At 39.2% G+C, this 288358-nt stretch overlaps 1 protein-coding gene across 1 annotated transcript; it reads left to right on the forward strand.

Moving 5' to 3' along the window:
- Window positions 1-31740: 31740 nt before the first annotated feature.
- On the forward strand, window positions 31741-216204 carry CHSY3 (chondroitin sulfate synthase 3). Its single transcript, XM_050913346.1, has 3 exons — window positions 31741-32455; window positions 34319-34602; window positions 214639-216204. The coding sequence occupies exons 1-3, from the start codon at window positions 31741-31743 to the stop codon at window positions 216202-216204; spliced, it is 2565 nt and encodes an 854-aa protein (XP_050769303.1).
- The last annotated feature ends 72154 nt before the right edge of the window (window positions 216205-288358 follow it).

Here is a 288358-nt window from a genome sequence, read left to right on the forward strand (position 1 = left end):
AGACCTGAGACAGGGTTTCTTCATCCCTGTGTCATGTTCTTTGAACATGTAGCATCTCTGTCACCCCAAAAGATGGAGTGCCAATATTTTTTTTAATCTGACATGTCAAAAATTGGAGCAAAATTGGTGGAGTACTAGCGTATAAACTGGAATTAGAATACACCTTAAAAAGATTAAATTTATATAGCCATGCTGTGAAAAAGGGTCTTTGTAAATGAAAGCGCCAAAATTGAATGTTAAGAGCACTCAGAAAATTAAGTTCATACACCTCAGAATAATTCAGGAGAATGAAAACATGAGATAAAATGACAAAATAAAAAGTGAATGAACAGAGAGAGAAGAACTTAAATTACTTCCTTCCTTTCTGAAAAATACTCTGAGTGCCGCAAACCCTTTATACCTCTATATTAGGGTAAAGGACTATGAATACTATTGAGACGGGGATCTCCCTCCCTCACACAAGAGAATCGCACAGATGCACGGAAGCTGGAAAGTTGGGGTTATACCAGATCTACCTCTCTTCACACAAAAAAATGCTTTGGAGTAGGTCAGGAATAGGACGAAGGTAGAGGGTGTGTATTGCCTCCTCTGAATTCTAGCATGTGCCTTACAGCAGCTTTGCAGTGCTTTAACTCAGGTCAAGACGGATTCATCTTCAGGTACAGTGTGACAGTAAGATGAGTGCATTTAGTTCCTTCCTTCCTCACCTGGTTCATGTTTGAACCTCGTATGTGCCATAACTACTTGGACCTTAGTCTAGCTTGTACCATATCTGATTTGAAGACCCAAGCTAAAAGAGCTTACTGCTTTAATCTGGTGGGCAGCCAACAGCAAAAGTGTAGCAGCATTTTAATGCATTGGCATAAAATTAGTATTCCTATTACAAAATTGAACATTGCTGCAAATATACAGGGGAACTCTGTCTCCTGGCTTGCTACAGTTTTGGTGCAGACAGGTGTTGTCTGAAAGATCAGGCCCATTCAGCTTATGAAAGTAAGAACCTGGGAGCATTTTACAAGACTAATAGCTGACATTGTGAAGAAATTATTCGCATTAAAGCAACAATACTTAACTGTTTTTTCCAGCCCAAGCACATTTGCTTTAAATGCATTGCATACAATGCAGAGACGTATTTTTGTAAATTATTGAGGCCTGTAGGCGGGAAGCCTAAAAGCAAAGGGCTCTGTAATTTCCAGGAAAACAGCCAATAATGCGAGTTTCTTAACTGCATTGCTCTCTGAGGGTTTAGCAGTAGGGATAAAATCGTTTTCTCCACAAGCCCATTAACGGCTGTTTCAGTCTGGTGTCGCTGCTGTCATCTAGCGGAGAGTCAGAACCGAGGGAAGAAGTTGCAGGCACGGAGGTGCCGGGTTGGAGTCATTTGCTCCCCCCCCCCCTTTTTTTTTCCTTTTTTTTTGCCGGGGGGGGGGTGGAGTGGGGTGGGGTGTGTGTTAATTTTTTATTTTCCGCTCGCGCCGTTGCGATGCGGGTTCCTCTGCTGACACCTCGTGGCAGCGCGCGGCGGGCGGCCGCCCCGCGCGCCCCGGCGGGCCGAGGCCGTGCTCTGCTCTCACACGTGTTTTCGGTTACGGGTGGTGTAGCGCTGCTAAAAACTGGGAGGAAAAAGGGAGGAAAAAAGCCCGTTCGTGGCCTGCGGGAGCGTCTGCCTGGCCTTTAAGGGAGGGGCCTGCTGCTGTTGCTGCTGCGCACTTGAGAGAGCGCTCACAGGGGGATACCCATTGTCTGCCTAAATGTGAGCTGTGTTCTAGGGTCTGAGAAAATAAACAACAATTGAATCCTTTGAGGAGAGGGGAAAAAAAAAAAACACAACAGACTGGGAGACAAAGACCTCTCTTCAAGGGGGAGTGGTGGAGCCTCGGGATCCTTTGTACGATGTGCTTAGTCTAAAGACAATTAAGGAGACACCCCTTCTTTAACCACTCGATGCAGTGTTAGGTTACGTGTGTTGCCCAAGAACAATTTTAATTTTGGGTTGGTAAGATTGCTTTGTGTTGCCTCTTCTACCATGTAATAATTTTTTTTTTCTTTTGGTGATTCATTAGTGACAGGGACTGAAGAAGAAAAGTCATCACGTAACGTTTATAAACCAGGATCAGTGTTGCAGTTTGGAGAACAGAATGTTTAGTGTATTCCAAAAGTGCTTTTAAAACTGGATGAATAAAACAACTCTACTAGGTAATGACATTAAAATGGGACATACAGCATTTTTTCCGTGGTAAGTAATCTCTGAGATCTACATTCATTGGTCTTTTCCTGGCCTGAGAGAATGCTTATGCACTTTGTTTGACTTCAATAGGATTTAAGCAGGTGCTTAAAGATAAGAAAGTAGTCAAATTTGGATCAGAACAGAAACAAATCTTGGCATGGGTTCAAATTTTTTTATTCCAATGGTAATCAGCTCAAATGGCAGCAAAGTCTCCTACTTAATAGTCAGTAAAAACTCTTAACATACAACACCAGGTTGATACATCAATATCTTACCAGCACCTACTCATAAGATGTAGAACAAGGATATAACTGTGGTAGAATACTGCCTTTGACTAGGAAAACAGGCATTTGCAATGAGATGTAGCAGGAATTAGCTCTTATAAACTGTACAGCTGCAACCTAGAAGCAAGTAAGAGCACTCGTTCACGCAGATTCTGCCTATTTATAATTGCACTGGCAGTTACTGTATTTCACAAGTGATTTTAGAAAAATTAACTTCCTTCTCTCCAGCAAATAAGGATTAGCTTTCAAAACTACCTAAGTGATTGAACTTTATTTTTTATTGGCTTTTAGTACAACTGCTTTCCCAAATCACTAGAGCATCTTGGAAAATTCTGATGAGGAAATTCCCAACCTTCCTCTTCCTCTTCCTTTGCTACATTCTTCCCTTCCCAAAAGTGTCCGTAAATACGCAACTGACTTCTCATGTTATTTGCTTTTAGCCTGTGAAGTTGCTGAACACAGCCTCCTGCTTGGCTCTGGTGCTCCAACAGGCACTATTTGGGGAAATAACAGCTACCGTTCTACTTCAGTAAAGGACAGAGCTGGCCCATGGAAAGGATCTTGCATGGCTTGTTGCTTTAGCAGGGTACATGTTCACAGTTTCCAGCTTCATTTTTTTTCCTTCTACCAATGCACTCATTAAACAAGACAGGGTTTAAAAAGAGGAAAAGGAGACAGAAAGAGACATTTTTGAGTTTGCCATGGGTAAAATTACCTTGGTCACATCTGGATTTGAAAAAGGAAGATGCAATGTGAGTTGTGAGATGTCATATATTATAAATTTCTCTGGGCAGGGCAGAAGTTACTCCTTCAGTTATGATGTTCTGGTGTGTGAGTGCTGAATTACTCTTTATTTGAACAATAAAGAACCATAACAGCAGAACCTGTGTGGATGCTAAACATCCCTGCTATCTACCACTGAAAGATCAGAAAGGTCCCCACAAATTCCCCTACTCAAGGGGAGTGTCCCACTGGTTAGTTCAGAGACGTTTTGAAACATCAGACTACAGAATCCGCTCTAAGGACCTAGCTCTGAGTGGTTACACTCTTGTAAAGGGAGTAATTCCCTGAAATACAAATTTACAGGGATACCAGTGAGACGAACTAAGCATCAGCCAGCCTTCCAGCATAACAACTGTGATGTTCCTGTCAACTATTTTCTCATGTGATTTTACTGGTTAGAAGATGCTTCTAGACTTAAAAAGCTAGAGCAGCAGTTACCTGCTGTAACAAACGACAGGTGTAATTTAAGGTGTACCATCTCTTTTTGTTGCACAAGATAGATTTTAAAGTTTTTAGCGCCCAGTATTTTAGGTGGATTACACTTTTTGGTTTAACAACAGCACTTTCCTCCTATATAGTTTCCTTTATAAAAAGTGCTTTTTGCACTACTTTTTTTTTTTTTTTTTTTAGGATTTCCTAGAAAGCTTTACCTCATGGACAAAGGATACAAATCCAGAGCGCTTCTATGGATTCACAGTTCTGCTGTGACCTTACCTGTACAGCTGTAACCTGATTATTTGCATTGCGTAGGAATGCATTAAAAAATACAGGAGAGACCCTTGTGTCTGTGAGCTCCTGTTTATATTGAAAGGCTTTCTCAATTCCAACTCTACGTCCCATGACATCAGTTCAGACTGAAGCCACTGCGACACGCAGACTCAGAGTACCTGGATTCCTGGGTAAGGACACGACATGTGCCATGGTTCAGCTGATTTCTCAGCAGCCTGGCGGCACTGCAAACCCAGAATTGTAAGTCAGGTTTGACAGACCTGTGCCTATTTCCAGTCTGTTGGCTGGAAGGAGAACCACAGAACAATGGCTTAGAGAAAAGTAAATCTCTTTATGAAATACTTGTGTGTAAATCCATGAATCTAAATATGCAAAAGATTTCACTTGCAAGATTCAGAGTTTGGGGGGGCTTTTCCTTTTCTCCCCCCTCCCTTCCCCTCCCCTCCCTCCTCTGACAGAGGGACTTGTCAGGATTTTCTAGTCGTGGAGGCTGACTTTGTGAATCTCTGCAGCTGGACGTGCTTTGCAATGATCCTGATACTGCTCTACTGCTGACCATGACACACTGAATCCAAGAGTCAGAATATTCAGTTATGAATTACATATTGTTAAGGGTTTTTTTCCCTCACCAGACCTAATATAAGTCATCTGGTTGTGGAAAATAAATGCTGGACACTCTCCTCTGATATATTACATTCTATTAAGGCAACCCAGCAACAAAATTCCTGTACGCTGTTATATTTTCAATTCATTACTGAAACAAGCTGGCAGACAGTTTTTGTGTTACGTTGAGAGAGGGGAATAGTTAATTCATAGCAGCATAACATGCTCTATTTTCACATGCAAATCCTGAGTTGATGTGCATTATTTTTTCCACCCACGTATTTAGCTTCACAGACAACCCAGCATATGAACCAGCCTTCCCAAAGAGGGCTTGTTTCCCTCTGGGGTTTCCTCTGTGCCGATTGTGCTCTTCCTGGAAATTCTCCAAAAGGCCACTTTAAGCTCAGAAATCAATTTGCTGCAGCTGCTGCAGTAAATTGAAACTCTTGTAGCTGTAAGTGGGTTCATCTGTGGGAATTCTCATTGTGTGTGGTAAGGTTAGTCTTGTTGGAGGAAGCAGTGTGGAGGTAAGGTGGAAGGCAGAGAGTTTTATGACAGCACACAGTTGTTCTACCACAAACAGCACAAACCTACTGGGTGTCAGGCTTATGTGCTTCAAATTTGGTGGACTTCTCTTTTTTTAATACCTGTGGGTGTGTGGTATATGAAGTAAATGTTCAGCCTTTAAAGCTTCTCTCTAGGCACAACTGAATACTGAAAACACACATATAAATGTGCATGCTGAAGCACTATTTTGTGTTCAGCTGTTTGGGTGTCTCTCTTCTAAACAACTTAGTGCTTCCTTAGAAAGAGAAGGGAAGAAGATGATACATAGTGAAGATGACAAAGGATGGTTTTGTTGTGGAAGATGCTTGCTTTTGTTCCAAGTCTGATTTCTCTTTTTCATACCCTCACCTGCTTTTTTGTGTTCTGAACTGCAAGCACGGTAACCTTTTGAAAGTGCTTGGGATATAAGACACTCTGGAGTTACAGATATAGAAGTTGTAAGTGAATAATGTTCTGGGTGTGGCTAGCACTGTTAGTGGTAAATTGCTAAGAGAAAGACTGTGTGCCTTATAAAAGTAGCTGTTAGGGTAAAATAAGCACAGGGCCTTCAATCTTTGAATTTGCATTAGTTCTCTTTCTTTTTAATGAGTAATGTCATAAATGCTGCCTCAGCTCAATGAGAAGTGAGCTGAACCAAGTGTTAGTGAATTGGCATGTGGGTAATCTACATAGTCAGGAGCCAAAAGTGCTGTTTCTTTACTTTTTTTTTTTAAGGCTGTTTCTTAAGATTAACTGCACTGAATTTCAGAGCCATTTGTGGGGAAAAATTCAAATCAGGAATCGGAAAGCTCTGTTTTGCTCTGAAATGGTCTGTATTGCTCTAAAGGTCTGACAAGTTAATGTATCTTCATTGCACCCCATAAAAACTTCTGAGATGTTTGCATCACTAAGTTACCATATAGCACGATTTTCAGTACAATATAATGTGAGAGAGCTTTTTAATCAGACCATTTAAAAATAAAATAATGAGAAAGGAAAGGGGAAGCCTCCTAATTTGTTAAGATTAAGCTAAGGATACAGAGACAGCCATGACATCAAATCAGGCTTTGTCCCAGGTTGAAATGTGACACAGAAAGTGATCTATACTTAGAACAAGAATAAATCCTGAACAAGGCATTTAGAATTGAATGAGCTGATACAACAGCAGCTCTAGCTTTGTGCATATGGGTAAAAATGTAAAACATTAGCAGTAATTAGGTCTGAAGTATGAGATTATGCAAAGCCTAAAGCCAGAGAAGAATGGGCTTTCCTAGCAATTGAAGTAAAGATACTGTTTGCAGCCTGGATGCCAGTGCATTAAATTGGCAAGTAGATCACAAATGAGTAAAACCTAGGGTTTATAGCAGTAATGTTGTGTGGAAATGAATGTTGCAATACACAACAAACTGCCGAGGGAGAGAATTCGCTAAGCAGCTAAATGCTTGCCTGACCTTGAAGTGAGAAATCAGCTTCCTCGGGGTTTTCTTGACAAAGAAAAATAAAGGTATGTGATGGTAGGATCTATACGGTGACACCCATTAAATTTTACCTTACTGACTAGGTTTAACTGTATGTGCCTTGGTCAGATACTTTCCCCAGTGCTGTGTCCATACCTCTATCACAAGTGAGGAGTCAGTGACTGTGTTTTCACAAGGCAACTACCACCAAAAAACCTGCTTCCGTTCTGAGTGAGATCTCCTTCCATCAGGGCAAGTTATTCCCTGCCCCCCTCAGTTTAGATATAACGATTGTGATGATGGGCCAGTTAGAACCTGCAAATGTGCCTGGCCTTCCTTGCTCTGCATCCTGGTAGCAGGGAGCTACCAGAGACCTTCCCATTTGTTTGACGCCTGTAACGTTTCTCAGACACTCAGTCATGTATATCTCTGGCTCAAGGCGTGCTGTCCAGTGCATTCGCAGCTTCTTTTTTGTTGGGTTTTCCTTTTAGGAGTGACCCCATGGCATGTTTTGCCACATAACTGGTTTGCCCAGTCGTGGATTTGGGGGCAAGCTTTGCCTTCACTGCTACCCAGAACAAGTGTCTGGGCTTCCGAGGTTACAGTGCATTTTCCAATGAAGTTTGGTGATACATGCACATGTATATATATGTACCTGTAGGCTTGTGTATATATACTTATGTATGTATGCATGATAGATACTTATGTGTGTGTGTATACACACCTGAAAAAACAATTGGCCCTGTGAAGCTGTTACCTCCTAAAAGGAACAGGTGATGTGTTTTTTCCAGCATCCAAAGCAGAAAATCTCTGGTGTCAAGAAGAAATTTGCTTAAGATGTTCTTAAGCAATAATTAGGGTATACTAAGACAGACAAGATGCAGAGCATAGTACTTGTGAAACAGATGGCGTTAGTCCCTTGTTATGCATTGCTAACAACTGCTACTGCTCCTTCTTTGAGGAAGGTTGGCGATCAAGCAGCAAGGGGAAGCAACTAGGGTGCCAGCTGGAGACAATCGCATGACTTCAGTTTGCTTGTTACGGGTCTGTGCTGAACCTCGCTTTCCACTGGTAAGCCCACTTGGGAAAGAAGATGTGAGGAAGTGGCCTTTTGAGATGTTGTGCTGTGTAACTCATTGGCAGCTGGAAACGAATCCGTGAATTATGCAGAGATCTGTGAAGCTGCATTTCCCACGCAGCTGTGAATCGGGGCTGCCCAGGGCACATGGGGGTGCAGGCACCCTGCCTGTTGGACAGGCAGCTCAGACAAGGAGCTGGGCGGCTGGATGCTGCAGCAGCTTGGCAGGCCGTAGCGGCTGCCTGGGGAGTGGGGCAGCCCTGCAGCTGGCAGCCAGGGGCTGCTGCACCTGGGGAAACCAGGCAGGCAGCGTTGGCCATCTCTGCCTGCTTCTGCTGAAACTTCTAGTGGGATCAGCTCACTCCAGAGAGATGGCATCCTGTCTCTTAAACAACTAAAAAACCCCCTCACTTTCTCACCTGCAAATGTTTTTACATGTTATGACTGGAAGCTGAATGCTTGCTGAAAATAAAACTTCTTTTTGTTTTCTTAATCCATTTTGCCTTCATTATTCAGCCCAGTGATGTGGACCCTAAGGGTGAGAAACAGTGTAAGCTCACCAAAATGGTATGTGTTTCTGTGAATTATCAGGAGTTATTTAATGTTCAAAATCAGTTTCATATCTAGTAATTAAGTAAACTGCTGATGCATGCTTATGAAGTATTGAAGAATAAGCTGTTACCGATCGTAGCAGCAAAATCCATTTGAGGAAGCTGTTGATCAATGAGATGATGAGGAAGGCATCCGTTATAAAGTTATACAAACTAAAAAGAGCTAAATTCTGTCCTTAATAGCACAGTGGTATACTAAACTTGATTGACAAATACTAAAGTCCAGGAGGCTTTCCCTGCCTGCTCTCTGTTTTTCCTCTCTATTAGGAGTCAAGTTTCTAGCTATGCCTTTAAAACTTGATAACAACTTGGCGCATGTGTTGAGGATTCCTCCTAATGAATCAGAATAATGTCCTTCTCATAAAAATGTTCAATGGTTTAGGAGTTTGTTTATTTTTCCTTTCATGCATGACGTTCAGAGAGGATGTCAGGATGCCCAGGACGTTGTTCTGGCAGAGCTGTTATTAGATACATCATCCTTTTACAGTATAGTTACAGGATTCTTCTCAAGCTTCTTTTCTGACACAAAGTTAGCTTCACCCTTACTGATCCATCCTGGTTATATCTGAATATGCCAACAGTGTATTTGGTTACCTGCCAAAGTTCAAGTTTACAGAGCCAGCTACATCCACAGCTTGCTTCTAGTGCAAGCCAGTTTGCGTTCATGCTGCACATTGGCAGTATGCAAGTTTGGCAAGCACACTTAAGCTTCAAAATCAGTCAGTATATTTTTGTGGCTCCCTCTGACATGTCTTTTCACTGCACCGTATTCACACCACAGGCAACTCAATGTGCTGTAGAGACTGGCTTGCTACATTGAACTGCCTCAGCCGGTGTCTTGCCAGCTGCAGGCAAGATGCATGAGCAGCTACAACAAAGAGGCAGCTGAAAGTTATCTACAGCTTTGTGTTAGGGCCAGAGACCTCAAAAAGTGGCCATTATGCCTTTAAATAAACAGACTCCAAAATAACTGAGTTAAGACTGACAAAAATAGATAGATTCAGAAACGTGATGCTCTCAGAGGCAGGATGCAGGTGACCAGGTGCTGTTAAGCAAGGGTCCAGGGCTGCTTTCAGAAGCGAGGAGTTGGGACTCCTTGGGAGTCGGCAGCTCTGGCTGTCGCTAAATCCTCACCCAGCTCCTGGGTGAGCGGATCCTGCTCCCAAGCAATTGTAGGAATGCGGCAGGAGTTGAGAGCTGCCTGGACAGAGACACTGCCTTAATTATCACTGTGCTGCTTCTGACAAGAAAGCAGTAGGTGTTTGTGTATTTTTTTCTTTTTTTTCCCTTAAACTCTGTAAAGAGGTGAATAATTTTGACTGGTCTTGCACGTGTCGCTTCATGCATGTGGTAATGCTAAAACACAAAATGACTTGCTATCCATTCCAGAAAAAGAAAATGAAGGAGTTCTGAGTAATCCAACACGATGCTCATAAATAAGGATTTTGTTCTGCTTTAATTATGCTGGTAAAATATGCCAAAACCCTAGATACTCCCATTTTTTTTCAGCAAGTAGCAGCAGACTGTTCTGAGTTACAGCCTGGTTCTGCTGTCTAAGGCATCCAGCTTTGGAGTTCCAAAAGAAAAGAAAAAAAAATCTGAAGAATATACAAGTTGTTTTTATAAAGTAATTGACTGTAACTGCTGTGCATTATAATTGCAGGGTTGGGTTCTGGTTTACATCCACCTTTTTATTCCAGAAGAATATTAACACATCAAACAAGGCAATAAGCTCTACTACATTAGAAAAGGACTTTTTTGATGATGTTAACATAAATTTGCTTTCCACTTAGTATAACCTCTCCATCTACAGCTAGAATTCTCAGATGATAATTTACGTTAAAATAAAAGTGAAGTCTTAAGCAAACTGCTATTCCCTTGATAAAAATACTGGCAGCAAACCAGGGAACATATGTGTGATTACTGTTGTATTGTATGGTTTCTTAAAGCTTCTTAAATCCTTAAGCTTTCCTTCAAAGCTTAATTTGATACTTTTTTTGGAGGTATAAATAACAGAAGAACCAGGAAGAAGAATGCTAATCTCTAATTTTAGAGGGCTGATCTTTGATTTTATCTCTCCATTCTTTATATTAAAAAAAAACCCCAACCCTCGACAAAATAATTTAACTTTGTTATTGTAAATTAAACTTTTTTTGGTATGACATGCACCCTGACAAAACTCACTGCTAACAAAACCTGCAAAGATAAACCCAATCCTTTTCTCCTAAGACATCATGACATTGCACACCTCAAATAAAAATTTCAAAAACCCCAAACTTATTAGTGGCTTTCCTTTTGGAGACTGCTGTTAAAATATATTATTGCAGCACTGTGCTCGTGACCTAGATAGAGAAACGGCAGGCAAGGAAGATAGCTTTTTGGAAAGAATTTGTTGCTGTCCATCAAATGCTTGCCAGAAATGAGCATGAGCATCTTTTATTGCACAGGCTCAGAGGGTGGTGTGTACAGCATTGACATGGCAGAAAATCACTTGCTCTGGCAGGGCATTAGGGCGTCCATACAGAAACCTCAACAGAAATCTTTGGAAAAATTCATCCAAGTTCAGGAGAGTGTAGAAGTACTACAGAAGTGCCTAGTGGAACTAGAAGGAGAAACTGAGGTCCCTTGATCTTAGACAGAGAGCAGATGGGAGCTCCTGAGCAGAACTAAAGTGGAGGGCTTTTAAAGTAAAAACATCAGTGCAGACTCTTGGTTTTCAATGTCAGTCTCAGTAGAGGACCTGCAAAACCTGAATGGAGTGAAAGAATTGGTACTAAGAATAATATCTTGAATTCTCCCTGCTCTAATAGGATTTCTGAGTGACTGAACCTGAGTCATCTTTGAGAAATGCTAATTTGATTATATGAAGCACCTTAATGTTTCAGGACATGTTTTTGTTGTTGTCAAGAACAAACAGAGATGGGCCAAGCACAGCCTCCTGTGCTCAGGAGAGCCCCCTGCTCAGGAGAGCTTTCCACTCTCAGCTCTTGTTATGTTTTTACATAATAAGAAATTGGTGGTTTTGCTTCAGGTTATTCTCTCTAGAAGCTGTAGTTAGGCAAATTAATCAATTTTTAAACACCGGAGTTTAAAGTTTAACGGTCCTGTTTAAAGGACCGTTAAAGTTTAACGGACCATTAAAGTTTAATGGTCCTGTTCCTTCTCTTAGCATCTCACCAAACTTGCTATTCTGAGATAACTTCTGGTTTTACACCTGCTTCCTAGTTCTCCAAGCATCCTAAGATGAAGCTTTGCAGTTTCAGCCGACCTTAGCAACAGCTAACTTCTGTAAGGGCTCTCTCTGGTTTCTTCCTTCCCTATTCTAAACTGAATTCTTATGTCTTTGGTGCTGATAAATTCTGTGTTATCAACCAGTTCACAAATAGCCTCTCCAGTGAAAATTAATGAAAAATATGAATATGATGGCATTTTAAAGGAAAGAAAGATATAATGAGTGCTCACATGCATACCCTCTGGCCTGCTCAGCATCATTACTTTCCTGACACACACTTTCTGTGTGCCTACAGGATAAGTTCTTGTTACCTCTGATACCTGTTGTTATCTTGCATCCTTTTGGTCCCTGGATGCTTGATGATATTTTCATCCTTGTCCTCAGTAATTTGGCTTATTTTTCACTTTCTGTGTGCTTCCTTCTTTTATTTAAGGCAATAAAGAATGTACAGTTAAGTCAGGTTGGTCTGTTATTGCACATAACAGTGGGTGCACTGGAAGTGCACATAACAGCAATTTCTTTCTCTTAGCCCTGGCATTGTTTCTTCCAGGAACCGGTTCTTCACTTCCTTTACCTCGCAAGGGATTTTTACCTGGCAGTGCTCTGAGCTTATTCAAGCCTGCCAATTCTGTAACGTATCACTCTGCTGAAAACAGGTGTCAGTGGTGGGCTCTCTTCTAATGCAAAAAAAAAAAAAGCAGAACATCCCCATGCTAGTGTCAGCTTCATTGAAAAGGAAGCTCTTTTCCCTTATGTTGGATCTGTCAGCTACTGTTTAAGCTTAAGCATATAGCAGCACGCTGAGCACCCTTCAGTGTGAAGAGGCTTTCAAATGTAACTCTGAAAACAGAAGAGATGAATCACTGAGTGTGTTGAAGGTGATGATATGACTTCCCCCTGTCCCAGGATTAAAAGAGTGAAGCTAAATAAATGAAAGAGAATGGCAAATCTTAAATTTTCAATAGAATCTATAATTTCCTGTCTGACATTGTAAGAGACAGATAAGGAATCCTCTGCCTCCCTTCTGCTCAGGAAATCACACTTTGGGAAAAAACAGAGTATGAGAAGAGTTGAGGTCAGTACCTTTACATCAGAATAGGGAGGTCGACCTCCAGAAAATGCTCTTCAGCAAATAAACTGTGCAGCCTTATGTTGTTTGGGGAATGCTATTCTCAAGGTAGTAGCAGGGATCTTGATGTATGCTCGATTGGTCTAAGAAAAAATACTTATGAGCTGTACTTACTGATTTAAGTATCAATTATTTTAGCATGTTAATCACCTTTCTTACTGTGGCAGCAGCTAAAGGCTGCAGATGCCAGGGCATGGTTTATTGGATGCGGTCTTAGATTGCACTAGCTGCTGAATAGCTGAAATCTGTTTAAAATATTGTTAAGAGAAAAAAGTTGTTAGCTGACAACTATAAGCTCTAGCCTTGAAATTCCTAGTAGTGATTACTTGAATGAAAGAAGCCAGAAATAAGGATTAGTGATATACACACAGCAAGGGCAAAGGAATCCTGATTCCTTGCTTTCTTATTTACTAGTACTGGTGAAATAAAGACAAATATAGCTAACAATAGATTTGAACCACTAACTTTCATATAAAAATATCTTTAGGTGATGATATCGAGTGTTGTTTACTGTCCTTGTCCCAGGAATAGGGAGGAAAGGGTTGTCTCCCCTCCTTGAATATTTTCCCATTGTACTGCACAGCTATGCCTTCGCATGTATCTCCAGCCTTACAAAGTTTGGTTTGGTTGGTTGTTGGCTTTTTTTTTCCCCCCTCTTGCTTTTTAAAAGATTTGACTGAGGAAAATGACAGAGGGTAAGCTTTGACAGCCATCGTAGTCAGTCTTATCAGCCCAGGAAAAACGAGCATTACATTCCCTCCCGCAGGACTCTGCGTGGCTGTTTCCTTTGGGTGGCCAGATGGTACCCCTCCGTATCACTCCTGAAGTGCCCTGGTCCCAGCCATCTGGAAAGAACTCTACATAATGGAAGTGATGGAATAGATTATTTGAGGAATGATTTCTAGGTCACTGGTGTGTTAATCAAGGGGAATCAGCAATTTATCCGTCTTGCCCCAGAGGAACTTTCCTGCCTTTGTCCACAGAGCACTCGGCAGATCTTTGCAGCCCCCTTCTGCTATGGCTGCCACATACGCCGTAGCAGCTTGGAGGTACAAGATACCACATGGCATATAAAGTTGTTTGAGTTTCTTTGTTTTTTAATGATGGTACAGTGTGGTAATTAATGCATCACCTCAGCCAAAGGCTACGGTTTTGCTTAGGACCAAACAGAAAGATTAGGAGCCATTTGAATTTTCTAGCCTACATGAAAAGTCAAAATGCTCACAGGAAAACACTAAAAATTATGCTCGCTGCCTTCTTTGTGGACCCTGAACGCTGTCTGTTTCGCCTAAAATAACACCCCGACATTCTGCCTTGAAGCAGAGCAGTTCAAACAGACTGGTTTACTCTGAGCCAAGTTAGTGTCCCAGTCAGAACTGCACAAAGAGTGATTTAAGTGCTATTTAATGCTATTTAGCTGGAGCTCTGAAGGATCTGTCACCAAGCAGGGCAGAGCAAAGCCAAATGCTCTAATGGGGCGTGATACCCTGGAGAACAATGGACTTCCTTAGTAGAAATGAAATGAAGATTCATCAGGATCGGCCTACTATCATCACCCTTGCATCTTCCAGCCTGGAAGGAGGAGTTCCCATGCAGGACAGGAGCCTGACTTTGAAATCCAAAGCCTTTTTGCTTTAACCCAGGTTTTGCATAGCCACAGTTCTTGGAGACAGCCATAATATAATCCAAAAGAAGAGAAGACACATAGACTTATTTTATCATCAGAGGAATTTATTCATATTTGTCTTATGATCACCTGAAATTCTAAAAGCTTGCCCATGTGGTGATACCTCTTTGAAACTTGTGGCATGAGACTCTAAATCTGTACATTTTCTGTACTCTCACCCCAAGGCCACAAGCTAAATGGACGAACTATTCTGAGTCCTGCATAATTCTCTGCAGTTTGTTACATGATGATGTTTAACAGTGGTGTAAAAGGCAGTTTCCCAATAAGCAAACCTTTTCCTCACAAATTTTGCATAAAATACAAGTAGCTATGTAAGCAGTGGGATTTTGCAAAGCAAATTTGCCAGACCTCACACTTGAGGCCATTGCTCTGACAATGTTAGTTGCTAAATGCATATGTCACAAACTGTGAATTTCATAATTTCTCTCTTCACTATAGCCACTTCCTCTTCAGTGTAAAGATTCATTCAACTGGTAAACTATATTTTGAGCTATGTTTAAATGTGTTTAGGCTTAAGAAAATTATGAACTTTCTTATTAAAAAAAAAGGTTAAAATGGACATAATTTCAAACACATCCTTTCCATAATCATGACAAGCTTAATACCCATATTAGTGATTTGAAACCAGTGCTTCTAAATGTAAACCAGTACTTTTATTTAGTAGCACCTCTGACATTTTCAAACGATATAGCCATTATGAAGCAAAATTTTGTGGCATCTTCTTAATTTTATGCACAAAATGAACCTTCTACACTTTTGAGGTCTCTAGAATCTAATGCCCTAGTTCCATTAGGATTGCTTCTATGCTAAAAAGAATATATTCTGCTGAATTTGGGCCACCGTGCACTGGGTAACTGAATAGCCAAAATATGCCACAAATTACTCATTAATCAAATTAAAGGGTGGAAAGGAAATATGGGATGATTCTTTGTTTAACTGTTGGGTTCTCTTCAGCCAAATGCAGGTTTCAAATGTCACTAATCCAATCTCCTATTCCTATTATAGGTAAACAATGATGGTAAAAATCATGATGTATTCATTTTATATGATGTATTTTTAAAATAGAGCAACTGTTTCCTTGTAGAAGTTTGCTGAACTAATTTCAGGATTGATATATCATGCACATACTTTTAGTCACACAAACATCATACCTTTTAAATCAAAGAAGTTTTTTTCAAATTGCTTTGAAATCTTTTTTTCTTCTTGAATGCAATTATAAAATGATAAAACACACAATTTAACTTTTCCCTTAGAAAATTCCCTATGCCTCTAGAATATTTGGTTGGTTGGTTGGTTGGTTCGTTGGTTTTTCCCCTCAAAATTCTAGATTCTCTGGACAAGACATTTATATAAATTGGTTGATATTTTTGCCAAAGATACAATTATTTTGGAAAAACTTCTGCTATCAAGAGCTATCTACTCTTTGCACAACTTATTCTAGCTACATATGGCAGGAAACCAGCAGGTAAAAAATAATGTTTTCAAAACTGTAATAGAATTTTCAGCAAATAATTCAGAAAGCAAGTAGAGAAGCAGCTTCTTCTAAAGTCTTTTGTAATAAAAGGTATAAAATAAAATGGTGTAATAACTTGGTCCTGAAGATATTGCGTGATGTTTTGAATTATAATGAAATGCTGCCAGAAACCATCAGACTGCAACCACAGTATTGTTTCACAAGGTGGCACAATTACTCTTCATATCGTGCATGTATATTTTTCCTCAACAACCAATGAAGTGGCTAACATCTAATCCGCCTCCCAGTGTAGCTGTAAAAGAGCCTACCTGTATTCAAATGCAGAAAGCATAAGCAAGGTCTTAAGCATAAGCAAGTCTTCAGGCCCAATCCAAGGCTTGTTGAAATCAATAAGCAGCTTTCCAGTGTCTTCGATGGGAATTTAATAGTTTTTCCACAGCGTGTTTAAACTCTCCTGCCAGGCTTTCTAATCCTGTGCGTGATTAGCTACAGCAGACAACATATTAAACTTCTCAGGAAAAATAAGCTCATAATGCTTAACTCTCATCTGGCTTTTTAGAAATCTTAGTATGATTACTAATAAACTCAGCTGGTAATAAGAACTAGAAGCCGAACTGACACATCCATAATCCTACCAAATTCAATGAGACTGCTTCTAAGTAAATTCAAAACACTTACATACTGCAGAAGTGAGTTCTAATTCGAATTCTTGATATTTTGCTCTCTTAATGTTTCAGTACAATTCTTTATATTCTTAATTCAAACTTTGGAAATTCATCTCTAGGATCAGGAGGGAAAAGTGGCATAATATACAAATTAAATCTATTTTTTTCTAGATTCATATAACAATTGTGAAACAATGTTATTGCAATATTTAATGCAAAGAGTGAGTCTTTTAAGTATCATTATTTGTCCTTCATCTAGACATTTCAAGTTGCAGACTAGAAGGACATTCCATTAGATGACTTTGATGCCAAGTCTGAGGAAAAGTGATATTTGAGTAAAATTCCTAACAAATTTGGAAAAAAAGTTCTGTTTGTTTTCAACTTGTTAATATCCTCTTCAACAATTCTTAACAAAGGACTGCATAAAAGAAAACACTGTAGGAAACTCACCAAACCAACATGCCTAGGATCAGAAGAAAGTGTGTTTAAAAGACTTCTGGGCTCACAGTTCTCTCCTTTTAATTTTTCCTTTTAAGATGTCACATGGTTCGGTGACACTAAGTGTTGGAGGAGGGTGTGAGTATGTGTTTATTGTCACTTTTGTTTTGGCTGATTTATAGTGGAAGATGACTATTCAGTTCTTCCTCTGGGAGCAATAGCCGCTCACCTCTGTAGGCATCCTGCTGTTTCCTTTCTAGAGTTTTCTTTGAAGTCTTGTCGTTTTTTTTTTTTTCTAATTTTAAATTTAAGTTTAAATTTTTATTTCCTCTGCCAGATTTTTCTTTTCAAATGACTTGAACAACCTTGTCGTGGTTTAACCCCAGCTAGCAATTAAGCACCACACAGCTGCTCACTCACTCCTCCCCCCCCCCCCCCCCCCCCCCCCCCCCCCCCCCCCCGGTGGGATGGGGAGGAGAATTGACAACAAGTAAAAGTCGTGGGTTGAGATAAGAACAGTTTAATAATTGATATAAAAAATTACAATAATAATAATGAAAAGGAAGATAAAAAGAAAGTGAAATATAACCCAAGAAAGACAAGTTATGCACAATGCAATTGCTCACCACCCGCTGACCAATGCTCAGCCAGTCCCCAAGCAGCAATCTGCCCCTCCTGGCCAACTCCCCCCAGTTTATATACTGGACATGACATCATATGGTATGGAATATGCCTTTGGCCAGTTTGGGTCAGCCGTTCTGGCTGTGTTCCCTCCCATCTTCTTGTGCCCCTCCAGCCTTCTTGCTGGCTGGGCATGAGAAGCTGAAAAATCCTTGACTTAGTATAAACACTCCTTAGCAACAACTAAAGACATCAGTGTGTTATCAGCATTATTCTCATACTAAATTCAAAACATAACACTATACCAGCTACTAGGAAGAAAATTAACTCTATCCCAGCTGAAACCAGGACAGTATCCACCCGTTATTCTATACCATTTATGTCATGCCCAGGTCCCACACTTTCCAATACATCCCAGTTAATCGCCATCACCTTTCCTGTCTTTTGAGATATATATATATCTCTACACACAGATATTGTTCCCTTAGTCTGTGGGCCATGCCTATAAAATGTCTGTTGAGTTCATTCAGTCCATGACTTTGGGCTCCATCTGTCATAAGAGCCTGTCTCGGCCGGAGGGATGGTGCAAAGTTGCTCAGTCGGCAGAGCAGGATCGGGTTTTGGTGCAGTGCGGCGGGTGGGTGACATTCGGCGCAGCAGGAGGATGGTGTGTAGTGTTAGATTGTTGCATGCTGAAGTCAGTCCTGGTTCCATCACTACTTTTTTTTGCTCGGTTCTATCAAAGTTCATTCTTCATTAATCTGAGTGATTCTTACTATAATACCATTGATATAGCATATAACAATTATAGTAGTGGTGACATACAGTGTCAGGGTTATATAGCAATTAACATAATACAAATTAATTCATTGGCTATTCTCACCTAAAATCAAACCCCCTTGAGGCACACATCGGACTTCTGCATCACCCACCAAATGCACCCAGGTCCTTGAGAAAAAGCAATCCCATGAATGGGTTTGCCTTGGCCTGAGGCAGGAGTAACCCAAACTGTTTTCCCCACTGTATTTTTTATGTGCACTACAGGGACTTTATCCCCTTCTACAGTACATAAAAGTTCTGATTGGGCAGGGCCAGCCCGATTGGCAGATCCTCTAGCTTTGACTAACCAGGTGGCCTTTGTTAAAATGTGTATCCCAATGTTTGAAGGTCCCACCACCCATTGCTCTCAGTGTAGTCTTTAACGATCCATTGTATTGCTTGATTTTCCCGGAGGCTGGTGCATGATAGGAGATGTGATATAACCGCTCAATGCGTGCTCTTTGGCTGAGGTGTCAATGAGGTTGTTTTGGAAATGAGTCCTATTGTCTGACTCAGTTCTTTCTGGGGTGCCATGTCGCCATAAGACTTGTTTTTCAAGGCCCAGGATAGTGTTCTGGGCAGTGGCATGGGGCACAGGTTATGTTTCCATCCATCCGGTGGTTGCTTCCACCATTTTAGGCACATGGTGCTTCCCTTGGCGGGTTTGTGGGAGTGTGATATAGTCAATCTGCCAGGCCTCCCCGTACTTATATTTCAGCCATCGTCCTCCATAGCAAAGAGGCTTTAACCGCTTGGCTTGCTTAATTGCAGTGCATGTTTCACATTCATGGATAACCTGTGCGATTGTGTCCATGGCTAGGTCCACCCCTCATTCACGAGCCCATCTCTATGCTGCATCTCTTCCCTGATGGCCTGAGGTGTCATTGGCCCACCGAGCCATATATAATTCACCCTTATGTTGCCAATCGAGATCTACCTGAGACACTTCAATCTTAGCAGCCTGATCCACCTGCTGGTTGTTTTGATGTTCTTCAGTGGCCCAACTCTTGGGTATATGAGCATCTACATGACGTACGTTCACAACCAGGTTCTCTAGCCAGGCAGCAATATCTTGCCACAATGCAGCAGCCCAGATGGGTTTACCTCTGTGCTGCCGGTTGCTCTGCTTCCATTGCTGCAACAATCCCCACAGAGTATTTGCCACCATCCATGAGTCAGTATAAAGTATTGGCCATTTTTCTCATTCAGCAATGTCTAAAGCCAGCTGGATGGCTTTCACCTCTGCAAACTGACTCGATTCACCTTCTCCTTCTGCAGTTTCTGCAACTTGACGTAGGGGACTCCATACAGCTGCCTTCCACCTCCAATGTTTTCCTACAATGTGACAGGACCTACAATGTTTACCCATCAGTAAACAGGGCATATTGCCTCTCATTTTCTGGCAGTTTATTATACAGTGGGGCCTCTTCAGCATGTGTCACCCCCTCCTCTAGTGATATTCCAAAATCTTTGCCTTCTGACCAGGCCATGATCGCTTCTAAAATTCCTGGGCGACTGAGGTTTCCTATTCGAGTTCCTTGTGTGATCAGTGCAACCCACTTACTCCATGTAGCATCAGTTGCATGATGTGTAGAGGGGACCTTCCCTTTAAACATCCAGCCCAGCACCAGGAGTCGGGGTGCTAATAGGAGCGGTGCTTCAGTACCAGCCACTTCCAAGGCAGCTCAAACTCCTTCATACGCTGCCAGCATGTCTTTTTCAGTGGGAGTATAGCAGGCCTCGGATCCTCAATAACCCCGACTCCAAAACCCTAGAGGCTGACCTCGGGTCTTCCCAGGTGCTTTCTGCCAGAGACTCCGCGGAGGGCCATTCTCCCCGGCTGTGGTATAGAGCACGTTTTTAACATCTGGTCCTGCCCGGACTGGCCCAAGGGCTACTGCATGAACAATGTCCTGTTTAATTTGTTCAAAGGCTTGTTGTTGCTCAGGGCCCATTTAAAATCATTCTTCTTCCGGGTCACTTGATAGAGAGGGCTTACAATCAGACTGTAATTTGGAATATGCATTCTCCCAAAACCCACAACGCCTAAGAAAGCTTGCGTTTTCTTTTTACTAGTTGGTGGAGACATAGCTGCTATTTTGTTGATCACATCCATTGGGATGTGACGGCATCCATCTTGCCAATTTATTCCTAAAAACTGGATCTCCTGTGCAGGTCCCTTCACCTTACTCTGTTTTATGGCAAAACCGGCTTTCAGAAGGATTTGGATTATTGTCCTGGTTTCAGCCAGGATAGAGTTAATTTTCTTCTTAGTAGCTGGTACAGTGTGTTTTGGATTTAGTGTGAGAATAATGTTGATAACACTCTGATGTTTTAGTTGTTGCTGAGTAGCGCTTATCCTAAGTTAAGGACTTTCCAGTTTCCCATGCTCTGCCAGCAAGCAGGTGAGCAAGAAGCTGGGAGGGAGCACAGGCAGGACAGCTGACCCGAACTAGCCAGAAGGATATTCCATACCATGGAATGTCATGCTCAGTATGTAAACAGGAGGGAGTTGGCTGGGAGGGGGGAATCATTGCTCAGTCAGCGGGTGATGAGCAATTGCATTGTGCATCACTGGTTTTTTGGTTTGTTTTTTTTTTTCCCTTCTTTTTTTGTTATATTCCTTTTCATTACAATTATTATTATTATATTGCATAATTATTATTGTTAGTATTATATTTTACTTTCATTGTTAAACTGTTCTTGTCTCAACCCACGAGTTTTACCTTTTTTTCCCAATTCTCCTCCCCATCCCACTGGGAGTCAGGGGAGAGTGAGTGAGTGGCTGCATGGTGCTTAGCTGCTGGCTGGGGTTAAACCACGACAGTTATTTTTCTCCCCTTTCTCAAAAAATTTTTCTGCTGTGTTGCCCCATAAGATGATGTCATCAATGTATTGCAGGTGTTCTGGAGCTTCACCCTTTTCCAGTGCAGTCTGGATCAGTCCATGGCAAATGGTGGGGCTGTGTTTCCACCCCTGGGGCAGTCGATTCCAGGTGTACTGGACACCCCTCCAAGTGAAAGCAAACTGCGGCCGGCAGTCTGCTGCCAAAGTGATTGAGAAAAATCCATTAACGATATCAATTGTGGCGTACCACTTGGCTGCCCTTGACTCCAGTTCATATTGAAGTTCTAGCATGTCTGGCACAGCAGCACTCAGTGGCAGAGTGACTTCATTCAGGCCACGATAGTCTACTGTTAGTCTCCGCTCTCCATTAGACTTTCGCACTGGCCACATGGGGCTGTTAAAGGGTGAGCGAGTCCTGCTGATCATTCCTTGGCTCTCCAGTCGATGAATCAGTGTATGGATGGGAATCGGGGAATCTCGGTTGGTGCAATATTGCTGCCTGTGCACTGTTGTGGTAGCGATGGGCACCTGTTGTTCTTCAACCCTCAGCAACCCCACAACCAAAGGGTCCTCCGAGAGACTGGACAAGGTGGACAGCTGTTCAGTTTCCTCCATCTCCAAGGCAGCTATACCAAAGGCCCACTGGTACCCTTTTGAGTCCTTGAAATACCCTCTCCTGAGATAATCTATGCCAAGGATGCATGGGGCCTCTGGGCCAGTCACAATGGGGTGTTTTTGCCACTCATTCCCAGTTAGGCTTATTTCAGCCTCCAAAACAGTTAGCTGTTGGGATCCCCTTGTCACACCAGAAATACAAATGGGTTCTGGGCCTTTCTAGCTTGATGGCATTAGGGTACATTGTGCACCAGTGTCCACTAGAGCCTTATACTCCTGTGGGTTTGATGTGCCAGGCCATCGGATCCACACAGTCCAGTAAACCCGGTTGTCCATCTCCTCCACCGGGCTGGAGGCAGGGCCCCTCTAGTCCTGGTCATAGGATTCTCCACTCACTTTTTGTAAAAACAGATTAGAATTCCTTTCCATAGGATCAGAAGTAAAATCAGCCCTTCTGCTCTGTCTGGGAAACTGCCCACTGGAGACTGGAGCAGCATTTTTCCTGGAAGAACCCTCATGTGTGATTGTTTTTCCCTTCAATTCACGCACCCGTACCTCTACGGTCGAGGTAGGTTTTCCATCCCACTTTCTCATGTCCTCTCCATGGTCCCGCAAGTAAAACCACAGGGTACCCCATGGTGTGTACTTTCTATATTCTCTCTCTTGAGCAGGGGAACACTTACTCCTAATAGCTGAGATATTGGTCTGTACAGGTGAGGAGTCGGACATATCCTCTTTGAATTGCTGGAACTCTCGAGACAATTTCTTGGCTAGTATGTCTGGCAATTTCTCCACAGCCGCAACAAGGAGGAAGAGAGATTTTCTTCATATTGCTGGAGTTGGCGAGCCAATTCATCCACCGTTGGTCCCTCTTCGTCTTTCCAGGTCAGTACTGCCAATGGGTTGGCATAGGACAAAGGTGCGCTTCGTACAAACTTCTGCCACGTGGGTTGTGTGCAGTGGACTTCATCTGGATCTGTGGGTAACTGTGCATTGTCTGGGTCATAATAAACCATCTCCCACACAGCTAATTCCCTCAAGTACTGGATACCTTTCTCCATGGTGGCCCACTTGCCTGGATGACATACAACATCTTTCTTGAAGGGATACCTTTCCCTCACACCTGAGAGAAGTTGCCTCCAGAGGCTGAGAGCTTGTGTCTTTTGTCCAATCGCTTTGTCAATGCCCTCCTCCCTAGAAAGGGATCCCAGCTGCTTGGATTCCCTACTCCCTTAATTCCAAGCTACTGGCTCCGTTATCCCAGCATCGGAGCAGCCAGGTGATAATGTGCTCACCTGGATGACGGCTGAAGTCTTTTCATATATCTCGCAGCTCACTCAGGGATAGGGATCGGGTGATTATCTCTGGTTCTGCCTCTTCCTTCTGTTCTCGTGATGACCCTGGTTCATCTTCATCTCTTACTAAGTGAACTGATTTTTTAGTGTATTTCTTCTTCTGTATGGGGGTGACTGATACTGGCACTGGTTGACTCTCTGGTTCAGCTGCAGTGCTTGTCGCGGGGGGCTGAGTAGCTGCAGTCCTTGTTGCCGGGGTTTGAGTAGCCACAGTCACAGGGGTTGGAGTAGGTACAGTGCCTGTCACCAGGGTCTGAGTAGCCGCAGTGCCTGTCATCAGGGTTAGAGTAGCCACAGTGCCTGTTGCCAAGGTTTGAGTAGCCGCAATGCTTATTGCCGCGGTTTGAGTAGCGGCAGTACCTGTCACAGGGGTTGATCTTTGGGTGGTATTCTTAGTTTAACCCTAAACAAGACCTGAACCACAGTCAAGATTCCTAGCAGTTTTGTTCTACTTGGTTTGTTTTGTTTTTTTTTTAATTCAGTTTAAATTTTTATTTCCTCTGCCAGATTTTTCTTTTCAAATGGCTTTAACAACCTTCAGAGTTTTTGGCATCCACTTCTCAAGCAGTGCCCTCTGCCTTCACAAAACAACACAAGAAAGTATATGCCACATAGCTTCACACATTACAACAATTAGTAAAAGCTATTACAACAAGAACTTTTTCTGCCTTATGAACATATTTTAAAATTTTGGAAGAAAGTGCTACACAGCTTCTTTTCCTACTGTAGATATTGTAGGGAAGTTATGTTAAGCAAGAAAGGCTTTTACTTTCAATCTTAATCTTTCTCCATACAGTCAGTTCTCAGAGTACATTGAGAACCAAATGTTTCTGCTGAGGTCTTTAAAAGAGAGACTTTCCGTTGTGCTCCTTACAATTGTAGCTACCTCTTTACTAGGATTGATGTACATGGCTTTCTGTCTATCCTAAGTGCATATGGAGATGCAGCACATTGCTGACTTTCTTTCAAAGGGCAGAAATTACTCCGCTTAATCCTTATATCTGCCACTAGAATAGTAGGCAATAATGTGTGACACAAGTGTTAATACAGGAAACAACACTGCATTCTCTAGTTATCAGAAATGTGCAGGATCCTACGGGAAACAGACTCCTTCTGCCAACAATTCCCCTGGGATGAACAGGTCCTCAATTCCCCTGAAACGTTCTCTGGATTCCCCTGCTTGGGATTCTTTCAGGAACTTTACCCCAAGCCACCCAGGTAAGGCCAAAGCACACTTCTTGGGACGACAGTTGCAGAACATGCTCCAAACTTGGAAACTTCCAGGTTTTGCAGGATTTTGGAAGAGTCTTTCTGCCTACAGCCTCTACCAGTGCATGCATACTGTGGCTCCAGAGAGTGCTTCCCTGCTTCCAGGTGAGAGCGTCTCTGTTGGCACAAGAGTTGGCTGTGCACCGTACCATCTCATCCTGTGGCTTCAAAGGAGAAGATGCTGTGCCTGTGGACTGGTAGGATGCCACAGTGTCCTGCAGCCATGTGCCTGATATGGTGTCAGGATCAAAACCTGTGTGGTGTGTTACAAAACATACCTGCATTACAGGTTAGATGGCATGAGAGTGCAACGGACCTGTGATGCTGGGAAAGGTGCACCTTTCCTAACTTAGATCTGAGTATTTCCTATGGAGGTCAGGCCCTGTGCGGAGAAATTATATACAATCTCCCAAACCCATTAAAACCACTTGAGACTGTGCCTTCCATACAAGTCCACAGCTATTGCGGCACCTGAGGAGGAAGAGAGTAAATACTGCTATCCACCACATACATAGGACCGTTTAATGTATCCCACATAGAGGTGGGAGCTGTGTATGGATGTCTGCTATTTATAAGAGAGAGTGATTTAGTCTCATTTACTTGTATTCTAAGATGAGAGGGAAAACTACTACAAAATACAGAAAAAATAAACAGTTTGAAAGAGGAGCAAAATAAAACAGGTTAAATAAAATTTACATATAAATTGCCAATGTAAACTTAAGTGTCATAATAATTCTTCATAAATATATGTCGCAAATGTTAACTCTGAAAGGATTTTCATAAGTATGGATTTCATAGCCTAGCCCATCACGCATATTATTTCAATTGGGCTTTAATAAAAAAATAAGTTACAGGAGTATGGAGTTCCACATTTATCTTTCATTAAATTGCAGATCAAGTACGTTCGTTTCACAAGTAAAAGATGGGTTTGGTAATAGCTGATGTTGCAAACTCATCTTGAACCTAAAATTCAAGTTACTGCTGGATTTTCAGAATTGCATATAATTCTGGAAGATATAAAGGTTTTGCTTTCAGTAATGCCCATTGCACTTCACTGATCTCAGTCTGGAGCAGGACTGAGTACATGGAGCTTCAGAAATGGCTCTGTGGACACTAGTGAAGGAGCAAGATACTGCAGTTGAATTTCTGCTCCAGTAGCTGTCATTGCTCTGCAAGGAAATGGTGGTTAAGACCGTAAGTGTGTGGATGTGACTGAATATACACAAGGAGCTGATCTCTCTTGAAAGAAAGGGCTATATTTATCCAAGATCTAGCTGGGTCCAGTGCCCAGTAAAATCAACAGAAAAGATTTTAATCACATTCAGTCGGATGGCTGTGAGGGTTAATAGATTGGACCTATAATTACTTTCCAGAATCAAACTATATGTAGAAATGCAAATGGCTATAGAGTCAGATGTTGCAATAACGCAGGCACCACGTAACAATACCCAGTTCAGCATAAACACCCTGGAGTTTCAGAACGTAAGAATAAAAATAAAGACAATAAAAGTATTTATTAGTTAATATACCATTAATGCAGATGATTACCCAGATGTATCAATAAATAAATATATGCTTATAAAAATGTTAAAGCATAGTTGGCAGTTACAACTACTGCTCTGTAAGTGATGTATATATGCCTCCACAATAATACTGAAAGCCCAAGGGGAATTTCAAGCTTAATGTTTTCAAAAGTTTGCTCTACAAGACAATTGAAATGTCTTTGTCTTTTGCAGATGGCCGTGCTAGCTCTGAGGTAAGCCATTTTTGTGGGGTGGGCACATCATTACAGTCTACCACTTAAAGCCAAATGCTATAAATTTCCTGTAACCTCACACACCTAAAAGGGAGCTATTCACTGCTTCCTGGTGATATTTTAAAGAACAAAAGTGAAAAAGCAGTGAAAAAAGTTTTGTTTTGGTTTCAAAGACTGAGACCCTACTGCAAAATTTTCAGACCTGTCTGATTAGTGATACTAATAGCTCCGGCCCTTCAATAATGAATATTTCAGTCTTGAGTTTCTCCTTTCTTGCATCAAGCAGATCCATTTCTCACCATTTTTTTAGGCTGTTTTGTTTTGTTTTGAAAATGGCATTCATCGCCATTATTGTTTCTTAACTTTCTAACAGAGCTTGAGTTGATTGTAGTGGCTGCTACAACATAAATTGAAGCCATCCCTAGGCTGCTTTTTGAATTCACACAATATGTTACCAAGATCCTCTTAAAAAGAACACAAAATAGAAATCTGAAATTGTTTTCCATCTCTGAAATTCTATAAACCTGTCCTTAATACCTCAAAATCTATACAAAAAACCTAATTATACGTTAAAGTTGATTTTGGTCTGCCTTGCGGGAACCATACATCATATGACTTCCATACCAACACACATACAAACAAAACTCTTATTTCCATAAGAGCTGTGACACACATCATACTGAGAGTCCCAAGTAAATAGTCTCTTAGGTGGAATGGCACTAAGCTGCTTTATCAACAAATGCCGTAACAGCTACTTGATCTTTGATATGTGTGCCTATATTTATGTATATATTTAATCTTAATACTCCATAAAGCTCTCTTTAGAGCAAAACTTAGCACAGTTAAGGGTCAGGAGTTCCATCCGAAGTAACAGCTGTAATACAACTGGAGCAATTAATTTCTCCTCACAATCGTGCTTCAGTTTTCTTTTACAGCTGACATATTGCATATTTTAGCAACTGGTTACTAATGCAGAAAAGATATCCTGCTGTTCTAACAGACCTATTTGTTTATGAGGATATCTGGGGTTGAGTGAAATAAAGCTGGAATAAAGAATTCAGTTCAGTGAGCTCCTTTCTGACAGTGGAATTAAATTGGATGCTTTCTCTTCCCTGTTCAGTTCTAATCTGCTCCTGGGCTATGTCTGTTTCAGCTAATCAACCTACACTGTTAAAGCATCGTTTCTTGAGATGACTGACACAGGACAGGGGACCAGCAGGATAAAAGACGGTGCCCAAAGATAGTTTCACAACTTACCCTCAGCCTCACTTACAGTGCAGCTAGCTTTAGTCAGTGCTTTTCACCTACGAAGAGATTGTGAATGGTGTTAGGGCTATCTTGTTTTAGACGCCCTTTACATGATAGGTACATTCTGTAAACTGCAGCTCAAGTGTCAGCATCATATTCAGACATCTCAGCAACCTAGTTGAGTGAAAACATCCAAGAATGCACTCAAGATTTATCTTCCTTTATTTTCTGTCCAGTGTTGGATTTGAAGCCTACTAGTAATTCCTAGCAATCTATCATTGGTGGCTTTGGACTTGCACCTGAGAAGAAAAAGTAGTAAGACTACTACTAAGGCTGAGGAGAAAAAGTTTGGGAAAAAACAGCTCTGTTCCTCTCTGACACTGCAGATGTGTCAACCACCCCTTTAGTCTGGGGCTCTGTGCCTGTTGAAGACAAAATGACTGGGTTCTGTGTGGCCAGAATGACTTTCAAAAAAGTAAAGTGAGAGTGAGAAGTTGATACCCACCCATTTGAACTCTGGCTTCTGCTGGTATCATTGTGTAAGAAAGATTGGTCACTTCTTCTAGAGCTAAAAAAATACTATTTTAGTTTAAAAGTATTACTAAGGACAAGGATACCTGTCCTGGTTTTGGCTGGGACAGAGTTAACTTTCTTTTTTAGTAGCTGGTACAGTGCTGTGTTTTGGATTTAGTGTGAGAATGATGTTGATAACACACTGATGTTCTAGTTGTTGCTAAGTAAGTAGCACTTATCTTAAGCCAAGGATTTTTCAGTTTCTCATGCTCTGCCAGCAAGCAGGTGTACAAGAAGCTGGGAGGGAGCATAGCCGGGGCAGCTGACCTAAACTAGCCAAAGGGGTATTCCGTACCATGGAATGTCATGCCCAGTATATAAACAGGGGGGAGTTGGCCGGGAGGCGTGGATGGCGGCTCGGGAACTAACTCAGCATCGGTCAGCGGGTGGTGAGCAGTTGCATTGTGCATCACTGTTTCCCCCCCCCCCTCTTTTTTTGTTGTATTCCTTTTCATTACTATTATTATTATATTTCATTATTACTATTGTTAGTATTATATTTTACTTTAGGTATTAAACTGTTCTTATCTCAACCCACGAGTTTTACTTTTTTTTTCTTTCCTTTCCTCCTCCTCCTCACCCCACTGGGAGGGGGAGGGGGAAACGGCTGCGTGGTGCTTAGTTGCTGGCTGGGGTTAAACCACGACAATACCTCTATGTTTCTGCCATTCTTTCATCAAAGGACATGTGTGTAAAATTCGATTAGAGGCTGTAAAACTATGGGGATGAAATGAGAGATTGCATTTTCCACCTTTTTTACAAGAGAAAAAACAAAAATGTTAAGAGAATCCCCCGAGATTATAATTAGAAACACATGGTACAGTGGACAGAAGGCAGATTTTCTAATTTCCAATCGAATTTTTGTTACATAATTATCTTTCACGTTTTTGAAGCTATTGCCTGGCCCTGGCCTCTCTCTTTCCCTCCAAACACATTCAGTGTGACATTGGTGTAATGTTCTTATCAAATGCGTTATAACATGTAACAAGCCACGTAGACATGAACTCACGATACGCAGCTTAACAAATTACTATATCAAGTATTTATTTTAATTGGAAAGGCATTCTGGGTTTCACTCCTTTACTGAACACGGCTACAGGACTATTGTTACTAACCACTAGATGCCACCGTTGCTCCTATAAAAGCAGCCCAGTCTGCGTCTTGGTCTGTCCATAAAAAACAAACCTTCAACAGATTTCCCTACAGTGTATTGAAATACTGGTATAGCATTGAGCTAAAAATATAAATGCAGGTACACACTTGTAATATTTCTGCTCCAAATATCCTTATACTCAATTCCTTTATAAACTATCTTGATAATACACAACACCTTAAGGTCCATTTTCATCTTGGAAGTGTGTAAAAGGCTTTGTGGTCACCTCTCACAGGTCCACCTGCTCTTTTTGTGACAAAAATAAGCGCTGTCAGACCTGAGGCATCTGCACAGCTGACACTGTCTGGAGTCATTTCAGCGTATGCATAAGCAATGGAAGTACCTTTGTGTCGTACATTGTACCTCTGCAGCCCCATAGCAGTAAGTTGTCTGAAAATTTAGGATGCCGTCATGATGGGGTTGTGTAGGTGTAAAGGAGCCTTACTACTGGAGGTCGTACTGCGTGTGACTCGCTGGGACCCAGCAACTCCCAACTGTTTGCACGGAGCCGGCGGGGGGAAGGAGTGGGAGATAGTATTTTTAAGTGGCAGACTCATGTGGAAAGCTGAGACACTCATAATGCTGATAATTCCTAATGCCGTGGTAAAAGCTTTCTGAAGAACAGCCTTCCTGCTTAGCTTCTTACCTGTTAGTAGCGTGGTGAAGGCAGACCCAGGATCTGCCACCTTGTTGCTCATAGATCTTGGGTGCTATTTATGTGCCCCGACACATTGCTTGGGCTGTTTTTAGTGGTGACAGCTGGAGTGAATACGTATGTGTGCCTGCTACCTAGTGCCTTGCTGCTTGGCATTATAAATGCTCCAGCCTGTGTGCACGTAGAGAGGAAATTAATGATGGGCTGCTTTGGAAAGGATGCTCAGCCCTGGGGAAGCTAGAGGGTATGTTTCCTGAGCCTGATGCTTGCACATCTCAAAACCACAAAGAGCACACAGCCTGCTCACTGCATGTGGCAGAGGCACAAGGAAAAACTGAAAATGACTTCAGTAAGCGACCTCTTCGTAGCTAAAGACTATGCAGAGTAGGCTTTTTTTCTTTGTTAGGTGGGTGAAGTAATTTCTGTCTTTTTGGAAAAAGGCTTGAAATTTTTCTCTCACCATTCCCTTACTTTTGATAGCATCACACAATACTAGCTCCGATACTCCTCCTCTTGCCTTGACATATGTGTCTGACAATTGATAAAGTCACATGAAGTGATAGACAATCCCATAGACTTAGCTACAAAAATGGGTGGTTTTGTTGACAAACGTTTAAACATATGCTACTGGATCTTCAGTAACTTGGATGTATTTCAGTGAAATGAAAAATGGATGTGAGGAACAATTTAGGGCTTTTGCTGGAGATGAGCATCTTGCACAATTAAATTAGGGATGCATATAAATATGGAGGATATGAGGGAGATCTTAAACTTCAGAATTAAAGCTGTCCCTATAGGCACAGTGGCCTGTACGTTTAATTCCTGTTGTCAGTCAACTTGGGCTGCAAACAGTGCAGTCATCCTGAGGTCGGGAGGATGGGGAGGCAATGCCCCAGCATCTTGGAGCTCCTGATAACAGTAATGTACTCAAGCTGTGGGAATTCGTGCCACAGGAAAAGACATGGTCAGGAAGGGCCACAGTTCTTGGCTGGAATGTTGTTAACTGTTCGGGGCCAGGGAGCAGAGGGCAGAGCAGAGGCAGGGGAGACGGCTTCCCTCCTCCTGAAACTACACCCGTGACCTGCCTTTCCATGACCATCCTTTGGATGAGAAACCAGGGCAGGACGGTCCTACCCGGCGTCCCGTGGCCGCCCACGGTCGATGTGAAGTCTGCGGCCGCAGATGAGCCCCCGGCCTCTCCCGACGCGGCGGCGCGAGCAGGGCGCACCGGTGCGCGGCCGGGGACAAGCGGCGCGGCCGGGGCACCCCTCCCCACCGCCCGGCGGGCGGGCGGCCGGCCCCGGCCCCGGCCCCGGCCCCGGCCCCGGCCGCGGCGGGGGGCGCGGGGCGCCGGAGGGCGGCGGGGCCGGGCCGGGTGGCGGGGCCGCGGCGCTGGGGATCCGCGAGCGGCACCTAAAAAAATCGTTTCCTTCCGGAGCGGCGGCGGCGGCCGCCACTTCCCCGGCGCGGCTCGGGCGCCGGCGGCGGCGCCCTCCGGGGTGAGGCGCTCGGAAGCTGCGGAGGAAGCCGGCTGAGCGGCGAGCGCGGAGCGGGGGCCGCCGCCGCCACCGCCGCCGCCGCCGCCGCGTGGAGGAGGCTGAGCGGTGGGAGGGGCGGGGAGGGACCAGCCGCCGCGGTGACAAGGTGCCAGCGGAGCGGAGGGGCCGCCGCTAGTGCTCCGCCGTCCTCGCCGCCGCCCTCCCGCCCGGAGAAGTTTGACTCGGGAGCAGCGCAGCCGCCCGGGCCGCCGCGGCGGGGCAGGGGAGCCGCGCCGGGAGTCGCCGCGCCCGGGGCCGCCGCGGGACGGGGGTCGCCTCCAGCGGGAGGCGGCGGGGGGACGCCGGCGGCGGCGGCAGCGGCGCTACGGGAGCCGCCCCGCCCGCGCCATGGCAGCGCGGTCCCGGAGACCCTGGCTGAGCGTGGTGCTGGGGCTGGTGCTGGGCTTCACCGCCGCCTCCTGGCTCATCGCCCCCAAAGTGGCCGAGCTGAGCGAGAAGAAGAGGCGCGGCGCCAGCCTCTGCTCCTACTACGGCCGCTCGGCGGGGCCGGGGGCGGCCGGGGGCGCGGCGGCGCCGGGCGGGAAGCAGGCGCCGCCGGAGGCAGCGGCGGTGCTGGGCGGCACGAGTTTCAGGAGCAGCCCCTGGGAACTGCCGCCGGCGGCGGAGGAGGGCACGGTCTCCAGCCCCGCCGCCGGCGGAGAAGGGGAGCCGGAGGAGGAGGAGGAAGGCGGCGAGAAGCGGAGCGGCCGGCCCGGCGGCAGCCACAACGGGAGCGGGGACTGGGGGGGCGCCCCGGGCTGCGCCAAGCCCCGCAACTTCCTCTACGTGGGGGTGATGACGGCCCAGAAGTACCTGGGCAGCCGGGCGGTGGCGGCGCAGCGGACGTGGGCGCCCTCGGTGCCGGGCCGCGTGGAGTTCTTCTCCAGCCAGGGCTCCGCCGCGCCCCCCGGGCTGCCCCTGCTGCCCGTCGTCGCCCTGCCCGGCGTGGACGACTCCTACCCGCCGCAGAAGAAGTCCTTCATGATGATCAAGTACATGCACGACCACTACCTGGACAAGTACGAGTGGTTCATGCGGGCGGACGACGACGTCTACATTAAAGGTGACCGGCGCCCCGCGCCCCGCCGGCGGGAGGGAGGGCGGGCAGCGGTGGCCTGGGGGCCCGGCGGGGTCCCACGAGGGGTGGGGAGAGTCGGTTCCCGCCCGGAGGGGGAGCGCAAGGGGTACCTCGACCCACCTCCCGCCCCGGCGGCGTTTGCTTCCAGCCCCTGTGTGCGGGGCGTGGGGTGCCGTCCCGGCGCTGAGGTCCCGGTGGGAACCCCGAGGTGCCCCCGTGGGGCCGGGCTGGGCCGGGCCGGGCTGGGCCGCCCCTGGGGAGGCCGCGGCGCCGGGGCGCGTTGGAGGGCTGAGCCGGCGGGTTGGACCGCGGCGGGCACCGTGAGCGGTCCCTGCGTGGGCGTGGGATCCCGGTGCTGCGCGCCCCGCGCTTGCTGCCGGCGCGGCCCTCCGGGCGAGGGTCTGCCGTGGGCCGGCGGAGAGGGTCCGGTCCGGCGCGGCCCGGCGGGCGGCGGGGCTGGGCGCGGGCAGGGGGGCGGCGGGGTGGTGGCGGCCCCGTGTCCCGCCGCGCTCGGCTGCGCAGCCTAAGGGTGGCAGTCCCGCCTCGTCCCGCCGCCCGTAGGCAGGCGGCGGGCGGGAGCGGCGGGGAGCGCTGCCGGCTGCGTCCTGCTCCGGCCGGGCAGCCCCCGCCGCGGCTGCGGCTCAGCCCCAAGGCTTCGATTCGGTGCTCCTCGGAAATGATGTTTTCAGCGCTGGTGAAAGTTCTCTGCCGGCTGACGGACACTTCGGCTGAGCAAACGCCGCCTCTGAAGGCTACTTGTAAAGCTGCTGTTCTCCTTTGCAGCGTGTGTCTCTGGAAAGTACAAGCCCTATTTCCGTGCAAGTTTTATAGCACCATTAGAAAATGATGTTCTGCAACCCGCTTCGTTTTGGTCTACGCTTGTTGCTGCTGTTACTTGTGCAGTGTCCTGCTTTTAGGAAAGAAAGAGAGGCTGAAATTGGAAGCGTAAGCCTAGGTTGTGAGTGTGGTTGCTTACACTGTTGAAAGCACTGTTGAAAGTTAGCTGGAGGTAACTATATACCTCCCTGTTTGTCACTTGATTTTGTTTGAGTCGTTTAATGGGCTGCTTGTCAGCTGTCATTCATCTGTGAAATACTCGCACATGTACACATGTGTATATGTATATATATTCAGTTGCAGACGTAAAAGTCACTGTTTTCTTTGGGCTCATTTCGGAGTTGTAATGAACCTGTCTTTAATTGGTTCCAAGGTTCCAAGTTAAACTTACGCAGAAACTTTTAATGTCAAATAAATATGAAATCACAATTTCTTAAAAGAAATAGGTAAGAGGTTTGAAGGAAAAGTGTGTAGACATTGTAGCACTGGACATACTTTGGAAGGAGCCCGAGTGTTACCTTGTTCTGACAATTACTCTATAATCAAACATATTTATCTTGGTTAATTTAGATTTGCTCTGGTCTTTTCAAAAATTAATCCCATTAAAATAATACCTGGCATTTCCCCTCCCCTCCCCTTCCTTCCCAGCCTGGAACTATATTGGCAAATTGTCCTACTTTAGAGAGAGTTTTAAACTAGCAAGGGAGTACTTTCCATCAGTATTGGTTGAACAGAACAAGGTTTACTGGTAAAATTAAGTTTTGATCATATTCTGGCTTTTGGCTGAATGAAATTGTCATTGTAATGTTAATTAATTTAAAAAAAAAAAAAGTCTGTGAAAGGTAAACTTGTCCAAGGATATTTTCAATTAGGTATAAGATACTGCTTTGGAAGTGATTTCCTGTGACACTCTCAAGTGCCTGTTACATGTTTAAAAAAGCTTGAGGTACACGAAAAGAGATGGCTGGCAGACTAGGCAGAGAAATAACAGTAATCTTTTTTCTTTTTCAGGTGAAAAATTGGAGGAGTTTCTTCGCTCACTGAACAGCAGTAAACCTCTGTATTTGGGACAGACTGGTCTGGGTAATATTGAAGAACTCGGAAAACTCGGGCTGGAGCCTGGAGAGAATTTCTGCATGGGCGGGCCGGGAATGATCTTCAGCCGGGAGGTTCTCAGGAGGATGGTGCCACACATAGGCGAATGCCTTCGAGAAATGTACACCACTCATGAGGATGTGGAGGTGGGCAGGTGTGTCCGAAGGTTCGGAGGAACTCAATGTGTTTGGTCATATGAGGTAAGTGACAGTGTAAATTGCAATGTTCTGTTTGTTTACAGAGTTTTACGTCTTGCAACGTAAGTAGCTGTATCTGCAATCTCTTTCCACCATAATTATGTTTTAATGCATACATCAGAATGTAAACTGCAGACTGTAAGGAAAAAAGAGAGTAAAACGTTCATGGTACGTTGCTGCAAGCATATTTATTTCTACTTGTGTCTTTTAATTTTCATCGGTGACAATTACTGCAGCCGTGTTGTAAGTATTGCTGTGCTGTAAGTTGCTAAAGCGTTACCTTGAGGGTTTCTACATATAGTCCTTGGCAGGATGCTGCTGTATTTGACGTATGCTGTTCAGGTTGGATCTTTTTAATAACTTGTTTTTGGATAAGCACGTAGCATATCTGTTTGTTGTGCATCGCAGGTTCTTAAAATATGTTGTGGTATCTGAAGAAGAATTGCCTCTATTTTCTTAATTACTCAGATGTATTTTAATGGAGTTCATTATTGGCAAAAGCAGAAATAGGAGTGTTTGTTTTTTTCTTGTACAGAAATGAAATGTGTTACACCGCTTGTGTCTATGAAACGCTTTTAACAGTGTTTTTCTTAGTGTAAAACAGTGTTAAAATGTACATGCAGTATAACAAATCTTCTTATGCTGAAGTCATTTTAGGAGCAAATGACTTCATTCAGTAGTGGCATTTTCTAAAGTGATAAAGATGTGTTGCAATACCCAAAAAGCTTGTTTGCAATGCCATAACTAAAATTCAGCCCTGTTTCTCTGGAAATGTTGTGGTTAGTGGCAAGACTGTCTTTGTAGATAAAAATAGACTAAGCATGCAACTGCCAGAAAGGGTAAAGGGTGATAGCTAATATGATGGATATGATTTTAGTTATTTTGACCAATTCTTTTATATTAATATATGCTTGCCCTTGTGGCACTCCCTGATTAAGCAGGAAAAATCATTTAAATGGGCCACTGAAAGAGGTTATGTGCTATTGATGACAAAAAGACAGGAAAAATAATTAATTTTGTGGATTAGTGTTTTCCTGAATGGCCTGGGGGAAGGTTGCCATTTTAAAAATGGGTTTGGTAGGCTACAGCGCATGTAAACAGGTGAACAAAAGTAAATATTGAATAGTTGATACTAACTAGGTGGAAATCTTAGAGGTGGAAATCTTATCTTTTACTTCACAATAGGTGCTTTTAGAGACTATTTCAATAAATGTTGTAAATGCCGATGTGAAATAATACACCCGTTGCAGTGATAGAACAGGGAAGGCATTTATCGTGCAGATGGGTATTGATGTAGGACTAGTGGTTCTTAATCAGACTTCCAAACTGCACGCTACGTTGGCAGCTTAATCTTATACTCTGATGTGTTTGGGCTGTGTCTGTACAAGGTTGTTTTCAAATCCTTACAGGCATGTGATGCCTGCTGATCTGTATCAGATAGCAGAATTATGATTCTGTCTTGACAGTTGTATCTTGGAAGGGGTTTTGGTTTTGTTTTTCCGGTTTCTCTTCTTGGGAAGAAATCTTGGGAAGGGAAGAAAACTGATAATAGATAACATTATCACTATGGTTATAATTTATTGTGATGTTGAATGTCAGGAAATTTTGGCTCCAGGCCAAACTGAGCGTAAGTGGGATAGAGTGAAAAAATACGTTTACTTTCTTCAGGTTTGGAGACTGAGTTATATGACTGCCCAGAAGCTCAGCTTTTCGTGGTAGGACTGGTGCCTGAAAACATAAGCTTTTTGGAAAAAACGTGTGCTTTTGTGGGATCTGGAATAGAGTGACACCAGTCTTGACTATCAGTTGCTCTTGAAGGTCCTAGGTCTATATAATAAAGAATAGAAAAAGAAAAAAATGTGTTAGGCATTGCAATAGCAGCTGCTCATTTCTGACCAGTATTTCCGTCTGTTAGAAGAATCTTTGACTCTGTTGATGGTACAGAAGATGCTGTAGAAGATGCAGGTGATTAAGACAAAGCTCCTTAGGAATGCTATCCCAGCATTAAATCTGTGTGGAACAGAAGGAGAGAAATAGGGGGTCCGGAGAGAGAGAAGTTGCATTCGTGCTTTGGCATAGTTTATGTTGTGTAGCTGGTTGTTTCAAGCAGTCTGATACTGCACCTGAACAGATTGGCATGTTGCGGGTTGGTAAATTAGTCAGTGACAAGGTGACTTTTTTTCTAGGGCACTGAAACTTTTGCTGTGTGCTCTTTCATTCCTGCCTGAGATCAGCAACACTCTTTGTGTGCTAGAAGGGGAATTATTCCCTGTGATGCACATGTGCAAAACCTAAGATTGGGGCCAGGACTTTCTGCATAGCCAGTTGCACTTTTGTCCTGAAGTGCTCTTATTGTATGTAAGTATTAAACCGAGTCTTGTTGAGCTGCAAGATTTTTATTAACTTCGTTGCTTTTGGGAAGATGCATAATTTGTATTTAGTATCTGTTGCTGAAGACTAATATAAACTGGAAACAATTCCATTAAAATTCATAGAAGCAGAAAAGCTCTAGACGAGTTGAATCAGAGTTGCATCATTTTTTACTAGGTTTCTAAGAACTGGATCGGAAAGTCTCTTTTTGGTGAAGACGAAAGAAATCAAAGAGTTCAAGAGAAAAACTGAAATGCTTGATCTTTGCTGGGTGGCTCAACTGGTGTGTAGGTAAGACTGGCTGCCTGTCAGGGTTTATTCTGGTGCCGACTAGAGTTAGCTAGTAAGCTGTGCTAGCTTATATGTGTAACGTGTTTGCTGGCAAGGAGAGGGTTACAACTTTGACTTTTTTGGGGGGCAATATTTTTTTTTCCGTCAGAATGAATAAGAAGAGAAGAGGTGTACAAGCCTGCAATGAGCCACTCTTATTGTTGGGGCTTTCTAGAGTTTAATTCTTGTTCTGCCGGATTTGAAGCCAGGGCTAAAGGCTGGGTCTCCCACATACCAAATCACTTACGGCTGAGGTGATGAGTCCCTCTCTGTCGCTGCTGATGGAGCTCCTCCACTTTAAAAAAAGAATTAGTCATTGGATTGCTGAGAGACTGAATCTAATAACAGGGTTTTTAGGGCACTTGTGCGGAATGGAGGAGACAAAAACCTGCCCTCAGGCTGCAATCTGACAGTTGCTCTAAGCTGACTTAAATATGGGCTTTCACTGAAGGACGGCTGCTCCTTTTTTGGTTGCTGTCCTGTTCTGCAGGACTTGTGCAGCCATGTGGTGACCTGGAGCAGGGGCAGGATCCTCTTGAAACCTGAACCTGACCAAAATTCAGCTGAATCAGTACTCACTGCAAAGCTTTGCTGAGCACAAGCATCAGAAGAAAGAAGAGGTGGTCATGTTCAGCCAGGAATGAAGGGGCAGGAAAGTGTCAAACTGCCCTTCTTGGCAGCAACTTACATTCAGATTGGCTGGAAGCAACAGTTGAAGTGTAGCCTAAATCTAGTACATTTCCTTGCTACATGGGGAACTATCTGCTAGAATCGTTGTGTTTTGGATGGATCATTTTCTTTCTACAGAAGATCCATCCTTGTTCTGATGTATTTTTCAAGTATATCTTAATTTGTCCTCCAGTTTTGATGCTGCTGCAATGATTAAGGTGTAATAAACCTGACAAATTTGTCTAAAATATCTTTGTAAAAAGCCTGTTTTTGTTAGGTGTTAGCAACTTCTGCATCCCCAAATCGATAACAGTAGAGATTAAAAAGAGGCTTTTGCTTTTGTGCTTTCAGAATCCATATTTCAAGCTAGCACTCTCTCTTCCACTAATTTTGAAGCCTTGAAATGTTTTTCTTTAAATGAATGAAGAGATTAGCTTGATTTTAGTGACTCATACTTGTTTTATTCTTTGGAAACAAAAATATAGTTAAAAAACTGAGATGCTGTGTTGTTCCTCACTTTGCTGTTTAGGAGGGACTTGACTATAGAGGACCATTTGGAAAAAAAGGCTGATTGCTTTATTCCTCCCCCCTTTTTAAAAAAAAATGATGTTTCTGGTTTCAGAAGACCATTTTGTAATCTGTAACCTAAGTTTATAACAGATCAAATAGTGTAGTTCCACAAAAGGACAAAATAAAATGCAATGCATGAATTAAGTGGCTATAATAATTCAAGCAGAAATCAAACATTGTCAGGGTATAAATACTATCAGAGAAGGTTTTTCTTCAGAAAATGAAAAATGAAAAATGCAGCATAAAAAGATTTAAAGACTATTTGTCAGTGTATTTGGGACATTTATTCTAATGTTTAGTTTGCAAAGCTTTTCTTTTTGTAGCCTTTTTTCCCCTTTCTGTGGGAGAAAATATCATAGAATCATAGAATATCTCAAGTTAGAAGGGACTCTAAAGATCAAGTCCAACGCCTGCTATGTTAATTTTAAACTTAAAAACTACATTCATACAAAACACGCCATATACTTTTGATCTTTTGTTAATGCATACATTGATATTGAAAGAAAATATTGTAGTTTGTAAATATAAGCAGTCCACATTAATGATTATATCTGTTTTTCCATTTTTTTTTCCTTTTACGAAGTTCTATGACAACCATAGAATACAGTCTTATTACTATAACATTTTTTTAATAATACAGCTCTCTAATATCCTATTTGTTGTTGACTCCCAGTAGTTACAGTAAATATTACAGTAAATATCCTGGGAAAATGCCTGTTTGGCTCAAACTGCATGCTCAGAAAGGTTCCCTTTGCAGTGCACTGGTATTGTGACTGTCTCTGGAGGTGCTGGAACCTTTGTAAGCCATCTTCTGGCTTCCTCTAAAAAGACTTTATCTTTTCCTTTTTAATGTCAGTTTTCCTTCCTGATGTATTTTAGTTTTTCATTCAAGGCTTTGTCTGTCTCTTTGGTGAAGATGTTGGTGGATCACAACTCAGCTTTGGGTTGAACCCTACACCAAACAGAAGCATTAGAGGTAAATTTGCCTTTGATGATGATAAGATGGTATTTTGCTCATTTGGGTACTGGAATCATCAGTCTTGAAGCAGTGGTACCCACCCCCTCTTAAGCTGTTGGGTTTTGGCAGCTTCATTAGGTAGTTACATAAATGCAGCCATCATTTTAAAAAAGCATAGAGCAAGCGATCAGTGACCCTAGAATAGAAATGCATGGAAGAGTGGATAATTAAGACGGTAGCAGGGGTCTCTGAGGGTATATGGAGAGGAATGGGATCATCAAAGAGGCCTCAGAACTATTTGCATAAATGCCCAATTACTGATACAGAATTGTGTATGTGCTCTCTTAACTATTTGTTATTAATAGGTATCTGATTACAGCAATGTTAAAGGTAGTTATCAAACTTTTTTACTTTAACGTGATTCTCACCTGGTTAGAAAAGTGAGTTTTATTTCCATACCATTGTAGTATAGTGTTTGTGTGTGTACACGATACCGAATAAAATGCAAATCATTAAATGCATATCCTATTGCAGTAACTGTGGTGCTAAAATTGGTTCATTCCTCTTGCCCTATGTGGCTCTGTCTGGTCCTCATCTGAGCTGCCTGCCGCTGTTGTGGTGTGCAGACTCCCTGCTCTTTCTCTGGCTTTGTAAGTAACCTCCTGTCATTCATTTGCTCTTTTACCTGGGGAATTTGGGGAGACTGCCTGGGGATGCTGCCTCCCTTGGGTTCACATACCCTGGGGACTCCCTGTCTTCTTGCCCCTTCTTGATCCTGCAAGATCAGCTTGGCTGGGAGTTGAGGAAGTTGATGGTGAGAAAACCGAGTCGTCCCTGGGACTTGCATGTTATTGATGGTCTTAAGCATTTCCCCATGTGTCTCAGCAGGACTGCAAGAGTTGGAGGTAGCGTTTTGGGGGGGTCTGTATTGTGAAGGATTCAGATGGTATTCCCACAGCTACCACGGAGGTGTGAGCCAGTACACACAAGCCCACGGCTGTGGTCCACTGTATGATGGCATCTTAGCTGTGGAGCCAAGAGCTAAGGGGGCTGTTTCTCAGCCTGACTGAGAGTTAGCTTCTCTTAGGTTTCTGGCTTGTTTGCAGATTGGGTGTCCTGTCTTTCCTGCTGTGCCCCAAGAAGAAATACTGCTCGTGCCTTTTTGGAGTTTGACAGCTGTGTAATTCTGATGCCTGGTGCTGAGTTACAAAGGTGCCGGAGGACTCTGGGGTTGTGTTTTCATGTCCGTGATGTGAAGAAAGCGTGGATACACCTTCCTCTTAATGTGTCTTCTTCCAAGATGCCAGCAGCTATTTATGTGCAGGACTATGTGGGCTAGCTAACAGCTTTCTAGCCTGTTTTGAATGTTTTTAACGTTCTTAAAGCAAATATTTCAAAGGTTTTCCTCTTTAAGAATAAGCTTTTGTTTGAATTACCAAAGCATCCCACGGACAAGCAGAAGAAAAACATTAGGAAAAGTTCTTAAATGACTAAAAATGTGTCTTTAGTTCTGCATATGGGTATCCTGAACAATCTCTCAACCTATATATAAATTTAAACCTAAACATGTTCAACTTTTCTCTCATGTTTGCTCTCATTTCATTGGAAATGTTTTCTCAAGACTTTTGTGCAAGTGGTATATTGGAGGTGGTATTTCCATAGAAGTCTAGTGCAGAAGGCTAGCTGTTCAAGTGTGTTTAAAAGTAGTGTTCAACACAAGACAATGCAATTGTGGCACAACTATTGTAAGAGTTATCTCATTTAAACCCATCACATCATCAGTCCTGACAGTGCCTGTCACATTATACAAGGAATAAGCTTGATTTTAAAAGAGACGCTTACAGATGAAGAACTTGTCTGCTTTAGGGTCAACAGTAGATTCAGTGCTTTAAGTGAATCTGTGAAATGAAGCATAATGAAACCCGAATGTTTTTACTTTTTACCCTGAAATAGTTTTCTGTACTTTACCTTAAAATCAAGTAAACTGAACCACATGGGAAGCATTAGTTTCTATAGATATTACCAGAATTATCTTTATTTTCAAAATTTTGTCTTTCCTAGGTGTTCTGAAATAAACTTCCCTTTCACGCGTACAAATTTGATTGTGGTTATTGGTCATACTTTGACAGAGAGTTTTGTTAAACTGTCCTGCTTGAGCCTTTTTGAAGATGAAGTGTTTGTTGCAGATTACCAGGTAAATCAAATAGTACAGAGTTGCTCAAACTGTATATAGTGTTCTCAGAGACACTGATAGTCCACAGGTTGTTTCCTCCTGCTCCCTCCCAACCCCTCCAGTTGATGGGTTTTGTTACTTTTTCTGGACTGTTCTTTGTATCTCCTCTTGTCCTGACTTAGAAAATCTGCCAGAGATAACTTTTTCCTGACTTTCACTTTCCAACTTCACGTTTTTTGATGAGATCAAAAGATGTGCTTCTACTGAAATAGAAAATGCTCTTAAAGAGAGAAGCTGGAAGTTGTAAACAAGGAGAGTTACAGAAATTATTTGAAATAAGTGCTAATTAAAAGTATTTATATTTACCATGGTATTTCATTAGGTATCAAAAATAGGATATGTCTCTTTTTTTTAGAAGAATAAGCTTTCAAGCTACTCTTCCAGTTCTGTATGTTTCTTGGGAGTTTTCTGCAAGTAGAGAAATAGGTATAAAGTGTAGCTGGATCATTTTAGGTCTTCAGACTTTATTTATTCCGTGGTTCTCATTACCAAACTGGTTTCCACCTATTTTTAGTTCTTATGTGAGGAGGTGTGTATTAAGTCATGTCAGTATATGCTGCTGTAACATATTCTCTGAAGTATGCTTTTATTTAGTTATTTGATTTCAATATATAACATGAAATATTCAAAGAATACATATATTATTTAAAGTGTAGCAAGAACTGCTACGCTTTGAGGAGTTTATTCCACCTGACCAGTACTGGCTAATGATTTAAGCTCAAGAGGAGTGCACAGGTTGGTTACTCTTTAGTACATATTTGGAACTGGGCAGCAAGTAAATGTGTAGTTCCACCCCAGCTGCAATATTTTTGGCTTTCTGGGTATTACACTAAGAAAAGTTTTTTGGCCTGCTTTTAAGAATTCTTTTAAAGCATGCATATACTTTAGGAAACAAAGAACATCTTAAACTAGAGGTGTAATTTTAGGAAATTCTGGAGGAGTTTGATACAGGCTTCTTGAATGCTGTTGTATGTATGATTTAGTCTTGAAGCAAACCTAGGAAAGGGAAGGTTACCTTTTCATTTATTTTTTATTTAGTGCTTTCCAGATATATTTTCCACAGTCATTTTCCACATTGGTTGAAGTTTTACCTTTAGTAAACTGACCTTTGTGAACATTTAAAAGTGAAAAAAAGGCGTAAAATAAATCTCTTCTGGAATGTGCTGGTTTAACCAGGCAGTTAGAATACTGAAGATTAAAACCTGAGGTACTGACTGGACAGATTGTTTGTTTGTTTTTGTTTTTTTAATTTTTAGTTTGTGATAAAATATTTGATTTATAAACTTGGAGGTATTCCTTTTAATAATTTTCCAATAGGATTGTCATTTTGTGCCTTGTTTTTTTGTGCACTTGATACTTTGAAGGATTTTGTATTTTCAAGATTGCTTTAAAGTGCATTTGAGTCCCTAAAGTTTTTTGCTCTTTGTTTCTTATTATTTTTTTTTACAACTATTCAAGGGCAAATTAACATCTGAAGGATGATAATTTGATCACCAGGGACGATGCTCCTTTTGACTCTGCATTTGCTGGTATCAGGGAGGTGTTTGTTCACAGGGCCCTTTCTGAGTGCAGCATGTGTGGACGAGCTCCTCATGGCATGGAAGCAGATGCACTAAAGAAATGCAGCATTTCTTTAGTTGTATACATGGCTGCAATGCAGGGGAAGTATATGTGGCCTTAACTACTACATGAGGCATACACTGTAAATCTGTGTGCACGGAAATGTGCATTTGTACGTACATATGCATGTATTTAAAGCTTGTGCCTAGTTGATAACCAAGCTCCCAGGGGCATAAGTGAAGGTCCTTTGGAGCTTTTAAGCTGTGCTTCTGGGTATTTATTGCAGTCTCCCTACTGTAAAGCTTAAGAATTTAGCTTTCAGCTTGTTTTTCATTTCTCTTCATAGTTGTATCTGTGTCCTTCTGTTCTGTATATATGTGTATTTTGGCTTCCAGCTTCAATTTAACAGAGCTTTTCAGCTTTGTATTTTCCTTGAAAGCTTTTTCTTTCCAGCTACAGATTGTAGCACACCTATTGTCATAATAACTTTTCATCGCCAAAGGGGACTGTCTTATGGACCAGCTCCTGTCCTGCCAGAATTCCACAGCTTCCTATTGTTGATCATGATAAAACATAGTGACTTTTTCTGTCACTTTTTATCAATTTTGGGCAAAATTTTCTGAAGTGCATGAGTCACAGTTCCAGAAGTCAGGGAATTTAACTAGAACAGATGTGGCTGATGACAAAGCTTTTAAGAGAGTGCTTAACTCAGGAAATGAAACAGTTTTGTTATGTGCTATTGATACTTTTAATTGTTGTTTTGAAATAATTTGTTAGGCATAACAAATCGTCCTGCTAGAACGAACGAAAGCAGGTGCTAGTATTTTGGATTCTTCTTTTCTTCTACTCTAAATTTTTGTGATTGAAGATATTTTTCTTCATGTGGTGGGGGGAAATAATTGCGCCTAACTGAGGGTAGTTGACTGTAATAGAAAATATTGTCAAACAGTAAAAAGTATTTTTTCGTAATATTTGGCTGTAGTAATTTTAGGAAATCTATTAGTGTATCTAAGAGGGTCACATAAGTGTATATATATTTCTTTTGTGGCATTTGATGCTTGAGGTTTGCTTAGAGTTGTAGAGTGTGTCTGTTACATCTTTGCAAAAATTGATTATTGTTTGTAACTTCAACAAATAATTCTGTACTGAAACTATGCATTGGGCATTCCTCCATCCTGGCCATGGTAAGTTGGTGCTCACTTCCCTCTTCCAAATCTGTTAGCCTTAGTTTTTACTGTACTAAATCCAAGAATAAACCTACCTTCAGACTCTGTTCTTAAATTCCTATCCACGCTGTGCTGTTGGGATGTATGCTTGAAGGTGATAACTGTGTCATGGGAGAGAGATGTAAGAGACGTATGGTCTTTATGGGGCAGAGAGCCTTGATTAAGGGCTGGTCTTCTTTCTTCAGTATGTTTATCAACTATCCCAGCCCAGCCTGAGCTTCCTAACTCATCACTGGAAAAATGTTTTGAACTGCAGTGGCTTTATTATTTTAATTGCACATAATGCTAGCAACAGGAGAGGGAAATGCTGGAAGAAGGTAGGTTGGAATAACAGACTGACATGCCTTCGTTGAGTTTGGCATGTTAGAAGACAGCTACTGTGAATCAGCTGCTCATGACCAGGAGTTGCATCCTCACAAGTAAGACCTCTTTCATGAGTTTTTGCCTTAAAATAGGATGTGGTGCTGATCTTCTCTGTGTGTATGTGTGTGTAGGTGTGTATATATGTGTGTGTGTGTGGGTGTATGTATATTTTTAAGAATAATGCAGTGTATTGCCATTTGCCTTTTTGCTCCACTTTGAGCACTGGATAATCATAAAGACCATTAAATTTATGTCAGTTAGCTTGTTACCAGCTGTTTCTGGAGACTGATGATTATTATAACAATTGTTGTGCCTAGACCTATCTGGGATTGTAGGAACCTCACCCTTATGTGAGAATCCAGTGTTATAACGTTGTTTTGTTTCTATTAAACATCCCAGTTATCTTCTATAGTATTCACCTACTGACTGTGTTTTGCTAGTGCATTGAGGGATGTGAAAGCACTTACGCTCCCACATTGATCTGAATAGGATTTCCATTAGCTCTGTATGCTGCTGATAAAACGCTGATAAAAGTTCATTAGTTCAGAAGGGGAAAAATCTAACTAAGGCCCTAGGAACAACCATGTTAAAATATGTTCCTGAGTGTAGGTTAGTTATTGACTTGATTAAATAGGAGCTCTCAAATTTTTCATATTTCTGAACACTAGTAATACCTACCTTGGTATCTGAAAATACACTTCAGTAGTAGCATTCCTGGAGGTAAGTCTGGAACTGCAGGAGCTTCCCGCTCATCTCAGCTTAAAAGAACTTTGCTGTTGCTAACTGGAATGTTTAGTTTAGTACTAAACTCATAATTTCAGTAAATAACTTCATTGTTAATTTTCCATTGCAAAACGTCATTTGGAGACCTACTGTTTTCGTTGGAAATGGCCTTCGAAAAGATTTATTTGGAGGTTCTGCCATAAATCTGTGGAGCGGCCAACAAAAACAAACCAGCTGATGGTTTTACTAGTTTTAATATCCATGTTACCTTGAATGTAGGTACACTTTGTGTTCTTCCAAACTTGAAAGAAAATAAAATGCGATGCCCTGGGTTGGGGGAGGAAGGGATTTGTGCTTTTCTTGTTGATTTTTATTTAGTTGTTTCTGTTTAGCCATAATTATATTAATCATCTTGGTCAAAATAAGTCTTTCTCTGCAGACTAGATACTACCTTGTACAAATGAAGTAACTTTTCATCCTTATCACATCCACTATGATCATGTAGGTAGGTAACAAAAATAGTTGCTGGATTAAATATTTCAGTTATATGGGAAGAGAAGCTTTAATGAGTAGTACAAGGATGGAATCATACAGCGTTGCTCTGTTATTTTTTAAACAGTTTCAAGAAAATTTTAGTGTGTTTTATAGTATAATTATTATTCTTTTTTCACTGGGTATAAATACATAGTAAGGAGAGATGTCCAGTAGAGTTTTTGGCATGTGTTCATCAGTACAGATAATAAACCAGCAACACTATTGTATTTAACAGGTTGATACTTCCATTCATTCACACACTCTAAGGAGGTATTTAAGATACCTTCCACATTTTCCATCATTCCTTTTTATAAATGTATTGAACTCCATCTAAAATAATGGGGTTTCCCTTTTACCTGTGCTGTGCCACTGGAATGCTGTTATAAAAATGCAATTGCTGTAATAAGTAGCTTCTTGACTTAAGCTTTTAACTTGCTCGAGGCAAATATGCAGCCATTTGTTCTTCTATGAGTTGTTATTATTTACTTTAGAAAGCTCCTGTTTCGTCCCTGGTACTTACCCATCCATATTGATAAATGCTACAGAGCTTTTATTTGGCGAGGTAAAAGAATCCATGCTTTCTGTTCCTCTTGTTCTCTTAATCACCCTTCCTTTCATTTGCCTCATTTTTTTTTTTTTTTTAAATGTGTGATCAGGATTAGGTATGGTACTATGTATGGGAACTCATCTGTAACTTCTACAGCAGTGCTCAATGTTCAGCTTCACTACTGCAGCTCAGGATTACATTTACCATTTTTAAGGCTTCCTCACACTGTGAATTCATCACCATTTTGCAACTGATTAGTACTATTAGGTCAGTGTCATCTTCGGCCATTTTCACCTATTGAGCTTCTGACTGGCAGAATATTTCACTTGTGTTAAAATTTACTAGTATAGTAGTCGCATGTTTAATCCTGTTGCTATTGGAAAACTGTGCTGTCCTAAACATGATGTTGCAGTATCAGGTAAAAATTGCCTTTTCCTGTGTAAAGGGAACGTTCCTGGTTAGCACAGTGACCTCCACAGCAAGGGCAGATGCTGTGATAGTAGGAGAGGGGTGTGCTGTATTGCATGATCACATCCCATGTGGAAAATGCTAGGTGTTGTTCCAAGCCTACTTGTACCTCCTAGCAGGCAAATGATTAGTGAATAAGAAGGATTTCATCTTGCAAAGAGCTTAATCACACATGATGTTAATTGTTGAGGGCTTTTATTCCAACTAAAGGAAGCAATTCAGTGCATCTTAGAGGAAAGTTGCCTTTTGGTCTTTCAACTTTATACTCTGATTTGCCATTTTCTTTTTTGATGTTGTTCATTGTGAAATTACTGCAAATAAACATGTAAATTATCAGAAACCCCCAGAGGCTCTCAAAGGACTATCTTTGAACACTGGACGTTCTTTTTTAAGTCAGTTGAATCCAAAGCTGAACATTTGGGGAAGACAAACATGCAGTAGTTTCCAGTTTTGCTCTACAGCCATTGTAGCCAGGACAAATACTGAATGAATACCGGAGTCTGCTGGTAGAGTTGATGTTTCTGGTTGAAGTATGTTGACTGTGTAGTGCAGATCTTTTCATGCTATGACTTCATACCTAATTTGGAAAAAATAAAAATCCTGTGTGTACTGTTTATGAATGCTTTAATTCCTGAAGAATTGAAGTGGAAGACTCCAGTTAATTATTTAAGGAACTAAAGCTTGAAGTGTGTATGTAGATGTGTACACACACACACACACACACATGTACGCGCGTGTGTGTGTGTGTGTGTGTGTGTGTGTGTGTGTATGTATAAAAAAGTGCTAGGAGAGCATGCCAGTATTTTTTAATGTGACAGCTTGAGGCAATTTCCTTGAAATATCTACAATAAAATACAAACTTTTAAAAGAGGTTTTTGGATAGATTGGAAAATATGTTCCCATGAAAACAAGGCTTGCATAAATGCAAGGATTATTTCCAGCGTTCATGCTTCTTCAGAGCTTTTCAACTTCAGTAATAAGTAGTAAATATATGTGTGTTAATCTCATGTGTCCCTATATTCCTTAGGCAGTTTAGATCATGCCTGTGTCTTGAGGTTAGCACCAGTCCTGCAAATAATATGAAACAAACACCTCAGTCTTTACAGCATACAAGCAGTCTGCTCCTGCCAGCTATGGAAGCTTTCTTGGAAGAGAGATGTCAACTTTTGCAGAACTCAACTTCTCCTAAGTAAATAAATTAATGCAAGTTGTAGACCTAAAACTGCCTCTGGAGTCTCCTTGCAGTGACCTGTGTTACAGGCTGCTACATCCTTAGGTGTGGAAAAATCTGGTTTTGGTGCCCTTTTGGCATTCGAATGATGAGAAAAGCCGTAAAACTCTTGAGGAGGCTGTGGGGGGCCATAGCACGTGCAGGCGTTAAAACTGCTGCCCATGATAGGTGGTGTGAACTGAGGTGGAATCAGTCCACCTTCTCTCATTGCTCTGATCAAAATCCCTCTTTTTATATCCTTTTCTTACAGCTGTAATGGGAAACCTGTGGCTTGTAGGAGGGATGCAGCCCTTCAGTTTGGCATAGGCTGTAGCAGCTTTTTTGCGTTTTGCTTTTGGCTAACACAAAACCATGTGGTAGCAGGAAACTTCACCGAAGTGTTTGGTTAAGTGGAGTCTGTCCTCACCCAGGGAAAAGTTGTCTCCTCTCCTATCTTACTCCACTTGCTGTCTGTAGACAGGGAGAGAACAGTACTCATTCCTGCATCTGATCTCTTTAGCCTACTTTGTGGGAAGTCTCTTGAATTTAAAGTTCAATTAAATGTATGTCATATACTGAATATAGTGACTTATTTTCTGCCATGAAATTGCCTCCTTGCTCAGGGCTCACACTCCCTCCATCCTCTGTCTCTTTCTGTGACTTCGCCCTTCATGTTCTCTTGCCACCTTGTCTTGTTTGCAGTAAAATTTTCGCTCTGGCTCTTGTCTCTGCTTTTGAAGTGACATGAAAGCCTATAGAACCATAAAGAATTGCTCCATGTTAGTGTGGGAATGAAACTGTTTTGATAAAAGCTACAATCTGTCTATAAAAAGAAAAAAAATTTGTTAATGAAATAGATGTGCAAGGCAAACATATTAAAGGAATGATGTGGGCTGTGAAAGTTTCATTCAGTGGTTTGAACATATCTAGAAAGGTGCATGAAACATTAATAACTTTTGGAGGTTATTGAGGAGGAAGTACATTTTTTCTAGTCATTTTTGAACTTTTTTTTCCTGAAGTCACAAAAAAGTAGCTCTACTTTTCTCTGCTTGCTTAAATCAAGAAATATGTGCATAGACACTTCTCAGCTACATTCGCTTCATCAAATAGTCAGTTGAAAAAGCTTTTTTTTTTTATTAATATGCACATTTTCCTAAGAATACAGCTTTGATAGTCTTATGTTTCTGGAGAAAGTCTTATAATTTTTTTAAAGGGTTCTTAGTTTTGCTGTTGTAGGAAGGTGACAATTAGGATGTAATTCTCTGAGGTTTGGTGGGGAACAGGTTACTGCTGTGTTGATCTGCGGTGCAGTCCATCCTGGAATGGAAGAGTGTGAGTCGCCAGATTTGTGTTTCTCACACAGTGATGAAGGCATTGAAGATAGCGCTCTTCCTTCTTCCTTCTGTGTTACCCTGTAGTGTTGAGCAGTTGACTGCTGTTGCCTGAAGTGTTGCTTTGGCACCACACATTTTAAGATAAACTTAGTTTTCTTGGGGCTTCCTGTACACCTGTATGTCTTGAGTATTTTTTTATTATTAGTTTATCTTCCGTACAATTGTTCTCTTGCACAAAGTCATACAAACTGCTCTTGAACTCATGAGGCCATATTGTTTATACACACCCTTTCTATTCACTCATTATAAAAAGTTCTTCAGCTATTAAATATTCATGATACATAGCATTCTTCGTCACAGATTTTCAAAAAACTGAAGAATGTGATCATCATGGGGCACAGGTCTTCAAGGTTTTGCCTAAACTGAGGGAAGGAATAGCTTTTAGAAAGCATTTTTAATGTTTAATAATTTCATACACATTAATTACTGTAATGTTCTCTAGATGATGAAATCGCCCAGCAATAAACATGCTTTCAACATGGTAATGTGTGTTTTCTTAGAGTTTCTCCTTGAATGCCTGCAGCCATGTTCTGTATTCTAAATCTTTCAGATTTAATCAGTTAAATGTGGTTAGTTCCCAACATTATTTGGATGGGAGACTTATGGAAGATCTTAGGTGTCTGAAAGAAATTATCATGGCAATACCTAGTGCAGTTCTCACTTTCCTGAATCCACACTTAGTGAATCCCCCAGACTGTAGTGAAGAGTGGAGCTCTTGGGGTAGTGCTTGTTGAGATGCTTTCTCTATAAAGATACCAAGTTGTGGTCCTGGCAACTAATGACCCAGAGAGATTCCATGTTAATCTACTCAACAGCCTTTGTCTAACTTCTGTTGTTTTATGGTCAGTCTACATAAATCTCTTTGCAAAATGTTACAGTATTGCCACGTGTTATTAGCTCATTAATGTTCATTTTATAGCTAGATGAATTCTTGCCCTGTAGAAGAGCTGAACTGCTTGGACTTCTATCCAATACAAGTAATTATAAAATCTTCAGTGTTCAAACGGTTTACGACCTTCATGCAGGTGACTTTTCTTTCGCTACATGTGTGCTCAGTGAGCAGTGTAAGTAATCGATGGTACGCAAAGCTGAACAGGTTGGTTGGACTGTGAACTGCTAGTGCATGCCATTGGGTTGGCTGCAGAGTTTCTGTAACAGTATTGTAAAGTGTTCCTGAAATGTAGTTACAGAAAAAAATACATTAAAACCTTTATTTTAAAGAGGATACACACTCTCAAGGGATGAACAAACCCAATTAATTGCCTTTGAATAAAGATCATTTAAGTTAATATATGTGTACGCATATTTCTATACATACACAAATGTATGTATACATACATAAATAAACTCTTCTTGAGAAAAAGAATATTTAAAGTAAACTTTTCTGCTAAAACCTATGCAATACGTAATTAAATAATAACCTATTTTACCAAACTGATAGGATTAGAAATAGTCATTAAACTGGCAGGCACTGTCATTTGGATGATTTAGAAGCTTGTACAGGAATTATAGTCTTCAGACCAAAAACTGTCTTTGCATGTGTATTTACTGCTAGTAGAGGTTATTCTCTGTGCTGCTGAAAAGTTGCATTGTAGCTAAGACGCAAGGAATGCTGTTGTTTCCAAAGAGTTCACGAGACAAGGCCCTGACCCAGCGGGTGACTCGGTGCTAGCAAAGCCCTGCAGCTGTGAAGAGCTGGGAGGGGTGGGAGCATCACACGCGCAGCTTGTACATCTGCATGATCAGCGCTGAAGACAGAAGGTGAGAAGATGGAAGGCGAGACTGTGAGATGTTGTTAGTAGGCAGAATGAGGATACCTGAGCAGATGCTCACTTGAAAAGTTTTCTACAAGCTCTTGAGAGACAAAAAGGAGAACTCCATGCAACAGTCTCACCATCTTCTCCCATGTAGGTGGAGAAGGATGTGACAAAGTGAGAGCTTGAAAGAGGAAAGCAGAGAGCAAGAAAAAAAGTGGTCATCTAGGAAGGGATAAAAACAAGTATGTCTCGTCTAGGGTGACATGTATAGCTTTGGGGCAGGGCCTTGAAGTTGAGGACTTTTAACCAAATGCTGTTAGAGCTGGAAACAGAAGGAGGCTTTCGGTGACTGTGATTAAGTTGTTTCCAGCAAAGGAGATCCATTTCGGGCTCTTGTAAGTAGATGAAGAAAGGATAAACTGGAAGAACTACTAAATGCTAATAATGTCAAAAAGCAGTCAGTTTAAAACGTAATGGTAATGGTGATGGGATGTTCTGAGCGAAATTAAAGTTTCACTAGTTAAGACATGATACATGTTTGGCAGAAGCAGCTAATGTGCTGTCTCTTATTCTTTGAAAGAGCCAGTTTATTAAGGGTTTATACCTAATATAAATGAAACTTGCATGAAGGGTTTAGTCAATTGTAGTTTTAATAACAAAAAATCCTCTCCCTGAGTAGCTTTAACAAATTGGAAATTTCTTTACAGCTCTCCAGGTTAGTTTAGTTTCTTTTTTTAAAATTTTTTTTATTTTTACAGCAGAGGTGGTAGGCACCCAAATCAACACCAAATGAATAAAGCTGTACAAAAAAGCAATGATCCATGAATGAAAGTAAAGTGTGGGAGTAAGTTTAAATGTATGAAGGTATGTTTTATAGTGGTTTGCCACTATGGCTGTTTTCTTTTTTGTTGTTCTTTTTCTTTTTTTCCAGTTTAATGGATTAGTGTTGTCACTTAGGCATTCTTGGTCTGTAATTTCTTGGGACTATAAATCCCCAGCCTTTCACTATTAACAACAACAACAAGCAAAAGAAGTCACATCAGAGTCTGTGCAGTAGGCTGATGATGTTGTTCATCTTCTTCACTTTCCGAATGCACACGTGTATCTTGTTTACTTGTCAAGTGCTGGATTGAAACACCCAGTTGTAGCACCTGGTTGCTTCACCAGTTAGGTCAGACAGGACTGACGCTGTCCATCGTACTAGGTCTGCCTCTGGTTAGGAACTGAATTTTTTCTTCTGCAAAAATTTGTGGTGTGAGTCCAGTCTAAATGGGTAGCAGGGGAAAAACAAGTATAAAATTGCAGCTTTAGTGGCTCCTAATCAACTTAGGGCAACCATTTCCAGGCAGAAGTTCTACTGTGTGGTCGTCATGTAATACCTGGTAGGCTCATGTTTTTCTTCAGTTGGTACTTTTCAGGCATTGGATAAAAGTGAACTTCTTTTTCCATAGTCCATGTGGACAGTCCAAGTCAAGAGGATCTCTCTGTCCAGAGGCTCTGGTTCCTGCCATTTCAAACAGGCTTCCCAGGCTATGTGGAGCAATATGGGGTTTGAACCCAGAATTTTCAAATTCACAGGGTTTTTTTGCTCTCTACTCATTGGATGCTTCCCATCTTGCATGAAATAATTTTTTGTTTTCAGCTGATTTATTCTCTTCCTGTGGAAAATTCCGATAGAAAAAATAAAAGGACTGGAAAATGTGTTCCTGTTTATTCTGTCAATTTTACTGTTTTGCCTCATTGTCAGTCTCATTATTAACCTTCAGTCAATTTTTGATTCTACTTGGTGATTTTTTGGGACACGGTGTCTTATTTTTAACCCAGTATATATCTTCTGGTGCGTAACGTCCTTTTATACAGATTTTCAGTTGAAAATGTATACTTTTACTTCACTTCTATCAACAGTTATCTTCAGTAAGCTTACTGAAAAGCAGCTCAGATTTTAATATGCTGCAGTGCAGAGCAACTTCAGCAAGTGCGAGCTAAAGGTAAAATTCTGTTGTCTTGGCAAGTTGTCGGTTTTTGCAGATTGCGTCCTGTGCGGTACAGAAGTAGAAAAGCAAACTAACTTCAGCACAGCTATTGTGTAGAAATAGATTAATAACAACATAGTTGATCCCTGTCCCAGCACAGTTTACGGACTTGCAGGGTTTTTAGTAGCTTGTCTAAAGATAATAGGTTTAAATAGTGTGTAAATTGTGTAGTGATTTATCTTAATCAATTTTAGCAATTCTTTGCTTACAGGTAACCAAATGTGGTTTCTTTCAAATGTTTGCTGGCTAGATGGTGTTAATTTTTCTGTTTTCCCTCCCAGCACATTTCAAGAGAGTTATACTGAAGCAATCCAACATGAAAGCAAATGACCATCTCATAAAATAAAGCCTATAAGCCAAGGGGACGCGAATGAATTCTGAATGTTCTGATTTTTCTCTTTTGCCATAGTGCACAACACTTCCATTACCACTGTCATCTGTCAAAAAAAGCTCTTTGTGAGGAAGCGCTGTGAGAAAATTCTCCAACAGTGCATTTGTTAGTGTGAGGAAGTGGTAGGAGACACAGAGAGGGGATGGTGAAATACTGCCATCATCAGCTGCTGAGGAATGCAAAAGAAAAAGCATGAGCCTTCCTTTTGGCAGCCAGAGAAGGGCAGGAACATGTTTTGCGTTTCTGGGTGCAACCAGCCAGGAACTGGTATATGGGAGGTACAGTTCAGGTAGTCTTTCTTCCCTTCAGCCTGCTTCACAGCATTCTCCGAGACCCTCCATATGCATGGGAGGGTCCTCACATTCCTTCACTTGTCATAACATAGGAGGAAAATAATGAGTCCCTGTGTGAAGGGAGTGGGGAGGATCGTAAAATAGGGGCTTTTCTGAAAGCGTTTTTCTTTTTTCTCTGACATTTGCCACTCCCAAGATTTGTCCCATAAAGAAAAGGCAGGTTTGAGATGGCGTGATTTGCCATGTGAATTGCCAGCTCAGTAAGAATTAGGATTTTTTTTTTAATTCTAAATTTTAATCTCTGAATATTTTAAAGTATCTAGGATGTATATGACACAACATGGCCTTGCTGTCCCTGACTGACTTTCAAACAAATATTTTTACAGACATTCATTGCGCGTTTTTGTCCCACAGAGTTTCAAAGAATGAGGCTTTTCTTTTCTTTAATTGCAGAACATGCATGTTTCCCTTTCCTGGACTTTTTTTGTGTGAATCTGTCTGAGAAGCACAGAAAGAAAAAAATGCAATTATTTGGTCAATTGTAAATTGTGATTGCATGTTTAATACTCTGAGCACTTCATTATCAAGACTGTTTCATTCGAGGTTTTATTCGCACCTTTTATTTAAAGTCCATACTAATTGTAACCATGTCAGCATCATGAGTTCCTCTGACAAGTAAGCCAAGGTCATTTACAAGATGCAGGATTTCTATACCGAGGAGTGGCAGCTATTTTATTTTGTGCAGGTGCAGGAGGAATATATATATCTATATGTATTTACTATTTATGGAAAAGTACTTCTGTGACTGCATGTGTGAATACCTATTCTGTCATTTCTTCATCCAACCTTTTGTTCCAAAATTCCTTTCCACAGATTGTGTCTTGAACAAGTAAGTCTCATGAGATTTCAGATTGTTCCTCATGAAAAATTGTAGTCCAACACTTTGCCCCTTAGCTAGTGAGATACATTAAAAAAATAATCTGTATGGATGACAGACTATATTGAAGAATTTGTTAACAGTGTGAGTAGTGTCTTGATTTCAGCAGCTTTGCTGATAGACTAAGCTTTACTATGTGGTTATCTGCTACTTTTAGAAAGAAGAATTGTTAAAACTTTTATTAAAAACTAAACCAATATACTTTGTTCAAAGACAAGCAGTGTGTGTTAACTGCTCTAGCTCATAGCCATAGCGTTCATGAGTTGTACTACAGTGGAATGACAACATTGCTCCTGCTTCATACATTTTTTAATTACTTCTACTGATCCTTGGGATAAAGTGTTGCAACTTTTCCCCTCTGCTGGTGTAAGTGTTCCTTTTGGTTCTTAAATTCTAAATGTTCTCCCACTATGCTTAATGGTTTTGATAGTTATCCAACAGCTTCCCAAGATTTTTAAATGTTTGACTTAGAATCTATTATTATAACAGTTTAAGCAAGAATGAATACCACGTAAGATTTCTCAGGTTTCCCTTTTCACTAAGTATTCTGAGGATTTATCAAGATTTTATTTTGCCAGATGTTGATTTTTTTAACTTGGTCAAAAATGAGGGATAAAATTTATGATTAAAATAAAAACAGATGTTGCTTTAAAAGCAATATTTAGCTAATACAGTAATTGAAGGATGCATTGATTCACTTTTTTAGCTGTGCTGGGGAGAGAACACGTAGTCTTAAGTATTCATCTTGTCGGTTAATAAACGTAGTCTTTTGGCTAGTATGTAGTGGATGAACTGGTAGTAAACCCTGTTGAACACTTGGATAGACTTTTCCTGTGATGATACATCTTCAGTGATGGTATGTCCTGGTTTCTAACAGACTTCCATAAATGATCAGATTAATTCACTGGCAGTGGTTTAGCTACTGTAATTGGATTAGTTTGTTTCTGGTGCACTCAGTTCATGATCAGTAAGTACCATGTGCCTTTTTTCCTCTGCCTTCTCTGCAAGAGCTGACATTATGATGGTGTTCTCTAAAAAGGCTGGTAAACAAAACTATTTTCTTACTATTTTGACTTACACAATCAAATACAGATGAATAAAAAAGACTGATTAACAGTAAAAACCTACTTTAAGACACTTGTATATCATTCTGTCTGCTCTCAGCTTCTCACCTTCTTGATACCTCATTATACTCATGTGTTTCGAAACATGCTCTGTGTAGATGCTTACGTTGTTCTTCTGTTTGCAAGCCCTTACGCTGTATGAGCTCTGCTTCCTCTTATTAGTTATGTTACAGCTGTGCAAAGAAACCTGCTTTTTAATGAGTATTTTTTAAGTAAAGGAATACTTAAATACATGCACTTTTGATATATTTTTAGTTTGTTTACATTATTACTGGAGAAGATGGAAATACTATATGACAATTTCAAAAGTGTTAAAAAAAAAAATCGGGGAGATCTCCAATACAGACTGAAAGTGTCCTTTATGTCAATATTCTCTGTGTTCAGAAAGTAATTACAAGTGCAAATAATGCGCTTTCTCTACATCAGGGGAAAAAAAAAAGATCAAAGTTGGGGAGAAGCTCTCTTTCTTCCCAAAAGGCAGTTAATGTTTATATTGGTTTCAAAGCATGTTATTTATAATGTCTTCTAAGCTCTCGGATACAAACATTATGTCTTTGTTGCATTCATTTGTGTATACAAAGTGAGTTTTATTTCAGTCCATTAGTATGGCACAAGAGCAGGATATATCAGAAAAAAACACTTTAAATATTTGGTTTCAAGTGAGACAATTCTTATTGCAGGAAATACGGTAAAACCACATGACAAAAACAATAGCAAGGACAATATATTGTATGTTTTCTCGCAGTGGTGAAACAGTTTCAGGCAATCCTAATACAGACTGCAAAAACTGCTTTTGCATTTTGAGTTCTGAAAAAAAGGCATTTTTAACAAAAAATGTTTCCATAATTCTATTTTTGCAAATTGAGTTTTGTCGATATTTTGGGTTTATTTATTTTTTAATTGCTCATGCCTCATCAGTAGCTCAAGTATTTGCTAATGAAAATGCCATTGTAATGAGCACACACTCAGAAAGATGTCACCACCCTTCTAGTAATAATCTTTACTTTTTATACTCTGTATCTTATGTGCAAATCATTACCTTTTTTGAAAGTGACCCTGAAATGTTTTCCCTGGAGGAGGTTTTTTTCCTTTCCTTTAGTTGTAAGTAGTTTTTTGAGTTGTCTCTTTACTTATGTACTAGGTTTAGATGTGCTAAATAGAAAAGGTAGGAGATGACTGAATTTACCAAAGTGTGCACAGCAGGAAGGAGTTCTCCACTTGTGTTGGGATGAGCAGATGTTGCATGCTACTCAGACAGCTCAAATCCTCAGGGGCAACTGCAGTACTTTCCCTGCAACAGGCAAATAGCAAGGAAAACACGCGGAGGGAAAGAAGGTAATCAAGAAGAGTTAATGTTATTAAGGCAAGCAATGCTTGACCAGCCTTATTGCCTCTATGATGCAATCACGGGCTTTGCGGATGAGGGCAGAGTGGTGGACTGAGTATACTTTCACTTCAGAAGACTGATGCTCCCACGTTATTCTCATTTGTAAGCTGAAGAAGTATAAGCTGGATGAAGAGAGGCTGAAAAATGCCTGGACTGCTGGACCTAATAGGTATAAGTGATGGTTCAATGTCCAGTTAGTGTCTGGTGAAAAGTGGTGTACCCTCAGGGTCGAGTCCTGGGTGAAATATTGTTCAGTATCTCTATCAAGAGCCCGGTCACTGAGATGGAAAGGAAGACTATACCCTCAGCAAGTCTGCAGAAAACATTAAACTGGGGGAGTGACACAGACTGAAGAGGTGAGGTGCAGTACGGAGGGACCTGAAGACACCTGAGGAGTGAGTGGGCCTTCAGAACCTTGTGAGTTAAACAAGAAATACTGCAAAGTTCTGCAGATGGGGTGAAATAGCCCCACGCTCTATACAGTCTGGCAGGGGACTGGCTGAGGAGCAGATGTGCTGAAAACGACTTGGGGTTTCCAGTGGACGGCAAGTTGAGCCAAAAGTATGCTTACATTGCAAATAAAGCAAGCCACATGTTGGTCTGCATTATGAAGAGCATGGTCAGTAGACTGAGGGAAGATCTGTTACACTTTATTCCCTGCTGGAAGCATTATGCTCAATTCCAAGGGAAATGTCATAGTGGCCTTTTAAAAATACTAGGACAGTTACAAAGATGATAGAGCTGAGCTCTTCTCAATAGATCTAAACAGTATAAGAAGGGGACAGTTGTCACAGGTTGTGGCTTGGGAGGTTCATGTTGCACATTAGGAACTTTTCCATGAGGAGGGCAGGGCAGTAGTGGGACAGGTTACCCAGGGCGTTGTGCAGTCTCCATGGAGGAAGGTTTGGAAGCTGCACTTCAAGCCAGAGGCTGGACTGGCTAGACCCCTGCAAATCAATGTGTCTGTGAAGAGAGGATGCTCTGAAGAATGGGGAAGAAACAGGGCATGTTGGATAATGGTGAGATCTCAGCAAAGCTCACTTGGGGTCCACACAGCACACTCTTAAGGTAGCTCTGAAGCGGAACATAGTGGTCTTTGAGCCAGTTCTGCTTGTGTAGTATCTAAAGTAGTCAGCCTCTAAAGAAAAGAGTGACTATGAGGTGCATTGAAAATTGCAGGCTTGTTTTTGTATTTGCTGCTTCTAACATAAAAGAGTAAGAACTCCATTATACCTATACAAAATTGGAGCAGAAGCTAATCCAAACACCTAATAGAGTCTCAGTGCATCAGTACAGTGAGATGATTTCTTTTTCTGTGGAACTGTGTGTGTTAGGAAAATGGTAGCCTAATTTTTAAATAAAACCCTATCTTAATACTGCATTTCTCACAGTATTAGAATACTGTTTGTTAATATCAGTTTGAAATTAAACTTCAGGCTAGAAACAGGTGTGAAAATACAACAACAGAATGGAAACAGGTCATGATAACTTAACTCTTAGTTTCTAAGAATTTTTTTCTTTTATTTTTTTCTTTTATTTTTCAAGCCTGTATCAAAGGTGACTTTTTTGTCAGTGCTTGACATGCTTGAAATTTTGAACTGCCTAATTAATTGCATGTATTTTTAGAATATGTTTTTGTGATATTAATATGCTGGGCTTGTGCTTCATGAGCTCTCAAGCTACAGCAGATTATATAGTTCTCATGGAAGCACGATGGTAATTTATAGTTTACATTCTTTGAATAAGAATTGTAATGTTTGTATTTGATAAGGATAATGTAATGCAGTTTCTCTGCATTTCCAGGAAGCAAATTTCTTCTGAAATCTCTGCTAAAAATGGGTTTGATATTGTAATGACAATTTCCCGTCTCTGACAAATATCTAAAGGAATATGGATTTATTTAGCCAGTGGATTTCAACATGGTAATTTAGGTCTGTATGCAGAAGGCAACTAATCCAATGCACTGTCCGTTAGTTTTCTTGACCACAAAATCACACTAAAATACTGCTCTGGTTAGTCACGGGATCGAGGCTTGGTGAAGGCTCTGTAGGTCTGGTTGGTCTACAGAAGCAAAATGTTGAAAATTGAGAAAAGTGTGTTATGGTTATCAGCTTGTGTCCTGAGTAATGATATGGCTGAAGGGAGCGAGTTAATCTGGTAAAAAGTGGTTTTGGCTGTATGTGAAAGTAGGCTTGCCTCATGTGCCTGAGGTAGATGAATGGGGAAAACAACAAAATAGTAAGAAAAAACTGGAGGAGGCTTGGATTGTAATCCTGTTTGAATGGAAATACTCTGGGTTAAGCAATACGCAGAAAAAGTGGGAAAAAATATGTACTTATTTTTTCTTAATAGAAAATACTAAGTAGATAGAAAAGGTATATTCTATGGGTTGCAAATGCATGCTTGGTATTTCCTATTTAATCAGTAAAAAGTAGGAACTGAGTATTGTAGGTCACTGATGTTTGATTCTACAGTCTCTGGATACCAGCTCTTTTTATTCCTTGACAAAGGAAAGACGTGTGCTCTGCTTGATTACTTACTGGCCTAATAATGTGTATTTCTCCATTTTATTTACTGTGACCAGACCTTTAGGCAAGGCAAATTAAATATTTTATGTTTGTAATTTGAACAATTTGATACTAATCCTATTTAGTAATTTTAATTCTTTAATAAGAAAAATAACACCTTTTTTTCCTATTCTTTTAAATATTACTGGCAGTAGTAGTGTTAAGTCTGTACATCTCAGCAGAACATTGTGACCTCTACTATGTGTTCATTTCTTCCCCATTAAATGCTCAAGAATACTGTTTTTTAATTTGATGTCGTGTCAATCTCCAGTTTTAGAATTTGTGGACAACAAATTGTGTGTAGGAGCTAATTTGATTTGTACCAAAAGGACACTAAGATGCTGACCCTGGCCAGTAATTAATCTACAATGCTGTCTGGTGCTACGTAGATCTGTCCAAGTTATGAATTGTTTGAGTGAAGCGTCATCACACCAATTTTATCTTTTGCAAGTTTGGATGACTCTGCTGTACAAATACAGCATGCTATACAAATATCTGTGCAGTAGTAGGCATGTTTCCTGAAGTACATTTACCCTTACAAAAAATAACTATGGATCAAGACAGGAATTTACTTGAAGATAAAATAGTGGGAATAAATGGGCTGTTTTCATAATTTCTAGCACTTTATAACAATAAAGTTATGGCACTAGAATTTCCCAAGGCATTTAGAAAAATTGAGGTTTTGGCATTCATGTGCCAAAAGTAGAGAGAAAAAAAAAATGTGACTCAAGTTTGAGAAAGGCAGAGTGATATAAGTCAGTAGCTTAAATACTGTTTTTAATCAGAGTGGAGCCTTGTCAAAAACACATTAAAATGTCTAACTTTCCATTACAGTTTTAAATGGCATACGTTGTTTGGTTGTATGGATTGGTATTTCATTTTAATTTTCATAAACTTGGTTCAGGCATAAAGCAAGACTACAGTACCTTTCCAATACTCATACACCCCACCGAGACTCCTTGTTTCGTACCTGTATCTCAGATTTTGCTAATTTTTGTTAAGGAAATAGTGTTAGTTGTATGAACTCTTTGACTTGCACGTTTTGATGATACCAATCTGCAGCAATATTCTGTCTTTAAGAAGCTGCACATGGACTTTTCTTTGTCAGATTGGCCTTAAGTCATAGAGACTTGGGGTCACTTTTCTGCCCCCTTTTTAGCTTTTTTTTCCTGATAGTGTAGAGAAAAGGCTTATTTAATTTATGAGATCATTAGGACGGAACCTGTTGTAAAATAATGTACAATTAGCAAAAACAATTGTCAATATATGCAGCAAATAAAAATGTATTAAAATATATGAAAATGCACAGTTGTCATCAGAATGAAATTCCTTCTCTAATGACAGTTGGTGGCAACATGTATTGACAGTTGAAGTTTGTGGTCTTGTAGTATTGATGATCACAAATTAGACTAACAGCTATTGTCTCTTTTTTAAAGACATGCGAGTTTTTCTTTCCTGCTGATTGCACCAGAGTTGAGGTTAGTCGAAGAAAGTGGGCCAGAAGACTCAGCTGCATTTAAAACAAGGAAAAAACCAAACTCACAATTTTATAATAGAAGTAGTTATCCTTCCTTTCTTTCTTTTCTTTCCTTTTATAGGAAGGATAACTCTTAACAGTTTTATTAAGTATAAAAAAACCATGGCAAATGTTACATTAGCTTCTGAGAGAATTATAATCCACTTTTAAAGCTGATCTCATCAGGTTTTTGGGTGGTGTCTGTGTCCGTGTCCCGTCCCCCATCCTTGTCTCCCCGCCCCAGCTTACATTCTTAAATCCTGTTGACATGATCCCAAGTGCATGATTTCTGTATGAGTATTTCCTTGGCTCCTGTCACAAGGCAAGTGTGTATACCACGTACCTTTATTAAAGCTTTGCACCTTACTACTCAGAGAGAAATAATAATATTGCTTATATAAATGAAAGATTCAAGAAAGATGCCTGCATATTTATAGTAGTATGTAGTGCATAATATGAACAAACAAAAATGTGTGGACTGGACAGTTCAATACAAAAATATTTTTCTTGTTACAGGAGTGACATCTCCAAACATTAAATAACGTGCATACTTTCTTTTATGATATATGCAGAAAAACCTCACTTGCCTATTCTGGTTCTCCAAAGGTAGTTGTTTCTCCTCTCTGAAGGAGAGGGGGGAAAAAACCCCTAAAGAACCAGGAAACCAATTTTCAGACATAATTTATAGCAATAATGTATTGTATAAGCTGAAATCTGTTGCAGCTTGATTTCAGACACTTACAAGCCTTGTGAGGGGCGAGTGAGCAAGAAAGCTGACTCTAGATGAGTCAGATTGCCTCTTTATGGAAATTTCTGTGTTACTTAAATTTATTTATGCGTTTTAGAAATTAGTCTGAGGAATCAAAGACTAAGAAGGGCTTGAAATACAGAAAACAGCAATTTTGCTGAAAATATGAGTTGTGTGTATTTAGTATGTTGCTAGAAAATATTAATTAGTTGGAATCAGATTACTGCAAAAGCTTATGCTTGAAGCTCTTTCAAGAAGCACATAAATCAGGTTTCTTTCTCTCAGAGCTGAACCCCTGTTAAATTATTTGAGGCGGCTTATCTGTTACAGACATCAATGTATGTCCCAGGTGGATACTGTAAATTCCAGCTGTTGCTTTTTTAAGTATAGATGGGTGATCAACTTCTTCACCATAGGAAATTTTTCAAAGTTACTGAATGCTTTGAGTAATACATTCTCTTTTGCAAATTCTCTAGTTTTTTATAAACCTTCACATCATCCTCTGTTCTCCTTTGGTGACTGGTTAGCTATCTGGGACTTGTATGAACAAAGATGCTGACCTGTTAGGCCACTGTGCAGTGTGATGGTGGCCATCATCACCTGGTGCCGAAGTCCTGAAGCTCCCTGGGATGGTCCTGATTCAGGGGTCTGGCCAGGTTCTCCGCAGCATGAGCACACCATCTTTGTCTTACGCCTTTGTAGAAATTTCGGTCTGGCACAGGTAGAACAGAACTGAATGCCCTCAGAACAAAAAAGAGTGGCAATACTGGACTGTATTTTTTAAATTAAATAAATGTATGTATATGTATTATTGATTATAAAGTACTGTCTGTGTGAAACTTACAATAAGTAATCTTGCCTAAGCGTAAACACACAGAGAAGCAGAGATGTGATTCTTGTACTTAGTGCTAGTATATATTTCAAACTTACAAAAGTTTTAACACTCAAATGTTTTAAGAGCTGACTCTACTGAAGGAACTTACTTAATATGTTTTCTTAAGCTTCCTGCAAATTGGAAGTTATCTGGAAGTTATTGAGAGTTGTTCTATCCATTCTGATCACTTTCTGATCAGAAATGCAAAAATATATTCAAATAAAATAGTATTTTAAATTGTTTCAAAAGGATGTAGTAGTCTGTTACAAACCCCCTGTTGACTAAACATAGTCTAGTTACTGAGGATTACTCTGGTTAATTCAATTTTTGTTAGATCTCCTATACAACAGGGATATATGTAATCTCTTGAAATAAAGCAGACAGTACAATAGCTGTACAAACTACTGTAACTGTAGTAGTAACCTCTCTGTAGAGTGTGGTGAGACAGAAGAATGAAATGGAGACACTGCTGTGAAACAATACACTTCTAAAGACAGTAAAAAAATTAAGAGATTTCTTTTCCTTATTGTGGATTGCCTCTCCTTGTATATAGATCAATTAAAATAATTCTTCAGCATAAACTGCATTTTAAAAAAAAACATTTAGTGAAATGTGGTCAAGTAAGATGACTTACAATAGAAGTTGTCTGATGTGAAAACATAAAAGGAATGTAAAAACATTTCAGAACTAGATGTAGCTTATTTTTGCATTTGTATATTATATAATGAAATCTGGAACCTTTTTAGGAGAGATACATTTTCAAGTATCCTGGTCAAAAAACTGCCATTTGCCATTAAGCAAGCCGATTATATGTCACTTTATGGGTCTAGAACAGTAATAGGGTGATGTGACTTGAAGAGTCATGAAGAGACTGCATAGTATATTATAACAGGAATTCATAATTAAATCTGTGATAAATCTTACCACCACGATCCTGCTCAGGGCTAGACAGTTCTGTCACCTACTGATAAAATCTAGAGATAACTTCCACAATGGTGTTTTGCTCCCTGGTTGCAATGTTAGGTGTCTACCAACTCTTGGGACAAACCCATGTGACAAGGCTTGTGTTGTGTTGTGTTTTGATTTGTTTTGTTTTGTGGTGGGTTTTTTTAAGCTCTGCACTAGATTGAGTTATCATGGTACATTTTTAAATTACTGTCAGTACAATGAAAGGAAACAACTGAGTGTACTTAATTAGACATCCTTCTGAAATTGTTCTGTGAAACTTGATTCTGGAAGCTGCTGAATTAGTTTTCTTTCTAAAATTATTTTCCATTTGGCAGTGAATTAAAAGCATATATACAAAGCAAACAAAACCCATCTATTTAAAAGCATTAAGGTTGCTTTGTCACGCACTTAAAACTTGAAGCGCCAGGATGCAATTTAAATGCATCTTGCTTGTGTTAAAATAGAATTTCTAATTATAGACTTGCATGTAGGTGTTCTTTCAGTGGATAAATGTAAAATTTTGCTTTAAAGGATTTTCCCAAAATCATAAACAGCTGGAGCATTTATTGCTGTACAGTAGCATGTAGTGAGCTTGATAAGGTGGCAGATCATGATTTCTCTTGTCTCTAATACACATCGCATCACAAATGATGACAATCCTATAAATGGGGTAGTATGATGAATAATGAATTCTTCTTTCTAATGCATATTCCTCATCCTTATGAACGTTTTGTAGCCTGTAAGAACAGGCTTTAATAACACAACTACATACAGTGGTTTACATTTTATACACAAGAGAGCAAATAATGGGTAAGGTAGCCTTGTACTCTGTTTCAGCATGTGTGTGAATCAGAGGTCCGTCCTGATCTGACAGCACACTTGACAATTTCATAGTTTTTTAGTTAAATGATTGGGTGCATTTCTTCCTGCTCCCCTGCCACGTTGTGACATAAACTTTCTCATAAGATTTATTTTGGAAGTCCTTAAATTATTTTTACTGAAACTTTAATAAAAGGAATAAAGGAATAGAAGGAGAGGCAAAATGTGGCATGGGGCATTTTAGTGAGACTCTTTGCCATAATGAAGTTTGATACTGCACTGCTTTAAAACTTGCTGTTGATGCAGTACTATATACTAATATTGTGGCCCAAAGGGATATTATTGTAGAAAACGGTAGAGCACTGGAAGAAGACTTTATAATGAGAAAACAAAATACTCTAAATGTAATTTTTACAGCAGTAATACATCTTAACTGGACAGAACTATGTTACAATGAATAGTGAATTCCAGAGTAGAAGATAGTACACAGGATAAGAAACCTTTAAAAAAAAGTTATGAGTGCAGCATGTGGAGGTGTGTCTGTGTTGGTGTCACCTAGTTCCTTGTGTAGCTAGTGCAGTTGGGAAGTGGCATATGGCCTCATGCTTTCTGTGTGATCTGTTAGATGGCCGTGCATGATCTTGTACAAAATAGACCTTGCTCTGATTGACACTAGCTAGCCAGCTTAACAAAGCACACTAATGAATATGTGGTGAGTTCCTGGGGTGGGTTCGAGCAGCTCAGGTTGCCTCTGACTTGATTATCCCGAGGAGAACGTTGAGGTAGGTAGAGAAAGGCCATCTGAGGAGTGTTTGTTCAGATCTAGTGTGAACATAGCCAAAATTTTGCATGAGTATTAGTAGGTAGTAGCTGACGATGCTTGTGCTTGATGCCTTCTGAATAGGTTTGAGTAACTTAAGAGTCCATTTGTGTAGGGAAGTGTTCCTACTTCCCATCTATTTACTATATCTAGCCTTTAATGATATTTGAAATGGGAGAAATTTAGACCTATGAGCCCTGTTTTGTGGACCATTGGTTATTTTGTGCATCTTTGAATAAAATAGAGAATTTATGTAGTATTATCTAAATACATCCTGTTAATTGCCTGTTCATTTCATTTGTTGTGTGATGAATCGACACATTATATATTTCTTGGCTTTGAACTTTCAAAAACATTATAGGTTTGACAGGTTGATAAAACTTAAAACTACTTCTACAGAAGCGTAACAGGCAATCCTTGCTGGCAGTGTAAAATGAAATGCTGCAGGTCTCTACATCTCAAAGATATCTGACTACAATCTGCTTTGTCATTTCTGTTTGCATTCAGTTCTACTGGGTTGCACTTCAGATAATGCTTTAAAAGTTAGAGGAAAATAATTATTGGTTATGACAGTAGAGTATTCTCAAATGGCTGGAACCACCCCTTCAAAAACCAGTATCTTCAGACATGTACAAATTTATTTTATTTCATTTCATTTCAGAGTTCTGTCTGTGTCCAACCCGGAACTATAAAATGATAAACTTTTTGAGTGAGGTTGTAAGAGAAGCATTATTCAGAAGAGTTCAGCAAGATGAAAATACATTCTCCTGTTTCCTTGCACGTGAGGTAAATTTAAAGATAGTTGGCAAGGTTAGAGTTTTATTTTCATCCTGCTTTTAAGAGATACTCTCAGCAACCTTTAAAAACACTCAATGCTATAGGAGAAAATTGTTGTTATTAACACTCTTCCGTGGAGGACTGTACAATGACACTTCCACCTGGCTGACGTGACACGCGCTGCAGTGTTACAACAAGTCAGAACATATAGCCAGTCATAAGGTATTTTTGAGGAGTTAACAATTTCTGTGTTGCTGGATGGTAGTTTAAGTATGGATCTTTCATTTAAGTAGGTGTCGTCTTCAGTACAGCTGAATTACTTGTTTTGGTTGTCTTTGGACTGCATTAGTAAAACGCTTGAGTTGACTTTGGACTGCATTAGTAAAATGAGTTAAGAAAGTGTTACATGCTAACACTACTGCCTAACAGTGAAAAGGCTTGTGTATCTTTTCAGCTGTGGTTTTATTATTTTGAATAGTCTTGAATATGTAATTTATACTTTTTTAAAAAATCCTTATGCTGAACTGTAATCAATACATTTTAAAGCTGTGCGTTTTAGTAGTCCAATATTTAAGACATTCATCTCTGTGTCTAAGCATGCATGTTTTAAGGATCAGAGTCCCCTTATTTTTTGTTTACTAAACCAGTAAGCAGTAATCATCCTGGGAATACTTTCATATTCTGGTGAGAAGGTAGTACGTCTGTTTTATTACCTTACATATGCTTTTTCCTTCATGCTCTCACAGCAATGCAGCTTTTTACAGGATTGCTTTGGCTACAGTTAAGAATTTAAATTTTTTTATGCTGCTTGCACAAAAGCAAACTACTTTATCATAGAATCATAGAATAGTTTGGGTTGGAAGGGAGCTTTAAAGGTCATCTAGTCCAGCCCCCCTAGAATGAGCAGGGACATCTTCAACTAGACCAGGTTGCTCAGAGCCCCATCCAACCTCAGTTTGAATGTTTCGAGGGATGGGGCATCTACCACCTCTCTAGGCAACCTGTTCCAGTGTTTCACCACCCTCATTGTAAAAAGTTTCTTCCTTATCTCTAGTCTAAATCTACCTTCTTTTAGTTTAAAACCATTACCCCTTGTCTTATCACAACAGGCCCTGCTAAAAAGTCTGTCCCCATCTTTCTTATAAGCCCCCTTTAAGTATTGAAACGCCACAGCAAGGTGTCCCCAGAGCCTTCTCTTCTCCAGGCTGAACAACCCCAACTCTGTTAGTCTTTCTTCATAGGAGAGGTGTTCCATCGCCCTGATCATTTTTGTGGCCCTCCTCTGCACCCGCTCCAACAGGTCCATGTCTGTCCTGTGCTGAGGATTCCAGAGCTGGATGCAGTACTCCAGGTGGGGTCTCACCAGAGCAGAACACAGGGGCAGAATCGCCTCCCTTGACCTGCTGGCCATGCTTTTTTTGATGCAGCCCAGGATATGGTTGGCTTTCTGGACTGTGAGCGCACATTACTGGCCCATGTCCAGCTTTTCATCCACCAGTACCCCCAAGTCCTTCTCTGCAGGGCTGCTCTCAATCCCTTCATCCCCCAGCCTGTATTGATACCAGGAGTTGCCCCGACCCAGGTGCAGGACCTTGCACTTGGCCTTGTTGAACCTCAAGAGGTTCACACAGACCCACTTCTCAACCTTGTCCAGGTCCCTCTGGATGGCATCCCATCCCTCAGGCATGTCAACCGCACCACTCAGCTTGGTGTCATCCACAAACTTGTTGAGGGTGCACTTGATCGCGCTCTGTTATTGATGAAGATATTGAAGAGTACTGGTCCCAATAGGGACCCCTGAGGGACACCACTTGTCACCCATCTCCATCTGGACATTGAGCTGTTGACCACTACCCTCTAGATGCGACCGTCCAACCAATGTGTCATCCACCGAACAGTCCACCCATCAAATCCATCTCTCTCCAATTCAGAAAGAAGGATGTTGTGGGGGACAGTGTCAAAGGCTTTACAGAAGTCCAGACAGATGACATCAGTAGCTCTTCCCTTGTCCACTGATGTAGTCACTCCATCGTAGAAGGCCACTAGGTTGGTCAGGCTCAGGCAGGACTTGCCCTTGGTGAAGCCATGTTGGCTGTCTCGAATCACCTCCCTGTCCTCCATGTGCCTTAGTGTAGCTTCTAGGAGGATGTGTTCTATGGTCTTCCCAGGCGCAGAGGTGAGGCTGACAGGTCAGTAGTTTCCAGGGTCTTCCTCTCTACCCTTTTTAAAAATGGGTGCAATGTTTCCCTTTTTCCAGTCACCAGGGACTTCACCTGACTGCCATGACTTTTCAAATATCATGGAGAGTGGCTTGGCAACTACAGCAGCCAATCCCTTCAGGACTCTGGGATGCATCTTGTCAGGTCCCGTAGACTTATGTACATTCAGGTTCCTCAGGTGGTCATGAACCTGATCTCTTACAGTGGGAGGGACTTTGCTCCCCCAGTCCCTGCCTTGAGGTCCATCCACTCAAGAGGTGTGGGAAGAGAGGTTACCAGTGGAAGACTGAGGCAAAAAAGTTGAGTACCTCAGCCTTCTCCTCATCCGTTGTTACCAGTTTGCCAGTCGTCTTCATTGGGGGGGTACACTTTCTTTGACCTTCCTTTTCTGGCTAACATGCCTGTAGAAGCCCTTCTTATTATTCTTTGCATCCCTTGCCACGTTCAGCTCCAGCTGTGCCTTGGCCTTCCTGACCCCATCCCTACAGAACCGGGCAGTGTCCTTACACTCTTCCCAGGATACTCGTCCCTGCTTCCACCGCCTGCGCACTTCCTTCTTGCCCTTTAGTTTGACCAGCAGGTCTCCACTCATCCATACTGGTCTCTTGCCTTCCTTTCCTGATTTCTTACACCTGGGGATCGAGAGCTCTTGCGCTCTGTAGAAAGTGTCCTTAAAGATCTGCCAGCTCTGTTCTGCTCCCTTGTTCCTGAGGGCAGTTTCCTAGGAGGTCTTACTGACTAACTCCTTGAACAGCTGGAAGTTTGCTTTCCTAAAATTCAGAGTCCTGACTTTACTCTTCACCTGACTCATAGCCCTCAGGACCGCTAGGTCCACCAGTGCTTGACCACTGCAGCCCAGGCTGCCTCCAATCTTGGCATCACCGATGTGCTCACTTGCATTGCATGACCAACAGGTCCAGTATCGCATCCCCTCTGGTAGGGCTGTCTATTACCTGGCTTAAGAAGTTATCCTCAATGCATTCCAGGAGTCTCCTGGATTGCCTACAGCTCACCATGCTACTTTTCCAGCAGATGTCGGGGTGGTTGAAGTCCCCCAGCAGGACGAGAGTGTGCGAGCCTTTGATTTTGAGGTGTTTATTTCCACATTGATTATTGAATGTTTTTTTTAATTAGATCAAAATCTGGAAGTAATGTGTTGACTTATTACTAACATAACGTTACTAATCAAGACAACAGAAGGCTAGATTCTTTGACGTTTGAAGTAACTGATGATGGCTTATGCTCAGCTCTACCTTTTGATTGTTCTCTATTGTCTGATGTCTGTTCTGGGTGTTCAAATCAAACAGTTGTTTAATTAAAAAAAAAAAGATGGGGAACTTGCAAAGTTCAGTGTCCGTTATCTCCTGATGCAAGCATGATTAAAGCAGGCTTGTGCAGTCTTGAGAAAACAATCCAAATATTTTTGTTTAACATTATGTGTGGTCTGTTTGGGAATCTGAATGTCCAAAACCTGAGGCAACCGTTTAGTGATTAGTCAGCGCACTCTTCCCATCATTTTGAAATGAAGGAATCACGAAAAGACTGTGAAATCTGAAGGATAAAATAACCTTAAACCAAGTAGGTTTAGCAGGAAAATTAAATAAACTAAATACCTGCTTCTTATGACCAGGTATTTAGCCATCTTTTTATTTTTCTTTTTCATATATGTGGTGGCTCTTACCACAAATAAATGATCTTGCATTAGGGTTCCCAAGCGCTTCTACTGTAAAGTAAACAAAATACTTTTTAATATATCTCCAGATCTTAAAGCAGATACTATAATACTGGATTTAATTTTGGTTTTTAGACTTTGTGGACAAGAATACATTCAAACTTTAATTGTGTTGATTTATAAAAGTATTTTGGTATCTAAAGGTATGCCCAATGTTATCTACATGTCTCTATCTGTTGATGCCTAAACACTAGTATAAATCTTGTCCTAGGTCTGTATCTCTTAGCTGCACTGAAGCGAAGACACTCATACTGTTTGCCTGACTTTCCTTAAGGAATTTCTTTCAAGTAAGTTGCCAAAAAAATACAAAGACAATCCCAGCTTCTTTGCTGTAGAGGAGTTGGTTTTTTTCTACGGCGTCTCCTCTAACTTCCCGTTGTGTCACCTTGTTATTTCAGAAAGTTAAGATGACAACAATGCATTACACTGATTAGGTTCTTCTGCTAGCACAGTCTGCCTCACTTATATTTTTGGCAAGACAAATACTATTATATTAAATTGGAAGGATGTTATCTGATGTCACATTTCTAGAACCCCTTGCGTATCTATACTGTTCGAATATGTTATTTCTTGGGATGAGCACTGCAGAATTCTTTCCATTCTTCTCACATTCAAATCTTCTGGGCGTCTAATAAACAATATTTTTAGCAGTATTATGGAAGATGAATATTCATGTCAAATGCTGTGCCAAGTCAGTAACATGCTGGCATTTTTTGTCATCTGTGGAAAAGTGTGTTCAGATACACTTTTTTTTAACGGAGGGCAAAAATCCTGACAAATCTGGATATTCCTTGAGTTAAAATTGCCCTGAAAAGTGTGTCTCAACTAGTTTATTTTTGAGGACTGTGGCTGAACTATTGAGCTGAAGTTGGCAATTACTGGACGGACTATGGAAAGCAGCAAAGCTGTCTGTAGTGTCTAATTTATACAATCTCGGCATAGTTCTAGTACTTTTATGGTACGCAAATCCTTCTCGGTAGGTGCATCACTAACTGTTTAATCTGAGTATTGATTTGCCTAATTGCCATCACTGTTTTTAATAATTATGTGGAAACAGTGCCACAATATTTCAGCTCTCTATTCTAAGAACTATAGTTAATTTTTTTCTGGTTCTCACGTTGGGAATTTTGAAGATGGTCACCAGCAGCAAAGATTATGCTTCAGCTTTCTTTTGTAGTCATATGAGGCACAAGCGGTGACAGTTCTTGTGAGGAATTTCCTTTGAGAAGTAGGCTTCCTCAGGAAGTCAAACAATTTTCCAAATGGTGAAAATTGTTATTTATAACAGTGTTTTCACTTTCCTCCTTCTTAATACCATCAAGTCCTCTGTTTGCGTTGTAGGAAGTATAAAAAACACATGGGTATTTCAGCTGATCCAAGCAGCTAATCCCCTTCACTGCATTTGGAGACAGGTGTGACAGACACAGAGAGAAAAACTGGGGACATGAATACCAAAATACATGTATGTAGATACATGGCTATCATTGTCCTCTTTCTCCTCGTCTTTTAAGGATTTATTTGTTGATTTCTATGGCAAGTTCAAACTAATCCCAGTTAATGTACGTAATTAATTAAGGATATGCTTGCCCACGCGATCGGCTCCAGCGCCGGCTCGGTCCGCCGCGGACCGGCTAATGGCGGCGGGCAGGGGGCTTTCCTCAGCCAGGGAAATGCCCGGCGGGCGGAGCCAAGACCCGCCAGCTCTCGCGAGCGCGGCAGAGGAGACCTGGGCGGGACCGGGCAACCGCGGCCACGCCCCCTACAGTATAAAAGGCAGCGCTAGTGCGCACGGGCAAACAGGGGTTGGTGCGGCGGTTGGGTCGGTTTCAGTTCGTGGTGTTGGTCAGCTCTGTCTGCCCCTCTCAGTAGAATAGTGGGTGCTTATGTCAGAGCAAAAGCTGAGGTTTCTACAGCGAGAACCCCCGAGATGTCTGATGCTTCCACCCAGACAGAAATGCTAGGGAAGGAGTTTGTGGTGCAGCCCTCAAGTTGTGAGGAGTGTCCAGGCCTTCCTCCTGAGGCACAAGCAAGTACCTGTGAAAGATACAAGCAGATCGAGGGTCTGTCACAGCAGGTGCCTGAGTTGTAGGAGACAGGGAGAAGGCTGTGTGGTATTAGAGGGGCTGAAAAAGAAGAGATAGATGAGAGGTTTCACAACTAGTCTCTTATGGTCAACACTACTTAGAGCAAGGCACCGTGGACCCTGGTGACCCACAAGAGCAGGACTCTGCTTCACTCTACACACTCCTGCATAACAACCAGGAACAGATATGATGTCTTAAGTGAAAACACCTGTCAGCAAGCTCTGCAGGGAGAAGCCGTACCTGCAGCACACGTTAGAAACCACAAAAAGAAATGAGTGCTCATAGCGGATGTCTCTCTGCTAAGGGGCACTGAGGCACCCATTTGTTGGTCTGACAGGGAACAATGTGAAGCTTGCTGCCTTCCAGGTGCTAAGGCCTCGGATGTCACTGAGAGGATGCCACAACTTAGAAGCAGGGACTGTTACGCCCTGTTATTCTTTCATGTGGGCATGAATGACATGGCCAGGCAGAACTTGGGCAGAATTAAACGAGTACAAAGTTTTGGGGGTATGAATAAAAGGAATTGATGATCAAGTTATCTTTTTCTCTCTTTTACCAGTTAGAGGAAAGGGCGCAGGCAAGAAAAGAGGCCTCATGCAAATCAACACTTGGCTATGTGGCTGGTGCTACGGCCAGGGTTTTGGCTTTCATGATCATGGGACGCTCTTTGACTATAACCTGCTAGGGAGAGATGGGATCCACCTGACTAGAAAAGGCAAAGGAATCTTTGCCAACAGGCTAGCAAATCTGGTGAAGTGAGCTTTAAACTGACAAGCCTGGGGGATGGGGTCCATAGTGGTGACACCTGTGAAGTTGAAAGCGACAAGGTAAAAAGCTAAGCCAACCAGACCAGCAATGAATGCTCCTTAGCCATTTCAGGACAAGTCGGGGGATGGAGATCCACGCGGCAGCAAATGTGCAAGGGTTTTTGATGCGTTAGAAACCACGGAAGCACCTGAGAACAGTCACATAGGGCTTAGGGCTTCTCCCCTAAAAAAGGTGGCAGGATCAATAGTGCAACTGAAGTGCATCACACAGCTTGGGCAGCAAACAGGAGAAGTTGGAAGCCATTGTGCAGCAGGAAAACTATGACAGAACTGCAATCACAGAAACATGGTGGGATGACTCACACAACTGGCTATAAAATCTTCAGAAGGGATGGGCAAGGAAGGAGAGGTGGTCGGGTAGCCCTGTGTGTTATGGAGAGCTTGACGATGGTGATGAAAGGCTTGAGTGGGATTTCTCACAGCTGCTCTTGCTCATAACGACTGAGACAAGGCATTCAGTACCTCAGCCTTTTCCATGTGCTGCGTCACCAGGTCTCCTGCCTCATTCAGCAATGGGCCCACATTTTCTCTAGTCTTTTCTTTGCCACTTAGGGATTTAAGGAAGCCCTTCTTGTTGCCTTTGGCATCCCTCACCTGATTCAGTTCCAGGTGGGCTTGCAAGGTGGTCTGACAAGACTCCTCCTCATGCAGCCCAGCACACCACTGGCCACCTTTGCCAGAAGGGCACAGTGCTGACTGGTCCACCAGGCCCCCTATGTCCTTTTCTGCAGAGCAGAGATGGGTTACCCCCAGAAACACTGTGCGGGGGCCTTGCAGGCTGAAGGGGGTCACTGCCTCCAGTGCTGGAGGAGTCCTTGCAGGATGCAGGGCAGAAACACTTAACTGTGCCCTAACTTTCCAGGGTGATGTTGTTCAGGGGCTTGTGGAAACGTGTGACGTTCATCACAGGATGTCTCTGGGAAGGTCCAAAGCGGGGCAAGGGGATGGGTCCAGCTGGATGGGGGAGGAAGAGGCATGGAACGAGGGATGGAAAATGATGGGCTCCTAGGAAACCAGGTTGGAAAGGACGCCATTGCCTGTCAGTGCTATAAAAAGAGGCATTTGGACAATGCCCTTCATAATAGGCTTTAACTTTCAGTCAGCCCTGAAGTAGTCAGGCAGTTGGACTAGCTGATCATTGTAAGTCCCTTTCAAATGAACTACTTTTCTATTCTTATTTCTATTCTATTTCCTCATGCCCTTCTTGTAAATTAGAATGATGTTGGCCAGCTTCCAGTCAGTGGGGACCTCCCCAGACTCCCAAGACCTTTGGTAGATGATTGAGAGGGGTCCTGCCATAACATCCACTAGCTCGTTCAGTACTCTGGGATGAATCCCACCAGGTCCCATGGACTTAGGAACATTCAGCTGATATGGCTGGCCCCTTATGATTTCCGTGTCCACAATGGAAAGTCACTGTTCCTGCAGTCATGGTCCTCCCACTTAGAGCATTGGGCAGCCCAAGGGCTATCATTAGTATTGAAGACTGAGGCAAAAAGAGCCTTGAATGCCTCCACTTTTGCTGCATCCCTATTTGCCTTGGGACCATCTTCATCAAGTATGAGTCTGTGGTGGGTTGACCCTGGCTGGATGCCAGGTGCCCAGCAAAACGGCTCTATCACTCCCCTCCTCAGCTGCACAGAGACTAGAAAATACAACAAAAGGCTTATGGATCAGGATAAGGACAAGGAGGGATCGCTTGCCAATTACCATCGTGGGCAAAACAGACTCAACTTGGGAAAAAAAATTTATTTATTACCAATCAAATCAGTAGGATAATGAGAAATAAAAACTAAATCTTAAAACCAGCTTCCCCCTACCTCTTCCATTTTCCTGGGCTTAACTTTACTCCCGAATTCTCTACCTCCTCCCCCCGCACCCCTCCGTGGCGCAGGGAGATGTGTTCCTTGGACCTTCTCTTGCTATTAATATTCTTAAAAAATACTTTCATGTTGTCTGGCACAGCAATAGCCAGTTTCAGCACTAGTTGAGCTTTGGCCTTTTGTGTCTTCTTCCTGCATATGCAAACCACAGCTCTGCAGTCTTCCTGCGAAGCCTGACCTTGCTTCTCAAGATCATCCCATCTCTTTTTGCTGCTGAATTCCACGAGGAGTTCCCTGCTGAGCCAAGCTGGTGGTCTGCCCTGCTTGCTTGACTGGCGACACAAGGGGATGGCGTGCTCCTGTGCTTTTAAGCGGCGGTTCTTCAAGACTGAGCAGCACTCATGGACCCCTAAGCCCTCAAAAGCAGATTGCCAGGGGACCCCGCTAAAGATTCTGCCCTGGTGCTCGGGAGTGGGAGGCTGGGAGAGCAGGAGGGACGCGTCGCCTGCTGCAGCGCTTAGGGGAAATGAAATCACGGGGCGCTCGGAGAACTCCTCCCCTTTGGCTTTCCCGCACTGGCGAGACAGTGTTGGAAAGCATGCCGTGCTGTGGGTTGCACTTTGGTCATGAAACACACACGCCCTGGGAAGCGTCAAGGTGTTTATTGGAGGCGACAGAGGCGGATGCTGAGGGGCTGCAGCTACACCGTACTGTTGCTTGGGTGCGGAGGAGCAGCAGGGCCAGCCGGGCGCTCGCCTCCACTTGTCGGGGTTGGCTCCCAAGAAGCGCTGGGTGCGGGAGCCTGGTGGGAGGTGGCGTTGGAGGGCCCTGGAGCTGCGCCCTGCCTCTGCGTGCTGTCAGGCCCCACAGGCCCGCTTCTGCCATCCGCGGGGCGGTTGTTGGTGGGCCGCCTGCGCAGGTTGTAGCGCTGCTGCGGGGACCGGCTGCGGGCCCTCTCCATGGCCATCCTCCTGCGCAGGCGGGGGGGCAAGCCGAGCACGTACTCCTCGTAGTCGTCGTCCCCTCGCACGGAGTGCAGCAGCTGCTCGAAAGGCTGCCTGCAGACTGGGCAGGCAGCTGTCCTCCTGGCCCACTGCCGGATGCAGGCAAAGCAGAAGCAGTGGAGGCAGAAGGCCACGTAGGCTGCCTTTCTGATGTGTCCCAGGCAGATGGGGCACTGGGAGTCTGCTGCTGCCTCCGCCGGCCCTGCCTGGGGCAGCTGGCTCACGCCACCGTCCCTTGCAGCAGAGCCGCTTTCCCCCATGGCTTCCTCGGCGCGCGATGCTATGTCCTGCCAAGGGAGACACGCAAAGTGCTGGAAGTTGTCTGGTGCTGGGAGCGGAAAAGCCAAGGAAGCCTCAGAAGGCTGTGGGAGAGAGGAGGCAAGGGCCTTCCAAAGGCCCTCCTTGCCGGCTGGAAAGCAGCAGCTGCTGCAGCCCTGGGGCAGGGCGGGGCAGAGAGATGTGGGGCCAGGCTGGGCCGTGCCTCTCTCTCTGCGCCCTCTTGGAGGTGGGCCGCAGGGAGTAAGGGAGAGAGGGATGGAGAGCAGGAGGAGAAGCCCCGATCTCCTCCACACCTCCCCAGTGCTCAAGCCAGGATGGGCAAGACGCCGGGGGTGGACTCTGGCGAGCTGTCAGGAGGCCCTGGGGGAAAAGCCCCCACGCTCTCCGCCAGACCCCACCAGGTTAGCACAAGGTACCTGCAGTAGGTGGTCAGGGAAGGTGGAGGAACTTGTCAGGAGTCTTCACCACTGCTGATGTCACTGGTACCCTCCTCGTGCCCACAGCCCTGGGACAGGCGCCAATGGGACCTGTGTTCACAGGCAGGCAGAGGGGAGAGGAGCGCTGTAAGGGCTGCCTTTGCACAGCGTCCAGACCTGCTTTTCTCCCCCCCCCCCACCAAAGCTGGCAGAGCAAGCCGAAGGTCCTGATGGAGCCTGCACACCTTGTGTGTGCACCCGCAGTATCCCTGGGCAAAATGTGCAGGGTCAGAGGCTGTGGCTGCTGAAAAGCAGCGAGGTCAGGGGCTGTCACAGCCGTCCTGTGGTGACATTACAGGGGTGTCAGGGGCTGCCCCAACAGCCGCCCAGCTAGGAAGGCAGACGCCCCAAAGGAAGAAGGCCTGCTCCACCGGATGCTTGCCACGTTCTCGTGGCCTGGTGGGCGGGTCTTAAGCTCAGGCCTGTTGGGTCCTGTGACAAGAGGCTGGTGCCTTGAGCACAGAGGCCTGGCAATGGGCAGCCCCGCAGTGCAGGGGAGGAGCCCTGGTGAGCTCCTCGGTGCCAATGGAGCGGCCCGAGTCGGCTCCTGCGAGGGCCATCAGGGGAGAAGGACGCACCCCTTGTTGCCAGAGGGAAAGCCCCCGAGATGATGGAGTGGTTGAGGTTGGAAGGGATGTATGGAGGTCATCTGGTCCAACGTGGCTGCTCAGGCAGGCTCACGTAGAGCACGTCGCCCAGAACCACGTCCAGACGGCTTTGAAGATTTCCTAGAATGGAGACTCCACCAGCTCTCTGGGCAGCCTGTGCCAGTGCTTGGTCACCCTCACAGTAAACAAGTCTTCCCTGATGCTGAGGAGGAACCTCCCTCCCGTGTTCCAGTTTGTGCACACTGGTCCTGTCCCTGGGCACCACTGGAAATAGCCCATCTCCATCATCTTCACAGCCTCCCTTCAGATATCTTTGCAGCTTGATGAGATCTGCCCTGAGCCTTCTCTTCTCTGGGCTAAACAGCGTGAGCTCTCTCCACCTTTCCTCCTATGGGAGATGCTGCAGTCCCGTCATCATCAACAAATATATTGGACAGTAATTGTCCCAATATAGACCCCTGAGGGACACCAATTGTTACACCACCTCTATTTGGATATTGAGCCATTGATTGCAACTCTTTGGATGCCACCGTCCAGCCAATTCCTTATCCATGGAATAGTCCATCCGTCAAATCCATATCTCTTCAGTTTATCGGCAAGGATGTTGTGTGGGACTGTATCAAAGGCCTTACAGAAGTCCAGTTAGATGACATCACTTGCTCTTGCGTTACCCACCAACGCAGTCACTTCATTGTAGAAGGCCAGCAGATCAGTTGGGCATGATTTCCCATTGGTGAAGCCAAGCTGGCTGTCTCTACCTCCCTGTCTTCCATATGCCTTGACATAGCTTCCAGGATGATCTGTTCCACGTTCTTGCTGGGCATGTTAAGTTCCCAGGGTCTTCCTTTTTACCCTTTTTAAAAATGGATTCAATGTTTCCCTTTTTCCAGTCACAGAGGACTTCATTTGACTGCCAAGACTTTTCAGATATTGCAGAGAGTGTCTTGGCAAGTACATCAGCCATTTCTCTCAAGACCCTGGGATGCATCCTATCTGGTCCCATGGACTTGTGTACGTTCAGGTTCCTCAGATGGTCTCAAACCTGATCTTATACAATGGGAGGGAGTTCATTCCCCCAGTCCCTGCCTTAAGATTCAGGGTGTCAAGAACGTGGAAAGAGCACTTGCCAGTGAAAACTGAGGTTCTTGCTCTGTGTTTGTGCGATCCTGCTTTCTCTTTCCTCTTCTTGCTCGTCCCTACCCTCCCTAGCTAGCGTCTGGTGATCTGAATTGATTCAAGATGCAAATCCTTTTCATACTTTGTGTTTCTCTATACCACTCCCTCCCTGCCCCCTATTAAATTTCATGAGCTAGCCTTATCCTGTAACTTCTTGCAGATCTGCTTGAATACAAACTCCTTTTGTTCCTCTATTTGGGATGAGTAAAACTTGGATCTAACTAGTAGGACTGCACGCTGCTGAGCACTTCACTGATACACAGTGTTGTCTGCAGCTGTGGTACTAGCTTCTATTATGAAACCTGGTTTTGTGGTATGTTGCAGAAAGGTTACAAATATATTAATCTTAACACACTTTTTGTTGTGATATCTAGTAACAGATTGGAGCTAGAAGTTCTTAATGAATTAGAATTTTAAAAATAGATTGACACACTCCGTCCCTCCAGTGAACAATGTTAAACTGTTGGTCATTTTTGTGATCACAGTGGAGTACTTTCTGCAGTATATCAGTGGTGTTGACATTAGTACAATACTGTGTATCTTCAAAGCGAGTCTTCATAGTATAAAAGTAGCCATCATTACTTGAATGCTGCTGATAATAAATAACTGAATTAAATGTAAACTCACTCTTAAAAGATTTCTTCTTGAATTTATTAACTAATGCCATTTTATGATGCTTACTTTTTGCCACCCATTACTAGCCTTCAGTTGACGTAAAATCCTTCTGTTTATTAGGACAAGCCAAATGTATTTGGAGTTCCTTAGCAAAAGGGTATTGATTGTCATTAAGACAGAATTATGGCAGAGACCTTTAAGCCTTTATCTGCATCTCGTTAACTGGCTTATGATTTTCTAGAGTAGCTGTTAATTATACACAAGACACTGGGTGAATATAAAGAATGACTGAAAGACAAGCTGTCTTGACAGCTGGTTTTGTCCTTAGGCATTGCACCTTTTCGCTGACAGGTCTTAATTAAAGTGAACGTTTAGATTTTGCTATGATAAAGGCCTAAAGGGTCACACCCAAAATTGTCATTTGTATTTGGAATCCTTTTAATTTAGGCTGTTGTCAAGTCATTTATCCTAAAATCTTTGTTGGAGGCTTCTGATAGCTGGAAAGCAGAAAATAGAGTTCAGGATTAATAAATCTGACAAAAAGAGAGATCCCCCTTTATGTGAAATCCTACCCGAGCTGTAAATGATGCTGAAGTTAAAAAGTTAAGGCTGTTAAAAGAGTGCCACTGTGAGTTATACTGTAATGTGTTACTGTGTTGTAAAGGCATGCAGTTCAGGATATAATTACACTTTTTATGAAGATGTGTCAATGAGTATGCTGTGCCTTGTTAACCACATCATTTATGAGATTTTCTATTTTGTACTTGCCGTGGTTGCATGGTTAAACTTGGTTATGATTGCATGCTTTAAAAAGCAAACAAGGTGTATTTTCAATAACCTAATAATAAAATCAGTGAAAAATTAAATTAAATGGTATTCAACTGAAATTTAGAGGAACTATGTGTTAAAGGCAGTTTTTTCTTTGTGTGGGGAAGTACTGACATGGGATCACCACACTACAAATCTCTTGGAAGGCTTAAAACTTCAGGTGGTACGGCATAAGGAGAGACAGGTGAAAGATTTAAAGGAGGGGCAAAGGTAGCTTGTTACTGATTGGAAGCACTAACAAAAAATATGCTTACTTAAGGCCTTGATGTGCTAATGCTGTCCCACTCGATGTGTTTGAGGAGAGATTGGAGGGGATGTGGTATAAAGTAGGCTCAATACTAAAGAGAGAATGAATTAGTTTAAATTGTAGGCAAACTAGGTCTGTTGAGAAGACACATGAGACAGCAGTGTCGTCTACTAAAAAGCAGTAAAATCCTAATTATTAGTTATGTCCCGACGAAAAAAGTTAGGGAACTTAACTAAATAGTGGATGATATGCTACCTCTGAGCTTGAAAGAACATTTGCTAATGTTTTTGTTAAAGTTGCTATTGTACTAGGGAGAAAAATGGAAAAAGTAAAAGAACAAAAAAAGTAGTAGTAGACGATGGGACACTCCTCCCTCTCCCTCCCATCTTTTATTTTTTAAAATGAAATGAAGGGTAGATGGAGGAACTCTTGTTCCTTCTTCATTTCCGTATCATAAATCACTAGTAATAATGTAATCGTTTATATTGCATTAAAAAAAGAGGAATTAATGCTTTGGAAGAAAAGTAATAATGAGAATACCCTTAAGTTCTCTTAAAAAAAACCATTTTGTACTTTAATCTGTGCAGCGTCCTGGCTCTTTGTGTGTGATCAGACATGTTACTTTCATTTGGTAGTGATCCTAAAGTTGGGCAGGGCAAATGTCAGTCAAAACTCGGAGTTGCACCCAGTCTCTCGGTTATTTCTGATGAATACTGTTGTGACCGGGTGTTATTTTTGGGTTGCACATGCCCCTGCTAGGATCGCTATTTTTCTGCTTTGAATCAGGACAGAAGCTCAAAGGTGGTGGTGTAGGGGTTGGGAATTGGATCCCCTAACACCAGCACTCTCTGTAGTACAGAAGCTGTGTCTGCCTGAAAGAATGAAGAATACCACGTGGCTTGAAAACTTAGCGGAGAACTCTGGAAGCAATGTCAGGATGGAGAAATGGGACACTGATTTTACGTCTTTGCTGGGAGAAGTAAATTTTTGACCGAGCAGATTTGAGTGGATTTCATAAATGTTGCTGAGTGGGTAACAGATTTGACTATTTATAGTAATTCCTGAGACGGAAAGTGTCTATCTGGGCTCTGAGCCTCGTCTAAATTTGCAGTACTTCCAGTTAGGAAAGCTTTTTGTCTACCACCTGAGCAAATTTTACATGGAATCTGTGAGACAAGATAAATAGTGAACACCCAAATGCTTTTTCTAGAGTCTTCTTTTGGAACTGAGTCACACTTAAAGGTCATTTCTTTCCGAGGCATGTGTCTTTTAGAGGATTGCGAGCCAATTCTGGGTTTAGAAATTACTTCTGGAATAAGGCTGATTTTGCTTTTGATATTGCAAAAATTGTTTCAGTGGGCAGAATGATGTAATTTGTGTAATTTCAGTTCATGTGTATGAGATCATTCATATCCATGAATAGAAAGGAAAAAAGAAAAAATCAAGTGATCTCTTTACAACTGATGAATACCTACATGGGAAGTATAACTGATGAAAACTTAATGAAACACATCATTGAATCACAATCACAATCTGTAAACAACAGCTGTATGAACTCAGATTCAAAATAAGATCTAAAGTCATGCCCAGGAAGAGGAAAACCAAAGCAATTTAACCACTTGCCTAGGCAGCCAATGTATTTTTTTAATGAAAACTAGATCTCCTTCTATTAGGTAATACCTATATATATATCTATATATATATCTATATATGACCATATACAGCAACGGAAATCAAGATTCCAATAAAGTTTTCTTATCTGATATTGTACAAAAGATCAGGTTACTATAATACTTTTTCTGATGCTCTTACAGTTGTGATAGTGTCAGTCTTAATACTGCATTAGGGAGTTCAAATATAGTGAACTACATTTGTAGTGTTAATTTGTTTCTGTGAAGATTAAATGTATTCTCCTTCACTGAAGCTGTGTCTTTCCAAAGCACAGCCATTTTATAATTCCTGCTACTGCCAGGGTGTTTGGGCTCTCGCTTTGGAGCTTGTGTGGTTTGTAGGGTGCATTATTGCAAATTTAGAGACAGCATAGGGAGTAATAATATAATGCATGACAGAGAAGTGAATCTCTTTAATTGTTGATTTCCCCCTGACACACACACACTCTGCAGCAGAAGAGTAGTCAGTCCTGCCATTCACTGGTGGCTCGTGGTTTGTTTGGACTTTTTAATGAGGTACTTGAGGGAGGGCCGTTGTCCTTGCTTGCTTGCAGGATGCTTGGTCTTGTGGCCAAAAGGCATCATTCCTGCTGCTTTCTGTCACATGAGGGAAATCCCAGTGCAATCTGGATGTCATGACCTGCAGTTGCTAGGGTGCTTCTGTGTCAGATGATTCATGGGCATAGCATGAATATTTGAACTGATCTTAAAACGAAGAATTTCTCAGGCCCTGTTTTATGGGCAGCTCTGAGCAATGAAACTGCCATTTTTGTCCGGGTTTCAAGTCCCAGTTTGATAGTGGGAAGTCTATGTAAGTACTGCAAATGGAAGAATAGCAAAGGGTAGGATCTTTAGTCTGGGGAAAAAAGCTGTTGCGTTTTTTTGTTTTGCTTTTTTAAATTATTTCAGGTAATGTTGTGTGAGTGTTCATTGGCTTTTGAGCTGTGTCTTGTGGTTGCTCAGTGGATTCTGCTGCATGAGAGGTGAGGGGATGGTCTCCCTGGGGGAGCCCCTGCATGGTCCTCCGTATTAGCTTTAGTATGAGGTGAGCCAGCAGTGGCTAGTGCCTTCCTCAGTGAGCCACGGAGAGGTTAAGCCTCAGGGAGACGTAGCCATTTTCCAACCTTGGACTACTCCTGGAGTTTTCCCTCCACTTCAGTTTTGGAAGTTGTGACTCTTGAATGTATGAAGTTTTTTAACATGGTCAGAAGGATTCACCTACTTGTCAAGTGGCATATAAATGGTGTTGGGAGAGCTTTTTTTCAACAAATGCAATTCAGTAGTTGGAACGAAAAATGTTTTGATCCAATATGTGTCTTATTTTAAGCAAGTCTCAATTTGGTCAATTGGAAGCACGTGTGGGAAAATGGGAGTAGCATACTTGGTCTGCCTGCAGTTGGAGTCACGGTGATTGTTGGCTGACTAGACTGTGCTTTTTCCAGCAACATGGATCAACTTGTATTTCATTAGCACGTAGTGGGGGATGTTTTCCTATTCTATATTAGATCATAGTGATGTGACTTAAAGCAAAGCGTCTAATGCACAGGTCATGTTTTCAATACAGCAGTGGGTCTTTGGGAGACTTATATTTTGGGCACATGAAGAAAAATCAAATTGCAGGAACTGATTGACTTGGATCATTATGATACAGAAACTTCAGCAGATCTTTCCTGCCATATTAATTCAAAAGCAGAGCACAGCATGCTCTGAAGAACTGAAAAGTGTTTAAGTATCTACAGCGGGTCAGAACTGGGCATGTGTTTTTTTCTTTTTTCAGTCAAGTAGGTTAGCCACAGGTATACAGCCTCTGGAGCATCAAAAAGTGTGTGGTTTTCTTTTTTGGGTGAGTTCACATCAGTTTCACTAAGTTAATTGAGCTACTGGGAGAGACACCTTCTGCTCCAAAATCAGTTGTGATGTTTTTGTTTCTTGAGTTCCCAAATGACTTTGCATTTGGAAACTAATTTCAGCTTTATGTAAAAATACGTAGCGTGCCAAAATAAAACTTTCAATCAAACAAGTTATGTCGTTCAATCTGAAACTTACTTCCCTTGATTTGTCATTTGTAGAACAACCCAGAGCTTCCATTGATCCCAACATCATTTGACAGGCACAGCTCTTACGCAAAATGTTACGGTAATTTTTACTGGAACGCACAAGTTACGTTTTTGTGTTTTAGATGTGCTTCAGCCACTGGATGGGCCAAGGTTGGGAAGCTTCTTACCTGCCTTATTGTTGTGAACAGGTAGCACCAGTTTTAGGACTGCGGTAGGAAAAAACATTACTGTTGCTAAGAAATGGGATGGAAAATCTAAAAATAGAGTATTATATCAGTAGGTACCTGCACCCCTTGAAAGGCTCGGTGAAACTGCTTGTGGGCTATAACTTGCAAAAGAAATGGTAGCTGAAAGTCAAGAAAGACTTAAAAAAAGTTTATATAGTAAAAAATTCTTATTGAGACCTTTTTCTTACTAAGACTTGGGGAAAAAAGATTACCACTGACCACTGAGCAGTCAGTACTACTCAATTTGGAGGTAAGTATATAGATAAAATAATAAGGCATGAATGGAATGTCAATTATTATTTTAACGTCTTTCATGTTTTCAGATAGAGGCCACAGTGAAATTGAGAAGTATCAAAAATAATAAGAGGATTTCTCAGTGCAGTGTGTGTGTAAGCTCAGAAACACAAGCCTGTGAGAGACTATGGTCAAGAACTTACGAAAAAAAGATAAGTTTTATGGATGAATAACATCTGCAGTTACATTACAGATAATTAAAAAAAAATTAAACCCTTATCATGTATAGCATAAATTGGCTTTGATTGCCTAGGCAATGAAGATACTTGGTCTGCATGTGTTTCATGTATGTTTCAGGACTTCTGGACCTCCTTCTGAACTGTCTGATATGTCTAACACGTCTAACTGAAAGACAGGATACTGAATTACATGAATCTTGGGTCTGTTGATGACAGTTTTTATGATCCCGAGATCCTAATTCTCATTTGGAGAAAACATGACATAATAGTTGGACGATTTGAAGAATTATCTGCTGTCACAGTCACATGGCTGGGACAGTTTGAAATAGAAGTGACAAAAGAAACTGCAAGCTCTGTGTATTTTTTTTCTTGTTTTGAAAATGAAGCTAGCGTTAGATGAAAATTATAACTGACCTTTAAAAGTATATTGCTTTTGTGATTCTTTTAACTTTGAAAATTTGATATAGCTAAGTATAAGTAGATTCAGATTTATTTGTGTGAGAGAGTCTGAAATTATTACTTTCATGCTAGAGGTCTCCTATGTTGCCATTTCTATACAAAACAGACAGAACAATTCAGCCCAAGCGTATGCAATGTAAGCATATGTACACACAGACACACATATATTTGTTTTCCAAATTGTGTATATGTGTCCATGTATTTTCATGCTTCGTCTGCATTATCCCATATGTTCCACTGAGAAGTACGTAATGTCTTCAAGATGTGCTTTCCAAAAATTTTAACTGCAGTAACAGAGCAAATGTTCTTCTCTAAGTAAGTAGGAGACATGTTGATTTTCTGTATCAACAATCTTGTATTTTTTCACTGCATATATGTGGATGAGTACTCAAACCATGGCTGTTGTTAAATAAACCCATATCCTTTGTAGTGTTTATGTTGTAATTGACCAGAGAATTGTAATTTTGTAATTGACCGAAGCAGTTAGTTATCATTCTCAGAAGGACAGTTATAGAGAATGATTTTTTTGGAGATCTGTTCAAGACTAACAGAATCCGTTAGCGTAAAAACCTGAATGGTATTGTTATGCTCCAGTGCTCTAATCCAGCTCTCACTTGACAGTGAACTTAAATATGCTGACAAAGTTTTAAAAGATAGCCTGTACAGGCTTCAACAGAAGCAACTGAAGATTTTGTTTGACTTTTCAGTTATAAAATTAGCATTGGAACAAAACAAACTTGCTAGGAAAAGCCTAGGCAACAGAAAGAGACAGTGATTTATAATATAGTTGCATGTAAAATAGCTGTCTCTCAACATAAATGATTGCACTGCTTACCATCACTTGCATATGATGTTTGCATGGCCTGGAGCAGCCATAAATGGGGAGATGTGTTGTCCCCCTTGTTGCTGCTTGTGCTGAGCTTGCCTACTGAGTTGCTTGGAGTGCTTGGGCTTTCCAGACCTGAACAAATACCAAACCTAAAGCCCTGTTTTTTTGCAGGGTACATACTGACACAGAGCTGGCTTCTGATTATCTGCTTCAGTGAGGATGTCCGAAACTGTGTTAGAACTGTAAATGCACATTCTGGATTTTGTTCCTTTCTTGCATTTTACAATTTAGGTGTACAAAAAGAAGTTTTAATGAAAGTATTTCAGAAAGGAGAAGTGCAAATATCCTTTGAAGCCCCGAAAAGCTGCTTGCTCAAGTGAGAACACATGCCTGTTTTCCTTTCATTTTTTTCTTAACATTCCTGTGTGAATGCTTAATGCTTTGCTTAGGTGCTAATAAACGGGTGGAGGCTTTTAATCTGCTATGTGATACTAATGTTAACTTGCTGGTGTTTGTAGCATATGAAAGTGTGCCCCTGTCAAACCTTCTATAAACTGACAAAAAGCTTTGTAGAGCTGTGTTCTATAAAGTAAGTTAATTTAAAGCAGTGAAGGATGAAAAATGAAAACATAACCCAAAAACCCCCAAAGCCAACCACAATGAAATATGTGGTTGCTATCCCAAATAAGTACATGAAGTGAATAGTGAGTGTACACACAGTCAAGTCCTAGAGAAAAACACTGAAGTGCTGATATCCATACAGTCTGTGTTTCACAGGCTTCAGCTGTATACGAAGTCTCATGTTGCACTGACATATAAAACTCCCTATCTACAATAATGGTCATATTCCCTCTTCTTCGTTACCCTTGGGGAAAACCACTGCTAGCCTGTGATCCGACTGTATTAATGTAAGTAGCCTACAGAAGTACAGGGCGAATGGTGGTACATCTTCCATGGCATGTGCGTAACATGTTTACTCTAACTTGTGGCAGCCTGCACAGTTCACAGAAGGTTTGCAGCGTTGAGTTTGTTGACTGAGAGAGGCAGATTAATGTTACAGGCTTCTGAAATAAATCCAGACATTCCCATGGCGAAAAGCAGAGTACATTTTATCCTTGATATGATTTGGAGAATCTAGTGTTTTCTTTCAGCAATATCAGAGCGAAAAACAGAGGTAAGATGTTCGAAATGCATACAAAATATGAGACAGTCTATTGGTGTTGTGTTTGTCACAATGAAACAAAGAAATATTTTTAAAGCTTTTCTGATACTGATTTGGACAGTTAAAGTATATCCTAAATCAGACTGTTAATTTTTTTTTTTTTTTTTAATTTTTGCAAGAACATAGAGGACTTCCTCAAAGTTGTTTTTAACTCTCCAGTCCTATTTTACTACTGTAACTGGGAGACTGGGGTAGTTCAGGGAATATAAGAATGTATCCTTGTTAAGATGGAAGTACCTTTCCCTAGCTCAACTATTCTCATTCCTGATAGCTAGACTAGTCCACCGACTCCTCAGATCTTACAGTTTATTTGAATTTCCCATAGCTTTTAAAGGCTTTTGCTCCAGCTTTGCCTTGCTGTGAAGTAACACAGTGTTAACACTTGCTAACAGTGAAGTAAGTGTTGTGTTTTTAGAATACCGTGTGTTTGACCCTGTGGAAATAATTGTTTCCTATCCAAAAACTGACAAAGTGGTAGATGCTGCCTTTCTATCAGTGCCAACATCATCAAGCTGAGAAGAACATGACATTTTACACTGGGAAAAGCAGATGTAACTGTGACGAGTATCCAGTGGTCATAGAACGCAAGTATATAGGATCTGAGATTTTGTTGAACTGTACGTCTATAGGAGAAGGTGAGGTTTGGCTCTTCATGGGATTAAACTTTCCTTTAGAAACTGCTGCAAAAAAACCCGCAGTTAGCAAGCTCATTCCTGGAACAGCTTGCAGAGAATTTATTTGACAGTATTGGTGTTTTGATCAGAGGCCTGGTAAGTCCACACTCAGAGCAGTTAAATGCTTGTTATATTAGACTACAAGATGAAACTAAGATAGGCGTTTCATTTGCAAGCAATGGCTTTAGGCAGAAAGGTTATCCTATATAGCTGAAAAGAGATGCCTGCTCTGCATTATCCTTGATGGGAACTTTACCTTTTGCTACTGACTGTAGAAGAAAGTAAGTTAATCCCTGTAACTATCTATAAGTTTGTGCTCATTCTGAGGAGAGCAGCTTGCCACTTCAATTGAACTAACGTGTCTCAACAAATCTATCTTTTGAGTAACTGTGGTGGTTGTCCGGTGTTCGGTGCTAGATTGCTTTTAGCAAGAAGATCAAGATAAGACTAAAATCTCTAAAGAAAATCAAAGGAAAACGAATGGGTACACACTTACTGTTTTATTGCTGAGTTGTAATGCATAGTCACTGCCTTGTCACCTGCAGAAAAATTAAAGTAAACTGGTAACAACTAGCAGACTTTCAGAGCTGATTACAAGAGAAAGTTTCCTGGAGAGGAGGGGAATGAGCATATTAATGTATAGTGATCTTGACTAACAGGGATTTATTCCAAAATACTAGAGAGTGCTCTGCTTTAAAAGGTAAAAAGTACAACAGTAAGTTACGGTTTACTAACCATAACTAATGTCTGACTATAGAGGAAGTAACAGTGACATCTTTCAAGAAGGTGTAGCAGTGTGGGGTGCCAAAGGATCTGGGTACTCTAATTGAGATGGCAGGAAAAGATTCCATTTTCGTGCATGAAAGTAAGCTGGTCAGATTAAAACAATTACACTTGTAAGATTCTGAAGAGCTATTATAAAGATCATTTTACGTAGTCATTTATATCTAAAATTTTGTAAGTTGTCTTTAATCTCTAGTCTACTTACTTTAATGAGTAGACGTACAATATGGAAGTAATAATACTTGGGTACTAAAAAAATGGCTAGTGTAACATACTTTAAAAATACTGCAAGTGTTTGTGACACTAGAGTTCTGTTCTGACAACCTTGAAGTGATAGTTAAACCTCCGAATAATTATTGGAAGACTGAGCAACTGCCTGTTCTTTCAAGTAGCACCTAACTTTACCGCAACTGATTGTTAGTGTTTTGCTTTTGTGCTTTTAGAAAAGCACTTCTGAACTTAGTTTTACTATTACTTCTATGAAGCAACTCCAGTTTCTGGTGAGTGACTCTTTGATTTGACAGGAAGAGAAAGAGCACTTGCCACAGATAGGATTTTGTAAAACCTCAGGGTTGTACAGAGAGAGATGGAAGCAGGTACATTGTTGAAATTTTAGATTGATTCTAGTACGATTAGGTTTCAAGCTTATGTTCTGCTCTTAAAAGCTTGGGGGCTTTTCTCCACAAATGCCAATCAACCACAACCTCTCTTACTCTTAGCTGGAATGATCTGTGCTCACTAGTCTGTAAATCAATTGTTAATCTGTTGTAATCTGGGAAGTAGAATTATCTAATCCCTTACATAATTTGGGTATATTCAGGAAAGGCATCAATGAAAGATCTTTAAACCTTCATGAAGCACTGAGCAGAGCACAGTATTAATTGCATGAATCATCCATATGGTACCTGTTATCTTTTAAGTCCAGATGTACTGTGACAATTGGCCACTTATGCTATCAAAGACAGCTTTATAAGTTACTGCTTCACCATCAGTCTTTTGGGAACCATGTTATATATTGGTTTTCTGCGGGCTTTTCTGAAGTTACGCAGTAGCTTCCAGACAGTATGAACCTTAAAACACAGGATTAGTCAAGTTACATGAAAATTTGGAAGTCACCGTACCTTAATGTGAAAGTTTCTGTTAGCACGTGCTGTTCCCTCCTATTCAAGCTGTGTTACAGGTGAGTTCACTGAATGAAGTACATGGGGTGTTGTAATCAGAACCCAGCTTGAATTTTTTAACTGCAATATTTAGCTTTGATATCATGATGTGGAATAAGAAGAACTCAATATTTTGAAACATTTAGTCCTGAGTTAAGCAAATGTATGAACTGAAGTAGGGAGAAAATATGTGGTCAACTAGTTGTATGATTCTTGGTATCTTGTCAAACCACAATTCCTCCTCAAGTGTTAATTCCAAAATGTTCATATTTGTTTATTTATTAGTTGTGAATTTTATGCTTCTCTTGCATATATGCAGTATAAAACTGTGGTATATTCTTCTTTGTTACAACACAGCTTTTTATAGAAACAAACAGAATCTCTACACATGTTGTAGAGATTTGGTTCTCATGATCTCTGACCAGGACAAACAAAACAGTGTTTTTATTTTGAAATCCTTGGCCTTCTATGGTTATTCAAGGCTTGTCTGACAACAGATATTTCACAGCTGTTGGTTTCTTTGTCAGAGACCTCAACACTAAACGTTGACTCTCTGACTTCCAGCAAATAAAACTAAGGTCCAAATTCTATGTGGGATGAACTTAGATGCTGAAGACTGAGATCTGCATTGTCACCTGTCCTCCTAGGTCAGCAGAACATCATAAGCACCTGGTGTCCAGGGTTTTATTGTTATTTATGTCCAGAAGCATTTATTTTGGCAGACCTTAGCAGATGTCGTTCATATCCGAGGCTCTTTGAATTTAATGGTGTGTTTTAACGCTGCAAATTTTACATTAGTTTTAATGCCAGACCTGTCACAGAAGCACAGTTAGAGCTAAATCTCTATCTACTTAAGTAGGTATCTCCATCACAGCCATGGAGCTGTGATGTCTTTCTGTTCTCATCAGTTTTCTATTTGTTTTTTTACAATGACATGGAGCTGTGATGTCTTTCTGTTCTCATCAGTTTTCTATTTGTTTTTTTACAATGACACCTCACTTGCAGCCCAAAGTCCTGGGAAACAGTAAGATTTCAGGCATATCCCTCTCTTAGGTGTTTCATTTAGCTGACATAATCAGCATACTGAGGCAGGGAGAGGGCAGGGATGTTTTAGATGTTGCAGTTTTTAATTTTTTTTTCTTAAGCTCTATGCCCTTTTGATGAATTGTGCAAGGAACTTAACAAGGTAGTTTGGGAAAACTTGTACTTTACGATTGCAGAAGCCCAAGAGTTAGGCACTTCTATGCTCAATATCATCGTGTGTTAATATTCTTTTTTGTATCTGATTCTGAAAGTGTATTTCTGGAAACCTGGTGACTAAAGCCTGATGTGAAAACAATTCCCCCAAGTACGTCCCTTGTCCTTCTTGTGTACGTTACTAGTTGGCACAGACTTCTGTACAGCTATGTTGTCCGAGGGTAATGATCACTGAGATCGAAGGTGACAGCTTCTGACATTGGAATGCCAGTCCTCAAGCCCAGAAAAGAGGCGGGGAAAAAAGGTGGGAAACAGTGTAACAGCCTTCTGCAAGGTATGAGGCAGAAGACTCTTGGGTAGTTTTTTCAATAGGGTAAGATACGGAAGGAGCTATTCGAAACGACAAGGTGACTCTGCAAGTTCAGCATGACGTGAGCTTTTAAATCTGGGCCCTGATGCTGCTCATCAAGTCTTGCAGAAGTCACATTTGTTTGTAACATACTTGTTTTTCCTCCAAAACTTTATTTTGTCGCTATTCTGGCAGTGTGTTATAGTCTGTTGTCTGCTATCTAGATTGTAGTTAATATTATTTTAAGCACTTTTTAAATCTGAAACTTTCCTGAAGATTATGAAACATACACTTTTGGTTTACACTTTTTGTGTAAACTTCGTTTGTGCATAACTACTACTATTCCATTTAATTAGATTTTTTTTTTTTTAATTTCATCATGGAAGGGGATTTAGAAATGTGGATTTTTCTATCACGTTTGATTTTAGACCATGCTAGAGAGTGGCGTATTAGAGAACACAAATTTTAAGTCCAGCTGAAGGCTTTGGCAAATTAGATTTTTATACAGTAACAGCAGATGAAAAATGAATTTTTCATTCAGCTCAAGAAAATAAAAATTCAAACCTTAAATTGTGCTCTGGGTGTATTAGCTTAGTATTAATTTTTTAAATAAGACTTACTAAATTAACTTCAGTTCTAATTAAAGATAAATATATTGAATGGAGATTGAAGATCTCTCTGAGTTTTTGTGTAGGGATAGGGTTTTTTGTTTTAACAGGAGTAACAGATCACTCTTCTGCTTGGATTATGGTAAAGCATAGCTCTTGACATAAAGGGACCACAAGTGTGATCCTCCTATATCCTTTTTCACAGTATATGATGTCATTTTAATTCAACATGTTGTTCCATCTTGTGATACAATGACAAATCAGCAATAATTGTCATTTTTTCAGAGAACTGCTTGATTTTTTACATCAAAATTTAATTTCTGGAATACAGAAATTTTTCAAGGCTTGGCACTTCAGGTATGAGTAGTAGAACTTACTGAGGTCAGTTTTGTAGTTGGGGTGAAGGCATAGCTCAATGGTAGCTTCTGCATCCTTTATTTAATGCTTTTATCCACGTAAGAGTCACTGCAGTGTGGCTATGGGGAATATTAGAAAAAAGTAAAATGGTTGTTTTTTTGTCTTCCAGTTCAAGTATTAAGGCAGATATTTATATGATGCTATATTAGAAATACAGTTTATAGAATTAGAATATAGATGTGAATTGATTTGCAAAATAGGTTTTCTTATTTTAGCTTTCATGCTGGCTTGCAGCGTTTGTAGAAGTATAAGTTGACTGTCCCAGATGAAAGAACAGAAACATAAACAGAAGACCTCTGAATATTTGTCTGACAGCAAACCCCCACAGAAAAGACAGGTACTAAGTCTGTCTAGCTTTCCTCAGAATTTGTCAAGCTGTTTCCCTTGTCTGTTCCTGAAGTAAGTATGGGTTTTCTAATTCCCACTTTGGTAAATAGAAAGTTTTGTTTAGGTATTAAGGTATCTATTGATGCTTTCCCTTGAACTTTATTTTGCAATTATAATCTTGCCTGATGCTGTTGTTGTATAAACAATTATGCTACAGCTATGCCTATAGCATTTCTCTGAGCGGTGTGTCAGTGTCATCTACCCTAAGACAAATTGTCCTTGCTTTACTCTTACAAATACTTATACAGAAATAAAGAGGTTAATTGTTATTAAGCATTTCCTTGCTTGAAATAATTTCCCTTTTATTGTAATTAGTCATTACATTCATTGAGGAGTTGCTTTGAATTTTAACAAGCATTAGTAGCGTTTGTAGCAAATTTTATTACTAGAAGTTGTGTGAATGACTGCAGCATTTATTATAAATGTGAAAAATAGCATCATTTTTCAAAAGCATAAACCATGTTAGTAATAGGTTCCATTATTTGACATAATTGATTTATATGAATAATATCCTTGCAGTGCTGATTTCGTTTCTTTTTTATTACTAGATATAAGCCAGTTTAGCATTTCTGCATTTGCAGAGGAAAAATGGAAATTGATAAGAGTGAAGACTAACCAGGATTAATTCTATTATATTCTCTTTTGTATCGAAGTGTAGTATGTAAAGGCTGGTGACGTGTCAGTTTTCTTTACTATTTATTTATTTATTTCCCTTTTCAACGTGCCATGCTAAAGAATGGTTGGGGGTTTTTTCCTGTGATGTTTTATCTTTTGGGATGGGGTTGGATTGGATTATGGGGAAGTATTTTTCCTTTCTTATGCACTATTGTCTGTTATTTGGAAGAGAATTTTGAGTGACTGCAATGACTTTGCTGCAAAGGATCCCCCACAGTGACAGCTCACTATACATCAGTAGTCTGTGTGTTTGGAAGGTGATGAGAAGGTTAGTGTTTTGCAAGGTCCCTAGGCAGTGCTTGAAATCAGGTACTTAAGAGGTGAATTCCTGTTTTACTCTTGGCTTTGCTGTCTGAAGGGCAACCTGAGCAAAGAGGTTGTTGTCTACACCTCCTAGACTTAACTCTCTGATCTTGTGCTCCCCTTTTTTTCAGCCTGCTGACTCTGCATACCTTTCTCTCTTGCATTTTCTTTCTTGAGGGAATCAAGTTAAAAAGAGGGCCATTGCTTTCTCCAGCCTGCTGTGTCTTAGTCATAGATACAGGACTCTAAACAGGGAACTTGAGCTCTCTACTGGCCTGTGTATAGCTATGGTGGGTAGCTTATGGTGTAACACTGGTCACCTGTGCTCAAGAGAATGCAATATATCTTTCAGTCAGTATGCTAATTTAATCTTAATTCCTTCTGTTCTCTTCCCATGTGTAGAAATAAATCAGTTGCTTTTATCCTTATGAGCCTTTAAATTTTAACTGTGTGTTGTACTTAGAGTGGAGAACAAGTGAATATTCCCTGGGTATTTATGTATTTATTTTTATTAAGTAGCTACTGCAGGTTCTTGAAAGGAACTAGACCTTTCCAGCATCTTAATGTTACCGGTTGGTCACTGGGTTTCCATTTTCAGTTGTCTCGTGGATTAAATGATTCTGTAGCTGAGTAGTCTTTTCTTAAAGAGCAACAAGAGATATTTAAAGAGCAACAAGAGATTCCCCCCCCCCCCCCCCCCCTTCATTCCTTTTTAAGTTTCTCTCTTTGGCTGCCTTTCCCTCCTCTTTTGTCCCAGTGATCAGCCCAGCACCTGGAGTGCCTGACTTGGCTCTCTAAAATTTGGTCAGATGTCTTTTGGGACTGGGAGTGTGGGAGGATGTTATCTGAATAGTCTTCACACTTATTCCATTAGATGCATACATAAAGTTTCTTTTGTGATGCCATTGTGTGTATTTGGTACAGACACTTGGATTTTGCAAACTCTATCAGGTTTAATTTTCAGGAATCTTAAACGCATCTGAGCTGCTTTCATTCATCTGGGATGTGAGCATCTTTTTCTGCTGCAAGAATGGTATTCTCCTTTCCCTTTAAAGGTCTTTTACAGATTCCCCTGTGATTGTTATGTGCAGTCCTTGTATGTTCAGAGTGATCATGCTTTAACTTATATCAAGGGAACCTGGTGTCTGTATTGATTTTCCAAATTAATAAGGATATAGGTGTTGCACATTTTGATTGGTAGTGGTATAGTAACTATTACATGTTATTTCTCTGTTGGTTTTTTTTTTTTTTTCCTTTTTTATTTCCTTTGAATGCTCCCTAGTTGGGTTAAAGAATCTGGTTATTTTAGCCAATCAGAAAATAATTTAATTTTAATGATGTTTCATAATTTTGAAATATTGTTTCTTGAATATTAGTGGCTTAATTCCTATTTGGGTAACTCATCAGTAAGGACAAGATTTAACAGTTAAATATAACTAAGTAATCCTCTTATTTAATCTTACTGCAGGTTAAATATGAGGTAGAGTTCCCTTCTGACACAGTTGTACAATTGCTATTTTTTTTGAGCATCTGAGGATTTAGATCAGTGCAAAACTATATTTCTTGCAAAGCAATCTGATATATATTGCAAAATTATGGTAATGACATTCCTATTCCATTCAAATACATTGGTATATGGGTTTTTCTGTACTGCAGACTTCAGGATAATAAAGAGCTACATGAAGTAGCTTAGATAACAGAAGTGCAGAAGGCATGGTGGCATGGAGTTTGTGTGCACTAATGTAGCCTGCATCACCTGAGTTTCAGTAAATTATTGGAGGGTAGCATACAGTGTACTGTTAACTGTGGAGCTCTAAGCCACAGAAAGCCTGTTACGTTTGGGGGTGGCGCGATATAAAAGTAGATTTATAGTAAAGTAGGGTCAGAACCTGAGCCCTTGAGAAAAAATAGGATAACTATTTTTTATTGTTTGTTTCCATGACAGTTAGTATTTAACTCCTATCATCTTCTTTCACAGCCAGTTTCAGGACAGGGAGGAGAAGGAATTGAGATTCCTTCTTTCCCCTTTGTTGCCAGCAGTAGTGAAAGGTGTAGTAAACTACAATTTACAAGCAGTTATGGCTATAATGATACTGGTCCGTCTGTAAAGAAGGCATGAAACTCATTGTGTTCACATCTGATTTAAAAAACAGTCCTGGTAATTCTTATGGACGAGTCGCTGACAAGAGATCCCCTCAAATCTTTGTTTTGCTGCAGGCCATGCGGTTGCAGTTGCACAGAAATGTGTAATGATGATTTGTCTCCAAAAATATGTTAGATTCAGGGCAAGATTAGACTTTATTAACTTACTACAAGTAGCGAGAAGTTTTAATCTTGGTAACAAGTTCTTGAGATGTAATTTTATTGTTCGGAATACAAGCATAATGTTTGGACAGGTTTTTTAAGTTCAGCTTTAAGAATGGAAGTCATCATCACTCAAGTCCTTTTGTCTTCAAGAAGCTGCTGATTCTGGTAGCCTCTAAACATTGCTAAGTTTGTTCTCAGTAGGATCATGTTGGAAAGGGGGTATCACATCTTGCAAGCATTTCCTGTTCCATGAAGACTGGCGAAAGTGAGGCATGTCTTAGTAGCACTTTGTACATTTCTTCTTCCTTGAGCAAGTTTTAAAGTTTTTTTCCTCGGTGAACTCATCTGTCACTTTCTAAAGCTGCAGTTCAATGCTATGTTTTTGGGAAGTGAAGACTTCAGAGAAGCCTTAGTGTTAAGAACTGACTGATCTATTTCTGCTTCCTCTAAAAAATGCGTATCATGGATTGGAGCTTCTGCATCTGAAACTGATGCTCTAATCCGTCAGTTCTGTAATTGCTTCCAGAGGGTGAAGTTTAAAACTGCAGGCTATCAGTGTCTTCTTCAGTGCCTTTTCACTGGCTGCCTGGAATTTAATCCTTTTAAATATGTACCGTCAGCATGCCCAACAGTATTTTCTGCTTAGACTCTGTAACAATTACCTGTTGGAGCCTTATTTGTTATTGTATAAACAATATACCATTAAACATGACTAACTAGAAGTTTCAGTCTCTCCTTTATGTTCTTCACTGAACATAAAATGAATTTTTGTGTAGTATATTTCTCTGCTGATCATCTAAGTTGCCTATATTTATTCCAAATGTGTTGCACTCAGAAGGGAAAAACATTTGGTAACATTACTGTCTTTTGAGTCAAAATCCTAAAACATGGGAAATAAGGTATGTCTTTTTCAGGATAAACTTAAACTTTCTGAAAACATGCTAACTTTTTTATTGCTGTTACCTTAATTATTATTTTATGGTACTCAGTCTCTTTTTCCATCCAAGCACCCATATTGTTATCTGTTTCCCATGATACCACTCAATCTGTTCACATACATATTTAGAACAGGAATAATGTGCATTTTCATGTAGTGGTGGTGTTGGGCTCTGTTCTCTCACACCTCACCACAAATGTGTCACTGTCAGCAATAGCAGGTCTGTGGGACTGGAAGGAGATCTACTGCTACAGGCACCCATCTACCTTAATTACCACACAATGGCACATACTCTACTTCTGCAAGAAGTTATCCTATGCTGTCAAGAGTCAATTATCAGCCCTGTGAATAATGAGAAGTACAAAGCCAGGCTCCTGAAATGAGTTGAGCTCTAGATGTGGAGAGGAAGAAAAAAAGATTTGCAGCTTTGAAGGTGTGTTTAAGGAGAGAGCAGTTGATGGGAAAAGAGGTGGCAGCTAGGTAACATGTAATATGAACGATAAGACCAGAAAAGGTTTTTAGTGAAGCATAAAATTGTGAACAATGTTGTTTAACCTTTTCAACCAAATTCATTAATATATTTCTTCTTGTTCATATAAGCTCATATGGACTTTGGAGGTTGAATATACTTCAGATGGACTTTGGAGGTTTAATATACTTCAAAATAAAATAGGTAGTTTCTTGTAGTTCTGCCTTTTTCTAATTCACGGTGTGAAAAACTACATATGTGTATACTTTTGTATAATAGGGAAAGTGTGAAGTATATGATGGTGCTTCTTAAGGGTAAGTATTATTTACAGAATTAGATCTGATACCTTTTGTATCCTTCAGGAGATGTAATTCAGTCTGTAACACATTGATTTACTATTTGAGAGCAGAGGTAGTGAGGGCCATGCTTTCTCCCCTTGAGCCTGAATTATTCTTTCTGTCTTTTCTAATATAACAAATCTAGGGAATTTTGTTCTCTTCAGTGTATTAGTTTCATGCAAATATTTTTGTTCAAATTACTTTTAAATCGTTTGGATGTTTAAGTGCTTTTTTTATTGAATAGCTTTTGGAGCCAGTAAGATGATCTTGTATCTGCAGAATTGACATGAAAAGTAGTTCATAAAAGCTATGTAAGGATGCCCTTTTTAGCGACCTTCCACAGACTCTTCGGTGGTCAGTGTCATCTCCAGGGAGAGGAAAAACAGTTTTTCCATGGACGTACTGCAGAAGTATTTGAAGGGGACCATGTCACTGTTACAGACACGCAGCACTTCAGAGTGTTCTCAAATTGAGCAGGGATGTTTGGCACTTGAGACCTTGTTCTTTTTTTGTAGTATACCTCTTTGTGGCACAAGCTTTGTTCTGTGGAAAAATAATGGAAGGTAAATGTATTTTTACAGCTGCTCTTCTTCACTGAAAATGCTAAAACCCCATTAATTTTATTCTTATTTCTTTAGTAATGTGTGTTACTAAAAAGAATCAAGAATTCACTCAACAGAAATTGTTGGTAAAGTTAAGGAAAAAATATATGTGGGTACCTATGGTATGATGTAAAATCTTCGTAGGACTATTGCCATGGCACCTACTCATCCAATATACATAGATGTCTAAATCATTGACCAGGCTGCAGGTATCAGAGATAGGATTATATGACCCTGTGATGTAAACCAGAAAAGCTCCTGCAAGGAGTAAATCAAATGCTGCACTGTACTGCCATAAAAGTAAGTTCCTCTGAAGACAGGTAGGCAGATAAAGGCCTCGTCTGCTAAGGTCTGGGACAGTAGTCGGATATCCTGAACAGAACAGAAGCTGAATGTTCTGTGAAGCTGTGGCGGGTTGACGCTGGCTAGATGCCAGGTGCCCACCAAAGCCGCTCTATCACTCCCCCTCCTCAACTGGACAGGGGAGAAAAAAATAAAACGAAAGGCTCGTGGGTCGAGATAAGGACCGGGAGATCACTCACTAATTACCGTCACGGACAAAACAGACTCGACTTGGGGAAAAACTAGTTTAATTTATTACTAGTCAAATTAGAGCAGGATAATGAGAAATAAAACCAAAGCTTAAAACACCTTCCCCCCACCCCTCCCTTCTTCCCAGGCTTAACTTTACTCCTTATTTTCTCTACCTCCTCCCCCCCGAGCGGCGCAGGGGGACGGGGAATGGGGGTTTGGGTCAGTTCATCACACGTTGTTTCTGCCGCTCCTTCCTCCTCAGGGGGAGGACTCCTCACACTCTTCCCCTGCTCCAGCGTGGGGTCCCTCTCACGGGAGACAGTCCTTCACGAACTTCTCCAATGTGAGTCCTTCCCACGGGCTACAGTTCTTCATGAACGGCTCCAGCATGGGTCCCATCCACAGGGTGCAGCCCTTCAGGAACAGACTGCTCCAGCGTGGGTCCCCCGCGGGGTCACAAGTCCTGCCAGCAGAGCTGCTTCAGCGTGGGCTCCTCTCTCCATGGGGCCACAGGTCCTGCCAGGAGCCTGCTCCAGCGCGGGCTTCCCACGGGGTCACAGCGTCCTTTGGGCATCCGCCTGCTCCGGTGTGAGGTCCTCCATGGGCTGCAGGTGGATAGCTGCTCCACCGTGGAGCTCCATGGGCTGCAGGGGGACAGCCTGCCTCACCATGGTCTTCACCACGGGCTGCAGGGGAATCTCTCTCTCTGCTCCGGCGCCTGGAGCACCTCCTCCCCCTCCTTCTTCACTGACCTTGGTGTCTGCGGAGTTGTTTGTCTCACATCTTCTCACTCCGCTCTCTCTGGCTGCAACTGCAACTCCCCTGTAACTTCTTTTCCCTTTCTTAAATATGTTATCACAGAGGCGCTACCACTGTTACCGATTGGCTCGGCCTTGGCCAGCGGCGGGTCTGTCCTGGACCTGCTGGCATTAACTTTATCGGACATAGGGGAAGCTTCTAGCAGCTTCTTACAGAAGCCACCCCTGTAGCCCCCGTGCTACCAAAACCTTGCCACGCAAACCCAATACAGAAGCTTAGCCCTTTTTCATTGAAAAACTACTTACAAGAATGGCTAAATTTGTTGCTATTGAGGTGATAAGACAGAAAGCTGTACAAGATTTCCAACAAGCAGGTAACTAGTCCTCTGCTCAGATTCCTTATTTGCAGCCAAAACAAGATGAGCTAGAGATTTGCTTGAGGTACTAAAGAAAATTACCTATTTTTGTGAAAATACTGAATTCTGAAGGAGGTGTAGGTTGAGCAGGAGAGCTTATTCTTAGTTGTTGTGAATTTGGCTTTTCCCCCAACCTGCCAGTTCTTCTGTTTTCTGTTTTATCAGTGTCACTGAAGTGTACAGTTGAGAGTGTTGTCAGCGTCTACTTCGGCATTTGGTTGTACTGTGATAGGGTGTACCATACATACTAGCTTGAGCAACAGTATGAGGATTGTAATCATTATCAACCCAACTTTAATTAAGAGTAACCTTTGTTAGATTGGGTGCCTTAAAACTTAGATCATTTTACCTTACTTTATTTTTGCGTAAGGAAAGTGTGTATGTAGAGAATATATATATTGTACAATATTTTGTATTTTTCATATCTTATGTATTGTATCATACGATACAATCCTATGTCATGCACTATAGAATATAATGTTACCTATGTTATAGTTTACTGATACTAGTATGAGTATATAAATGTACACACATGTAATGTAAAGTGTGGCGTATAACAACATTGACCTTAAATTATTTGAAGCCTGCAGGGCTGAACTCCTACCTTGGAGCTGCTCTAAAACTAACAGGACCAAATCTGTGTGCCAATGGCAAGAAGCAAGTGATTGCTCCGTCACTGGACAGAGAGATGTCATGTTTCACCTCCCTTGGGAAAGTAGAGGAGAGAAGCAGCAAAGTGGGGTACATCCCTTGGATAGGTTAATAGGTGCTATATATTCTGTGGAAGAGTGTGTGGCTGTAGGTTTTGGGCTGAACTTTCTACGGTAGCTGAGCAATACAAAAATTCTGGACAGAAGTTTGATTTCAATTCTGTCGTGGATTAACCCCAGCCAGCAACTAAGCACCACGCAGCCGCTTCCCCCTCCCCCATCCCAGTGGGGTGGGGAGGAGGAAAGGGAAAAAAAGTAAAACTCGTTGGTTGAGATAAGAACAGTTTAATAACTAAAGTAAAAATAAAATACACTACTAAGTAAGAATAATAATAATTGTAATGATAAAGAATACAACAACAAAAAAAAATAGTAACACCCAAGAAAAGACAAGTGATGCACAATGCAGTTGCTCACCACCCGCTGACCAATGCCAGAGCCACGATCCGCCCCTCCCAGCCAGCTCCCCCCAGTTTATATACTGGGCATGATGTTCCATGGTATGGAACATCCCTTTGGCTAGTTCGGGTCAACTGCCCCGGCTCTGCTCCCTCCCAGCTTCTTGCTCACCTGCTTGCTGGCAGAGCATGGGAAACTGAAAAGTCCTTGGCTTAAGATAAGCGCTACTTAGCAACAACTAAAACATCAGAGTGTTATCAACATCATTCTCAGACTAAATCCAAAACCCAGCACTGTACCAGCTACTAAGAAGAGAGTTAACTCTGTCCCAGCCAAAACCAGGACAATTTCTTATGAATTTAGACTATTTCAGGTTTTTTATTATTTGAATCAAATATAGGTGCTGTGTTATATTTGAAGAAGTGAAGAAAACTAAAAATTAAAAGCCAATTTTTCTCTGAGGCCTTCAGGTTCCAGGATATTTGGTACACTTGTGAAATCATAATTTTCTAATAGTTTCTAAATTTAATGTTTAGGTCTTCCTAAAACCTTGAAAAAAATTGCTCCCTGACTGAGAAAAAGGACAAAATCTTAACTAGAAATTCAGTAAAATTAATTTCTTTGCAATGACATAGTTGTCTTTCACTGTATATTTTTTTTTATGTTAGTTATGCATAAATTTAGTTTGTAGAGAAAAAATGGAGTAGTTTTGGTGCCTTAGCATTGTCTAAACCCAGCATCTTGATGTAATTGGTTGCTGTAAGAATTAGTGCTCTGATATAGATGTATTTTACTGCTAATGTAATTCCTAGCAAATTGTATGCCTGTACTACAAGGGTATATTTTCTTCTCTGTGGGCTTGTAATTGATTTGAAATATTTATCTGTGTACATCTTGTAAGTTTTTCACCTTATTTTCCTAAAAGCACTACTATCTTTGTATTGTATGTATTGAAGTCTGGGAATAGCTTGTAATTATCTGACCTTTTGGAAGTAGATGAATATTGAAGAATGTGACACGAGGAAATACAGATATTTCTGAGTGGAAAAGCCTATGGTCTTAAGCTTTCAAAGCTCTTCATATCTTTGAGGAATCTCACCTATGTCAACTAAGGCCAAAGACTTCAGCATTCTGCCATTACAGGTTCTGCCGTTACAGATATCCAGACATTTGTTTGTTTTGTTAGGCAAAAATCGGCTTTTCTTTATGTGAAAAGGCCAGTCTCTCCTTTAACATTACATGTAGTTGATACGCATTTTATTTATCAAAACCTAAAATAACTGAAATGCAAAATCACCCAAACTCTAGTACGTTAGTTGCAGTTGCTGAATTTAACAGTGCTTTAGCACTGGCACAGTGATTTATGTATTTAATCACTCGTAAATTAAGTCTACATCTCTCAAACTAGAAATGCAGATCTAGTGCATACTTAGGATCTTAATCTATTTCTATTCCTTCATTTGTTAAAGTGGAAAAAACTTACAGATCTGTTGTGAGAGGGAGAAGGGTATTAATGTTTGTGAGACATGGTCACTATTACCTATGATCACTGCAGAAAAGCATCCAAAAAAACTATTATTACTTCACAGCATAATTTAAGTGATACACAATAAAATCCATGGAGAAAAAAGGGGTAGTGAATAGTTTTTCATTAACAACTGCAGTACATTTTGTGCCTTCATGGAAGTGTCAGCCCTTTTGGAGAGGTGTATACTCAAGATTGTATTCTACAAATACATGTGATCCAAACTAAGGCTGCATTAGGAACCTACATACTGGTATTTCTGGTATTTCAACATTTGGAATGCTGGACTTTGCAACTGCAGTCCTTTAATAGTTACATAAAATGTTTTGTCTTTTAAGTGAACTGTTTTGCACAACAGTTTTTCCAAAAGGATAGCAGAAAGGAACATCCCTTTCACTCAGTTTCTGCAAGATTTCAAGTATTTGCTTTCTGCTTGCAACTTGGCCAGAACAGTTCTCAAGAATTTTGATATTATCAGTGTTTTGTTTAGTTGGCATGACCTTTCCCTTGTCTGGCCTCCCTCCTTTCTTCCCCAGAAAACAACATTTATCCTGAGGTAGACATTGACAATTTCCATGCTGAAACTTGGTGGCGAAGAGTTAAAGTTATATTCCAAGGGAGGAAGGAGTGGGCAAAAATCCTAATTGTTTATTAGTATTTTCTGGTAATATATGCCGCTGGGCAAGTGGCGTGACAGCAGCCAGGTGGCTGTATTGGCCTTTTATCCACAGCAAAACAGCATGAATCCCTATATGCAATTCACAAATGGATTTCTAAAGTATTGTGTAACCTTAGCATCCAGACAACATGCACAATATGTATCTTTGTACACTCTTCTTTCCAGCTTTTTCTTTCCAGTGAATAGGGTGTTGGAAACAAAAGTGTTCAGTATACTGAATGAAATCAAGTTGATTTGTGTAATTTTTTAATCAAGATTACTTAGTCTTTTAATAACTAAAGTGCAAAGGAAGAAGGTATATCAGCATATAATATTAAAGCTGGTAAGAACTAGTTGTGGATGGTTTATATTTGCTTCTATTCGGTAGAGGTAAGTGATATATTTAGTAGTCACTAAACTGAAATATTCTGCTTCTCACTTGACTTTGGTTTCCTGCACATTGCTATTAATGTGACATTTCTTTACATTTTGGAGAAAGTTTATGTTGAAGAAATTACAGTAAGAATCTAGCATTTTTAATAGACAGTTTTACAGTCAAAAATACTGTGAGTATTTAAATGAGTATGCTTCCTGAAAATCCTTTAAAAAAAATTGTATAATTACCAATCTGGGATTTGAGTGTGTTTGAGCTGCTTCTTTTACCTCAGTTCTTAGTTGGATTGCCTAAATGTGTAGGACCAAAACAACCACCATATTGATGGCAAACAATGTAAAGGCATTGAAAATATGTAACAAAGCCTGTTTTAAGAGGCCTGGCCTGTTCTCAGTCCACCTCACTGTCTGCTTATGCAGCCCATACTTCATCAGCTTTTCTCTGAGGATCTTATATGAGACAGTGTCGAAAGCCTTACTGATATCAAGGTAGACAATATCCACTGCTCTTCCATTGTCTGCCAATATAAATGGTATCTGCTTCCTAGCTGAAGATGAAGCTAATTTTCTGTTACGTATGAAGGAAACACTATCATAACAGACTTTGAAAACCTTTTTGCCTGCAGTTGTTTTGAAATTTCGTATGCTAAAGCTTGTAACAGAAGAACTTCTTTCAGTATGTTTGGAAAATAATCCAAAGTGCAAAATGATAGAGCATGACAGTCACTGTCATGGTGGGCTATTGAGAGGACTGGTGTGGATCCGGAGGAGTAGCAGGGCCAGCCAGGCACTCGCCTCCACTCATCGGGGTTGGCTCCCGAGAAGCGCTGGGTGCGGGAGCCTGGTGGGAGGTGGCGTTGGAGGGCCCTGGAGCTGCGCCCTGCCTCTGCGTGCTGTCAGGCCCCACAGGCCCGCTTCTGCCATCCGCGGGGCGGTTGTTGGTGGGCCGCCTGTGCAGGTTGTAGCGCTGCTGCGGGGACCGGCTGCGGGCCCTCTCCATGGCCATCCTCCTGCGCAGGCGGGGGGGCAAGCCGAGCACGTACTCCTCGTAGTCGTCGTCCCCTCGCACGGAGTGCAGCAGCTGCTCGAAAGGCTGCCTGCAGACTGGGCAGGCAGCTGTCCTCCTGGCCCACTGCCGGATGCAGGCAAAGCAGAAGCAGTGGAGGCAGAAGGCCACGTAGGCTGCCTTTCTGATGTGTCCCAGGCAGATGGGGCACTGGGAGTCTGCTGCTGCCTCCGCCGGCCCTGCCTGGGGCAGCTGGCTCACGCCACCGTCCCTTGCAGCAGAGCCGCTTTCCCCCATGGCTTCCTCGGCGTGCGATGCTATGTCCTGCCAAGGGAGACACGCAAAGTGCTGGAAGTTGTCTGGTGCTGGGAGCGGAAAAGCCAAGGAAGCCTCAGAAGGCTGTGGGAGAGAGGAGGCAAGGGCCTTCCAAAGGCCCTCCTTGCCGGCTGGAAAGCAGCAGCTGCTGCAGCCCTGGGGCAGGGCGGGGCAGAGAGATGTGGGGCCAGGCTGGGCCGTGCCTCTCTCTCTGCGCCCTCTTGGAGGTGGGCCGCAGGGAGTAAGGGAGAGAGGGATGGAGAGCAGGAGGAGAAGCCCCGATCTCCTCCACACCTCCCCAGTGCTCAAGCCAGGATGGGCAAGACGCCGGGGGTGGACTCTGGCGAGCTGTCAGGAGGCCCTGGGGGAAAAGCCCCCACGCTCTCCGCCAGACCCCACCAGGTTAGCACAAGGTACCTGCAGTAGGTGGTCAGGGAAGGTGGAGGAACTTGTCAGGAGTCTTCACCACTGCTGATGTCACTGGTACCCTCCTCGTGCCCACAGCCCTGGGACAGGCGCCAATGGGACCTGTGTTCACAGGCAGGCAGAGGGGAGAGGAGCGCTGTAAGGGCTGCCTTTGCACAGCGTCCAGACCTGCTTTTCTCCCCCCCCCCCACCAAAGCTGGCAGAGCAAGCCGAAGGTCCTGATGGAGCCTGCACACCTTGTGTGTGCACCCGCAGTATCCGTGGGCAAAATGTGCAGGGTCAGAGGCTGTGGCTGCTGAAAAGCAGCGAGGTCAGGGGCTGTCACAGCCGTCCTGTGGTGACATTACAGGGGTGTCAGGGGCTGCCCCAACAGCCGCCCAGCTAGGAAGGCAGACGCCCCAAAGGAAGAAGGCCTGCTCCACCGGATGCTTGCCACGTTCTCGTGGCCTGGTGGGCGGGTCTTAAGCTCAGGCCTGTTGGGTCCTGTGACAAGAGGCTGGTGCCTTGAGCACAGAGGCCTGGCAATGGGCAGCCCCGCAGTGCAGGGGAGGAGCCCTGGTGAGCTCCTCGGTGCCAATGGAGCGGCCCGAGTCGGCTCCTGCGAGGGCCATCAGGGGAGAAGGACGCACCCCTTGTTGCCAGAGGGAAAGCCCCCGAGATGATGGAGTGGTTGAGGTTGGAAGGGATGTATGGAGGTCATCTGGTCCAACGTGGCTGCTCAGGCAGGCTCATGTAGAGCACGTCGCCCAGAACCACGTCCAGATGGCTTTGAAGATTTCCTAGAATGGAGACTCCACCAGCTCTCTGGGCAGCCTGTGCCAGTGCTTGGTCACCCTCACAGTAAACAAGTCTTTCCTGATGCTGAGGAGGAACCTCCCTCCCGTGTTCCAGTTTGTGCACACTGGTCCTGTCCCTGGGCACCACTGGAAATAGCCCATCTCCATCATCTTCACAGCCTCCCTTCAGATATCTTTGCAGCTTGATGAGATCTGCCCTGAGCCTTCTCTTCTCTGGGCTAAACAGCGTGAGCTCTCTCCACCTTTCCTCCTATGGGAGATGCTCCGGTCCCTTCATCATCTTAGTCCAGCCCTTGGCTTGACCCTCTCCAGTACCGCCATCTCTGTCTTGTGCTGGACAGTCCAAAACTGGACAAAGTACTCCAGGTGTGGCCTCAGCAGTAGTACTGAGTAGAAGGGAAGGGTCACCTCCCTCAACCTGCTGGCAACACTTTTCTAATGCAATCCAGGATACCAGTAGCCTTCTTTGCTACGAGTTCTGGCTCATGTTCAACTTGGTGTCCACCAGGACCCCCATGTCCTTTTCTACAGAGCTGCTTTCCAGCCTGTCGGCCCCCAGCATGTATTGGTGCACGGGGTTGTTCCTGCTCAGGGGGAGGACTTTGCACTTTTCCTTATTGAAACTTCGTGAGGTTCCCACCAGCCCATTTTTCCAGCCTGTAGAGGTCCCTCTGGATGGCACAACACCGCTCCGTTGTATTAGCCTCTCCTCTCAATATTGTATCTTTGGCAGACTTGCTGTGGGTGCACTCTGCCCTACCGTCAAGGTCATTAATGAAGATGTTGAGCAGGACTGGACCCAGTAGCGATCCCTGGGGGATGCTGCTAGTTACTGGCCTCCAACTAGGCTTTGCGTCACTAGTCACCACACTCTGAGCCCAGACATTCAGCCAGTTTTCAGTCTCCCTGACTGTCTGCTCATCTAGCCCATACTTCATCAGCTTCTCCATGGGGATGTAGTCTCACTGTGGGGAGACAGTTTCAACAACCTTAGTGAAGTCAGGGGAGACAACATCCACTGCTCCGGCCTCCTCTACCAAGCCAGTCATTTCATTGTAGAAGGGTATCAGGTTGGTCAAGGAAGACTTCCCCTTGGTGTATCCATGCTGACTACTCCTGATCACCTTCTTGTCCGTCATGTGCCTGGAAATCGTTCCCAGGATTAGCTGCTCCATCACATTCTCAAGAATCAAGGTGAGGCTGACTGGTCTGTAGTTCCCTTGGTCCTCCTTCTTGCCCTTCTTGAAGATAGGAGTAACATTCGCTTTCTTTGAGTTCTCAAGCACCTCTTCCAATTACCATGATCATTCAAAGATTATCAAGAGTGGCCTCACAATGACATCAGGAACTCCTGAGTTGTTTTAGGGTCATCCTTAAGGGTATGATAAAGTTACTTCTTTAAGTTAAAGAGATTAAGTTTATTTTTCCTTAGAAAATGCAGGAAAACTGTATTCCTTTCTATTTTCAACTAGAATTAGGTTGAAGCCATTAAAAACGGTCTTGTGCTTTATACCGTTGCAGACTAAGTGTGTGGTTGCATATTTGCACAGCTTGAGTTGAACGGTCAACTGTCTGTCACCGTAACAGGACAGCAGTCCCATCCCCTCCCTCCTGGTCCAGCTCATGTTCTTCTGAGTCAGAAGCTGCATCTGCTCAACTGAAGCAGCGAAGTAATGACCCCAGAAACATTAATAGTTTGAAATGGCTTAGGGGAGTTCAGTTGACATACCTTCTGCTTGGAATGGCGTCAGAATTAGGCCGAGGTAAGCAGTGGGTACACACAGTCAAGAGGTGAGAGTGAGTTGTGGAGGGGAAAGGAGAGAAAGAGCCCTTATGTTTGATGGCTGTTAATCCAGTTCAGTAGTAGGGAGAAACTGTTCTCTGATGAATGAGACTGAACAGTGATGGGATCAAAGCAGTTAAATTTAAGAAGGAAGAAGAATATATAATGATTTAGAGAAGAAACACAAGTTTTAAAATCAGTAAGTTAATTACAGTGACAGTTCATTGAATATCTTTTAAGTGATTTGTGTCTTAATAAAGTATAAGCCAAGTATGTGAATATTTGAGCATAGTAATAGTAATAGTTTCAGGTACATTTCAGTTAGTTTTGCTGGTAAGTCTATATTTAATTTTATTTTGACCATGTTTAAATATTTCTGAGATACGTTAAAAAGGTATAATTTACTATTTAATGAAGATTAAATAACTAAGATTTTTTGTTTAATATTAAGCCAGTTTTCAAGATTACTGCTTTAAAAGCAGCTTGTTGTTCACCATATACACAGTGCAACATAAATTATTGACACATTCTGGATATGCAAATCTTCATGGCTGTGCTTGGATTTGCATCAGAATTTGAAGTAGCAACTCTCTTGCAAGTATTCTGGTTTTGTAATGAGGTATTGGTTCACTTTGTTGTAGTTCAGTTTTACAGAGCATTGCTTTGTTCATTCAGCAGTTTAGTCTCTTGCCTGCCAAGAAGATCCTGATGAGTTCCAGTTTTCCTTTTGAAGAACAGAAGCACTTGAACACTGCAAAACAAACATGCTTTCAAAATGATTACCACTAACTGCTGGCAGGGTGTCTGTCTTCCTTTGTCCGTTTCACTGCAAAATAGAGTGTGTTTATACAGAAGGCTTTCTGTGGTAACTTTATTAATACCAAAGATGCAGGTAATGTTTAATAAATGACTTCTCCATTTCACCACACCCATGAACCTCTGTTTTGAAGAGAGGAGTGGTTATTTCTATCAGAGCACTGTCGCCTCAGACAGTATTTCAGGCAAATTCTGCGGCTCACAGCACATATATAGTACTGAAGATTCTCAGTTCTAACAATCCAAAACCATTGTATTGGTTGGTAGTCAGGAAGATTTTGTACTTTTTATGTTGTAGTGTTGCTGGAGAGACTTTGTAAAATATGAGATTGCGTAACAAGATAAATCTGCTGTGAAACTTGAGACTTTGGCAATTGTAAGACAATGTAGCATTTGTATTATTGCTTTATCATATAGTGAGATTTTATGTAAATGAGCAGTAAACACAGAACTTGGTGTTATTAAAGGTGACTGAGTCAGTGCAAGCATTGGGCAAATATATGTAAATGTTGGTGTAACATTAGTTTAAATGAACGTTATTTTCCAGTCCTTTAGGCTATTTGAGCAAGCACACTTACCTCCATAGTTGTGTGTTGTGCAATAGCATTTGATTTATGAAGGATTTGAATGTTTTTATTATATTAGGCACACTGGGATTCTTTTGTGTGTCTACTGTCAAAAGGAGCTGGCACTAGATAAGAAAATAGAGAGACAGAACAAACTAAAATTGTAAAAACAGTGGTGTGTTTTTGTTTTTTTTTTTTTTCTATTTCTCCGGCTGAAACGATAGGGAGTTTTTAACATCAGGTTATGGTGGCTTTCTTGACCAGTGCTTCCAACTGTTGCTTTAGAAAGGAGTGCGTGAACCACTTTAGTCTCACAGTACATTAATCACTAACACAGGGAGTTCGTTCTCCATGATATCACAAACAGAAATATGGCTCTATTCCCGGAGGCAACACTGTATTTTGAAAGCAACAAGATATTTGTGCATTCCCTTGGGGGAAAACGCAGTTGTGTATGAAAAAATTATGGCAATTATATTGCAGTTTGTTTTCAGCGTTGAGTTTCTTGGTAATGCTGTTTCCCACATCATCTGTAGAAGTATATCCTATGCCTTTAATTTCATCACCGTGGGATGTCACGTGCCACAAGGAAAAAAAAAAAGGAAACTTTTTAGTTTATCTAAGTAATTTCTATTGTGTTTTGTTCTTACAAATGGTATTTAAAAATAGCCATATGCTTAGACACAAAATTGTGTTGGTTTTGCAGTTTCATAATTCTGAGATTATAGGTGCCTGCTATTTATTTGAAATGGTAGGTGATCTGGTTAAATTGATAATGCTTTCTCTTTTGAAGCTATGCTTATATTCTTTTTTGTGTGTTATGTTTATTTCAGTCTGCTCATTTATTAACATTTCTGCCCAAGAGAGAGGCCATCACTTTTGTTTCTATAGCATATGTGCTCTCTTCATCCATTCTGTCATATAAGCTAAGTATGTTTCTCTTACCTAATAACATTTTCTAACCCTTTCCTTTTTTGTCTGTGTTCAGCTGCAGTATAACAACTATGTCCATGCTGACTTCTAATACAATTCTTCTCTGTTTTAACATATTTGGAGGTCTCTTTAGGTCCTCCATATATCCTCATTTACATTCTAGTTCTGTGGATTGCTTTGGGACTTTATACCCCTCCCCGTTTTCACTCTCAGTGTTGTTCATCAAGTCATACTTCCTATCCATCTCTAAATTATCCTTATTGTTTAAATCATTGTTTTACAATGATGGATTGTTTTTATCCATCATTGCTTTCTGCTGTGTAAAAACATAACCTTTTTTTTTTCATTTTGAGAAAAGAATCCTTTTCCTGGACCTTTTTTTTTTGAAGGTGATTCTTTACTGCAATCTCAAGTGCATTTGGTATTGCATTTGTCAAGCTATATTGTTTTTATCAGAGATTGATGTCTGGGAAGAGCTGTTCAAAGTCATTTTTCAGGTATCCTTTCTCCAGTCACTTTCATATTTATATTAGGCATTACTCTCCCTATTATTCTGTGTTTATTCTTATCTTTCACTATTATTTTTTCTGTAATTTTGTTTCTCTTATTCTTTCATATTTCTGTCAGTCTTCGTTAAAACCTTGTCAGTATTCAATGTCTTCTGTTTTCTCCTCTCATCTTTATTTATCTTGTGTTTTGGTACATTTTCTTTCTTTTGAGTTAAAAAATTGCCATTTTATATTATGGTACTGTTTCTGGTGGTCTGCATCAGCATACATTCTGTTCAGTTCACATTCTAGAAGGTGTCAGTCTTCTCTGATGGTATCTGTATATACACCTCCAATTCTGAGCTGAGGAGCAAAAATAAAAGAAAGATCTGTTCCATCTATGATTTTTTTCCTTTCTTTTTTTCCTGTTTCATAAAAGGGGAAGAAGATTTTCTATAACTATTTAACACATTTCTCATTCTGTATACTGACTGAGACTACCTATATTCTTAGGCTATTTTTTCTTCCATGTTTTCCTAAATCCTGTGTACTCTCAACAGTCTTCTTTCAGTTCATTTCATATTATTTGTTAAGATCTATTCTAATTGTGATTTTTTTATCCTTCTATCAAGGTCCTTATTTCTACCTATGATTCCTCTCATTGATGAAGTCATCAAAGTCCCTTCTAGAATCAGGGGCTATTTTGTCTTTCATCTGTTATGTCCTGTAAAGTGTGTGTTCCTTTTTGACAACTGTCTTTTAATATGTGCATTTAAGTGGTTTTTTGAGTTAGTATCTCTAGGAAGACATTTTTCTTTTCCTTTTTTTTTTCCCTCTGGGAGAATAACCTTTCAACTAAGTCTACTTTTGTGTTTTGTCCACTCTACTAATAGTCCTAACATAAAATTAATGGGATAAGGAAGTGAGTGTAGATTTTTCACATCTCTCTTGTGAATCTCTAATACTTAGTGTAATACTGACTGAGATTTGTAACATGTTTAAACCTAAATTCTAATCACTCGTCGTTTATTCATGTGCTTGTTCCAACAGGAACTGAAATTTCAGTTAAGGCTCTGTAGTAGGTTGTTGCAGAGCTGCTTCTTTTGGGGTTTTGGTTTTGTTTTGTTTTGTTTTGTTTTTTAAGCTGTGCTTCATACATAATAATAATTCCAAGTGTTGAATGTTTTTATTTTTGCTGCCTCCCTTGTGGTGATCATCACTGTTGGTCACAAACACTGTCTTACCATCTGTAAAATGTTTGTTTGTGCAAAAGTGTAAATTACAATGAAATGGTATTTTTACTCCAAATATATTTTGATTTAAAAAAAAAAAATCCCCACAGTTCACACTGTAGCTATTTAGGTGGTTTGGGCTGGTGTGGTTTTTTTTTTTAATCTTAGCTCTGACTCATCAGAAAAATATTATCTGGCTGGCTTTCTCTTTGAAAATGTAGCTCTGAGACTATTCATAGTGCTGTGCATATGTGAGAGACAGTGATTTGTTTTTTAGGCTGCCTCATTAAGCATTCCATTCCACCCCTTCTTCTGAGTTGTCCCTTTAATCAACTCTGGCAAACTGCTACTTATGGGAACTGAATCACAAAAATGTTGGCAGTTTTTCTTCCAGTGGCTTAATCAGGGTCATGTTCTTCCCAACTAGCTGATGTCAGAGCAACCAGACAAGAAATTTAATAAAGATCAGGCTCAAAGTTGGTTGCCCAGATGCTTATAGAATGGGATCGTTCCTGAGAATTTTGAAGGAGCGCTGAAGAAGCTCATCAGTCTGAGCAACACACAACAGGAAAGTCATGGTTTTTTAGGAGTAGTTCCTAAATATTCAAGTAAGTTGTTGGAAATGATTCTACAGATTCTTAACACAGTCTTCTATCATCATGATCTAGTTTATTACCCTGTGCAAGATAATGTAATTATACAAAAATTCTGTGACTAGTCATAGAAAAATATGAATATGTAAGTACAAAAATTAAATGCATTGCTAATAATATGTGGTTTATTGAGAACTGTAGGAAATCAGAACTGCTTAAAACTTTCTGGATGTGAGCAAAAAGCAAAAGTTTCCTACTGTTTCTTCTGTTCTCTCCAGCAAGTTTGGATTGCTGAAATATTTTGATAGTTAATGCAGTGCACAATATAGTATTATATTGCTCAGGTATTGTTTAAGTAGAAAAAAGAATCAAAATTATAAAGATGTACTTGAAATCTCTTTGATTAGAAATGTATTAAAAACTTGCATGTTCCTCTGAAATGTTCTGAATTTGATTTAATAGAATTTAGTGAAAGCTATATTATAAAAGGTTTTTTAAACAGTTTTTTAAAGTTTTTTTTTAAACAGTTTGTTGGGGTTTTTAAACTTTTTTCTAATTGCCAATAGCCTCAAGTTTTAGCAGCAAAGTGCTTTAAATTGAGGCTTTTATTGAATGGAAAAAAGTTTCATAGAATGTATTTCAGGGAAGAATTTTTTTAAAGCTTACTTTGTACATGTGTTTTACACAAATGTAACTTTGAATGCTGTGTCGAGTGGAAGTCAGATTTTTACTTAATTTTCATTGCTGGATATTAAGATACAGCTAGATTTATTTTTTTCTTCCCACTATATTTGGTTGGTTGGTTGGTTATTTTGTATGATTATTGTAGAGTAGCTTAGTTGGCAGCCATGAGGTGTGAGATGGCAGGCATGAGGGTCAGTACTAAAACAAGCACCATGTTGTTCATGTAGGTAAACACCGTCAAGGGAGATGCCTGCTCAGAATTTTCCTTAAACAGTGTGTAATTCACTTCATGGAGTTGTGAGAGCGAGCCTCTAAGCTAGGTTGAGGTGCTGCTGAATAGCTGCAGTTAGTCATCTAATATGGTTCTAAATCTAAAGAAAGGTTATGCTTAAGGTAAAATTAAGGAACTGTTTCTGCTGAAGAGTCTCCTGAAAAATATATGACAACATTTGTATTTGTACCTGTTCTAAAATCTCGAAGAGTCTGTGCTATCTGAACTATCGGATCAGAGGGGAAACTGCAATTACTGTTAGATGATGGCAAACATCTAGTCTTTTAGCTTGAATTTTGAGACATGCTTATACCTTGAACAAACAACGAAATGGAGAGAAGTATACTATTCCTGCTGCTTTTTTCTTCTTCTTTTCTTTTTTTGTTCTTTTTAATTTTCATGGTATCTTTTAAATCATGGGGCAGGAAGAGGAAACAGAGGAGTAGAAAATGTTTTAGAACAAATGAAGTACCTGTTTGAATCTGGAAGAAGTAGTATTGAATGTTAAGAATGTTCTGCTTAAAATCAGGAAATTTCAGAAAAAAATTATTTTTCACTAAAGTAGTTTGTTGGAAACATTGAAACAGGTGGTTTTGTTGTTTTTATACAGTTTGACAAAATCCTGATGAACTCAGAAATTGATTTGCCAGAAGTTTTCTTATTTTTAATTCCTGAAATAGTTTTAGTTGGAAATTTCATGCAATTCTACTGAAAGTCAAAGGCGCTTCCTTGGTTTACATTTCTTGACTGGGAGCTTTGTTGAAAGCACATCCACGTTTTTGATAAGGGTATTGAAATGTCCTCTAGTAGTTGTCTTGCTCATGTGGACTCCAGTATTACTTCTGAAATACTTCTATTTTCTGAAGATTTTTAATTTCTCACATTAGTTTTGATAAATTATTGCAGGATTTTTCAAAGTTACTTTTTTCAAGTGGTTGTTATTTGTTACTAAAGATGAATTGAATCCTCCCATTTAGCCTGATACATTCTGAGAACCAGCTTGGCACTTCACATGGGTTGCAACATTATGAGGTTGATGTGTGGGCTCTGTTCCATATCTCCTTTTGTCTAGTGTATTGCTTTAGTCAGATAATCTCATTTCTTGTAGTTAAGGTATTTCCTCTCTGGAGAATTATATTTCATTGTAAAGGGTTTCAAATTTTCTCTCTATATATTAAACATTTAAAGTATGACTATTTTTACCGTTTACTCTTTCTGCCCTCTTTGCTTGGTCTGTCTATATTTTTTGCAGAGAGAAGATTTATCTATCCTTTTTGTCCTCACTACCAGGTTTGCTACAAGATATGACAACTCAGTTTTGCAGCGATCTCTTTTGCGTTCTTCAAGTATTTTTATTTTTGAACCTGGAACTAAATGGAGTGGGGTTTCATTCATTATTTATTTATTCTGAAAGGCAGTCTGTAGGTAGAATCATTTCTTAAATACATGTCAACCCCCATCAAATTTAAAGGAAAACTTCCTGTGGTTTGGTTTGGCATTTGGTGAATATCATAAAAAATATTAATAAAACACTTCAGATTTTTACATCTTGTTTAAGACTGTATTAGCACACAGAAGGCACACCTGAGATTTTATGGCAGCTATAGGCAAAATTACTGTAACACTCTCCTGATAAAAAGAATATGCAAGCAGTAGAGTTAAATGAGCTGGCTGGAGAAGGAGAATGATTTATTCATTTGACTGTTGGATTGAGTTTTACAACTAAGTGAAGAACCTCATGTTTTCATTTTGAGGCTTTTTCAATCTAACTTCAGCTTTTCTAAATGTATGTCCTTAGGGTACTCGTTTGCCTTCATCGCGCTCTATTTTCTGTTGGGTTTTTTTTCCCCTCTTATGAAAAAAAACCCAAACTTGTAAATATTGTCCCTGAAAGACTGAAAAAAGTATTCTTACTTATTAGCTGAAATGAAATAATATTTTTTTATTTTGCTTTATAATTTGTTTTTCCAGGTGTTGTGGTTGAAGAATTTCAGAAGCATCGTTTTTTATTACTTTTCAGTGGAATTACTGATGAGAAAGAGTGCTATTGCCAGTGCTATTGCCCTTCATTTATGGCAAGACAGAACTATCACATACTGAACTTTTATTACTTTTCACTTTTCCTGCCATTTTACTATAATATTCAAATATCCTAGATTGAAAAGTGATTTTACATAGGAGTGAATATACAAATGTCTTGTAATAAAACCAAAAATGACATGTACTATGTACTGTGAACTTTATCTCTTTGGAGTATTCTGCTTGATCTTTAAATTTTTATTTAATTTTTATGGTATTTAAAAATTTGAATTTCCTTTGCATCTTAAGACAGAATTTTAGTTCCAAAACAAATAGGGCTTGGAAGTGTAGCTTTGCAGGAAGTGTGTGGTTTTGGTTTACAGTTCCTGGAATACGTGTAATGTTACCAATAAGAAAATACTGAGACTTGAAACTTAATATGCTATTGCTAATATTTGGTATTACATACTTACCCCCCTTCTGTTGTATTGACAGAAAATACCAGTTGGGGTAAGTGAGACTTCTTATATGGTTCAGTGATAAGCTTTGAATAAGATATGGTTGTTCAACTGAAGTCTTTGATAACAGAGCTATGAAGCCAGAGCTTATGTTGTTGCCAGCAGTCAGTGTTAAATAGAAGTGTTCACTGTACTGTATGCTGGAAAACTGAACATGGACTTCATTATTTGGGATAATTCTCTATCAATCAGCAATCTGTTTCTAATACTAATACTAATCAATCAGTTTCTAATACTTGACCTTGTTCTGTGCGGTCAGTCTTATAAAAACAAAACCAACCAACCAAAAACTAGTTTATACTTCATCTATGAAAACAATGACAAAATCTTTAAATCAAATATGTGAGGTAATAAAGGTTATCTCCACAGAGATTATAGAGGAAGATGCATGTTGCCAAATCATTTATTTCACTGTTCTTTGCCAATGAACTGTACCCTGCATAGATTTGCCAATTTGCATTTCATAGCCTTTCATTGCATACGACAGCATGGCTTTATTTGTTGATAGTTAGCTATAGAACTATTTCTGCTTTGTATTCATGTTTCAAAATGACATATATTTCATTGTTTAGAATTAGTTTGGAGAAATTAACTGCTTTCCAGGAAATCAAAAGTTTTCTAACAGTTGGATGACTGTGAATTCTATTAAAAAACTGTCTTGTTTTGTGTCTCTATTCATAAAATAAGCAGCTAGTGCTATCATTGTTATTTTGGTGTTCTCTTTAGGGATGCCATGTTTAGCGCATGGGCCACTGGTTAACTATGACAGGCTGCACAGATATTTAGGGTTTCCGCTATTCCTCATTTCCATACAGGCAGTATAAATGAGCACATATGCACAGAATCGATTAAAGGACAAAATATTCAGGGGCAGATCCAAAATCCGATAAAGTGGATAAAGTACATTGACCTCCTTTTGGTCAGATCCAAATGAAATTAGCAATATTAGAAAAAAAGGAAATGCCTTCACAAGACTTCTTTTTTATATAATCTGTTAGTTTGTCTGGTATGTTAAATAAAAAGCAATTTATAAAGCACTCAAATCTCTGTTATTGCTTGGTTCTCGTCTTTTGAAGAATAATAGGCACAGGTACATGAATTTGATTCAGGGCAACTGAAGAAGTCTGTTAAGTGTTGGTTCATGCTTTGAAAAAGTTCTGAAACTTCAGTTTAAATAAACTTTTTAGAAAAAAATAAGGAAAAGTGATCTTTTTTGCTTTTAAAATAATTATTACAATTTATATTTCTAATTTTTTCAAGTTAATAACTATCCAGATAAGAAAATATTTTCCCATTCTCTCTCCTATCAGACAGTTTATTTTTGTTACAGTCAATTTTCCTCCAGTTTCCACTGTGACTTCTCGTGGTTTTGGCATGTGGTGAAATCTGAAACCCTTTCTTCATGTCATTATGTGAAATTAATTTTAAAATTTGTATTTGTATTAAGATTTCTGTAACTATTTTTCAAATGCAGCCCACTAGTTTGATCAAACAATTATTTAAATTGTGATTATAAGCTTGTGACCCACTTCACTGTGACACTGAGGAAACCTTATTGAGTAGCAAGTCAGTGACCCTGAGAAGCTTAATGTTAGCTGCTTATTGCTTCTTTCCACAGGAGATGTCCTCAGCAAACAGGTGTTCTTTCTGTCCTTATTATCATCAGAATTAAGTTATTAACTTAAAAATAGGTGCTTGGTTTTGCAGAGGTAAAACTGATTGAATTTATTGAACAGTTCTGTTTAAAAGGCTGGGATGGAGCAAAAAACTCTTAAATGTACATGTCCTCTCTATCAGTATTGCTGTACTGTTAACAAGAAATGAACTCTGACTTGGAAAAATCTAACTTTGTATCATTGATGTCAATAAATAGGAAGTTTCTCCATGTGAAGCTCTCTAATTATTGTCTTACTACCCATTAAAAAATAGTATGTAAACCCCCTTTTGACCATATGTCTTATAACACAAAACTCCTATTCAACGATACTTGTAGCTTAATTTTGTTTTGGGTTGTGGTAGCTTAGTCTTTCACGTTAACTGTGTGGAAGATACAGTAAAGTAAGAATATACATTTTCATTTTCTCAAAAGAAAATGCATGAATTTCGTAGATCATATTTGAAACTCTGGACGCTGTTTGGGTGGAAAGGGGAAGGGGCAGCTGCTAGCTACTAACTGCTTGAGCAGGGTATGTAGCCTCAGGCTTGAAGAGCCACTTTATCCTGGTTGTCTCCAAATAATGTGTCAGGAAATGTATACCAGAAGTTTTTAAAGATATTATAGTTTATTTACTTGCCTGGAATTTTTTTTTTCCCCTGAAAATTGTAGCTAGCCTCCTGAGCTCTTGCTCTGCAGATCAGTCCATGTCAATTTGGCAGACTTTACACCGACAGAGTTGCATAAGCCGCATAGTTGCATTTATTGAATTATATTATACCTTCCAATGTTTCTGGGTTTTTTTGGGGGGTCAGGGTTGTTGAGTTTGGGTTTGGGGGTTTTTTGTGTGGATGGAATTTCAGAACATTATCTCTGAAATAGTTTCTTTAATTAAGTTCCATTAGGAGTTGGTCTGCACATTTTGCATTTGAATTGTGCTTGAACTCTTTATTCTGCAGAATATTGAGCATGAGTTTAAACAGTTCTTATGCATAATACTCTTTTTTGATGATTTTGCCAGTTTAATTTGGAAACAAAGATATGACTCCTAATTGACAGCGTTTGTAAAAACCTTAAAGATGATGGAAGATAGTGCATCTGCTAATGAAGTCTTCGAAAAGCAATGCAGTAACAAATGAGCATAATCAGAATCAGATGATAAGGACAATACTAGTACTTGAGTAGGTACATACAAATATATTGTATATTAGCCCACCCTGAATCTCACTAGCTATTCATACTCTTATCTGCTTCCAGTTCTGGGAAAATATATTACCTCATTAAAAAAATTAGCTCTGGTTGTTTTAGAATTGGGCATGGCCACACCAATGGCAATATTTTCTACTGAACTTTCCATGGCCACACCAATGGCAATATTTTCTACTGAACTTTCTATAAATAAAAAGCTAAAAAGGAAACTGAACAATTAATTTTACTTTTTTTTAATTTCAGTTTTGTCCTTGATACAGTACTACTTTAGAAGATTAGCTGATGTGTATTTAGTGATCCTTGAGACCAACAGTTAATAAACTTTATAATTCTGACTTGGATTTCACAGAGTTCCAGATAACTGCAAATCAACAGTTTCACTTCTAACAGAAGAAAAGAAGCTCCTCTTCTCTGACTTATACTACTGAAACTAAACACCAGGTTTTCTTGCCTATTTCTGACCTTGTTCAAAATTTCAGAGCTGGACTTCATCCTGCTTATCAAAAATGTATGTGAAAGAACGGTGAGTTAGGTAATACTGATTATATCAAGCTGTCTTTGGGGAAAGAATATGGATATACATTATCCGTTTATATGGCAAGTGTAGAGGGTTGCCCTGAGGAGAGGGGGACCCGGTGGTGGGGGTGGCTAAGTACAGTATCTGAAGGTATGGTTGCCATCTCTTGCCCTCACAAGCGCTGTACACCACCCTTCTTTTTTTTTCCTTTTTTTCTTGATGTGCATGGAATTTCTGACTGCTAAGATTTTAAGCCACACATTATCTCTGACACTGTTTAAACTGTTTAAAAGCCCTGTGCACACCACACCCTCTTGCTGTGGCAAGGGCAAGCCCCAGCACAGTGAGCAGAAGGATGGGTGAACCATCAGGAGATGTCCTGACTGTGCTGGGCCCTGGTTGCCTCCCTCGGCCGCCTTGCAGAAGAGCGCAGGATACCAGCAGTCCACCGCTGTTCTTGAAATCTTAAGGAAATATAACTTGGTTTTGAGAAAGAAAAAGCCTAAGTAGTTCATGTTAATACTTATTCCCCAGCAAAAAATTGGTTCTTGCAGTAAGATAACAGAAAGAAATGAGTGAGCCAGAAAATACTATATAATAAAATCAGTTATGACTCTTAGCCCTTTTGAAGTACACAGATTCCTTTGTATGGTTGAGGCTTCACCCCACACACATACACAGCATCGGCCCCATACACAAAATAACATTAAAAAGTTAAATTATTTCTCCCATAGGCCAAATGAGAGAAAAAAAATGTTCTCTATGTTAAATAACTTCCTAGGTGCCCTTGTAGATGCGGGCATACAGGTATATTGGTTCACAGTTCTTGTAATGTCTACATTGGTACTGTTCAAAGGACAAGCTGTTTTTTGAACATTGTCTGTTTTCAGCAGTGAAAGTGTCCTGTTCCCAACAAGAAACAGAACTTTTCCATTCCTATTTCTATTTTAATTTTAATATTAATGCCAGTAATTTTTATTCAAACCATGTTTTATTTTTAAGAATGGGCTGCATTTTTTGAATAATCTGATCTGGTCACACTTTTATTTCCCACAGACTAGCTGAATGTGGAGACTGAATGGAATCTCCTTAAAAAATATTCCTAGCTCTGTGGAAATGAGTTGAAAAATCAAAAAGAAAGTTTATAGAAAGAGAAAAAGAAAAGGAACCAAAACATTAAGATACTAGGGGAAAAATGAAAGTGTAAAAAAAAAAAGAAAGAAAAGCCACACCCAAGCCCAGTATTCAACTGAGGAGGTTTCAGTTATTTCTTATGATCAATTTTGATGGTAAAAACCAAAATAGTGCTAAGGAGAAAAAGAGGAATTTACAGTATTTTATTCTAAAGGAGTAACTCAGTATTAATTTGAATCTTCATAGCAGTTGTCTTATTCAAATTAATAGGAAATCTTTTTGATAATTACACGCCAGCTACAGATATTAGCATCAGATGATTTGTTCATAATAGCTTTGATAGTAACTAATATATATATATATATTTCTTAGTGTGTAGCTTATTTGAGGAGAAAAATGCTTTTTTTAGAAAGTATTTTTCATTTCAGTTTGATTGACTTGAATAACTTAGCTACCTCAGGATAACTGAAAATCTGAAAGAAAGTTTGTTCTGTGAAGGAGGCTTTAGGAATCAGTAAGAAGCTGAAGCAAGGCTTTGATTCTGTCAAACAATCTGGAGGATGTTGCTCGGGACTACTTTGGGAAGGAGTTGGGATCCACCATTTGGCAGGGAAAAAAAAAAAGCTTGACAGCAACCCTTCAAATGCTACTGCTACAGAGAAAGCAAATTTTTATTTTGGATCTTGGACTTCTGTCTTTTCCAGGAAGTGTGTTCTGCAGTTTCTGCCTTAAGTTATTGGCCAACATGCACCGAGTCAAATGGTACGGCAGGTTTTTTCTGCTTCTTTTTGTCGCTGTAGCTGTCACAGACAAAGTTCTCACTTCTACAGAACTATAAAGGCTTTAAAATATCCATGTAGGAGTATGTCATAAATGGGATGTTTAAATAGTTTTTACAAATGTAATGGAATAAGTTGGTTTTTTTAAAAAAAAAAAAAAATTAAGTTTCCTGAGTCTTAGCATTGTCTTGTTGTAGAGAGGCTCAACTACAAGGGAATGTGTGAAAAAAAGATCGATTCAAAACCTCCATCTTCAGTCAGAGAAATCACATTTAGAAAAGCTTTCCTTGTTTTACCTCTCTGAGTACTGATGGTCATTACCAGTCCCTGTGTTGAGACCTGCTAGAAAAATGGAATTTGATTTCCAAATTTACACTTCATTAATAATGTTTTGTTCTGCAGCTGTTAATTGGAAGAACCTTAAAAAACTCAATTATAATATTCAGAGGGTTTTTTTATAAATAGTATTTCTAACCATGGATTTTAAAAGACACTTAGCAGATATTACTGGTTTAATGCTGGAATAAAAAATCAGATTCTCTGTTTTCTTATTGCCAACAACAATCTGTCCTGCATGAAAGCTATTATAGTATGGAGCAGAGTCACAACAAAACCCCATAGCAATACAGTAAAAGTGTATGCACACTATTCTGATCAGCGATACCCTGAAATTTTAATCTACCTCTCTTCAAAACTTAGATTTGGGGATCAGCTAGCTTTTGCAGCTTTGACAGATCCCTCCTTTTATTTTCCAGCTCAGAAACATTGAAATTCTATTTCCAGCTTTATAAATCTTTGTATTTGAAATGCTCTACAATGCCGGTTTCTAGGGTTTGTTCAGTTCCTAGATTACCTTATTCTGTAATACTCTAAATTATTTGGAAGCAAGCTTGTGAAGGTTATCAAGACGTACTTAATTTTCATCTGATGACCTGCTTATAGTAATTAAAAGGTGCAAGATTAAATAGTGTCTTGTTTTTGCATCTACATGATTTTTACTTTTTTCTTGCTTTAGAGGAATCCAGCTGAATATTTGTTAATAAAGGTGTATTTTTGTGAAGAAACTTAACAATAACTGTGAAAAAAAATCATGACTTCCAATGTGTTTGGACAGTGCCCAGTTCAGTGGGGTTCCAATCTTGAAGGAGATCTCTAGGTGTTACCAAAAATTATGCAGTCACAGCTCTAGCTTCAGAGTATATGGGGGTGCTTTGCAGAACTGCTGGCTGCAGCTGAATTTCAATGGGTGTGGGTGGTAATAAAAAGGGAGGAGGGTGGCATCTGTTAGCCTGCATACATTTTAAAAAGTGCGGTACCTCAGGAGTGGTAAGAAAGTCCAGGGAACAGATATTTTATAATCTTATTCTGGAAATTCTGGTTAGCTGCAAAATGAACAAAACTCCTTTGCCTTAACGGGCAACAGGCAGGCTAGGAAATACAGCTTTTGATTGCGCTCCTTGTTGAGGGATTGCTAAAAGTAAGACGGTAAGGATTTTGGTATGAGGAGAATTATTAGAGTCAGGTGTGAAAGAAAACAAGGGAATTCTTAAAGTTCAAGGAGAGAGGTCTGTCAGGCAACGGCAGAATCCACATGTGACAGTAAGTCAGAATAATAAAGTTACAAAAACTAACAATCAAACCTGAAGGTTTTGATCATGCCGTGTCATATTATTAGTGTTCATTCAGCACACCACCAATTTCAGTTTTCCAGGATGTAGAATCATAAAATATTTTCCATCCTAACTTATTTGCTTGACTGTTCAAACATGTGCGTTATACTGACCTCAGCCATTCATATTATCAGTACGCAAGACTTAATTTGTCTTTTATTATGCTTTAATCTCTCTCAAATTTATCCCCAGAAGTTAATATTTTTTCCTTCTTATTTTCAGGAACACTATTGTTAATTAACATTTTAAAATCCTTATTTTCTGATTTTTAATAAAAGTTTTAATTTTATTTTTAATAAATAATAAAATAATTTTATTTTTTTGCAGACTGATTTAGTAAACAAATTGTAAGGTATGTATTCATATACATATTGTGCATATATATATATATGTATGTAACTGTACTAGTTTACCAGCTTCTAGAATGAGGTTGGTTGTTAGTGTACCACACAGATATTTAGGACAGGAAATGGAAAAACAACTTTTCACTTAAAAGGGAAAGGCTGTCTGATGCTACAGCATGTGTTGATTCAACTTGGAGTTGGGATTGGGGTACTGAGTTTCTTAGATTTAAAAGGGGAGGGCATGAAAGGAGAGAATCTGCCTTTTAATTAAATCTGCTATATAGTTGGATTAGACACACTGTAGATATACAGACATACCCAATGTAGAAACTGAATGTTAGAATTCTATCTGAACATAACCTTGAAGGATGTTTGCTGCTGATACAATTTAGTCACGCTGTAGTGGCATACTTGATCCTTAATTCCTGACTTTGACGTCTGTTTATAGAAGATACGTGATATCAGCATTTTTCCATTGTAGCCAATTTTTACCACACAAGAATTAACTGAAGGAGGCTTGAGGGTGAGAAGGAATCCTTACGTTGTAGATACACGTATGTCCTTATTCTCTTACTAAAAATGCTTTGAAGCTTCCTCCAGAGAAAGTGAGATTTTCAAGATTCAGGTTCAGGTTCATGGTTAGTAATGCAATAACAGAAGCAGCAAAGTGGGGTTTTCTAAAGAACTATTAATAACATTGTGTATACATCTGTGTGTATATATATACATATAATTAATTAAAACCTGTAACAGTTTTTTATAACACGTCCAAGCCAACTCATGCATCTTAAAACTGATTCTTGGATTCTGTGTTGCGTACTTGCTCTTTGTTTAAAAAAAAGAAACAAATCAAGTATTCAATTTTTACCTTTTAATATCATTTGTGGGTGAAGATATGATGCTTAGATATGAAATATTTAGCACTGAAATGACAAGCATTTGCTGGTGTGGAAGGAGTGTAGGGAACAACTTATTATGAAAGCAAGAACCTATGTTCAATGAAGATAAATCTCAGGCTTCACCGTTTTTAAAAGAAAAACCCAAAGTAGTTTTTTCTCTTTCAAACACGTACCCGATGTATGTCAATGAAAAAGGATCATTAGCACAGAAAATTCAACAGTTAGGTTGTTGTTTGTAACGGTAGGTTGAAGATTATTCCAGGCATACCTGTTACACAGCCCCACAGAGCTGACTGTGAAACTGACCTTGCAAGTCAGGCAAACAGGATACTGAGCAATTTCTGTGAATCTCAAATGCCTCAAGCAACACAACAGTAGCATTCTTTTCCATAGCTTCTGTTGAGCCATTCTGTAGATTCATGCAAAGTATAGATACTTTTATTAAATTTGATGGGTGTTTACGGAACTGTGTGGAAACACTGCAGTTTCCTATTACATTGAATATGAATATTCTGTAAGGAAAAGCAGTTTGCATAAAATGTAGGCTAGAGTTAACTGTGCATCTTAGAGAATAATCTGCCAGATCTTTCCTCTGAGGGCCAGTGCACAGGGCTGTGAGTGTGTCAAATCAGCACTGGTTATATGTTAGCTTGTGACAAAAATACCTGGCAGTCTGCTGTAAAATACTAAAGCTTTTGCTGCTTTTCTGGCCTTCTGTAGAACTGTGGTTTGTCTCTGCTGTTTTTTTCCAGAAAAGCAAGTGCCTGCTTGTGTCCCCCACTCTAGTTAATGCCCGGTGAGTTGCTCCCTGTGAGATGCAGAGCTGGGTCGGTGCTGCTGGTCCCTCAGCAGTGCGAGGGAGTGATGGAAACCCTCTACTACACCAAGTGAGGCTTGCAGCCCTGGCAGCAGCCTTCTCTGCCTCTAGCTTCAAGAAGTGGTACCAAAGTAAACACGAAACCACCTCCTTCAGATAAGTGGTAGCATTTCTTCTATGTATCAACTGGATCCCATTTTTTTATTAAATAGGATGCATTTCAGCAACTCTGCTGCATAAGCCCCTTCGATGCTTTGTTGTCTCAGGGTGAGTGCATTGCCCCACAGATGACTGAAAAACCTGTCTGCTATCCCAGGCATCATGCAGAGATAGCTGCCACAGGAGTATTGCTGATTCTCCAGGTCATCCTTGAAATGCTGAAATGTGGTGTGTCCATGTTCCTAACACAGTAACTGAGGAATTTCAGAGGGAAGTGATAGAAAATTCCTGGGTATTTTCTGTGTAGACAAGTATGAAATGATAGCATGTGCCTGTGTTTTAAGTCTGAAGAAACCATTATTCAAATCTAGTCAAATCCTGGTCAAGAATCAGTTCTATAGTCTGTGTTAAGCCTGTAATTTGTGATTGAGCTAAACTGAATTGTTCTTTTCAGTTGTTCATTATTTTTTCTGAATCACTTTTTATGAATGCACTTCATGAGATTGCATGGCTGTAATTTATTTTTATCTTAGGAGTAGCCTGCATATTCTCAATAGAGATGAATGTATTTGATGGCATGTCAGGAGGATTAGAATTAATTTCATGGTGACTGTCAAGCCTTTGAAATTTGGGTTTGTTCTGCAAATAGAGGTAAATACCTAAGAATGTTTCAGAAAAATAGAATTGTTTGGAGGTTTGACTGTATCTGTATTACGTCAAGTAAGTAGTGACTATTTTGCTGCCCAGTACCTGGCATCTTTTTCCACTAGTGTCTATAAATGTCTGTGGAGGTAGGCCTGATTAAACTTTTGTATGGGGATATCTCCGCCCATAAACATGTACACAACTGAGTGGAAGAGAGGCAATATAAGATCCCTGTTAACTGTGGCCATTGATTTGAACTAGACACCTTATGAGTTTGTGGTGTTAATTTTGTCTTTAGATTCTTTACATAGTCATCTCTCCGATTGTATTGTTATAGTACCATTGCGTTTTAAATATCTGTGGTTACTACATTCTGTGAACTTTGATTGTAGACCAGCAAATTGTCAATATCTCAGATGTTGGAGTTTTGGTAAATATTTGCAAATGGTATATTTTATATAAGTTGCTTTCTACCTAGCTACCTTGTGTAGCTAGTGTGATGCTTTGGATTGGGACAAGACTGTCTACCCTTCACTAGATTTAGCACCCAGTCTAAACTTTATTTGCAAACATCTAATTAATGCCTGCTATGGTAATCTCATGATTGGTTTTTGTGTTTTATTTTCTGTTTGTGTAATAATGACATGTTATTTTGTGAAAATTGCCAAGAGAATTCTGCAAATGCCTTCGCCACTTGTATGTGGTCTCCTCCTGCAGAATCCGGCTTAAGGCAGGAGATGGTCTGGGCAATGAGATGACTAGTGAGTGGGCAGAGGAGAGGTACATCTTCATATTTGAAAATATTTGTAGTAAAGGGAAACTGAGCGTGGAGAGGTCTTTCCTCATTATTTCCCACTTACTTTAAGAAGACACAGAGGATAGCTTTTGGCTGCATTTGGAAAGCATCATCTCCGTATTTTTCTTTTAACTGCTTTATCAATTTCCAGTTATGATGGAATTAGGTCTGGATTATTAGCAGACCAAAAAAACTATTTAAAAGAGGTTGAGAGTAGCCTTGCAGACTGATGCATCTTCATTTTGAGGAAATAGTTTCTTAAAATTTTATGTACCTCTTGATTATTGCTTAAGATACCTGGTCCAAAACAGTGGACAAAACAGATATATGCTGTATGCTGGCCAGAGACTGGGCCACGTGCCAGCAATGTTTATTATAGCATTAAGAAACATATTTGGGTTTTTAGAAAGTTGCATCATTTTGTTAAAGAGAATTGAAATACCACTTGTTCCATATTTGCAGGAAAACTGAACACTCTGTAAATATCTTTTCAGAGAGAAAATGAAGGATATATGTTTTTTTAGCAAAATGACTGAATCCAAAGAAATTAAAAGTTGTCTGTCATGTAATTCAGTTTACCTGATTTGTAAGTTTAAAATCAATGGAGTTCTACAACTAGCTTTTAATGTAGCCATGGACATTGAATGTGCACCCTGGTTCAACAGTAAATATATACCTTCTGCTCGGAGTAAGGGAAGCCTCTGACATTGGGGAGGCCAGAGGAGGAGTAATTTGCCCAGCTGCTGATGAAAGGGGGATTGGACACAAGTGGGCAGGGTAAAACAGCCTGGACTCAAGTCAGCCTGAAGTGCAATGGCACTGCAACCTGCAGTGTGTTGCAGCCAGTGCAGAATGCATTTACATGGGCTCCTTGACTGTTTCACCAATTTTATCACTCTGCCACTTCACGCTTTTCACTTCTTAACTATCATATGGACTTATCACTGTAGCAAATTCACTATGAATAGGTCAAAGTGCTCAGGGGAGTTTGTTCTTTTGTTTTGGTTTTGGTATCGGTGATACAGATTTTATTGTTAAGTTAGACCTAAATAAAGAAATAATTTATTCAGGTCAGTACTGTTGATTCAGCCAAACTCTGACTCAGTGGGTGTTACATGCTCAGGTCTTTGAAATCCAAATATAAATTCCCACGTGAAACATCATTGTCCTAATGTGCATAACCTATACTGATTAATTGAATTAGTAGCTTGCTTTAACTTCTTCATGGACTGTCAGATTTTTGAATACTTTAAATGCACTTTCCTATTCATGGTACCAGGATACTTTTATCTTTTTCACTGTTTTCAGTTGTAAGGGACACAACCTTTGTCTGAACCTGTAGGTCACTTATGAACTGTGATGCCTATTCACATACTGAATTCTGGAATTGTCGCAGAATTTCATGTCCCTCAAACTACTGCACAGACCTGTTACAGAAAATAAAGCATTGGGCTTTTAGGTGGAATTAATCAAGAATCTTGTAGGATACCTTAATGAGAATGAAAGTAAATCAACTGAAGTTCCAAATGAAGTCGATTTAAAGTAAAAGAATGAAAGTATCCAGGGTTTTGCTAAATGTTCGTATTTCTCTAGTTGTCTACAAAAATGTTCTTAATGTAAAAGGAAAATGGAAATGCTACCTTGCATGAAGTCATGGCCAGTAATTGTAAAATTATAAATGAACTGGTTCATATTCTATTCATTTATTCAAGCTTCTACAATTCTGAAAGGCACAGGCTGAACTGAGAATAAATAAAATGATACCCTTCTTCCCATTTTATTTCTGCTTTTTCAATCTGTATCTGAGTTAGATGAGTGATTTCTGCTCCACTCAGTTAAAATGCTGCTCTCTAGAAAGAATTTTGATGATGCATAAGTAACAGGGTTTTTTGGTAGCAAACTCAGAAGAGTTTTTCTTGAAATATGGTTGAAATTCATAGAGGGTCTACTATGTTGCATCATAATTTTATTCTCTATTAAAATGATTTGTGAGCTTAATATTCATGCACTTGCTGCATTAAAATTGTATTTTGAAATCTGTAATTGTAGAACTGTGTAGAACTCCTTAAATGCCCCATGAATAGGTGTCTTAATTCAGCACATTTCTGCATGCTATTATAAAACAGATTTAAAAAAATCATTGTGAATGTATGTTTTCTCAAGCCAAATAACATTTGTTCTGAGTTTATTACAAAGACTTCCAAGAAGTTGAATAGATTTCAGGTTGATTGCTTTTGCAGTTTTCCTTAAATTGGATAAGCTTTTGCTTTCTAAATTTATAAATGCCAAAAATGAGTCTCACAGATTGTGTTCAGTTTGATTTTTAAGAATCAGATATGAGAAGATGTGTTCTGTAAGAATTCTAATTTTCCAAGTTACATTTTCACAGTTCTAGAAAAGCATTAACAGTGTACGCATTTTATACTCTATATATTTTATTCCGTGATTAGCAGACTGATTTATGTGGCATTTAGATTTATTACCATATCTTTTTCGTAGTGAAAGCAAGTGATTTTTTTTTTAATTTTTTTTTTGCTTTAAAAGACCTGCAAGCCAATTCTTTATGTTTCCCACAAGTATTCTTTTTACATCTGTAGAATGAAGAACATTCAGAAGTAATTATAGGATAAGATAAAGGTCATTTGGATTGAAGCACATTAGATGAAATGCAAAGATGACTTTTGAGACATCCGTTTACAAAGCCATTAACTGCACCCATCCAGTATATTGCTGAGTAATATATGCTTTTATTCTCAATCTAAGTCTATAATCAGATTTAAGTTTTAAATGGTGCTCCTCCTGATGGAGATTACAAGGAGCAATACTGCAATACGGAAGCTGCTAACAAGATACTTGCTGTACTATATATAATATACTTAATGCATTCAATGAATCTTGTGTAGTATTTCAGCTATTATGTGATATTTGTTTATTTTTGAGGGTATGTTAGTCTTTTTCAGTAGTTTCCTTTACCAACATTCAGTGATAGATCAAGCCTAATCAACTGGTGCTTCTATAAGTGTTTCTCCCTACAGTGTCTAGATGGTTGCAAAGATTCCTCTGGTATTTTCTTGTTTGTTTTCGTTTTGGTTTTTTTTGGTATTACATATTGTCCATAAGAAAATTATATATGAAAAAGATGTGCTCACAGAAGAATAAAACGTGCAACATTGCAAAGAGTTTTTGAGTGTTTATAACACTTACCCTTTTTTCTTGTAGAATCTGTCACACTATCTTTATGTACACGTTACCTAAATAATATTTATCACAACTCTGTGCACTACATGAAAAAAAGAGAAAGGGAAGATGAGTTTGGAAACTTTGTGTAAGAAATATGTGCACAAACATTCAATATTCACATAAGAATATTTGGTATTTTAAGCTTTTCTATTATAGTTAGTTAATAGAGCTCAACATCCTGTATTTCACAGAGGCAAACGTGCATCGGCACTGATAGTTTGAATAATCAGCTTTATGTCGTGCTTAAAACTCTACATAGTTTTAATGTGGGTTGTAGATTTTTAAAAATGTAATCAGAGCACTTGCCTAAAATCCTTTTCTGGAATTGTAGGAGTGACATTCTGGTCCAGCTGTGGAGCTGAGAGCAAAACTTCAGCTCACTCCAAGGCAGAATTTAATTGTAAACGCCAAAGACATGCACTCAGCAAGCTCTTTAAATACTCTTAGACATGACCATGTGAACACTGCTGGCAAGTCTGTTCACATGCTTGAAGTTGGACATTTTAATTATTTGAAGGCTTTGATGCTTTTTAGAAGGACAGAAAGAAACATTATGGAGGGTTAACATTTTAAATGTATTTTGGTGTCAGCCACTATTGTATGTCCAATAATAATCAGTGATATTAAATACAATGATACAGGTTGCAACTTTTTCTTTTTTTTTTTTAGCGTATGCAAAAATTTTCTTCATTGAAATACAACAAGTTATTTAATAACTTCCCCCCAAAACTTAACCATAGTCACATATTTGTGAGATACCATCCCTTTGGTCAGACTAATAGAAGAGAAACGGGTCCTTTGGCAAGACTTACTGTAAAGCTGGTCTTGACATATTACTCCATTTCCCACCTCTTCTTAAGTGAGAACCAGTCTAAGCATCAAATATTGGTGAATTAAGCTAAAAGTTCTCGTTATGATTCATCTTTACTATTTTACCCAGAAACAAAATATGATCTGATTTATGCTAAGAAATTTTAAACAGTGTGGAAGTGCACAAGGCAATGAAATAGAATCAGTGTAGTGTAGCCTACACTACACCTTGAATTTGAGTGACCCTGTATAAAACTGTTCCATTTCATTTGTTCAGTTATTCCTTTTCAGCCTAATTAATCAATCTCTGATTAATAGAGAGCATGTGAGGTTCAGTATTCTTCAGTATACTACTTCTTATTTAAGTGTTTTCTTTACATGTTCATTGATACATGAAAGGAACTTTGTCCGAGTGGCTTGGCAATTTTGCAATCCAGAGTATTAGCACCCTGAATTATCCAATTAAAAGCACACTTGGTTTTTTGAGGTTAAGGTTGGAACAAGGGCCATTTTGAGAAGATGAGGAGGCTATGCTATTTAGATAACTGCCATAGGGGAGCTGTTCCCTTATTTATGAGCCATCAAAAAGGAGGTGAACTGCATATGTCAGCACTGCATCTGAAATGAAGTTACTTTGTTCTACTCAAAGTCTAGAAGAGCTAAACAGTAATTTAGTTCATGGTTATGTTGCATTAGGTCAAAAGTTGCCATTTGAAAACTTTTCTTCAGGCTTTTCAAGACCTTACTGGACTGTTATCTTTGTGCTGAGATGTGTTGGTCTCTTGAAAATCCTGCGCTTTTGTTTCATTTCTGTGCACATCCTAGCTTCACTGCAGTGAATACAATTCATTGACCCAGATAGCCTTTGTTGGCAGCTACTGGGCACTTGAAGCAAACTGTCTGGCTCCACTGGTTAAAGCTGTGCCCCATCAAAGACGAGAGAGAAAAGGCTGGCAGTATGGTGTTCATGCAAAGATAAAGGATAAAAGATAGCACTCTGTTGCTTTCTGTGTTAAAGCCTTCTTTCCTGCCTCTTTTTTTCCACAGCTGTTTTTACTACTGTGTTTGGCTTAGGCTATTAGTGTAATGAAAACAAGTGCTCTTTAATATAAGAAACTACTTGGTGCATGTGAATGTTTTGGTGACAGTAAACGCTGCTGCTTTTAAAGCCACACAGACAAATAGGTATCTGTGCTTAATAATTTATTAGATTATTTAAATGACTACATAGCAACAAAATAATAGTATTAATCATCACAGAAAAGCATATCTGCTGTCTTTTTGCTTGTGGAAATTAATCTATCGTATCAGTATTAGAAACCTGAGCTCCCCTTTCTTGGAAACCCCATCTCTCAGACACCTGGAGTCATATTTGTCTAATTATTATGTTGTATCTTAATTATGAACTGCTAAATGCTTGACTCCACCACTATAAGTACTCTGTGGAAAAGCGTACTCTCCAATAATTTCACCTGAACTAAGCCCAGGTTTGTGGAGTGCACTTCCACATTGCACTTAGATTTCAGCTTTTCGGTGTCTACTTACCTTTTTTACAATACTTATTTTTTTAATAATGAATTAAGTACCCACAATAGCTAAAAATATAAATAAAAGTGATGATATAGCAGAAACTTTACACTGCCATACCACAGCTTCAGCCCTTGACTGCATAGTAGTAAAGCTTTTGGGGTTCTTATACTTGTCCATGTTTTCTCTGTGCAGCTTCTTTGAGATTGGAATATACTGGTTTTAAAAGGAAAGTTGAGATTTTTATAAATACGCAGGCTGAAGGCCATCACTTCCTATTGCCACTGTCATTCCAGGGAAGGTCACTTCTCTCTGCAACTGTTGTCCCTGGAATTGCACCCTGTCCTGTTTTAATGAAAATGAACTGGATTCATTTAAACATTAGTTTAACTTAAGTAGCCTGACTGATAACTCAAGGAGCCAGAAGTCTCTGGCAGTGATGGGCACAGTGAAGTGGTATTGCTGTCATGTCAGCTGGAGTAGCTCACCCTAAAGGGAATCTGTGGTCCAACCCTAAGCTGGTCGTTAGCTTTGTCAGTCACCAAATACTTGACATAAAAAGCACAAGAAATGGATACATTTAATTATACTGTTTTACAGGATGAAACTGCTTAGCAGATACTGATTTTCCTTTTGCTAGATGGTGTATAAACATGAAAAGTTTGTGCTTCCTAGAAGCCGGTAATATTGTAGCTGCTAATTTCTTCAGGTTAGAGCAGATGAAGAGATGATTTTGAGACTCTCTTAAAGCTCATTTAGCCTATAAACACTTGTGGACTGTAGTGTTGAATAATTTTTGTGGAGGCATTACATGTAACTTGAAAGTCTCTCATTTAGAAACAGGTCTCTAGGAAAGCTGTCCTTTTGCAGCTAGCTAGATAAACATTTTAAATGTAGAAGCAACTGTAGTCTTCTTCCTTAGCCAGGAGCTGTAAGACAACTTGGAAAAAAAAAAAAAGGAAAGTCAGACATAACAAGCAGAACACTTGGTAAGTTAAGTCCCTACTTGCAATGAAGCCAGTTTTCTGTGAGTAGCAGGTAGACACACGGTTCTTTTTGCCATAGGTATAGATTAATGTTTATTTGTTAATATTACAAAAGCTCCTAAGCGTCTCCTTGTTTAGTTCTCAAATAATTTATTTAAAATCTCTATGTAATTTAATCATTAACAACTGGCAGCTTGGATGTATTCCAATACATTACTTATAATAAAAAATATTGTTGGAAATTACACAATCTCTGTATTTGACAATTAGTTTGAATGGTAATTCTGATCATGAATGTCAGTGGATTCTGATATATGGATGTAAAATATGCTTCAAGAGCTTGTCTGTAGGGGGGGAAATCCCTTAATTAACTCGTGCTGTTTGTGTGTGTCTATTTATTTTGCACTGGTTTAATCTAGTTCCAAAGTATTTTAGTTGGAATGAGGGTGTTATTCATATATATATACATGTATATAATTATATAAAAGTTAAGTTAGAACAGCTTTTAGTTTTTAAATTCTATTTGATTCAATAGACTTTTGTAGACAGGCTTCAATATATGATACATTGTCCTGAACTGGGAATTACTACTTCATTGAAGAGGATCTGGTCAGTATCAGCAATATCCCATTTGTATTAATTATTTGGCTTTATAGTATGGCATTTATAAGAAGTCCAAAAATATTTTTGCATTTTGTGTTATTCTTCTTCTGCTTTGTTTGGAATAGCATATATTTTTTTCATCTCCAAACAGCAAAAACCCTGGAGCAAGTTTTGAATGTGGTTTATAAAATTACAATTATGGAAAAGGTAGATCTCAAAAGGTAGTATTTTCTGTTATTGTCTTCCTCTGTTCTTTTGCAAACAATGTGCGGAACCTTCTCGAGTATGTTTTATTTGTACATTTTAGGTCTTACCAGCAGCCTAATTCAGTAAAAACCCATGGCTGCTTCAGTACAGAGCTACAGTTATTCTGGCAGACAGTGCTCTGCTGAGGTGGTTCACTTTTAGGAAATGGCTTCAAAAATTGAGTTCTTTTCATAAATGTTTTCATAGTCACCATCAATTCTAAGAGAAATTAAAGAAGCTGAGTTAATTTTAATAAAAGCAATTAGTAAAAGGCTGTTTATGTTTAACAGTGGTATTATAAAGGCTCTAGAGATTCAATACAGAAGTTGTAATGAAACAGCTTTTTAATTTAAAAGTAGTAAAGCATTTAAAGAAATAACAAAAATAAATTGCAACTAATGTCTTCATGAACCACTAGGTTACTACTGTCTTCATAAGTGTGATATCCTTGCTATTTTTTTAAACTTGGAACGTAGCATAATTAACCAAAATGCTGACAGAAATCAGTGTTTGTTATCATCTTTACTGTAACAGCTGGTTTAACTTCTTGATGTGTAAACTGCACATTTGGAACATAAAGAGCAAAAGCAGAGTAGATTGACCTCTCTGGGTGCATGAAGAGGATGATTAATCTTAAAATATTCTTAGAACTTCCTAACATAATTAATTTCTATTTTTGATACATAGTTCATCACTGTGGCCCCGGTAATCTTGTAGCATTAAATTAGGGTTGTATTTTTATACTCTTTGAGAAGAGTTGCTGGAATCAAATGCCTTTCCCATCAGGATAGATACGCAAATCTGGGATTTTTTTTTTTACCTAGGACTTCTTTCTCAAAGACTTAGAAAATAGTTAACTACAAACAAAATAAAAATCTGACTTTAATGGTAAAATCTGTACTTTTTTCTTTTTTTTTCTTTTTTTTTCTTTTTTATTAGGAAATATTAAAAAGTAACACCTTTGCTCCATTAAGACCTGTCAGTTTTTTCCTCTGCCTTTATGAAAATATTCATGATAACGATAAGCTATTGTAAAGATAATACTTCCTCTTGTTCCAGCATTATGGATAGCTCTGAGTTGTTTTTACAATAGAGAGAAAAGGAGAGTGAAAAAGATGAGGGTCAGACACACCGCAGCTTTATTATTTATTTTTCCTTCTGTGATGTTAGTGTGAAAGATACAATAAAAGCTCCAGGGCTGCAATTGTTTACCTCTTTGTTTTAAGATTCTTATGAGTCAAATTGAAAAGTGCCAATTAAACTCCTAGGAAAAATCTTGATTGTCATTCAGGGGGTTTTGATTTTAATTTCATGGTGACTCTTGTATAATGGAAATATAATGAAAATGTGAAATATACTGAAAATGTGTTCTCAGGATGAGATGAATATAAATGCCTGTGCTCTTACTATGCAGATTGGCAAATGGTTTTGCAACAATAATGGCTCTTTTCGAAGTTTTACTTATTTACAGAGCTGACAGTCTAAGCAATTGTAGGCAGCAGGAGATACTTTTATTAGCTGATGGTGCAAACAGGGATGCTTATACCTTCCATTTCTCATAAACCAAGGAACATTGGACAGGCATACTATGCAAGGTTTTTCTTTTTTGATTGATTTTCTTACTATGTGTTGTAAATATAACTTGACTTATGTAACTTTTTTTGGTTAGCACGGATTCAGTATTTGGCTGAAAGCCATATATGTGTATTCCTCAGAATAAAATTGTTCTTCCTTGCATAATATTTTTTTTTGCATTAAGCATATTAAAATTAATATTTGTTTGTGAACACAAGCCATTCTGTTATTGGCTAAACAGCCTAGGAAGGGTGTTTAGATTATATCTGGTGTGTTTTTTGTAAAATTCTTTCATTTGCAATCTTGGAATTCTACTTAGAAAGATAATTTACTAATAGTAAATGATGCACAAATTGTTTGGGAGGGCACCATAATAAATGAAAAAAAAAAACCCCAATGACTTAAAATTGAGCAATGAAAGTTGTTGCGTGCATCCCTTTTTTTCTCTCACCTTGGTATGTATGTAGTTGAAGTTACTGGAAAAATATTTTATTTGAATCCAAAGTGGGTTAAGTCTTCCACTTGTTTTCTGTGCTGGTATATATAAGGAAGGTTAATTGTATTTGCCAGTTGCAGAGCCATTCATTCCACTCATTGTTTCCTGTACCGTTTTGTCCTTAGGCTTAAAACATGATGTACATTGCCTAAACTTTACATCCCAGCCATGCCACATCCCCACACATGGGATAATTTTGCTTCAGATGTCAGATTTAGGTGTCTTTGCATTTACCTTTCACATCACAATTCTTTCTTGCTTCCTTACTTTCCTTTTTGTTGCAGAGTTCATTTTTGTAAGATATGCTTGTTTATGAAATTACTAGAAAATAATATTTACAGCACTGTTTAATAAGGGACGTTAATATTATTGATGTTGCTGTAACTTCCATTGCATTGTTACTCAATGGAAGGATTGACTAAATTTTGACTTCTGGAAGTGAATGTTGTAAAGTTTGGCTTTGCCAGAATTTCTGTGGTAATATTATGTCACCTTTGTTTCACATGCATTCTGCTAAATTTTAGCTTGATGGTATTTAGGGAAGTACAGTGTTAAAGAAAACACATGAACCTAGGGGAAGGGTTTCAAAAGCTAAGAACCAGCACGTTACACAGAATTAAAGAAATAATCCTGGAATTGTATTCTGATTTGGATAAAGTACTCTCTCTATAGGATGGTACCTTTAAACATTAGGGTCCTGTAAACTACACTTTTTAACGTTGTGCTGAAACACATCATTGCACAGAAAAGCTTCCAGCAAGTGTAGCATAAAATGGCCACATTTTGCAGGTAATTTGCTCTCTGTGATACCCTTTCAGCTGAGCTTCATCTTCTCACTCTATATTTAGAGCAGTCCAATTAATAAGTGCCATTAATAAAACATCAGCATACTTTAATTTGGAAAGGAAAACAGCTAACTTAAAATTAAACAAAGGATAAGACTTAATTAATGGACAACTAGAATATTCTTGGAAGAACTTGGTTCATTGATTTTGGGCTAGTTGTTCTTTAGCTATCATATGCATCTCGGACATCTGAATTTCTCATTACATAAAACCAGACTGAGCAGTTTGGTGTTGCATGAATGGTATCAGCATGTCTTCTGATATATTTTTGCCTGCTTCTTGAAGATGTTTTATATTAGTGGGGAACTTTTTGTGGTTTCTTCTCCTTCCCCCTCCTCACCAATCTTAGAGGCCATAAAATATTGTTTATGTTACAGCAGCAGTTCTCAGTTGAGAGCTGCAGAGTGCTTGTGTTGCTGTTACATCACTTCTTTTCTTCCTTTTAGTGTGTGAGCATCACTACAAGCAACCATATCTTTTATGAGAATCATGTAGGCTAAGGAGAGACGATGTATGGCTAGTAACTTCTAAAGTCAAAACAGTGACAGGAAGAGACAGCTGGGAAGAGTGTGGATAAGGTACTGCCAAAGCCAACAGCAGATTATAGCAGAAACTTCGTAGCCATAAAGCTCCCAATGGTATGATGCAGCTACTGCTAGCAAAGAAATGTCTGCAAGAGACATTGCAAAAATTTGGTTTTATTGATAATGGTGTGTTACAAGTTTGCCGAGTGTTATAGCCCCGTAAGAGTCTTCAGTAGGTAGGAACTACCTACTGTGAGAAGCATTGTGTCTGGTGTGTTAGAGGGGAAACTTACAAGACAGTCTATTTTCAGAGATGATGAGAGTGGTAGCAAAGCTTAAGAACCATTGTTGCAATTTATATTTAAGAAAGATGGCTTTCAGTTCTTCTGGACTAGTTATTTCTACAGAAATAGAGAGTTCGGGTAGTTGTCTGCTTTACAGTCAGATGTCTCTGTATAGGCCAAGCACTCCATCAGCTGTCACATTTTAGGCAGCAAATACAGCCCCTCATGTTTGTTCTCTTTGCAGCTTTGAATGATGACTGTTTCTTGTGGGAAGGCACTGGAAGCTTCTTGTTCTTAAGACAGAGATAAAAGTAATGAAGTTGAGAATATCACACAGAGAATATGTAGATATTACTGAACAGAAGGTTTTTGAGGCTTACTGCTAAATAGTATAAACCTGTAGCATTTAATACACTACAAATTATCCTTAATATATTCATATTTGAGAAGAGTATACTTTCTCTAAAGAACATCATCTTTCTGGTGGGTGTCTTAAATGGAAGCTGTAAATTCTGTTGGAAGAATTCTTACTTAGATTCTTACTTAGAAGTAATGAAAAATAATGAAGGAGAAATAAGCTGCACCTTGGTTTTGGAAAACAAGTGTGAGAGCTTATTGCATGTCTGTTAGAAAGCAGTGTGATGAAGTACAGGGACAACATGTTTGCACGCGCACACGCTCTACTTTCAGCTCGGTGGTGACCCAGTGAATAGAGTAGTAGCCCCACACTCGGGAGGTCTGGATGTTGGGCTGTTAAGAGCTTCTGTAGAATAGAGAATGGCAGTAAGTCCTGTTGTTGGCTTCTTCCATCAATAAATATCAGTTTCTGCCTTTTTACTGACAATGTTTGTTCAATGAGAGAATACAGACATTGAATTAGTAAGATGACGTGAAAGTAAATCTTTTGTTTACTGTTAAAGCTTTAAAAAAGATTGTATTTTCCCTAAATAGATTTTTAAGCAATTTAACACACTTACTTTGACCAGGGGAAATTGTTGCTTTTGAAAATGGAAAAGGGATAACTTTGCCTACCTGGTTCTGCTTAAAAATGGACATATGCATGTATAAAGCCTATTGTTAGCCCTGTGAGCTCACTCATAAGCCCTTAAAGAAGTGCATTTGTGAACCCAGCTGCTCTGTGTTAACTTAAAAGCATCTCTTCATTCACGTCAGCTCGGACACCACATATCTTGCCAGTCTTTGCTATCTGCTGTGTTGGGGGAAAAAAAACTCCTTTCATAAAATCAGATGGAAGGTTATACTGCATCATTTGTTACTTTGAGGATTTATCTGTAGCCTTTCAGACTCCGTGGCAGGGAAATACGTGGAATAGTGACCATTCCCAATCTCAATGAGAGAATTTTGCCACTCTGCTTTTCTGTGCAAGTCTGTCAACATTTGGTCTTAAAATGCCTTGTAGAAGGAAAGCAGAGAAGCATGATTCTTCCTGTTTTCTGGTGTTATGTATGTCAAATAAAAAGAAAAACATATCTGTAGGATAAGTCTCATTTTGTACTCTTTTTGAATTGATATGCTTGAAAGCTGTTGGAAGGAGATAGTTTCATCAGTATGCTGGCTGTTCATGAAAATGTTTAATGCCTAGAGTTGTTAACATTAGAAGTACGTTGTGGAAAAAGGATGGCATTGCTTTGTTTTTTAGTCTTATCACTGGTTAAGAAACCTGAAATGTTAGTTTAAAAATACTATTTTTGTCTTCTTGTCTGGGTGGAGAGAAAGGATATAATAGGGAGAGTTCATTTTGGTTTTCGCTTATGAGAAATATCACATCCATCTTTATTTGCCAGTAATTTCAGGGAAACTCTGGAAGTATTAAAATAGGATGTCATCAGATTCTGAAAGTTGCCACTGTAAGGAGGAAGAAAATTTTAAGACTATTTTTAAAAAGGGATTTTCTCGACCCCATGTTTAACCTTACTTCTTTTTAAAATTGGCCATTGTGCTTGAGTGTACTCTAACATGAAGTGTTTTGAATAGTATAACTGTACCTTTTAATTTCCTTAATGTTAGGTAATATGTTCAGTGTACCTTCGGTAGCTGGGTTTGAGAGGCCTTTTGTTAAAGATTTTTCTGAAAAGAAGTAGATGAAATTATCCTTGATGCTTTTATATTCCAGATGATTCTATGTTTTTATTGTAAAATGCAAATACACCTAACAGAAGAAAGTCCTTCAGCTATTTCAGAGCACTGTTACAAATCTCAAATATCTTTCTTTCTCCACTACACCTGTAAAGGAAACAGTCAGGAGGAGATTGGTTTATAATTAAGTTAGAGATACTTATTGTTGAAATGGATTGGCAGGGGTTTTCATCTATAAGCAATGTAAATGTATAATATTTTAGAAAATAGAATTGCTTTTCTTCCATCTTGCCCTATTTTGTTTATAAAATGGAGAACTTTATTGAAGCTTTTTCTGAACACTGAGCTGTTGTACTGTATCTCTGTAATTTTCTTGTTGCATCTTCTTTTGAATATTTTTGTTTGGGTTTTTAAAATTAAAAAATGGCCATCTGAAGAAAATACTCTGTGTGATACACCATGGGAAGAAATTTTCTGGTTTTAAGGTGTTTGTATGCTTCATGGTCTGTTAACAGTTCTATTTCCTTATCTAAGGAGAATTACTTATGGTGTTACAGGTTTGTGTTGCACGAAATCCACCTATGATGAACTGACACTTAAAAAGATGGCGAATATATGTTAATTCTTATAAAGGAATTAATTATGAGGAATTATAATAGCTAATGTTACTCCTTCTGAAGCAGAAGTGTATATGATTGTCCCTATTTGATAGAATTCATCTATGTTTCCAGTATAATGTCTGTCTTACATCAGTTCTTAAGCAGTTAAATGTGATTTCCTAAATGTAATACTGTATTTGTGCAGACAGTATAGCCTGATCTGTTCTCAGAGTCATCCATTTGTAGAGGCCTCTGCAGTGCAGAGTGTAATTGGGCCAGATTAAAAGACTGCAGGAATTTTAACAGTGAGAGCTGCGTAGAATAAAACCAACAGAGTTCAGGAGAGGAATCCAACAAAATTCTGTGGAATGCTGTAATGCACCTCAAACTGTTAATGGAAATTTTCAAAAGCTTTTAAACTAGTTAGGAGTCCTACTGTGTCTTCGCTAACCTGTATTCATGAGATGCATCCTACCTAAAGCTGTTTCAGATGCAGAAATCAGTTTTATGTAAATAAAACAGAGAAAATACTGATCTTGTTGCATTTTCTGCTGAAGGGGCTTTCATGCTTACCTTTACAGGCACACTGACCTTGACACTGCAGTATGTGCTTAAGACCATACGACAGACAGGGTTTTTGGCAAATCCCTTTTTTGCGTGTTGGGCTTGGTATGCCATTGATTGGACTGTTGGCTTTTATAAATCCTCATCTAGCATGTACCTCTGTCCCATCTGATGTACAAGGAACCGCAACTATAACATTACTTACATCATGGATCCTACTTCTGGAATCAGTCCAGTAGGTATCTCCATGTGCAACCTCCTAGTGTCTTAAGTTCAATTGGAGACCTTGCTTCAGCATGAAGAATAAATATAAATGTATTGATAATTTTGGGTGCTATTATCTAAAAACCTGGGATTTTTGACCACTGAATAGAACACTGAAGTTGAAAAACCATACAGCTACACAGCTGTACATTTACATACACTGTGAGAGTCTTTCCTAATCCTTCCAGTACTATGTGAAAATCAGTGGAAAAGTGGAGATAGAAGTGCAGACTAAAAAAAAGCTTGTTTGTCAAAACATTAAACACAACAAATCTACAATAATTAGGATTAGATATCCACCTTCCATGAATTTAGCAGGAGACCATTCGCCAGATTTTTTTCAATGCTACCTACTAAAATTTTTTGTATCAGCTGTTAAGATATATGTTTGTGGAAACCGCATGTGAAACAACATATCTTCTTTTTCTCTGTCAGGGAGAGTCTCTGTTTTCATTCACATAAGCAATTTCTTTCTTCTATCAGTTGGTCTACAGGAATAGTGAAAGAACTTTATTTCAAACATGCTGTACTAGAGCAACATAAGTTCTTGATTCATAGAATAACTGTATCTTTCTGTCTTCACGATAAGACTCATCAGACATAATTTAATTGCTCTATCATTTGCTGGTTTTATTCTGAAATGTTTTATTTAACTTTCAAATTGGATAAAGCAAACATTGAGACCTCTACAAAATAGAAGTCTATGAGGTTGAACAGCACTTCCTGATTTTCCTACTGTAATGGTGGACTTTTATCAATGTAGAGTTAAGCTTGTCATCCACAGAGAATATTCAGTCATGTAGCTGTGAAGATAAGGAAGCCATAATTTTAGTTTTGAAATTGTGATGTTAACCTGATGATTAATTTCAGAAAGTATTTGGTGCTTTAGAATACTATATCCCTTTGAGTAAATCTTCCCTCATGTATACCTGCATATTTGCTTTATTGATTTCACCTAGCTTAATTTTGTATTGTTGACAAACTGAAAATAAAACTTTTCAGTAAATTTTAAGATTTACTGAAATGGATGCCTGGGAAAGCCCACTGTTTTGAGTGGATTCTGGCAGCTTTAAAAAACGAAAAACAAACCAAGAAGAGCCTACCTTGGCTTTCAGCTGCAAATCCACTGCACAGCCCAGTGACGTTTGTAGTTGCAAATGGATCCTTAGCGAATGTGACAGGAGTCTCAGTTCTAGAGTCCTTGCAGTTGCTAGAATAGTACTTCAAATTTTCCTCTTCCCTCCATTTTAAATCAGTTATTGACAACCTGCCAATTTTGTTTATTGCCAACTAAAACTACAGTAGGATGGAGAGAAGCAGAGACAAAACTTAAAACACCTTCCCCGCAGTCGCCTTTCTTCCCAGGCTCAACTCACTCCTTTGTTCCCAACTCTTCTGCCTCCTCCTTCCCCCCAGAGCAACCTGTAGATAGCAGAAATATTTGTGGTTTGGCTACTGGGATTATGTTGGCTCCAGATTTTCTTCTGATTTCCAAGTAGACTATCTTGCTTTGTTTGATATGTTTTATTACTGTGCTGGTCACTATCAGCCTCTACCATTTGCAACAAGTATACATATTAGTCACATTGTGTGTAGAATATATTATATGTATTTTCTTTTCCATTTCCAGTGGGTGTGCTTTGTTATTTTTAAATTACCTTTGCTATTTCTCACAGTGGGAGATTTTCCAGTGGCTGTTAAGTGAATGATTTATTAAACTTTTCAGGTTTGTTATTGACGAACAAATTGTCACATAAATTTAATTATTTTTACTGCCAAGTTTCCAACATAATTGTTTCAGTGATATTGTGAAATAACCATCTAAAAATCCATCATGTTCTATTTACTGCCCAAAGCAGCAACATAAAATTGAAATCATTCTATCATCTCTGTAATAGAGCTAGTTACATGGGACCTAGGTTTATTCTAAGTGATAATAAAACTTAGAATTTGCCTACTGGTTTAAAGAAAATCGCAATGTAATATTTAAATATTTTTCAGTCATGTAATATAAAACATTCAGCGGGGAGAGGGCATTTGTTCCTTCAGCTGTTACACTGTGAAACTTCTAATGTGTACATTCATCAAATGGCAAAGGGTTTTTTTTTGTTTGACGAGCAGTGCTTCTTTTCTGGCTCTTAAGTGGTGCTTTGATGTTAATTGATAAAGTAAAATTTCACAAGTGTATATATGACTGTGTCTCATCGCTTTGGTAAAATAAGATTAGTCTTGCCCTTTAAAACATTCATAACTATGTTCTTGAGAAGTTGGTACTGAATTTTACTGAGTTGGAAATTTATGCTTTAGACTTTAACTGCTGCAAGTAGAGTATTAAAAAAAGGGTGAAGTTATTCATTTGACTATGTAGATACTATATTCAAAGGTATGTTGCACAGTCACATTTAAAAATGTGTCAATGTGAAGATTGACCATACCAGCTTAATTTGTTCCCTCATTCATGTGCATTATGGTGCAATTTCCAGTTTTAGGTCCATGTATTTTTTACCTGGATACAGGAAAAATAATGCTTAGGAAATAAATAGATGGAGCTCTTGCAAGTGAAACAAAGGATAGCACATAATGAGTGACATAAGTGATAGCAAGCGCGAAACAGGTCTATACCCAAAATTAATATAAACCTTATAATTAACTTCTCTGCCATAGTTCTTCCTTTATAAAAGAGAAAATTATCAACTTATTCTCATAAGGCATATTGAAAAACTGCAAATTTCCCCATTGTACTTGCTGGGAATAATATGGTGTAGTTTAATAAATATGGTTTGAAAAAAGTAATTTTAGTGGTGTACCAAATGAATATATATGATTATAGATATCAAGAATCCATTTCCATGTTGATAAACAATAAGAATTTCTATCCTCTGACTCTTACCACTTATATCTCAGTCAGCCTGGATCCCTCCATCAGTGGTGTTGCCTTGCCAAGGAGCCAGTTTCTTTATATCTTCAGATTTCTCCTTTGTACATAAAGATACATATCATCCCCTCTTCTTCCCCCAACGCCTCCCCTCTCTTCCCTCTGTTTTACTAATAGCAAATTACTTGGTAATTCAAGCCAGGCAACAGGGCTGCAAAGCCTCAGAGGACGCTGAGATGAGTGGATGGGGGGAAAAAAGGAAGTCTGGGGGCTTGAGCAGGTGGTGAAGGAAGGGAAGGACTCTCCACGTAGGAGCTGCAGGAGCTACACAGAACACGGAATAGATTTGGGAAGCTGGAGCGGTTGTTGCATGGCCTCAGCCACCTATGGGGAGAGAAAAGTATTTGTCACAGATTTTCTTGCAGGGTGAACTCTGTCTTGGGAGTGTCTTTAGGGATCCTTTATAGCCTACACTGGGACAATAACCTCCACTGTTTTTTTTTCTCTGATTTTATTGTTTGCTTTTTCTTCAAAAGCTAGCTATTCTTTGGTATGTGTGAAACATGATAGAACGTGAGTTTTCTTTCTGTTGTGTGTACAGTAGCATAAGTAAACCATGAATGTAGCTCTGAGTACTCTAGCAGTAAGCATGTTCTTCTGTAAGACGCCCCTCAGCATGAAATGCATGAACACTACTGATATATTTTAAAGCATGGCAACTCCACTTTCCAGATGATCAACATTTGAGTGCAGTTGGCTGTTTTACTGTGAAATATTTGTAATTGATGTTTTACCAGAAGATAAATTTTAATGAGTTTGGAACATGGCCAGGAGGTGAGTGGTGGGGTTTTGGTTTGGGGTTTTTTTGAGGGGTGGGGGAAGGTTTGTGGGGGTTTTTTGTTGTTTTTTTTTGGGTTGGGTTTTGGGGTTTTTTTAATGGAAAAATTTCTTATTCTGTTTAATTACACAGGCATTATTTATTTTATCTTATCTCAGTTTCTCTGATTCTAACTTCTTTTGATATATAATTATTTTGAGCTTTTTCTGTTTTGTAGAAATAGTGATAGTTTGTTAAAAGAGAAAAATTAGCAGATAGTATTGCAAAGGGAGAGGTTCAAAAGAACATGTGACTGAATTTTACTTTAGCTGACCTGTAATGGTGTCTTGATCATGAGATATGAGATAGTTGTATCAGTAGCTGAAATAATGAAAATATTTCTTTAAGGTCTGCCTCTTTGTACTAGGTGAGAATATTGTCTAAGGCGTCTCCTGTTGTTTGAAGAGCAAAATATTAATTATATTCCTGAGAAGTTGTATAATTTTATTCTTCACAAAAGTATTTGAGTTCTGCATTCCAGAAGTTATTCCTACAGATGTGACATTTATGTGCTGCTATATGTGGGTTTTACCAAAAAGATGAATTTTATCTATTATTCCCCAAAGTATTATAGGCCCTCTTTATTAAGATATTTTTAGTCTTGGGAGTGAGCATAATGCAAATAGTCATCTGATTCATAACTCAAACCTGCCTTTTTTCTCCATCCTTCCCTATCTAGAAGTAGTTTTCTTGGGTTTCACTCATTGATGGCTAGGCTGGAATATTGTGCTAATATGTTTATGGTAGGCTGACACTTTACTGAATTTTGCATAACCTGCAGTCTAATTATGTGATTTTTAAAAGTTGAGGTACAATAGGGAAATACAGAAAGTGGGAAGAAGAAATACGACATGTAGTAGGCATCAGAATTTATGTTATAGAGCATCCCAAGTGGTTTTGGGCAAATAATTTTTTTAATGGAATATATACATGACATAAGGAAAATAATAGCTGGCTTCTTCCCAAGTATGTTGTTAGGCTAAAAGCTAATGTTTGTAAAGTGGTTTGAGATCCTCAAATAGAATTAGCATCTTCCATGAAAATAACGTTAAAAACAGTGTCTGATTTAGTTCTAATGCAATTAATCTAGTAAGATTGTTGGTCAGTGCTGTCTCTGGTGTCAGTAATCGCCAGTGTCCTGCTGAAGCAATGTGATACTTCTCATCAGCATATCATGAGAATACTCAAGTGCAGGTATTCTGAATAAACTGCACTTTGGAAATTCTGGGTACATATTCTCTTTACATTTGGAGCTAGGTCATAGACACCAAGAAGAGAACTATGCTTTATTAGTTGAAGAAAAGTTGCATTCTTGGTCTAAGAATTACAGAAACGTGTTCTTACTTCTTTTATCAAGACAAAGCAGTATTTGCTATTTTCACGCTCAGTTGCTAACACCTTCACTTGAAAAGAAGTAGAGTTCATCCCAAGCCAAAAAGAAGCAGAGTTCATGCCAAGCCCTAGCTTGGGTTGTAGATATCTTACAAAAGTAAACCTTCTTGTAGTGCAGTTCTGTTGACATACTTAGGTTTTCATTTAGTATTTTTGCTTTAATCCAGATACTTAGTTGTTGCCATTTTGAAAATACTCAGTTAATTGTCTAACGGTTTTTAAACCCTGTTAAATAAAGCCTGTAGATTATCTGTAGAAAACAGCCTTTTTTGGGGGGTGGTTCCTTATTTCCATTTTATGAAATGCAGGGATATAAGGTAATGTAATAAAAATAGTGTGATACATCCTATTTTGTTACCTTGCAAATGAAACCATCCTATGAGATGCAGAGTACTGTTTGAGTGTATGTTATTATATATATCATGACAATGTATGCACTGAGAATAGTGAAAGATCTTGCATGATGCGACCATAATAGAATTGCTTTATAGTTCTGTTTTAAGATATTTATATAAGGAGTGAAATTAACTAGAAGAATGTTAAGTGAAATTAGAAATTCACATGCATTAGCAATTGTAGCCAAAGCAAGTTCATATTATAGCCAGATAATAATCAAATATCTTATAAGATCTAGCTAACTTGGCCAGATAATTCTCTAGAAACAGGCGACCTTCACAATTCTCTCTTCAGGGTTATGTATCTTTCTCAGGATTTCATGTCACTTTCAGTCTACAGTAATAGACTTTGTTTGCAGTCCATCTTCTTTCTGTTTTCATTTCTCTCTCTCTGCATACCTCTGTTTCTGCTCCATTTGTTTCCTCTGTTACTTGATTTGCTTTTTCTCACTGCCCGTCCCAAGCTCTGGTAAATACGCTCTTCATAACAGTAGATGCTGGTCTTGACCAGCTAACATTTTTTTACATTTATCCAAATTGTTGATCTGTAAACTTATTTTCCCATCATTCCTGAAACTCAGCTTGGCCTTATTCTCTTTCTGCTTTCTGTTGCTATTGTGGAATTAATCAAAGAGCCTGTTTTATATGGTATTCTGTGTTTCTTAATTACCATAATTTGTAACCTCTCTTCAGTTACTTCCCTGTGGATTCTTTCTTTTGCTCTCCCATCTTCTGATACTGGAGTTAATATCACATTTTACTACTTGTCTTATTCTAGGGATTATGTTATTAATTCTGCTATATTCTATGGGTTATGTTGTCTTGAACATTACATCAGTAAGCATCAACTGGAGACAGGGAATGATTATAGCTGGAGCTGAAAATTCAGTATGTATCCTGTACCTGATATGTTATTCTACTTTCTTCACAAGTAAGAACTTTCCCATAAAACTTTGAAACTTGCAATACATTTTCAAATTATATATTAATAAATGTCAAATTATATATTAATATCATTAATTATATAATATCATTGTTATATATTATTCAAATTATATATTAATTAAATGCTATATTAAATATATCCAGACAGGAGACTGTTTCCTTGGGAGAGGAGGTAGATGGTGCTATGCTGTGCAGATCCTTGCTGCCAGATGTGAAGGAAGAAATGTGTCTCCAAGGCTAGTCACTTTCATGTTGACTTCACACAACTACCTAAGAACCTAGATTTCATATAATGTATAGATTTTTCTGTTCCAATTTTAGTGCATAAAATTCATTTTATGTTGTATTTCTGAAATTACTTGAAAGCTTACGATCCATAGACACTATATTTTTATTAGCTGTCTCCCATTAGTATTGTCTAGTTTTCTGCACATTGTGAGGAAACAGTATTTTCCTCTATATACCTTCTATGTATTATCTTCAGTGTTAAACTTAGCCAAACAGTAGATCTCATCTTTGCGCCCTTCTTTATTGGAGAAACTTTAAAAAAAAACCCAAAACACACCTGCCTATGTGCTGTTGGAAACAATTCTGAATAGCTAGATGAGAAAGGAATGCAAAGACTTGAGAAAGTTGGATGCAAAAGGTTAAGATGAGCCAAACTTTGGAAAACTTATAAGGTCAGATATGAAAGGGAATGGGTTTAAGGGGTCTGACTGTCTTCCTATAGGTTTGCTTTACACTACTGTGGGGTAAGTGGGTGAGGAGGGAAGGGGGTTGTGGGCTTTCTAAACAAGAGGGTTCTTGCTTTGTACTTGAGTCTGCACTGTTTATACGTCCATGCATGTGATGGGCATACCAGGATCTTGAGAGCTCTGACTCTCTGTTTAGGAGGACCAGAGATCAAGTGTTGGAAGAAAAGTTGTTTCAGAAATTCTTATGTATGCATCTTTACACATCTTAGATAATATGAATGACTTTCTGACTTGAACAGTAGGAGTGCCATTAATAATGTGGTAGCCTCCTCTAGGAGATACCTAATATATTTTGTTTTAAAAGTACTAATAGGATTAGCTGATAACTTCAGATCAGCAGAGGTCCAGTTTTCATCTTGTGTAATTTCCATATGCTCACTGCTATAATTTATTGTTACTTCAGATCTTTTTTCTAAGGCAGATTTGGAACCAATTATCTTTGCCCTTCTGTGCAATGAATTTGCAGTGGTATTGAGTTTTGCGTTCTAAATCTACCTTTGGATTACAATTGCTTGGCTTATCTGTGCCTTTGTGAAGAAAGAGAAAAAAACCTAAGTTTACTGAGTGCAGGAGCACTAATTCAACTTTAGCAAAAGGGGAAAGGCTAAATAATGTTTTCCTTTGATTCACAGTGGAAAAAAACAGATTTCATACATTAAAGGTCTGTACAATGCCTTTACATAATGCTTAGACTGTAAAATTTGAACAGATTACATTAATAATAATAAGGACTTCTAACACATCTGGGTTTGTTTTTTAAAATTATTTTCTCAGTCTGTGGGAATAATATTTTCCACAGCAAATAGTTCATCAAATTTATCTGCCTCAGTAAATCACAGTCTTTGCACGCAGGAGAAGCAGCAATTCATATATGACGTTTTAAGTAAGGTGCTAATTTGCAGAAGGCAAAGTAGCATTGTAAGAAAATACCAAACTGCAAACCTGGACTGTTTTAGTATTAACCAAATACTAAATTTGCTGTAACTTACCACTACTAAAATATTCATGGCAATAAATCAAGGCAAAGTTTGGGGTTTTTTTCTTTTTTTCTTTGAATGAACAATTTGCCCATTGCAATATATACGTAAATTAAATTATTTTCAGAATATGGTGAAACAGAGATTAAATGTCAGTGCTGTCTAGCTATTTGGTAAAAATATGTTGCATCAAATTTTCTCTTTTTCTGGCAAAGGTTTATTGCCATGGACTCTCCTGAAGGAGGTTCAATTGCTATCAAAGCTGTGTAGTTTTATGTTTGAACACATCTATTCTGATGGGATTTTTAACTTTTATTATGCTAAGTATGTTATTAGAATGAACAAACATGATCGTTTTGATGGGTTAGTCACCACTTGGCAGAATTGTATCACAGGGCAAGTCATAAATGTAAGAAGTGAATATTCTGCTGCAGTTATTCAGCTTCATAAGATTTGATTCTTACATTTCTCATGACAGCTAATTTAATCGCAGGACTTTCTGCTCTTTTAAAAATACTAATTGAATTCACTAATATTAAAAAAAGATACCAGCAGTTCTCACTCTGTTGAAGAACTTTGTGAAAAGCATTTGCTGTCAGGTGAATTTACACGTGGATATGCCTGAAGAATTGCAGTGCAATAGGAGACTTCTACCATTATAATGCAAACTGATTGCACCTGGTAAGAAAAGTCTTTTTCCAATGGGTGCTAGTGATACCACATCATACTCTTCTAGTATAGTACATATACACATTTTACAGATTTTTTCAACGCTTTTAGAAAGCTGTAAGCACTTTTTTTACATGAATTTGTCTTTTTTTCATCTGTCCATTTTGAAAGGTTCATTTGGGAACAAATGTTCCCAAATACATGCTTTAAACTCTAAAAATGATTGAAATAGATTTTCTCTCTAAATAAAGATTCTTAAGTTTTCTAGATGTGACTTCCTTTTGTTTTTTTTTCCTGTGACTGCTTTAAAAAAAGAAACAAGGATTGAAAAAAAAGGTACTTTCTTTCCATCAACGGATGTTTCCAGTTAACCTCATCTGGATAATAGGAAAAGTTAAATATATATAACCATAAAGTAAAATTGTTATTTTTATTTCAAATTATAAGTAAACATGGCATGTTTTACTGTGAGCAAATCCCATTAATTCAGTTGCAGGGATAGTGATGAGTACTGCGTCTGCAACCCAAAATTGCATCTGCAAATATGCTTTATGCAATTTTATGCATATATAACTTTCTCCTGCTGCAGTCCCATGGTGTTCAATTTTTTAATTTAATTTTTAGTATAGAATAATGCTTTCATCAGTTGATAACTTTATTTGAAAAGCTCTCGTGCTAGCTGAAATAAAATGGTGGAAGTCAGTGAATTTGAAACATAGTGCTATAAGTTTTTGAAGATTTGGCGTATCTATCCAAAGCTGCCACATGGATTTAAAAGTTTAAAAGTCTAATGTAACTAGGAACTTGTCCTACAAGAATTGAACTAAATTGTGTGACCATGGATATTTGAGATTTACAGTAAGTTATGATAGCAGAAATATATCAGAATTCTATACTAAACCTTATTTGTGTTGTGTTCAAAATCAGTTATTATAAATTCACAGTTGCTTTGCTTTTCATTATAACTGAATGTTTAGTTTCTCCCTAAGTAATGCCTTACCTCATCAGTTGATTGCTTGAAATGCTTGTTTTGTTTAGAGCCATGATTATGCCATTACAGACACTTTTGGCATCTTAATTGTAGTGCAATGTTGTCTTGCAGTTATATTTTACTGAATTTTACTGGAGTAGTCTTTGGAGAACTTGCCTTAATATAGTACAGCATATGAAAGTCATTGAAGTAGACTGAAATATCTTCTCCAGTTTTATATTAAATTTTAAGGTTTCCAAAACCTTTTCAGAGAATACATTCTCAAGAGTATTTTATGTTTCAAGAATGTAGTGTACATTACAGTTGGAACACAATGGATTGTACCATTACTATCTAATAAATACAGCCTTTGAAACATTAAGAGGAACAACATTTATTATTAGAGTTATGCCCCATATCTGTATATATGGGCAGACACTACACTGAAGGTTTGCTTACTACAGCTCTTAAGGCTAGATTTTTTTGTCTCTTATTAATAATTGCTTTTACCATTTACTAGAGATTGAACCTTGTGTGTTAGGGCTTCTAAGATAAATGCTTAAAATTAAATAGGAATTAATCTGGACACTGTTCTATTCTTAAGCAAACACAAACCCCGTAAACATTGTAAAAGAACAATGCAGTTTATACTTCAGGATTGTAATCTATCCCTACAACTCCCTCATATGTTCCCCAATTCCCAGTAGTGTTGTGGTATTTTACTCTTTGATACATTTTGCTCACTTGTAATAGTTCTAAGACACCTGTAAATTGTGTATCCATTAAAGAAGAAAAGATCTTTCAAGTTCTTAAATCCTATTTGCAGTCTAAAAATAGGTTCTCTTCAAACTATTTTTTTTCTTTAGTTTTTATCTTATTTTCTCTGCGTGACTTTCTTCTGCACAAGTTCTGTACAAGTAGACATGTAAGTATACCTGTACCAATTTTACGTCTTATGGCAGCGCTCTGTATCATTGGCTTACATTTAACTCATTTTGGACAGTTACTAACATTTGTGTGTTTAATGATTTCATGCTAAAACAATATGCACGTTTAAGCTACAAATCTACCAGGTTGAGATACTCTTGAGGTACTCTTCTGATAAGAAAATACATGAGAATTTGACTTTAACTTGACTTTAACTTTGACTCTACTATCTACTTGATAGTAGAAGACTTGGAAAGAACTTGTCTTCTTTTCTCTCTTTTCTACGTTGTTTGATGGCTATTTTTTGTTTGGTGAAGTATTGCCGAAAAAATATGGAAGAAATTTGTAGCTGAAACCATGCAGTTGGGAAATGCAAGTCAAGGGTTGCTGTATTACATGGGAACAGACATGAAGGGTTACATGTGACTTTAACTTTGACTCACCTGATTACTAAAATGTGACAGCTAATTAGAAATGCTTTTATACATTTTTTAAACTTAATAGAATAAATTATGATCTCTATGTATTTTAGTTACTTTAGGGCTTCAGATGAAACCAAACCCAGCCAACCCTAAATCTAAGCGTTAGACTTTCTCAATGGCTTTTGAATTGATTGTGCTTTTCCTACTTGTCTAGGACAGTCAACAATGTGTTGCTTTAGTCAAACCTTGCTGCAACGTTTGTATGGGTAAAAAGTTGAACAGATTATTATTAGTATCTGAGAATCAGAGATTTTGTCATTATTGCTTCTATTCTAATGTCGGTCTAGTTCAGGCAGTGATGCACTTATGTGTGTGTTTAAATAAGACTTCTGAGTTTTGCTGCATTCAAAATAACATTTTTCAATAAATAGTCTATATGATTTTAGACCGCTTGATTTAGGGAGTCATCTACCAGTAAAGCAGAAGGTACAGTGAAATAAAGCTTCCAAAACATATGGGTTTTAAGTACAATTTCTCTCTATGTGTAAAATCCTTGTACAATCTCGGGAAGGTAGATGGCAGGCAAGTGGAATAACCCTTAAGGAATCCTTTTTTACACTTCCATGTTATGTATAAAAGTCACAATAGTAATAAGGCATTTTCTATTTATTATTTCTGAATGCCACTTAAGAAGTCTGATGTGATTGCCTTCTGTGTTGAAAACATTTTGTGAGAGAAGATTCACTGTAAATAAATTTAACAAACTTCCAAAAATCAATCTCAGTCTGTAGGAATATGGAACTGTTGATTAAAAAGAACACATGGCAAATATCTCTTGTATGGAATTTAAAAAATATTTTCAGGTGGCAGGAATACCAAATGTCAAATCTGAATAAATAAATAGAGAATTTTAGTTTGGGTACTGTGAACAATGTCATTGGCTTAATACAACCTATGTTGATGAATGAAGGTTTATTTTCTCTTCCTTCGCAAAAAGAGAAGTTATTAAATTTTAGGGGATTTAAAACAGCTATAGTGATGCTTGAAGCCACTGTGCTGGACAAAATACACACTAGGCAATACACCATGAAAGGAGTGGGGATCACACAAACAACGAATAATTCTGTATTTTAGGAGAGACTGAGGACAATGCTGCATGCTATAGCTGCGTTTGCAGATTTTCAGACTTGTGATAGGAACTGATGTGATATGGTTAATCTAACATACAATTTCTTCAGTATAATACTGATACCAAACCATATCCTCTTACAGTTTCATGGCTACAATTCCTTTCAATGCAATATTCTGGCCTATGATTGGTGGGGGGTAGGTGGGGACACGACTGGTGTTTTCAGTAACTTTCAAATTGAAGCACTCTTTCCTTTTTTATCTTTTTTTCCCCTGATATTTCCATTTTATCTGTACTGTTAACAGGAAAGGAAAATATGGAGTCTGCATATAAAGAATCCAAAAGTTGAATGAGTAGAAATAAATGGAAGAAAAAACAGTTTGTCAGGTACTTGTCCTAATAGAGGAAAATCTGGTAAAATAAGTATCAAGAGGTAGAATCCGTCCAGCTAGAAATAACAGTGAAAGTAATCAAGGGTGAGCAGAACAAGCAGTAATCTGAAACAAGAAATTTGAAACTGAGAGAGTAGCCTCAGGATAGGAAGGGCAACTGGTGAGAATAGAGAGAATCCAATTAAATGAGAGCACATCTCATGAATATAACAGGAAGCAGTGCAGGATGAAAATACAATTAAATACTGAAGTAAATATCTTCAGATGGATTTAAATAGAATTCATATGGTGAAATATACAGTTTCATTCCTATATGTAAACCTTTGGTGATACATTTATCTACTGCTGACAGATATGTTGTCTGTCTGTCAACATAAACATGCCAGTCCAGTAAGTCCGTATTTATTCTCAAGTAAATAGGTTCCTGTTTATACCGTTTGTCCTTTCACTTTCATGTGAGAGGATTTTACAGCTATTGTAGACTGAATACTGCAACATTTTACTGTTGTTTTAGCTCAAACAATAGTCAAGCTCTCCAGCATAAGGTGTGGGGTTTGGGTTTTTTTGAAAAATCAGTGTAATCTGTATTTTCTGAAGACAATGAAGTATTTTTCTTTTAAATTATATTAGTTACATCTAGAGCTGCCACTGTTTGATAGCTGAAGTGTTTGTCTGCACTGTGTTGACATTCTAGTAGTGATGGATATGAACCTGATTATAGTGTTTAGCACCATTTACTTACAGATTGCCCAACATACTCTTACAAACTCTTCAGCTAATTTACACAGATTTGACGAATTATAGTTTTAAACTAGCACTTTGAAACTACATCAGCCCAAATGACCCTCATAGAGCTAGAGCATGTCTATGGATGATTTTGAGGTGAGGACAGCTGGGTAGGAGATTATTGGTGGGGAGATTGTTCTGGAAATTTTTTAGGTTTTATGTGGTTACTTTGGTATTAAATTTGATTTGATCAAAAATGATTGATGGCATGTGTTTGTTGCAGCCTCAAAGGGCACTGGAAGTGCTCTTTGACTGCAACAGTGCAAGGCTCTTACGTTAGGTATAGGGGAGTCCATCCACAGCAGAACTTTACACAACTTGCTAAAATCATTCATTTTTATTCTGCTTTAGTGGTGACATGCAGTGACAGCATGGTGCAGTGGAGATTTAAGGGAGCGCTGTTACACAAAACAAGGATGGTATAAGTTATTCAGCATCAAAAAAATATTAACAAAGTGGAAACAGCTGTTACGTGTTTGAGAACAGAAAAATCGATTGATTCTGTGTAGAGCACCTTGTGACTGTCTCTTGCATGGCTCTTTTTGGGTTCAGCCTGAGCTGACACAGCCCATCTCTGCAAGCTTGGGGTTGGCAAAGTTCTCACTGAGAACTACCCCTCAGGTGCAGTGCTGTTTGCTGTGAAAACACATTCTAGCCTATGGAAAGGACAACTGAGGCTTGTCTGTAGGAATTGTGTTACATTTTAAAAATTTGTTTATCTGGGCACCACGCAACACAGAGAAGTCTTCGTAATGAGTAACCTGTACTGTTCTTCTCTCGGGCGATAGCGTTTTCTTCTGCTGCCAATGGATGCCCATGCACATGGACAGGCACCCACACACGTACCAGCTACAAAACTTCCAGCTGAGCTCTCCACCACTGCAAAAGCATAGGAGCCCCCATGGGATCAAATCAGCTTTCTGTGCATGGAAACTAAGGCCTGGTTTTCCTCTCAATATGTTCTGCGATTTGTTGCAACCAGCAATTCAGGATATCCCTGTGGTTGACATTTCCTTGAGGGATCTCTTCTGTCTCAGATGGAAGTTCAGTTGTTATTCTTCAGTGAGCTACACACATGATAAATTTGCTATTTTTAATGTCTCATTTTAGAGCAATTCCCGATTGATGATTTTCAATAATTTAATATTTTAGCGGGACAAAGTGGGGTGAATTGCAGGTAGGCAACTTCAACAACAGAATAGTAGAGATTCTGTTGTATATTTAGCTATGAATAGTGTGTTATGTCAATATGTTATTAGTTATAATACTAAACAGACAAAATTCAGTAATTGGATTCAGATCCAATTCCTTTGTTGTCCAGTTGCTGTTCCCGTAAAGAAAAGCAGGCTGATGGGAATTTCCTGGGATGCATTTATTCTGTATTTGGAGACATTAAAATGAAAAAGTTGAGATGTTACAAAAATGAAAAAGTTGATATGGTAGCAATATTTACATCTTTTACTGCAAGTTAAAGCTAATGAGATTACAGTCTTCTGGTTTTGGCAGTGAGATACTTACATAAGAAATAAATTAAAAAATTAAGTGGTTACTGTGGAAGTCTAACATAGTTTCCATTGAAAACAACGGGCTTTTTTAAATGCAAGATGTAACTCATAATGCTTTTCAGCTATTAATTCTATAGAAGGCAGTGATAAGAATTTAATTATTGTATCAGAACTGGAAGAAAATAAGCAAAAATTACTGATTACATTGTATTTACTAATTGCATATATTTACTAATACAGTATTATTTTTTCCCTCTTTGAGGGAATCCTTGTCTTTATTGCATTTAGAGATTTAAAAGTAGTTCCTCCAAACTTTCCAAAAGCACACACAGCTTACTTTGTTATTCTTATATTTTTTATTTAGTGCTACTGAACTAGTATAACAAGAAAGTTATAGTTAAATAGATCTAGATTTCTTTAATATCTGCAATAGTTACAGAAGTCACTGCGATTTAAATACATGTTTTGGTCTGTGGGACAAGCCTGGAAGACCTACATTAAGCCTAAAACTGTAGGAAAAATCTTCCCATGGTCATAAATCTTGATTACATGTCTGTGATTAATAGCAAAACAGTGGTTGTTAGCATTTAAAAACACACTCCCATTCGCCTCCAGTTAGCATTTTAATTGTGGGAAAGGTGTGCTTTTAAAGTGAATCTTCCAGTCATGGCCACTTACTGCATCATTACTCTCCTGACTGAACAGATTTTCACTTTGGCCTCTAAATCTGTTTATGATTTGTGTTTCACAAAGTACATGTTTTTATATGAATATGTAGCTTCTAAATATCTGACATGTGTAACAGTTTTGCCCCACTACACAGTTTAGTGATAATTACTGCCTTTGCTCATTAGTCATCCTTACAAAAGTTGCAGGTACAAACTTTCGCCTGTGAATGCTGTTGCCCTGAGGTGACAGCCTGAACTTTTGAGCTAGCTCAGCATGAACATACTTTTCTTCTTCTTCTTCTTCTTCTTCTTTTTCTGAAGGCATTTTAATTACCAGGCCAAATCATGGCTTATTATTTTTTAGGTCTGACAAGCCTGTAAGTCTAATATAATATATTGTCCTGTAGCGCATACCCAATACAGAGCTAAAGCTTGTTGAGTAATTTTCAGCTGGATAGCTTTGTGCCATTGCCACAAGCTTTCCCATTGACTGGAAGCTTGGAAAAAGGAAGGTTAAGTTTTGCTTAGTGGTTCCATAGTGTGAGTTTGCCTGCTGACACCTGTCTGGATTTTAGATGGTTTAATGCTGCCGCCAGAAGCAAAGCACAGAGACAGCGGCAGGCAGGTGTAGTTGTGGTGCAGAACCAGAGAGCTGGCAACAGAGTAGTGTAAGTGGCTTGAGCACAACACTAAGCCTGCTCTTAGACACTTCTTAGCTGTGCAAAAGCCAAGTAGCAGCAGACCAGAGAAGTGTGACCGCTCTCCGTGCCTGCCTCAGTATCTATAGACACAAGAGTGCGGCTCTTTGAACGGCATTGTCCCCAGATTGGAAATGGAAATTGGTTTATTAGAGCACTGTGTGGCATCCTTCTGAATAAGTCCTGTTGATCTGTGCAACAAATAGCGAGGTTTTACAGATCTGTAGATTCAAAATATTTAGAGTTAATTTTTACTGTGGGGAAAAAAAGAGTGTAACTGACATGTCTAGTTAAAATGTCAGCATTGAACATTAAACTACAACATTGTATTTTCCTGTGAATCTTGATCCACAAAACAATATTCCTGTTTTTCCAAAAATACTGATGTAATTTACAAGGTGATCATCTGCAGAATGCCTGGGGACCTTGTATTCTTGACCTAGAAGAATTCTTTTTTTTGTAAACTAGTTAATTGCTTTAATTTCTTTTTTTTTCCCTCCATAATCTTGTGATGCCAAACTGCTGAATTCTGGTGACATATCAACCAGAAGGTACAGTGTGCACTGTTTGTTTTAAAGAAGTAAGTTAGTCTTTCTTTCATAAAAAGAAAAAAAAACTAAAACCTCTTTGTCCTCCAGAAGGAAGACATGAAAACGTTTTGAAATGAAATGCCAAAGTCTTGGAAGTACTTCACTGCAAGACACCCTGCTGGAAAACAAAAGTTTATCAGCAGGAGAGTAGGACACAAGTTGTTTGCCTCCATCTGCCTGTTTCCTCCCTAAAGTGAAGCTTCATTGCAGTGCAGTCCTTAGCGTGTCAGAAAGCAGAAAACGGGTGTTGTTTTCTATGTTCACTGTGCATGTATGTCTCCTTTGGCAAGTTCTTCTTGCATGATATATCATTGCAGATACCTGTTTCTGGCTGGATTAGAGAGATGTGAATGCTGAACAGAATAAAAAAGATGGAACAATCTCCTCAGTTTTCACTGTTAGTGCACATAACGGAACAGTGTGCTCTGAGGAGCAAGCAATTTTGTTGCAGGTTATAAAACAGCTAGGAATGGGTTTCTATAACCAAATGGCATATCCAGAGTTTGGCCAGCTCTCACCCTTACCTGAGCTGAACACCTTTCCTAAAATTTTTTTGCTGAAGGAGCTCTTTTATCCATTAGCCCTAATGGGAGCTGTTGGTGCTTAAGATGAATTCTCATCCCTCTGTGAAGTTAGATAGTGCTGACACCAGAGTGTTGTTCATTGGTTTCATTTTAGCTTTGTTTGATCCTAAATGTGGAAAGCAGGACCTGCTGTTTTTACACTCGGGTCAAGCAAGTCCTCTCTCTCTGCAGCTCATGGTAACGTATGAAGGAAGACAGAGCTGGCAGGTAAAGGTCAGAGGATTTACGATCACTTAGAAAAATCGTTTTGAATTCATTCCTCTGAAAGTTCAAGCAGCAGTTGCTTGCGAAATGATTCTAAGACAACACAGTCGTAACAGCCTTACCTAAATTGCCCCAGGTAAAAACTACATTTCAGGCTCAGTGTGTTTGCGTAGAACTCTAGATTCACTGCTGGTTTATTAATAGCATCTTTAAGTGTTTTGCTATGATGGCTGGGGGAGGGGGGATTGGAAGGGAAGCCTAAAAATATGTGCTGGGAAGAGTTTCCAATGGCTTTAGGAACTATAAATTGTTACACTATATAGTGCATAGTCCGTTTCTTCTTTTCTTCAACAGAATGTACTGGAGTCAGGTTGGTTTACAACAGCCTTTCCTTGAAAAATATCTTGCATAATAAAGTATTCAATTTTTAAAAGAAGCATAAAGCTTTCATTTTTTGATGCTGTAAATTGCATGTTGAGATCCACACAGAAGAGTGGAAATTCTTTTATTAGTGATGCAAAGTGGAACGCAGAAAAAAATCACTCTTTTAAAGTGATACTTATTTTATCCCATTGGTTCTTGATGTTATCTTACTCATTGGCATGTTTAATTTTCTGTTTTCTGTAAACCAAAAAAACTGTTCCTAGGACACACAAAATCCAGTGTGCTCTTTGCAACATTTTCTCCTGTACCATCTTCCTGATCTGTCTCGCCGAAGCAGTACATCTGTTCTCTTTTATACCGTTTCATAAAATTTGCTTTTTTCTGGGGCACCTACTTACAACTGATTAATTACTAAAATATGCTGATATCATGAAAGGCCTGCATCTTTTTTATTATTATTACTATTATTTATTTTTGTTTATTTATTAACTACTTTTTAGTGAAAGAAAAATAGTTTCCTTCTGAGCCAGAAGGGTAATAACAACAGGAATTGCAGCTGGATATTATGCTAGAGGAGAACGAAGAATTTATTGAATTTAGCATTATGTATATATAATTCGAAATCTGTGTATAATACATTCTCCAATTTTCTTTACTTGTAAGTTAAATCCTTCAGGTGCTTTGTAGCTGGGCAGAGACATACTTTGGAGTATAGGTAACTCTTTAAAATTTTGCTACAATCAGACAGTGGTATTTGTCTGTGAACAGTTCCAGAATAATTTTCAGTGTCTTCACATGTGATCTTGCGAATCTAATCTTCATTCGTTCTAGCTTTCCATTCCTACTGTGGTGGGTTAACCCTGGCTAGATGCCAGGTGCCCACCAAAGCCGCTCTATCACTCCCCCTCCACAACTGGACAGGGGGAGAAAATAAAACGAAAGGCTCGTGGGTCGAGATAAGGACCAGGAGATCACTCACCAATTACCGTCACGGGCAAAACAGACTCGACTTGGGAAAAACTAGTTTAACTTATTACTAGTCAAATCAGAGCAGGATAATGAGAAATAAAACCAAAGCTTAAAACACCTTCCCCCCACCCCTCCCTTCTTCCCAGGCTTAACTTTACTCCTTATTTTCTCTACCTCCTCCCCCCGAGCGGCGCAGGGGGACGGGGAATGGGGGTTTGGGTCAGTTCATCACACGTTGTTTCTGCCGCTCCTTCCTCCTCAGGGGGAGGACTCCTCACACTCTTCCCCTGCTCCAGTGTGGGGTCCCTCCCATGGGAGACAGTCCTTCACGAACTTCTCCAACATGAGTCCTTCCCATGGGCTACAGTTCTTCATGAACGGCTCCAGCATGGGTCCCATCCACAGGGTGCAGCCCTTCGTGGGTCCCCCGCGGGGTCACAAGTCCTGCCAGCAGAGCTGCTTCAGCGTGGGCTCCTCTCTCCACAGGGCCAAGGGTCCGTAGGTCCTGCCAGGAGCCTGCTCCAGTGCGGGCTTCCCACGGGGTCACAGCGTCCTTTGGGCATCCACCTGCTCTGGCGTGGGGTCCTCCATGGGCTGCAGGTGGATAGCTGCTCCACCGTGGAGCTCCATGGGCTGCAGGGGGACAGCCTGCCTCACCATGGTCTTCACCACGGGCTGCAGGGGAATCTCTCTGCTCCGGCGCCTGGAGCACCTCCTCCCCTCCTTCTTCACTGACCTTGGTGTCTGCAGAGTTGTTTCTCTCACATCTTCTCACTCCGCTCTCTCTTGCTGCAACTGCAACTCCCCTGTAACTTTTTTTCCTTTCTTAAATATGTTATCACAGAGGCGCTACCGCTGTTACCTATTGGCTCGGCCTTGGGCAGCGGGAAGCTTCTAGCAGCTTCTTACAGAAGCCACCCCTGCAGCCCCCCTGCTACCAAAACCTTGCCACGCAAACCCAATACACCTACTGATTTTTATATCAATATTTAATTGCTTTCAATATTCAAGGTCTTCGTGGTAGCTTATTTCCTGTCAAGATATGACATTTAAATACAGTATCTTTAAGTATTACATGCAAGCTACCTATTAGTATCCACATTATTTGTCTCTTATTTTTTATGTGTATCTTACTTAGCTGTGAAGTTTAAAAGTGAGTTGATATTGGAGGCCAAATAAGTCAGGATGATTAATGGTGCGATGCAAGTTTTAAGTAGTGTCATCTTTTAGGTGAGCACTTTAAAACAGTGGCTTGTGTTCCTTTTGTTCTTTCAAAAGTGCAGAAGGGTAGGCTTAATAAGCAAAGGATAACACCTTCGAAGATGGGAAGGTACAGACAGGAATTTTGTGGTCACATACTTGTGAGTCTACATATCAGCTTACTGCGTATCAGCTTCATCAGTTCATCTTCTTGGACTCTTTCTACACTGAGTGGAAAAAGATGCCTCCATCTTTTTGAAGGTGATTGAGGGAATGATGCTAAATTGCATTCTTCGTTAAGACAATTCAGATGTTTGTCTTCCAGAGCCAGATGCTTTTTCCCCTCCTTCCACTCCTGTTCTACCCACTGTATAAGGTACAATCTGTCCTGATATCTGTCCAGTCAAGGATGACAAGGAATTAGATGCTGGTGACGTGTCACTGACTGTGACAGACCCATACTGTCCCTTCTAACCGCGTCTGAGTCTGCCACCTCCCGTTTCAGCCTAGGAGCTTGCCAGAGCAGGGGCTTCACACAGATGGGCTTTGCTGTACTGACATCCCACTTCTGTGGGGCCTCTTAAGGCTCTTGCATTATGTTGTCACGTAGACAACCTTATAACAGATTTTTGAAATACCATCTAATTAAGAGGAATCATTGTTTTCTCAAAATATTTGGAGAATGCTCACGTACAGGGTTGTACCCATAAATGAGATCTATACAGATTTAGGTAACTTGATCCACAAACTCACAGTGCAAAGATGGCAAAATGCCATTTAACTCGTTTCCAAACCGTACTGCATTAGACAAATATGGCAATACTGGCAAAATTTATTAATGCTGTTTCACAAAGTTTCTCTTAGACCTAAAGAAGGGCAAGGTCTAGCATCTTTGTGGCCCTTTCCTGTAGCTGTCACTCTTACTTGCATGGTGCAGAGCTGAATTGCTGCTGAAGTTCAGTGTTTGTATACATTCAGAACGTACCAAAATCATGAGAGGATAAGAAGTCTGAGGCGTATCGGTTTTCGTAGTTAAAATGGTTTAAGTTGGTTAAGCCAATTTAAGTTAAGCTCATGGAAGTTCCTTTAGGAATTCGGTTGTAGTGCAGTTCAGTTTCATTTATTTGGGTAGGCTGAATTCCTGTTAGTATTTTTAGCACTTTAAAGTTCTTCTTTTAGCCAAACTGTTAAAATTTACTTTTACAGAAAGCATCTGCTTTTTTAAAAAGTGGAGTGTGTATAATGCTGTCTGAACCCATTCCCATGTCAGATGAATGAGCCAAGGAGATGTACCCTCTGACAGTAACCATGCCAGTGAAAAAGATATATTAGTTAGGTATAAATCCAGGTTCTGCCTACAGGGCTGTAGGTCACATTAGCCATGGAAATGTGCACATATATATAGTTAAAAATTAATAAGACAAAGACATGTCTGAGACAGGACCTTTCTTAGCCCACTCAAAAAGTAAATCTCTGTGTTTCAGAATGTCAATATAGGGATATTGCTCCCTACTATATATTTCACCCCACAGAGGCACCAAGAAACAAGGTTTCCTGCTTGTAGAGTTTGCAACGTGTATGTGAAGTTGTGCATTCAATACAAAAATATTAGCTAAAAGGCATAGTCAAGAATTTGTGCTCAAAACCAACTCTGCGAACACACATGATAAATGTTCTCCTGTCAGATTCTCCCTGCAGCCCATCTGCTGGGCTAGCATGCTGCATGCCAACGTGCTAGCTGGGTGCCTGCCCTGTGTTTAGATCCAGGCAGCAGGGGCTTTAGATGAGTAGTTCTTCAGATGAGTAGTCACCACCATCACTGATTTTCTTCAAACTTGCGGTCACTGATGTGATTGAAACTTACTGGCCAAGCCCAGACTGATGACAAGCATTAACTGAACTGTGCATAAAGTTTCATCTAAGGGGGAAGCTCTTATTACTTAATCTATTAGCTCACAAATAATCACGTGGTATTTCAACTTCAACATTGTATTTCCTTCCTCTCCTGGTTGATTGCTTTGTTACCTTTCATATGTCGAATGGCATGCTGCACCGGTATGTATTGTGAGAAGAGAATGATGGTTTGGGTTTGGGAAAAAAAGTAGTGAGGCCGCAAATAACAGTTCTGAGCTGGAAGAAAGGTGGAAAAGATGAGAGTGGGAAAAACAGTTTGCAATGAGAAAGAAACAGGAGAGTGACCAAACTTACATTCCAAAAAAGAGAGGACAAGTAAGAAGGAATAGTGTGAAAGCAGTAACTTCAATATTGTTTACTGAATTTTATATGATATTAGAGTGAATAATAAGTGATCAAAAAGCTTACACAAATACAAGGAATAATGAATAATTTGCCTTCAAAATATTTTTAAACAGTTATCCTCTTTCTATTCCAAAAGACTTAGTCTTCAGTAAATATTCTAGTCATTATATGAGAGTAATGTCAATGAGCATTTTTTTCATGTGTTTTGTTTTTAATTAGTATTTAAAACCTACATTCTTATTTATAGTCATGGATTTTCATTTCACTTTTCTCATGATCATGGAAGGTTTGGCTTTGCCTGCCTTCATAAAGACACTATAATATCCTTGACTTTGTGATCCAGCTTCTTCTAGGTACCTTATGCCATATGTATTTTAGTTATGAATGGCAGGCAGAATCCTCTGCTAGTAATTCCTCTGGTTTTTGTTTTTTCCTTTTTCCATATTGTCTTCATTCACATTCCTTATAAGTATTTTTCTCATTCACCTCTTCCCTTCCTACCTCTTATTTGTGTGTCCACTTCCTTTCTGTTCTGCTGTCTCAGTTTCTAAATTTATAATTAGAGGAAGGCTAGAAGAGCACTCACTGATTAGGATAGTGACAGTTTCTACTTTCTCTATCCTTGTCCTTTTAGTTCCTGAAATTCTGTCTGTTGTGTTTGACCACAACCTAGTACTGAGCTGAAACTTTTATTAGAGTACCTATTAAAATGCCAACATCTTGTTCATAGTTGTTGGTCACTGGAACACACCAAAGCAAATGAAGGCTCTTTTCTGTGTGATTTGAACGTTGCCTGTTCCATTGTGAGAGTCACATTATGACGTTTTCACATCACCCTGAAAATGTGGATGAAATGGCTGAAACTTTTATTCATTGACAATCTGTTAATAAAAGAAACAGTGGCAGTGACAGTGGCACTGGAGAAGAGTGGAAAAATTAATGAAATGGGGAGATTATGGTGCTGACTTCACAGGTGGGGTTTCCAGGTATGCCTGTTCAGGTGGACGTTTTTTTCCCCCCCCAAGTTGAACTTAACAGTACCCCTCTGAACATGAGCTGCAAAGAGCTCTGATGGGGTGTAATCTCAATCCCTGGAAGGTTGCTACTTGGCCTTCATATCGTATCGGTTCTGTTTAGACCTCTGACGTCTTACCGGCAGAAATGTGTTGGAACATATGGCTGCTGCCCACATGCTGGAGAGCTTGAGCTCTTCTAGGCAATGTAGTGTTACAGCCTTTTTGCCATTTGATTATGAATGAGTTGCCACATGTTGTCTGTCCTTGGGAGCCTTTTAAAAAGAAAACTTTGGATTTCTCCTCTTTACAAAGCAGTCAGTAAGCAGGACTAAAAAAGCAATGACATTTATGCAATAAACTTTAGTGCCTCTGAGCAAGAGTTCTGTAGTGGTCTTCAGGAGGACAAATTTAAGGGAGAGAGACTTTGTTCTGCCTGCCATGTATAAAAGCTTTGATAATTTCAAGAGTAGATACAGCACTTCGCAGTTAGTGCATGAAAGGCATTCCTCTGAGGAGACCGTGAATGTTTTGACCTATCTTTGTATTTTAGAGTCAAACAGAGTATAACCTTTGAGTTAGAACCAATTTTTTATTGCTGAGTATTGGGCTTGAGCAGTTTAGAAAACTCCAAGGTTACTGCAAGTCCTCCAGAAAGAATATGGTATTTTTCCAGATACTGATGATCTTACTCAGATCTTATACCAATCATTCACAGGTTTGGGGGTTTTTGTTTTGTTTTGTTTTGTTTTAATTATTGTTGATACTATTTAAAATTCAGAAGTTTTAATAAAACTGGCTCTCTATAAAAGTAGATGTTTCTGTATATAAATTATTTTATGAATCCTCAGACATTTTTACAAAGGATCATTTTTTAACCTAGTTCACTGTTAAAATATATTTAATTTCTGATTTGTTCCTTCGGATATAGGTACATAAATTTTTAATGGCTGAATTTAACATGTGGGTCTAACTTTTTCAGGGATATTTAGACACACAGAAGTATAACTGCATGAAGGTCATCTGACCTCAACTGATTCAGTTCACTGAGGCTTGCTTAAGTCTACTTAGAGCATCCCTTATATAAATTTAAGAACATAGAAATACGTTCTTAAAAATCTCCCAGGTAGGACACTCTAACATACCCTATTTAATGATGTCGTGTAGTTTTTCCACTGTATATATAGCTAAAAGGCCTGTTTCTAATGTGTGAGCAAAATAACCTTGCTGCAAATTAAATCCTGTTCCTCATATCCTTTCCCTGGAGGCCCAACAGACATGAGGAAAGGTTCATAACCACATTCTTGATAGTGATTTTTTTAAATACTGGAAGGTTGCTACCTTATTTTTGCTCATTCTTCTCTTTGTAGTTCTGTTTTCTCCAGCTCGGTCGTGTTTCCAGCATGAGCTGTTTTTGTGCTTTCCCCAGCCTCTGTAGAGTTTTGATATCTTCATTAAAAAATTATGCCCAAAACTGAAGATAATATTCAAGGTAAGGTGTCACCATACAGAATGTGTTTCAGAATGTTTTTTTTAGATCCCTTTAGCTTCATTTAAACATAATGGTTAGCATACCACATGTGGTCTGTCTTCTGAAAGCTGTATCTGTAAAAGCAACAGCATCTTAGGCTATAAATTGTCTCAGTTAAAAAAACATTGACTTTTCTTTTTGTCCCTTTCTTAAATAAGCAACAAGGATTCTATGTATGTATTATCACTTCTTCCATGAGAGAAAATGATCACCTATATTCACTGCTATTGGCCTTGATAGAGGAAGCTCTTAACATTAACCCTTGGAAAAATCAGGCTTGTGCAGACCTCACAAGATCACTTAGGAATTGATCCTGCAAGCATGAACTATGTTATTTAAATTTTTGCTTAATTTCTTTTTAGAAACCTCCTGTGACGGACATCCCATAACCTCATTAGGAAGTCTGTTTCAGTATTAACCAAGGTTCCTTTTACTACCTTTTTTCCCCTTTCCTCTCTCATGCTGCAGTTTAATATTAATACTTACGCAATCCACTATGGAGGCAAGGAACATCTCTTTGCATCTAACAGCATGTTTCTCCTTGGTCTTTTCTAAAGTAGTGAAAAAGGCTTAAATTTAAGGATTATATCTCAACTAGGATTCCAATGGTGTTTTCTGTAGAAATTATTTTCTACTCTTTCTCATTTAGGCTTTTGAAAGATTTGTTGGAAAACAGTATTATCAGTATTATCGGAAGAAATAGATGATTGCACCTGGATCTCCAAGTTGTTTGTTGCTTTCTTCTTCCCTTTCCAGTCTATGAAAAGATTAGACACTGGTTTTTAGTAGTGAGAAAGAGGAATGATGGTGCATAAAGCTCATGTTATATACTGGCATTTCTTCTCCTTTTGATGCCATGTCTCACCTGTTCTGTTTCTCCATCTTCTCTGGTGGCTGTCTACTACTGTTCTCATTTGCATCCTTTGTTACAAGTTTCAGTTTTTGACGAACACAAAGGACCTTGTCATCATTCTGTTCCCACTGGCTTAAGTGACTTTGTTAATGCTTTCTGATGTACATTGACTATAGCATCTTGAGAAGAAAGGGGAAACCTGATTTTTGGACCTAGCTGCCCTCAGCCTTAGGCTGATATTAAAAAAAAAAAAAAGTGTTAAAAATGAAGAAGCTGTGTACCCCTCACTGCTCCCAAACTCTGCATTTCTTCTTGATATCTTCACATATTCTGTAATCAGACTAGCTACATACAGCTATCTTGTGTTGGAAAGGAAAGAGTAGGGCATGTTTCTAGGGTGGTTTGTTGTTGGTTTTGGGGTTTTTTTAAAAATCTTTTGATGGCCATTATACAACAGTTGTTTATCTGTCACTTTGTGTCACTGAATTCTGTCTCTGAAGAATAATTTGCATATTTTCAAGATAAGAAGGTCAGCCATCACTCAAAAGGCATATATTGAAAAAGATGTAGACTGAATATATCAGTTGTTACATTTTTTACTAACTTAGATTCAATTTATTCTTTCATCCTAAAATGAGTGTTGCATTACCATTTGCCCACTAAGCATATTGTATCGGCCAGGTACTCAGTGGGTTGTACTTTGGTTTAGTTACATTGGGAGAAATTTAAATCTTTGCTCAGATGTAGCTATTGGTCACAGTCTTATGTAGCTTAGTAAACCTAGGGTATATTCAGAATGAGTTCTGTGCTGGTGCAGTCTGGAATTCTGGATTCAGGCTTGCTTTCAGCTTACTGACTCAGTGTTCTTGTCGATATGTATCCTGGCAGCTCTCTCCAGACAAAATTGGAAAATTAGGTCACGAACAGGGCTTATGATGAAATGTATTGTTATGTCTAGAATGTAGAAGCTTTTCATGCGAAAAAAGTGTTTGGACACTATTGCTCTGGTAGTTGCCTGTGTAAAACTGGAAGCTGCTTGTTAAGCATTTGACCCAGTGTGGTGGGTTAGCCTTGGCTAAGGACCGAAATCCCACCCAGTGTGGTGGGTTAGCCTTGGCTAAGGGCCAAAATCCCACCCAGCTGCTCACTCACTCCCCTGCCTCAGTGGGTGGGGGGAGAAAAGATAAAGACAGGGAGATCAGTTACCAGTTGCCATCATGGGCGAAGCACACTCAGCTTGGGGAAAATTAATTTAATTTATTGGCAATTAAAATGGCACCTTCTTCTCCTCCTTCTCTGACCTTGATGTTCTCTCTACTGTTTCTCACTGTTTTTGTTCCCTCTTCCTCTCTCTGCCCAGCGTTTTTTGCCTTTTCTTAAATATGCTTTCACAGTGGCACCACCAACATGGCTGATGGGCTCGGTTGTGTCCTGCAGTGGGTCTGTTGGAGGTGGTTGGAACCGGCTGTAACTGGCCATGATGGGCACATGGCACTGCGCATCCCCCTCCCATCAACACTGTGACAGGGACACCCCATACACCCCGAACATGGCGTGTGCTACGTTGTGTAAAATCCCAGCTTTGCAGGAGCTAGAAGATACATCTTGATACAACCTAACCTCTTGATACAACACTCCAAATTTAAATATTATCTCCTCAGTGCAAATAACATTTTACTTTTTCACTTGCTGGATTCAAAGGTAACAAATAACTGGCTAGCTACTGGCCTGAGCATGCAGAAATGGTGGTATTTTCACCCTGTGAGTTTACGGTGGAAAGAAGACTGCACACTGCACGGAATTTCCTTTTGGGCTTTTTTTACAGCGCAATATAAGTTTGTGCAGCTTTTATGTAGGAGAACGGAAAACCTTTTCTGTTTATGAAGGTATGCTTCATTCTGTGCTTAAAAACTGAGCAATAATAAACTCTTGTTTTTCCTCAACATACAGGTTATAAATTGATCTAGAGGATTTCATGCTTTCTTCATGTAAATCTATTTGCAGTTGTGGGCATACTGCTAGCAGTGGGATGGGTATTATTAGGATTTTCTCCACCAATATCATTGCTAATAATCCTATTAGGGCTGATTACTATCTATAAGGCACTCTGTAAGCCTATTTTTTAAGATTCTTTTAAAGTGTTTTTAATAGCTTAAGCTAATTGTTGTTAATAAGTGCAACCTGATTTATCGAGCTCTTTGTTCTCAGTGAGTTGGATCTCTACTTTGCACTGAAAGGCCTTTGCCTCTTCTGGAAGGCAGAGCGAGACCTCATTTTGTCTTTTGTTTATTATTTTAGTCCATTTAAATAATTGAAACTTCCATATCCCTACTGTTTTTTGGCTGAGAAGCCTGTAGAGAGCACACTGAAACAGGCAGCGCTTGCATCTCCAGCATGTATAGTTTAGAGCATGTTGTCATCTACTGCCAGGATCTGCAGACACAGCAGCTGCAGGTCATTCCTGCAAGAGCTGCCTGCCAGGATGAATGAAATGGTGAAGGAGGAGAGCTGTGAGTGGCAGATGCTTGAAGAAGCAGAGTAACAGTAGGATTACGGGAGCTTAACTGAGCAAGTCCTATCCCGTGACATACAGTTGGCAGATGTATTTAATGTCATAGATACATGGTGTGTAGGGTGGGAGGATGTTACATGCTCTTTAAGCCACTTCAGTGATCCATGTGAATTTCCGCTCCTTGCTCTGAAACCAACTACTTTGTACCTGAGAGCAGAGAAATGAAAAACTTCTGGGATAAGCTGCTACTTAGCTGTTGCATAAGGAGTTATGTAGGGGAACTCTATATGCCACAGCTGTTGTGTGGTTTCTGTATGTATGAAACTTTTGTTCGCTTAGATCATCTACTTGTAAAATAATTGATTTTTGCATAAGTGATAGGTATCATGCTCATCGTGTGTATTTGACAGCAAAGCAGATGTGATTATCCATGGATTTGAGATTGAGTAAAAAAAAGAACGCATAGAATCAATCTGGTTCCTCTTACAGTGATACTATATATAATGTATTGTAATTTTATGACTAAAGTACTGTAATTGCAAAGCTCCTATATGTATATTTATACGTTTAGGATTCTGGGGGTGCTTGTTTCTGGAAAAGGAGCAATGTAAAAGAAGGTAGTGTATTTTTTTTCCCTTTGAGATTTGAATCTCTGGTGCCTAATGATACTATCATAAAATCAGCAGCTCTTTCTCTATGCTTTCTTACCACATTAGCTATATTGTTACAGTTGAACACTTTCAGTAGACTTGGATTGTGTGGTAAGGTGAAAAGGTTAGGAAGGGGAAAAGATTAGGATATAATCTAGTCTTTTAGAGTCTGAAATCTAACCAACGCAGAAAAGCATCTGATTATATAAAGATTAGATTCCCTTGAAACAAATCTGGATGAAACAGTCAAACTAATGACCGTTTTTAATGGGACTGAAAAGTAATCAGTGCAGAAAAGTAAAATAAGCATTGGGGGAAAAAACCAGCATTTATTTATTTGTTGCCACGGTCTCTGAAAAAGAAATAAAATATTTTGAAATGTGTGTTAGAGTACATTTATGCCTTTGTCCTTGTTGGAGACTGACACCACTGGAAGTTAGATCCAGAGGAGATCAGTTATCTTAATTTTTAAACCCAAGGAGATTTATTTACAAATTGTGGCTAGAGGGAACATTTGGTGGCAAATTCAGGCAGATGTTGCCCTGAATACTCTTGTTCTGTTTATGAATAGGGTAAACCAAGAATGATAGATTTGCCTTCAGTCTTGAAAACTCTCTTGGAAATGGAAATAAGCTGAATAATATGACAGTGTTTTCACCCCTTTCCAGAATATATTTTCAGTGAGCCTGTTTATTTTGCTGTCCTTGTTTTTTGTGAAGACTGTTGTATACAAGCTTAAGACCTTAATATCTTCTTTACTGTAACATGTATGGGTTTATGCTATTCAGAGATGTTTACATAATGTGCAATAAACATTAATTTGGCTAAGCAGTATTGTACCCTCTTGTTGCCTTTCTCTTAATGCTATATTCCTTTGTCCTTGACTCTTTTTTCTTTAACATCCTTACTTGTTCAATTTCTCCAATCTTTTGTCATTTTAAATTCTCAGAATCTTAAGTATTGTCCACCTCTATTTTTAAGAGTCAAGTCAAAGCCAAAAAATTATAAAATATACTTTGTGGATGAATCAGTTGTATACTCTTAAACGTGTAGCCACGAATAGCCCCATATTAGGCTCAGTTGCCTGAATTCAGTCAGTTGTGATCCCTGTGTTATAGCCACTGGTGACAGTTTATGGTATGTTTACTTTTTGTGACTTCCAGTGAATGCTGTATGTAGTGTACTTATCAACAGAAATGATTCCTCTGATATAACATGAGTTGCACAAACACTTATTAAAAATCCTTTTTAGTGGGAGCAGCTAGTATGTTAGAGTCTGTTCTTGTGATCACTTTGTGTGACACCTGGCAGACTGCTTGTATGATGACTAAAGGTTATCTTTTGAGTCACACTTTCCTGGTAAGATATTATCTGATTAATATATTCCGTGCATTTCATGAATATATTCCTGTTTCATTGTAATTACAGTGCAATTTATTAAAAAAAAGCAGTTGGCTTTTCCGTCTTCTCCCAGCTAACATATGCAGCAAGCGCTAACTCTAGTTAAACCATTTGTGGTGGTTTGTTTCTTTTTATTTTTTAGGTAGCATATATCTGACTCTAATATTTCATTTTCTGAGTAAAAATGAGCTTTTATATGATTACGTTTTACTATTTTATAGTAGTCTGTACATTTAATGATGAACTGTAAAACACGGGATAAGATTTCAAGACATACCTTGGCTACAGACTTTTTGACAGTATGCTCGCAATAGTAGATTTCAGCCAGGAGTTTCAAGCATTAGCTCAAAAATATGATGTCAGCTGGTAATAGGATCTACAACTGTGAAATTATGTAATTTACTGTAAAAGCACAGTTAGACTATTTGGTTATTTTGGCTGCTGGCCTCAGCCGGTTATATTCAGACAGAAGAAACTTTGTTCACTTCGGAGGTTTCACTGTTGCAGTCCACAAAATGCATATTATCTTCTCTCAGGTTGTGGCCTGTTTGCTCTTGTGTTTATAGTTCCCTGACCTGGATATTTTGTGATAGTTCTTCAGCAAAAACTAAGAGATTATTACTATGCTTGAGACCAGCTCAATGTTCTTAGTATTCCCTGTAACCTTGTAGGTGGATTCTGTACTTAAGGGGGATAAGCAGAGGGAGAAGCTTTGGCTGAGACAGCAAAGAGTGATTTTCATTTGAATTTTTTTATCACGACTTTCATGTCTCTCTCTCTAAAAAAAAAAAGAAAAAGAATAAAAGATGGCATTAGGCATGCCATTGAAATAATGGTGCGGTAAGACCTTAATTTTTTTTAATTAATAACTTTATGAAATATTTTACTGTATTAGATCATATCATGTCTGTCATAGACTGAGACAGCTGTTTTGCAGTTGCCAGATAACTTTCGTAAATGTTGCTGGTGATTTCCTCTCTGCACGTCCATAGAAAGATTGTCTTGCTTTGTCCTTGTGTTGGGGATGACACTAGGGAATCATGTGCCCTGCAGCTTTATCAGATCAAACTCATTTCAAAGTTTGGTAACATAAAGGAAATGGCTTGAACATAGCTTGTTTTGTACTCTGTTTCAGAGGGATTCTGCAAGCCCACACACTGGCGGCTCTAAGTCCCTGTTTGCTCCTTCATCACGGATTGTAATTCTTCCATAACTTGTTTCTGTAAATTCATTCTGGAACCAGATTAACATCTTTAAGTTCAATAGTCCACTATTAGTTGTAATTTTTGGAAGAAAAATGAATTAGAGTTAAAAATGAAGAATGTAGTTAACGTTCATCAGAACTGTTACATGGAAAATAAAAACTGTCAGCCAGATTCAGTTGCATCCCTTGATGAGATTCAGGTTTGCTTAATAAAGGTAAATTGTGTAGAACTAATGATTTTTGTTAACTGTTTAATACTGCTTGGCATAATTTTTCTTAATAGCATTGTATGCTATGAGGAGAGTACATGTTAAAGCCATTAAGATACAATTAACAATGTGTCAGATCTTTAAAAGTATTTGTCAACTGGGAGAGATCATCAGCAATTGTTTCTAGGCATTGCATTTTCTGCTAGACCTGACACAGATGGTGAAAGGCACAATTGAAAGTTAGGTTAAAAGAGAGGAGAGTGATGGTAAATTTGACCAGCGTATGCTTTTGATCAAGGCAAGTGAAGAGTGAGTGCTTCAGGAACATGGAAAGGAAACTGTTCCTATAAAATGTGATGGGAGGCTTTTTGTCCCTGAAAACATCTCCATGCAAGATTCTGGGGTCAGAGCAGAAAACACGGAACCTGAACTCACAGTTTGGCCACCAGAGTTAGCAAAATCCTTGAAAATGAGGAAGAAGTAAATAGAAAGGAGGTGTGTTTACTTCTATCAGGAAAACCTGTGAATGTCACCTGAGGGTGTATAGCATTTGCATTTTGAAAAATGAGAATAATTCAAAAGAGAACCAGAAGACTGTCCAGGAATTAGAGAAAATGTCCCTGGCGGTGAACATACGAGTTCAGTGGTTTAGCTTATAGGAAAGAGATGGAGACATGACTGGATTACTTGAACACAGAAGTGAAAAAATTACTGGTACTAAGTGGTTCTTTTTCTTATCGAAATAAACAAAACAAAAACAAAGGGCTGAAAGGTGCAAGTAGACAAACTCAAACTGAAAATTTTACAATGTTAAAGGGAACATGTTTAATTCCTGGATCAGCAATTGAGCCACACAGCAGATACTCTTCCCTTTGATGCCTTCAAATCAGGGCATGCCTTTCAGAAAGCTACTTCTTTGCCAAAGATAATATATAGAATTTAATACCGGCCTTAACTAGAAGGTATGTAAGTGCCTGTGGTTTGCAAGCTTGACTGTGTAACTCTAATGGATGTTCTGGTCTATTAGTCTGTCTGTTAGTCCATGAAAATGGATGATCCTTTTTGGCTTACTTGGTGCCAGATTGCTCTTGGATGGGTTACCTAATTAAATTGCATTTCTGATATCTTTCTGCAGTGGAAAGAAGAAAATAGCAAGGGCACAATGCCTCCAAAAACTATGGCAGAAGAGACAGGAAAGCCTGCATGATACTGTAGAAAATGAGAATACAATGCTGGCACTAAGATGGAGTGAATTGGGAAGGAGGGTGGGTTGAGGAAGTTGGGTGGGGTGATGGGGAGGTTGGTCACTGTATAAAGGAAAGAACTTTAAGAACTAGACTGAGTTCTCGGGAGTGGTAATAAAAGAATGCGGAGATAGCTACCGATATTTTTGCTAATAGAAATAAGCAGGGTAATAATTTTAACAACAACTGAAGGAGCATACTAAACAACTCAGCTGTGTTACTGTAACTTCCTGGTGGGCTAAAATTATAAGATAATTAAAATCAAACAAAGGTTGAAAACTGTCAGCACAAAGGGGAAAAAATGAACAGATTGGCACTTGAAACACAAGGTAACTATTGTTTGATCAGAATAAAGCAAATATGGCACGGAGAGATCTGAGACTTTGGGAATGAGACCCAAACAGATAAGGTGACATGTGAGAGAAAACCTAGGGCAAGATCTGTCCTTTGGGTCCTGTGTGTGGCTGTGATCACCCAAATGGGCAGCAGCAACACAGTGGGGAGTTCTTCAGCTGCAGCAGTAAATCCAGTTTTGTACCACTGTCTTCTTTAAATGTGTTGCCCTGCGTTTATGGACAGCAGCTGACATCTGTGCTATGCTGTTCACTGTTCCCACTCTGAGCTGCAAAGTGCTTAGAAGAGGGAATGTGAAGGTGCAGCAAGAAACAAGGTTAAAAGGCAGTTTAAAAAAAAAAAAAATTAAAAATTGAGTAGATACAGTACAGTTCAGCCTTTCTGTTCTAGGTACAGTCAGGAACTGCTCAAAGCTAGTGGACTCACAGGAATATGAGGCATCCAGTAAGTGATAAAAATAGACCCTGAGTAGCAATAATGTTTTCAGTCATTAAAAAAAACCAAAAACCAAAAAACAAAAACCCCAAACCTTCAGTTTTTTAAGAGCATGTTGTTCCAAATCAGAATAAGTGCATTTCTAACTGAGATGACCATTTGAATTCATGAGATTGCTTCATATATCGCAGCATCTTTTTTGGTTGAAAAGCATTTTACCAGACTGAGGTCCAAATGATCTACAGTTCAGAAAATACACAATAGATGGTGCCAGACTAAGAAGAAGTTAGTGTATTCATTAAGCCACATAAAGACTCCTGTCATTCCTTTCTCAAAACTGGTACAGAAAATAGGGAAGTCATCCCTCCGTAACTGCCAGATTTTCATACTGATGTCATTTAATCTCAGGAGTTCTTCATTGGTTTCCATACCACATGAAGAGAGAAACATGTCAGTTTAGATACATCTGAAAGTGAGAATCTCTGGGGTTTGCTTGTCTCTGCAGATAGCAGATCTACAAGGAAATTGGTGATGACCATTGTATGTGCATTTTACTTAAGCAGTCTTACATTTGCTGTTATTTTGAGTGACACTTTGGAGCAGTAAGACACTGTCGTTGGGTTTGTAGGGAAATTCAAATTCCTGTAGGTATTCTTTCACTAACCATGCTAAGAACTTTTATTTGTATTATATATTACATATAAGCTATTTTACATATTATATATATAATTCTATATAATAAGGCAATAGATCTTTATAAAATACACAGAATACTTTATGTGTATGAATTAGTTCATTTGCTTCTCTTATCCACCCTGCAATATACAAAACCTCTCTCTTTTTCCCACTCTGTGCATTAAAAGTTTATGTCTTTTCCATAGCTTTTCCTTTAAAGGCAGGGCCGTGTATTTTGTTACCTTTTGAATTAAGGAACAAACACGTGATGGAGAAAAAGAAGCAGGTTTTGTTCACAATGTCTAAAGCTGTATTTTCTTTTAATACCTGCTGATGTCAATTACAGTTTAAAAAGATGAGAGAAATTATGTATTTACTTTTAGTAAAACTCAGAATATCCAAATGTCTCCAATTAAAGGCAGAAAACACAGAAATGTCTTGCTGTGTCAATCCAGTCTTTCTAAAGACAAAATTCCAAGAAGAGACAGTTTGATTTTCCTGTTATTTCTGTGACTGAGAATCCAGAAAAATCTCTTTCAGAACAATAACACAAACCTTTCTAACTTTTTCTTGATGAAATTGAGGCAACAAGGGGTAAAACTATTCTTTTATTTAGGTGATGAAATAACTATAATCAGGCTCACAGATGCTGGCAGTTCAAATTTTGATACCTTTCTTCTGGAGTTTTATACTGTAATGGAAAACTTGATGCTGAAGGTGCTATATGTGAAAAGGGACTAAATTGTATGGACTAGTGAAATGAAATATCAGTTCTAAGTTTATGCTAGTTGAGAATCACAACATATTTACTTTTTAGATACTAGTGCTGACCCTTATTACACATTATTAGAGTGATTTCCAGATTTGGTCATCTTGAGTTTCTTTGACCTTTAAAAACTAGAAATTCCTAAATAGACCAATGATCAAAAAATACTAGTTAGTTAAAACTTTCAGATTGTTTTATTTCTTCCAGTATTGGCTTGGCAAGAAAAAAATAATCAAAACTGTAAGTATCTTAAAGTTTTCCATAGTCTAGTTATTTCTCTGTAAATTGCATTTTTTCATTCTGGCCTGTACTGCTTTGTAATAATATTCACAGATTGTCTTATTCTATGAATGTTAAGATGCTAAGAATGTAGAAGAAAAACTAATTGTTTTCTGTGGAAAAATAGAACAATAGTCAGTTCATGTTTCTTACACCAGCATCTTAGAGATAAATATATAGGAACTATTTGAAAGGAAGTTATTCTAACAGCTTAAATATACTTTTTTATATACAGAGATTATATTGCTGCTATGTTTAGAATTTCTATACTGTCTATAAACTAAGAAAATCTGAAAACAGGGCATTTTGCTTTTCATATTTGAAAGGCAAGTGCAAAGTTTAAAAAGAAATAGATATCAGGCCCAGCTATATTCTGAAAACAAAACACCTGTCACCTTATGTAGCAAAACCAAGGAGATTTCGCATTTTTTTACAGCTTACTCTATTTTCTGCGATTGAGTTCATTAATTCTTCTGAATGCCTTGAAGCACGTTTCCAGCTTCACCCATTGTTGTCCTCCTGCATTTCCTTCCCCTTCTCTTAAGCCTAATTCCTCTGCTCAACTGAGAATAGCAAACATTTAACTGTTTTTTCAGTTTCTGTTCCAGGTGTCTATCTTTCTTTTCTTCCCTTCTTCCTTTCTTCCCTTCTTCCCTTCTCTCTCTCTTTCCGTCTCTCTTTCTCTCTTTCTCTCCTTCTGCACCTTGTGTGGAATACTGCCTGTGCCCTTCTTGTTGACATTGCCTTTCTTCACTTCAGATTGCTGCCAGGTACCCGGTCTTGGATGTTACCTGTCAAAACTCAGGCAAATAATGCTACTTTTAGAAGCCCGTGATAAAATTTGGTTATAGTCTCCTGTCATTTGGGCACCATTGGTTAACCTAGATTTGAGGTCTGAGACAGTATTTTGTATACATCTTTGATGTTTAGCAATGTATAGGGTCTGATTAAAGATTTCATGAGAGCCAGGAACTGTTGGGTTTTTTTAGTAGTGATCAAAATTTATCCTTTTTTCTGGTTTGAAAATGTGGAGGCTTGTTTCCTTATGTTACTTCAGAAGATGGTAAAACACCGAAGACCAAAATATTGGCTGAATCAACAGTCAGCCTTGGTCTTTGAGAAAATTAAAAATGTGTTGCATTGCTTCCAAGTAATCCCTTTGCAGGTCTGATTGGTTCTGAGCCCTCTTTAAAGCTGTGTTAGTAAGTTCCTGGAACATTAAAGTCAGACTGATGTTCCGCCTTTCAAATTACTGCTCTGTATAGTAAAAAAGGCAGACAAAAGGAGCAGTTAAATGATCAAATAATGTATACCCAGGTCTCCTGTAAATGCTGTGAATTGTATACTCATGAGAGACAGAGAATTAGAAATACATAAGCAACAACTATGAACAGTGAAATAGAAAGCTGAAAACTTCTGGTATATAGAAGAAATTCTTTCTTCTCCCTTCCTTTACCTACGCACTTGTCCTTCTTCCCACTCTCAGAATGTCCAGCAGTATTTGGCTATTTTAAGTACATATAAATAATTTGCTAAAAGACACAAATGTTTATGTCATTCTGGGTCGAAGCACTGGAATTCCACAAAACTACCTCCATCTTACATTGCCCAGGCATTCCTAATCCCTTCTCATACTGCAGATTTTGCACAGGTAGGATGTTTTGGTTTGGTGAACACTTTTCAATCCCAAAGGCATTGTTTTTAATGAGAAAGACTGCTCTTAGCATTCTTTTGGCAAGTTTTGGGAGGGTGAGGGGGGGTGGGGGTAGAACTTCGTTGAACTGAGCTGTGTTTTAATCTTACTTCCGTGAATATCCCTTTCCTCCCACTTCCAGAGAAGAGGCCAGAAAGAAAAAGAGCCCTGCACAATGGGGAAGAGAAGAACAAGGAAAGACAGGAACAGGATAGAAAACCAGAAGTCTTACATTCCTGGAGGTAGCTTGGATTTAGCACAAAACCTTGCACGAGCTTGAACTCGTCAGATCTTTGGGGGTCAGTCCAGTGACACCCAAACAGTATCATGGTGCATCTAGAGGTGTGTCCGTATTTGCACTCAGTGCATGTTGTTGCTGATGTTATTTAGCCGATTTATTGGATACCTTTTTGCAGTCGGCACTGCTCCATGGAAGCACAACAAGGCTGGGACGAGTACCTACAAGTATTGCCTTGAGTATATGCAAGCATTAGCGTAAGCTTTAAAACGAATTTCAGTGAGACTTTGGATTCTAAGTGCCCAAGTCTCAGTTTAGTGCCTTATTGCTTGTGTCCTTTAGTTTTTTCATCATGACTCAAAGTGACTTGTCTCAAGTGTCACCAGTAGATTTGTGGTGGCATAGGAACTGAATAGGAGTTCCTCAAACTGCAGTGGCTTAATCACGGAACTTCCATTTCTTTCATTTTTATTTATCTACTCTTACTCTCTTTGCTTAATGAACATTTGAGGTACAATGAAGAGGAAAATCACTATTTTTACAAGTATTGTGTCAGTCCGTTTCTGGGATGAATACATCTAGTTTTCAAAATGATGAAGACACTCTTTTTTCCTATTTTTTTTTTTCAAAAGACAACACACTCTGCATCCATTAAGGAATGTATAGCAATAGATCTTGCAGTAATATATTTCTGTGTACCCAGAAAGGTTTTGCCATCAGGTCTGCTGCCTAAAGCAAATGAGAGATGTGACTGACTCTCTCTCTTTATGAAAGAAGCAGGGGACGAGCAGGGAGTATGATAAAATGTGTTAACATAGCAGCAAGGTTTCATATTTTGGCAAGCATTCTGCAGCTGCAAGGTATTCCCTAATGGAAACTTGAGGTTAGTAATTCTTACGCAAGTTTGGCACACAAGTCAGACGTGCTAGAGAGTAGCTGCAGAAAAAGCTATACTTAAGTAGATGTCTTGTGTTAGAAAGTTAGCAGAGAAAAGCTGAAGTGTTCTCTTCCAGTGAAAAACTTCTTTCTTCTAAGCTCAATGTGATGGGGTTTTTTCCCCTTGCAGAATCATTGAAGCCCTCTTTCTGTATGTGTTTTTGGCATGTCGGAGTAGGAGTTAGTGTTACACAATTAGTTATTTTTCAGAATTTCCTTTGTTACACCCACTGTTAGGGTCCTGTGGGTTGAAAAAGCAGAAGGTAGATGATTATAAGCATTTTGGGGGTGCAGATTGTTTATATGTCTTTTCCTGCTGGAAATGTTATTGGAAATAAAGGATCTTATTTACAGTACTGAAATAGTAAACCAGTGTGTGGCTATCTGTAATGGAAATAAATTTCCAGATAAATTCTAAAGGATGTTTGAGAAACTCTGTGCACAAACACTTTATATTCTATTCTGTGTTGAAAAAGCACTTGTGAACTGTAATAGAATATGACAGCTAAAACAGATATCCTCATGATGGGTTTGGTTTTATGTATTCTGCATTTTTAATTGTAAAAGAGCCATCTTCAGTCCAGCAACCGTAATGGACAGCCATCACCCCCTTACTGTACCTGAGGATGGGAGTCCATTAAAATATACTAGCAGCTGGGGAGAGCTAGTATTTACAAAGTATTGTTTAACACATTTGGAGGGAAGAATGATAACAGGAACTGTTCTAAATAGTATTTCTGCAGTTTGAACACTGGAAATAGATTTTGAATTATACTAGAAAATATATTTGCCCATTGTTAGGTTACTTTAGTGCCACATCTTGATGGTGCATGTAGTTGGAGAACAGAGTTACTGCAGCAAACTAACCAGAAAACGTGAACAAGCTCCCTTTCCAACATAAATCTAACTTTAAATTGGCAGTGGATGCAAACAGCAATCCTTAGGTTTTTTTCCTGATTCCTATTAATTTTTTTTTTGCTGGACTCTCTTCTAACTAATGATATTTCATTTAGAATTTTTTTTTGTCTTGAAAACTGGAATTTGAGTTTCAAAAGACAAGTCATAAAGCTTTTGATTCCTTTCTTTTAGTCAGATGACATAAGAAGTATTGGAGTAATCCAAAAAAGTAATAAAAAAGGCTACTTGTCCTTTTCTTCCCTTCCACTACATATGTGGAGGTGACTCTAATTAGAGTGCAGTGGCTGTACTAGTACAGTTTCATGATGAAAGTAGATGGTGAGATAGGAGGTAATGGGACAGAGTTTCCTGTATGCTTGTAGTTGCTCATGTGTAACTGGGACCCTTTTGCTGCAGAAAGGGTGCGTAAGTGCTCACAGACTCTCTGCAGAATCATTTAGCCACATTGTTCCCCAGTGCTTCAAGTGGGCTGTGATTTCATCCCAAATGCTTCTGCTGGACAAAGTCAGCCTATTTGTCAGAGGAAAATACAGTGTTTGGCCCTGAAGACGTAAGACCAGCATTTTTGGGGGGGGGTGGGGGGGTGGCTCATGAATGATTTTATGATTTGAGAAAAACAAGCCCCCAGCATGTTTCCTTCTGAGATTTTGTGAATATCCATAACCAACTGTCCATGGTTAGGTTGTTAAAACCAAACGTTTATTATGCCATGTTACTTTTTCAGGCTTGAAGAATAATTTATCTGTGAGATTTAATACCTCCATTAGGTATTTCTGAATATTGGAACAAAGGGTAAGGTACTCTTTCATACGAGTCTAGAAATTTGAGAACACATAGGATCTTCAAACCAGAAACTGGCAGTTGCTCCCTAAATAATCCTTAACCTTTAGGAAAGGTAGCAAACTGTAACACTTAATGCAGATACTGTAATGAGATACTAATATTTAGCATACTCCTTACATCACTTTTTCAATATAGCACATGTATTCCAGTCTTGTCTCACCATTACAGTTTTTCTTTATTAACACTGGAAATAGTTGGAAAATAAATGTAACAGCAAATGCGTTTCTTTTTTGCTTTAGCATGAAAACAAGCATTTTCTGTGGAGCGTAGTATGTGTGAAGCAAAAGACTACAGAACACATGGAAAACAGTTTTGCAAAATAAGTTGTGTTACTTTGTGCTTGGAGATAAGGGTATTAAAGAACAATTGTGTTGTGAATACAATCTACAAGATTGCTGTATTTCAATTTACATTTGCAATATAATAATAATGATTGCTATATTGTTATAGCACTACTAGTTGCTCTCAACCATCTTTTAGCTGAAAAGAAGATTCAGTTTGCAGAAAACTTCTTTTTTCGTACAATGTTTTGCATGTGAGAAGCCTACAACACAAGCTGGGGAAAAGCATAAGGAGGTGGAAAAATATGATAATAAAATTGTGTTTTGATCAGATTAGGGAAATACCACTGGATATCAGCTCCCACAAAAGTATTGCAAAAAAGTTTCATAATAAACCATGTTTGTCAGTAACACGCGGTTGTTGTATTTATAACAAGGGAACTAAATTTTTAACCATAATATCTAAAGATATCTGAAGATGTCTGACTCAAATGGCTGACTTTGTGTTGGTTAAAATTTGACTGTTTTCATCAGTCAAAGTCTTTTTGTGCTTTTTGTGTGTGTGTGTATGTGTATACTTTTGTGCTAATTAACATGATCTGTTCTCATGTTAAGCCTATCCCCTTTAAAGTGCAGGAGTGCTTAGTTTTCTAAGTTTATCCATCCAACTTTATAATACAAGTAATCAGTAAGTTAGGCTCGCTGCAGTGTTTATTTTGAGATGTTCCTTCAAGGATTCAGTAGGTTAGGGAGAGATTTATAAACATTGATCTGTGTGACCCTGGGCTTAACCATGTGTTAGAGCATTGTCAGTTGTTTATATTGTATGTTGAACATACCGTTCCAGCAGATCACCAGCTCTGGTGTTATGGCTTGATGTTACCAGAGTCTAAACCAAAATAATTCTGTTGGGCGCACAACAATGCCCCCTTTTCAATTTTAATGACGTCTTAAATTGCAATTTTCTTGTTAAGGTTTTTGACAGATGAAAGAAGAAAAGGCTGTCTAAAATGCAGCTCAGTTACAGTAGCCATCCCAAGTCAAGGCAAAGGGGGGAAGTAGTGGTCAAAGGAAGTGACGACCTGTGATGAGATTCATAACTAGCTAGTATTTTGAGACGTGATCTTAAAGCTTTATCTTAATCAGATCTCATCATATTTATCTTCTGCTCTGACTGGAACACTCTCAGATTCTTTGGATTATTTTGTTTCCTGGCACAAAATACTAATCTTGGAGAAAAAAAAAAAACCAACCAAAACCTACTTACAATTGATTCCCTCTCTCCTTGTTTAGGGTTTCATTTCATCATTTTATGCATATTTGCATGCTCCTCCCTGTTTCTGATTTTATCTCTTGAAAGTTTTACCTTTGATCAAGCTACAGTAATTGCAGAATATTCAAGCAATTATTTAAGTTTCTGTCTTGAGGAATGTAGGAAAAAAAAAGAGAGAAATGCATAGTTCTATGTATTAGTCTGTGAAGCTGTCAGATTAGCTAGAGGCTACTGAATGTTAGCTTAAAAAATTAGCTGCTGGTATAAACTTAATGCATGTCGTGGTAATATCATTGTAACTTCATCTGCATTATTTGGAAATCTAGTCCCACATTTAGCTGAAAGTAAGTCTAGGTAAGTCTCAGGTTATTCTCTGTGTGGGCTATACAGTGCATATTTGTTTATCTCTTTTGGGGGGAAAGAGGGTGTTGAACATTTGGTTTACCAGGATATCATTATAGAAGCAGTGTTTCTTTGTGACTAGTTACTGAAACAGTCTCAACAAAATCTGGAATAATTGTGCTCAATCACCTTCTGAGACTCCTGTTTTTTCAGAACTCGGTCTCGGATACATTTCACCATTGTACGTTGTCCCGTCTCTGTGGTGAGACATGCCAAGGATTTACATTGGAACTCTGCAGCAATGGTCAGAGGTGATGTTGTTTAAATCTGGATGTTTCTTAAATCTTAGGGTCTGAGAATAGGGTGATCAGCTAAACTATTTCAGTTTATTATTTTGAGACTTAAGAAATTCTTCAGTTACAAATTCTGGAGTTATAAATTCTTTCCTTTGTTTTTTTCATGCTGGAATTTACTATATTTCCGTTTGTCTGTTTTCAGTGAATTCTGTCTTATTGAATGTCTTTATAGGTGTTAGTTTTCTGCAAAGTACTATACTTTGTCTGTTACGTATTTGTCTTGTTATTATCTTGCTTTCTTTTCTTTTTTGACTTCAGTATCGAGGTTTCTAAAGAATCTTACAGAAAAGGAATCTGTTTTACCTCTATTTAAATAAGGAGGGCTATGATATCCTTGTCTAGGGAAAGAAGAACTTTAGTATCCTTTTACACTAGCTAACATAGGAAATCCAACCATATAGCTTTAAACAGCTAAAATACCTAGAAAAAATCAAAACATATAGCTTTAAACAACTAAACCAGATAGAATACAAATGAGAACTTTTTGGGAAGCAGTATAATTTAAAAAGTTATGCATGATGCAAAACCCAATTTAGCATTATAATATCCATCTTTTTCTGTTGTATTTTTTTGAAACTTACATTGTTTTCTTGGATCGAATGCTGTTTACGTCCTTCTTGGAGCAGGGGGATGGCACAAGGGTGATTATCATGCACTCTTTGAAAGTACTATCTGGTTTTCTCAAAGGTTTAGCTAATTTAAAATTCCTTACAGGCTAAGAGGAATCCTCATTTCTGAGTAAAAGCATCATATAGAAGGCACTGACCTCATCAGTTGAGGTGCACATAGAAGGAAGGCTTTCATATACGTATCAATAGCCTGATTTTTTGTTTGGGGGGGCACCCTTCTAGATTGTAGGATTTCATCAGTATGTTGATGCTGTGAGTATGCGGTCACAAAAAATTAATGTGCTTTTGGCAAAGACATGCAATAGTGAAACTAGTTGAAAACTTTGCCTGTGTGAGATAGCATGGGACTATAGTGCTTATCGTTCGCACTTTCTATACATATGTACACTCCTTTGTAGGTAAAGTAAGAAATGTTTAAAAGCTATTTGCAAACTCTGTGGAAATTGCAGTAGACACAGCTACATGTAAGAACGTGAGTAATCATCTCTCCAGTTGTCACACTGGAAAGATCAGAGAAATCACTTGCACTTTGCAGCTGGTGGATTTTGTAATTTCCATTGCTCAGGCAGCAGTTAACAAAGAACACACCTGCAAGTTTTAATATACACATAAAAACACCTTTGGATTTGGGTTAGTGGTCTACGATCCTTCAGAAATCAGATTTAAAATGGTCACTGCAATAAATGGTGCTTCTGCAAGCAACAGGAGACTCCATTGCTGCGATTCATCGTCTTGTGTGATAGGTGGTGCAGCTGGTTTAGAGGTCATCTCTGTGCTCCCACCTCTCTTGCAGGGCTCTCACTTGAATTAATCAAGGCTGGACTATTTGAGCTGCAAATTGAGTGGGGCATGGACAGGCACACGGAGCTGGTCCCGTGCCAAGCTGGCTCAGGGCAGGCAGGGTGTATTTGCTCCAGTGCTTTCTTCACAGATACAGCCCTGTGGCTCCCAAGCGGAGAAGTGGTACAGCTGCTTCAGGGCAATGTGGTGCTTGGGCTGATAAACCCGCAGCAGGCAGCACATAGGCCCACACAGAAGCATACCTACACAACGCCACTGACAGTCCATTCCCATTGCTGTCTGATACTGTGTGATCTGTTTTATCCCATCATCGCAGGAATCCTCTTTCTCATTTCTCCCCATTACTCAAGATAACGAAGGTGGACTGTCATTATTCTTGCCTTTTACCCATTTTCTGTACAAAAATCATTGATTTGAGTTAAGTGGTGATTGAAGCTAACGTCAGGGAGCCCAGGTCACAGTGCAGGGGGGCCCTAAAACCCACACAATGCTGACAACTGAACAGTAACTTAAGGGAGCTGTGGAAGCTGGAGTTACATAAGTGCTCAAGATCACAATCAATCATGCTGGCTTCAGTATTGATCCATAGGATGACTGCTTTCACTTGAAATAAAGTAAGGAGAGTGATTGAGGTATAGTAACTTGAGCTAACTGCTCCAATAAAGCCCTCATCCTGACTTAACAGGACCAAATGAGGTAAATTTGCTTAATAAATTATTTATTTTTTGAAGACTTCCTAATGCTATATGATAACTGGTATGAAAGTGTCATCTTAATCTAAAATTAAGTTCAAGCACAACAAACTACAGTTTTGAAGCTTTTCCTTGGTGAAGATTACAATGAAAGGGATAATAATTTAGTTAACATAAACTGTGTGTTCTTGGTCAGTGATGCACTTCGACGTGTGCAGTCTGTCAGTTCCTAGGGAAGGATCTTCTCAGTTGTTCTCTTTCTGATAAAACACTTCAGCTGTCATAAGGTGGTTAGCAAGTTCTTATATTTCACAGCAGCTCTGATACAAATTAAATGCAGCTGCTGTTTATGAAGAATGGTAGCATATAGTTTTTGCTTTCTTCCATCATTATTATTATATCCGTGTGACTATTGCTAGGTCAAATGTAAAAGATGCCTTTTATGGGGTAGAATTTGATCCCATTTGTATCAGCCTGTTGAAAAGTTACGTGCATTCTTAAAAGACTTTCAGAATTTGGATTGATATACATATTAGCCTGTGGCAATATTACTGCTTTTCTGCAGGCTTTGTACATCGTTTTGCTTATACTAGAATGTCACCATTGAAATGTAGTTATTTCTTGGCAATTGCTTTTGGAGAGGAAATGATTTATGAGCCGTAGTGATAAATGCTTATGATGTTTTACACTCCATTTGGTTGGAAGCATCTCACATGTGTAGAAAAGCCAGCATTAAAAAAAAATACCGGAAAGTATTTCATCTGTTAAAGCAACCATGCTAGTTTTACTAATCTGGGTGATCAGTCCAAGGAGTTAACTGCACCATTTTCGTAAATTTTATATATTCACATATGTCACCTCCCAACTGTGAATTGTGAACTGAATCAATCGTACTATTTCTTTACTGTTACTGTGTTTCCTTATGACTGTTTAAGCACCTGTGCCATTTAGACAGGGTTGTGTTAAAATCTTGAGAATGTTCATAACAGGACCCACATCATGTTTTATGGCTTTACAAAAAAAAGACACATTCTCAAGGGGGAGTGCTGCCAGTTTATCTGTATGTGCAGAATAACATCAAAATCAGAATGAGTCTGTCCAAGTTTGAACTGGGAATGATACTAATTGTATCTTAGTGTTTACATTAAAAAGTGACAGACTTTTTCAGAGACCCTGAGATGAGTTTGTGGATTTGCAGAGACAATTGTAATGCAATTCTGGGCAAGCTTTATGCAAAATGAGGTGGAATTGGACATTGAAATAGTATATGTATTATTTTGTCTCATCAACAAAACTTTTTTTTTTACAATTAGTTGGTAAAATATAGGGGCTAGTAAAGGGAACTGCAGTTACAGTTCTTACTCTCTGCAGTTTGTTTAGTGGTGATGTTTATTTAGTTATTTGTGATGACATGTCCTATCTGTGCTGTCTTTAAAAGATGCGTCATCACTTTCATAAGGAAAATGAAGTTATTTGCATTCCTCACTATAGACAGTAATTAAATATACAGAGATGGATATCTTACTAAAAAGGGAAATAAATCAGTGATTAAACTGCACAGATGGAATAGAGATAATTAAAATATATATAAAAATTGGCTTTACAAGCCATAAAAAGAAACCCATCTGTTTTAAAAGAAAATATAACCAAGTATAAAATCAGCTTGACTTGTAATTTTGTTCATAGCTCTTGAACATCTGTGCAAAGCACTTCACTAGTGTAAGTGATGGTGTTTTTGCTTTTATCAGCAAAGATTTCATTCATACAAGTGGAAGGCTATAAATACAATAGACACACTGCTGAGCCTGCAAGTGTAAGTTGGACTGCTTCCATCAAAGGTTTGTCACAGCGGTGCTGCAGTTCTGCTTTGAGGCTTTTATTTGTGCAGGCTCCTGTCTCCATGTCACATCCTGCTGGAAGGTCGTAGAAACAGTTGTGGTCTGCATGATCATGCCTTCTGAAGAAAAGAGTATGTAGGAATTCATTCTGTGAAAGAATTTATTGCATTACTTTCCCTTCCAAATTTGGGATATGTTTTCACAGCAACACTATATTGAACATTGCCTTTCTTATTTTTATTTTTTGACCTTTCAAGACTTAAACTTATCTGGTCCATAATTCAAAGAAGTCCCCTTCCATTTTTTTTTTCCTTAATTGTCATATTATGGGGTTTTCTTCTACATTTTCAGCATAGTTCAAATCTGTGGTAATACCTTGCAAGAAAAATCCCTGGACTTCAATTATGTATTTAGTGCCTGCAATACCAAGTATTCACAATTCTGAAGTACCCAATGCGCCTTTGGCTAGTTAGGAACTCAGCTGGAACCCAAAATGGCTCCTCTCAAAAAATGCCCGGCCAAAACTGAGGAGACCTAAATTTTATAGTGAGCTATTATCTGCAGTGTCGTGTCCAGAGAAAATAGTTCTGTGGGGACGGAAAGAATACTGAAGAGCCTTGGGTAAAATACAGTGTTTTCTGTACTAAAGGAAACTGAAATCTGAAGGAGCAGTTGTAAATATCAAACTTCAAATTTTTTTACTAGCCACAAATATAAAAAGTATTGGCTAATCTCATCCAAACATACAGCAGCAGTTTCTTTCAAAATGAATTAACTCTTCTAATAGAGGGAAATAAATCATGTGTTTTCCTATCAAAACTTTAAAAATGTGTGATGTGAAATGAACATTAGATTGATCTAAAGTTTGGTTAATGCCAGGACGTATTTTTTCTCTTAATGGGGGAAAAAATCTGCTATGACTATGGTTAAAAGGTGATAGAAAATAATGTAAAAAGAGAGAAATGTATGTAAGTAAAATGATGAAAAAGGAATGAAAAATTCCAATATTTTAAATCTTAAGCAAATTTTTAAATCTTAAGCAAAATATTTAAAATCTTTACACAATGAAATTAGTACTCAAACATCTGCAAATCTTGCCACAAACCCTGAGGAGGCAAACTCATTTATCAAGCACAGATACTATAGTAATAGAAGTGATAGGAAATTTTGGATAAATTGGAACACATCATGTAAATATGCCTGGACTTTTGATCAAAGACATTTATTTGTCTTTTGCTTTAGTGAGCAGAAAGAAAACTTAATTCTGTATAAGAAGCCCAAGGTTGCCCCTGTTCTTCTACAGAGCATATGCTAGTATTTAGTGTAGCCTGGGCTAATTGTGCTGCTGTTAGTTATGGGCTGCATAAGTCTTCCTAGAAGAGGGCTTTATTTTCTTTGCTTGCAGTTTTGCCAGATTTGAACCATTTGGTCTGAAATTTTCTATGCCACTAACAGATTTGTTTAAATTTTGTGAAAAATGTTGCTGTCCTTTGGAGAACAAATTAGGGAAACTATATTCCTGATCTGTATTAAGGAAAACAGAAACGCCTTCTGACTGATAAATTGTTTCACATTCACACTTGGGGGTGGCTGCTTGAAAGTTAGCAGGCTGGTGACCAAGGTGGAGATGTGTACTTACCATCACTGTGAAAATTTACCTCCAAACTGACTGTGGTTTTGTAGGAAAGATGGAGACAATGACGCTCTCCAAAGACATCATCTACTGGAAGGATGTTTTGCCATCTGACAGTTGCTGCCTGCCAAAGAGACTAGTTGCTCATTATCCCACCAAAGCACACCAATGCAGTGACTCAGGGGGTGAAACAGAAACATCCTTGTGCGGCAGGGGGGAGTGGGGAGGGAAACAAAATCACACAGGAATGCGGTTAGGGGAGGAACAGGGGAGTGGAGACTGCATCTCGCAGAGGAGCACTGGCCAGGACCAAGGCTTTAAGGAGAAAGTACACTAGGAGTGATCACAGGTACCAACGGGGACAGAGACAGAAGAACCTGTAGGTTTTAGAGCATGCACCTTTTGGAGCTGACAGCAGGAGTCCTCATTTCTACACTCCTTTTTGTTCAGCAGTAGCTAAAAGCAGACTGGAATTTTTTTTCTAATTGGCCTTCATTAATTCAAAGGATGAAGCCTGTGCTGAGGATCTAGGAGACCAAACTGATTTAATAGTAGCCGCCAGGAGTCAAAATGGCCCTACCTGGCTATTTCTGGCCCAGGCTTGAGCCTCTGTGCTTTGAATTCTCTAATCTTCCAGCCCTGGGCTGCCATGTGCCATACCTTTGATCCTGAACTTTCTTGTGAATTCCAAAATTGGACAAGAGCAATTATTTATGTTGTATGGATCAGATAGCAGGTACTTGTTTTTAATTTTTGTTTCTTGGCAAGGAACAGGAAAATTACATCCAGAATTTAGTAAAGAATAGAAGCACTGAAATCTCCTACACTCAGTAACTGGGGAATGTCAGGCTTAATTCTTTCCTTGCGTCAATGCTTTTGAGTTTTTATAAGAGAAAAGGTGTGTAGGGACACATAATGCTGTTTATTAGATCTACTTGATATAGATGGAAAAATAGAATTTGGACATGCAAGCCCTCTTCAAGTCTGCAGTACAGCATTAATTTCCAATTAAATACAACTTGAAAAGAATTATTTGGCACTTCATTATATGAAATCACTTAGATCATCTGAGGAAAAACTGCAGCAAGTGGGAGGAAGTGTTAACAGGGTTGGAAAGGTCATGAAGTCATTTATTCCAATGGGATGCTATGCTGTGGGTGATCTTTTTGCTTGCAGAATATGGGAAGTGAATTATGTTTTAATCCTTTTAAAATACAATCACTTAATATTTTTCTAAAGGGCCCTGAGTTTCCTAACTTCTAAATCTTAATTTGCAAACTTAAAATTATTGTACATTTGGGTTTTAATTCGTGTAGTGTTTCTGGGAAATGCATATTTTAGCTATTTGTATTTCCAAATACTATATTGATGCAGGTTTTCATTCTTTGCAACTTTGTTCACTTGGGGATATTGAGCTTATTGAATTTATAATCCATCTCTGGAAGGTAAATGCGTAGGTAATGGAGAGGGTTTTGAGGGTGTTGACATGCTTACTGTAATTCTCAAGTGGCTGTCAGCTTTAGAAAAATAGTGTTGGTATCATGAGATTTAAAGTTAAGTGTCTGAAAATCTATTTGTTTGATTATGGTGAACAGCCTTTACTGTAGTGTCTGGACTGATAACTTCTGGGTCATTTTCACTGATCCTAAATTGGAAAGTTACTCATGCATTTCACTGATATCTTTCATAGCCTTTATAAAAAGAACTGTATGGTGCAATAAGAACAATAAACATCTATGTTTTGTATACACTTAGTTATAGCAGTTAAGCAGGTGTGTTACACCTGTTATCTACAAAGCAATAAGCATGTAGAAAATGTTTTCAAAGACTAATGAAGACGTTACATTAACAATTCTGTATATTAATTCTCATCTTCTGGGTTTATTTATACAGAGTCAGGAATAAAGCTGTCTGGCAGTCAGTCAGTGTCAGTTAAAACTAGTTATGTTACTAGCCTATGGAGAGCTGGAAGGTGATAGAAAAGGAACCAAGTGTGAAGTCAGTTCAGTTTGTATCTTAAAATATGAATCTTCCTTTAGCATATGTTCTAGCCTGTTTATAGAAAACGAGCACCTTTGTGGATCCTGCCTTCTTAATTTTGGTGGATATTACTGGTGTCCAAGGCAAAGGTAGTATTTGTTTCAACTGAGAAATGCTGGTCCACTGTTTCTCTGAACTTATTAAGTAAAAGTTGTCTTATTTTTTGGTGTTTGCTAAGTTGTTACTTAATCTTTTTAAAACGGAAGGCTTTTCCAGATGCTAAGTGAACACTTTGGAGGCCAGCAAAAGCAGGGGCCTGTGGCTCTCCTGGGTTAACGAAAGTCACTTAAAGTAACGTAAAAAAAGCTACTGTGGGTCAGCTTCCTGGGAAGTATCAAATAAGATATTTCAAATCCTTGAAGGCAGAGTTATATGCCTATGTTTGTATGCATTTGAATGTATTATAAAACTGCTATTCAAGGATCTCCAGAAACAGTCTTTAATAAGAAGCAATGGTTTTGGATTATTTCATATTTTAAGTGGTTCTGTTTTTTTCCTCTGTTACTTTTAATCTAAGTCAACTGTATGAAATTAGTAGATCAGACTGCACTGAAAGTATACCTCCTGTACCAGAAATTGCTCATGTTAAAGCAGTGATTAAGCGTAATTGTCTGTGAATGCTCCTTGCTGTGTGTGCTGCATCCAGGTTTTGCTTTCTCTTCCAAGTCTTGCATGGGAAGGATTTTCGGGAATGAAATTGATGAAAATTCGGTGATTATGATTCTGAATTTATTTTATACAAAAATAGATTTCCTGTCATTATGTGTTACAGCTTCTGATGTGGGCATTTTAAAATCAGCGGTCGGCAAGGAATTGCTTTGTAGACACCTATCTTGGAAGGAGCAGTGAGGACCAGTTCATATGTCTACAGTTTCTTTACGCTGAATGAGAGAAAGAATAAAATTGTAAAATGGGAAAAGAGGTTTTTCAATTTGATTCAAATACAGAAATGAGTTGATGCAACTTACATGCTTCCTAATTATGTAAATACAGAAAGATCCTTTTGGTTAGATGGGGTTTTTTTCATTGTTGTGGTGTTGAGCTGTTCTGTGTCACCACTGTAACTATAATTCAGACTGGTAGTGATCGAAATACATTAACATATAGCAGCTGTTGCATAGCTAGCCTAAGTCAGTATGAAAAAGCTTAAATCTGAGTTACTAACAGCATTCTTTTTCCTTTTACAAATAGATTAAATACAACATTACTATTTGGTGAAAGAGGTCAATTCCAAATGGTGCCATATCTGTATATTTAGACCTCTTTTTGAAAGAAACTCCTGTTGGTAATATCTGTAAGGAAAATATGTTGATAGATGTTCTAAATGTTAAAAGAAGCCAGCTGACACTGAACAGAAAAGACCAAAACTAATTTCCAAAGTGAAGATAGCTGAATCTTCTGCTTGCTTGCTGAAATCTTTCAGCAAACAATTGATCAGTTCAGCGTATTCACAATAGTGGTAGGAACAATAACCAATTATGTTGATCAGAGGGCTGGAGAACCTCTCCTGTGAAAACAGGCTGAGAGAGTTGGGGTTGTTCAGCCTGGAGAAGAGAACGTTCCGGTGAGACCTTATAGCAGCCTTCCAGTACCTAAAGGGGGCCTACAAGAAAGCTGGGGAGGGACTTTTTACAAGGGCACGTAGTGATGGGACAAGGGGTAATGGCTTTAGACTGAAAGAGGGTAGATTTAGGTTAAATGTAAGGAAGAAGTTCCTCACTGTGAGAGTGGTGAGGCACTGGAACAGGTTGCCCGGAGAGGTTGTGGATGCCCCCTCCCTGGAAGTGTTCAAGGCCAGGTTGGATGGGGCTTTGAGCAAGCTGGTCTAGTGGAAGGTGTCCCTGCCCATGGCAGGGGGGTTGGAACTAGATGATCTTCAAGGTCCCTTCCTTAACTCAAACCATTCTATGATTCTATGTCTCTAATTCCTGGTCTTAGTGCATTTTAGCTTATTAGCAGGAAGTGCCAATACGTTAATTCTTTCTTCCTTTTTGATAAGATTTGTGAACTCCATATATAAGTGAGGTCATTTGCACATTATAGTATATAGTTTTTCTCAGAAGACAAAGTCTACTTGGTTTTGAGACAGATACAGTGACATTTCAACTCATCCTCCTAAACCCTGTTTCAGTGCAACTTGAGTGTCAATAACCTTTGTGCCTTACTGCTTGCATTCCCACATTTCACATCTGTCTTCAGTCACAGTACAGGAAAAATAATTTTGCTGCCACGTTTTTGAATGATCTTATTCCTGTTATCATCTCTCGCTAAAGTTCTTTGTTGTTTTCCCCATTTTGTTCAGTATTTTAAACAAACATTGTCTGGTTTTACTCTTTATAGGAATTGGTAGGCACAGTTGTAACAGAAATAACAGCTCCCTGTAGGCATACATCCAAGAAAACAAGTGTAATAATCGTGTTAGGTGAGTTGCAAACAGCTCTGTAATGTTTTTTCAAGCTGATCATAAAATGAAATTGTGTGAGAGTTTATCTTACTATATGGTGTCACCGTCATTACAAAATAGAACTATTGACCACCTTGACAGAGGAGTCATTTTCTTAATATTCATCCTATTAAAAATAAATGTAATGTTATCCTACAGAAATAGCCCCAGCTCTCCATAGTTCTGATCTCAGTCCTTCAAGGTATTATAACTTTTTACAGTGAGAGACAGGAGAAAATTAAAATGAACTATTGCACTTTGTTTTGATTTTTGCTCTCCTTTCCCTGTTCCCTTCTGCCCTTCATCCTTCAAAACACAACTCAAGCCAACCAAGAATTTAATAAAAACAAGGGCCAACTCATTTCTGAATGAGTTCGGTCAATTGTACTGGTAAAATCCGAAGTCCTTAATTTTTTTTTCTGAATTGTTTTCACCAGGAATTTGCTTCTCTTGTGTATTTCTCCAAATATATCAATCCTGGCCATTTGCTGTACTCCATTGCACTTCCGCATTTGTCATCTGTTTTGTTTTGTTTTGTTTTGTTCCAGAATCTTTATGGTAACCATTTATGGAACTGCTTTCTGTCTATTTGATTCTGCTATGACAGATTTGGTATAAAACAGAATGATGCGATATAATGTTATACAAGACACAGTGCATGTAGATTATGAATTCCTTAAGGAGTTAATCACCAGGCTAGACATGCTTTTCTGATTGGTAAGAAAATTGCTAGATTTTATTACTGAAGAGCCAATGAATATGCAGGTCTTCTACTACCTGAAAAAAAAATCAGTTTGAATTCTATGACTTGAATTAGAAATTGCCATTAGGAGGGTAATAACACTTTTCTCATAACGTAAATCTTCAAATGTGCATTAAAAACAGTAATATTTTCAGCTGTAAAGACATATGAGGCAGTATAAAATGGGTTTTAAATTACCACTCTGTAGCTGGAAGATTTTTACTAATCGGCAGGATTTCTGAATTGAAATCCAACAATGAAGTGTCTTGTTAAGGATATTTTATAATACTGGGACGATGAAGAGTCACTGTTCAATGCAACATCTCCAGTGCCCATGAAGCATATAACTCAGTAGGCTTGGATTTTGTTTATTTTTATTGTAAGACTAATTCTCAGTGATGTTATAAGAATACATTCATGTTAATTAATGCTATATTTTCATCCTATCCAGTCAGAAAACACAGCTATGCCTGTGGAAAAGCATAATGGCAATATAATTAGGATTTCTTCTAAGAAAAACATTGTAACAGACATTCTGCCATGCTTATGTTATTTTAATTGGATGTTTAGCTCAAGGGTGGTTCATAATTTATCATAAACTTTAATGTTAATAAAATCAGCTGGAAGGAAGCTATACTTAATCTCTCTGATTACACTGTAAAAAGTAAAATCTTAATTTGAACATCCCTTTTTTTTTTTTCCCCCTTTTACTGACAAAGCAAGAAGGGAAAACTAGATCGACAAGGAGATCATGCTGTTCACTTCCTCAGCTGAGTAATGACTCAATGTAGTGCGAGTGTAGGAAAATTAAATCAAAAAGAGATTAAATCTGGCCTATCATGCAGGCTATCAGTATGCAGACTGCTGAGCAGCTTTTATGTCAAGGGAATGGAGAAGTATAACAGAAAGTCTTACCGTACTGATTTTGCCTGTTGTTTTTGTGGGAGAATTCTGACTTTTTGGGTGCTCTAGCTCAGTCTTTAATTCTCCAGTGGTAACTTCTAGGAAACCACTTTTAGGTCTACCAGCCACCAGAACCAGGTTTCAGTCATTCCCAAATTTTGTAGAGGTTGCTATAAATTTTATGTTTAACTTTATTGTAAGAAGGGAGTATTTAATCAGCAGAGATAGAATAGAGAACCTTGGTCCATACTAAGTAGGTCTGCTGATGCTTCTGTTTTCTTACTTAACATGAGAGTTGAAAATGGGACTTTGCAATATATTTACGTGTTCCTGAGATGTGCTTACTAAGTTAAAAAAAAAGTTGTTTTTTCAGCAGTCCACATTTATTGTTTTTGTTGTCTGAAGGTATTGAAATCCTGTTTTCGGTATGTTACTGTGATGTTATGAATGTGATGTGTACTGAATACATTTCTCTGGGAAGAGTTATTAATATTGCATTTTGTAGGCTCGATCTTTGCAGTGAGCTCATGCTGAGACCTTGCAATGGGCCATTATTGAGCTACCAAATTGCTTTTGCCACGGAGCAGCAAGGGTTCTCACTGCTCTCTTCCCTTATAATGTCGTCTTGGGTGTTCTTATTATCTGTGTGTTTAATCCTTTTAGCTTCATGCTAAGTTCTGAGCTTTAGTAATGTTAAGAAGCCCTGGCTCCCTTAGGTACTTTATCACACACAGACTTTCTCCTTTTCTCCATTTTACATTTGCTGATTTTCTGTTTCTTTGTCCTAGTAAAAAAGACGTGTCTGATTTCTGTTATCTATTATTTGTAAATTATTCCTTTGTTATTGTAGCTGCATGACTGTATGTTTCCTCTGTAAAGTTAATATTCCTAACATTAGAAAAATCTAGCTGGAGGCAGGTTTTAGTTCCAGTTATCTTCGGGGCTCTCCTCCCAGTGCCAAACTCAGTCACCTGCCCCTCCCTGGGAATGATAGACCCTGCACTCAGGCAGGCAAGACTTCTGCATAATGGGAATACAAAGCCCCACCACTAGTTGAGTGAGCAAAGAGGGGAAACTAGACTTACCTCTGCAGAAAAGGGCTCTGTAAATCTCCTTTCTCTTGGCGATAAGATGTCACGTCTCACTGAACACTGTTTTCACACCTGCATCCCCAAAGGTGAGCCGAAAAGTATAAAAAAGGTCTGGACACAGCAGGCAAACCCTGTAGCATGGCCAAAGACAAGTGGAAGAAGAAAGATTTCCTCCCTCTTACCTCATGCAGATAGAAAGATATGGCACCCTGAGTGGGGCATTGCTCAGTGGCTCGCTGTAATGATACAATGTATGTCAGTTTTTTCAATCGTATAAGAAAGGTCAAGATTACTAGTCAGCAGTATTTCCTGCTGTGGGCAGCCCTTTGTCATAGCTCTAAGTCTCCCAAACCACTTCCATATAAATGTATATAAATAAATTAAGTCATGGCTGAGTGCCTAAACACACTTCAGTGCTTGTGTCATCTGTCATTTGTCTGTCGTGCCTAGATATACTGAAATCACATGAAGTGGGATGACATTCATGGTCTCATATCCAGACAAATGTGTGCAGAAGGGGTTGTAACTTCTGCCAGATTTAAAAATTTTGTTATGTTTTTTTGGGAGGTTTTTTTTGTGGGTTTTTTTTTTCCCCCCTGGATGCGGTCTTTCAGGACTCCTCTGCTTCAGCATGTCCGTAACTGAACACCTACTCCACCCAACAGCTTTTGCAAGATGCCAGATTTCGAGGGCAGTTTGAATAAACACGCAGACTTTGAAGCAAATCAAATAAATTTAATGCTCTTAGAGTTTTAAACAGAAAGTTGGTGCTCTGCTACAAGTGCTGATATTTATGAGATTGCCTGTTTTTATATTAACAATATGTTCTTCCTTGTAAGTCTTAGGTACACACCAGCCCTGATCAGTTTCTCTTTTTAGTTTGCCAATTTCCATCATCTTTTATCCCTTTTGATACCTCAGATTTTGTCAATATCTTGCATTTATTACCAGAAAACAGAAATCCAAACATCATGGCCTGAGCTTGAAGCAAGGAAACTAGTCAGCTGTCTAAGATGTCCAAAAGGCTTCCAGGCGGCTTTTTAGGTCTCTTAAAGTTTTATTCCCCTAGAAGCATGTTTATATTGTCCTTTTATGCTAGTTAGTTTTAAAAACATATATTACCTCTGTCTCACATTCTTGCCTCTGTCCTTAGACCAGCACTGCATAAAAGATTGCAGTGAGTTTTTATCTGATGCTACCTGGCTGGGTGTAATTTAAAATGGATGCTGCAGATTGAATTCTTAGTCTCCGTCTTTAAAGATATAACCAAGTATCACTCCTATGCTAAGCTTTTAAGTTTTTCAGTTACGTATGTCTCTTTATAATGCTTGTCCTTTCTTTATTTTGTGTGGAAAATCTACCCAAATGAGGTTAATGGTCTGGGGAATTGAAATACTTAAACTAATTCTTTGTGAAATATTGCTAATTGTGAATAAACAAAGACATTTGAGGCCAAGTGTTTTCCTACACTGTTTTTTTTTGTAGGTGTCTAGGCGTTAATGTAAACAAATGTGTAATATATTCAGACAGTTGATTTGTTTGATTGATGAAATATTTAAACACAGAATTTATGGTGTTACTTAATGGAAGTTACAGATGCTGTTCTTCATACATCATTTCAACATTATCTGATAGTGCTGGAATATGAATCTGTACTTAATTGGTTATGCAAGCATTTATTGAATTTTCTTCTAAGAATTAAAGGCTCCAAAAGCTTCCTTAAAGCGTAAAACCAGGAGTTTTCTGAAGTGTATTTGCAGTAGAATGATAACTTAAGATTAAAAAAAAAGAAAATTGTAGTTGATGAACAGCAGAGAAGAAAACAAGCTGCGTGCCTGTGCCTCAAGAGAAGTAAAATTTTAGATGCATAATTATGGATTGTGTTGAAATACAGATAGTTACAGGATTTTTTTCCAGCCAATCTCATTTTTTCCTGAGGATCTCAATGACTTTTTAAACAATTTTTCTTATTTCAGTGCTCGAGTAATTTTTGTGTTACTAATCTGATTTGCTATTATGAGTTATTAATATTTTCAGATATGAAAACACTGCTTTTCAGATGTGCCTATACTGAGGAGAAAATATTTCTAGAAATAATCAGACAAGCAACAGCGAAGGCAAATGCAGCATTCTGTTATATTTCTTCTTTTGCAGATCTGTTCAGATCAGAGATCTGAATAAATGCTGTGTTCAGAAACTCAACAAACTCCTGTTTGCTTCCAGTCCACAGAGGATAGCAAACTTTAATCTCGTGGCATTTCAGCCAGGGACCAGCACTGCTCTGGCTAGCAGTCCCAGGCCCCTTTGGGGTTGATCTTCTGTCTAGCAATCCTTCAGTATTAGAAAAGCTGCCTTTTTCATGAACCTAGTGCTTATATCTCATGGTTCCCTGTAGCTAAATCCCCTAATTCCAGCTGAGTGAGCATTCCTGGTACGGCTTTACTGCCCAGTGGGAAGAGATGGGTGTAGGCAAGACTTACGTTGCAGTGATGTTAGGAGCACACCATTAGTAATCAGTTGTTGACATAAAGAATACACAGTTTCTGACAAAGCAAGCCCCATGTGCAGTTCCCTGCCTTGTTGTCTTTATCGTTCAGAAGCATTTTATTAGCAGAGAAGAGATCTGCAGGTGCACTGCGTTCTTCTATGTGGGGCAAGATATGTTTTCTGATCGAGAAATTCCTTCCAGTGTATCTGACCTTCCCAGCTCTTGCTTGGTTGTGTAAGTGAATTGGTCCTCACTGCTCACCAGGATAGGCTGGCGTCCCATCCTTGTCCTCTTGTGATGCTTTCTCTTTTGACTTTTTGTTTTGACTTTTTTACTAACTTCTAGTCTCACCTTCATGGGCTTTTCAGAGAACTTTAGCAAACTGATTTTTCTGCTCAGGCAGTACTTTAACAGCTCTACTTTGACCAAGAAATAAGTATAAAGTATTCAGTATTAAGCCGAGTATTCTCATTTGCCATTTATCTGGTAGATGTGCATACAGTTTTGTTAGCAAAAAAGAAATATCATATTCTTCATAGTATGTTTTACAGCACTTTTCATGGTGTCAACTGCATGCTACTAAAATATCAGCCAGCTTTTTTAAGTTGCATGGAAGTTCAGCTGATGAAATTGCCATTAGTGTCATTTTGTTTAACTGGCCGTGTACAATGCTTTTTGTTCAGACTATGTATTTCATCCTCAGGAATGTTGTGATATTTTTCTCATAGGGCTCCTGATATGTAATACCAGGCCTATATAAACTATTTAGTTTTAGACCGGGGGGGGGGGGGGGGGGACGACAAAAAAAAAAAGAGATTTATGTATCTGATTAAATGGAAGTGTGTCAACTAAGCACAGGAGAATGGTTATTTTTTGCTGTATCTAAATGCTTCCCAGAAGTCTGCAGGAGAGAAAGACACTCCCAAGAAAACAGGTAGGTGAAAAAATTAACTGTGAGTAAGATAAAGGGAAAAAGGATAAATGAACAGAGGAGGTAGCATCTCTTTAAGGCTGGGTTACTCCAAAAAATTTTGAATCATGCTATATGTTTGCCTCTGCATATGTGCTGTATAACATAGGTCATGTATTAACAAGTTAAAAATACTCTGAATTGTCAGTGTTTCCAGTTTCCCAAAGCTTATATTTTTGTGAAAGACTTGGAGGATGCCAGGTGCAGATTCCCTAACACTGATAGTACAGTAGAAATTCCTGCCACATGTTCCTCTTCAAATTATGTTTTGTAATATCAGAATACTTATTAATATAGAATTGTAGGGTTGTAGAATAATTTAAGTTAAAGAGACCTTGGAGATCATCTGGTCCAGTCGCTTGCTATTCAAGCAGGGTCAGCTTCAGGGTTGAGGATCAAAGTCGCATCAGGTTGCACAGGATTAACATTACTTAACAAGTTCCCAAAACTCATGTTTTTGCAGAAAAGAAGTGTTTTGGGGTGACAGAATGATGTGGTAGAATGCCTGTCGCTGTTGTCCTGGTTTCAGCTGGGATAGCGTTAATTTTCTTCCTAGTAACTGGTACAGTGTGGTTTGGATTTAGTGTGAGAATGATGTTGATAACACACTAATGTTTTAGTTGTTGCTAAGTAGCGCTTATCTTAAGCCAAGGACTTTTCAGTTTCCCATGCTCTGCCAGCAAGCAGGTGAGCAAGAAGCTGGGAGGGAGCAGAGCCGGGGCAGCTGGCCCAAACTAGCCAAAGGGTTCTATACCATGGAACGTCATGCCCAATATATAAACTGGGGGGTGTTGGCTGGGAGGGACAGATCGCTGCTTGGGCATTGGTCAGCGGGTGGTGAGCAGTTGCATTGTGCATCACTTGTCTTTTCTTGGGTCTAATTTCTCTCTTTTGGTTATATTTCTTTTCATTACAATTATTATTATTATTATGGTTTTATTATTATTATTGGAGGGGGTCGAGATAACAGTTTAATAACTAAAATAAAAAAGGTGGTTTATATTAATTAGCTGTTAATAAATAATTATAATGCTAAGCTTAAAAGGAGAACTTTTTTGGTACACGGCTTGTATAGATAAATCCTCTAGTTACAGTAAAGATGTTCCTATTATTTCTTTTAACATTTATGGAAAGTGAAGTGCTGTTTCCCAATAACTTTTGTCTTTAGGGAGCATAGGGCTGTTTGGTTTTGCTGTCTTTTGTATCAAAATGGATTCTGCAGAACATTAGGTAAAACTGAGGGTAAAAAGCAATAAAAACAGCTTGAAAAACATATTTTTTGCTTTCATTTTAGCCTCAAACAGTAATACTTATTAAAGGCTCCTAAAACGCAATCAAACAAGATGAGGAAAAACCTTTTGTGTCCCAATAATTGACTGCACTGATACATAGTACCTCAGAGCATTTCCCTTTTGTAGGCTATAATGATAAATATACTGTGTATATTAAACGCAAATAATTGCTTTCACTTAGAACTTTTCATTTAGCCAGAAATGTGACCAACTAGTGAGGCAGAGAAGCATTTCTACTTTGAAGCAATTTACCTCAGCACTTAGATCTCAGGGTTTATAGCCCTGAAGCTTGATTTTTTTTTTTTTTTCAGATGAATCAGAAATGATAATGGCTTTTTCTGAATGTTTTATTCAACATTTGAATTGCTGAATTACTTCAAAAGTAAGGGTACTTAGGACTGAGTCAGTTAAGGATGACCTTTTGAGCTCCTGCAGAGCAATGTAAGAGGTACATTTTCTGTAGTGGATAACAGGTTAAGTAAGGTACAGGGATGCAGATTCTTCAGTTAGATTTATTTTCCAAGGGAAGTCATGAATACCAGGAAACCCTTTGTGTCAGACTGTTGTAGTTTGCAGAGATGCTCATCTTCCAGTGAGGAGGATTGTGACTTGTAAAATGTCACTACTAAGGATTTTTCATGAGAAAGGAGCCTCATGCTGCTTATAGCTAGTGTTGTTACTGGGGCGGGGGCATGCGGGGGGCTGCTTTCTCTTGCTATATAAAATTGTTCTCTCCCACTGTATTAAGATTACCCACTCAGAGTACTTGAAGCATAAAGGCTATAGAAACAGTAGATTCTTATATTGCACCGTAAAATTGAGGCACAGAAGAAAATCTCCCCATTCTTCATTCAGTGGTAGAGATTTCATGCGTTGCGCGTGGCAGGGTTGTGAGTGGAGGGAGCTTATTTTCCCATGTCAGGCAATGTGACAGGAGCGCAGATCACGTGCTGAGCCTCTGTCCTTGCGTTAGCTTCTATGATAGGAGTGAAGTCATGGCATGAAGCATAGCCAGGCAGCATGGCCTCAGGCGCGTTATACAGGATGTTAGTTCCCCGGTCCCAGCTGCGGTTGGTTAGCATGAAATGGGGCTGGATGGACGAAGGCTCTCAAACACATCATACAAGAAGATTGGTCTCTGCAAGTGAGGAACAGAAAGGATGCATTACAGCTATTTTTTTAGGAATTACTCTAGCCAAGTATCTATGAAATACTGTCCCGTGCACCTTCGTACAATCGTAGAACAAACTACTCTGGTGTAACACTGTGGACAGCTTCAGCCTTCTTACTGTGCTGAGTACATCCATGCTAAAAAATGTTGAGCGTGCTAACTGTCAAGATTTGGATGGTTTCTCTGTAAGTCCGTTTTTTTTGTGGGAGGGAGGGCTGTTGCAATGAACTGAATATAAATATATGAGCACTGCTGGGAACTTGAGAATGGAAAGGACGATATGCATTTGTTGTAGATTATTGGCAGCGATTATAGGCAAACACATACTAGTTGCTTGATGCACAAGGGTCCAGAGGACATCCGCGCCATATGTCACAAGCCACAACATGTTCCCTAATTCTCTGTAATAAAACACAGGATCAAAAACCCAAAAGCTTGAAAAACCCAACTTGTCATGAAAATAATGTACTTGCACATGACCTTTGTCTGTGTAACAAAAGCCTTACTTTTTTTACCGTGTTCAGTAAAAATTCCTTCTGGGGTAATCCTGTAAAGTGGGATATGTTGCTAGTCCAAATGTGATATTACTCATATAGCACAAAAAAAATGAAGTTTCCAGTTTCTATATAATTTGTATATGTGGAATCAGCTTTTGTGCTATTAATGCACTTACATGAATAATTACAGTGCTCAGGTCTTTGATCAGATACACAAATGTGCAACTCCATGTTTTAGTAAAGTTTATCATTAAACAAATATACTAGCTCATTTCACAAGACACACTGAAACGATTCAGAAAAGATAACCAGTCATCAAATCACCATTTCATCTTTTTTCCATAATCCAAAGGATAGAATTTGATATTTCTGACTAAATATGAGACCTTTAAAGAACTTTTCCATTTTTTTCTGATGCAAGTGTTGGAGGCTAATAATTTAACAGATTTTAATGTTTTTGCCTATGGCCAAATCTGTCACACAGTGGGAAGGGGACAGTTTAAGATCAAGAAGTAAAAATACTTACTTCAAAATAGATGCATTATGTGATAGAGTTAATTGTAACTTTCCCTTATTTTAATAAGTAATTCCATAGTCACAACAGAACTTTAATTATTATTATTACTGCTAACAGAAAAACTTGGTTTTTAATTTTATCATTCAGTGATGGTTGTAAAACACCTTCAGAAATTATCTACACTTAAGGATAAGATGTTGGTAAAGTAACTTTCCTCTTCTTTTGCTCCTTGGAGTTAACAATTAAGCATTTTTCTCAACTGCATATTAAAAAAGTATACGTTTTGTAGGTAAAAATGTTTTTAAATGCTCTGATGAAGTGTTGTGTGTGAACCTTTGGGAAGTTTTAGTGACTTACACTGAAGATGTATTTTTCTTTTCCTGTAAGTTATTATGGATCACTTTTGTGATCAAATTTTGCAATGCCTTTTTTAAAAATATAATATGAATTCTGTAAATAATAATGCAAGTACATAAAAAAGCTAGTGTTTCTTGTAGAGTGTAGTTGATACAGTTTATAGGTAACTAGTAGACCATCATAATGACATTAAGCGTACTATTTTAATGATGAAATATTTTAGGGACTTGATACAAATGCTGGAAGAGTTCATTTGTATTGTTTCTAAAATGCTGAATGAAAGTTACGAAATATATCTTAAAATTTGTGAAATACCACTCATTAATCAACTCTGCACCTGTCTCATACTGTATATCTAAAAGAGAAATCATTGAAATCTAGGTGTTAATACTTGGAATGAAAATTTATTTTCTTCACCTTGATCACAGCAAATTATTTAAGGGCTCAGCATGAGAGCATTTTACTGTACTACTTGTTGATCCTAGAACAATCGTCACAGCATTTACAGTCTGAAGATAGAATTTCAGTATGTAAAGAATTGTATTTTCTGAATTATTTATATAGATACTACTGTAGGATGTTACACAGCTTCAAGCTCGCTGAGCTGTATACAAAGCTATTAAAAGAATGTCTTATTTTTAGGAAAACTCCAACCAAAAATAATTGATTGGGAATAAACGTTAACTGTCAGCAACCTCAGGCAAGAAAAAAATGGTTAGTCAAAGTCAACACTTTGACACAGTTCTTCCAGATCTGAATTTTTTTTTTTAGAGCTCACTGACAAGTAGCGAACAGCTATCATCTCTCCTGTCTCCCAGAGGAGGAACAGTTTACTCAGAAACCAAGGCAGCAGTCTCTTAAATCTTCCAAGAGGGTACCTGCTATCAAATACTGGGCATCTTTCTTTACTGCAGGAATAAAGTCAGAATCCCTATTTCTGGGAGAGCTTCCAGACAGTACGTGAGGCACAGCTACCACCAGGGAGCGAGGGGCAGAGCCCCAGGGAAGGGTGGTTGTACAGGGAGCTGCAGCAGCCTTTGCGGCATGGCAGGAACCTGGGCGAGACCCAGTTTGGCAGTACGGCCCTGAGGGCGTCGGGCAGTTTGGCTTGCACGAGATTGCCCTTCACCTGACTGGGGGGAGCCTGGGAACAGTTTTATCATTTGGAAAAGTTTTAAGCACAGACCCATTGCCTAAGGAAGTGCACATGTCCTGCCAACGTCTTCACAAGGATCGGAAGTACATGCATGCTTAGGGCTGTCACCTGGATGCCATAGCAGGCAATGCTACAGTGATAAATCACCTTCAGTAATGAGGCAAATGAATGGCAAAACTGCAGATGGATTTACCTGCTGGACTGCAAGTATGTTCAGTTAGTGCTGAGGAGGGCATGTTCAGCTCCCAAGACTCATGTTGTAAACATGTAGCTGGTCCCAGTGCACTTGCCAGTGTCTTACTGTGTAACTCCATGAGAATGTGGATGTGGTTTCCTCTCCTGAGCTCTCTCAATGACGTGAGAATGTAGGAGCAACCACAAGTCTGAAGATTACTGAATTACACAAAGGTTAAGGTACGATAGAAAAATTAGTTACACCTTCTCCGTGATCCCTTCCCCTTTTTCATGCAGACTAGGGAATGAGTCAGATCTTCAGCAGCATTAAAACCCCTGAGCCAGCCTTTTCCCTTTCGTGTGACAATGGAAGGAAGATTGGCGGTGAGTGGGGGGCTGTTGTTCATTGTCACTGTTGCTCTGTTACCAATTTGTTAATCCCTCACCCCTTCCCCATTACCGTGGTTCTCCTACTCTGAAGGCTGGTTTGTGCCAAAGAAGGGGGTTAGTGCCACCAGGCAGACCAAACCTGAGCAAGATGAAAGGGTGACAGCCTAGTTTCCTTAAACCTGTTGACTTCTGAAATGCAACCTTTTCCACAATTGTTCCACTTAGATAATGCAGAGGGTAATTTAACACATTTTGCTGTTTTCTTGGATGTATGCTGCTGTACTTGCATGTCAGTGCTGTTTAATTTGTCTCTTTAGAGGCTAAATTACGAAAGTTCAAATATTTACCATTTATGTGTATAGAATCATACACAAACCAGCGTGACTTTATACATCCTTCTGGTATTGTATGTCCTACATTGCAGGAAAACTTTGGGACTTGGAGTGGGGTTTTTTAGTTTAAAGCTATAAAGAGATGAGATGTCAAAAAAGTCTACTAATATTAACAGAGCAGCACTGTTTCATGAGCGCTTTATTTTAGCTTTTCTTGATATCACTTGGCTTACATCATGCTGAGCTGCTTTCAGTCCAATGGCTTGACTAGTGTGAGAAAGGAGGTGGGGGAAAAATGGTCCAAAAGGGTTTGCTATTAACCTTTATTTATTAATCTCATTAAGGTGAGGGCCAGCAGAAGAGTTATAAATAATTAATGCACAGTTCTACTTTTAAAGAGTCTGAAAAAATTAGCTCTTTTTTATTTTGGTCACTGCATATCATACCTAGCTAATCTGCAAATAAGAAGTTAGATCCCTTTCTATTGAGTGAACAGTCCTAATGCTGAAGAAACTATTAATTGAATTTGTGGTGTGCACTTGTAATTTTTCTGCTTCCTAACCCCTACATACCAGAGCTGGAATCAATACATCAAGTTTTGTTCATCCTGGGGACGATGTCAGCAGGAAGAATGTTGATTCTGGTGCTTAAGTTATTTAATGTGTCTGTTAATGATGTGTGAAATGGAATAGTATTCAGTGCTTTCTTCTGTGGCTGTGTTGGCTAAAACTTATTTGTCTAGGAAGAATTAGTGGATATACCTTTCAATATGCAGCAAGATGTAACTGTTGTACACATGGCATTTTACTATCACTCATAGATTATAATCGCACTCTAGTTTTCCCTGTTGTTTCTGGGTGCATCGTATGCTGAAGTGATGGGCATAATATAAAGATAGCAGTAGGTTTTAATCCCTTAAAATAGTTTGAATAGTGAAACATGAATCCTTGTTCTGTTTTTGTGGCAAAAAGCTTCACAACATCGTTACTCAGATGCATTATAAACTACAAACAAATGGTTGTGTTATAAAGTTATTACATTATCAGTCATCATTTTTACAGATATAAAACTAAGTTGTTAGGTGTTACACTAAGTGGAAACATAAGGAACTACTGTTGGCTGAGGACTGTGACTAGAAAGAGGATGTTAGGTATTTTCAATGTAATGTCTGTTTGTGGGAAGGTTGGCTGCTGCCAATTAATAATATGTAATTAATTCTTACTAAAAACCAAACACTGTATCATTAGGAAAAATTGAATGGATCTCTCAAGTCATTGATTCCCCTACTCACAAGCAATCTAGTTTTTTTTATAACCTGATTAAATAGTGTGCATTACTTGTATTGAAAATCTAATCTAAACCCTTCTTCTTCTGACAGGTAGAGATTTTCCTTTACTTTCCTGCCCAGGTAAACCTAAGGCTAGTTTGCTTTTGTTATCTCTCTCTTATTTACTTAATGTATTTAGAGACAATATGATTCTTATCCTTCATTTTGCAAGGTTAAACAAGCCAAATAACGTTAACATCTTCTCATAGGATAGTTTCTGGTCCTGGCAAATCTCTTTTGCATTCATTTGGTCCCACACGTTTGATAAAGATGCAGGTTCAGAATTGCGTGAAATTGTCTCCTGTGTCTTTCAGAAATATTCTGACTGATCTTGTTTTCCTTTTCTGTGGGGATTCACAGTGATGTTTCATAATCTTTCCATGTCACCTTACCGTCTGCTAATATTCTTATGTTCTCCTTATTTGTCAGTGTCATGGTTTAACCCCAGCCAGCAGCTAAGCACCATGCAGCCGCACCCTCACTCCCCACCCCCTGTTCCCAGTGGGATGGGGAGTAGAATCGGGGAAAAAAGGTAAAACGTGTGGGTTGAGATAAGAATGGTTTAATAACTAACATGAAATATAATGCTAACAATAATAATAATGAAATATAATAATAATAATAATCGTAATGAAGAGGAATATAACAAAAAAAAGAAGGGGGGCGGGGAGAAGAAAAAAAAAACAGTGATGCACAATGCAACGGCTCACCACCCACTACTGGATGCCCAAGCAGCGATCCGTCCCTCCCAGCCAACTCCCCCCCATTTATATACTGAGCATGACATTCTGTGGTATGGAATATGCCTCTGGCTAGTTCGGGTCAGCTGCCCCAGCTATGCTCCCTCCCAGCTTCTTGCACACCTGCTTGCTGGCAGAGCATGGGAAACTGAAAAGTCCTTAACTCAGGATAAGCGCTACTTAGCAACAACTAAAACATCAGAGTGTTACCAACGTTATTCTCACCCTAAATCAAAAACACAGCACTGTACCAGTTACTAAGAAGAAAATTAACTCTATCCCAGCTGAAACAAGGACAGTCAGTTATTTCCAGTTTAAAAAGTCAACTTCCCTAAGATACTTAGTCGCCTACCTCTTAAAACCACAGGTGTAGGATTATGTGTGTTATATTATTATAACAACTGAATTTCTGCAGTGTTGCTTCCAATTTCTCTGGCTCTTCTTATGGGGTGTCTTCTCCTCTTGTCTCTTCATGATGTTCTCGACTTTGTGTTGCGAGCAGTGTCCCAGATTTTGTGCCAGTGTCACTAGATATGATATTGTTCCTCAGAAGCTTCTGTAATGACTTCCCTCCAAACTGACAGTTCCCCATTTAAACATAGCTGGTTATTGCTTGTCTGTTACCCAGTTCATATGCATTTCATAATTCCAGTCTTACTCATCTTCTCCAGGCTGACAGTTTTTCTCATAGCACCATAACCAAATGACTTGCTGAAATCTGTTTTCTTGTCCAGAAACTTATGACCACCCATAGCTTAGTGTTGCATTTTATTATAGGACACATTATTGAGAACATCCTAATGTGCCTGTAGTTGCCTGAATTTTTTAATTTTTTTTTTAACTCGTCCTTCGATTAAGGTACTCAGCTTGCTGCTGTTCAGCCAAACAGTATCATCTCGAACACAGTATATTTTACATGTGTTCTCCATATTGATGAAATGCCCCTTGAAGTCACTGGAAATAGTGAATAAATCTTCATCTTTAGAAGAGCTAAACTCTAAAGAGCAGAGTGAAGAAAGACCAGGAGTAGTTCCTGTTCATCTTATTTCTAAATTTATTAGAAGTCCAGTTTAGATAAAATGGTCAACAGTTTAGTACTACTGTAGGTTTAGGAAGAGCTAGAGTGGATGGAGGGTTAAGTTCCATGTCTTCTCTGTTAAATGGGAGAAATTGTTTTTAAACAATGCTCAAAGAAAAATTGTGTTAATTTAAAAAGCACCATTTGCATTCAGTCTTTTCGTATGTGATAGTCTTGCAATAATAAAGTAGGTTGGTTTCGGCTTTTGTGTATATGTAATAAGAACTTTCCTTTTTTATTACATCAGTAAATCACAGAGATTACAATGATTTCAGAGCTTGCAATGCAAATTACATTGTGCTTACGTATTAGCTATTGTATTTCTCTGCCATGATAATAAAGCATTATCTTTATTCTAATTTGTTTTTCTCATTTTTTTTATTCCTGCTTGCAGTTCAGAGTTCCTCAGAGCACGATTAGATTATTCAGATTTCTTGCCAACTTCTAGTTTCAGCTGGTGTGAAAAGAGGCGAGCAGAAGTCCTTGCCAACTCTTGCATTAGTTGTGCTGTAAGAATTGTTCAGAAGATGGCAAACTCTTCAGGAAAGTCACAAAGTCATGCAATATGAAAAAATAAATTGTTGTGCCTCCATGTATTATGCTAAATTGAAGATAACTTCTCCCGTTCACTGCTTTCAGTGAACATAAAGTGGTTGTATCATGTCAGACTAAACATTCATTTGACAAAATATCCTCTCTCTGCAGTAACCAGTAGAAGAAGCCGAGGCAGGGGTGTAAGACAATAAAGACATATTGTGATACAGCCTCAGCTGGGGCTCCAGGCGTCTGCAGTACAGCAATGTTGTGGAGAAAGTGTACCTTTGTGTTTAACATAGCAATGATGGAAGTCTCCCACTAAGCTGTTGGCTCACTCTTTGAAGCCATGCAAAATTTTACCATCAGCAGCTTGCTGTGCCAGTAAGTTCTGTGGTTGAGCTACGTGAGTATTTCCTTTTCTGTTTTTGAATCTTGAGAACATCATTGTATGTGTCTTAGTTCTTTATGTGAGAAGAGACGGTGACTATTCCTATCCATTTCCCTTATGGTGCTACTGACTTTATAGATCTTGGAGTTGGCCCTCTTTGGATTACTCCTTTTTGCCCTAGTCATCTATTCATCTAACAGTCCACATGTGTGATCCTCTGGTGGCCTTGGTTAGTACCTTTCTACTCATATGTTATTGATTTTAGATGGGACATACAATATTGACAAGGTGCCTGCCCACAGCCTTCACTATTCAGGTGCACTGTGAACCCAACCATATAATGATGTTTCTGATTCACTCTAGACTTCTCCTCATGCTGTTTGCTTTTCCTTTCATCACTACTGAACATCGATGTGACATTTGCACAGAATTGCCTACTGTGTAACTAAGTTGTCTTTCCAGAGTGGTAACAGCTTGGACACAATCTGACATTCTTCAGGTATAATTAGGATTGCCTTCTTCACATGTGCTTTGCATTTATCTACACAGGATTTAATCTGCCATTTTATTACCTAGCTATTCAAAATCATGAGAACTTTTGCAGGCAGTTTTACCATGCTGAATAATTTTAATTTATATTCACTAAATCTCGCCACCTCGCAAATCACCTCCTTTGCCAGATCATTTATGACTGCATTGACCAATTCAGGCCCTTGCACAGATCCATTCTCCAGGAAATTTAATCATCTTTCCCTTTGCCTCCTAGGCTTGACCACCTTGATTAGAAATTTCAAAGCAAAGTTAGGATCACACTGAATTGCTTTCATCTAGATGTTAATAATTTGAGTTGTAAAAAGACATTTTTGTCCTGCAATATTGAAAACAAATTTCTGTGTGGCACCAAGATTAAAACCTGCTATCTTCAGGAAGAGTTTATGATTTCAGTGTCATATTTGTTCTGAACTGTTTTCTCTGTATTGAGATCTATTAAAAGTGTTCAGTAACATCATTTAACATGGCTTAGTACAGTTTTGTATATGTGTGATAATATTGTATGACTGAGTTGATACAATTTTTTTTTCATTGCTGCTGTTAATCTGTTGTTGATTATCAAAAGCAAAATCATTAGTATAATGGAGTACATCCTCTCGCTATGATTTCACTGGAGCATATCTAATAAACCAAGGCATCTGAAATTGGAGTGTAATAAAAATGCGGTATTTATGTTAATAGAATATTCCTGTTAAATGAGTGCTGCTAATGAATCTGCTGTGAAGCTGAGCTTGTAATAAGTCAAGGGTTGCAGAAGAATTTGCACAATAGGAGGACAGCATTTAGTTTTACAGCAATAGTTTGTCATCTATTAAAAATCTTGTGGATGAAATACATTATACTACTTTAGATAAAACTTACTGTGAAAATTTGGGTACCATAAGTTAAATGTGTAAAGGTAGTTTCAGTGTTTAAATGTGTAAATGGTTGTTTCAGTTATACTCAAATACCATTCTTCATTGTGGATAAAGAAAAACTCAAGTGATTCTTTATTAGAGGACTTAGGAGAGAGTGGAGTGTCAGGGTTTGTGGGGAAGGATGCTGATACCATTTATCAACCAAACAGCATCCCCTTCTTTCTTTTGTTTTCAGTGTTATACATTTTCTTTATTTTCCTATAAGGGGATTTTGATGTGAAATTCTAAACATGAAAATCATGGATTCAACTTTTTCCAGAAAAAGTGGAGAATACAAAAGCACAGTCACCTTGCAGAGCACACAGTAGGCAGCTTTAAATAAAAGGGGCCAGGAAGGCAGTGTGACTTACAAACGAGAGATGGAAATCTCACCTGATCAGTTGATCTTTTTTCATTATTCAAAATGTAAATTGTAGAAGGGAAAATGATTCTTCCAAAGAGCAAATATCCTCACCCAGCCCTTTCCCTGTCACTTTTCTCTAATTCAGTCCCTAATCTCTATCTGCCTGTCCTGCCAGTGTCCGTCTCTTGTCCTTAAGGAAGCCATATTTCTGTTTTGCCAACACTGCTGGTTGAACGCTGACCCAGTACCAGTGGTTTTGTTCCTTTCTCTGTGATAGCAGGGAAATCGCCCAAACCTCACGTCCCTGGTTCATCTCACCTTATGTGACAAGCAAAAAAGCCACCTCCCAAGACAGAACAAATGTGCTCTGACAGCTTTAGGTAGGAGTTCTGTGAACAAGGAGTATTTCAGTCATTTTGTAACTATGTATGTTTTTTCATGCTCACTCTCACTTTAATATAACAGACATATCTGTGTTATTAAAGGCAAATTTAAGATAGCTTAAGGTAGTTCTCAGAATTAGGCTGTTGCTCTTCTCTGTGTTATATGACTGTAGCCTCAAAAATGCTGACCTGACTAATAGTAGTAGCTATGTTTCCTCAAGCAGAGTCATTTGGGTTCTGAATGGGGTAGGAGGGAGATTCTAGAAATTTTGTATTAAAATTCAGTTTTTCTAAACATGACTGTGTATTGCTCATACGTGCTAATGGATTTTAAATAAATGTCATGGTTCTTAGCTTTGTTAGGAGTTATTTTACATTTATTGCCCTATGCTTAATATTACTTCCAGTAGCAAAACCTCTGTTCTAGAAAGAATGGCAGTAAAATGAGCTAAATGTTTTGAGTCTGAAACATTGTGTCATCAGACCTCACCTCTCTTGATTTCCTCAGTGAATAGAAGATAAACTTCAATACCCATCTCAAAATCTGATTAGAGCTCAAGCTTACAACACCTCCATGAACAACATTTTTTATCTAATTAACACATTTTCCTTATGTATTAATTACAGACCAGTCTGTTTGCAGATGAAAAAGAGCAGCCTCTTCTCCTTTATCTGCTACTCATGGGAAATAATTCTCTTTCTCTGGAGTTAGTAGGTGTTAGCTTAGCAAAGAGCGGTGGGTCTTAAATGTATTTATGATGTTAATATTTTACTCCTCCATATCACTTCCCATTTAAGAATAAATATTCATCACATTAAATTAATAATGGAGGAAACTGAGTCAGAGAAAGCTTTATGATTTGCTCATAGTTTAGCTGGTAGCACAGAAAGGTGTAAAGGCCAGACACTTTAAATCCTAGACCTGTGCTTCAGCCATAAAATGTATTTCTTCACTATTTAGAAGATACTAGAATTACTAATTTGACAGAAGTAGAATGTTTTTTCTTGCCACAGAAATACATTGGAAATTACTCAGGGTGAGTTGTATTAGCGTGATCTATAGCTTAATTGATGTATTCTGTTATATGTATCCCTGCCAACATACATATTCCAGTGGTTATATTTCAGTCATTGGATTATTTGTCCACATGGAAAAAAAAATAGTTTTGTTCAAATGAAGTCCATTCAGTTTTTGAATGTTAAGTAGCACTATCCATTTGTGTATGTCTGTAGGAAATACAAGCAGCTTTGTGCTCCATAGACATAAATCCAAGGTCATCTTAAAAAACATCATCAATGTTGCTAACCTTTCAGTAAGGATCTGTGCTAGTAAGGGTTTCAGTGTAGGTGAAGACTTAGTGTTTCATGCATGGCAGCATTCAGCCTGCACCTAGGAACTCAGAAATATTACCTACAGACCTTCGGTTAAGTGTTTCATTTCGTTTTGTGGTTAGATGAAGTAAAGATAAACCCAAGATATCTGCCCTTCTGTTTAGTTAGAGGACAATATTTGCTTACTGTGGACAGTACTGAAACTGAGACCAAAACAGTGTAAATAATTCCTACTGAATACTTTAAAGTTCTGTGCCTAAAAATAGCCATGATCTGTAAGAATTGGTAATGATCAACATTACCAGTGTGGGTCCTTTTGTGGGTAGAAGCACTTCCACTTAATGTCTTTTTTTTTAATATCTCTCTCTCTCTTTCTAGATGCAGCAATTGTTCCATGAAAACTATGAACACAACCGTAAGGGTTACATTCAAGATCTTCACAACAGCAAGATTCACACAGCCATAACACTTCATCCAAACAAAAGACCAGCCTACCAATACAGGCTGCACAATTACATACTGAGTCGCAAAATTTCCGAACTGCGCTATCGGACCATCCAGCTCCATAGAGAAAGTGCCCTGATGAGCAAGCTCAGTAACAGTGAAGTAAATAAGGAAGATCAGCAACTGGGAGTGCTGCCATCTTTCAATCATTTCCAGCCACGTGAAAGGGATGAAGTCATCGAGTGGGAGTTCCTGACAGGAAAATTTCTTTACTCGATGGTGGAGAACCAGCCACCCCGGCAGAGCCTTAGCAGTGTCCTGCGGGCTGCACTGGATGACACCGTTATGCAAGTCATGGAAATGATAAATGAGAACTCTAGATCTAGAGGAAGGCTCATTGATTTCAAGGAAATACAGTATGGCTACCGCAGGGTGGACCCTCTGCATGGAGTGGAGTACATCCTGGATTTACTGCTTTTGTACAAAAGGCACAAAGGAAGGAAAGTTACGGTTCCGGTGAGACGCCATGCTTACCTTCAGCAATTGTTTAGCAAACCTTTCTTCAAAGAAGCAGAGGAGCTGGATGTAAGAAGCCTGCTGGAGGATACCAACACTGACACTCAATCTTTCTCTTTTCTTTCAAATTCTTTAAAGATTTTTTCCTCATCATTCCAAGGCACCAAAGACATTGGAGGACGCAGTGACAAGAAAATACATATTCTTGTCCCTCTCACAGGAAGATTTGACATTTTCTCAAGATTTATGGATAACTTTGAGAAGACTTGTCTGATTCCCAGGCAGAATGTAAAGTTGGCAATAATTCTCTTCAGTTCCGAGTCTGGCCAAGACTCCAGCAAACACATAGAGCTGATGAAAGAATACAGCATTAAGTATCCTAAGGCAGATATGACCCTGATTCCGATGGCAGGAAAGTTTTCTAGAGGTTTAGGTCTTGAAATGGCCTCATCTCGATTTGACAATGGTACTTTGCTGCTGTTCTGTGATGTTGATCTGGTATTCACACCAGACTTCCTCCAGCGATGCAGAGATAACACTATTCAGGGAGAACAGGTTTACTACCCTATCATCTTTAGCCAATATGATCCGAAAGTAATATATGGAGGCAGCCCTCCAGCTGACAGTAGTTTTGTTTTCACAAAAAGAACTGGATTTTGGAGGGAGTATGGATTTGGAATTACCTGTATTTACAAAAGTGATCTACTTACTGCTGGTGGATTTGATACCTCAATTCAAGGCTGGGGACTTGAGGATGTAGACCTCTTTACTAAAGTGATAACGTCTGGCTTGAAGGCTTTCAGAAGTCAAGAAGTAGGAGTCGTCCATATTTTTCATCCAGTTCAGTGTGACCCCAATTTAGATCCGAAACAATATAAAATGTGCTTAGGGTCCAAAGCAAGTACGTTTGCCTCTACCATGCAGCTTGCTGAACTCTGGCTACAGAAACATTTGAGTGTCAGGTACAATCGAACTCTCTCCTGACATCTCAGCCTATTTGGCCTTTTTAGGGGAGTTTACCTCATTATTGTTATTATTGTTTGATTTTGCTGTCGTAGTTTTAAACTCCCTCCTTGTTGTCTTCCAAAGACTGTTGACCTCAAATGGGATGAGTCTACTCTTCACTGATATTTCTTATACCTACTGAACTGGTGAGGTGAATTCCTTCATATTTCCTTTATTTGAAATTCATTCAAGTCACAGCAATCATATGATCCCATGGAGCACATCCATCACAAGAATGGATGCATCACACATGCATCAGAAGAATGTTCTCTTTGGACTTTGGGATGCAGTATCATCTTTGTTGCATTTCTCAGATTTGATGTGATACAAATATTTACTGGTGAAGGTACCACAAAAGTGCTTTATGCTTCTTCTGGGGATGGAACTCTATAAGATAAACTTGAGTTTTATAATTTATATGAGGACTTATATGTATAAATGCTACTTTTCTTCATCTTTAGAATTTTTAAAGTAAATGAGTAACTATGATTGTACCTTTATTTTTTAAAAAAAAAGAAAAGCTGAGGAGCTGCTTGCAAATACAACTGGTACTGGCTACCAAGGTCCTTAAATGTCTTATTATAATAACAAACTCCTCATTGTTGTTCACTCTAAATGTAAATGAACTTTATTTTCACAAGAAACAGGATTTAATCAAATGCTCATGTACACTTTAGAAGATTTGTGAACCAAAATCCTTCATTTGCAGGCAAGAAGAAATGACTTAACATGGTCATTTATGATAAAGTGCAGGCATACAGTATTCTTTTTTTGAAACACATAGTATAAGTTGCTGTTTCTCTTTTTAGAATGAGTCTCTAATACATAATTTTCTTTTACATTCCTTTCATAAAGCTGCACGTGATACAGAGTGTTAGAAGTTAAAGCTGTATTTTTATTTTTTTTTCTACATTTTCCATGAATATTGGTACTCAGTAGCAATTTGTTGTTAAAACAATTGTAGAATAATTATTTAAGTTTCAAAATTTACTATTGCTGGTCAAAGTTCCTTGCCAATATATTTATATTAGTGGAGGTTGTAAGACTGTGTTAAGATTTATCTCTCTGGACAGCCTGAAGTTGTCATATTGTGAATTCACGGAGTAAAGTATTCAAAATGATACCAACATAAGAAATAATAAAATCGATTTCTGTATTTTAGAGAAATGTTTATATAGGGATATATATGTGCATGTGTTTGTGTGTGTGTGAGTGCACGCGTGTGTATATATCCCTATATATATACAGATACATAGAGAGAGTAATTTTAAAATATGTTCCTCTTTTTCGTTCAGGCAGCGATTTGTTACAATTGTTGTTATTTTTGCCACATGCTTGGAACATTTCATGTTATACTGTGGTAAAAGCTCAAAGGCATCCAAGAAACCATCATTCAGCCAAACTTAAGTTAATACAGTGGGTACATCTAATAACCTCAGTACCCTTGAGTTCAAACTACATTTCAAATAGACCTGGGCAAGAAAAAGTAAGCAATTATTGAATTTAAGTTTGTAAGTAAGTTTTTCAGCTCTAACTGACTCCTTCTGTGTTTCCTTTCAAAAAACAGCTAAGAGATTGGAATTCACTGACACATCTATTTGTATGAAGACATCCTGATAAATTTCCTAAGAGAAGAGGAGGGTGTGTAGGTCAGTTAATGTCTCTTCTCTGCAGTACTCTGTTCTGTTTTTACCATGGAAGGAAAAAGGCATCCCTGAAAAGGAGTGAGTAAACTCAGAATTAAAGGGCTGGCCATAGCTTTTTGTATGCTTTAAAAAAGGCCATCCCCATTGCCTTGGAGAAGGTAGTAATTGTGGTAGGTGAGAACAGAAAGAAGGTAATTCATGCTTGTCTGCCCTCCCCAAGGAGAGCTCATGGCTTGTTATTCTCCTGGAGGCTCTTACCTTCCTAGCCCAGTATTGTTAGCTCAAATATCTGGAGAAAGTAAAATTCAGTATTACTCATGAAATAATTCTTGGAAACCGCTCTTTAAATTGAGTGCAAAGGTCACGCTTTGTTCAGTAAGAGCCAAGAACAGGGAACATAAAATTTATTTGATCAATCTTGACTAACTGATGCAACTCAGATTGTAAATATCATAAACTGAATGCCTGTTGATAAATGTTTGTGATGATTTCATGAACCTGAAAAAAAAAAATTATTTACGAAGACATCTAAGAAAATCATTGTCTGCTGGGATGTATTCCAGTGCTTATTTCTCTTACTTAACTTAATGGCCAGAAGGTATTTGCTCAGCTCAAAGTAAAATAGTAGATTAGAACAAGAAATGAAACCAATCATTCAGTGGGGATAAAGATGTATACAGAGGGCTTGCAGGATCAGGTCCTACACGATATAAGCAAAATGCTAGTATTTACCAGTACAAATATTTATTTAGTGTCTGACTGATTCATTTGTTTATATGATGAATTACTTTGTTAAAAACCTGATTATAAATGTTTATTATGAAATATTGCATTGTCTTTTGAAATAACTATCCTGAGATAACTTGAGAACTTGTGTTAGTTTGTTTAAGGAATAATATGCCTTCTAAGGAGATGATATTAAAAGAAAAAAAAAGCACAAAAGTGTTAGAGTAATGTTATGGATGTATAGATTAAGATGGGAATGTCTGTGCTAATCAACTGTTTGCTTTTGTCTAGCCTGAATCATAATCTTGACTGTAAAATGAAATTTCTGTGTGTATGACGTCCCTTTGTAAATGCGTAACTAATGAATTCACAATAGAGCATAATGACCAATTTTTCCTAAAACCTCCTTACCCTGGGAATAGGTTCCCTGGTTTCATTGCTGGGAAGTGAGTTGTGAACTGCTCACACTTTGGCTTTTCAGACACTATCTTTCTTAAAAAAAAATCTCAGCAATCCCCACACAGAAACCTCAGAAATCCCCACGCCACCCACACCCATCCTGACATGTTTTCCCATTCACAGTACTTAGTATAACAGATCATTTGCATCTTCTGGATGAAGGAAAAATACCAGGTTGGGCTTCCTAAGACTTGCTGAGTATACTCTACATCAGCATACTGGTTCTCAAGCCGGACAAAGGCAGAGGGCCAGGGGGAGGCACGAGGCTCAGCCGTGGGAGTCGGTACCTTCTGCCAGAGTCACCTCCTTGCTGCCACCAGTGCTGCCAGATGCCTCCCCTTGGAGCTGCGAACAGGCAGCGCAAGCCAGCCCAGGAGAAGAGCTGCGCTTGCCGCCACCAGCTGCTTTTGGGAAGCAAAAGGGCCATTTTAATCAGGGCTTGGGAGGAGTTAAAGGAGGGTGCCGAACTGAGGTTTCATTGGATTGGGGCGGCAGGGTATCTTGTGCAGATCCTGCGTCTCCCTGTCCCCGGGTGGAAAGGAAGTCTGGTCCTGCACCTCTTCTCTGTTTCCTCTCAAGGGGCATTGTGAAGGAAGGGGCAAAACCAGCAGTCCTTCCACTCAGTGGGGCTAGTGGGCCTGGACCACACACTTGGAGTCCTACCACATCATCGGACATGTGGGGAAAAAGGTGCCAAACGGTGTTCCCAAAAAGCAGTACAGAGAGAGGCACCTTCTGCACTCACCAAAGACCAGAAGGACGTGCACAAAAGTGCCTTTTGAAGCCTTTGTACCAGTGTGTGCTTAACAGTGCCTCAAGACTCTTGCAAAAATTATAATGCTGGTAAAATGGCTCATAGGAGAGTACTGTGGATCCTGAGGAGCCATGGAGACTTCCAAGGAACATGAGTTAACAACCACTTTCTTTAAATAGAGCAAATAAGCAATTTAAACTTCTTTTGGTTTCTTAAGAAGTAATTCTAGTGACTACTTCAGACATAGTTTGCCACACAGAAGATTTTACTCCAAAGAACAATGCTAGCTTTAAGATATAAACGAAACACATGTGCAATCTACATCTGATTTTCCTGCAACTTGAAATCGCTTAAAATTTTTGGAAAAAAATATGGGCTAAGAATTGGTGAGCTGCTGACTGGAGGAAAGTTTTGTGTTTCTGCTCTATTTTTAAAAGAGAATCAGAGGAGAAGAAAACAAAAAATGCCTATAGGAGATACGCACAAAAATCAGCCGTGATGTGTGAGGGCAGCAGTGATGATTATGGTCCTAAACTGCAGTACAATGAGATACTTCACAAAAGTCTGACTATTTGCAATAACTGAATATCACTGAAGGTTATACTCTGTCGTAAGTCTATAAGTAACATATAAAGTTAAATCAGTCCATTTTTAATTCTTTCATTTCTTAGAATAATGTTCTTTACATTTTCTTCTGTCAGCGTTTATTCGCTTGATTAATGAGCTGGATTTTTATGACTCGCTCTCTCCTTCCTATTTTTCTTTTCCTTGGGTCTTCCCATTTGCAGTATATATTACTAGAGTATTTGAAACTTTTTGAGGTAGCATGATATTTCTGTTATGGTTTTATGATGTCACTGCCATATAAAACTGCTGAACTAGAGTATTTTGCTGAATGAGTTTCCAGTCCTGCTTCAAATTGTTTCCATTTGCCTGTGACTGTAAGTTAAAAGTGTTCTGAATATTATTACTTTATCCCCTCCTCTGGTCTCCTTCATACTGGAATCCCACCAAGGCAAGGAAATGTAAAAACTTTCCAATCCTTAAGTCTAGGAAAATGAACAGAATCTGGGGGTTTTCTTGATCTCTTTTTTTTTATTTGTTTGCTTGGAGTTATTTTGCCTTCAGATCTTTTATCTAGAATTCCAGAAGCATATTTATCAGTTCCATAATTTTAATAAAATAAATAATGGTTATTAAGATGTGAGACAGCACATATATTGGCTATATGATATAAACTGTAATTTTACATCCTTATTTTCTAGGCACCTAGTTATTCAACAGATGTTTGCCATTTATATGGCAAACTTTGAAGACAAATTAAAAGCATGCTTGCTGATTTAGTGTTTATTTAGCATTAGTGGAGAGCTTAACCATGTAGGCAGCGATCAAAAGATGTACTATACACTGTAGGCTGCTGGGTTTTGTTTCTTCTGCAGTGCTGGTGGGAAGATCTCAGCTCTGCATAGGATGCCTGCAGTGTGGTAGTGTTCTTCACAAATCAGCCATGTCTGGCAATGATTTTTAAGTGACTGCAAAGCCATGGGCATAGCATCCAGCTTCATGCAGCAGGCAAGACTTACTGGACGTACCTAAACATGTGAGAAACTGATCCTCAGATTCAGAGGGACTCTGGTGTGGCATAATCAGATGGTAGGTACATAGGTCAAATACATCTGCTGCCACAACTTCTAGGCACACTCAATGAGGGCATCCCTTTAAAAAGGAGGCCCCAGCAATGCAGTGAGCTCTGTGAAGATATTCCTAAAAGAGATGTATGTTAGCTAACATAGGTGCCAAATAGTTTTACTTAGAGCAGGTAAATTGCCTTTAGGTGATTTCATCAAAAAAAGGATAGAATAAAATTAATGATGAAAAAAAAATGCTTGTGTTTGAGATCATGAATGTTTTTATTATTGGTTATTTGGGAAGCCTTCATGACTTGCTTTTGCCCTTGCTTAGGGTAATATGGAGCAATGAACTATGTTTGTTTTACACATTTGTCCATACGCTGCTGACTAAGGAAAAGATAAGCTGACTAAATGTTTTGAAGATGGTGGTTGAACCATGAGTGACGAGAGGGAGAACTGCTGAGCGTAGTTCAACCTCAAAACCAAAACTCAGATCTGCTCCCAGGTAAGGACAATTCTCCTAGCTGGCTGTCTTGGACAGACATAAGAAGTAGAAGCCAGAGTTTGTACAAAGCATCATGGTATCCGGGGATCCACCTTCACACTTCTAGTGTGTGATTGCTGGGAGCAGGCACAAAGTCCAAACATAGTGCTACCACCAGTTGAAGAAAAAAATGAGGAATGCAGTTAAGTGAGGAATAGAGTAAAAAGTGTTTCATGGGTGACAGGATGGATAGGAATGATGTAAATCCAGAGAGGGGTGTGTGTCTTTGTTATGTTAAGAGAGTGGAACACAAAACTTTTAAGGTAGAACTCAGCTTTCCTTCCTTCCTGAAAGCTTTTGTCCTTGCTTTGTGTTCCACTTGTACATGCAGTGACAAATGCTGAAACCATCTGGAGCAATACCAAAACTATAGACCTTTCAAACCCCGTTTGTTCTGACCAGCAAGCCGAAGTTCACTGAAGTGATAGTTTAACTGGCAATTATGATTTTTTCATGTTCTCTTTTTAGACATGACACCCTTTATTGTTATCTAACTAGGAGTGAGATCTTTGACAGCTTTGTTCTATTTGTGCCTAACATGCTCTAGTCGTTCCGTTGTAACTTCATATATTGCACTGTTATGTGGCACATCACTGCTTTAAATGAGAAAGAGTTTCTTTAAGCAAAGGCTTCTGGACAGTAGTATGCAGCTGGTCTAATCTTGCAACCACAGCTAAGTGGTTGAAATAAAGTATGTTCACCTATGATCTTTTATTTCCTGCATTGATACAATGGTTTTGCTTGATGAGAAATCCAGAATGAATATGAGTTATGACTGAACATTTTCTGTTTCCAAAGCTGAGCAAATTTATTTAAATAACTGGGGCCAAGTGATGAGCCATGCACTTGGTATGTGCTGATACTGGACGATATCCAGAGACTATAGGTGCTTTTAGCAAAACAAGTTATAGGAAGATGTCTCCGGTAAAAGTGAATGAGAAATGCTGTGTTTTCCACTGTAGAACTGCCGGTAGCAGATTTGTATTGCTTGTAGAATTATATCGGTCATAACTTCTGCCATGATCAACAGGTGTTTAAGGGAAGGACACAAGGGCAGATTCCTGGATCTTGCCCTCATTTACGAAAGAGACCACAGAGATCAAGATTTAGCCTAGAACACCCTTAGAAGAGAGCCTGCTCTGAGAGAAACATGGGGCTAGACAAAGAAGGGAGCATGAAAGAAACCAAAGAGAAGATTCCCTTTCTTCTTTTTCTTTATGTTTGACATGTTGCTGTGCTCCGCAGAGAGCTACCAGGTCTGACTGGATTCAGCTCAGCACCAGGTGGGAAAGCCCATTCATTAAGCCTTGTGGAAAGAAAGCATAAATGTGACAGGAGCAGATACTGGTGGGTGATGGGAAGGAAGGTGCATGGGAAATCGTGTAAGGAGCCAAGAAAATGGATTTTTTTCTTTGCTTGCGAAGTGGAAATTCAGTCTCTGGGTAAGCAGTTTTACTAGCCTTGATATGTAAGGGCAAGAACCAGTAATAGAGGGAGAAATAAGAGGACATAAATTTAAAAGGAAGGAGAAGATACAGACACAGTGCAGAAAACAGAGTATCTGTAAAAACGGTATTTAATTGAAGTAGACATGTAGATGGGAAAAAATAGCACAAGAAATAGAAGGAAAGAAACTGCAGGAAGAAAAGAAGAACTTAGAAAGGTTTAATTAAAAACAACTGAAGGACTAGTGTAGATGTAACCATTAAGCATTGGGTACAGAATGCTTTGCAGTACTGTTTGAGAAATGTGGGAAACGTTATGGGAAACATTTCTGCAGCACTGCACCCCGCTGCTTTACCTGGGGGTGGCTTAAGGAGCAAATGCCAAGCTAATACTAAAATATTCCTACTTTTGTTTGCTTTTTATCAGAGTCTAAAATACCTGCATTTGTTTTCATGTTGGTTTGCCCCCACCCTGTGTGGTAAATATCTACTCCAATGCTGTGTTACTGGGATTTTCTTTTTCTAAACAGAGTAAATAAGATGGGAGAGCTGTCTTTAGTACTAACAGTTGAAGCTTAGTGGTAGAGAAATGGCAACCAATGCTACAGTACATCTTGTGAAAAAAAATTTTTTTTTTTTTGAGATTATAATGTCCTCTAATTACAAAAAGCTGGCACTTGGAGGCAGCTTCTGCAATCTTGTCCCATCTTCCTTTCCCTTCCTATTCCACCTTCAGTTTCTAGCTTCTGCTGTACTTAGGTACTGATGACAAACTTAGAGAACTAACAAAATCTATCTCCTCTTTAGTATCACCATAGCAAGGAATTAAATTTTGGGCACAAATTTTGTTGTGAGCTTATGCATTTAATGCAAAATTATATACTCCAGGTAAAATTATTTTTCAACATGTTGGAAGTTCATTCATACACATATGATTAAGTTAGACACTGTAATGAAGTCACTGTTGTGTAGAATTGCTAAACTACAGCACTTTGTTGAATTAGTTCCCAGCTCCATTGCAAGCCATTTCCATTTGCCTGTCACTTCTCTTTAAAGTGTCCTGAATTTTATTGCCAATTCCCTCAGTCTCTTCTCCTGACATCTTGAGTTTCTTGCCAGGAACAGGAACAGAAAACCTTTCCAGACTTTAAAATGCATCTCCAAATTTAGGGCTGAAGCATACAAGACTCAATGATTCAGCAAATGTTAAAGGGCTCAGTGACACAGAGAACGGAACCCTTGAAAACGGAGAGAGAAGATGTTGAAGAAACTGGAGGTGCATAGCTCCTGAGACACATATCAAACTTTGTGAGGTCACATTTTTATAGTACTCTTTTTCCTGCTAACACTCATGACAACTATGTTGCTTTATTACAGACTTGACTGCTAAGTGTTGTCTGACAGTAGTATTTGTGAAGTAAATTAAAATGTCAGGAAAGGTGTTTGGGAGAGAAACGAGGAGGAAAAATGCACCCATACTTCTCTACTGCAAGGCTGGTTCTGTTAGCGCTCCCAGAGTGGTGGGGTCAGCAAGGCCTCTGGAGGGCACCCTCCCTTCCATAGTGGGGTTGGGTTCCCTGAAGATGAATAAGCACCTTACTAAAACTCTCATACTTGTGTACTGCACATATTTTACAGAATATGAGTCACAGAATGGCTGAGATGGGAAGGGACTTCTGGCGGTCACCTAGTCCAAACCCCTGCTCAAAGCAGAATCACCTAGCACAGGTTACATATGACTGTGTCCAGTTGGGTTTTGAACATCATCACAGGTGGAGAGTCCACAGCCTCAAAAGGCAACCTATGCCCATTTAACCAGACCCACTGGGCACTACTGTGAAGAGTCTAGCTCTTGTCTTCTTTATTCCCCCCCACCAGATATGAATAAGATCCCCATGAGCCTTCTCTTCTCTAGACTCCCAGCTCTCTCAGCCTCTCCTTGTATGACAGATGTTCCAGTCCCTTAATCATCTTTTTGGCCCTTCACTGGACTCACTGCAGTATGTCCATGTCTCCCTGTACTGGGAAGCCCAGAACTGGACCCAGAGGTGTCTCACCAGTGCTGCGTAGCGGGGAAGGATCACCTCCCTCTTCCTAATGGCAATTGTCTTCCTAATGCAGCACAGAAGGCTGTTGGCATTCTTTGCTGCATGGGCATATTGCTGGCTCATGGTCAGCTCGTTGTCCACCAGGACCTAGGTCCTCCTCTGCAAAGTTGCTTTCCAGTCCTGGTCAGCTCCTAGTGTGTACTGTTGCCTGTGATTATCCCTGCCCATGAGCAGAACTTTGCACTTACCTTTGCTGAACTTTATAAGGTTCCTGTGTGTGTATTTCTCCAGCTTGTCAAGATCCCTCTGAATGGTACCACCCACCTGCTATACTAATTATTCGTCTCAGTTTTGTATCACCTGCAAAGTTGCTGAGGGTACATTTGATCCCATTGTCCAGGTCATTAATGAAGATGTGAAACAATATTGTCCCTGGAATTGACTACTGAGATATACCACTAGTGACTGGCCTGGATCTGGACTTGGGCCTGGCCATTCAGATAGTTTTCAGTCCACCTCGGTGTGCATTTATCTAGTCTGTAGATCTTCAGTTTGCCTATGGGGATGTTATGGAAGAGTTGAAAGCCCTGCTAAAGTCCAAATAAACAGCATCCACTGCCCTCCCCTTAGTCACCAAGTCAGCCATTTCATTGTAGAACGCTATCAGGTTGGTCAGGCGTAGTTTTTTTCTTTGAAAATCCATGCTGACTACTCCCAGTCACCTGCTTGTCCTTCATATATTTGGAAATGGTTTCCAGCTTTATTTGCTCTGTCTCCCCCCAGGATCAAGGAGAAGCTGACCAGCCTGTAGTTTCCTGGATCCTCCATCTTGCTAGATGGGGTGACATTTGCTTTCTTCCGATTCTCAAGAACCTTCCTTGAGTGTCATCACCTTTCAAAGATAATCAACAGTAGCCTTGCAATGACATCAGACAGCTCCCCAAGCACTCATGAATGTATCCTGTCTGGTCCCGTGGACTTGTGTATATCCGGTTTGTTCAAATATTCCTTAACCTGGTCCTCCTCCACCTAGGGTAAGTTTTTCTTGCTGCAGACTTTCCCACTGGTGTCAGAGGCCTGGGATTCACAGAATCACAGAATTGGTTGAAGTTGGTAGGGACCTTGGGAGGTCATCTGGTCCAAACCCCATGCTCAGCTCAAGCAGAGACACCTAGAGTTGATTGCCCAGAACCATGTCCAGACAGCTTTTGAATATCTCCAAGGATGGAGACTCCACCACCTCCCTGGCAACCTGTGCCAGTGCTTAGTCACTCTCACAGTAAAAAGTGATTCCTGATGTTTATACGAAACCTCGTGTGTTTCAATTTGTGCCCATTGCCTCTTGTTCTGTCACTGGGCACCAGTGGAAAGAGCCTGCCTCCACCCTCTTTGCACCCTCCTTTCAGGTATTTATATACATTAATAGGATTCCTCCAAGCCTTCTCCAGGCTAAGCAGTCCCAGCCCTCTCAGCTTTTCCTCATAGGAGAGATGCTGCAGTCCCACAATAATCTTCATGGGCCTTCACTGGACTTTTCACAGTAGCTCCATCTCTTTCTTTTACTGCGGAGCCCAGAACTGGGCACAGTACTCCAAGTGTGGCCTGACCAGTGCTGAGGAGAGGGGAAGGATCACCTCACTTGACCTGCTGGCAACACTCCTCCTAATGCAGACCAGGACACCATTAGCCTTCTTTGCCACAAAGGCACAGTGCTGGCTTGTGTTCAATTTTGTGTCCACCAGGACCCCCAGGGCCTTTTCTGCAAAGCTGATTTCCATCTGAGTGGCCCCCAACGCACATTGGTGCATGGGGTTGTTCCTTTCCAGGGGCAGGAATTTGCACTTCTCTATGTTGAACTTCATGAGGGTCCTGTCAGCCCATTTCTCCAGCCTGTCAAGGTCCCTCTGGATGGCAGCATGACCCTCTGGTGTATCAGCCACTCCCCCCAGTTTTGTGTCATCAGCGAACTCGCTGCAGGTACGCTCTGCCCCATCATCGAGATCTTTAATGAAGATGTTGAACAGGGCTGGACCCAGTATAGACCCCTGAGGTACACCACTAGTTACTGGCCTCCAACTAGACTTTGTGCCAGGGATCACCTGCCTCTGGGCCTGGCCATTCAGACAGTTTTCAACCCACTGTCTGCTTATCCAGCCCACACATCAACAGCTTGTCTATGAAGGCAAATTCCTGAAGACAAATCTTAACAGGGTCCTGAAGATTCCTGAAGGTAAATCCTAATAGTGAGATGTAGGCAAAGAAGTCATTGAGTAACTTGGCCTTTTCCATGTCTTTCATCATGATGTCCCTTGCCCAATTCAGCAATGGACCTGCATTTTCCCTTCTCTTCCATTTGCTGATAATACACCTTTAGCAGCCCTTTCTGTTACCTTATGCCACGTGCCAGGGTCAACTCCTGGTGGCTTTGGCTTTCCTGACCCACCTCTGCATGCTGGGACAGTGACTGCCTATTTCTTATGGGTTACTTGTCCCTGCTTTCACCTCCTGTATGCGTTATGTTTAGTTTTGTTCATCCATGCAGGCCTGTTTTTCAAATGATGGTATTCAGGCAGCCTTCAGTAGAAACCACTGATTTCTCTCTGAGTTAGTAGCCTGAATATGTTTTCAGTAATTTGTACTGCTGAAATCTCTACTGGATTGTTAATTGAAAAACATCTGTGGCGTGAATACATAGGTGCAAAACAGCTACTACAAGCTTCTGTCCAGGACCCACCTTGTCCTGCAGCAGTAAGTAGGATATTCAATGATACAAAGATGTCATAGGGAGAAGACCCAGGGAAAAGCAGGCAGAAAAGATATGGAGCATCTCAGGGAAGTTTTTTATTAATACTTCTGAGATAAACTGCAGTGCTGCTGTTATTAAGAAGGCAGTTACCTGCTGAGGACAGAGCTGAGACAGTAAGTTGACCAGCTTGACTACCAGCATGGCCAGAGATACCTGTTAAGTGCTATGATACTGTATTGATAAACTAAGCCATTGCATACTTGGGATTTGAAAACCTGGGACTGTGATCCAACTACTATTAAATGATGAATTTATTTGTCCCTTTCATGTTCTTTTATAATAATGTTAGGTATTTATAGACAAAAGTTTGGCTTAATTTTGGTTCCTGCAAACCTAGTCTAAAGAACCAAAGAGCAATAGTAATATCGTGATTACAAAAGAAAATGCACTATGAATGTCACTGATACTGATAGGAAATGTTCTGTATGTATTGCTAACTGTTAAGAGTATAGAAATAAGAGAATCTGTGTTTTGTCAGTTTTTGAGGGTTTTTAGGCAGTGACATTTCCTCGTATGAAAGGGAATAAATGGCTTCTTCAGTTACTGCCCTATATAATCTCTTTCTTTTTTGTCTAGTCTGGGTCACTTAGACCTGCTCAATGTGGTGGTCATTAGTAGTGGCAACAAATATATGCCAAATTGGTCTCATCATAAGGCTGTTAAAACAGATTCACCCACAGACCAATAAAGGTAAAAACTCTGGAGAGCATCAAGTGACCAATTAAATTATTACTGGTGGCATTTAACAGTTAGGAGGAGGAGGAAATGACAGTTTTGTGAAGCTATTAAGGAATACCTCTAAGACTGAAGCATCTGTTAGAACTCAATATAGAAGTGCTCTAAGGTTTCCTATAACTAAAAAGCAACTGATCTTTTAATGGCTAGCTGTACACTCCAGATTACTGTAGCAATTTCAGAATTTACAGAGTAATACCAGTAATACAGATTGCGTGTTTTACATGTCTCTGGAATTAGAGGGCTTTTCCCTATAAATATACTCGGTGGCATATTCACACCATCTTTCTGACTAGTACATTTATCTAATTTTGGCATGACTCAGACCACATAAAGCTGTAACCTAACTTCCAAACAGTCTTTGAAAGCATGCCAGCACTAAAGGACGAACATAAAGCTAACATGATTCCTGCCCAACGTGCGGCATCAGAGAGTGTGGCACACAGTTTCTGCTACTTGACATAGGAGCTCAAGTGGTATCACAGTAGTCTGGAGTTTGCCCAGAAAATAAGCAAAATGGATGGGTTGGGAATGGCTTGACACTTGTAGACAGTGTCAAGGCAGCCACTCACTGAGATCGTATTTGGACAGCACTCAGGATCTGGTTCTGTATCTACCTTCTAATGAAATAAAACTTTGCTTAGGAAGCAAGTCTTTCAACACTGCCAACAAAACATGTTTAGATATTCTACATGTCTTATTCTTGCAAAATCTCTTTTTTTTTTTTTTTAGTATTTTTAAACATTAACTCATGACTATTTAGTATTTTGCTGCCATCTTGTCCTCCAACAAAACTTGATGTGAACCAGTTTCCTGTTCTTTCTCAGCCACCTTGAATGGATGAGATTGGTGGGGGGTGGGGATACACAAGCTAGCTGAACTACTTACTTTTTCTAAAAGCTCCTTCAGTTCCAGAGGAAGTAAAAAGCAGTCCTTCAGAGCAGGATATGTTTATCCTATTTTGATACAGAAGTGAGCTTCTGCATTAAAGAAGGACTGCGTCAAAGTGAAGTGATTCAGAAAATGCTTTTTGCAGCCAGATAAGATTCATAAATCAGACTGGTAAGACAGATTGCAGTAGGCCATATTCTACATAAACCATATTTTTGTAATTCACTATATCCATTTTTTAAATAAATTAACTTTTAGAAAGGATTTTGAAATCTGTACCACATTCATTCAGCCATATGAGTGAATCATAGTTGCCTCTTCATCTGCCCTCACTTTGAGAGTAAGACAGGAGGAATTTCTGTTATTTCATGGACCATTTATAGACGAAGCCATCTTTACAGAAGGCTTTGATGGAGGATTTTAAAGATTTTCTGCAGGGAGTTTTTTTGTTAAAATGGAATTCTGCAGGGAAGGGGGATAGAGTGAAGGATGAATGTCATTTGGATGACATTATTTGGCTGATTAAAGCTACACTAGACATGATTTGAAACTCCTAAATTGTCTCAGAAGCTTTGCAGCATCTTTGCTGTTGTGGTAAGGGTAAGATCAGCTCTTGGAAAAGTGGTGTAAAAAACATCATCTAGGAGAAAGCAGATCATGATGTATGCAAAGGATTGAGATTACTGGACAAAGTTATACTGAAAGCTGAAATAAGTTTAAAGCCAATTTTCTTATGAGCTCTATCACTATAAAGCTTCAGCCCTGCTAAGGGGGTGATGATTGCTGAGGTTACAAAAGGCTGCACCCATCTTCAAGAAAGAGGGAGACAGGTTTGGAGGCAGCAGGATTCCTGCAGCTGTTGGAAGAGAAGGACTGTGAACTACCCATTCAGGTAAGCTTCATTACTGGGACTACAATCCACACCTTAATGGTTTTGAGAAGGAGAAAGAAAGATTGACAGTGCATGTTTCTACAGAGTGAGAGAACAGGAAGGATGGCTGCCAACAGCCCACAGCAGGGCTGTGAGAGCTTGTTAGGGCCTGTCTTCAATTATTCCTGAATGGGATGGAGTTAGCAAAACCCTATGAAGACATTGACAAAAGGTTGCTATGCTAGTCTCACACAGCTGGTGAGCACACACTGAAGCAACCCTATACCCACTCTAATTTATGCCAGGACTGGTTGGATCACATGAGATTAACTGACAGTCACTAGTTGTGCTGTTGATAACCCACAGGCAACTATGGCGCTACATTTGCAAATAGACAACTAGTGCTTCCAGGCCTGGAGAGAAATATAGGACATCTTGAGGAAGCAAAGGGTGACAGAGAGAAATAACTGCTGTGGAGGTGTTGTGCCAGCTCTTCCTTTACCTAGAGAAGAAAAGAATTATTTGACATGGCCAAATGTCACAAGAAGAAAGGATGGTCTAGCTTTCAGGTTTGCACATCAGGAAGTGCAAGAAAAAAAGAAGAGTGGAAAAGATGCTGGAGGTGTGTTTTCAGATGAAATTCCCAGTGGCTGGAGAAGCATAATGACAGGCCGCACATAGTGCCTACCTCCGTGGGGTCCATGCCCAGACCCCCTGCATGCCATGGTTATATAGATAAGAAGGAGAAGTCAGGAATAAATTGACTGCTTACCCTGGAAAATAGGTCGTTAACTTGTTCACAGGAAAAGGTAAGGATACAAACATCACTGAAGCTAGGGAACTGTTTGAGAAAGCCCATGCTGTCAGAGCTGAAATGGCTCAGAGGACCTTGCTGGCAGAAGCTGGTGGAAAATTTCTCCAGTCACAGGAGTTGTTCTTGAACAAATGCCAAAGGAATCGAACGTGACTTGCTTTGTCAACTAGTGTATTTTTGATCATGGGAACAATCGGTTTGCAGCTGAAAGTTTAATCAAAGCATTCAATTTGACAACCTGCTAAAACCTATGAGATCAAGATGCCTTTCCTAGAAATAGGATGCCATTAAACATCATCATCACCATCACCATTGACGCTTTAGAAATCCTCCCAGTTTCAGCAGTATCAGTTTCAATTAACAGTAACGGTTTGTGGAGGGTACCTGTCTGGCTTGAGTAACCTTTGACTGAGTGACAACACATGCTCCATTTTGCATAATGCAGTTTCCTGAAGTTCTGTTAAAGAGATTGTAACTCACATGAAGTGTACATTTTTGACAAGGGCAATTGTATTTATTATGTGAGGAAAAATTTGGCAAATGTCCTTACTTTTTCCTTGACAAGCTTAATAAATTTGATGGAAGCCATGCTAGTTAGGCTGAGAACCATTAGAAACCCAGGCCAATCCAAAAAAGAGTATGCAATAATATTTTTTTCATTATGTACTTTGAGTAAACACAAGTTAGGAATTCAGCACCAGGCCAGCCAGCTATCTTCTGTGTTCCCTAAAATGAATGCTGCTTTTCTGCACTGCCAGAGCTGAGCTCACCTCCATACACACCGCCTCTCTTTGGTCACCAACATAAGATAGTGCTGCCAGACTCTGTTGTTACGTTTTTAAACAAACATCTTATACAGATGTCTGGAGTGGATTCTGCTTGCCATTGCTGACTAATACGTCTTCATTTTGCTCCCTTCCTCTCTTATTTGGCACATGGCTAGTAGGCCTCTGAGGTCCATTCTACTTCTTGGCCTGTGTTTGTACTGTGTACAATAGGCTGGTAAGTCTGTTTGTGGGCTTCAGTGCATCCCAGTAACAAAAAAGCCTCATGTGATTTTTGCCTTATATTGCATTTGTGTTTCACCCTTTAATAAAATTATATACTGATTTAGGATCTCGTGAGGCTAGCTTTGCAGAGATAATGCTTTTGTCTATAATATGATAGCATACAATCTCTTGCAAGGTATGGAAACACTAATTGTAGAAACATGAACTTGAACATGACAGAAGTTTCTGTTGTAGTAACTTCCAATCACTTTACTTCATGTATAAATGCTTCAGTCAGTAGAAATACTAAATAACAAAAAATAACTGAACAGCTGTACGTACATTTGCAAAGAAACATATGGTTTTTAGCCATGCAATTCGCATTAAGATCAATGAGTTCTGCAGCTAAGTCCCCTTGCAACTCGAAGTTCAATTGAATGGTTCTGGGTTTAGAAGTTTATAGCTGGAGCATTCAATGGCAAAAAATGTATGTTCCAGAAAACTGTTCTCTGTGTCTGCTTACAGAGGCTTACCTCTACCACTGTGTAGATCTTCCACTTTAAGTGCCTCTCTATCAGGCTCAAGAGTGCAATTAATTTGGTCATATGAAAACTTTACACACTTTTGTCTTTGATGTCTCTTGCCTGAAAAAGAAGGGAGAGAAACAGTGCCAGTAAGAGGGAATTTGTCTTCATGGATCAGTAAAAAAAAACAAAAAACAAAACCAAAAACACAGTTGTCTTATAAAGGTTGTCTTTAGATAGGGTCACCCTACCTTTGAACATACTTGTTCTGAAGCTGTCAGCTGGAAGTTATCCTCAGAACAATATTTGTGTTTGTAACTCTGTTCAGCATTTTGCTTTTGTCAGCTGGGAGGGAGCAAAGTATATCATCCCTAGTCCATCCCTCTAAATGTTACACAGTTAAAGCCTATTCATGCTGGCTGCTGGCACCGGCAAGCAGGCAGGGACATCTGATGCCTACTCAGAAGCAGGCAGCAGAGAACCGTCCAGGAAACTGGACTGAAGCCACAACCAGGTCCAGATAAAATGTAATGAAACCAGTTTTGTTCTTCTTCCCTTCCACACATGCCAGATGTTGGCCTTTCTTTAACACACATCAAAGCCTTATCTCCTGAAATAACTGCACAAAAGCGGGAGCCATGATGTGGGTACCTCGTCATTTGTGTGTGGTGAGGTATTTTAGTCCTGCGTTAACTCCATTTGCGACTGCTAGAGTCATCACTTTCAATTCAATAGGATGAAAAAGTGAAAAAGGGACACTGCATGAGTTTATCAAAGACGGTAGAACAAAATTACAGTAATTAAGAGCCACTGATGAAAGAACAAAGTGAAAAACTAATGACAAGCTAATGCAGAAAGGCAGGTTGAAAGCATTTCCATAATCTGAGATGAGCTGACAACTGTGACAAAGTGAGAGGGGGAAGGGGAAACCTGTTAACGAGCACAGCTCCCTGCTCTGTCAAGAGTCCCATCTTCGTCTCATCTCCCACACATTTTCCACGCTTTGTAACATGAAGAAACTGCACAGATAACGCAGCATAGCATATCATCATTGTGTTGTAGTTCTGGTCCACTGTAAGCAACCAGAAACTCTGATCGGTTTTCATTATGAAAATTGATGGACTACGGTGTTTATCTTTGTTTGCATGAACCAGTAACTTTCCCCCAGCTTTCTCAATGGTCTTGCAGTGGTTTTTGAAGCCAGTAAAATGTAGTTGCATTTGATTGATGGTTGGTTTTAAGAGAACAAAGGCATAAAATCCCTCACCACTTTAGCACTGAAGTTAACTGTTCATTGAGCAGTATCTGACTGCATAAAAATGAGGGAGCTCTTGTCACTCGTGTTCATCTGTTTTTGTGAAAAATTCTCTGTCTCTGTCAAGACGTGTATGCTTTGGCCCTACTAAGAGACATTCAAGTATGCGAGGAGTGTGTCTGACAGCTAACCATATAGTATTGAGACTGAGAATTAGATACCTAGACCAGGTAAAGCAGAGCTAATTTCTATTGAAGTCAGTGGTCTTCAATATTTATTTTAGGTTTGATTCTGACCCAGCTTACACTCGGCCTTTGGAGCATCTCCTAGCTCTGGAAGGACATTCAAGCCCTCTCCCAGAACCCAGGGCAAACAAGATTTATGCACGCAGTGGTTCTCCTTCTACCCTCACCTAACGGGGTGGGGGGGGAGCCATGGGGCAGTCTGAAAGGGTCTGTCCGGGGACCAGCTCAGGGCGTGATGTGTGCGAGGAAAAGTAAACACTGAGTGCAGGGCTGCCCTTTCCTCTGGTCACCTTACTGCCTCTGTGAACACAGCAGTTACAGCTGGCAGCAGCACTGCTGCCTTCTGCTTTAGCCTGCATGCCTTGATGCTTTATCAGTCTTCATTTCAGCATTCATTTAAAGCAGAGGGGAAGGCTGTCCTGAAGTGGCTAGCAATGAAAATCTCTAAGGTTTTCTAATTCTATTATTTTTACATCCCCTCTTAGATATTAGAATAACTCAGTGTTTTAGCTTAAGCCATGGCAGCTTAAGCTGAAGTCTTGATATCAAGGTGGCAATCTCAGTGTATGTTCTTCCATTTGATTTTAAATTTTTATTCCCCCCTTCCACGGATAAATCTTTCCTAAAATCAATTTTTTAATTCTGGGCCATCAAAGAACATGTTTTGTGCCTCTTAAATGCACCCTTGACATTCCTCTGGTTGTTTCAATGGATAACATTTTACAAGCTTTTACTTCTCCACATAGACTGTTGCTGTTTGCTATTTTAGAAACAAAACACTTTAATAACTAGTGAGATAAGCATGAGCTGAAGCTAATTGCTGTCTACTTTCCAAACCGCATTGCTCAATTCTACCTGCAAAACATATCTGCAGAATATTTTCACTTCATATTTACAATCTTCCACGGATTTCAGATCTGAATCAATTTGCATTTGGGATTCCTGTTTGGATTTAAAGATTTTCTATGAAAAGAATGTACATATGTTTAAATAATTTCATTATAAGTAAGATACATGAAATGTTGTTAAGTTGGGTTTTTTCCTCCAGAGAAAAGGGGAAATGTAAACTAAGGTATCTAATTTTAACATCAGAATTTTCAGAGTTGCCATAGTAATTAGTGCTAGCATTTTTAGTGTTCGCATATTCCCCTTCAATTTGACAGCCTCTGTGTTTACAAGAAGTGACTCCTGAAAAGAAATGTGGTTACAGCATCACAGTTGGCTGGCAGTGTCTGATAGCATTTGGTATAGTTACAAAACAGGACCTCAGAGAGGTAAGGGTGGAGGGGACACCTTCAGCATACTTTCTCTCTGACGACTTTGCAACTAATTCTGAACTTATTTATGCTTGTGCGTTCATATGCTCGTCCTAAGTGATAAGGCTGTGTCATATTTTGCTCACAAAGTGAATAGGAATTACCATACTGATTCAGGCATGTAGCATTTCCAGTATGGTACCTTGACTGACCTCCTTGAAAGGAGTGTTCAGAGCTCCTTGTAATGGAAACTAGGGAAAAAATAGAGGCATACTTGTCTCTTTAAAATTCAGAATGTCCTGACAAATCCTTACAGTCTGACAAATTTAAAGTTACCTTTTTCCATTTTAGGAATCTAACTGTAATTATATTAGAGCCTTTGAATATGTAAGTTTCCAGTTAATAAGAACATAAGAAAATGTGTCAAGAGCATTCATTTGCAAACGAGATTGATATATCCCCGCTCTCTTCTACTTTGACAGGAATGCTGTGAAGAAGCCTATGCAACTTTTTCATCATAGAGCAATGCATTTAGCAGTCAGCACATACTAGAGGGTCTGGGAAAAATGCAGTATTTCCATATGAAGGATAAAAACATGTAGCTTGAAATGGGAAGGACAAAGGATGACAGAAACATGTACTTCCAGAATTGCCCTTGTTGCTAGAGTCCACAGTCCCTCTTCATTTTAAGAACCACAGCTTGAAGAGGATTAGCCCTCCATGTAGTCGTCATCACACTTCTTTGTATGACTAGAGTAACATTCATGGCTCAGCTTTCACGCTTTTCACTATATTGCACTGCCAGAATGCTAGATTTCCTGGAGATAAAATATAAGAAAAAAGACTTTTGAGCTGCCCTACATGCAGTGCATAATCTTACTGAATTGAGTGATGGGTCACATTTCTAAACAACCCTGGGTTCATTTTTAGGACTCAAAAAGAACTGCATAATGTGACTCAAAATTCATACTCATCCTTTTAACACTTGAAACTCCAGATTAAGTAATTCTGGAGAAAATAGTAAACAGATTTAAAAATGAGATAAAACAGCATAATACAAGATATATTTATCCACAATTTCATTGACCAAAAAAAGAAAAAACTTTACAGACACTGACTTGAGTTCAGGTAAGAAAATGTAGGCAAATAGATAAGGGGGTTACTCAGCACTATTTTTGAGCGTTCAACAATCTTTATGCCTTTTTCCTGGAGGGAATGGCTCTATGACAGAGTTAAAGGGAACTAAATCATCTTTCTGTCTGCTCATAAAAAAAGAGCAACTGTGGGGAGAATTTGTGATCAAGCCAGCAGGAGCCTGCTACAGTGGGCTTAAACTCTGAGTACTAACAAGCAGAGGTTTCTGACATATATTATGCAGGCAGGGACTGTATATGTTAATTTCACTTTTGCCACATTAGGAAAATTTGAGAAAATCTAACATATTATGAAAGAATTTGAAATTAATCTCCCATTGTTTAATTAGCATTAATTATTGCATGCCATCCAATAGAGGATACCTGTGGAAGGAGTGATTTTGCTTTCCTTTTTATGTGTTGCCTTCACAACTCTTTATCTTTCTTTCATATTTCTATTTTCCTAACTGTGTACTCTGCCTTGATTGTACTGAAAAAGTGGCTTTGTACTAAAATACTGTGTACATATTAGAGGGGCTCGACAGAAACTCTTAGAATTGCTGGGATACTCCTGCTCTCCGTCAGGTTTTTTCTGCCTCAGGCTGTACCCTGAAGGTGCACATGTTTGGGCCACGGAGAGCACAACACTCTGCAGAGCAGGAAAAGCTGAATTTCCGAATTCAATGGAAGAGTATCACAAAAGAAAAGATTAGAAGAAAATACCAGCACATATATAGCTTCTTCAAACCATAGACCCTGAAACCAATAGGACTTACTATTTCTATTCTACATAACTGAAAGCCAAGGGATTAACCCACTTGCCCTATTATGGTTGGTAGAAAAATAAACTAAAAGTAATACAGTCCAATAACCTAATTACTGCCAATTAATTTGATCTCTTCAGTTTCTCAAGTTCAACATAGTCTACAGTCTGTCAGCCCATGTGAGATGTCTGAATAGTCTTGCAGACATGTCGGAGATCTTCAGTGTCATGTCATTCCTTAGGAAACTGCTGAAATTGTGTAAACCCTCATCCTTCCTTGATTTGGTAAGGTTTTTTATGTAGCTGGATCTATTTAAACTGTTCTCTGTCAAAGTAGAGTTACTTATAAATGTTAGTGAAGGGCAGACCTCGAAAGGATTACTAGTTTAGGTGAAGTGCCCTGAAGTTTAGATTCTTATCAAAGCTCTTTGATTGGGAAGTTGGTCAGAAAATCTCCCCAAGAACAGACTTTATCCTGAAAGACTTATAATTTCTGGGCAGGAGATGTTATGGCATCATGTTGCCTTGTTATATTTTATTATCTTCATTTCTCTGAAATCAGGTATATGTACATGGACATAATTCACAGAGACTGAAAGAAATTATTTACAACCACCAGTTGAAAGCAAAGATAACAATTCATTGCAAAAATCAGATGCAATCAGAACATCCTGTAACTACATCCTATATCACCAGCTGAGAAGATCCTAAATTAGTTTCAGCACTAATGCTCAGAAGTAGGCAATAAATAAAGTGAGTAATGAAAGCATACAACTTCATAAACGTGTTTATATTGCTTGAAACTACATTTCTATTGTTGATTCATAGAAAACTGAGTATGACTGGAGAAACAATAGATGAACACCCATTTCTTTATCTTATCAGTGAACTCAGTTTACTAATGAGGAATGTATGCTCATTCTTTTGCATTGAGAAAAAAGTATGTGATGCTTCTTCTCATATATCACATCAGTTACATCGAACGGAAACATTTGCAAACCCTAAGGCTCTCAGGAGCAAGTTCATACTTATGCTATAAAATAACTTCCATATAATGTTTCAAGTAGGACAATATCAAAACTATTGTCTGGCAAAGAACAGATCCTGATTTCCCTGAAGGTGTAGAAATTACAAAGGAAAATGCTTAACTTTAATTGCTCTGGGTCAGACAGTGAAGGCCTGTGCTTATGACATTTAAAGTTTAAGAGTAAATTTTCATGGTAGATTTTCATACATAAACTCTCACCAGCTACAGATGAAATATGGGATACTCCAGGTTTGGTTCCCTCAGCACCAGAACTAGCTGGGGACACAAAACCAAGGTGGCACTAGCATGTGCTTCCCCTTGTAACAAAACTCTATAAGTCTTCTGTGGAAATGGGGTTTGCTGTCCTTTCTCTCACACACTTTTTGTCCTTTACATTGGTTAATTGTTAATTACTTTCTATGTAAGGAAACACAGTAAAGTGTGAAATAGTTAGAGGTGTGTGACAGACATGAAGCTTTTGCATTGGCTGCTGGTGATCTCATATTTATGTCTATAAGATCTCCTAAGCTCACAGCCAAGTCTGACTGCTGCACTTCTTTTTATTTATAAGGTCATTTTCATCAGGCTCTCCAGGAAGCATGTTTCTGAGCCATTTGGCTTATGCTTTCCTGTCTTTCAGTGCTACTGTAGCCTTATTTGCCCAGAAATGCGTTGCCTGATTACTGATTTATTTCTGTTTAAGATGTGACTGACATTGGTTTTCCTTGTGTGAAGATTTTCTTGTGCTATAACCAAAATTAAAATTAAGAGGAATGGAAGTGGAACAAAGAAGAGAGTGTTTGCCAATGTGTGTTCTCAGTTTACAGGAGAGCTGGACCTGAAGTGATGCTTCCTGTGTTTTTCCTTTGTAGTCATTATGGGCTGTTGATTAATGAGCCAATCTCATTTCAAAATACTAGGAGGTACTATATTATACATAAACTATTTTAAAGCCATCTTTTGGAAAAAATGAATAATGAAATATAGCAAATAAAAGCCCCAGATAAAAGATGTACAACTTAAAAATAATACGATGATATTGTGATGACAATGATTTTAAAACTGTATGTTTCCATTGTTTGTGTTCTTCGTACCATTATGAGGTCAGGTGTAAAACTCCACCCACACAAAATTATGTAAAAGCTATGCCTCAGCTGCTGGCTGTATCTTTACAATTAGGAAACATCATCAGAATCCTAAAGAAGAATATTATCAAAAAAGCATATTTATTTCTATCATTGAATTAGTAATTTGTAGTTAATTTCAGTCCTCAAAGATTGCATATCTTCCTTTGATTAAATTGTGTGTTGCTTTATAAAGAATATTTGTCAAATCTACGGACATGGCTTTGAAAGCTTTGTGTTTGCGAAAGACCAACTTAAGTCTTTAAAATTGTTGAAGGGAAAACATTTCTACTTTAAATACAGAGAGAGTAAAAAATTTTATGGTGTTTCTAGGCCAGTGCTAGTCTGCTCCAATCATTTTGGTTGAAAGAGGTAGATACCACCCATTCATCCTAACCATTTGTGCTAGAAGAATAATCATTTGAATATTGCAACAAGAAAGTCTACTTTTTAAAGCGATTTTTTGGTGAGAGAGTCTGTTAGCATGCTGGCAAATGCTAGCCCCTTTGCATGCAGCCTATCAATACTTTTCCTTAAAGAATTCATCACCACATGTGACTTTTGAAGTAAACACAGCAGGAGAAAAATAATAATAGAGTTTGCTCAGAGGCCTCATACTGTATGTCAGAAGTACTTTCTAGAGCTTTCGACAGTCATAGTGCCCTGCTCTGTAATACGTGAAGAACTTTTAATCCAAAATATCATATACACATTTGTTAGCCCTGCCAATTTGTTAAGAAAAGTCTGAAACATTTATTATTCTGTTACAATACCCTAAATTCCTAAGTTACCAACAATGTTCAGTGAGATAAAGTGGTGTAGTCGCCAGGTTACGCTGCCATGAAGCACTGCATCACAGCCAGCACCTGGTGCTGGAGCAAGTAGACAGGTGAGTGTGAGGTGCTCTATAGTTCAATAGCTGTGAAATGACCACTGTGAATGTGGGGAGGAGGAGTAACATTAATTCAGAATTCCAGGAGAATCTTTATAATGAAATATTTAGGCTTAAAGGATGGCAAGTGGCTTAGTTCAGATGCTGTATTGTCTTTGAATCATGCAAAAGATGATGTGGGTTCATGTGACTTTTTTTTTAAAGAAGTCTGTCATTTCTTACATTTTGAAGCATTTTTCTTTCTCAGTGTAAACGATTCAGTTAAACGGCAAAGGAACTGAATAATTTATTGGTTTGTGAAGACAGGCTTATGAAATTCACTGAATACACACCAAAGTAAAATGGTAAAAGTTCTGTAATATCCCTTAGTTGTAGCTCCTCAGTGTAAGAAGAAATGTGCCAGAAAGTTGATGATTCAAATATCTGTCAGACATTGGCAAAGTGGTGTTTCCAGGTAGTCTCCAGGTATATTTCTTGGAAGTATAAGTAGCTTAAGCCCTTGTGCCCCCAATGCTCTGTAGGGTTTGTATTATTCAAATTGAACAGTCCCATGAGGAAGAGCAGCAAATACTGGCTGTGAAGTATTCTGTATTCTGTATTTTTGAATATTTTCACAGTCATGGTTTCATTTAATATGTAATCATAAGGAAGAGAGAACAGTGAAATTACTGGAAGAGATTTGTATTGAAACAAAATTTTGGCCCAAATATCTAGGAAGTATTAATTAATACTCTTTGCTTACATTGTTCACAGCTGTGAGGCTACAGTGACGTAAAGCAGTCTAATGTTAAAGCTTAGACCAACTGAAAGATATGCAAAGAATCCAAAACTTTCCTAAGTGTCCTTAGTTACTCTGCTTATACAGTGAGAATGACAATTTTGGGACTCACCTATAAAACACTGGGCATATGCAGGATCTCGAGGAATTATCCTGTGCATACAAAGATTTGCTGTCTCGTTTACCCTCCTGTTCCCTCACCTGAAGAGCAGCTGAGCTCACAACCCTTTCCTATCTAATCCAAAGGAAATAAGTTTCGGGCAAACAGCTTGTGCAGGTTTGAATATCTGAGATAATCATAGAGCCATCTCTGGCAAAGAGAGGCAGAGAAGAGAGCTAGGTTAAAAGCAATTGCAGAGTTAAAGAGAAAGAAAAAAAAGAAGGACAGCTCAGCATCCAACATCAGTCCTACAACATGTCCTTGCTTAGCAATGAGCAAATGCCAGTCAAATTCTCTGAGGCCCTGGGAACAATGTTCTGGACCGCAGAAAGGGAAACTCTTCTTTTGGCGTGCCCTGCTCTGCAAAAGGCAGTGGCAATTCTCCTGCAGCTTGGCTGATGTGGAATGAGTAATGCCTTATATCATAGGGCAACATCTTGGCAGGGCAAGGAAGGCATTGGCTTTTACACCTTGTTTCACCTGCATTCACATGCTGGGATAAAGTATCAATTACACCTTTTAAGAAGTGTCAGAAGCAAAATCCACTATGTACAGTATAGACAAATATAGACAAATAGGAATAAGACAAATCAGCCCCAGCTATTGGTGGATTCACACCAATTCAGTGCCTAAGTCCAGCACATGCTCATTACCACTATAGCCTCAGTTTCTGGCCATTAACAACTTAAGGACTCCCAGGCTGCAAAGGAGCTAAAATCCTATTGAATTTAGGACGTGAACTGTGGGATTCACAGGCCTGACTATTAAGCCATGGATGGTTCTTAGTGCTCTCTGGAGGGCAAGGATGACTCAGGGAAACAATTTGGAAAAATGAATATAAAAGGAATGAGTTTACAAAGGCAAACTCACTGTTAAGATAAAGTAGAGCAGAGGAAAGATGCTACAGTTGCTCATTAAGTGTAAAAGGACAAGATGCTAGTTATTCACAGTATTCATTCGTCTAATATTTAAAAAAGCAGTACTATGTGATGAACAGCCTTCAGAAGAAGTACAGAAACTAACTGTCCCATGTTTGTCCATCTTCACATCATTGTTCAAAGCTCCAGGAAACTTTACGAAGTTTAGCACAAACTGAAACCTTCATGAGTGAGGAAAGTGTCACCATGTAGTCCTCACTTAAACAGTATCATTCCTCTAATGAGGGGACAGCCCATGGTTACTGCCACAAGGGTACTGGATGTTGACCTCTATGTTATTACTGAAGTTGGCAGTACACTGAATTTCATAACTGAGGTGTGCTCTAGGCTATGCTTCTATGGTTTCTGTTGAGGATCCAGTGGCCAGGGCTGAACAAATGACTGAGACCTCTTGGAGGGTATCATCTGGAAGGTCATAGCAGGGGACTGGAGGAGCTCTCTCGGGGATGATATGCACAAAAATGAATGCCTGATCTTTTACAAGTTAAGTGTATGGCACGGAATTGTTAATGAAAAACTGAACTTGTACTAATATTTTGATAGCACGAATGTATTAGGTATCTTGCCCTTCAATCTTTATTTGCCATAATAAAATGGTCTTTAAAGGAAACTGGACTCCGCTGCTAGACATTTTATTGCAGCTGGATCACTCCCCTGAGCACTGCTTTAAGGAAAGTTATCCTCTTTAAAATGTTTCCCTTTGAAAAGATCCTAAAATGAAAACTTGCAAAGAATAAATTATATTTTGTCAGCTAGCGGAATTTTCTCTATAACAATAATAATTCATTTACCAGAAAAAGCCATTAAAATTAATGTGTTTCTCTATCCTCCCCTTCCCCCCCACTTTGTACATTTGCAGTGATGTCAGAAGGCAATAATAACCTGTTTTTCTTCTCTTTACAATCCTGGCATCCACACAACCTAATCTGCAGTGTGCTTGGAGAAGAGACATTGTCGGATGCTCTTGTTGCTGCTACTCAGAGCAATGCCTTTGGACATCACTCATGTTGATCAGGGCCAATCCCACCTGTTTGTTGTTCTGGCTGTTTTCTTGAAGCAGAATTATTTAAGACTCCAAAACCACTCTAGGGAAGGCTCTAATATTAATTCAAGATGTGGAACAGATGGTTAAGAACAAATTCCGCTAAGTGAAACGCAGCCTGATCCTGTATTAGTTTCACAGCCAAAATTCAATTTCTACAGAAGTTTTTCTAGGTTGTAGTTTATCACTGGATTTAATCTACATTCACACCTTCTATTTTGAAGGCTTGATGATAATAGGCCTTCTCTAAAGGGAGATCAAAACTCAAAACATCCAAAGATCCTAACTGATACATATTCAAACTTCTCTTAACCTTTTCATATATGCTTGTTTTGAAGATACATATTTTATTTGTTCTGTCTTTTTCCCGATCAACTATTCTGTCAAGTATATGCCAATTTCCTATTTCCCATTGCTTTGATTTCCTTTCTTCTTTCCTTTCTCCTTTTGTCTTTTCTCCAGACAATGATTTGGCCTCCAATCACTGACTTTCTGCCTTATTGCAAGGAAGATATTTATATGCTACATGTAGCAACAAGACCTCACTGTTTCACCCTTCCCTTCTTTCCTCCTACAAAGTCCTGTCACAAGAGTACCTGAGCAACTATCCAGAGTTAAATTCATTTTGCATGTCCCACTCGCTCGAGCATAAAGGGAAAAATTGGTAATATAGTGAAAGTCTCTATATTCTAGTACAGTAAAGCCTTTTGTTCATGATGTAAACTCAAGCAGCTACATATTTCTGCCTTTTTCCCATTACAGCAATATTCTTCTCAAAAGGCATGCAGTCAGTGGCTACCTTGTGTTACGTTAATATGGGATGTGATGTGCCAGGAAGTGATACTGAGCTGCAAATCAGTGTTTCATAAAATAACTGCTGTATATCACTTTGGACTACATCAGGATATATAACAGACTATTAAATATGCTACGTGCTGGCTGAAAAGAAGAAATTTCACTTAGGCTACTGAAGAGGTACAGTCTGTATGGCTGGGAGAATGATTTAAAAATGGCTTAAATATGCAGCTGCTTAGTATATTAATGGCATCTGAAACAGAGCCCTTGAACAGTACTAGGATTACCATAGCTATTCATCTAAAGGCCACCCAAATGCCTTGTCTCTTCATCCTTCCTTTAAAAATGTATTCTTCTTTCAATTTGGCTGATACAGCTGGCATGCCTTAATTTCAGTTGCATGCCCAGAATCTTTTTTTAAAATGATCCTGTAATTGATTGAGAAGTTTTTGAGATGGATGTGCAAGAAAGAGTCAAAAGCAACTGCCATGACTTTGAGGACACTGGGATACCTGTTTGCTGCGTAGAGAATGATGATAAAAAGCAGTATAAAAAGCTAATGCCCATGCCATTGTGCTCTGACCAATGACGTGCTTCTGTAAGTGATTTACTGTCTGCCCATGGCATTTCACTTGGGTAGGGGGTGCAGCATCTCTATCCAGCTTGACCTTACTGGGCACCGGTAGTGTTTGCTTTATGAAGATGGAGGATGGGGCAAGAGGAGGAGCTGCCGAGCTCCTCTATCATTACCTGCCTTCCAAGAGGATGAAGCAATTGATGGGGTAGTTTAGCTTGCAAAATTGGGAGAGGCTGGGCATACAACATATTTCTAGAAAAATTTCAGAAAGCTCTTTGGAAATGTAAATGACTTTGAGCTTCTTTTTCTTTTCCCATTTGCACAAGCACTGTGATGAATTAATAGAAGATGCAGCAGTCAGTGAGCTGATTAGCTTTACCAATACAGAGTAAGGGCACAAGAAGAGAAAGGACGCAAAATGTAGCACAGATGTCAGGAGTTCATTTAGTTATGTATTTAGTAGCTAGTCTCTAAGCCTTTGTTGTCATTAACCTGCCTCTGGGTAAGCAGCACATCAGGACAAAGGGAATTATGATATGGAAAACTAAGGTTTTGTTCAGGTGAAGAACAGATGATCTCCTAGGCTAGACAGAATTTTTTGTGGTCTGTACGATTCTTTCATGTGGTCATGTTTTTTTTCTTCTCAAAACTGCATATTAAGCTCAAAAATGAAAATCATCTTGCTGTCTATTTAGTGAGAGTATAAATGAAATATGCCATCATGGGAAGTCTTCAGTACCTTTAATCTCCTTTCTTTTATAATTTCTTTCCACTCTCTCAGCTGGAATTTTTTTTAAAAAGGAAAAAAGTGACATTGCTAATTGCTACAATTAGAGCTACTGCTGCTAAAGCAATTATCCCTATAAATTAAAAAAAAAAAAATCACAACAAACACCAAATGACATTAACATTTAAATTTCAGCAAGCCAAGAAATAAAATTCACACAAAGGCTGCTACTCTATCCTGAAGTTGCACCTTCGTATATTCCATGAAGGTTTTGAGGGTCTGACATTATTCCCTGTCACTGTACACATCTTGTCCTTGTTGAAATGAAAAGCCAAACTCCTATTCACTTCATGAAGAAAAGTGTGTTCTCTGCCTTAATTCCATATATCTTTTATCACAGCTTATTTCAGATTTTTGTTATCACATGAGAATAACTAAACCTGGATTTGCATTATTAATGATCTGAGATCTCCAATTTATTGTATTTTGTTAATATATGTGATGCTGATAGTTAATGATATTGAATGTTGCTAAGTTGGTGGATGAAGCTGATGTGAATCATATAAACTGACAGTCCTACAATTACAGTCTTACACTTGCTGTTTCGCAGAATCACATAGTGGTTGATGCTGGAAGGAAACTCTGGAGATTGTCTAGTCTACCCCTCTGTGCTCAAAGCAGGGTTGCCTAGAGCAGGTAGCTCAGGGTCCTGCCTAGTTGGGTTTTGAATATCTCCAAATCAGAGTCCACAAAATCCATGGGCAACACGTTCCAGTGTTTCACCAACCTCACAGTAAAAAAAAAAAAAGGTGTTTTCTTGTGTTTGGATTGAATTTTATGGTTTGTTTGGTTGGGTTCTTTGTTTTTGCCCATTGCCTCCTGTCCTGTTGGTGGGCACCACTGAGAAGGGTCTGTCTCTGTCTTCTTTATTCCCCGCCGTCAGGTATTTATAGACATGGATAAGATCCCAATGAGCCTTCTCTCCTCCAAGCTGAACGCTCCCAACTCTCAGTCTCTTGTTGTATATCTAGTCCCTTAACCATCTTTGTGGCCCTTCACTGGACTCACTCCAGTGTGTCCATGTCTCCCTGTCCTGGGGAACCCAGAACTGGACCCAGAGCTCCAGAGGTGTCTCACCAGTGCTGCACAGGGGGGAAGGATCATCTCCCTCTTCCTAATGGCAATCGTCTTCCTAACATAGCACAGAAGGCTGTTGGCATTCTTTGCTGCATGGGCACATTGCTGGCTCATGGTCAGCTCGTTGTCCACCAGGACCTGAGGTCCTCCTCTGCAAAGTTGCTTTCCAGTCCCCGTCAGCTCCTAGTGTGTACTGTTGCTTGCAATTATCCCTGCCCATGAGCAGAACTTCGCATTTCCCTTTTTTGAACTTCATGAAGTTCTTGTTCGTCCATTTCTCCAGCTTGTCAAGGTCCCTCTGAATGGCAGCAATGGCGTATTAACTGTTTGTCCTAGTTTTGTATCACCTGCAAAGTTGCTGAGGGTACATTTGATCCCATTGTCCAGGTCATTAATGAAGATGTTAAACAGTATTGATCCCAGTATTAACCCCTGAAGCACACCAAAGACTGTACTTTGTGCACTGATCACCACCCTCTAGGCCCAGATGTTCAGCCAGTTTTGAATCCACCTCACTGTCCGTTTATCTAACCCATAGTTAGTCATGGTGTCTATGAGGGCATTATGGGACACTGTCAAAAATCTTACTAAAGTCAAGGTAAACAATATCCACTGGTCTCCCCTCATCCACCAAGCTGATCATCTCATTATAAAAGACTATTTCATAAAGAATAAACTCATCCTTGTAAATCCCTACTGACTACTCACTATCACATTCTTATCTTTCATGTGCCTGGAAATGGTCTCCAGGATTAGTTGTTCCATCACGTCTCCAGGGATCAAGGTGAGGCTGACCAGCCTGTAGTTCCCTGCGTCTTTCTTCTTGCCATTTTTGAAGCTAGGAGTGGTATTTGCTTTATTCCAGTCCTCAGGCACCTATGCTAGTCACCATGATTATTTAAGGTTATCAAGAGTGGCCTTGCAATGAAATCAGACAGCTCCCTCAGCAATCCATCAGGCCCCATGTGGGGCATCCCATCAGGGCCCATGGACTTCTGTATGTCCAGTTTTTTCAAGTGCTCCCCAACCTGGTCTTCATCTCTGAAGGCTAAGTCTTCCTTGCTCTAGACTTTCCCTGTGGTCTCAGGGGCCTGGGATTCCTGAAGGCCATTTTTACTGATAAAGACTGAGTCAAAGAAGATGTTGAGTACCCTGGCCTTTTTCGTGTTCTTTGTCACCAACTCTCCTGCCCCATTCAGCAGCGGGCCCATGTTTTCCCTAGTCTTCCTTTTGCTGTTTATGTATTTGTGGAAGCCTTTCTTATTTTCCGTCACATCCCCTGCTCCCTGTGGCAACTCCAGGTCGGCCTTGACTTTCCTAACCCCATCCCTGGAAGATGGGACAGCAACTCTATACTCCTCCTGGGCCACCTGCTGCTGCTTCCACCTCTTGTACACTTCCTTTTTATGTCCAAATTCAGTCAAGAGCTCCTTGCTCTTCCATGCAGGCCTCCTGCCACCTTTGCTTGATTTCCTACTTGATGGGAGGGACCATTTTTGAGCTTGGAGGATGTGATCCTTAAATATCAACTTCTGAAAGGCTACTGGGATCTCAACAAAAACTGTGTCCATATGAAAAACCATATCAGATGAGAAAACTTATGGAGACACTATGAAACTAAATTGGGCTTACAAAGGGTGTGTTTAAAATTATCCCTTATTGTTGCAGTTCACAGGCCAGTCCTCAGCACCAAGTGGGAAAATGTTATTTTTCATGCAGTGGTGTAGTGTTTTTTGATATTTTAAAAAGTAATTTCCATGACTTTTTTACTTTTTTAGTATGATCATTTGGTAACTTATCCTGAAATAGCTGTGACGGAATCATCTCCTGATTTAAGGCATAATCATTTAGTAGGCACATGCTGAGAGTGTCTGTATAAAAAAGAAAATAAAGTTGCCATTGAAACTAGAATGGGCAGAAAATCCTTCACACATGGCTCACTTCTCTCTCTTGTCGCAACAGCAATAACATTCTGACATCCCTGTCCCCAAACCATTCTTCTTTGCTGCTTCCAAATACCCACTCTATTCTGTCCCTGTCAGCTAACCCTATTCTTTTCTTTTTTATTCCGCCAGATGTATGCTTATTAAAAACTGTTCAGCTTTCAAAGGCCTGACTTTTCTTGCCAGAATAATTTTCCTCAAATTTACTGACTGTATAGTGCATAGTATATGCATAGACTGAAATAAAGGTTTTCTAATATAAGATTTTCCCTTAAATATTCCCCTTGTGTCCCCAATGCAGTCCATCTTTCCCCAAACCTGTGTTCCCCACCATTTGTTCCATTTCCCTACTATTGCTTCCAAAAATATTTGAAAGTAAATATAATAAAGCATCATGTGCTGGAATACGAGTCTGGAATCCATACAGACAGGATTATTGCAGGTTGCCCCCAAATGAGGTAGGCAAGATGGCAGAATACGGGGGGGGGGGGGGGGGGTAGAAAAATATTTCATCAGAATTTTTCCAGCCAGGAAAAATTTCCATTCCAACCTGGTCAGGACTTGGGAAAAGCACATATGACCAGAATTAAAATAAAGGGTGGAGCTGGAATTGATATTGTTAAGCTTAGGGTATGCTTAGTTCCCAGTAAAGGAAACTCCCATTTTGTTTCAGTTTTGATTCAGCCTTCACTATTGTAAATCCATGCGTAGGGTTGAGGTGGGGGAGAGATCATAAGAAGAACAACACTAATAAGACATCTTTAATGCCACTAGACAACTCCATAAAAAATGTACCTGATCTTTTTTTTCTCATGTTCAGAATTATAAATTACAGTCATTGTATTGAGGGCATACTCTGGGAATAACACAGCTCAGAAAATCTGCAACAGTCCTCACTAAGATTACATACGCAGATACTTTCATTATTCTGCCAGGTTGACAAGGGAATTCTTTCTTGTCGCTCTCCTTGAATTGCCTTGCCTTTTGGCTACACAGACCTCAGAGGTTTCTAGTGCTGCAACATGGCTGAAAAGAATCCTCCTCCAGCCTTTCCCACACTTCTCCACATGAAAAAGCACTCTTCTTTAACGTGTTAGCTTCAACAGGTCGTAACAGCTGGTTTACGAGAGGTGGCTGTATTCAGTAGCTTTGAAATAACTAATCTGCTAGCAGACTGGAACTGTCCTCTTCAGGTCTAGACATGGTCTTGTTTGTGAAGGCAAGACTTGAGCGCTTTCGCCCAGCTCAGTATCAAGTGAGTTGGAAAAGTGTTCATGCAGCGCTGGCCCCTGCCCCAAACCTACGCATGGTCTTCCCCCTGTCTCCAGCAAACCCTTCTGCCAGAGGACAGTGAAGGGGAGAGGGCTTTTCCTCTACATCTCTGTTGTCCTCCTCTGGGGAAATGTGTTGAGTTAGTTAAATTGGCTTAATGTCTTTCTTTGAAGCAAATGCACCAAATTACTTGCACCGTAGTAAGCAGATGAATTGATGCTGGCAGATTAATATGAAAATAAACCAGATCCTTTTCCCCTAGGAATAAGAGAAATATCCTGTCAGGTCAACTGAGCAGCTCTTGAAGAAAGGAGGAGGGGGGAGAAGGAAGAGAGAGAGGGAATTCATTGATAATTCAAGGTTGTCAGTCTCTCTGACAGCTCAGGAGCCTGAAGCTACGTGGTTATTCTTGGAAGAGAAACACGGCGGGGCGCAGCCATGCAGGACCACAGTCTGACAGTCAGCCAGGGATGCCCAGGAAGCATTTTGCCTCCTGTGCAATGACCCTGAGGGCAGCATTGGAAATATAACATCGAGTCATTATGTTTCAAAATACCGGAAAGATTGCTAAGTCAATCTCTTGGAAATTATGAACTATGAGAATTAAAGTTGGCAATATAATTGATTTAGCACCTCTGCCTTAGTTTGAAGTGCTGTCTTCCTGACATGGTTACATGTTCCTTTTTTTTCCACTGGAGCCCCTTCTACATTTCTCCATGCACTTGTGGTCATTTTTAAAGCCTCGCCTTTCACCTTTTCTACCTAAAAAAGAAATAGAAAGTGGCAGGAGAAATTTGCATGTGCAAAACCAGAAAGAGGTAAGAAGTTGTAAATTAATACAGTCAGATAGTCTAAGCAAAGTATTTGTAAAGTTCGAATGAAAGAGTGAGTTACCTATTCCCATTCTAGCAACCTGTTTCCCCCACTTGGTGGGATCATCTGTTCTGAAAAGCAAACTCAGTACTTATTTCTAAGTCTACAATTCTAGTATTTAGGCAGATGGGCACGCTGAGTCTTAGAAGGTTCATTGTTGTGCTGCCATTATCTTCCTGTAGGCAAATCCAATGTTGCTAGGGTGAGATAACTGATTTCAGTGAGGATCTCAGCACTTAACCTGGCTTGCACTAGCTGGTGTAGGCACTGAGGTAGACCAGTACCAGCTCAGTTAGAAAGCAGGGTAGACCAGTGTATGTTAAGCTGGATGTTTATCAGAACATGAGCTGACCACTTTAAAGCTGCTGCTGGACTGTAGGGATAAGAATAATATAGTGCAGCATTTGCAATATATAAAATTATAATCTTGCCATTTTAATTCTCTTTTTTTTATTTTGCCTTTTTTTTTTTTGGCTTTTCTGGTAAAAGTTTCAGTTTTGTTGTATTGTACTATGGTTCCTAGAAATTTTTGACACATCTTCTGCAGTTCATTTTGTATATGAAGCAAAATAAATCATTCTGTTTTCCCACCTATTATAAAATAAGACAGTTTTTTAATTACTTTAAATTACATATTATGAAAAAAGAAAAAAAGAAAAGGAAAAAAAAGAAAAAAAAAGCCTTTAATAGCTAATTGCTTTCCAGCAAGTACTGGAGAAATTAATGTGAATCTGTCAGAAACACTGTGTTTTTGGTAACATTTGATATTCCATTAAGTTAAAGATAATGAAGATCCTTAGTGTTTACAAAAGGGCTTTTAAATCTGTTAGATGTGTGCCTTTTACTTTCTGCATGCTTTTTACGTGTTGATTGATTCACTTTGGTATCAGCTCAATCTATCTATTTTATAAATGGCAAGAACTTCCTTTCTTTGTGAAGTGTGGTGAGGTTGTTTGGAGTAATTAGCCCAATGTTAATGATGTAAAGTCTTCTTTTCTCCTTGAAATGCAAAGAACTGTGGTGCTGAGCAGCATTAGCAAGAAGGAGCAGGGTAGACTTTGTACTCAAAGCTGGCCGCAAAATGTATTAAGCTTTGCAGTGGGAAGGAAATGGCTTTTTGGGAGTAAGGCAGAGTAATATGGAATAACTAGTGTATTTTAGCAGTTCCATTAAAAATTAGTAAGAGAGAGAAGGCTCTGTACTTGTTCACAACCAAAGCTGTCCAGAGATGAGGTTATGGTGCTGTCTTCTTTTAACTTTCACGCGGTGAAAGCTTCAATGTCCTGCCTTGTCCTTATAATGCTGAGTGATAAAGTCCAGGATATAATCCCCTCAGGCCATGCTGTATTTGGCGGACTAGGGTGATTTTGCAGACATGCCACAGAATTACTTTTTCTGGAGGTTAACAAATGCTTCCTCACCGGTGAGCTGCAGCATCCACCACCACTGCTACACAGCCTAGGAACAAACAAAGCAGTTTTAAAGTCCTTGTGATTTAATTGTTTTAAGAGTGGCCACAGAAAGGGTGGAAATCTAGGAGAATGCAGGAACAGAAAGGAAAAGAAGAAAAGCGGGAGGATATTCTATTGTCTGTTTATTTATTTGTTTTTGCTGAATTTTTTTAGGCTTAAGTCCGTATTTACGCCACCCTATTAGAGCTGTGTCTACTTTCAGAGACATGCTCATTGTGACATATGAAATGCTCTTAGAGCCTGAGTACTTTCCCTTCGCTATCTCTTTCTGCATAAATTACGAATAACTGAGTGAGGAGCTAGCCAAGCTGCTGGGAAGGAGTTCACACCACCTCCCTCCACAGAAGCCTGTTAAATGGTGTCCACTGCAGTTCGAAACAGCTCCTTGCAGACTCAAATCCAAAAGGGAGCTTCGCTCCCTGAGATGAGTATGTCATGGTGGCACTAATACTGCATTGCCAGCCTCTTGGTTGCTCCATCTTTCAAACAGAGCACTGCCAGGACAGCACAAGTGCTGGGGAGGCATCTTTGGAGCTGATCATTTTGGGGACTTTAGTTTGTACCTGAGTTTGCTGCTGAACGGTTGGTGCTGGCTGAGAAAGGGAGGAAGGAGAAGAGCATGGTGGCATAGCCATTCCTGGGACGGCAAGTTGGCTGTAGTTACATTTGATCACCCACAATTGTGAAGATCCTAATGGTGAAAAATGGTACTTTATTTTTTCTCAACATTCAGTGAGCTTGTTGAGATTTACCTTGCCACTTAGGAGGTAATTGGGCAGTGCAAGGGAGCACTGATTATACTGGTAACAGATGTGTCAGATGGAAGTGAATGGAAGAGGAGCACTTCTAATTTACTGTTGTAATTATGGCAGTGATGACAGATTTTGGCAGGTTATTAAAGTCAAAGAAATGTCTGGGTATGGGAAAGATAGCCTTCATTTGTACATATTTGTTTTCATTACCAACTTCTACTGAGGCAGTGAAAAAAAAGAAAAAAGATTATTGCCTCAAACATATGAAAAGGAATACAGTGACTCAGTTCAGGTCATAACGATCAGTTCGTTATCCTCTGAGACCCCCGTGGAGAAAAGCAAACAAATAACACAAGGACATGAGAGCCCCTGAAGAACCATTTTGCTTATATACCTCATTAATACTAGTTGTAATCTGTTTTTTGATGTTCACTAAGATCCTTTTTACAGGAAAGTAGAAGAAAGAGAGCAGAGGAATTCTGCCAAAAGAGATTTTATGAAATCAATCCTGAGCACATTCAGATGCACTGAAAAGGGAGAGAGCAATAAATACAGAGAGCCAATTACATGTGCCTTTAATTTACTATGTTTAATTTCACTGAGTGGCCCAGCTGCCTTAGTGACTCAGCTGTAGCTATGAAAATTGCCTTAAGGTCTGCAGACTAACGTATTTGATTTCAGCATGGCTCTGTTTGGCTTACCACCTTGCAGTATTCTGGAATATGTAAATTAAAACATGAATGAGTTTCATTTTTCCAACCTCATTTCAACGAGTTTACAGCAGAGGTCTGAAAACATGAAACTGAACCCTGCACAGTAATTGAATACCCATGTTTGCTTTGGACAACGTCTTAAAGCATCTTGGTATTTTTCTTGGTTAACTTTTATTGCAACTTTCTTCTCTTTGTTGTCCGCCTTTATTTCTTGGGGCTGTGACAATGAGTTAAACCAAATGTGCTGGAAAAAAGTGTGCTCTGAAAGTGAATGCACTCTTTCATTGAAAATTCAGTGCAGCTTCCCTTGCTCTCATTGCTTGTCAGATTTTCTGGGAATAGCTGTGGTGAGATTTAATTCATAGGGTGATATAATTATTCCCTTGAATTGCTCTCAGCCAGCTTTTGCAGTCCTTCTTCAAACGAGAGGCTGGCTGGCACACCGTTAATGCAAAGAGCCAAGGACTATGCAGCCTGTTTTTAATCAAAATCATGTCTAAAATGTCAAAAAAACTTTTCAATTTCTATTTGTTTACTAATAGAATCTCTTCAGAAATTCCACTGAATCGTCTAAGACTCAGTGAGATGGGATAATCAATTTTTTTGGTTTGCCTTGATTTTCTTTATAACCAATCATTTCCTTCCCATGATGTCACATTGGGCTTTTGCTGTAAACAAAGCTCATAAGAAAAAAATTTAACCTTTCACACTGTGGTCCCTAATTCTGCATGACAGATAATTACAGAGGTTTCCCAAATGAGTGTCAGAAAGTATATCTGAGAACATCTCATGTAGCTGGGAGGTATGAACTAAGCTGATAACAATAAACTAAAAGTCAAGCCAGGCAAGGAAGTGGGAGCATTAAAAAACCATAAATCATGTTTTGACATTTCCTCAGAACATTCTTGTATGTTCACCAGACATTAGCACAGGGGGGAATCCTTCCCCATCTGAAAGTCTTGGCTGAACACTTATAACACAAGAGGAATAAAATCCCCCTCTCCCTCTTGCAGTTCAGGACTTCAAACAATTTCAAACTGTAGGATGAAGCCTTCTCAGTGAATGATTATCTCCAATTCTCCCTCCTCTTTGGCTGTCACACCTTAACTCAGAGGCTATAGTAAGCCATCTACAGGCTACCAGTCTGATGGCTGCTTCCCTACATTCTATTCAGTTGGTCTGGGTTTTGGTTTGGGGTTTTTTTCTTTCCCTACAACACTTCTGGAGCCAAATAGCTGACCTTGTAGTAATTAATTTAGTTTACCTACCTCATCACTATTTGTCCAAAACAAATTTCCTGAAAACTCTAGTGGAAGCCTACATTGAGTTCTTGATATTGCAACAGAGTAGCAATATATGAATTCTTCCTGGGCTCTATATCTCTGAGGTTTTTAAAATTAATTGGGGGGGGGGGGGTATAAAAAGAAAATGAGAGGAAATTATTTTGCTATGTTTTGTTTTGAAATCCATTTGTGTTTTTTTTGTTTTAATAATCACCCTGCTTGCTAAAGGCTCTTTGATCTCATAGCTCTACTGGCAGAATTTATAAAAGCTGGAGGCTCCAGGTCATTGACAGACTTACACTTTTCCACCTCCCATAAAACTATGGTCTTCCAGCTGAATTTTGTCAGGTTGGGTTTGCTCCATGAAGCTGAACACCTCCTGCTTCTCCAACCACTGAGCACTGAGCCTGAAAATGCCTTGAATCACAGAAGACAACTTTTGTCCATGGTGAAGCAGATAATTTAAACAATTACTATGCTGAAAATACTATGGCCTTGATAACAGTGTCTCTATGAAATAAGCTACTTTCCTTTTTATTGGAGTTTCTAGTTTCTGAGTTACAGGTTTATCTGAGCATGACATTTCTGTTTGGAATATACAAGGAGATAAATATTTTCACTCTCACATACCTAAAAAACAACTACATTTGCTCATACTGTAGAAAATATTCGTGTTTTAAACAGAGACCAAGTATGGGAAATGTTGGTCCCAAAGGCGTGTATTAGGGAACATTAGGAGAAACTGAAAAGGGACAGCTAGAATAAAAGTATCACTTCAGCCTTGGTTGCTGTGATCTGCTTTAGAGCAGTGTAATGATGTGCACAAAAGAACAGTAAATATATATTTTTCATTTATTCGTAGAAGAGCTACTCTTCAGCAGGCTATTGTACTTTATGTCAATGCATTTCACTGTATAACAAAGAACAGTAACAGTTACTGTCACAGAATCATAGATATTGTAAAAGATGAACAAGACCTGTGTGATTATGGTTTTAATCACTGTGTGGCTGTGGGGTTTTCACCTGCAGTGAACAGAAACTGGAACAGCATCAGCCTCTCAGGTCTGAGGGCATGCATTGTGATTAACTTAAAATTAAGAAAACTTCATATGATAAGCTGTTTCTTTTCTTTTCAGATTATGTTTAATATTGCATAAAGTCATGATCTGTGGTTCAAAGTGTGTTATAAGACTATAATGCATTCTGACAAATGTATTTTCTTCTGTCAAAGTGCTGCTGTGTGCATTGTCTTTGTCTTTATTGCAATTTCTTGTGTTATGTGCTGTTCTTGAGGAATAGTTCTTGACATAGTTCTTGATCAAAATATTAAAATGAGGTGAAAATGATGATTTAAAAGTGCATAGACTGCTTGAAAGCAGCATTTGCAAAAACATAGTGTGGTTAAGGTTGGAAGGAACATCTGGAGATCATGTAGTCCAATTCCCTGCTTAAAGCAGGGTCAGCTACAGCAGATTGCTCAGGGCTGTGTCCTGTTAGGTTTTCCATGTCACCATAGGTGCAAACTCCACAACCTCTCTGGGCAACCTGTGCCAGAGTTCAAACACACTCACAGTAAAAAAGTGTTTTCTCATGTTTAAACAGCTTTTCCTGTATTTCAATTTGTGTGTCCATTGCCTCTTTTCCTGTCAGTGGGTACCACTGAGAAGAGTCTGGCTCCCTCATTTTCATTCCTCCCATCAGGTATTTATACACACATATAAGATCCTCCTGAGCCTTCTCTTCTCTAGGCTGAATAGTTCCAGTTCTTTCAGCCTCTCCTCATATGGAAGATGCTCCAGACCCTTAATCATATTCATTGCCCTTCACTGCACTCTTGGCGGTTCAGCCCCTGGTCTACTTTGTGCTTCATAAATTGATCTATGAGGATGTTATGGGAGACACTGTCAAAAGCCTTACTAAAGTCCAGATAAAGAACATCCACTGCTCTCCTGTTGTCCACCAAGCCAGTCATCCCTTTGCAGAAGGCTGTCAGGTTGGTCAAGGATGATTCCTCCTTTTTTAAATACATGCTGACTACTCCCAATCACCTGTTTTCCTTCATGTGTTTGGAAACAGCTTACAGATTTTTGCCCCAACGCCTTCCCAGGGATCAAGGTTCCCTGAGTCCTTCTTCCTTCTCTTTTTGAAGACAGGAGTGACACTTGCTTTCTTCCAGTCCTCAAGAACCATTTTCCTCCTCTGATCCCTCGATCACTATCAGCTTTCAAATAGGATCAAGACTGGCCTCACAATGACATCAGCCACCTCCCCAAGCAGTCATGGGTGCATCCCATTCCTGGGCTTATATATAAAAATGTCTAACTTGTTTGTATGTTCCCTAACCTGACCCTCCTACATCGAGAGTAAGCCTTCCTTGCTCTAGACTTCCCCCCTGATCTTGGGCCTGGGATTCCTGAAAGCAAATCTGATATATGAAGGTGTAGGCAAAGAAGGCATTGAGAACCTTGAGCTTTTTTATATCCTCTGTCACCAGGACCCCTGCCCCATTCAGCAATGGGCCCACATTTTCCTTCATCTTCCTTATGCTGCTGATGTACCTCTAGAAACACTTGTTGCCTTTCACATCACTTGTCAGGGTAAAGCCCAGGTGGCTTTAGTTTTCCTAGCCCCATCCATGCACTCTTGGACAGTGTTTACTTATTTTTCCTGGGTCATCTGTCCCTGCTTCTAGCTCCTGTATGCTTCCTTGTTATGTTTGAGTATAGTCAGGAACTCCTCATTCATCCATGCAGACCTCTTGCCACTTTTGCTTGATTTCTTGCTCATGGGGCTCTTGAGCTTGGATAAAGTGATCCTTGAAAATCAACTAGTTCTTCTGAACCCTCTGTTCTCCATGATCACCTCCCATGGGATTCTTCCAAGCAGGTCCCTGAACAGGCCAAAGATTGTTCTCTTGAAGTCCAGGGTTGTGATCCTGCTATTTGCCTTGTTCCCTCCTCTCAGGTTCCTGAACTCAGCCTCCTTTGGTTGCTGCAGTCCATGCTGCACTTCCATCCCCAACTAGTTCTCCTTGTTTGTAAGTATCAGGTCCAACAGAGCACCTTCCATCCTCCACTCCTCAGTCACCTGTCTTAGGAAGTTATTAATCAATTAACTTCAAATACCTCCAGGACTGCTTGTGTCCTGCTGTGTTGTCCCTGCAGCGGATTATCTGGGTGGTTCAAGCCCCCCACGAGGACCAGGGTCTCCAAATGTGAGGCTTCTTCCAGCTGGCTGAAGAAGCCTTATCTACTTCTCCCTGATTAGTCAGTCTGTAGCAGACACCTACCACAATGCTGCCCACACTGGTTTGCCCTCTAATCCTGACCCATAAACTCCTAGCCAGCTGACCACCTGTCCCAGGCAGAGCTCCATGTGTTCCTGCTGCTCTCTCACATTCAGGGCAACTCCCCCTTCTCGCAGTCCCAGCCTGTCCTTTACAAAGGGCCTGTACCCATCCATAGCGGCACTCCAGCCATGTGAGTTTTTCCACTGTGCTTCTGTGATCCCAGTGAGACTGTAGTCCTGCAGTGGCACACAGACCTCCAGTTCCTCCTGTTTGTCCCCATCCTGCCTGCATTAATGTGCAGGCACTGCAGAGATGCACCTGGTCCTGACGATTTCTCAGATAAAGTGTGAAAACTTCCCTCACAATGCTCTATAATTACTGTGAAAATAGTGAAACAAATTAAAAACTGATTTGTTTTTCATTTAGTGTAGAGGATCACTCTTGGATTTTACTTATTGGTATGTATTCCAAATGATGCTTTGAAAGTCATGCAAGTTATTTCATGGAAATTAATTAAGCTTTCTTTTTTGTCTAGATAGAAGATATTCAATAAATCAAAGAGAACTAACTGTGCCTGCTTGACAGTCTTCAGGGGAAACTAATTTTGATATATGTATATATGTGTATTTTTATCCATAACACACACACACAATCACAGAATCACAGAATGGCTGAGGTTGGAAGGAACCTCTGGAGGTCATCTGTTCCAATCCCCTGCTCAAGCATGGGAATCTAGAGCTATATACACATAAAAGTATTTATATATCTTTGTTCTGGCTTCTGATGAAGCTACTTACATGGCTATTGCATTTAAATTGCAGAAATGAGTGATTAGAAATGAAAGCACTTGAGCAGATTACAACTAAAATTCTTGTTCTACAGAAAATCTACTAGCAAAGTTAGGGAAACAAATCATTAGGATAGTGATAGAAACAGGAATAGTATCTTGGTATAAAGTGATTTACACAAAATGTCACCCAGACTGCTGATGGATTTAACTTGTGTCTCTGATTTTTCCTGAGTAATGTCCTTCCTTATTGCAGGAGTGGGAAGTACATCATGACTCCCTGAAGAATAAAAAAGACAATAAAGAGCACAGACAGTGAATAAATGAGACAAGGAATGATTTTCCAGTGACTTCTGTAGAAGTGCCCTCAGATTCATGAAAATCCTTCATCTATTGTGTTCAAGACCTTCATATCCAGGAGATCCAGGAGCTATAGCAAATGTTAGACAAATACAAAACACAGATTTGGTAACAAACGGTTATGAAACTTATAGATCTAACTGGAGTGATAGAAACATAGGGAATTTTTTCATACTTAACTTACTATAAATAAATCTTTATAGAAAATGAAAAATATGAGAGTAAATTTTATGATACAAAAGGCACAATATATGTCTTTGAAATAAAAATCTGAAGTCAGAGACAAAATCACCATAATTTCAGCAGTTAGGAGCAGAACAGACCTAGATTTACAAATTCCTTGGAGATATCTTTTTCAGGGCTTGCATTCCCTTATAATATAATAAGATTTCTCAATGAAGTTCAGTGTCTGCCAGGGTCTAGGTTTGTGCTTGGGTAGAGAAACCTGAGATGCAGGGAAAACAACTAGATACCTTCTGCACTAGTTCTTTGAAGGTGGTACTAAATTATCCAAAATAGCTGCATTGAAAGCTCCCAGGAAGAGCTACAGAAAGTTGCTTTAATGCTGCGTGATTGCAAATGAGAGGGCAAATGTCATTCAGTATCAGTAAGTGCAAAGTATTACACGCAGGAAAAACTAGCCTTATCTTCACTTCATAAGGTGCTCTAACTTGTTATCTTTAAGAAAGAAACCATGGGTCCATTATGAACAGTTTTCTAAGGACCAGCTGCAGAGATGTTTAAAAGGATGAAGAGAGCATGAGGCTTTTTTGGGAAAGGAGAAGAGAACAATTAAGTGAAGAATACTGTGGTGCTGTGTATACCTACGGGTCCTACAAGCCTAGGACAAAATCTTCACTCATCAGGCTGTGGAGGGAAAGGGTACAGAAGAGTTTGGAATAGCACTTAGGCAAAGTAATGGAGGACAGCTATATTAAGTATTAAGTGTCTGGATGTATCTGTAATTTCCCAACTGTTAGAGCCTTGGAAAATATACCTTATGCCTCTCCATTTAAGCTACAATTTTTTAGGTTTTTTCCCAAAAGTCATGGTGGTCAGAGGCAGGGTACAATAAAACAGTTCACATGTTCCTATTCACAATGTCTCCATAACTGTTTTACCTCACATACTGAAGTGGGAAATTCAGCATAATCTCAATCAAGAGAAGGCCGAGTGCCACATCATCAGCCCAGTTTTTCCCCACTTCCAAGATACAACATCTGTAGGTTGTCCTGCAGGGACAGACACACTTGCCCTCTTCATTCTGTCAAAAATGAGGTGAGGGACTAGAAGTATACCTGTGAATAACTCCTCTTTTCTGCAGAAAAAAAAGGAAGGGTGGTACGTTTGGAAAGCACAGCAAGACATAAACCAGTACATCAACCATATATAATGAAGAACATATGAGGAAAATTTCTATTATCACTTTAGTAGGTTCTTGTGATGACAAAAAGATGAGATTTCAAGCATTTTTATTTGGGAAGGCCATTTCCTTCCATGGCTTCCAAGTTGTTAGTTTACAAACTCCTTCCCTAAAATGTCACATTTGTTTATGAAATGGCTTTGATGTGAAACATTGTCTGGTTGGCTTTTTTCTGTATTATGGTAGAGTACTTAATTTAAGGTAATTGCATCTTTTGAGATACTGTGATTTTGCATAATTTTATTAGCCATGGAGTAAAACCATGGAATTAAAAAAAAAAAAAAAGAACCTTTGTAAGTACATCTGACTGCTAATGCTGTCTGTGAAAGTTATTGGTATTTTGAATATAATACCACGGCTGCAATGTTCTGCAATACAGATTTGTATTAAAATTGTATGGATTGAGTGCCATACAGCAAATGAAGACTTGAACCACTTCAATGCAGATTTTAAAATGGTAATTAAAGAAGTAGTTTTTCTGACCTGCTCTTCTGAAAAACAAAAAACAAAAATATGCTGTGTGGGGGTATTAGACTACTTAATACAATACAATACCTAAGTGATTATTCTGCAAAGGAAATGGTGAAACGGCTCTTCAAATACAGCAGACCTTGCAGAGGGAACGATTTTTTAAGTTCTTTGAAGTGTAGCTCTGGGTGAATAATAACCAGAAGGATTAGCGACTGCTTAGTAAGTTAGAGCAAGAGTGTAGTGAAAATAACTAAAACAATTGCAGTTCCCCATGTCTGTGGTGTCCTTGCTGGCATTTTGATATTTCATTCCTATTTCACACTGAACAGTCCTAAGAAATGAAAAACAAGTTCTATAATACATAGCTTTTGCAATACGTAAAGGACAGAAAAATCTCCAAACACTGCTACCAAAACCCTTAACACTCTGAAATTCTTTTAAAATGTATTTTCCTGGCAAAACACTCCATTTGTGTTTCATTGTTGTTCTTTTTACGCCAAAGTCATGCATTGCATATGGATGCCTCTTAGAGCAAAATTATGTCCCCAGGAGGCTGTCATTCTTCTCTGCAAAGGAAAGTCCCACTTAGTTAGCATATATATTACTCCTTTACACCATCTATGTGTTTGGGGCATCTGCATTGGGAAATCCCACAGGAGTACATCCTTAGCATTTTAAAGGCAATGCCTAGTGAAAATAAAAGATGTGCTGAGGGTAGATTCAGTACACATTTTTTGAGTCTCTGCCCCTTTAGAAATCCAGTTTATATCTTATGTTATGTCCTGTGATGAGCTGCATCCCATATATAACAGCTTTGTGCGCGTTTGGAAATAACTGTCTGAAACAAGTGGCTCTGGCCCCCCCACGGCTTTGCAGCAGGATGCTAATCCACCCAGGCAGACAGTGCACTCACTTCCAAGAATCTTAGCATCTAGAGTAAGCAGCATGATTTCACACTGTTAGAAAAGAGATTGGTTTCTGCACATGAAATCAGGTCATTTTCTATAGCTGCAGTTACACTTGGCTGTATTTGCAGCAATAGCCTCATTACAGAGATACTGAAATGTATCAAGCTGGAAATAAAGCAAAACTCCCTGAAGCATTGTGGCTAGTGTTACATATGAATAAATAAAATTTAACTGAGAAAAAAATTTTAGGAAGATGCCATCTCTACAGCTGAAAAAGTCTTTAGCTGTAAGAAAGGGACAGATTCTGGACATCTACTCTTAACATTGATTTAGAAGACAAAATTACACAGATTAGTTATGTGCAATTTCATAAATATTTGAGTGTTCAAGTGCAGTAGCAGTTCCTGTCTATAATTTTGCCAAATAAATTCATACAAAAGATATACAAATGCAGTGTATAGCCCTTGGCTGGCTTCCTAGTGAAAATCTTAGACCTTTGAAGTACTGTAAATTCTTGCACCTGGGAAAAAGTTATTATTTTGAGACCCTTACAGTAATGCCAACCTGTGCCAATTTTGTGAGTTTCACTGCATTTGATACGTTTTCTTCTTTCAGCTACCATTCATGGGTTCATGAATATGACAGGCCTGGCAACAAATTCATAAGAAATTAGGTTTGCAGCCAACAAAAAGAACCATGAATATACACAAAATGCTGAGTTTGACAATCCTGCCTTCTAATGCTGGATCAGATCTTTTGCTATATCAGTCATCAGTTCTCAGTGAAATCTTTGTGAAACTGTTCCCACTCCCAGTGAAATGAGAAAAGTGAATGTATGTGAAAAGTTAGTTTTCTTTTCTCGTCTTCATTAGTGCAGTATGTTGTGCCACTTTTTGTTCTGCTTTGTCCTAAGTTGTATGTTCAATGTTCCATAAGAAACAGATCTTGCTGTAATATTCAGCTCACATTTGGTAAACACAGAGAATAGTTTACACTATGCCTGTTTATGACAAATAGTAGTTAATGATCACCATACATTTCATTGGTGGTTAATGGTGTGAAACAGCTACTCCTAGTTTTCACAGAAAACAAAGCAGAGGCTGGAGCATGAAGATTTAACAAGGCTAGAGCAAGCATCGAAAGGCCTGAAATTTGTTCTCCACTGATGCGGTCTTCCTTATCTAGCAAATACCCTTGATAACTTTGCCCTTCCCTTCTTAGTCTCATTTTTGCCTCATAAAGCTTTGCAAATTATAGCTTCCATACCATAACATAAGAAAGCAAATTCTCTCCTGGCTCAGTGGAGCTGCTCAAAACCTGAGACCAAGTATTTTGTTCTATGTAAGGAAGTAACTTTATCACAGTTTGGTTTCTATATGAAGTAAAAGAATAGCTGCAGTGTATTACAGTACTGATGTCTTCACCAGTTAAGTGTCTAATCTAAGGTAATACAATATTGATTTTCTTCTTACTACTATATTGAATTTCTCCTTATTTGTGCATGCATATAGTAAATCAGAGTCAAACAGGTAATTGCTAGAGGTTTTTTGTCATCCCATTCATATACCTTGAAGCAGCTAGGGTAAATTGCTATGCATGTGTTGAGGATGATTTATACTGTTTGAAAGCATGTTGCAAATAATTTCGAAATAATTTCCCCAAGCTCCATCTAATATCCAAGAAGCAAAGTGTCCAGGCCTGTTCATGTTAACACATTATAGCTCGCCAGCTACAGGAACTGCTGTGAAAAATCCCTGTATCATCAAAATCCAGGTCAGAATGGTTTTATAATCTCAAAAGGAATAGCACATTGACCTAAATCTAACAGCTTAGTAGCAACATAATACCCTAAATGTTTAAGATACCTTGGATTTTAGGGAGAATTAGGGTCTTTCTACCAATCCTATGTATTTTCCAGTTTCAAACTGGCAGAGCAAACAGTTCATTTTCCAATGGAAGAGCAAGATTACATGCAGTAATGACAATGACCGAAAGAAGACCGTTTGTCTCAAGAGTCTGACCAGTCCCAGAGAGGGAAAGGAGATAATCTATTTTTATTAAAATTGGAGGGCTCTATTTGTGGTGAAGAAATTATTAAATGGAATAATTAATGACAATACTTCAGACGCCCTTGTTTGTACACCTCTATATTTGTTACTCTTTGAAAGAGAGTGTTAGGTCTGAGAATGATGTCAAATCTTCGCATGACTAGCTCAGGACAGCTAGAAAATATTGTAATAAATTATATCCATGGGTTTTTTTGCCCAGCTTGGACAAAATCTGACCATTGTGTTGCAGTGATTTGGGAGCACAGCAAGGAACAATTTTCCTTTTCTCTTTCACCACACAAAATGCCCAAACCCAAAACATGGTGTGTACTTATTTTGCACTTGTGGCTGCTGGTGAAGAAGGTGGGCAAAGTATCCTGCATCATCAAGGATTTGTGACCAATAATCTCAGTTACAGCCTCTGCTCCTCCTTCCTACTGCACAGTGAGTGAACAACAAAACAGAGACCACACACTGCTCATTTTAGAGCAGCAGTGGGAATTGATCATGTATGGGTTGCACTCCGCTATGCTATGACCCTGCTGTCCCTCTGCATGGGTACCTGCCCTTCTGGTCACCTGTTGCTGTTCTCTTCTGGTATTTTATTTGGTGTAAGGGGGTTATATGTTGTTGTAATATACAGTTAACAGATGCAATAAGGGCAGAAACTATTAAGATTTGAAGCATCAGATTTTGTATTTGAAAGGCTGTTAGAGAATTCAACATGGCAAGAATGTTAGCAAAGATTTCCTTTCCGCATCCCTTGTAGTAAAATAAGTCATGTGGGGAAGAAGTCTACTTTAGTTGTTATCTGTGATAAAGCTAGCTCTCACTAAAGGCAGCTACTTAGAATTTAACTCCAAATATCTTAATTTAAAATTGAAGCAAATACTTAAGCAGCTATTTGAAGATTAATCTTGCTACAGTGCTTACCTGAGTGTGTGTGTACACATTTGATGCTCTGCTATAAGCTATGTTTCTGAGAGCTACTTCCCACTTAAATAAGCTGAAGGGTACTCTTCAGGCAAAGTTGTCCATTATTTCGCATAAGATATATTCAAGTAAGTGATGCAGAGGAGCTCCCTTTTAATAGAGAGATGCCAAAAGAGAAAGAAGATATCATGATTACAGAAAAAGCAAACTGTTTTTATGTTACAGTTTATAGGATACGAAACAGATGCCTGGCACACAGGGTTTCTGCCTTTCTTTTTCATTTTGGCCTTGGTTGTTTCTGTAGCTCCCAAGCAGCAAATAAAGCTCTCACGCAATAGGGTGTCACTTGACATAAGTAGGAGTGGCACACTCTTACCCTGTATGGAGTTAAAGCCCTGAGTAATCCACATTTTTATGTATGACTACTAACTTGTGATAGCACCAAGCAGAGAACATGTCCCTCAAAATAATACACTGAAATAGAATTACGATGGTGCCTTGATAAATATGAAAAAATAAATCCATGGATGAGACTGTATCATTAGGCTGCAGTTCTCAGGTCAGAGGAGTCACTCAGTGACAATATTTTTTAAACAATCTTCACTCTGATATTCCCCGTCTTTCACACAGCACCTATCTTTAGCCTAACAAAATTAATTAAAAAAAAAAAGCCAATTTTTGTATTGACTAACAATAGCGTGCACAAAGCTCTAAAGTTTAAAACAAAGCCTATCCAAATTTTGCAAAGCTACTCAATGTATTTATACAGAAGACTAAGGAAATATTTAGATAAAAGGAGTATATGACGCCTCTTGAAAGTGAAAGTAATGGCTTTCTCAAAAAAAAAAAGGAAGAAAAGAAAATAATCAAGCCATTTTAAATGAAAACAAGATGTAAATTTAGATCAAGTTGGTGACTGTATGGAGATTACTATTCTTTGATATTTTCAGTAAGAAAGAAAATTCAGGATCAAATATCTTCTATTTACGTAAAGGGGGTTGCTCTACATATCTGCATATGGAGGTGAATGGGACATATTCACAGTAAGGCAAAATTACACCAAATAATGCTGTTTAATTGGCAGACATGATTGACATCTTTTTCACAGATTTTGATTTGGTGTCTGTTGTTTGAGTCTTGTCTTTTCTTTCATTTCCTTCTGAAACCTCTATGAACTTTTCAACAGTAATCATATTTAAACCATGAGGGAAGTAGAGATCAAGAGATCTTTACTATTCTAACCAGATGGTACTAATGTGCATATATAATAAGAAAGAACTAAAAAAGGAAAAGCAGGGGAGTTTTTTTAACTTCTTTACCACCCAATAGCACCTAAATAAAAATTTGATTAATCTCCCTGTATTTATAAGATATGCAAAATAAGACAACAGATAGTTTAATGATTGCAGTCATAGATATAAAAGGCATTTTAATGGTGTCCCTAAACTATCCTAAAAGGCAATAGGCTAAGGCTTGGTTTTCATTTCAAGATGATTAATTTTATGCAAAACATTAATGTTTTACCATTTGATCTGTTTTATGTGGGGTCCCTAGGTAACATATCTAAAATTATCCTTTGGCCATTTACATGGAAAATGAATACAATTTGATAGAAAGTAAAGCTCAGAGAGAAAAGAATTCAGATTTGGGCCCATTATGCCAAATATCATGAAAGTAGGATATATGAATTTAACATTTCCTTATGAAAGTGGAAAAGAAAGAGATGTTTTCCTTACAAAGGAAAGCAAACAAAGTAGAGCAAAATCCACTGTAGATCAGAGGCCTGACCCATCTACATTGACAGCAAAATTTCTGTCAGCATTCAGAACAATAGGGTAAAATGGGGAATTTGTCTACTTCCTCTTCAGTTTGTTTTCTCAGGTAGACGTTTATCTAACATGAAATACTAGTCCAGGCCATGTTACAACTCAACGTGTAACCAGCCACTGGAACACTATTCAAGTTCTGAAACTCTCCTAGGAGGAAGTGTTTGATTTAATATCAAGCATCAGCTGTCTTCTGCAACATTGTGTAACCGTGCAAAATTTAGCTCAAAGCTGTGTTCTGACTGATCTTTGATTTTTGTTTTTTTATTATAGATGCCCAGAACTCCAATGTTGAAATACAATATACAACATTGGAAGTGGAGAAAATTATATTTTACCCACCTCTGAGGATTAAAATCTCAAATAACAGAAGATTAGCATAACAACAAATCAGTATTAACGCTCAGCTACACCATGTTATCTGTGACACCGTAATTAAAGCCCACGACATCTGCAGAAGTTTCCATCTAAGTGTTGTAGCAGTGTGTTCCCCCCCTCTTTCCCTTTTCTGCTTAAGCAATAGCCACCACTGGTCGTCCTGATGGCTGCATCTGGCTGAAGTTGGACTCCGGGCAGACAGATAGCAACACAATAGCTAAGGGCCATAAATCTTGCTCAACAGCTGAGGGCTAGTTGAGCATGCGCCAACCAAAATGCGGCTGGTATGCAAATACAACTATAAGTCAATCATCTTACTCCATAAATAGTGGACAGCCCAGAGCCCATTGAGCTCTCCTGCATGGCAGCAGGCTGCACGCCAGGATCTCCCCTTGAGTAGGGCCGCTTCTCAAGGTTACCTCTCAAGGTTGAGAGAATCCTTATCACATCAGATACTCGGTAAGTGAATTGGGAGTAAGAGCACTGAAACTTTGAAATCTTAGCTAAAAGTGATCTAAAGGATTGATTGCACGCATAGAGTCCTTTAGACATAAACCATTGACCACGTCTGGGACTAAGTCTGGATCCAGCCGCACCTAAACTCCCCTCTGAAAAGGAGTTTAGAACGCAAGGGGGTCCTTTCTGAACCTCGGGACTCAACGGGAGGGTCTCCCTGACAGCTTTGTCTGACCCTGTCTTCTGTGCAGTAACTACTCAAGTGTACCTTGCCATCGAATCTTGTTAAACCACTGTCACATTTACTACCAAACTTTGTTAAATTGCTGTTTTATGTCAATAAACATATTGCTACTTCCGTCTTACGAGCGAAGAGCGTCACTCCATCTGCGACAAATTGGCGTAGTCGGCAGGATGGCACGTAGTATCACCGATTATTTACGGAGGCATGGAGTGAATCCTAGTCCCAACTTCTCAGAAGAATGGGCTCGTGACAATTGGCATAATTGGGAAGCCGTTGCCCGAGGCATTCCCAGAGCAGCGATTCAAGGTCAGCGTACTGGCAGTATTTTGAGTCTGATTGAAGCATTCCAGAAAAGAGAGAACAGTGAAAGGAAGGAGCGTATTTCAGCTCCTCCGGCGCCAGTCCCTAGAAAGGGAGACAACCCCTTCCTCCCCCTTAAGGAGGAATTGCAGGGCATGCAGCAAAAAACCCAGTAATGTCCGGAAGGCAATTGGGCCTACCTGTCCGGAAAGTGTAGGATTATCAGTGGATAAGTGATGATGGCCCATACATTTTAATTCCAGTTGATCCTCAAGGACAATTGGTGAAGTTTTAATAGATACGGGAGCACAAATTTCAATACTAACACAACAAGATGCCGAGAAGCTGGGCGTGCGATCCGGGCGGCAAAGGGTTAAGATTACCGGTGTGAATGGATGTGTGTCAAACTGCCAGGGTCGGTTTGTGGCCCCCGGGCGAGAAGCGCATGTCGACGGCTCGCTTTGCAATTAAAGATCGTCATGAAAATATTTTAGGTTTCGACGTTTTAAACGGGCGAAGCCGGCGCCTGCCGAATGGCAGTGTGTGGTCCTTCGGCTCACACGTCGATCCCACGCCCGGTAGAAGTCGGGAGGCGACCGTCCGGGAACTTCGCGCAGCCCCTGCACCCCCTGATGCAGAAATTACTGGCGTGCCGCAATATCCGATTTCTGCTGCGGCACGAAATGGCATTTCTGAAGTCATAGCTGATTTGGAGAAACGACAAATTATCTCCAGAACCCAGGCCCCATGTAACTCACCTGTCCGGCCGGTTCGGAAACCAGGCGGGAGGTGGTGTTTAACAATTGATTATCGGCGCCTGAATGCCAATACAGCCCCGCTAACAGCTGCTGTACCAAACATCGCAAACTTAACAGCTACTTTGCAAGCAGCTGCACACCCATGGATGGCGGCGCTAGATGTAAAAGATATGTTCTTCATTGTTCCCTTGGAGGAGGAAGATAGAGAGACGTTTGCTTTCGCTTAGGAGGGAATACAATATACCTTTAACAGACTCCCACAGGGGTATAAACATTCACCCACAATTGCTCATGCCGCACTTGCTGAACTTTTACAGACAGTCTCACTCCCCCAAGATGTGAAACTGTACCAATACATAGATGATACTCTGATTGGAGGAGCTTCCCCTGAGAAGGTGGGGGAAGCGGCAGCAGCAGTATGGTAAGCGCTAAATAAAGCAGAAATTGAGATTCCACCCGGAAAATGTCAGAGACCAAGTGAAGAAGTAAAATTTTTAGGAACTTGGTGGATAGCAGGCAGTGCAGTGATTCCTCCAGATACCTTAAGAAAAATCGAAGAGCTGCAAATGCCCCTATCAAGGAAGGAGTTACAACAATTAATGGGAACTTAAGGATATTGGAGTAAGCATGTACCTGGATTTTCTATCATTTCCCGTCCATTATACTCACTCTTACGGAAAGGCAAACCCTGGGAGTGGAAATTAGAACATAAAGAGGCAGTCAAAACTCTAACTGAAGAATTAGAAACTTATCAGTCACTGCGACCGGTACACCCCTGTGACCCTATTATAGCTGAATGGGGTTTTGCCAAACACCCTACTTACCGTAACCTGTTCCAAACCGGCCCCGATGGGCCAAAAAGACCTTTACTGTTTAGCTCAACCACATTTAAAGAAACAGAACAACAATACTCTGAATGGGAAAAGGGAATTTTATCTTTAGTCCGAGCAGTTAAACAAGTTGAGAAAATACCTGTGCAAACTAGAGGACCATTTAATTTACTAGAAGGAATCCTAAAGGGGACTGCTCCCCCAGAAGGAGTTGCACAAAACCCCACTGTCAGAAAATGGTATGCCTACCTAACAGGAGTTGACCTTAACTAAACCTTGTGGACCACTTGCCTGGGAAGCTACCGATAGCAGCGGTGCAAAACATACAATTAGTGCACAATGGATTTTTCCTTCTTTTTAACGGGGTAACCTGTTTGGACTCTCCCCACCGAAACAAGTCTCTATTTTCTCTTACAGCACCCCGCAGGATGGCAAATGGAAATGCTGTGTTCATGTTACTATAAACTGAGCACAACAACAAGGGATTTAAACAAATTAGAACACCCATTGCAGTCTTCCCTATTAGCACTGGGAACTAACCAATGGCTCTTATCTCATATATTGCCTCCGTGGGAAAGAATTAATGAAAGAGACCACCAGCTGATTGTGGATGCACTTGATGCAGCCCAAAATAACGTTTCTCTAGCTTAGCTGTATCCAAGCTGAACTGTGGATGCAATCTGTGGTAGCAGCAATTACAAGAGAAGGTGAAGAAGGCACCTTATCCACTGCAATGCGAAAGGTAATTTGGGATAATGCAACAAAATTTGAAAAATAATTCCAGTCCTGGTGGTATTTAGTCAATTTTACTTATGACCCCATCAACAATAAGGCCACAGCTTTTGTCTTAACAATACACAATGCTTCAGTATATGCCATATACTCAATCATTGCGCTAGGATTAAATCACAATAGAGCTATACTCTATCCATTAGAACATAGAGTATGGGCCCAACAAAATGAAAACAAATGGCAAACTATTGATGTCAATGCATGTGTTGTACGGGAACAACAAGGATTTATTTGTGAGAGTAACACCATCAAAGCCCAAGACATTTGTCTTGACACTGAATAAAATGTTTGTCATTTTGAAATACATCCTGATGAAACTCCTGAAACTGTACTTGTATATATTGGAAAAGGATGTGTTTGTATGAGAACACTTTGTGATTTTACATTCATAGATACCGTTACAATAGATAAAAGCAATCACTCAAATATTTGTGTTTGTAACTTCACTAAAATTAGAGGATGTGACTTTAATTATTCAGTTCCTGTTATGTCTTATCAATTATTACAATCTAATTATACATTGAGTCAAGATTTATTGCCTACCCCCATCGGAATGAATCTTACATTGGTGAAGAAACTACTACAACACAATGACCTGTGTTAACTGCTAGAACGCATCCAAAACAATGGACAAAAAACCCTAATCACCATTCATTGTGATACAGAAGAGATACACCATGTCTTGGAAATGGTGAAGAAGGATGGAAAACATCATTGTTGGGAAACTCTTCTTGGATGGTCACTGACAGCAACAGGAGTTTTTAATTTCATGCTTCACCCAGTTGAGATTTTACTAACTCTAACATTAATATGTCTATTGCTTATAATTATATTGTATATAAAGGTTTGGTACATTATAAAATGGATAACCCAACTTCAACCATGCAAAACATACAAATTAGTGCATAACAAATAGCAGTACTTCACTATCTACTTACCGTGGATCTGTAAGCGCACAAACTATCAATATACTATTTATGGCACAGAGGTAAGAGGTGACCATACCACCATTCTGTGAGGGTAAGATGAATTGACTATAGTCATGGGGTGGAGTGTGGCGGTGTGCTCCCCCCCTCTTTCCCTTTTCTGCTTAAGCAATAGCCACCACTGGTCATCCTGATGGCTGCATCTGGCTGAAGTTGGACTCCGGGCAGACAGATAGCAACACAATAGCTAAGGGCCATAAATCTTGCTCAACAGCTGAGGGCTAGTTGAGCATGCGCCAACCAAAATGCGGCTGGTATGCAAATACAACTATAAGTCAATCATCTTACTCCATAAATAGTGGACAGCCCAGAGCCCATTGAGCTCTCCTGCATGGCAGCAGGCTGCACGCCAGGATCTCCCCTTGAGTAGGGCCGCTTCTCAAGGTTACCTCTCAAGGTTGAGAGAATCCTTATCACATCAGATACTCGGTAAGTGAATTGGGAGTAAGAGCACTGAAACTTTGAAATCTTAGCTAAAAGTGATCTAAAGGATTGATTGCACGCATAGAGTCCTTTAGACATAAACCATTGACCACGTCTGGGACTAAGTCTGGATCCAGCCGCACCTAAACTCCCCTCTGAAAAGGAGTTTAGAACGCAAGGGGGTCCTTTCTGAACCTCGGGACTCAACGGGAGGGTCTCCCTGACAGCTTTGTCTGACCCTGTCTTCTGTGCAGTAACTACTCAAGTGTACCTTGCCATCGAATCTTGTTAAACCACTGTCACATTTACTACCAAACTTTGTTAAATTGCTGTTTTATGTCAATAAACATATTGCTACTTCCGTCTTACGAGCGAAGAGCGTCACTCCATCTGCGACAAGTGTTCAATATCCTCCCTTCTACCAAAGTGAGCACATCTCAAGAGGCATTTGGCATTTTCAAGCCCAGGACTTTGATTTTCCAATCTGGTCCAATCTTTGAACTGAAGTACCTTATTTCTGCAAGAGAAATTAGATGCCGTTCTGCCTTTAAGAAGCTGATTTATATATGTGTGTATTTGTACATGTTGTACACAAATGTACATTGTACATATACATATGTCAATGTATATATGTGAAAAATGTATGACGCTAATTGCTCTGATTCTCTCTACATTATAGTTTTCTTGGCACAATTTGCGGTAAATATGTATCTTAATGGTTACTGATTGTTTTGTGTATATTTCTGATTTTAGACACTGCCTTTGGATTTAAGAAACATTTCCTATCATTTTTAACTATATTTTTTAGTTCTTTGGGTTTTTAGAATATTAGATAAGCTGACCAATGCTTTTCCATGTATAAAAGCATTATCTATGTATGGCAACTAGGGACAAATGTTCTTAATCTCTGCAATCTCATTTTATGTGCTACAGCGTAAAGCGCGTTTTGCTTAATTAGAATTCCTATTATTGTTAAATGCTTTATTATGTGGTTGTATAACAGCAGTGCTTTGAAAATTAGGATCTAACTGAGACTCGGGAGCCCTGACAAGGAAATTTTTCTGTCCCTAGCTTACCTCCATTCCTATTCAGAAATGTGTGTGAGGAGCTGGTTAACTTAAAATCCAGCAAACTGATCCACCTGAAAAGTCCTCCTTTTTTTTCTTTTCTTTTTTTTTTTTTTTTTTTTAAGGCTTGATATTCTCTGAATTATTCTGGGTGACTGTGTGATCTTGCAAAAACTACTGGTGGCCCATTGGAGGCATGGCCAAAGTGACAAGGGGCAGCAAGCAGTGACCCCTCTTGGGGCTTTTCATGGGTGCAAAGCCACTCGCGATATCCCAGCTTGCATTTTTGGTGATTTGAAGTGGACGGAAATGCTTGGGTAATGGGACCTGGCCTCTGGGAGTGCTCGCAGCATGGCGATTGCCACGTTGCTGGTGGAGGTGGACGCTGCCTGCCCAAATATGGTGCAAGCACAGCTTGGGAGATCACCTGCCTCCTTTCCCCATCAGCCTCCCTCTGCTTCATGCTTGCCACCACCCCACCTCTTTTTGGGAGCAGGGATGGCCAACTGGACCATGCTGGCAGCTGGTGACTTAATTAGGCTGGGCGGGTGGAAATCAGGGGTGGAAACTGCCAAGCTGCAGTTAGAGAAGAGGGCTGGAGCAGGGTGTGGGAGACTGTAGAGCTGGTACCACTTCCCCTCTTTGCTTTTGTATGGTTGTGTGGGTTGCAGCATATTGGTCTGAGAGTTCACCTGGGCTAGGAGAAGTGGGATAGGAGCAATCTGGGTTGGGCGATGTGGGTTAGAAGTGGCATAAAGTGTCTTTCACGCCTCTAGGAACTAGTGCTTGAGTAAAACAAGCGTGGAGCTTGCAGCAAAAGCCATAAAATGTGCAACATGTGCTTTTGGACACAGGCTGAAGATGAGGACGTACTGGAGGAAAACACAAACAGAAGTAAAATATAACTTCTCCTGCCTTTCCCGGCTTTGGTAAGAGTGCTTTTCTTCTCCCTAATTCTTCCTTCTGGTAAGAGGATTGTGCTGTGTGTGGGCGCTTGTAAAGCACAGAGCACTTGAAAACCGCAGGGCAGTTCAGTGGCTGAGCTGAGCCTTGTCCTGATTTATTTTCCTGTGTGGTCAGGGAATAGGATTATAAATTCAGAATTGTCTTGAGTAAGGGGGTGGGGAGAGTTTTTTGCCAAAGGATTATCTTAATAAAATATCAGTAGGAATACTAGATCTCATCAAACAAGTAGTTAAATCTTCTTGTAGCCAAAAACTTCAAAAGAAAAACTGGCTTGTCTTGCGTGCTCCTCACAAAGAGCATGACACGCATTTAGGAGAGTGCATGGGTGAGAGAGAGGAGCCAGGCTGCTCCCATAGCAAAATCTAAACACGTGATTAGTATTTCCTCAGGTGAGGAGTAATAATGCTTGAACATTATTACTAACTTTATAATTGCTACTGGCACTCAATTCTTAAACTGGTAACAGTTATGTTACCAGTTCACAAATGGCATTTATAAATACAACGTGGCTTTGGTGTGGAGGGTTTTTTTTGTTGGTTTGGGGTTTTTTATTTTCAATTAATGGGCTTCGTTTGTTATGATATCTAGTTAAGAAAAAACCCAACATCTTTGAAAAGAATTATTTATCCAGGGTTTTTTTGATGGCTGAAGGGTAAGCAAGAGAAATACTTGTGATGGTAGTAACAAATAATAAATCTGTAACAGTTGAATAAAGAAAATTGTGACTTTTACCTAATGGTGAAAGAAGTGATGGGTCAAAACAATACGTTACGGAGAATGGATTGTTCTTTACAGTATGATTTTGGAGTCAGTTTTCCATATTTCTTCCTGCATGTCATGTCTCTTACAGTTTTCCTAGGCATGTTAGTCACAAAACATCACCTACAGACATCACAGACTGAGTATATTAACTACATTTACAGCAGGAAGCTCAGTTACTATCAAAGACTGTGGAGGAGTTAAGGCACATCCTTGTTTTGTCCCTTGATGATATACTGAACATTTGCAAACCTGAAAGAACAGTTATAGAAGACTCATAAATACATCACAGGAAATATGTTGTGGGATAAGACACATCCCACACATCCTGCTTGCTCAGGACGTGCATTTCTTAGGCAGTCTTTAAAACTTTTTTGTAAAAATATTGCTTAGTCTGAAGTATTAAATACTCTTTAATCAACAATTGGAATTTATTCCTGTGTTGTTGGCTATTACCATTTAAAGATGGTGGGTCTATATTATTTATATAGATAGACAGATATAGCTATATGGATATATAAAAGGAGAAATATTTCATATAAATGAGACAGAATCAAACCTACAATTTAGAAAATAACTATTGAATGTGTTTAGGTCCTTTTTTTACATGGTTTTAGTGCCTGACTTTGCAAAAATGGCAACTGCTTTACAAATAGGATCATAAACTTGGGCCCAGATCTGGAATTTTTCTTTCTAAAATCTGAGCTTGGGTCAGTGTTCTCCTATGTAGAAGGATGGGCAAACTGCAGTCCTGAGCTCTTATTAATAATTCCTTTCTCATTTCCATGGAGTTAGACAAATATGCCCCTCTGCAGATTGGTTTATGTTAATAACATTGGAGGGTTTGGATTAAGTGAATATGAAAAGACACAATGCATTAGCAGTTTTGTAACTTGATCTGAAATTCTATTATTTCTTTTTTTTTTTTAATTATAAAATTACTATGATTTTATAATTTAAAATGTCTAATCTGATATAATTCTGGAAAAAATAGAAATACATTTTAGGTAGTAAGGAAGTTACATTTTATCTCAGTCAAATTATCAAAATATCTTTGCATGAATGCATAATCCTCATTGCACAATGCTTTGCTTTATGTTGTTCAGTGGCTCTTGAGATCAAAATAGTATAGATCTAAAGGCAAAACTTTTTATTTCAGGTTGAAGCCACACTCATAAGAAAGTGCTATTATGGCAGAATCTTTTGTACAGAGGCATCTTACATTGGGAAAATAATTTTTGTGCCTGTCTGGGTGATGTCTTTGGCAGTGATTTAGAATGTTTTTCTGTTACTCTGTGTTGTGTTTCTGCTCGAGTCAGGGGGTTCCAGCTCAGCTTGTTCAGGTGACACCACCTAGAACAGCAACAGCTCTGGGTCCTTTTCTCCGTTAGACAAGCACTGCTGAAAATGGAGGTTATAGCTTTCTGTCAGGTAAATGAGATGATGTCTTAGAAAGTCTAGTACTCCAGAGAGCTTTGGGTCCTGATAATAGACACCTGAGGGACAGAAAACACAGGCTCCACAGGCTGTTTTTAGGATCTTTATGAAAGAGGAGAAAACCAGTCTACCTGTAGTCTTGCCTTTGCTCTCCATTTTACACCCTATTGGAACTGCTGGGGAGCCCACAAAACAAGAAAGGTTGGGAGCTATCGGTACGGGACTTAAACTTTATGTGACAGCTGTGATCAGGTACAACTTTACTTTCTCTTTTAAGAAAAAATTATCAATTAATTCAGCTCTCTTTAAAAGATATCTACAAGTTGTTCAGGTACTGACTCTCTGATACCTATACATAATCATCTACCGAGGCTGGAAACAGGAAGAGGTATGTCTCACTGGAAAGCTGGTTCACCTAGTAATTAGTCATGATCTGGTCTCTACTATTTTTATTTTTGTCTTTCATTCTGTATATGCCTTTATGCTGGTTTTGGCCCCTTCTAGTAGATCCCTAAAGGCAAGTCAGGTGTACCTTTTCAGTTCTCTTTTTCTTCTCAGATATAGGCACACGTTTGGAAGAATATAAAGTTCTGCTTCAATAGTGTGTGTTTGTCAGTATTTCATGGGATGTTTTGGGAGTGTGGGTTGTTTTCTTTTTCCATTTTCCTAAGGAGTGGTAGTGTTAGAAATCAATCTAGACGATTTTTCTTCTTTTTTGAATGATAGATAGGCTCCTATTTTTGAAAGCTTTTCAGTTGAAATTTGATAGGTGTCAGCAGATGACTAATAATTCAGGATATTTGTTTGCTAAGCACATCTAGATTCAGGAGCTTTCTTCTTGCATGCATTATAGACTGCATTTCTACTAATCCCCAAACTGACCTGCAATAGTAGAAAACAAACTTGGCCTTCCAGATTTCCCAAAATTGCTTTTGCACGTAGGGACCCTAAGGGATTATCTGCAACGCTGCAAAGAATCCCAGCAATATTTATTATATTTGGCTGAGTTCAGATTGAGCTAATTTCTTATTTTAAAAGTTGCTATGTATCTAGTCTAGCAAAAGAGAGGGTTAAATTCTTGATTATAAATTTGGAAACTATTTCATATAAAAAGTAATAAGGTCTTTCACAGTGAGATCCCCCTTAGCTGGAATAGGGCACAAACTGTCTGGCAGGGTGCGGGGGTAGAAAGTGTGATGAAAAACTACCTTTTCTTATCCTTCCTGTATTCGTGGTGGAAACTCTTTTTTTCTTTTCTCTCTCATGTCTCCTTCCACAGAACTCCTCCTGGTTTTACTGCTGGGCAAAGTGAATGTAGCAGCAGGCAGAGCCCACTTCCCGTCTGCTCTAGGTGTTCACCTTCATTCTCCTCTGAGCATCACTCAGCAAGTTCCTTTTAGCTTAAAGACCCTCTCTGCTGTCAACAGTATTTTCAAGACTGCTCCAACACTTTATAAATCATGAGAGAGATCACCATATTTGCATCTTATTAAATTGACAGCCTCTAGCTTGCCATTTGTTCTTCGTGCAGCTCATGTGTGACATAGTGATCATAAAAATGCCGTATCTGTCATTTGTATTGGTTTTCTAAAACTTCCTGCTCCTCTCTTCTTACCCGTCCTTGTCAGGAAGTCATGAAGTTGTATTTTTATAATCTTGGCCTCAAGTTATTAACTGAAATTAACATGAACTACTAGCACAATTTAAAACAGAATTTTTGCTTTAACATGAAAAAGCAAAAAACATACAACAGGCAGAGTGCACCTATCCAAAGTATCTTCTACAAAGACACTCCCCCTGCATTTCCAGCTTTATTGTTAGAGATGAAGTTAATTTAGTCTCCCACTGACTTCAACTTTTTTTCATTGAATTAATTGCATTTGTAATTAAGTAGTTTAACTTCACTGCATGGCAAACATTTCTGAAGTGCAAATATATCTTAGACTTAAGAGCCAAGCAGAGTGTATTACTGTATGTTTCCATAGTTTCTAGCAGAAAGATGCGCACCAACAGGTCTGGCAGGTCGGTCAGTTTCCACCTGTGATGTTTATTTGTCATCCGTAATAACTCGACACTCTGTTTTGTCTCTTTTTTTTTCTTTTTTTTTTTTTTTAATTGGGGGGGGCAGGGCAGTGTTTAATGCAAATTTAATGCAAGTTCAGTTCACCAATCAGTTACCATATTTTCAAGACTCTCAAAGTACTGGGAACAAATAAACTGCAGATCCTAGAAGACACATGTCTGGGTAAGAAATATCAAATACTTCTTTTTTTAAAATAGCAGTTAGGATATTTTCATTCTTTTAACTAGTTCATTTTAAATCCTTGCTCTGAGGCATAACTGTCAAAGCTAATAAAGCATTCTGTTTATTGGTGCTACCAAAACCAGTGCAAACATTGACAAGGTGAGGCCCTTAGTCGCACGAACACCAGGGACAATTAAATTTCCGTGGCAGTCAGTCTTGTCACTGAAAGGTTCATATTTCAGCTGTTTTTAAGCTCACTGCTGGAAGGTCAGCATGACTGAATTAAAAGTGCTTGTAATCTTACAATGATGCATGCTGTCTTTCCTGATCTGGTCATACTATACTCACTAGGGATGGAGATGTTTCAAGGATATTAACAGATTAACATTTAAGATTGATGTATCACACAGCAAATCTGTAATAATCACTGTACTTGAATACTGTAGAGAATCATAGTTGCAGGTGGGGTGATAATTCTTTTATTATAAAACCATCAACTTACTAGTATTAATTTACTTTTGTGTTACAGCAGGTTAGAAAGGCATAGTCTCTAAAGACAAAGTGTTTCTTTTTAGTAATTTTTAATGCTCAGGGCTTTCTCGGCTCTGTCCTATTGGGGACAAAGGTACTCGGCTCTCACAATAGGTCTTTTTTTTGCATTTGCTTCTTGTAGGAATTCGTCAATTGTCATGGTGAAGGTCCACTTCATGTAAGATTATTAAATTTATAAATCTTCTTGATGTACCAAAAAGTATTAATGGATAGCTTTCTAATAACTCAAATCTCTGTGCAAGTGAGATGCCAAATTTTAGCATGGAGTTTCTGTGATTCTCAGGCTGCAGCCTGAGAAGAAACACAAAGTCTGCCTGCGGTGAGGGTTGCATGGTGGTGTGGTGTTCTCCCAGGAGCTATTTTGTGACCCTGGTGGTACGTGTGTGTGACCAGAATTAGGAACAGCCTAATGCACTTTTCAGCGCACACACCTTTTACAAATGTCTGTAGTGGTGGTATTTACCCTCCTGGAGATACCCCTTTAGTGCACCTTTGCCTTTACAGGTAAGCACTATCTCTTCCCTGTCAAATTCTCTCTGTGCAATCTTTTGGTGGAGTCTGATATAAATATTGAGGTGGGGGAGGAGTAAGACAGACACCAATAGGACTCCTGCCTGCTATGTAAGGTGCAGCTGTACAGCTTTAGGGGAAGCTGTCTTACAAAAGGATTGTGCATCAGTCCACCAAAAGAACCAGGCATATACCTCCTTCTGCCGTGCACACAGGAACAGGAGATTATGTAAAGAAGGCAAAGGTGTAGCTGGGAAAAGACCTTTGCTTCCCTGCTCCTGAAGACATACTTTTGTTTGACACAAGCAATGGATGAATTATTCAAGAATAATTAATCTTCTAGAGATATTACCCATGTAATGCAGCCAATGGTATTGTATTTTTTTTAACCACTGTCATTCTGAATCGATGGTAGTCAAAAAGAACTTGATGTGAGCAAAATTTGCCCTCTGTATTTGGGTTTTGCATAAGAGAGGAAAAACTCTTCAGTAACTTCAGAGAGATTATGCCAAGTTTGTAGAATATTTTGGATTTGAGAGCTAAAATCATTCTATAAAATTATACTAATACAGATTTATTAACCCCTATTAGAGTTAATTAGGGCTTTTGTTAGCATTAACCCCTCTTTTCCTTAAGGAAACAGTAGACACAAATTACATTGTCAGTCTATGAAGCTTATTGTTTTTTCTACAGAATACACCTTGAAATAACATTGCTGAGACTAAGATTAGAGCATGTACTGAACAAAACCACATGATCTTTTGCCTAGATGCTATGGATGCCTTCTAGTCTCACATAAAACCAGTTTGTATTAGCTCAAATGTACTTTCAACAAGAAGGCTGTGAAGTTATACTGCACATACCAGGTGGTGAACAATTGGGTACTTCTGAATGAATCGTTCACTTTACAATACATGCTCAGGAGTTAAGCACCAGTCGTCTTTTTTTTTTTTTTTTTTTTTTTTGTGGGAACTATGTGAGTCTACCTGTCAGCATTGCATATTTATACAGTGTAAAGCAAAAACAAATAATTGTTTTGGGGTTAAGACCTGAGGAAATATGAAGCATAGCAAAAATGGTTCTGTGAAAATGAACTGCATGATATGTTTGTTCTTCTTCAGCCTGTCAGGATGAATCGACATGAAACAGAAAACACAGCTAAAATATGTATCTGAACAAATGTAATCACTTAAACTCAGATGGAAAATACTTCATGCTTCCATAGCCAAGTAGAAGCAAAGTGCTCACTTGATTTTAAATGGCCTATCAGACTAGGGTTCAGTGGGCTTCTTGGTGTTGTCTATCACATTGTCCTTCCTGCAGAGTCCAAGGGCAGGGTTATATTGTGCCCATTTCAGATAAAAGATATCTAAGTATGCAGTGCACAGGCACATTCTAGCCTCTGTAGTCTGCACCAGCCACTTGCTAAACTGTTACTGAACAGGGGACAATAAACCCATCCACATACAAGCCAAAGAAATAAAGCAAATTCAGTGACTTTATCCACATCTGTTTCTTTAACATAAGCCATGCAACATATAAAGTTGACTGGCAAAATAAATTTTGCAACCAGAAATTTTGTCATCTGGATGCAGTTATAAGGAAATTACTGCCTACATGCTTCTGAGTCCATACTCTGCATTTGGCTACTCAGGGATAATCTGTGAAAAACTGAGGTAATTATCAGTTTTGGAGACTTACAGAAAACTGATAGACAGTTATAATGGCAGCATCTTACAGGTAGGTCTTGTCAAGTGAGGCTATTTCAGTACAATCCATTTTATCTAGTAGCTCTTAACCACTTCTGCTTCATGAAACTAATGGGAAATAAGATTTACCTGTCCTTGTTCTAGTACATTCTCTTTTAGCTAGTATAAATCTCTTCTAGCTCTACTATCACTTTTGCAGTTAAAATAGGTAAGTCTTGATTGAATCTTGTGGTTAACATTTTTACTGATTTTAAGTTTTTAATATACACTCTCTTAAGCTGAATGGCGGAGAAAACTGGTTAATTCTATTGTGTAATCTGACTTAATAGCAATATTTATTCCTAGCAGAGATTTTAGACCAAAAATCAGCTTAGAGTTGGCGATTAAAGTAAAAAGGTACCAGTTATTTCTGCCTTTTGTTATATTTTCTTCTTAAGGTTTGTTAATATGAAAAGGGGAGGAAAAAAGCTTATTTTTAGTGTGTCATAAGGTTTGTTGTTTTATGCAGTCATACGTCATGAACAGGAGACACTAGGATTCTTTTCCTTGCTGTAGGTTTTAATATGTAAGCCACAAATGAGAGCTTCCCTGGACTAAAGCCACAAAAATCCCTTTGCCTTTGACACAGATTACTCTTTTACTCTTTTGATATGTCAGCTTTAAAACTTGGGAAGTGCATATGAAAGGGTGAGTTACCTGTTTGCTGATTTCAAGACAATTTATAATCTCTAGTTTTATACCACAGAAACAAGGTAAACTACATTGTAGCCTGAATTTACTATGTTCATGAGGGAGATGCTGGTTCAAATCACAGCCTTGCCAGCGTTTTGATTGTTTGTTTCTAATTATGTGGATGGTAAGTCAAACCAGATTGACATCCTCTTCTGACACTTAAAGGCTTAAACCATCCACAGATTGCTTTTGTAACCGTCAGGGCTATGGATAAGCAAACTGTGTCAGCTACACAGTAAATGTTAAACAAAGTAGCCTAGTGGAGTCCCCTCAGATATCTTATCCTCGAAAGACATTTGTGAGAACTGTATTCCAAAGGGGAGTGTGTGCACATCAAGAGATAAAGATGTTAAATAAGAAGTGACAGGAGGAAGAAAAGACAGAGGACATCTTTAAGGTGCAATGGAGAAATTTGCTGAGAAGACCCTTTAAGGTAATGTTTAAAATAATTGATTTACTGGTAGAGTAAGCATCCTGCAACTGGATTTGCGGCAGAGGAGTGAGGGTCATAAATCATATTAAGTGGGGTTTACAAGAAAAATCATTAGACAAAACAGTACAAAAATCAATAAAAGCAATTCAGTCTGGAAACAAACAACATAGCAATGAGGGACAGAAAGCATGCAGCAGAAATACTGCTACTTGTTAAATTAAACTGTGCACATAATGGAACTTCAGACGGGCATCATGTCCTTTCCAGCCAGCTATTATAGTGTGAAGGTGCTAGGCTTTTGTAAGGCACTTATAATGTTGACAGGAATTGGGCTATGTCGAGGGGGAATATAGTTCTCCTAAATTTTATGTATAGACAGCTAAGAAACACTGCTAGCGAAGCCATTCTGTCATGGCCCTAATACAGCACCAGTACAGGCATAACGAAGCCTCTGAGTACCAACTGTTCTCTATCTAGTTCAGCATATTATGCTTCCATTTTGATGAGGGATTGCGGAATCAGGTCACTGCAGCTCTCCTGGGTCTTTCACCATGGAGAGGAAATGCTGCTGGTGTTTTGGCAGCCTCTCGTTCTTGAGAGGCTCTGAGGCTGCTTGTGGCACTGCTGGCTCAATGTCAGGCACAAAGCTCTCGGAGTTGCACCCTGAGACATTGATGCAGTAGCTGGAGGAGGAAGGCAGGAATCAAAGCTGAGGTCAACAAGGACTGTGAAGGCCTCTGGAGGTGCAGAGTGGGTGGGCAGCACTTTAAAATGATTGACTCTCAAACATTTACCTTCCCCACAGTATCTTGCATACTGTAATCCTCTGGGGCTTGTGTATTATTTTTTTTCCCAAATTTTCTATGACTAAGACATAATTGCGTAATCTATACAATATAATAACATTATAGAAACCCATTCTTGTGCAATAAAATTTTTCCCCATGAAAATTTTCATCTAATAGCACCAGTTAAAAATGGAGAAGAAATTAAAATTATATTGAGTGTGAAATACAAGGTGGGGGATATGTATAACATGAGTGATAGGAGGGAAAAAATTGCTTTTTTAAAAGTAACAAGAATTCCATTATTATAAAATAGATGGAGAAGTTTTTTGGACAGTATTCAATTCGTTCAATGTTAGATGATTCTGCGGGTACCCTGCTAGTAATTGTTGCTATGACTAAAGGGTTCAGTACAGCTTTGTATGGAATTTCCAAAGGTGCTTGTGGAAAATACCCCCCCCAAATCAGCAAATCCCAGGAAAACGTGGATATCCCATGTCCTTGCATTGTGAAAATGCGAGGTGTTGGATCTGTTTCCTGCATGGACACAGAGCCTTTTGGAAATGGAGCTAGAGGTTACAGTACCTCAAAGGGAGGACCTGGGGTCTCCTCTGTTTAAATTTGAGTATCACAGCTGCACTGGCATAGGTCCAACATAGCAGCCTGGTGTTCAACAGCTGGTTTTCATAGGTAGGAACACAATCTTGAAAGAAGTCGTTTGAGATCTGTGGAAGTGCAAGACATTCAGTACTTGTTCGGTAACACTTAGAAGTTTTGCAGAATTTTCTAGAAAAGAAAGGATTTACTGCAAAATGTGACAGATGCATACAAAAACTGATGTGATTAAAATAGGAATTGATTACTTCTAGTTGAGATGAATCTTTATTTCTCAGTAGCACTTAAAAATGCTATGCTTCTCACTCTAGTAGCTAAAAGCTCCTTCCTCCCTGGGTTGTTCTATGATGTTTTAAATATAATCCTAAACCTAATGTCTTCAACCAAGATAAGTGACAGTTACTTTTCACTGTACTGGCTGGATTAAAAGTATTGGCTACGTTATAAAGAAAACATTAATTAAAAAAACCCCCAAACCTGCATCTGATGGAGGCTGGCTTTTCTTGAGCAGTAACTAAGACAGTTGAATACACGCAGGAACCAGGTGGGTCACTGTTTACAGCAGAAAGATGAAAACATCTTTCTTTGTGAAGGCTTTTTATGAAAGCATGTTTGAGCTTGAAGTTGGACACCAGATCCAAAGTTTATTACTGATCAACACAAAGATTTAGGAAGTGGTAAAGGTTGTATGCTGGTTTTGAAGGTGGAATTTCTCTCTCTTGCGCTGATTGACTGCCTATTTCACATTCCCCTAACCTTTCTCCAAAGTGCTGGTTGAGCAATTTCACAGGCACCACAATTAAGGTCCATCATTAAATGACTTAGAAAGGGATAGTATTTCAGCTAAAAAAGGTGATGAAGTTAGTAAAGGCCCAGGGGGTTAATGGTTCTTTCTCTGACTAGGTTTTTGTGTTGATTAGGTCTTTAATGGGGCACTGCATTTGAAAAGTGACAGGACTTGTCTCTAGCAGGCAAAAAGGTTCTTTGCTGAGGCTTCTGGACATAACCAGGATTTTGTGACTCCTTCTGACTTGTAGTTTCTTAGATTAATGCTCGGGTCACTCCATGGCAAAGACTGTCCCTAAACTCGTAAGCAGTCATAAAGCAGGGTGCTGACCGCTTCTAGGCTCATGATATTACCTGCTATTTGGAAACCACCAGCAGAAAGCAGAAGGTAGCTGAACACTATTATGTTACACAAATGAAGATAATTGCAAGCGTGGGTTAATCTAACTTAAAAAAAAAAAAAAATCCCCTAGGAGATGACCTCCGAGGACAATCTCAATGAAATGTAACTTCCTGCGAAAAGGACTAGGTCAGGTACAACAGAACGTTATCATCCTTTAGTTCAATACATTTAGGGCTTCAACTATAGAGCTGCAGAATTTCATGTACACTCAGCAGTAAGTACACTAGGAACAGATCAAAGCAGTAAGTTTTATTAAGAAAAGAAAAATAAATTGGAATATTCTTAGGAAAAAAAATCTTAAGTTTAAATGCATGCTAAGACTGAATTCATTTCTTTGGAAATAAAACTACCTTAACTGCAAAAACCCCTTATTTTAGAAATGTGTGTGTGTGTTTTCTTTGTAGGCAAAACTGACTATGCATGTAAAAGTGAGTAAAAAAGGATAGTTCCCATTTTCTGACAAAAGATTAACTTGACAAGTTGGTGACGGAGAATAGGCACCAATAGTTTGATATTCCGTGGTAACTTCTTTCTTCTCAAGAGAAACTGTTCAGCCTGGGATCTTTGTCAAAGTATTTCCCTTCCCATAAATCCCACTCAAAGTTTCTCTTAGTACTGTCAAACCCAGAGAAAACTTTGTAGAAAATCTCACACAGCGTGTCCCACCTGCAGGATACTTGCCATGGTGATCTCTGCATTGGCAGCACATTGAGAAAATGCTGAGAAAATAAAAGGGTACACCTCCTTTTACTGACAGCCTTCTGCCTTAGGAGCTGGCAGTCAGCTCAGTGCACTTGGTGCAAGGCCCTATCATCTCTCTGAGTATCCAATGAAGTTTCTAGGAGCTCTATTGGATTAAATGTAGCATGATTCATGGAGTGAAAAGTTACATCTTCTGGCGATGCGTGAAATGGATTTTGCCCTGGTTCCCCCTGGCCAGGTGACCCTATCAGTAAAAGCCTGTCAGCTCCAGGTTTGTCCCTGTTGGAAGCTCCAGCACTGAAATCTGAATGGGTGCAAGGTCTGAAATGTAGTGCTGCCTCTGCAGGGGAATTGTAGCTGCGTAATACAGAGAAGCCACAACAGGCACGTGGTGCCTGCTCATGAAAGCAATAGATCAAGCTGGAGTTCCTCTATCTCACCTGTTACGAAACGGTCCATCTTTGTGTGTGTACAGATCCTATGGTGAATCCTTTGGAATAACACCTATTATTAGTATTAGTTGTTACAGTGTAGAAATAATCTGAGAAATTTAAATTAAGTATCTGTTATTTTGCCATACTTTCTTCTCCCTCCCAAAAATCATTTGATCCAATTTTTACCCCAAGACTATTTTATATAAAAACCCTGTTAAACTGAAAACTGCTAGCAGAGAAATGTAGAAGATAGTGGATGACTTGCTGATTTCAGCAGCGCTGCCATGATCATGATGCGTATTTCTCCTTTGAGATTAAATAACCACATCAGAATTTTAAAAAACATAAATGAAGGTGGCGGTCTGTTTTTATTTTTACCATGAAGTGCACTTTATTCTGAAGTCTTCTGACAGCCATGTTTCATGTGACCTTCCAATGTGATAAACAGTTCAATTAACTGCTGTCCTGAAAGTCATTCAACACAAGAACAGAGCACTCGTCTTTATCCCATCTCATTTCCATAATCCTTTTTAACACCTAATGCATAACAGAAAAAAAAAAAATCAAACAATTTATCTAGTCATATAGCATGCACCCCCTCCTTTCTCCTTCTGCTCTCATCTTGCTATTTTGCAGGGATGATTTATCCTCCAGATGAATGCCTTACTCTTTAATTACTTTAGGGGGAGCTTAACAGAGATATGAATAATCCAACAAAAAGATAGTTCCATTCCTACAGCTACTTCTTCTGTTGTCAGTGTCTGATTTGTGAACACTTGCCAGACACTTGCTGACGAGTATATGAATAACTAGTTCTTACTGATGTCAGAAGAAATTTAAGGAAAATATAATCCCAAGGTGTAACATCTCTGTCTCTATAAACACCAATTTACTACAGCTTTTAAAATGAAAACTTATCTGCTTCTTTATTAAATACATTATATAACACCAAAGGAGACATTTCATATTTAATTCAATATGAAAAGCTTCCCAGAAATAAGGCCAGAGGAATACTGGGCAAGTCCACCTCTAGGATAAAGCTTGCCTTTAAACATCATGGTATTTTATTCATAATCATCTTAATTTTTGTTATTTAAAGATGTTAAACATAAGTCCACAAAATAGTTTGAAGCATACATTCAAGCAAGAATCATCTGTTGTAATTAATAAAATTAAAAAGTCACAGAGAGAAAGAGAGTTATATATGTTTTAATATGAAATAAAACTTGATTACAAATAGTTGAGATTTATGCTAACAAGCAGAAAGCTTCCACTTAGAATCATGGAATATCCTGAGTTGGAAGGGACTCGTGAGGATCATTGAGTCCAACTCCTGACTCCACACAGGGCAACCTAAATGTTAAACCTTATATGTCAGACCGTTGTCCAAAGGCTTCTTGAACACAGACAGGCTTGGGGCCATGACAACTTCCTGAGGGCGCTTGTTCCACTGCTTGACCACCCTCTCAGTGAAGAACCTTTTCCTAATGTCCAGTCTGAACTTCCCCTGATGCAGCTTCATTCCATTTCCTTGTGTCCTATCACTGGTCACCAGAGAGAGGAGATCAGCACCTCCCTCTCCACTACCCCTCTTGAGGAAGTTGTAGGCAGCAATGAGGTCACCCCTCAGTCGCCTCTAAGTTGAACAAATCTCGTATCCTTACCTGCTCTTCGTAAGTCATGCCCTCTAATCCTTTCATCATCTTTGTTGCCCTCTTCCTCCACTGCACACTGTATATGCTAAAAG

The sequence above is a fragment of the Gymnogyps californianus genome, chromosome Z (assembly GCF_018139145.2).
Source record: "Gymnogyps californianus isolate 813 chromosome Z, ASM1813914v2, whole genome shotgun sequence".
Lineage (NCBI taxonomy): Eukaryota > Metazoa > Chordata > Aves > Accipitriformes > Cathartidae > Gymnogyps > Gymnogyps californianus.

Coding starts and splice junctions, on each gene's coding strand:
- CHSY3 (XM_050913346.1), top strand. CDS start 31,741: ATGGCAGCGCGGTCCCGGAGACCCTGGCTGAGCGTGGTGCTGGGGCTG. Junction 32,456..34,318: donor CGACGACGTCTACATTAAAG/GTGACCGGCGCC, acceptor TTTCTTTTTCAG/GTGAAAAATTGGAGGAGTTT. Junction 34,603..214,638: donor AATGTGTTTGGTCATATGAG/GTAAGTGACAGT, acceptor CTCTCTTTCTAG/ATGCAGCAATTGTTCCATGA.